Genomic DNA, 288,358 nt, shown 5'->3' with positions numbered 1-288,358 from the left:
AAAACATTTTCAGGTAGAAATAAAAATTGAATTTCAATGAACTTTTCTTGACCTACAATGTTCAGTGATTCACCTAAACCTGTAAAAGCATGTGTTATAGATAACTATACAGACTCTGTAGTAAATATTTACTATGATTTCTGAAGCTCACATGTTGACTACTCTTGAAGAACCATTTCCAAGTTAGATTCTTCCACTGGGATTCCTTTCTTCCAGGGAATATCCCTTTTGTTCCAATATTTACACAAAGATAATGCCTGGCTGTTTTTCCATTTTAAGTGAGCAAAGTTTGTTGGAGGGGAGTCCAGAATGAGAAAAACAAAGACAATTTGAAATGCATCCTCTTTTATTTGAGGACTTTGCACTGGATTTCCTTTGCTGCCAGAGTCTAGCTGGCCAAACTTTCTTACCCTGTTTTGCCTCCTGTGATTTTGTTTGGGGTGAAGGAATGGAGAAGATGGTTGACAAAGAGCTGGGTTGGAAGGCAGCAGCAAGGTGAAGCAGGGTGGAGGTCCTCTCCTGTTCAGGGAAGCTGCCTTCCTTTCACCACAGGACGTGGAGCCTGCTCCGGGCAGATCCTACAGCAGGGCTGTTTTAATTCTCACTGATGTCAGAAGATTTCCTTTCCCTTGGGGGTTTGCACTCATTTGCGTCCTCTCCAAATCTCTACGCTACGTGTTAGACAAACTCCCAGCAATGAGTTGGACAGAACTCCAAAGGACAGGGTTCCCCACCCCACGTGGTGGTACTGGGATGACAGAGCTCCCTTCTGCAAGGGAGCGAGGGAAGGAAACCTGACACGTGCTGGGAGTCGGTTTCCCCGAGATGTGCAGACTGTCTCAGAGAAGGTCCTTGCCGGAATAGACAGCGGCCTCTCCTGACATAGAAAGAAGGAGATCTGGGGAACCCAGCACAGGCTCCTGGAAACAGAGGGTGAGGAGGAACATCACATACCAGGAACTCCAAAAGACTTGTGGTTTTAGACCTTGTAGAAGTGGAAGGAGGAAAAAAAGAGGTAAGAAGGGAGAGGCACATACTTCCATGGAGAAAAGCAGTCCTAGCTGAGCAGTCTAGGTGAGCAGTCCTCACCTAGAGGTGAGGCTGGGAAATCAGTCAATAATAATTTTATTCGCCTTTTGATGACTGAATTAACAAAAAAAACATTTCTTGGGGGGCTCCCTTTTGTTGCCAATTGTCTAGGAGCTAGGACTCCAGTTGTGAAAGACCAAGCCCCTGCTATACACACATATATTTACATAAATATATTATTATTTATATACAATAGTAAATATATTATCTTATATAATATATAAATTATATATCTAGAATGGATAAAGAAGAGTGGCATATATGTACAATGGAATATTACTCAGCCATAAAAGAGAATGAAATAATGCCATTTGCAGCACCATGGATGGACCTAGAGATTATCATACTAAGTGAAGTAAGTCAGACTGAGAAAGACAAATATTTGATATGATTTATATGTGGAATCTAAAATATGATACAAATGAACTTATTTACAGAACAGAAACAGACTCACAGACATAGAGAACAGACTTGTGGTTGCCAAGGGGGGAGGTGGGAGGGGGAGGGAAGGATTGGGAGTTTGGGATTAGCAGATGCAAACTATAATATATAGGATGGATAAATAGCAAGGTCCTACTGTATAGCACAGGGGACTGTATTTAATATTCTGTGATAAACCATAACAAAATAATATGAAAAAGAATATATATATGTATAACTGAGTCACTTTGCTGTACAGCAGAAATTAACACTGTAAATCAACTAAACTTCAATACAGTTTTAAAAATTATATATTTATATGTGATATTCCAGCAATAGAGATGGCTAATAATGATGTATCTCATTAAACAAAGAAATAGACCATGTAAGTTCAACTAGTGATAGATGCTGTGAAATAAAATAAAGCAGGGTATAAAGACTAACCTGTATGTGCTTTTCTGATAAGCAGTCGGGGGAGGCTTCTAGGAGGAGGTGACATTTCAACAGAGCACTTGGAATGAGGGGTGAACAAGCCATGTGAACGATTTAGTACTAAACTGGGGCATCCTTTTCCTCCAGCTCAGGATGGGGGTTGTCCACAGAGCTGGGACTACAGCCCCACTTTTGGAATCACAAAGAGACCAGGGAATTAGAGATCTTCTACAGCCACTGGAGTGGAGGGGACCAATGTCAGAGTGTGGCTGGGCTGGGAGAGCTGGATCTGAGATGGGGTGAAGGGGTAACAATACCTCCAGTTCCCATGGAGCTACAGCCCAAGCTACAATCGGACTGGGGGTATAAGGGGCATAGTTGGCTCTGGAGGGATAGGGCATGAATTCTAGCATTGTCTCTCATCAGCTGGGTGACCTGGGCAAGTTATTTAACCTCTCAGTGCATCAGTTTATTTACCTGGAGAATGGGGTTAAAAAGGTCCCTCTGTCATAAGGTAATTGTTAGGATTAACTGAGCTAATATATATGTAGGGTCGTTAGGACAGTGCCTGGCACATAATACATTCTATGCACGTGTGGCTGTTATTAACATATCACCTTCCTTAGGGACCCAGAGCTCTCCCTGCTTTTCCCACACTCCTAATCAAAAGGTTGATTAAACACCGCCTACAATAAGGGCATTATTCTACCCTGCCGAAGCCAGTGTCTTCAGGGCGTACCGTGGCCCCTGCCTGCAGGTCTCCTTACCGAACCCACACATGAAAGGGCTGAATGTTTTCACTTCCCAGACAATATGGTGAAAGGCACAAGGGCAGATGCTATGACTTCTGGCAGCTTTCACTGACTCTTGGAGAGGATGTCTTCCATAGGGATGGATGCAACTTTCTGGCCTCTTTCTACCTAGAGCGGAGGGGGGAAAATTACAAATTTAATCTTCCTTCAGAAATCTGGTTACATTAAGCACCTATGTCTGTAAGTCCCTATGCAGAGAATTCTATAGCTTGAAGGAATATGCAAAAGAAATAGAGAACATGGTGATTGTTCAAAAATGCCCATCTGGTCAGGCCCATATCCTCTGCTTAAGACATTTTAATATTAAAAGTGGCCCATTGCTTCCTGGATGAAGTGCAAACTCCAGCTTGAGAACATTCATGCTCGGCCCCTACTTACCTTTCCAGCATCATTGATCTACACTCCATAGTTCTCCCCTGGTAATTCCAGCCCCATGGCTCCAGTTTCTGCAGCCAGCCAAGCTCTTTCTGGCCTCCACTTCTCCTTCTTCTTTTTTTTTTTTTGGATCCCTTAGCATGTGGGATCTTAGTTCCCAGACCAGGGATCAAACCTGTGCCCCCTACAGTGGAAGCGTGGAGTCTTAACCACTGGACCGCCAGGGAATTCCCTGGCCTCCACTTCTGCTGTGTGCTGTTCCTCAGCCTGGAGCACTGCCCCCTGTCCCCCATCCCCTGTTGTCCTTTACCTGACCAACCCTAATTCATCCTAAAAGTCTCCATTTACTCATTCGTTCTTCAGGGCGGCCCTCTCAGGTCTTCCAGGTCTGGGTTAGGGGCCCCTTTTAGGTGCTGCCTTAGCAACTGTCACTTCCCCCATCACTGACAGTATTAGATTGTGACCCAGAGAGGTCTGAGTACCTCATCGAATGTTCCTCATCCCACTGGACCATCAGTGGCAATCAGAGTAGCAACTGATGAGTTTATTGATTGAAGGCATGTTCTTTGTTTTCCAGGAGTTTACAGTCTGTTTGATGGGAGGGCTGAAGATTACACTGAACACACACAGAACTGCAAAGTCAACAGTTCAGTGAGTCTCTCCAGTGAGTGGGTTTCAAGGAAGATTTTGCCCAAAGTTAGCGAGATCACAGGAGACAGGGAGTGTTGAGAGCCAAGGCTGGGGAAGCAAGTAGGGGGCCAATCACAAAGGCCTTTGTAAGCGAGATGAAAGAGTATGGAGTCATCGAGCACAGTAGGTGACAAAGAAGAGTTTTAAGTGAGGGAGATTGGCTTTCCTCAGAGCTAACCATGACAAAACAATTACACACATCTTAACTGCACGGTCCAGCACTAACGAGGTTCTTTTCCTCCAGGGTATTGGGAAGCCTCAGCTTTCAGACTCACTCAGATTCATCATATCCCAGCTCTGCCCCTCACCAGCTGTGCAACCTTACACAAGTTAGTTCAGTTCTCCAAATGTCAGTATCATCCTAGAAATAACAGGAACGGTAACAGGACCTACTAATCCGGATTTGTGAGAATTAAAGGAGATAAAAAACGCAGGGACTAGAACAGAATATGGAAGTAAATTATAATGACAGTGGCCGGTAACAGTAACAGCACTAGTACTAATAGGAGTGCTACACATGAAAAGATGCTCAGCATCGTTAGTTATTAGAGAGATGCAAATCAGAAGTACAATGAGGTATCACCTCACACCAATCGGAATGGCCATCATCAAACAGTCTACAAATAATAAATACTGGAGAGGGTGTGGAGAAAAGGGAACCCTCCTACACCGTTGGTGGGAATGTAAACTGGCACAACCACTATGGAGAACAGTACGGAAGTTCTTTAAAAAACTAAAAATAGAGCTTCCCTGGTGGCGCAGTGGTTAAGAATCTGCCTGCCAATGCAGGGGTCACAGGTTTGAGCCCTGGTCCAGCAAGATCCCACATGCCGCGGAGCAACTAATCCCGTGTGTGCCACAACTACTGAGCCTGTGCTCTAGAGCCCGCGAGCCACAACTCCTGAGCCCACGTGCCACAACTACTAAAGCCCACGCACCTAGAGCCCGTGCTCCACAACAAGAGAAGCCTCCGCAGTGAGAAGCCCGCGCACTGCAACGAAGAGTAGCCCCTGCTCGCCGCAACTAGAGAAAGCCTGCGTGGGGCAACGAAGACCCAACACAGCCAAAAAGAAATAAATTAAAAAAAAAAAACAACTAATAGAGTTACCATATGATCCAGCAATCCTACTCCTGGGCGTATATCTGGAGAAAACTCTAATTCAAAAAGGTACATGCACCCCAATGTTTATAGCAGCACTATTTACAATAGCCAAGACATGGAAGCAACCTAGATGTACGTCAACAGATGAATGGATAAAGATGTGGCACATATATACAATGGAATAGTACTCAGCTGTAAAAAAAAGAATGAAATAATGCCATTTGCAGCAACCTGGATGGACCTAGAGATTATCATACTAAGTGAAATAAGCCAGACAAAGACAAATATCATATAATATTACTTATATGCAGAATCTAAAAAAATGATACAAATGAACTTATTTACAAAACAGAAATAGACTCACAGATATAGAAAATATACTTACGGTTACCAAAGGGGAAAGAGTTGGGGAAGGATAAATTAGGAGTTTGGGATTAACAGATACACAATACTAAGTATAAAATAGATAGACAACAAGGACCTACTGCATAGCACAGAGAACTATATTCAATATCTTACGATAAACTATAATGGAAAAGAATCTGAAAAAGAATATATATATATAACTGAATCACTTTGCTGTACACCTGAAACTAACACAACATTGTAAATCAGCTATACTTCAATAAAAAAATAATAGGAGTGCTACAGATATTCTTTCAACATAATAGCATGCAGGGGCTGCCCATAGGATCGTTACTCTGGGAGTTGTGAAAAGGCCTTTTATTGCGCAGATGCCTTTCCTGAGGGCAGACCCCTGGGAGGCCTCCTTCCCCTTGTCTCTCCTTTACTTGCCCTGATTGATGCCCCTTTAGCAGGGGGCTCATGGAGCTGAAGGATCCCTTCACTAGAGCAAGAAGTGGGATGCGAAGGGGAGGAGGAGAGGGAGGAAAGGACGAGGGATCTGGGGGTGGGCAAGAAGAGACTGGAAATCTAAGGAGAAAGAGGGTTTTCTTCTGACGGGTTAGCCATTCCCCCCCCACTCCCAACACATAGCATGCATGTTTGTTTGCATGTGTGTGCGTGTCCACACACACACGCACACCCCCCAGTGAAAAGGCATGGGGAGGGGAGGCTTATGGGAAGCGGTAAGGAAGGTATTCTCAGATATCCCACCTCCCCTCGTGGACTACGTAATAGGAGAAAACGCACTTTAAATTGGACTTAAAAGACCATTTCCTGCATTTTTCTGTCCCCCATGTGAGTGTGAGCATATGGGCTAGAGCCACACCTTCCCCCTCCTCTCTCCAGCCCCCCAGGGGTGTGTCGAGCCCAGGTATGTTGTTATTACTACTGCTGTAATTATTTCGACGTGAATGCAAGGATTCCCCCATTGAAGTCCATGGGAGATCTGGATTTCCATGGGTGATCAAAGTGCAGACACAAGGTGTGAAAAATGGAGGTCAACTTGGGGTTAATCCTCCCTGGAAATGTGTTTCTATGTTTGAAATCAACCTAATCTAAATAACGATTAGAAAAGGCAGTCACTCTTGGAGACTGAGTTGCATCCCCCGCATCCCCAAGGCTCTGTCTTCTGTGGAGTCTCCCTCCCCCCTCCCTCTCCCCACTGCCAGACTGGCTCAGGCCATTAATCTCTTAACTCTGCTATGTGGATTTGAAATCCTTTTTAAAAGAGATTAGCACAGAGAAAGATTATTGAAACTAATTCAGCTCCCCCCACTCCTTCCAGGAAGAAGAGAACAAGGCGCTTAGCCTCTTGTCTATTTCAGCATGACGTCATTGTGCAGAGTCCTGGCTTTGACATCATTCTCAGTCAGCTGCATGTACTGAGAGCAAATTCGAGTCACTCACAGATACCGGGGTAGCAGCTGGCTCCGCACTCAGCTTTCGGAAACAACTCCCTTCTTTCCAAATCCAGGGCAAACAATTCACCAACTCTTGGGATGAGGTGTGAATGGGACAGAAATTAAGTAGAAACCCGGGGAAGGGGTAGCCTGAAACGTAGTCTATTGAGAGGGTGAAAGGGAGTGTGGGACTCACATAAGGGCTTTGCCGGGGTGCCTGTGGTTTCAGCAATAGTTGGGAGTAATGCTGTAGAAGTTAAAAAATAAAGGGGTTTTACAAAAACAAAACAAGGATATATGTATTTTGAATGAAAGCCAAGCTCCACCTGAGTTTGGTATAACATTCTGTTACTATTACTCAAATTAATCTCATTTTCAATATTGATTTTTAAGGCTGAAGGGTTTGTATGTTTGGATGATTCCATGATGAAAATCTTTACTGGGGACTCAGTGATTGCTATGACTCAGAGGGCTGTCCCAGCCAAAGCTGACTTTCCTGTAATAGCCCCTGGAAACACCTGATGCTTAGAAGCCAGAGGAAATTAAGCTATGCTTAAAGTATTTGCAGGGAGAGCATCTAAAAGTGCAGAGGCAACTTGCATATGCAGCAACCAGACTCCTCGAGAATAAGAGGTGACTTCCGGTTTAATGCCTGCTTAATAAACTATGGAAGGCCCAGAAACAATGCTGTGTGCTACTTTTTTATGCAGCAGCATTTGAACCAATGATTCATGGTATCCTTAAAGAATGGTAAATTTTCCACCCTAAACTAGACTGCGAGTTTTCTCCCACTGTCTCTTCTCCCCTTCTTTTGTACTGATGAATTACTGGCTGAGATGGAGACCTGGTAACTGGGTGTGGCCATGTGACCGAGACAGGCCAGCAGTTTACAAGTGAAGTGAGGCGTACAACTTCCTCCTTTGTGCTTCCTGGTTATGTCCTTAAAGGGCAAGGGCATGACCTTCTCTTGCCCTCTGTTCTGCAAGCTAATAGGAAGGTGTGATAGAGCAACCAGCTTGAAACATGAGATAGAAACTGTTTTGAGGTTGCCAGAGCACACAAAAGAATAACCTGGATCTTGGATGATTATGTGGCTTCCATTCCAACCCTGGATTGCCTTCCTGGACTTTTATGTGAAAGAGAAATAACCTACCAGCTTTTTAAAGCCATAGTTGTTTTGATCTCTCTCTTACAGGAGCCAAGCCCCTATACTAACCTGTATATTCACATCTTAGGCTTACAATGGATGCGAACTGCAGTTATTTGGCTCAAGAGAAGACTGTGTCCTCTCTTTTTTTAATTAATTATTTTATTTATTTATTTTTAATTTTTATTTATTTTTGGCTGTGTTGGGTCTTTGTTGCTGCATGCAGGCTTTCTCTAGTGTCGAGTGGGGGCTACTCTTCGTTGCCGTGTGAGGGCTTCTCGTTGCAGTGGCTTCTCTTGTTGCGGAGCACAGGCTCTAGGCATGTGGGCTTCAGTAGTTGCAGCAGCGGGCTGAGTAGTTGTGGCACACGGGCTTAGTTGCTCCGCAGCATGTGGGATCTTCCCGGACCAGGGCTCAAACCCATGTCCCCTGCATTGGCAGGTGGATTCTTAACCACTGCGCCACCAGGGAAGTCCAGTGTCCTCTCTTGCTTTCCTTTTCAACACATATTCCATGTGTATTCCTATGGCAATTTCAACACAAATGGTAGGTTTTAATGTCATATTATTTCAGTATTTTTTGATTTGTGGCTTTCTAGGAAGCCAGGCACCCATAGAAAGCTATGTTTTTATTCTTCTATGATGAAACAGATGACCCTGTGGATTCATCTTCAGATGTTTGTTGAGTGCATGTTCTAAACTAGACTGAGTCTCAGATTTATGACAAACGGTGCATCACATGCAAAGAAAATGCTGTTCGTTTTTTAACTTTTTATTTTATATTGGAGTATACCTGATTAATAATGTTGTGACAGTTTTGGGTGCACAGCAGAGGGACTCAGCCATACATATACACGTATCCATTCTCCCCCAAACTCCCCTCCCATCCAGGCTGCCACATAACATTGAGCAGAGTTCCCTGTGCTGTACAGTAGGTCCTTGTTTGTTATCCATTTTAAATATAGCAGTGTGTACACGTCAATCCCAAGCTCCCTAACTATCCCTTCCTCCCATCCTTCCCCCCTGGTAACCACAGGTTCGTTCTCTAAGTCTGTGAGTCTGTTTCTGTTTTGTAAATAAGTTCATTTGTATCATTTCTTTTTAGATTCCACATATAAGGGATATCATATGATATTTCTCTTTCTCTGTCTGACTTACTTCACTCAGTATGACAATCTCTAGGTCCATCCATGTTGTTGCAAATGGCATTATTTCATTCTTTTTAATGGTTGAGTAATATTCCATTGTATATATACACCACATCTTCTTTATCCATTCCTCTGTCAATGGACATTTAGGTTGCTACCAGGTCTTGGCTATTGTAAACAGTGCTGCAATGAACATTGGGGTGCATAAATCCTTTCCGACCATTTTTTTCTCTGGATATATGCTCTGAAGTAGGATTTCAGGGTCATATGTTAGCTATAAGGAAAATTCTGTTTTGTATTGGCAAGCACTTTAGTTGGTTGAAAGGGAATTTCTAGGAGGAAAAGATAGTCTCATGCAAGATTTCAAAATCTCTTTCCAAATTTCTCAAATTTCCATTTTTAAACTCAGCTTACTGTAGTATAGACAAGTAAGGAACATAGTCATGCACCAGAAGGATGTTTCATTCAGAATTTCAGCTTTTTGTGGACCATTAGAAACATAACTAAGATTTCTGTGTGTTCTTGAACCCAGAAGTATGCAAGGGTTTTACATGTGTAAGCTGGCGTAGTCCTCACAGTATGAGGTGGGTAGTACACCCTGCTATTACCTCCATTTCGTAGATGAGGAAACTGACACTCAGAGAGGCTGAGTGACTTGGTAAAGTTTACACACTTAGTGGTGGCACAGTCAGGACTTGAATCCTGGTCTGACTTCTAGACTCCAAACTCTTAACCTGACTCTATACTACATATTTATGCACACGCTTAAAACCAATGGAATTTTTGTGGTGTTCCTAATAGCTTTTTTCTCTGGCTCAGCGATCGTTACACTGTTTTTACATGGCACTTGTAAATGTCTTGTTGTTAATGTAAAGAAATTCATAGGCAAGAAGCCGGGAAAAAATGCTAATAGTAGAATGATTACATCAGTGTTGTCAATATGTAGAAATATTTGACTTTGGTTGTTTCTGACAGTGGGGGATAATTGGTAGCACCGAGAGAGAGATTTTAACAGCAATTAGCCTCACTAGAACTAAATGACATCATGATGCAGCAATGAATTAATTTTTTTTGAAACAAATATGTGAAAAAATTAACATTGTGTTATATTCCTGTGCTCCTGTTGATGAGAACATCTTTAGAACTCTCATTTCTAAATAAAAAGAGCCCTCAATGACTATGCTAATCGAATATTCTTTATGGGCCAAATATTGGTCTTCCTAAGGCATCCTTTTGGAACAATAGCATTCAGAAAAAAGACTAGTGAATAAAGTGAGTGTATAAGCTAAAGAATTCTATTTTATTCCCTAAATGAAACATAGGTTTAAAGTAATGAGTCTAATTTTCTCATGTGTGAGTAGCTCTGAGGGCACAGTTCCATAAAGGTTTTAAGTATGACAGTAAGAGTAGAATAATAGTATAGTTTTTTAAATTTAAATTTAAATTTTCAAATTTTTATTCCCCCCCAGTGTTCTTTTGTAATTGAAGTATAGCTGATTTACAGTGTTGTGTTAGTTTCAGGTGTACAGCAAAGTGATTCAGTTATACAAATAATACATCTAGTTTTTTCAGATTCTATTCCCTTATAGGTCATTATAAAATACTGAGCATAGTTCCCAATTGTATAGTTCTTTGACAACTAGTTTAAAGGAATCATTGGGACACAATGGGCCTTTGGGATGCTTTTTTTTTTAAAATAAATTTATTTATTCATTTTTTAATTTATTTTTGGCTGTGTTAGGTCTTCGTTGCTGCGCACCGGTTTTCTCTAATTGCGGCGAGCGAGGGCTACTCTTTGTTGCGGTGCGCGGGCTTCTCATTGCGGTGGCTTCTCTCGTTGCGGAGCATGGGCTCTAGGTGCACGGGCTTCAGTACTTGTGGCACGTGGGCTCAGTAGTTGTGGGCTTAGTTGCTCTGCGGCATGTGAGACCTTCCCAGGCCAGGGCTCGAACCCGTGTCCCCTGCATTGGCAAGTGGATTCTTAACCACTGCGCCACTAAGGAAGTCCTCAAGATGCTTATTTTTAAAAAGTAACAAATAGCAGAAAATGTATTCATTGACAGTATGGCTGGAGAAACTGATAGCTTTCTCTTTGGCTAAAATTCTTCCAGCAACCAAATTGTTTATCTGTTTGTGACCCAACTGGTTACTGAATAACCAGTGGAAAACTGCCCTTTCTCTACTTCTCTATTTTAGGCTTAAAAAAGAAAATCCAGCAATCTTCACAGGAAGGCTCTGTGCATCCTGAAAAGTTACTGGTCTTCCTGTTTAATTCCCCTCTGTTCTGAGAAATACGTGAGATTTAGAACTTAGTGATAAAGAGATGTGACAGGCATCTGAAGAGGTGACAGAAGCTCAGTTTCCAAAGGGCAGAGTGCAAAACTTTTGTTACTCTTATTCCACATGTGTGACAACAGTGCTCTCTGCCCATGTGAATATCCAAGACCAACAAATGACAGCCCAAGAGAATTGAGTCCGATAAGAACGAAGTTGAATGCCCGGAGCCATCTGCCAGCTGAAGTCTGTTGATAAGCACTCCATAAATTGTAACATGAGCAACCCGTCCTCCAGTTTCAGAGGGAAGCCAGCTATACCCACCGCATAGATGACAGTCTCAGATTCCCCAGGCTGGAGGGAAGAGGTTATAAATAAGTCTCTTCTCTCTCCTTGAGCTAGCTGCTGTGCAAAGGGAACTGGCAAAGCAGTGACATTGGTCACCCAAATCGCTCCTGGTTTCTGCCAATCACTCTCCCTAAGAGTGAAAACCAAACTCTTTCGAAGTCACAGAGCAGTGTCATGTCAAGATCATTAATCACTGTTCCTAGCGCCGGAGGATCCTTTGGTTAATGGCGTGACTTCCTGAGCCGGGCTTCTCACTATCGGCAGGATTTATGCTTCATTATCCTCTTGGCTAAAGAGTTCCTCAGATTTCATAAGGTTTCCCTCTTCCCACAGGATGAGGAGGAAGAGGACGACTCCCACTCTGCATCGTGCTTTGTTTTTTCCTTTGAATTGTGAGTGATCTCTGCTCTTTGCCCCCGTCAGCCATGCTATAATTGATGGGTCCCTAGATTTATTGGTTCCATTAAGGCTGTGTCTACATCACACTAACTGGTGGGTTTGGTCTAGTTCCTGATGGAAGCAGTGAATTGGGTGATGAAGAAATTGATCTGATTGCTGATCAATTGACTAGAACCTGTCAGAGTAGCCCCTGAACTGTGAGTAAATAACCCAGGGAATATTCTGTGACAGTGCTATGGACAAGAAATCTGGAACCTTGTCAAAATATCTCCTTGATGTGATGCCTTCTGCACCACATGTTGCTATGGCGTAGCAGTTCTGGTCTTGTTTCTGCCAAGTCAATGTTCTCGTATAACTACCTGTCTATTATTTTCTGTTAACCAGCTATGTGGGTCAGTAAAATGTGAGTTTTGGGTTCAGTCATAACAACCCCTTTTAATGAATGCCTGGTCAACCAAGGTTTTCAGATATGATGTCATAGGCTATCCAACCTTAGGGAAACACTCAGGTTGGAAAAGTAATTGATTTAAAACCAACACAAATGTCATAGCAAACAATGTAGGTAGCCTATCAACTTAGCCTTCCATACTCACAGAACCTCAATAGATTGGGGCAGTTGGTGGTGATGTGCTTGGTGGGTCCTCCCAGCCCAAGGAGTGAACATTGACACAGCAAATCCACTTCCCTTGCCCAGTCCAGGTTTATACAGGTTCAGGCTTGTGAGATAACTAGTCAAAGGGCTGGAGGGGGAATCGGCTGGGAAGTTTGGAGAAAGTTTTCTGCTCTGTGAAAAGTCCATATTGGGAGGAATAACTGTTCTTTTCTGCCTCTGGATAAGCATCTATGATGAGGTGACTTTGGAAGCTGCTGCACCCGTCTTGACACTTTTGGTGGGAAAAGAAGTGTGGATGGCAGTTCCAACAAGTTGAGGATGGAATGTGAACAGAAACGCATACATTGAAGGGCTGAATTGTCCTGGAACCACCTTGCCTTTGGCTTTTTTTTTATTATATGGGATAATAAACCCTATATTGTTTAATGTACCATTAGTTGAGTTTTCTGCAACTTTCAGAAAACTGTTAGGGTAAAGCTATAGTTTCAGTTCCAATTCAGTATGGTTGTTCAATAGAGGACAGTCCAAGACACTTAGCTGAAGATAAGCTGTCCTTTCACTATATGTAACAGCAAGTGTCATTACTAATATCCCTGATACTCTGAGTATTGCAGCTGTCAATGAAACAGTTGAATAGGCTGAACTATCATTAAGTTATTTAACTGAGACACATTACATATTTGAAGCAGTTACTGTTTCTTACTTACTTTTCAATGAGGATTAATAATTTTATTTCCCCAAAACATTTCTTTTAGAACACAACTGACAATTGACTTAAAGTAAGTCAATAAGTGGAGACACTGCTTGGAGAATTGGGCTTCCAAATTGGGCTGGAAGCATGAGTAGGTTTTATGTCATACCCTCAAATGTGTACTTGGTTTTAACAATCCCTCTCTCAAAGGGTGTATGTTGTGGCTTCCTAAATGTGGATTAATTCTGAGAGTACAAGCGTTATCTTTGTTCATTTTTTTGCTGTATTGATTAAGTCTCATCTTTCTCTGTCTGTGTCTCTCTGTCTCTCTGTTTCTTTCTCCAGATTTGTATAAACTGAACAAGCCTGGAGGGAAATAAATGTTGTGCCTTAGATGTAGGACAGGAAAAACTATTTAAGGCAAATTTGCCTGTAATGGGTGTGGTCTCTCAGCTCCTAAAATGAAGACACCTGTGATTTAGAAGTGATCTTGGGATGAGGTCCTTTTATAGAGCATGGAACTCCTGTAGGTAAGCGAACTTTTTCTAGTAGTTAAACACAAGATTGGAAATTTCAGTGGCTTTGGGAAAGACTATTTGGAGTGGCTTTATTCCTTCTCATTTTGCTACAAGGTCTGCTGAGGGGATCCTGTGAGATTGGATTTCTGATCCAATTTTGGTTTATCAAAAGGGAACAGAGAAATCTCAGAGGGGGAGATTCATACCCAATCTTTTAGTAATTTTCCAGCAGGCTACACTGGGCTCTGGTCATAAATCTCAATAGAAAATTGTTTCCTTCCCTCTGCTGGCAGCCAGCCTCGTTTACTCAGACCATTAAGAGGTGGAAAGCATCCCCAAACCTTCGCTGCCCCCTTCTTGTGAATCACAAGGTCTCATAGAGTGGGAGAGAGTACAGCTGACAGTGTCTGTTTTTTCTTGCGTAGGACAAACCTCCCTCTGATCTCGACCCTTGACTTTATGGCAGCCAGCCACATCCCGGAAGGAAGAAGCAAGGCAGAGTTGGGGCAAGTCATATTTATTTTAGAGGACCCCAAACGGGCAGGGAGAACATTCAAACACGAACAGGTATGCCATGGAGCAGAGTGGCGCAGAAATCTGGAAAATGTAATTCAAAAAAAAGACACTCTTGAAAGGTTTGAAAATCCCAAAATGTCATCTTTCATAGGCACCAGAAACACTATCAGGAAGAATGCGTGACCCAAGATGAGTTACTTTTATGAGATTGTCTGATGGCTAGGGGAAGGGTGGACGGAAATCAAAGGATTTGCCTTTCTCATTGGCACCGTTTCCAGTTCCTGATTCCCTGCTTGTTGTGATAACTAAACTGGACTCATGTCTTATTCTTTGCAGAGCCAACACCAACACTGTGATTAGGGATGTACTTTAGACAGTGCCTTCTCCCAAACAGCTGCCTCGTGTCTTGTTTAGAGAGCATCGCCTTATATAAATCAACAGGAAAATCTCTCTGCCTGTCTCCCGGAGTGAAGGGTAGCCCTGTAACCTCCTTCCCGTGAAATGGAACTGAAATCCTGTGCACGTGCACCAAAGGGCCTGGCTCCTGGCTCTCAGCGGGCCATCTGTTCACTGGAGAATGGGACCACCTTCTCTTTGGGGCATACAGATGGGTGGGCATTTTGCTTTCAAATCAGGTCTCATCTGTAAGTTTGTTTTCTCTGTGACAATGCTTACACTGCAAACACCTGATTCTAAGGAAGTCTTTCTTTGGAAAATATTTGCTATCCTGGGAAGGTGATGTACAGGTTCTATGCCTCCCATCACTCACCTCTGATTTAGAATTATGAGCTGCTCTTTCCTCTGATCTAGTTTGGTTGGGTGATCATTTTCCTGTGTCTGGACAGGTTGACACTGGAAATAGAGCTAAAGGATTTTCTCCCCTGTGGTTCTCTGTCTTAAATGAGAAAGATGCAAATGCTGAACCTGGAGTAAGGTGGCTTGAATTGGAATTGAAGGTGAATGATTCACCTTCAGTGACTCATGGAAGTGAATGATTCCTATAAGGGAAACTCCTTTAAGAGATACTGGAGGATTATTGATGAATAGGATGACTGTTGGAAAGTTTTAAATATCCTCTATTATTTAAATTACCCTAACATGGCATTTTTCTTTGAGTACTGTATAGAAATGTATCTCTATAAGTACATCTAATATCTAGTTTAATAAAATAAATAATGTTTAAGTGAAGTATCGAAGTGTCCCTTTTCCTCAATCCCTGGTAAACAGAAAGAAAAAATCTTACGAACCCAGTATTCACTGCATCTTTTTTTTTTTAACATCTTTATTGGAGTATAATTGCCTTACATTGTTGTGTTAGTTGCTGCTGTATAACAAAGTAAGTCAGCTATACGTATACATATATCCCCATATCCCCTCCCTCTTGCGTCTCCCTCCCACCCTCCCTATCCCACCCCTCTAGGGGGTCACAAAGCACCGAGCTGATCTCCCTGTGCTATGCAGCTGCTTCCCACTAGCTATCAATTTTACGTTTGGTAGTGTATATATGTCCATGCCGCTCTCTCACTTCGTCCCAGCTCACCCTTCCCCCTCCCCGTGTCCTCAAGCCCATTCTCTATATCTGCCTCTTTATTCCTGCATCTTCACTGTAGACGATATCTCTGCTTTCAGTAAAAGTATCTAGATTTGAAGAAATCACTGTACACAAACACTGGAAAATCTCATAGGTTCCAGGAAAAAAGATCATTAGCTTTATAAACGTACCGAATGTGAGGTTAAACTTAGTAGCAAGAACCCACCAGGCTGTTTTCTTTTTTATGCTGTTACTTGTATGTATTTATTGTAACAGCATGCACTCTCTGTAGAACACTTAGAATATTCAGAAAATAACAAGAAGAGAATAGATATCCCTAACAATCCCAATTTCCAGAGATGATAAGAAATACTAAAATTTTGGTATACTTCCTTTCAGTTTTTACATATATTTATTATATATATGTATCATATATTATTTATATATTATATGTACTATGCATATGTGATATATCTGTATTTATATATAATTACAAAATTTAGCCCATACCTTATACATACTTTTGTGTCCTATTGTTTTAACAACCTTGTAGTGCTTTTCAATTATTACTTAATTTTCAAGAACCTTTTGGGAATTAGGGGTTGCATGAAGTTGTATGAGAGAATACCTGTGTTCTAGTAGATTGGTCTACATTCCTTTCTACTGCTTTATTCTACATTATTTAAAGTTAAACTGTGTTTTCCCATCAACTAATCATACATATGTGTCAAGATTTCTTCCATCACTGCTATTACTTTACTAATCTTTACTCTCCTCGTTCTTGACTCTTTACGAACCATGGGCTTATATCAACCACTGTCCAGTCCTTAGTAATCTCCAGGAAATCTAGCAAGTGTTTTGAGAGTTCAGTCATTACTTACTTTCTCTTACTCATATGAACAACATGGTATTTAGCTTCTGGGCTGTCTGTTTAAGTGCAGTAGAATATTTTGCAGCTTATCTGTTATCAGGGCTCTCACCTCTCTAAAGTGTCCCCCAGCTGGGAAAGATCTTTTTTGTCTTTTTTCCTCTAAAAAGACTGCAGAAAATGAAACATTTGACCAAGCTGTTCTATACAGTAAACATTTGTATTATATATATATATCTCATAGAATTTATTTGAGAAAATTTCCTTTTTAGATTTCCTTATTTTAAACGAAGTTAAATTACCTGGATGAAAAATAGAAATTCACTCTACTGTACAGATTTTGGAGATTTAAAAAGAAACTCTCTAGACATTTTAAGATATTTGTGGAATTCATGTGAATAATTTAAAGAAGAGTTGAATTTTTCATACTTTCTCTCAACGCACTGTCACTGTAGTGATGTAATTGTTTTCCTTTTTTGTCTTGCATTTTTTTTCTGAATGGGGAAAAAAAGTCAGCAAAAAAAATCAGGGATGCCCAAAGAGTGTCATTTCCCAGGGTCCAATGTAGACTATACTCTTCTCCTCTTATCACGGAGCTCCTGTCTGCTCGCTAGACATTTCAGGGCCTTTTGATTTCAGGTTGGATTGTGTGTGGGGCATTGTAAGGGAATTTGACCGTAGACAGCTTGAAGCAGTTATTCTGCCATCTGTGGTGTGTGAGTCTAGTCAATGGCCACTTTCTTGACCAGCCAATCTGGAAATGGCCCGACCAAATGGGTAATGCAGAGAGCTCATCCCAGGAAATGCGATCTGGCTGGAGCCCTGCCAAAGCACCAGTCTAGGAGTTAGAAGACTTAACTTATAGTCATGGCTCTGCCATTTGGCCGTGTGGCATTGGGCAAAGCACTGTACCTTTCCTGAGATTTAATTTTCTCCTCTGTAAAATGGGAAGATTGATACCATCATGCCTGCTTTCCAGATTTATGCTGAGAATTCAATGGGAAGATGAGTAGAAAGGCACTCTGTAATTGCCCTAGACAATTCTGGGGTGGAAGTTATTGTTATACAATTCTGGGTGAAAGTGGCCAGAAGAACACACACATTACGTATGATCCAACTAGACTTCTCTTGTGTAAGTTACAGTTTGTATTCTGTGAATTATATTTATATTATGGGAGTATATGTTTTTGAATTGCCTGAATGATAGTTGTTTGTACAGGTAGATTGAGATACGCCTGGGTCTGTAAAGACTCGTTTCATTTGCAAAGGATCTTTTGAGAAGAAAAACAGCTAATATCCTACTATTGTTCTAAGCATGAACACTTTGTTGGTGATGAATCTCAGTTGGAAGGTAGACCCAGAAGTCAGGAGGGTGTGTAGGAAATAATTCCCCTTCGTTGTGAGGGAGATTTTGGGAGAAGGTAGCTGGGGTCTGTAGCCTAATGGATTGCTAAGTCTTCACCAGGAATTCTGGGTAATTCTTTACAGGGCTATTGGCACAGTTCCATAACCACAGACCTCCCACACAAGGTAGACTGCTTCCGCTTAGCAGAGAGCAGGTCAGAACACAAGTCTCTAGAGAGAAAATGAAGGGCCTGTGGTGGAATGTTTAGTTCCTTCTTCCAAATGCACTGATAAGTTACTTCACACAGGTGGGAAATAGTGAAGGACAGAGAGAAGAAAAGAGATGGCATCTTCCATGCTTCTGATGTCCGTCCATTTGGGAAATGTGGACCAATGTCTGTCACACGTTAAGTATGCACCCTGTCCTCTGAAAGAGAGTGAACAAAAGATGGGGCAAAAGACCAGGAGTGTTCCTCTGATGGAGGTTCCTCCACACAGAAACATGTAGAGTAGGAAAGAAGAGTTCCATTTAACAGGGGGCTCAGTTGGTGCCTCATATCAAAGCAATGGTTTGAAGTACTCCTCAGGTTATAATCACAGGCTCAACGTCAAGCCACCAGGGCTTGACGTTGTTAGGGATGGAAGGACGTTAATTGTTAGGGATGGAAGGACACTGTTAGGGATGGAAGGACGTTAATTGTGAATCTTGCCTTAGTTACTTTCCACTCCAGTTAAATTGCATTATAAAGTTTGTGATTGACCTCATTAAGGGAAACATTCCCCCGTGTTCATTTAACTAAAAAGAATTTCCTTTACCATTTCTTAGCATGCTTTTTATGTCACTTTCCATGTTAACAATCCTTCATTTTGTGAAGGATCCTAACATCAACAGAAGTGAGTCATGTGAGGTCAGATGACGGATTATGTCTGGAGTCCACGAGGCCGTTCAGTTTATATTTGTTAAAATTAAGGAAGTTCATAATTCTGTATTTTATTTATTATTTTATTTATTTATTTTTGGCCGTGTTGGGCCTTCATTGTTGTGCACGGGCTCTCTCCAGCTGCGGCGAGCGGGCGCTGCTCTTCGTTGTGGTGCGTGTGCTTCTCATTCTGTGGCTTCTCTTGCTGTGGACCACGGGCTCTAGGCACACAGGCTTCAGCAGTTGTGGCACGCGGGCTCAGTAGTTGTGGCACATGGGCTTAGTTGCTCCGCGGCATGTGGGATCTTCCTGGACCAGGGCTCGAACCCATGTCCCCTGCATTAGCAGGCAGATTCTTAACCACTGCACCACCAGGGAAGTCCCTATAATTATGTATTTTATAAAGGAAGCCTCCCTAAATGTAATTTACTTAATCAAACAATGGTTATATGGAGAGCCTATGCCTTTTCTGTGATTTTTATAATTTTTTTTCCCTAAAAGTCACTTCACATAACCTTTAAACTTGAAGTTCTTAAGAGACTCACTGGAGTTACATGAACTCCTTGTTCCTCTTCTGAAAGATGTACTATTTTAAATGGGGTCTATGAAATAATGAACTGATGTCTGAAGGTTATACACAATGGCCTGGCCAAAGCCTTGCCATCCTGGTTGCCCCTGATTGAGGGAAGACCTCTTCAACGGCTCCAGGATCTCATTAAAGCTCTTGAGGGAAAGGCCATGTCTCATAATTGGCTCCTCATAATGGCAAAAGGAATGTGCATAGAATGATTAAATAGTTTGGCTAACAGAAGTTAAGGGAATCCTCTGGAGGAAAGGAAGGAGAAGGGGAAATGAACAGAGAAATCAAAGAGAGGAAGAAGTTGTGGAGAGGAGAAACGAAACAGAAAGAAGTTGGGGTGGTTTTGAAACGTATCTGCACGTTCTGTGACACTCCTCCCATTGAGAGGCTAAGACGCTGCCGCTCTGCAGGTTCAGCCTTTTCTATTTCATGCTGATCATTTGCAGTTAGTCTCTGATGACTCCTCTATTTTTCCGGTAGAGGTTGCCAGACTAGTCTTCCTAATGCACAACCCTGATCACACTATTCTCTGGCTCAAACATTCACTGTCTCCCATTATTTCCTGGACCCAGCAAGGGTGGTGCCCTGTCAGCCTGACTCTGTTGACATCCACTGCTCCCACCCCAAAGACTAAGGTCATTCTCCACGTGGGTCCTTTCATTCTTGTCCTCACGTCTTAGCTCATGCTGTGCCCTCAGAGCACAGTGGAGGTACTCTAGCCCACTTCTCTTCCTGGCAAAGTCTTAGACATCTTTCAACTTCCAATGTGATTCCCCTATGACAATGTTCCAGCTCCCTCCAATATGCTCTTTCCTTTTAATTTGAAGCCTATAACACTGTCAAAAAGGTGTCATTTATGATAAGATCATATTCTAACTTGTACTTTATTTTGTATACTTACTTATTCTCACCTTCCTCTGACTGTATATAAGGTCTATGAGGGCATGAAGAGGGCTTTACTCTTATTTCCATCCTAAGGAAGATTCTGGTAGAATGCTAAGCACCCAGTACTCAAAAATTATTCCTTAAATGAAATTCTCCCTTTCTCTTTTGGTACTTTATGAAACTGCCAGTATCCTTGAAGAGCCTTTATTCCTTCCTTTCCTTTCTTTTAAAAATGATTTTCACAAAGCACAGTGTCACATTTTTAAAAATAATTTAACATCAAATTTATTGTTCTTAGATATAATATATGCATAGTTTGAAAGCTAAATAAACTTGTAACAAAAGAGTGAGTAGGCCTGTGCCTCTGCCTTCATTTTTTCCTCCCCAAACCCCTTCACAGAAACAAATACTTTCAACTTTTAGCTGTTTCATATGGTTTTTAACAAGAGGTGCTATTGGACTCCAGTTCACTTTGATATAGCCACATCTATGTAATCCTAAAGCACTGTAACCTTAAGAAATGACTTTAAAAGATAATAAAATCTGATATGAAAGCAAAATTGAAAAATATTCTTCTTTGGGACGAGTTGGAGCCCTGAAAAGGTAGATTCAGGTGACTGTCTCTGTGTCCTGACCTGAGTACAAGGATAGTAAACAAGAGACTCTTTTTTTTTTTTTAATAAACCTTTATTTATTTATTTATTTATTTATTCATTCATTTATTTATTTATTTATTTATTTTTGCCTGTGTTGGGTCTTCGTTTCTGTGCGAGGGCTTTCTCCAGTTGCGGCAAGCGGGGGCCACTCTTCATTGCGGTGCACAGGCCTCTCACTCTCGCGGCCTCTCTTGCTGCGGAGCACAGGCTCCAGATGCGCAGGCTCAGTAGTTGTGGCTCACGGGCCCAGCCGCTCCGCGGCATGTGGGATCTTCCCAGACCAGGGCTCGAACCCATGTTCCCTGCATTGGCAGGCAGATTCTCAACCGCTGCGCCACCAGGGAAGCCCAAGAGAGACTCTTGCTAGATCTTTCCAGATTGCTTTCCAGAGAATTGACACCAAATTACACCAGAGGAATGACTCTGATGGAAAAATCTGTCTTCTCAATGAAATGATGATTTTGAGGTATGTGTTAGGAACGATTCCTCATTCTCAAATATCCTGAGATGATAGCCAGTGGGCTTTAGGTGAACTCTGTGTAAGATTTTAGAGTGAATTATTAAAAGAACGACTTGTGAGTTCTCCAGTAAGGAATTGGTCTTCACCAGCTTCAGTTTTCTAAGAACAAGGTAATCATGTATTTTGAAATCCACAAAGTACTTAAGAGGGCACGTGTTGAACTAACTTCTTTCAGCAGCAGGCTTTGTGGGCTTCTGGCTCAGCGCAGCATACAGCATTTTTAGATTTTCACAAGGCATTTGATGAGATTGCTCATGATATTCTCATGGATGAGATGGAAGAAGCTGCTGAAATACAACCCTAATGAGAGAGACATGGTTTCCCTACTGTAGAACTTAAAGCTGAGTGGAAGTCATAGGGAAATCGTTTTCAGATTGACGTGAAGACTCTTTCAGCAGAAGGACATAACTTCCCCAAAAGGAAAAGGACTGTTTGTGACCCTGGAGATATTTGAATGCAGATTGAATGGACACTTGCCAGGGAAGGTGTAGAGGCAACTTGAGGACTTGGAATTCAATGTCCTTTAAGGTTTTTTTAATCCTTAGGGTCTGGGATTCTTGCTATAGCTAAAGGCATGTGAGATACATCCTCTGTTCCCAGATTATAGCTGGTGCCACATAACCCAGCCAGGTTCTCAGGGGCAGGTCATCTTGGTTATTAAAAGAGGATGACAATGGGTATGGGTGAAACAGCCTCAGCCACAGGAATGTTTAATGAAACACATGTCCTCCTGACGATGACTCAACGTTTCATCGTACTGAGACCAGGACAACCTCTGTGTGTCGAAGCCATTTTCCTGGGTGAGTCACCTGGATGGTCAGCCAGGGGTCATGCAGCCCAATTCAGAGAGGCTGTCACATGATGCTGACATCATAGATTGGTCAAGGTGGTCTTACCTGAGACTTAAAGGATGGACTCAAAGACTAAAGTCGTGATTCCAAGACAGTGACTCAGTGACCCAGAAGAAACGAGGATTCCCTGTTAAGGCAGGACTCTGGGCCAAAGCCGACCACCCACTGTCATCAAACTGCCCAGGGGTGAAAAGCAACAGTTCTCCACTTCCCAACCCTCCAAGCAGCAGCCTCAGGGCTTCTTGCCTCCTGCTGTCAGAAGGCTTTGGGGAGGGAACCGTTGCCCTGAACTTTGAATGTGGCTAATGGCATTCTCAGGACTTTCTCACCAGAGGCCTGCCCCATCACCCGCCCTGATTAGGACTGGAAGTTGGGAGTCTGGATGGCTGGCTTCCTGCAGGCGGGGCTGGAGGGCTGAACTACAGCCAGCAATTCGTGGAGGTCACTAGGTCGGCGTTCTCCTCTGTGTTTTCCGGTCCCCTGAAGCAGCATTTTGAATAAACGGCTCTTTCCTCTCACAAACCAAGATGTGAAAAATCTTCTGGGGTCCCACTCGCTGCTTGCCAGATTCTGTTTTCTGCTCCCCTTTCTTGCATTCTCTCAGGTTTCTGTCTTTTGGGGGAGTGTATCATCGTGACCAATAGGAGTGGGGCAAATAGGCCACAAGGTTCATATTGTTCCATTTTGGGAATGGTCTTAGTTACAGGGATCTCATCTGTTTTTGGAAAGATTCTGTTTTCTTAAAGGTCTTTTCCTTGCAGCAATCAAGATTTTAAAAATTCCACAGAGAAATATTTCCATTCCTGGTCATGCTTGATACCATGCATCACTTAGAATTGGATGAACGTAATTAAAACAAGCAGGAGATTCAAATACATGCAGAAATATCAAGACTTCTGAACACCAGCTCAGGAATATAAAGTCGACGTCTCTCATTAGCGATGCCTCTGTTCTGTTTTCCCAGTTACTGACTCCATCAAAGGCTACCTGCATGCATGTCCTCTTAAAACATGCAATTCCTTAACTACCGACAGACCCCCGGACTTTTGATAATGATGATTTCTTTAGGACAAACAAACGTAAGGTGTTTGGAGGAAAAAACATTCCTAAAACGTAAATACCAGCCTGGCTGCTGCATGATTAGAAATCATTCTGTTTTCTTGTTTACTCCAAGTTCATCACTTAGAAACCTCTAAGTAAGTCATATACTTATCCAGCCTTCTCTTTGAAAGTGATCTAGGTGACTTTTGCTTTTTCACTATATGTGTGTGCCCAGAGATAGGGGAAATCTGGTATTTTTTTTCATCCTCTGGTCTCCTGGTTCATGTTATCTGAACTAAATGGCAGTGATTCCATTCTCTTGAGTTTAATATTTATTCGGGATGTTCCCACTGCTGCCGTCCTCATATAAGCCATCATTGTTTCTTTTTTTTTTCTTTTTTTTTTTTGCATAGAAGAATGGTTTTTATTTTTTTTAACATAATAAAGATGTTAATTGCTTTACAATGGTGTGTTAGCTTCTGCTTTATAACAAAGTGAATCAGTTATACATATACATATATCCCCATATCCCCTCCCTCTTGCGTCTCCCTCCCACCCCCCCATCCCACCCCTCTACGTGGTCACAAAGCACCGCTGATCTCCCTGTGCTATGCAGCTGCTTCCCACTAGCTATTTTACATTTGGTAGTGTATCTAAATATGCAATCATTGTTTCTTGCCTGAATGAATGAGTCCTTATAAGAAGTGGTCTCATTGGTTTTACTCTGATTCCCCTATAGTCCTTTCTCCACATAGTAGCATGAGAAATTAAAAAACAAAGCACCAAAGCCCCAGGAAATTAGATTATGGAATTCCCTTTCTTGAAACTGCCCCATGGTGCTCCACTACACTTCAATCCAAATTCCTTACCATGGCTTACAAGGTCTTACCTGAGCTAACCCCTGCTTCTCCCTCTGATTTCCCTTTTTAAAAAAAATTTAATGTTTTGAGTTTTAATAAATTTATTATATTTGCAACCATCATTGTCATCCATCTTTAGAACATTTTTATCATATAAAAAATTATCATGAGACCATTTACTGTCCATCTCTATTCCTCCCTCCAGTAAAGCACAGGTCTACTTTTTATCTCTATAATTTACCTCTTATGGGTAGTTTGTATAAATGGAGTCATAAAATATGCAGTCTTTTGCATCTGGTTTCTTTCATTTAGCATCGTGTCTTTGAGCTTCATCCATGTTGTGACATGCATCACCATTTCATTCTTTTTATTTCTGAATAAAATCCCATTGTATAGATGTATCACATTTTGTTTATCCATTCAGCTCTTGTTGGGCATAAGGATTGCCTCCAGTTTCTGACTATTATGAATAATGCTGCTATGAATAGTTACATACAAGCCTTTCTATGGACCCACGTTTTCACTTTTCTTGGCTACATTCCTAAGAGTAGGAATAGCTCCTATGGGGAACTGTTAACTTTTTAAGAAACTACCAAACTGATTTCCAAAGTGGCTGGACCATTTTACATTCCCATCAGCAATGTATGAGGGTTCTGGTTGTTCCACATCCTTGCCAATACTTAGTATTTTATCTATGATTATAGTCATTTTAATGCTTTTTCTGCACCTATTGTGAGGATCATGTGAATTTTCTCCTTTACTAATGTATTACATTATTTTTGGATGTTAAACCAACCTTGCATTCCTGGGGTAAATCTCATTTGGTCACGGTGTATAATTCTTCCAATGTGTAGCTGAGTTCACTTTGCTAATATTCTGTTAAGGATTTTAGTATGTATATTCATTAAGGATTTTTTTTTTTCTTGTGATATCTGTTTGTGGCTTTGGTATCAGGGTAATGCTGACCTCATAGAATGAGCTGGCAGTTTTCTCTCCTTTATTTTCTGAAAGAATTTATGAAGAATTGGCATTAGTTTTTTCTTTAAATATTTGAAGGAAATTACCAGCAAAGCCATCTGGTTCTGGGTTTTTCTTTGTAGGAGGATTTAAAATAGCTAATTCAAATTATGTACTTGTCATAGGCTGCTTCAGATTTTTCATTTCTCCTTGAGTCAGTTTGTACCTTTCTAGGAATTTGTCCATTTCATCTAAGTTGTCTAATTGTTGGCATTAAGTTGTTGTAAAATTTTCTTATAATCCTCTCATTTTTGTAGGTTTGACAGTGATACCCCTTCTTTCCTTCCTGATTTTGGTAATTTGTGTCTTCTCTCATTTTCTTAGTTAATGTAGCTAAGTTTTTGTCCACTTGGATAATCTTTTCAAAGGACAGGCTTTTGGTTTTATTAATTTTCTTAGTGGTTGCTCCAGAGATTACAATATGCATCTTAATGTATCACAATCTATTTCAGAATAATACTAACTGAGTTCCAGTAAAATTTAGAAACACTGCTTCAGTGTAACGCCATTCCCCCTTCTTTGTGCCACTATTATCATATATAATACATTTATATTTGTTATAAGCATGACAACACAGTGTCATAATTATTGGTTTGTACAATCTTATGCATTCTAAAGAAGTTAAGAGATGTAATGAAGAAAAATGTATTTATAGAATCTTTTAGATTTACTCACATATTTACCATTTCCAGCATAATTTATTTCTTCTTGTGGATTCAATTTATCATGTGGTGTCACTTTTTTTTTTGCTTAAAATATTTCCTTTAATATTTCTTGCAAGCCATAATTGCTAACAACAAACTCTTGCAGTCTTTGGTTAGCTGGGCTTTTCTGTATTTCACCTATGTTTTTGAATAGCAGTTTTGCTAGATACAGAATTTTTGGTTGACAGTTCTTTAATTTAAACAATTTGAATATGTTATTTCACTGTCTTCTGGCTGTCAAGAGATAATGCTCCGTGGATATCTTTATGTTTCACCATGGTCAGGGCTTTCCAAATAAAGGGCACTGGAACTTAAGTTAAAAGACAATTAATGACCACCAGCTTTGAAAGTTCAACGTAGAAGCTTCCAGAGAGATTTGGAGACATATTCCCTGGAGATTATTTTTGTTTGTATTCCAAAGGGGGAATTGTATGAAGGTAGTCAAAAGGTACAAACTTCCAGTTGTAAAATAAATAAGTACTAGGGATGTAATGTATACCATGATAAATATAATCAACACTGCCGTATGTTATATATGAAAATTGTTAAGAGAGTACATCCTAAGAGTTCTCATGACAAGGAAAAATTTTTTTTTTTTTAAAGATTTGATTGATTGATTGATTGATTGATTGATTGCTATGTTGCGTCTTCGTTTCTGTGCTAGGGCTTTCTCTAGTTGCGGCAAGCGGGGGCCACTCTTCATCGCGGTGTGCGGGCCTCTCACTATCATGGCCTCTCCTGTTGCGGAGCACAGGCTCCAGACGCGCAGGCTCAGTAGTTGTGGCTCACGGGCCTAGTTGCTCTGCGGCATGTGGGATCTTCCCAGACCAGGGCTCAAACCCGTGTCCCCTGCATTAGCAGGCAGATTCTCAACCACTGCGCCACCAGGGAAGCCCAAGGGAAGCCCAAATTTAAAAAATTTTTTTCATTTATTTTATATCTATATGAAATGGTGGATGTTCACAAAACCTATTGAGGCAATCATTTCATGATGTATGTATGTCAAATCATTAGCTTTACGCCTTAAATTTATACAGTGCTATATGTCAATTACATCTCAATGAAACTGGAAGGGGAAAAAAAGCATCTTAATCTTAAAACAAAAACCAAACACCTCCCCCATCCCCAAATCAAAGGGTAATACAAACTTCTCCTTATCCCCTCAGAGAAGATTTGTTTACATTCCACACTAAAGGCTTCCCCCCTACCCCTCAGAGTTACAGATGTGCCACTATTAGCCCTGAGTTTCATAATTTTGTGGATTCCTCTCCTGAGATATAAATCTTATCGGAAGTACAGGTAATATCTGGTGCTCATTGCATTTTTCTGTGGGAAACTGGGAAATTGACATAAGCTGCTCTGCAAATAAAATGCCTTTTCCTGAATCCAGAGGTCTCCTGTTTCTCTTTACATATATTTGTATATTGAGAAATCAGTCATTAATATTTGTTTTCCCCTATATAGAATTTGTTTTTCTCTTGCTGTTTTCAAGATTTTCTCTCTGTATTTTTTTTTTTCCAGTAGTTTGATGATCGGTATAGATGTGGATCTCTTTGAGTTTATGTTACTTGGCTTTATTGAGCTTCTTGGGCCTGTAGATTAATGTTTTTCATCAAATTTGTAAAGTTTTCAGCCATTATTTCTTCAAATATTTTTTCTGCCCCTTTCTCTCTCTTTTCTCTATCTTAGACTTCCATTACAAATATACTGATGCAGTTGATACTGTCCCCCAAATTTCTGGGCCTCTGTATATTTTTCTTCAATCTTTTTTCTCTCTGTCCTTTAGATGGGGTAATTTATAATGCTCAGTCTTCAAGTTTATTGATTATTTCTTCTGCCATCTCAAATATGCTGCTGAGACCCTCTAGTGAATTTTTTTTAATTTTTTTTTTAATTTTTGGCTGTGTTGGGTTTTCGTTTCTGTGCGAGGGCTTTCTCTAGTTGCGGCAAGCGGGGGCCACTCTTCATCGTGGTGCGTAGGCCTCTCACTATTGCGGCCTCTCTTGTTGCGGAGCACAGGCTCCAGACGCGCAGGCTCAGTAGTTGTGGCTCACGGGCCTAGTTGCTCCGCGGCATGTGGGATCCTCCCAGACCAGGGCTCGAACCCGTGTCCCCTGCATTGGCATGCAGATTCTCAACCACTGCGCCACCAGGGAAGCCCAGTGAATTTTTTTTCATTTCAGTAATTCTACTTTTCATTTTTAAAAAAATAGTTATTTTATTTTATTTTTTAATTAAAAAAATTTTTTTAAATTTGTTTATTTTTGGCTGTGTTGGATCTTCATTGCTGCGTGCGGGCTTTCTTCTAGTGGCAGCGAGCAGGGGCTGCTCTTCATTGTGATGCGTGGGCTTCTCATTGCAGTGGCTTCTCTTGTTGTGGAGCATGGGCTCTAGGTGCACGGGCTTCAGTAGTTGTGGCTCATGGGCTCTAGAGTGCAGGCTCAGTAGTTGTGGTGCATGGGCTTAGTTGCCCCGCGGCATGTGGGATCTTCCCAGATCAGAGCTTGAACCTGTGTCCCCTGCATTGGCAGGCAGATTCTTAACCACTGAGCCACCAGGGAAGCCTGTAATTCTACTTTTCAACTTCACAGTTTCCATTTGATTCTTACTTATAATTTCTGTATCCTTGTTGAGATTTCCTATGCACTGAATCATTGTCATTGTACTTTCCTTTAATTTTTTTAAACAGAATTTTTCTTTAGTTCTTTGAACATATTTATAACAACTGTTTTGAAATCTTTCCCTGCTAAATACAACATCAGGGGTCATTTTAAGACAGTTTCTTTTGACTCCCCCATTTTCCTGAGTATGGATCATACTTTCTTGTTTCTTTGTATGTCTCATTTTTTTGAATACTTGACATTTTAGATAGTATATTGTAGCAACCACCAAGTCTGACTTTATTTCCTTCTAAGAGTTGTTTTTGTTTTTTCTTTAGTAACTAACGTGGATTGAATCTGTGAATTCTGTCTCTCCTGCACTGTGCAGACACTAATGTTTTTTTCTTGCTTTGTCTTTAAGCCTGGTTTCTGAGGAGTTGCTCCTGTGTTTGCATTCAGCTTATTGTTCAGGTGAAGACACATCATGGGTTGTGTTCTAATACCACAAGGTTTTAAGGCTTCTACTCTCTGCTGATAGCTCTAGGGAGGGCAGTTGTGGAGAAAATTCAAAGTTCAGGCCCTTTTCAAGTCTACCTGGGCTCTTATTTCCTTCAGGCTCTTTTATGTCTTCTTTGTGCTTCTGTACAGGATCTGTTGGCCAGGGGTGTGTGCGTGACTTGGACTTGTTTTGGTCTCTGCTGTACAGGCACACAGCTTCCAGTCAACCCAGGATATTTGGAAAATTTACCAAGTTCCCAGAGCTGTTTTTCCTCTTGGCACTGCCTCTTAAATTCCTAGGTAGTTTGCCAATCTGTTGCTTCCTCCAAACAGGACATCAATCTTAGTCTACTGGAGTGGCTGGCTCTTCCTTTCACTTGCTGTTGACATGACCACTTTAACTGGTAGTGTTCCAGGTCAAGTAAGCCCACTATAATGGTAAGAGTAAAGCTGCTGGTTTCCATGGTCTAGCCTGCCCTGGTTGTACTTAAGTAGTTTAGGGATTGGGAAGTGAGGAGAGATGGGAGCAGCCTCAGTGAAGAACTGTTTGCTTTGATCACATGGCAACCAAGCATGAGGGAAAGAGACCCCCAGATAGGCTACATGGTGAGGTAAGTCAGCCTAAGGTTAAAATGTTCACAGATAATATTCTAAAAGAGCAATTCTCAGGGATAACTGAATGATGTTTGCACTGACATTTTATTATGAAATCTCTATGAAGCACACATTTGCAGAGATGATTTCTTTAACATTTCTTATACAATTACCATATATATTGCTTTTGTTTTGTTTTGTTTGCCCTAACAAATTGTTATATGTTTATTCATTTAGATGAGATTTTACTGACACAGTTGACTATTAAAATAAGTAATAAAAATAAGGAGTTTAAGGAAGTGTGTTCAGAACAGTCTGGTGAACTTGGATTAAATGAAAAATTATACTCCAAGAGACCTTGGAAGCATTGCAAAATAGCCTTAAGCAGGGACTGAGAGTTAGGGGAAATCTGTACTGCCACTGTCTTCCAGTAATTTCTCCTTCTCCATCTCTATTAGTCATCTGACTGCAGTTAGAATAACATTTATTGCTTTCTGGTTAATGTTCTAGAACAGATGATCAGGAAGTCATGAAAGCAGAGACAAAGGGTAATCTTAAAATCAGTGAGGTGTCCTAACCAGCCTTCCCTCTCGATTCGCTGTAATTGGTTACAGGCAGAGGAGATAGAGCATTAAGCTGCTTCATCCTTACTCAGAATATGTAGTGGAGCTGAAGCATAACATAGAAAGTTAGAACTCTACAAGGGTCTCCTGTATAGAAAAGCATAGGAGTGGTGTAGATAGAGACTACTGGGGAGGGGGTGCCATTCTAAATCCCAGAGCCTGAGATTCCAACTAATTTGGTTATGGGGGCTGGATTGGGGAAGGGTAGGAGTATGATAATACCAGCCATCCTTTTTAGCTATGTAACTTTTTTTCTCCTTAGTAAAGGGGCTCTATCACCCATTTGTCTCATTACTTTCTTCTTAGGAACCAGTGATGTTGCTGACCGGGGGGACCTCAGTGTGGACATTTCGGGGCTTCTGGCTCATATAACAAGCTATGTTGTACGTCATTCCATCTTCTTTTCAATATGTGGTCTTAGGGTTTAACCTTCAGTTGTTTTCTTTTTTGCAACATATGCTCTGGTCTTTATTCCAGATACTCAAACATTGCCTTTTGGGTTGACAGAGTCCAGATTTTTCTCTACATCTACCCCCTGCAAAGAGCATTTTGGGAAAATGAGTTGCACTGGGTGTCCTGCTCCGATGATCTCAGTTGACTCTTGGTGGCAGGCACTCCGGGGGCTGCCTCCCTGGAGATTTGGGTTAGATAGTTAGCCACAAAGTCCTCAGGACTGTGCCTTTGAAATGTCTCATTTTTTTCTTTGGAATGTTTCTCTTCTCTTCCCCTCTCTGTGTTGCCATAACCACCACGTTTTATCTAGACTCTACTTACCCATGCTTGGCTTTTTGGCATGAGCCTTACTAGCAAATCAGCCTCACTCCCTGCTTAGAAACTAAGAGGCTCCCTATTTTCTTACTATGAGGAGCACATATTCCTGCCTTGGCCTAATCTCCTTCCTCAGCTGATCCCACACTAGCCCTCCCAGGAGGTATCATACCTGTCTGTGCTCTTCATCACAGACCCTCTGGTCCTCGCTGTCTCCAGAACATTTTCCCTGAAGCTTGCTTGCTGTCATATGTTATTTTACTTTAATTTAATATTTTATTTTATTTTATTTTAATTTAATTTAATTTAATTTTTATTTTATTTTATTTTATTTTAGTGTACTTTTTCTTCTCTTCTGCGTATTCACATCTTATTTAGCCTTCAGTCCTCTGTCCTCCAGGGAGCCTCCATGGATATTCCTGTGCTCACTCTCCTATGAACTTCTCTTGGGCTTCATGACTATCCCAATAACTCAATGAATTTTGCACTGACTCCTATTACCCACTAATTGTTTTCAAATCTTGGTTTTCCAAATTAAACAATTTTTTTAAATGATAATAATTTTATTACATATTTCTCCAGTGTGTTTAACGTGTTCCTAGCAGTCCTGGGACCATACTAATTCTCAATAAATAATCTTTGCTTGATTAATTCTGCACTTTGCAGCACTGATGAAGACTGTGGTCAGTTCCACAAATGTAGCACTTGTTCCTTTCTTCCCAGTTACTCCAAGATATTTTTAACATCCTTAGGGGACTGTCTGTTTTGGCATTTAAGGGGCAGGATAAAGTGGTTTAGGCTACTCCCCTGGAAATCCTTTTTCGTAACACAGTCACTCATGTGAGCAGTGTTCTTTTGTTCCCTTTAAATGCCACTGAAATGTCCCCCTTATCCTATTCCCTGTCTGCTAGGAGTGCTAAGACCTCTCATATGTAAGGATTTCCACTTAAGGTGTTACTTCATTCTTTCTCCACTGCCATTTCAGTCAAAACATGTACACTGAGTCTTAAAAATTTTTTCTCTAGGTCATTGTCATGCGTGGATTCATGCTAGCCATGCAAATGTACAAACATTGTGAACCCTGAAACATAACCGCAGCATTCTGGTATCACATGGGTTATTGTTCCTAAGGTAAGTGAGAATCTTGGTCCCAATACCCATCATACTAAATACAGCCCAAACTTCTATTTTCCTCAGGTCACTGGATTTTAGTTATTCTATTTTATAGAATTAGAGGCAAAAATTAACTTGTAGGGAGTACAAGTTGATTGTACTTCCTTCTTTTCTTAGAAGGAAGAGTGTCATTAATCTCTAAAGAACACTGGGTTTTGGTTTCCATATTACACAGCATGAATTCAGTCATGTATTTCCAACAGCCTCCTCAGATTTCTTTACTCTGTTCCACTCTCACCCACACTTTCAGAGGTACATGTTTTGAGTAATTTTCTGCTGGAAGTAGAATTTTTCTTGGGTTAAAACTTCACATCTCAAATTCCATTTTGTTTCTCTCCAGGTTTCCTTCCATTTTTGTTTACTTTCTCCATTCTTCATCTTCCAGGTCATTAACAAAGATGCCCAACGATCAATAAAGTCCTCAAATGAATTTACTGTTAATGTGTCACCCACCCAATTTCTCAAGAAAATTGCATGATGTATTTTCTCACCCATTTTGCATTTACCTTCAGTGAAGGTTTTTGGTTTTTGTTTTGTTTTTTAAACAGAGTTTGAGCTGTTGGCACAATAATTTCACACTAACTTAACAGCACTGGACCATCCGATTTCATTTTATTGTCCAGGTTAAAGAATTTAGCTTCATGTTAATTTCTTAGGGATGGGTATTGCTTTTTATTCACCTGTAAAACAGCTAATCATTTCTGAAATATTCTCTGGAGATATACATGAGTGAGGTAAATGTATTTAAAGAGAGTTCCTTTTGTGACACCATCCATAATATAGAATGTATCCCAAATCCCCAGACTTGGTTAGGAGTGTCTTTTTTCTCCTTTATTATTCTTTTGCTAAATCCAGGACATTTGCATAGTCCCCAAAGCCTGGTCTGTTTCATTATGCTTTTAGCTACAAACTCTAGAATTTCCCCTCCTCTGACACTCACCACTTGATTTCTTCCATTTTAGGAGATTTGCTGTAGAGTTCAGATTTAGAAAGAATGTTTTTGGAAGAAAGGGAATTGCACCAATGGGGATAGAATTCCTTCCTTCTTAGGATATTTGTAACCTGGGATTAAACTTGATTAACAGCAAGTGTTCAAGTTGCAGTCTAAGTTTGCTAAGAAAATCCCAAATCTTGTCTGAATGGTGTGTAGGAAATGTAGGTATTAGCCAGAGATTTATGTTCAGAAATCAGAGTTTCTCTGTTGCAAAGTGGTCTCCTTTTAGCAGGGAGGAGAGAGGGAGCTGGTGTTGCTGCTGAAGCCTTCATGGGTGACTGGAGAAACTGAACAGGGTTCAGGAGGTTGACGAGATGGGCTCCTTTGTTCCGCAGGCAGGAGTCCTGCCCGCCGCCTAAGACCAATAATCTCGCATCCCTGAGCCTCTCCATCCAAGACTGGGTTTCAATTGTCCAGTTGTTTGTTTTGGAAATGTCACACTAAATAACTGAAGAGAGGATGTTAGGGAAGGTCTCCTCGGGGAAGGCTACAAATTATTTGGGGACATAAAACCTCATGCACATGGCCTCGGTGAAGAGGAAATCACTTCAGATAATATTTGCTTTTTCTACATTCCCCGAGGACAATAAAACAGAAACAGGAACACGAAGTAGGAAAAAAAATCTTATTGGTTCACTGAGTCAGCCTTCTCTTTGGGTCATTTTGGTCAAACAGGGGAATAGGGACATTTGGTCCTGAGCTGATTCAGTGCCCTGGGACCCAGGAGTTAGACGGTTATATCCGGTGTGTGAGACCCACTCCCACGCCTCCAAGCCTGGACCAGTTCTTTCTCTGTGTTACCGGCGGGGCTGTCCTGCATCGACTGTGTCTCTGTTCCATGTCATCTGCTGCAATGTGAGGGTTTCTTGTGTAGCATGAGTTTGGAGACAGCCTTGTTGTCCCATCTAAGGGAGAGAAAGGGTCAAAATCAAAGTACCTTTTGTCGCAAAGGCACGATCTTGTCTGTGCACATGCTTGGGGCTCTCTCCCCCCTAATCTCTTTGAGTACTGCTCTGTAAGGGTTTTGGCACTGGTACAATAGCCACAAGAATCCATGAACCAGAGCCAAATCTTACATCACCAAGAAGATGAAACACTCCTTATGCAAGGCCGCAGGCACAGAACTACTTGCTCAGGGGACAGAAGGGGGGCACCGGCTGCATCCTAGGCAGTGACCCTCCCAAGGACCTGCTGCCCCTCACTCAGAAGAGGAAATGTCTCCCAAGGAGTCCCTAAATTACTCAGAGCTCATCAAAGAAAGGACGGTACTTTCCTGCAGAGTTGCTTATTTTTCCTCCTAATTACCAAAGAATAAGGGTGTCTTTTCTGAAATGTTGATTTGGAGATTCTGAATTTAAATTTGTGCCTCATTTAGCTTGCAAAAGGGATTCTAAACAGCACAGCAGGAAGACCTTTGGATTCCAATATCCTCGACCTGGGAGAGGTGGGCAGGAGTCAGGGAATGCTGGCTTGCTGACATTTTCAAAGGAGTGGTTAAGATGGACAAAGACTGCCAAATAACCATGGGAGGTGGAAGCCACTGTATTGAAAATAAAGGACTTTAGCATGAAACGGTCCCTTAGCCATCCAAAGAGGGTCATGCTGGATGAAAGTGATTAATTATACTTTAAATCTCAGAGGAAGAGTCCTCTAATGTTGTAGATGACAGAAATGAAGAATGAACCTTATTATCTGATCTGAAATAGGGAGTCAGAAGTTGCTGAAGAGATGCATATGGCTGATAGGGCAGAAGAAACAAGAACAAGTTTAAAATAAACCCAGGAAAGGCTTATTGAAATAAAAAGAAATTATTTTTTTGGTCTATAAGCAATAGAACATTAGTCTTTTTGTACTGTAATTGACATTTGTTTTAAAAAGAAAGAAAAGAGAACAGTATGGAGGTTCCTTAAAAAACTAAAAATAGAACTACCATATGATCCAGCAATCCCACTCCTGGGTGTATAGCCAGAGAAAACCATAATTCGAAAAGATACATGCACCCCAATGTTCATTGCAGCACTATTTACAATAGCCAGGTCATGGAAGTAACCTAAATGTCCATCAACAGAGGAATGGATAAAGAAGATGTGGTACATATATACAATGGACTATTACTCAACCATAAAAAAGAATGAAATAAAGCCATTTGCAGCAACATGAATGGACCTAGAGATTATCATACTAAGTGAAGTAAGTCAGAAAGAGAAAGACAAATATCATATGATATGACTTATATGTGAAATCTAAAAAAAAGATACATTACAAATGAACCTATTTACAAAGCAGGAACAGACTGACAGACTTTGAAAACAAATTTATGGTTGCCAAAGGGAAAAAGTGGGAGGGAGGGATAAACCGGGAGTTTGGGATTTACATATACACACTACTATACATAAAATAAGTAATCAACAAAGACCTACTGTCTAGCACAGGGAACTATACTCAATATTCTGTCATAACCTATTTGGGAAAAGAATCTGAAAAAGAATGTATATATGTGTATGTATAAATGGATCACTTTGCTGTATACCTGAAACTAACATAATATTTTAAATCAACTATACTTTAATATAAAATAAAAATTTTTTTAAATCTCAGAAAAAAATAAAAAGGAAGAAAATGACAATGACAATAAGACAAAGTATAAACCAGGTGTGCAGTCCTATGAGGAGCCGTGCCACCTGGGCAGCCTTCTGTTCAGTCTTTCTATGCACAGGTATAGTTTGTGGATCTACCAATATGCTGGGTTAATCTGGGGTATCTGAGCAGTAGATGCCAAGATGAGGTTAATGTGCAAAGATTTCTACAGGGGAAACACCTGTGTGAAAAAAATGAGAAAGAGCCAGGAAGGGATGGAGAGCCATCAGACCACAACGGAACATTGACCCTGAGTGAAGGAGACAAGGAAGGAAGTTTGGATGGAAATGTGCAAGATTGCCATGCCGTTCAAGGAAGTTTCAGCAAGGCCGCTGGGGAGTCCTTGAGCCAAAGCCAGGTTCCATGTCTGAAAGGAGTTCCGTGTCTCCCAGGTGTGCCCAGCTGTGCTCAGTTGTTGGCTGGGAGCAACCTATGGGAAACGTGACCTTCATGCAAACGTGATGATGGATTTCAGAGCATGCAGCTGGACCTCTGGGTCAGTTACACTTCCTGTAGTTGGAAGTTTGCACCATGAATTCCCATGGCCACAACAGTTACTCAATGGAGTATTCATAATAGCAGTGTGATCTTCTGTGGAATTGGAGGGAAACTTGAAGGTCATTGTTCAACCCTCTTGTTTTGCCCATGACTTGGGTTCATGCGGGTGGATGCCTTTCAGTATGAGGCATCATGGGAGGTGGATCTGATTTTCTTAGAAAGTTCCATTTTTCTGACTCTCATGTTCTCATTCTCATGTTCTTTCAACTGAGCCAATGACACTAACAAAGTTATGGGCTAGATCACAATTCTTAAAAAAATAAAGTTTATATTTCTGATGATGAAATTGCACATTTTAGAAAATTTGGAAAATAAAGAGAAGTAATAAGAAGGAAACATATTACTCATAACTTGCCCAACCAAGCCCCCAAATTCTTCACCTTTTGGTGTATTATTCCCTTACAGTTTTTTTCAATACATTTTTTTAATCTATTGAAGTTCATACTGTAGAAAATTTGTATCTTAGTTTTTTTCATGTGGCATCATGATACAGGCATTTCCCATGCTATAAAAATTTCATTAACTTAAATAACTCATTCATCTTTGATTCAGTTATCATGAACTACGTGAGAAAACAAAGGAAAATTTAAGAACATTTAGGCTGAGCATAACCTTTCAAAGAAAAGTTTCTGAAACTTATTGTTTCAGTGTGGGATATTTATCAGATGTGCAAAATTTACAGTAACCCTTCTAGTTCATTATTTGGAATATCCTTTCTCTGGCTTTTAAAGAAAAAATTCAGACCGACTTTGTACACTTCAGAATGCTATGTTTTGATGAGAAGAACATTTTTCCTGTTCTCTACTATTTTGAGGTATTTGCTTTGTGTATCCACCTATCCATGTTTTGGAATTTTTGCTTTATTTTGTTTCATTAGCTTTTTGAAAGTTGAAAATTGGTTTGCAGTTTTCAGATTAATTGACCTGGTGTAAGAGAATCCTTCCTAGTGAACGAACCCTTCCTAGTAATTCTGTGAATTTCAGGAAAGGGTGAGCTCAAAGTGGTTAAAAGTGCAAGCTTTGGAATTAGAGAGATTTGGGTGTGGCCCTCATCTTGATCCTGGTCATGCAACTTTGGATAAATTCTTTAATCTCTGTGAGCTTCTGTTTAATGATCTATGAAATGGAAATAATAAAATATATCTCACTTGGTTTCTATAAAGATCACAAGGATGTAATGCAAGGAAAATCCTTCACACAGATCTTGTATGCAGATGAGTACTAAATAAAATCACCACTACTATTGTCTTAGGCTTCAGTTTGTTAATGTTTTATTTATTATTAATTTTTAATCTATTAATGATTTAACCGGAATGGCATGTCTCGTTCATGCAGTAAACCCAGACATTTCCTTTCCTTGTCAATGACATTGACCGAGTAGTTTTGCCAGGACCTACTTTCCACTTGATAGGCTCATCATCAATCAACTGGATATGGTTTATTACTGTAAATACACAGAAATTTTTAAAGTAAAACCCTGAGCATTCAGCCTATGACTTATCAATACCTGAATTATTAAGTATTGACCAGTGTCAATATGTGACCAGTGTCTCCTGTAACCGGGGAGCATTTGTTTATAGCTTTGTGTATAAAATAATGTGCCTCAATCTCAAAGTTGGATTACCAGTACAGGTAATAGCAGAAGCTCTAGTTTAATCCACTTCTGGGCTCTAACTCACTTTTTTTCACATGTGTAGGAATCCTTTGTGTTCACCAGACTCTGGTGTTAGAGTGAGAGGTCCTGTCCCATCCAGTTCTACCTCGGTGTTAGGAGGGCTTGGCCTCTGGGCAGAAGCTGGCCTTAGCCTGTGAGGTTAAAGCATAGTAGTTGGGGTGCACTGCTCCAGTAGCTAGAGTGGCATCTTGTCCTGGCTGTAGTGAGGTGGGTGGCATTCCTTATTGATACATTCAGTGAAAAGTACTTCCATTCAAACTGGCAGAGCTCCATGGCTATACTCGTCTGTTGCTTCATTCATGACTTCCATGTGGCATGAGGTTGGTGCCATAGCTCAAGTGCTGTTGGTAGGTCCTGCCTCTCCTTTTGGTTAGCTGGACTATGTCTTATGGATGGTATTTAAAAAGAAAAAATCTCATGCAGATCTGAGAACATTTTTCAGGTGCAAAGAATATATTTATATTGGTTGCATACAAAATTCTTGGGTCACAACTTTTCTCCACTCAAAACCCAAAAGACTATGCATCTTTGTCATCTGGTATTGAATGCTGCAGAGTCATTGAAGACCACACTTGTTTTTATTCCATTTTCAATAAATATTTTTCCTGCCTGGGTGCTTATAAGAATTTTTTCTTAATTCACTGGGCTAGAGATTTCAATAATTTCCTCCAATCCCATAACCCCTTCATAAAGAACTTAGTCCAGATGGAACAGCTCTAATTATGATATGACCCTGTTCTTTGGGGCACAGCTAATTGGGCCACGGGTGACAACTCTCCAAAGCTGGAGTGGTTATAGCTTGACTGTCAATGGTATTGTTGTTTGGCTCACTTGACTATCAGTGATCTTATCCAGAAATTTGTAAGTGGGGAGCAGAGACTGAGTTTGTTACCTGTAGGCAATTAAGCTCAAAGAAAATGCAGACTCCAGTTCTGATGTTTCATTTGAAGGAAGCCATTATGAGCCATGTATAAGCAAATAAATAAGCAGAGAAGTCAGTTTGTAGAGAAATTTGGATGAAGCAGTCATGGAGTAAAAGTGAGATGGGGCTGGAGGGGGAGAGCAGGAGGAGAGGGGGAAAGAACGATAGTTATTTTTTCCCATTCAGCCCAGCTCTACTTCCATTGGTTGACTTCTATGAGATTCTCCTGCATCCTCCCCACAGCTACGCGGTTGACCTATTTGTAGAGGTTATTGTTCCTGTCAAAGCATTGACTTGAGACATTCTCATAATCCACTTTTTTTCCCCCAGAAGGATATCTAATTGTGGATTTGTTTTAAGTGATTTTGTTTGGAGTGTTCTTTTGATCCACAGGCTTGATTCTTTGCCCTAGCTCAGGGAAATGTGCTTAAGTTATTGCTTCTATCTCAAATATTATGGTTTCTTTCTCAAAAACTACTGTCATTCTTAGGTTGGAACACTGTCACATCCGTCATTTATCTCTCTTTCTTTTCAACTTGACTCTGCATTCTATGAGATTAATTGTCTTCATTTACTATATTATTTTTTGAGATGTTCTTTCTGAAACAATTCCCTTTCTCTTGTTCTACTGACTTTCTGGGCTTCTTTTGCCTTTTCCTTGTTTTCTATTCTAGAACAATAGCTATAGAAAGTGAAGATTGCTCTTGGCTACATTTACTGTCCACTCAAATGTTGGTTATGGTACATCCTGAGGTTTACAGCCAAAGGACTGCTTAATGTGTATAACTCCCAGCTCAGTTTCCAGGGTCGAGGAGACACCTATTCATTTATTAGTTTATATATATATAGATATAGATAGATAGATAGATATAGGGAGAGAGAGAGAGAGAGAGAGAGAGAGGTAAGATTCACACAGCATAAACTTTTAAAGTATGCTTCAGGAATTTACGTGTCATCCTTGCACAGGGGCTTTGCTCGTTTTCTCTGTATTGTTCCAATTTTGAACTGAGCATGGCACACACTTGCTGTGATTCTGATGAGCTGAGGTGAAGTTATTTCCTACTCTACTCACTGCCCCGTCCTCTGAAAAACTAACCCAGGGGAGACTGTGCACTGCAGCACCTTCCTTGCATTCACTGTGATCTGTAGGAGGACCACGTCTTCTCCCCACTTCCTGCCCCACTGTTTCTGGGAATTCTGTCTGATATCTGAATGGACAGGAAGATTGGGAGGCTATAAGTTAGGGAGAAAATGGGTAAGAATGAAGGGGGAAGGGAGAATTTATGACAGCTCACTGCCCCCAAAGCAGAATCTACATGTGTAAGAAATGATTGTTCCAGATGTTACAGACCCTGAGTCTCTGAGTCCAGAGGCAGATAGAATGAGTTCAAGCTCTTTTCTCCTGGCAGGTCTAGATGACTCTCTATCTGTAGCACACGTGAGCAGCTGATTGTTTTTCTTCATTCAGTTCTGAATGACTTAAAGTTAGTGTAAATTACTCCCAGGTTCTGGCATTTGGCTGTTGTCTGTCTTAGTTTTTCTTTTTTTCCTTTTCTTTTCTCTTCTCTCCCTTTCTTTCTTTCTTTCTTTCTTTCTTTCTTTCTTTCTTTCTTTCTTTCTTTCTTTCATCTTTCTTTCAGTTTTCTTTTAGAGGCAGTTTGGGAGGGGATATAGCTTGACTTTCATTGGTATTGTTGTTTGCTTCATTCACTAAAAAGTATTCATTCAACACTAAATATGGCAGATACTTGCTGGATTCTAGAGATACAAAGATATAAAGATGAATAATCTTTGCCTGCAAAATCAGAGTCTGATGGGGAAATGTATATAAAAACAGATGATTATAAAACCAAATAGAAATATAGCATTAGGTATATATGCAAGATGTGCAAGTTGCAGAGTCTGTAGGGCCTGCAAAGCCTAAAATATTTATATTTGGACCTTTACAGATAAAATCTTTGGACTCCTGGCCTAGTTTACAAGGAACTGCAAAGAGTTCAGAGTTTCCAGAGCAAGAAGCCTGTGAGCCCAGGCTGGAGAGTGAGGCCGGGACCAGATGACCAGGCCATGCTTGTCAAGGTAAGGAGCCACTGAGTGATTCAAAGCAACCTGCCCAGATAAGGAACCAGAATGTGAGACTAGTTCCTTGGTGTGTACTCATCACTTCTGAGGAATCTGCCAGCATTAAGTACCAACTGGACAATTCAGAAACACTTGACTATAATCCTCTTGGGGCACTGCTGTAGGACACACAGAAAGGCATCTTGGGGGCAGGAAGTGTTCTTCTCTGAAGCTCCCTTCCTACCAGCTCCAGCAGTTCCAGCCAGGCCTGGTGCCCCGTCCCACTGTGCACGGCTCCCAGGGGTGCAGGCCTGTTGCTTCCTCTCAGGTGAACCCAAGGCCGTCAGCCTCTCTCAGCACAGGGAGCTTTATTTTTTATTTTTTTATAAATTTATTTATTTATTTTTGGCTGCGTTGGGTCTTTGTTGTGGTGCGCGGGCTTCTCATCGCGGTGGCTTCTCTCGTTGTGTAGCGTGGGCTCTAGGCGCGTGGGCTCAGTAGTTGTGGCGGGCGGGCTCAGTAGTTGTGGCTCGCAGGCTCTAGGGCACAGGCTCAGTAGTTGTGGTGCACGGGCTTAGCTGCTCCGCGGCACGTGGGATCTTCCTGGACCAGGGCTCAAACCCGTGTCCCCTGCATTGGCAGGAGGCTTCTTAACCACTGTGCCACCAGGGAAGCCCAGCACAGGAAGCTTTAGAGTGAGAAGGTGAGCTGGTCATTCTTCCCAGAAGAGGGCTCCTGACCCTTGAGGCAAGAGAGGGCCCAGCCTTTGCAGCCTCTGCAGAAGAGAGAAGGGCTGGTGTTCAGAATTTGGGTAAAAATGCCTCTTAGGTCAAGAGGGTCTGGGGGTAGCAGGTGAAATTCGAGGTGAGCCTGGGGCTGTTGGGCAAAGGATGGAAGGTGAGGCTCTTGTGCACCTTTTAGATAGCGTCTTTGCCTACATCCTGCCCCCAGCTTTGCTCCCTCTTAAAAGCCTGTGACTATGAGCGGTAACTGATCCGTGGGCGCTGGGACAGCAAAGCCAGTGGCTGATGTTGGCAGGTAGGAGCGCAGTGTGCAAAGAGAACCAGGACTCAGAGGACCCTGTCCAGCCACTGAGGGTCTGAGCTCTCACCCACCCCTTCCGGTCCTTTCACCCGCCTCACCACACTAAACAGAAAATAGGATATGTGATGACCTGTGTTAAAAGGCTTGAGGAAAGGATGAGGCCCAGTGAAATTGGAGCCAAGGGATCATTCCCTTCTCACCGCAGCTGATCAGCAGACATGGGGGAACAAAGCCTCCTTGCGGACCGCATTGTCTCCTGGAGTGAGTTAATAAAATGGCACCGTGGAAGTCAGCTCCGCTGACGCCCAACCAGGACCAGAAGCTCAGCTGGAGTTTCTAACTGAGCCTGAGAAACACCAGGTGTAAGATTTTGGTCATTGCTGGTAGATATCCCACCTCCACAGAAAGATGCCCTAACCTCTCCGGAGAGCGTTTGAAATAATTGCAAATAGAATAAAAAAAGTAAACGGCGGGGTTTGGACAATGCCTCTCCCGTTACTGTGAAACACTAAGAACGTAGATGGGAGCTATCTGCCTGGTTATTAAACTTATTATAAAAAGTGACCTCACAGACTGAAGAATCCCAAAGTCTCGATAACTATTAACTCTTTATTCCAAATGACTGGCATGTTTCTAACTGAGAGGAGACTGAAAAAGCATTCACTGCCTTGGAAAATTCAATCAGAGTTAAAAATTCAGCCCAGAAGAGGCTTTCAGCAACAATGGAAATTATGTTTCTAAGTTGTGTTTACTATGGAGAATACTGCTTGGGTTAAATGCCGATTAGGCTACTGTCCAAGTGGTACATGAACTAGTCACGTTATCTAGACATTGCTTTGGTTTCTTGTCAAGTCACAGAAAATCTATGATGTGATTTTTCTTGCTTTAATAAAACGGGAAGAGGATCAATGGATTAGTATTTAAGCTACACCGATAACTTGCATTAATGTTGCAGTAGTGTTGATTTTTTACCCCAAAGAGTTGGATCAAATAGCTTCTGCCTGTATGGTTTTCATTATTTAAGACTAACATGAGAATAAAGTCGCTTCTGAACAGTAAGGCCAGATCTGAGAACAAAATATCCTTAGCTATTTAAAATCATGATCATCATCTCTTCTACCTCTGTGTAAAGGGTGGTAGGGAAAGCAAGTTAAATACAGATTGAAAGTGTTTAGTACAACATGCGAGGAGACATTGTAATATACTGCATGACCTTAGAATTGCATGTTCGTTTAGTTAAAAATGTATTGTGCACACCTATCATACGTCAGACACACAGCATGTGTGTTCCCCACTGGGTGAGGGATAAAATAGGGAACAAATCTAAGTTTCTGACCTGAAACTTACATGGAATGACACTAACAAAGAACTGATGTAAAATGAAATCTCACCAAGGCCACTGTGAGCTGGTGAAGACGGCCGTGGGTGGGAAATTAAGAAACTTATGCTTTAAGTGTTACTGTACCACCACCATAGCTATGTGTCCTCAGAAAGTCACTGATACTTTCCTTCCTGCTGTTCTGTAACCTTCTGAAGGGCAGAGCCAGCCAGCATTGATTGCCTGAGTCTCCTAAACTGTCTAACAGATTCCTGAGTCTTTTAACAGATGTTCCATAAATATTTGTTAAATGAACAGACCTCATATTCTCTTACATTTCTAGCATTCTGTTCAATGATTATGGTATTACAGATGACTTTTGTCCCTGAGAGTCAAGCTTTATGTCTCTTGTGTGCCCATTTTTAGACAAATCCCTCCAAGAAGGGATGCAGAGAGATGTCTTCCTTCCCCCATCCACACACACGCTCAAGTAGCCAAAGAATCATCCACCGTGGCCCAGACACTCCTTGACCTGGCATCCTATTCCCCTGGCTCTTCTGTTTGAGCCTCTATCCAAGACGACCTTGGATAAAGGTGGTCATCCAGCACCTTTACTTATTGGTCCACTGACTAGGGTCATCCAGCACCCTTCTGCTTGGCACTGTGGTACCAGTAGCCCAGGTTACCTCCCCGAGACAAAGGGCCCCTAGAGACCATGAGTGAGTCCTCTGCAAAGTTAAAATCCCATATTAGAAGTTAAAAAAAAGGATTTTTCATGGATGGCAGTAAGCTGAAACAGGTAGGTGATGGGTAGTCCTGAGCCAAGGAAGGGATCCTCCTTACGTGGCAGCCGTTTCTTCTGCCCTCCTCCTGTACTGGCCCAGCTGACCCCCAGATCACAGGGTAGTGTGGTTTGCACAACACCCCATGTCCAAGGGCAAACCTACTGGCTGAATAGATGAATGAATACGTTCAGCCTCTGTCTCAGTCACCTTGGGCTGCTGTAACAAATGATCACAGACTGAGTGGATTAAACGGCAAACTTTTCTTTCTCACAGTTCTGGAGGCTGAAGTTCAAGGTGCTGGCAGATCTGGTATTTGGTGAGGGCCCGATTTCTGGTTTATAGTTGGTTGATTTCTTGCTGTATCCTCACATGTCTGGGGGTGGGGAGAGAGAGAGAGACAGAGAGACAGAGACAGAGAGAGAGATGGAAAGATAGAGAAAGGAAACAAGCTCCCTCAGTTTTTTAAAATTAATTTTTATTGGAGTCTAGTTGCTTTACAATGTTGTGGTAGTTTCTGCTGTACAGCAAAGTAAATCAGTTATACGTATACATATATCCCCTCTTTTTCAGATTTCAAGCTCTCTCATTTTTTTTAAAGGTACTAATTATATCATGAGGGCTCCATTCCCATATCTAATTATCTCCCAAAGCCTCCACTCCCTAATAACATCACATTAGGGGTTAGGATTTCAAGACACAAATTTTGGGGAGACACAAACATTCAGTTTACAAGCGACTCAGTCTCTTTTTCTGGGGTCCCTCCTTCCCTTTCTCACATTTTTCTGTGAACTGTTTATTAGTCATAACTATTGGGTTTGTAATCATCACCATATTAAGCTTTGGTGTGATTCATATTAAATTTTGGTGTAATTTCAATGTCAGTATCTACATGTGTATTTAAAACCAAATGGAGCTCAAATCTCTACCCAAACAAGGCAAGCATATTGCAATCTTCCCCTAAAGAAGTAATTAAAAGACACCTTTGGAACAACTACAGAAACTTGAATAGGAAGTAGATATTATCAGATAATAGAAAATTATCAATAACTTCCTTGGGGCAGTATATTGTGATTATGTAGGAAAATGGCTTTATTTTTAAGAGATGCATGATTATATATTTAGGGGTAATTTAGGGGTAAATTACATGATATCTGTAATTTACTTTCAAATGACTTGCAATATTTATTATCTCTTCATCTGTATAGATAAAACAAATACGGCAAAATGTTAAAAATTTTGGATTCTACGTGATAAGTCTATGTATGATCGTCCTCCTATTCTTCCGTATGTCTGAGGATTTTCATAAAAAGTGTTGGAAAAAGTGATACAGCAGATGTTTATGATCTTGGGAATAACTGTGACCCCAAAGTACCGTCTGTTTCAGGCTTACCTCCCACCAAAACTGCACTTGAACCATGAGTGTTGGAGAATAATCTTCCCTTCAGGAAAGAGTTCCTCTGTCTTCTTTGGCAGCCTCTTCTGTATTTTCATAATCTTTGCTGTCAAGAAGTTCTTCCTGATGTCTGTCACAAATGGTCTCAGTGAAATCACTGAGGCTCTTGGCTATTTTGGGATCTGCTGATTTCAGACCTTGGAGGTTTGGAGCAGGTACTAGATTTCTGCTTTTCTTCAGGATTCAACTTCCCATAGGCATTCTGGAATGGCTGGTGAGACAAGCGTCTTCCCAGTGTGGTCTGATATCTACCTGGAAACTCGGAAGGGAAACGGGATGCAGGGCTGTGACGCGGAGCCAGCAGTGCTGTCCCAGCCTCTCACTCCATTCACTGCTCGGAAGGGAGGTCTTCCTTCCGTGACTGCCCAACTGAAATAGCATCCCATCACTCTACCCGTTTTCTTGATTTCCTTTTTTTGAGGAGCATCGATAATTGCCTGACATTACATCACACACGTAGTCATTTACGGCTCTCCTCTAGGAGAAAGCACGCTCCGAGCAAGTGTGGTCTAGTCTACGCCAGTAGTTCTGCAACTTGATGTGCGTCAACGTCTGTTGGAGGGCTTGTTAAAACACAGAGTTCTGGGGCCACGCCGAGAGCTTGCAGTTCAGTAGGTCTGAGACAGAGCCTCGGTAAATTTGCATTTCTAGCAAGTTCCCAGGTGATCCTGACGCTCCTGGTGCCGGCATCTCATCTTGAGAACCATGGGGCTGTTTTTCGCCAAGGTACCCCAGCACGTGGGATAGTAAATGCTCTGTGAGTACTTGTTGGATGAATGAACAAATGAGTGAGTGAATGAGTGGAAGCTGGCTGGCTGATAGGATTAGTGGTCTTTGGAAATGGGAGAACTTTGAAAACCAAATAACTAGCAGCTGAGGAAACCGTTGTGGTTCCCACGCTGAAGGCCTCTGACTTGGGGCCCGTGTCCAGGCACAGTTTGCTAAGAAGAACTTGGGCACACAAAATCATTGTTTTTTGTTTTTTGTTTTTTAAATTAATTAATTTATTTCTGGCTGCGTTGGGTCTTCGTTACTGCACGCGGGCTTTCTCTAGTTGTGGCGAGCGGGGACTACTCTTCGTTGCGATGCGCGGGCTTCTCATTGCGGTGGCTTCTCTTGTTGCGGAGCACGGGCTCCAGGCGTGCGGGCTTCAGTAGTTGCAGCACGCGGGCTCAGTAGTTGTGGCTCACGGGCTTAGTTGCTCCACAGCATGTGAGATCTTCCCATGGGACCAGGGATCGAATCCATGTCCCCTGCATTGGCAGGCAGATTCTCAACCACTGTGCCAACAGGGAAGCCCCAAAATCATTGTTGTAAGTCGTTCTTCCAACCCTTGACAGGGAATTTAGGGATGTTTAGGAATATTTTAGGATTTTTGAGGATTACATCATAGAGGATAAATTCTATCTACTTCCCTTTAGTACCTTTATCAGAAAGAGACGGTGGAAGGAGACAATCCAGTGGTCTGAATTTGCAGGACCTTTCTTCTTTTTTGGCTTTGGTGCCTTCCTAGAATGCTTTTCCTTTGTTAGGGATATTTCCTTCTAGTCAGTTTCATTCTAGAGGAAGTACCATTATAAGAGATACTTCCTTTGGAGTTGCAAGCTTAGGGCTACCTGGATGGCCACCAAGAGGCCACTCTCCAGTTGGATTTGATCTCTAGAATCTCACAGAGACAGAAGAGTTTAGCTAAGTGCCCCAAAGACTCTTCCTCAAGGTATATTTGACTGTTATTTTTCTACTGTTAGAAACAAAACACTGGCTGTCAGCCACGTAGAGAACCGGGTTAGTGAACTAAGTGCTAGAGAGTAAGAACAGAACAGTCTTAGGTAATAGAATTAGCAGTGTGTTCTATTTGCATAAAATGATTGTTTCCCAGTGACACAGATGATCTCATCTCCCTGGGAGTTATTCTATAGTGGACAGTTTGGTGTTTAAGGAACTCTGGGCCAGTGGAGTACTTTTTGCTTCAAGATGTATGTTCGTTGCCAAGACTGTGTACACGTGCCCTACGGTGAAGATAAGCTCTAGTCTGAAAATGCATGTGTATACATATGCACACACACACACGCCAACTAAATACATAAGTTTGCACACAGGAACCCAGGCCGAAGAAGCAGGGCTTCCCTGGGTGTGCTCAGATGGTTGGGGGAGTGGCGGTCTGGTACATTTTCAAGGCTCTGTTTTGGTGTCAGATTGAGTGGAGATAGAGCATCCATTAATTTAGCAGAGCATCTGGGATCTTTAAAGCCAGAAAGAGCCATACAATTTATCAATCTTAATTTGCTCATGCTGCAGTTGGACAGAGGAGATCTCTGGGAAACTCTGACAGGACCCAGATGTTCCCCATGCGGCTGCTGTCACACTCACCAGCAGAGACGCCCAGCTCCACCCCTGACTTCCTCTCCCCTGAGCTGTCCCTTGCATTTGGCCTGCTGAGCTAATGCCTACACAGTATTTAGTCACAGAAACACACCGAGTCGGTTAGGTATCCTGTGGGCCACCCCTCCTTGCACTAGGAAGCTACCCTATTGTCAGCTGTTGGCCCTGGGACCAGGGTGAAACTTTCAATCTAATAAACATTCGAGTTCTTAGCAGATTGAGAGGGAATTGGCCAACCCACATAGACAGGATATTCTCAGATCTCAGAAATGCTCTCCCATGTCAGCCATGTTTGAAGGCCAGTGAAAGAGTATGATGATCACTTCATTATTTTAGGTTCCTCGAAGGTAGGAATTGAATCTTATACATCGTTTGTTTTCCTGCAGTTTCTCCTATAATGGTGTATATAGCTATGCTCAATTAATATTGTGCACAGCTGTATGGGACCACTGGACTTTCACCAACTTATCCATTTTCATATATTCATCTTCTGCTTTTAAATTTCTTCTTGAAAATGGGGTTTTTTGTTCCATAGGGTTAAAAACAACCAAACTTCTCTACACTTTAGGTTTTTGATTTTCTGTGGACCCTATCCTGGACCAGGCTCCGGGCATATAGAAGGCGATAAGACAGATAACATTTTTGCCTCCACACACTTTAAAATCTGGTGGTTGAGGCAGAGAAGTAAGCAGCTCTTGCACACAGTGATAAATGCTCTAGGGCCAGGGGAGGGGAGGTACTGGGTTTGTGAAAGGGCATCACCCATTTCGTATCCTAGCCCAGGCGTCAGGGTGGAGGAAGCAATGCTGATTTTGATTCCTGAATCAGGAGAAGGAGTGAGCCAGGTAAAGATGTGGGGTGAATCTTAGCACACGGTTCACAAAGGAGCGGGGTGTGCTATTTCGGTGTCGCCGCAGTTGCTTTGATGGCAGGGAGAGAGGGAATAATTTCCCTGCACTTTTGCTGTAGGGACCCTGCTCATGGAACGAACAGGTGACTTGTCTTCTGTGACATACAGGCGCAAGATTTTTGGCATTTGCACTGTTCTTTGAATTTAGCCATTATCTTTCAGAAGGCCTCAGTAAAAAAGTAAATACTCCCAGGGAGAAGTAATTAAAAAGTCATTACCCATTAGCAACTTTAGGTGAAATAAATCCTCTCTTCATGTTTTCTCATCAGCTCTCTGGGCTCCGAGGAAACGAGCAACAAGGCTGTTGAATTTTCAAGGGAGGGGTGAGGTTCAGAAGAAGGAGGGAAAACCAGAGATGGGAAGGTCTTGAGGTTCCCAGTTGGGTTTGGGGACATTATTTCCAGCTGGAGTTACTAGGTCTTACTTTTACTCCACTCAGAAGGTCCCAGGACCAAGTAAGTTGGGAAAACACATACATAAAGAGTGCAAAAGTTTCTTTATAGTAGGACTTTTCAGGGCCTCCATGATGCCAAGACGCACTGCGATTCTCTGAGAGATGTTATAACGTTAAACATTTCACAAATGTATTTGACCGTGGCACCGCCTTGGTGGAAAATTTTCTGTTGTTAGTGTTCCAGGCAACACACTTTGGGAAATTCTGATTTGGAGGATGGAGTCACCAGTGAAAGGAAAAGCAACTCCAGGAGGGACCCCATTGTGTCATTGTGATGACCAAAGCATGACATGGTGGGGCGTGTTGGACTGATTCCTTTTTACGAAGGATCAGCTTTATTTCTTGCATGAATATCTGTTTATGCCTCACCTATGGAATATTTTAGTCCTGTAAACAATCCTCCATTCATTTGTTCATTCATTCACTTATCTATACTTTTTTTTTTGAGATTAAAGTTTTGCACTGTGCTCTCCAAAATGAGGCAGACTCATAGGGTGTCTTTGCTTGTTCACTTGCTTTCCAGCAAAATGAGAAAACTTTGTCTATAAATGTCCCATGCAATCTATCTTGTCCCCTTGACCTCTTTTATCTTGTGTCATTTATCAGTTCATCTCGGAAACACACACTTTCACCAAGTTGACCATGACTATTTATATACATTTGGAAGACATTCCATTGGAAATTACTCTGCAAATCTTCTGTTCAGTAAAGCAAGGAAGTGGTAATAGGACCCTCCTGTTTCATCACTGTGTGTGTTTTCCTTAAGATAGTTTCCTGCAGTGGTATCAGCCAGTTAACGATTAAGAAAATCTCCTGCAGGCATTCCAAAACTGCCTTCCAACTCTTTCGGTTTCTTCTGGAGCAAGAAAGAAGCTCTTTCTTTGCTAAAAGCTGAGAAGGCAAAATCTAGGAGAGGAAAGAGGGGGAGAGCTATTTGTTTTCTTGATTTCAACTATTTAAATGTCTACCATGCAGAAGAGATTCTGCTGTGCTCTGCAAAAACTGTGGAAGGGGGCAGATGATGTGGCCATGTGGCCCTTGCCATCAGGAGGCTGATAAGAGAGGAGAAAGAGAAACATGAATCATTGATTAACTATCGGGCAGATAAAGGCAAATAGGAGAGAACAGCAAAATGCCCCAAGACTCACACTCTGAGTGGGGTGAAGGGAGAGTTTTCTGTGATGATTTCATGAGAAAGGAGGTAGCCTTGGAGACAGGCTTTGAGGGACGGTTGGGATTTCACCTTGAAGACAGTCAGGGATGATGTTTCGTGGGGAGGGAAGAATGAGAGCACAGGTGTGAACATAAGGTGTGTTCAAGATGCAATAGGCAAGGGCTTCCGTGGTGGCACAGTGGTTAAGAATCCGCATGCCAATGCAGGGGACACGGGTTCGAGCCCAGGTCTGGGAAGATCCCACATGCCACGGGGCAACTAAGCGCGTGCGCCACAACTACTGAGCCTGCGCTCTAGGGCCCACGAGCCACAACTACTGAAACCTACTGAAGCCCACGCACCTAGAGACCGCGCACCACAACCAAGAGCCCCCGTTCGCCGCAACTAGAGAAAGCCCACACACAGCAATGAAGACCCAATGCAGATGAATTTATTTTTAAAAAAAAGATGCAATAGGCAATTGTCTGGATGTTTGCACTCATTCACCTGTATTGTCAGGTAGAAATCAGGAGTCATTCTTGACTCCTGCTTTGCCTGTCCCCACCTTTCACTCGACTGGTCCCCAGTTGTGGATTTTATCTCCTGAGTATCTTCTAACACCCCACCCCCATTCCCACCCCATCTTTCCCAGCAATGGAGCCCTGTTTGATTTCTCTTTTTCCTCCTGGGCTGCCTCCCATCTCTCTCCAGAGCAAACTTCCCGAAGGGCAGACCTAACTTTTTGCCCGCCTTCCACAGTGGCCCAGGGCCATCGAGATAGAGTCCAAATTCCTGACCGTGGTCTGGGCTCCAAGGTCAGAAAAACGTGGGCTCAAATTCTTGCTCTGTCTTTACGACTTATGTGACCAGCTGTGTTCACCCATGCTGTGTAACCAAACCTCAGTTTCCTCATCCAGAAAGCGGGCACTGTTAGCAGCCATCCTTCGTATTCTTGTTGCAGTTGCCCCTCCTACTCTTTCGCTTCCTGGTTCCCACCTGCATCCTGAGCCTGGCTTCCAGGCACTGCTGTGTCCCCAACCACACAATGTTCTCGCTCGACCTTACCTGTGTCCTCCCATCCTCTTTTGTTCACCCTTCCACCTGTCCTTCAAGACTTGCCTCCAGCCTGCCCTCCTCTTGGAAACTGCCTGAATCCTCCCTGGCCCCCAGGCCTATTCTGCATCCCTTTTCTGTGTTCCCATCCCTCCCAATACTAACCTTACAGGGCGTGTGCCTTCCTCTCTCCATACCTGGCTGACTGTTTCTCAGGATAGATTTTCAAAAGTGGGATCACAGGTCAAATGATATTCGTATTTTGAATTTAGATAGATACCAAGGGCCAGACTGCGCTCGTGAAAGGAGTATCAATTTCCACTCCCATAAGCATTGGACAAAACGGTCTAATTTCCCTCAGCCTTGCTAACCCTGGGTAGGATCACTCTTTTTAGTCTTTGCCAATCTGATAGGTGACATTTGATATATCATTGTTGTTTAATAAGACTTTCTTTGATCTCTAACATTTCCTGGTATCTGTAGTTCTACCTTTGTGAATTGCTTCTTTGTTTTTTGCCCATTCTTCTGGTGGAGAATTCCCCTTTCCCTTGTTGATTTGTAAAATGGCTTTCTATATTCACCTTTAAAAAGATGCATTGCAAATATTTCCCCTCATTTGTTATATAAACTAACATCATATGTCTTTTTTTTTTTTTTACCACGGGGAAGTTTAAAACCTATCAAGCTTTTCCTTTGCAATTTCCGAGTTCTTTGTTTTTTTGTGTGTGTTTTTTGTTGTTGTTTTTTGTTTTTGTTTTGTTTTGGGGTTTTTTTTGGTACATAGAAAGACATCCCTCATGGTAGGATTATAGAAAACGTAAAGTAGGGATCAATCTTCATTTTTCCGTGAAACTCGTGGTCTGTTGTTTCAACAGTATTGGATCTTTTCTCGATGAATTACCAATTTAAGATATTTACATCATGTAACAAATTTGTGTGCATGCGTGTGTGTGTTTGTGTGTGTGTGTTTAGTTCCTGGACTCTTCATCCTATTCCATTGGTCTATATCTCTGTTCTTGTATGACATCTATACTCTTTCAGTTAATGTGGCCTGATAGTATATTTTAATATCTGGCAAGTCTACCTTCAACCAGCTTATTTTCTGTAATTTTCCTACGGCCTTGTCACCTTGGAATGAGGAAAGGAATCATAACCATCTTTAGTCCCAGAAGATGTTTGGGATGCCGGCAGCCTGAGTGGATCCCATACCCTGGATCAGTGAGTTCTCTTAGAAATCCTCATGAATGGGGGCTGGCCTCAGATCTGAGGATGCTTGCAGAGCCTCTGGGTCTTCATTCTGGCCCGAACCTCTAGGAGGGCCTGTGCAAGTTTAGACTATATCTGTAACATTGGTGGTTCTAGAAACTAGGTGTGTACCTTCTGGAGACTGACGATGGTGGTGGGTAAGGATAGAGGTGAAGGAGGGCCAGAAAAAGAATGATACGATTTTGAACTCTGTTGTCATTCTGATTTATACTTAGTACCAATGTGATCTCTGCGAAAGGTTAACTTCCACATTCATAAAATTGGGACACTGAAGCAGATCTATTACTCTTAAAATAAGAATGTGGGAAGGGACAGACTGCAAACATGAACAATGGGAACTGGAACACTGTGTGAACTATTCATCTACGGAAGGAATGAGGTGTTGTTTATTCATACCATGAAGTCCTTTTAATATTTTTAGGGCCAAGAGGAGAGAGATTTTACCCCACTGCCTTATATGGATCCTGTTCTATCCTTTCCTGAAAGAGTGCGCTGGAATTCACCTTGCCTTCGTTCATGCATTTGTGTTTCTAGCCACCGAAACTTGCTGTCTTAATTCAACCCAGTCCTGCAAAATTCCATCTGCCAGAAACAGAGCAGGGAAAGCAGCAGGAAAAGTTTGGATTAAGCCCGCAGAGAAGCTCTGCTGTAGAACGGTTATAGATGAGGAAGGGAAAGGGTTACACAGGTCAAATTCCACTGAAGCAAGACGGGTTAAATCTTTTGTGGTCTGCACTCTCCCCATGATCAGTGATTTTCCTTTAAGTAGGTTATCACCTTGGGGTGTAAAAATCTTTTGTTATCTTGCATTTTTGTGGTGACTAGATTTCACCTATAAATAGGAATTGCATGAATATGTTCTGGAAATGAGGAGCAAATCAGCCCTAAACTCGGCCCTCAGAGGTGACTTGTCAGATTATGGACGGAATATGGTTTCTCTTTCGTTAGAAAACGACACATTTCGTAGATGTGGTGTCATCAGGAAATGTACAGTGCGTGAGATTTCAAAATGCTGCTCCAGTGTCAGGATGTCTTCAAGCATCTTATTTCTGCTCTGAGTTTGCAAAATGAAACCCAGATTTTCCTTCTAGAGACAAAGACAGAACTATTCCCATGCATAAAAATAACTACTTCATTAACTGTTAATTGTGTTTTATTATTTTGCCTTGTCTGCATTCTTGAATCCAATCAGCCCTCAGAGACCAAAAAAAGAAAAAGAAAAAAAAAGATACTTGCAGTTTAATGCTTCTATAGTATAGGAAAATAATTTTGCTTGACAATCAATGGTCCAAAAACCATTCTTCCCAAATTGCAATGCAACTGAATATGCAATGAAGGCATCAATGTATATCTGGGGTTTGCTTGTTTGGTTTTGTTTTGATTTTTGACTGGCAGCTTCTTTTTATTAATTATCTCCGGAATTAAGGGTACCCCCTTCACGGTGACCACAAGACATTGTTGAGGGTTTAGACCTGCCAGACACAGAAATGGGCTCTGGTGGCCCACAGGCAAAGGCAGAGTTCCTGACCTAAGTGGGTAGATGGAGAGATAACACAGAATGACCATCTGGGATGTTGTGAGAAAACACAGGATTAGGGATGGGGATGGGGAGTCACCAAAGGCTTTCAAGAGGTGGTGATGTCTGAGCTGACTCGACAGAGAAGTGGGATTGGGCCAAGCGAAGGAGGGGCTGAGAAAGGGGCTCCAGGCAGGGGGAATAGCATGGCAAAATCAGGGAAGCATGGTAAGTAATCCAGAGTGGGGAGAAAGTTGGGCACTTGTGGGAAGTGGGATGGGCGGCAGGAAAATGGGCAATGCTGGTGTCATGAAGGACCTCATGTACCATCATCTTGAGGATGAATCAGAGCCTCTGAGAAGTGGGCAATGAAGTTGGGGTGATGGGTACGAGACAGACGATCAGACTGATACCTCGGAACGAGCAGTTTGGCAAAAGTGTGGAAGAAGGAAGGGCAAAGAGAGATTGAAGACGGTGAAGGTGATTAGCAAGTTGTGGTAGTGATGAATGTGAAAACTAAAGCAGGCCTGGAGTAGACAGTGACATGAGGATGGAGGGGATGCTTCTGATTTAACAGACATCTTTGTTGGTCGGGATGGAGAGAGAGAGGAGTCTAGAATGATTCCTTGGTTGTTCGGGCAGCTGGAAGCATAATTGCTGGCTGAGAGAGAGAAGGGGATGTAGGGGAGAGTGGGTCTGCACTGGATGCGTGGGGTCTAAGTGTAAACAGCTTTTTTTGTATTCGTGTCTGTAGCTCAGGAATGAATTCTGACCTAGAGACATCCTCCCTCCCTCCAGCCCCCAGTAACCACTACTCCACTTTCTATCTCTATGGATTTGACTACTCCAGATATTTCATATTAGTGGAATCGTACAGTATTTGTCCTTTTGTGACGTGGCACGTATCAGAATTTCCTTCCTTTTTAAGGCAGAATAGTATTTCATTGTATGGATATAACACTGTGTTTCTCCATCCTTTTGTTGATGGACATTTGGGTTTTCACCTTTTGGCGGTTGTGAATACTGCTGCTACGAACATTCGTGTGCAAGTATCTGTTTGATTCCCTGCTTTCAGTTCTTCTGGGTCTATGTTTAACTTTTTGTGGAACCACCATTCTGTTTTCCACAGTGACCGTACCATTTTACATTCCAGTCAACAATGCATGAAGATTCCAATTTTTCCATATTCTCACCAATACTTATTTTCTGATTTTTGATTTGATAATAGTTTGGCAACTGTTCTTTTAACTTTTCTCTCTTTGCAACTTGTGGCAGAGGCTGCTCTGTGTTCATTAAACTACGTTTTTCTTTTCCTTTTTCTTTGGGTACCTAGGTAGATGACATTTCCAAGCATCCCTTTTTGTAAGCAGGGCTGACTTCTGGCCAGTAAAGTATATCTGCTGCTCCACGGCCTGGCTCATAAAAACTTCTTATGTTTCATAGCCCATCTACTGGCTAAATGGAAAAGATTCCAGGGACCTAGGGGAGGGCAGAGCCACAAGACAGAAGGAACCTGGTACTGAACGAGCAAGAAAGAAAATTCTCTCAAGTCACTAAAATTTGGGGATATTTGTTATCGTTGTTACTGTACCCTAATGCAGGACTGCTTGATCTCTCACTTTTGTTTTTCTCAGCTCGGCTGCTTCATTTCCTCGAAGGATTAGCTTTCTTTGCTTCTGCATACCTGAGGCGGAAGATAACCACCCTGAAGTTTGCATGTCCCTTCATTGCTTCCAGTTTTGTAATTAGTGGAGATTATTAGTATTGTTGAATTGCAAGTTCCCATGATAGAGAATCTGAGAGGTCCCACTTGAGGCAGATACCCTCCCCTGTGCCAGTTTGCTAGGACCACTCATCAGCACCACTGTCTACAAGCTGGGGACTGCTGTGGGCTCATCCAGAAGAGAAGGGGGTTGTCACCTAACGGGCACCTTTAACGGTATCGACCACAACATTGTTTCTTAAAATGTGGTCTAAAGATTCCCTGATTTAGTGTCACCTAAGGAATCAGAGTCTCAGGGCTGGAGGGGGTGGAGTGGCTCCAGAAATCTGCATGTTTGACAAGCACCCCAGTTGATGCTGATGCTTTCTGAAATTGGAGAACTAGTACGGTATTCTAGGGCTCTCAGTGGTATTTTAATGCCTGATCTTGATGAGAGTTTATACAAAGATCACCTGAGACAGAGAGTTAAAAATCCTCCTGTGAAAGGTCACCAGAAATGGGCCTGCAAAAGCTCTCTTTGATTTAAAACTGTATACTGTTTCTTCATATTTAACCAAAGTCTCTTGAAGTGCTTTCAGTTCCTTTGCGGTTATGTACTAAGGGTTTAGTCGGGCGTTGCAAGCTCCAATGCTTTCGGGGACTGGACAGGTATCGTAAATAAAAGTTGCAGAAAGATTTAAGTCAATTAGAAATGATGGGACCCATGAGAAAACGGGGCGGGGGTGCGTGTGTGTGCCCAGCAAAGGCTTCCATACTGAAACAGCTGTGTTCACTGCCATGGCCAGACAAAAGACGTGTCTCAAGGCCAGATTTAACAAGAGAGCCTGTGAGTTTGGAACTTTTGCTAAGAAATCTCTTCTTCCATCCAAATCAAATGATTCCAAATCCTTTCATCTTTATTCACTTGACCTCTTCATCAGGAGTTGTTTTTGCTACTTGTTTTTAGACCCTCCTGCCTCTTCTTAAAAAGGGTGGAGAAGGAAGTTCTCCCGAAGTTCATCATATAACATGAAAACCATTAGTGCTGAGAAAAGGTCTTTATTTTCTTTTTCTTTCTTTCTTTTTTTATTGAAGTAGAGTTGATTAAGGTCTTTATGTTTAAATGTCATCATTTCCATTAATATAGGTTATCAATGTGTTTGTTTAGAACCATGGTTGTTTAAGTATTTTGATTACGGTAATATATAAGCCTGAAGGAAAATTTGGGAAAGAAATAGAAAAAATAAGCAAAATGAATAAATCCTTTCTCCGTCCAAAAGTTATCACTGTGAACATTTGGATGTATTTTCTTCCAGTTTTTTTTCCATGGAGAGTTTGAAAAATAATTTATTTTTTTTGAACTCCACCTTCTTCCAAAATGGATTAAAGACAACTATAAAAATCACTTATAAGTGATTGCTTTTGTTCATCTCTATGCAAATATATATATGTATATATATATATATAATTGCAATCATATTGTGTGTGTACGAGTGCATGTGTGTGCAGTTTCTAAAAGTCACATGTCTAAGAGACTTTTCCATGTTGTTACTTGTAACAGCAACGGGAACATGTATAGAACACTCATTATGTATCAGACGCTGCTGTTCTGAGAACTTTGCATGGACTGCCGTATTCAATTCTCACAATGAACTGAGTGTTGTTATTAGGTCCCATTTTCAGATCAAGACCTTGGGGCACAGAGAGGTTCCGGGCTTGCTGTTCACACAAAGAGGAAGTGGTGCGATCAGAACCAGATATTTGCTGGCCTGAAACCAGAGTCTGTAAGCTTCACAACATGCGGTTCTGCCTCTCAGGCTTCTAAACTCTTGGGGAGAGTTACATAGCCTGTACTACAGTTTTTTTTTTTTCTTTCTTTTAAGCTAACAATACTAATTGATATTTAGGTACTTCCCAAAATTTTACTATTACAGATAATATTACAGCGATATCTTTGTACACACAAGCACATATTTCTCTAAAAATGATATCAAGCCATGGGCATTGCTGAGTCATCAATTAATGGATCTTTAGCATTTTATTCTATACTGCCAACAAAAGCTCTAACAATTTGTATTCCAAACTGGCCGCTGAGAATACCTGCTTCCTTGCCAATATATGACAACATCCTTTTAATTTTTGCTAATGTAATGGGTGAAAAAATATCTAATTAAAAAATTTGCATTTCCCTTATGACCAGCAAAGCTATGTTTATCGGTCATTTTTCCCTTCTGTGAATTGCCTATTAAGAGCCTTTTCTTGGGATTCCTTTATATATTTTGGATAAAAATTCAGTGTTCATTTCAGGGAGCATTAAAAAGAATACGCTAGGGTACAAGTTAAGAGCATGGCCTCTGAAGCCAGGCTGCCTGGATTCAAATCTTGGGTGTGGCACTTACTAGCTGTGTGGTGTGATGGTGGCCAAGTTACTCGACCTCTCTATGGCTCAGTTTCCTTGTCTGAAAAATGGGAAAGATAATAATAGTCCCTATCTCGCATTGTCATAAGATTCAACGAATTAGGACACAGTAGAGTAGTAGCACCTGGCACATAACAATAAGCACCATATGAAGCAGTTGTTATTATTATTATTTGCTGCAAATATTTTTCTACCTGCTGCTCTTCTTCAACTTTGTGATGTCTTTCGTAAGGAGCAAATTGAACATTTTTGAATAAAACTCATCCATCTCTGCAGAGCTTGCATTTCATGTCTTTTCTGAAGGAGGCCTTCTCTATCCTAAGGTTATTAACAAATTCTGTTTATTTTAGCATTGATATCGCATTTATTTTCTCATGTATCCATTTGGAGTTTATTTTTGTGTCAAGTATGGGATAGAAATCTACCCACTGCATGGAAGAGGCAGCTAATGTTGATGATCTGCACTTGGATCGCCCTAGGGATCCCGAGGCCGGTCCCCCTCCGTAATGTTGCCGTCTCACGGGCTCAGCTTGGTCTCTGCTGTTGGCGGGGTGGGCACCCTGAGTGGCAGGGGAGGGAAAATCAATGTTGTTGGGCCATGGATTGGCCTCCATCTCAGGGCCCACAGTCCATGGCATGTACTCTGCCTGCCCTCTGGCATCTGTCTGGGGCTGGCCAATGAGAGAGATTGGTGGGAGATCAGAAGTCAGGATGAAAGAGAGATTGGAGTATTTATTTATTCCTCTTACTCGTTCCCTGTCCAGCCACAGATTTGCCCTCTGTAAATGATTCTTCTTTTAACGTTCTTCAGTTCAATCTGTTGAATGTTCTATAAGTGTCCTGCTGGAACTTTGGTTACTATAGCAATGGAAATGAAATGAGAGAAAATGTGAAACCACAAAGGAGAAAGATGTTTAAGGCTGACACATGTGGTAGAATTGGTTAGAAATCCCCTCAAAAATCTGAGCACTATCAATGAGTCCAAAGCCATCTGGCTAGTAAATTGCCAAGCCAGGATTTAAACAGTGTCCACCCAGCCTCCAAATGATGTTCTTTTTTCTCTACGTGGTTGTCTCATTTCTGTACCTGACCCCACATATTCACTTGAAAATGGGTGGGAAAAGAGGTTACAGAACAGAAGGTATTGTATGATGATTTTTATATATAAATTATATATAATGTGTGTCTGTATGTATGCATAGATACCCATTCATACCTGGAAAGTTATTTATCTAAATATTAAAGGTGATTATTTTTGGCTGATGGAATTTTTACTCTCTTATAATTCTGTGTATTATTTGAATTATTTTACCAAAAATGCACCATTTTGTAAAATTAAAAATAAAAGTAAAATGTGGATCCCTGTCGGGGGGAAAATGTGAGCACTATAAGGAAATATACTGAATGAAGTCTATAGTTGATGGCCATCTTATGATGGTGCTCACGTTGGGCAAAGCTAACTAATTGTTTCAGCAGTATGAGGTGCTCAGTTGAGATTTAAAGTTTGTGGTCTTCTGTCCTAGCATAAAACTATCTTCCAGGGTGAATATTTGTGTTATTTTTGTTGGGGGAGGAAAGTGAACTGAAAAGGGAGGGAGTAGATAACGCTGCTGTCAACACATAATTAAAAGGATTTTTTCAGGGTCATGTTTTTTAGGGACCTATGATTCTCATGAGATAACAAGGATGAAATGCAGCTTGAGCTACAGAGGCATTGAAAGAATTTTTAGTGATTGTATACAAAACCCTTTGACCTGCAGCCTAAGACTTTCTCCATGCTTTAAAACTCCTTTAAAAATAACCTCATTACAGTCTCAGAGACCTCAGGGACAACATTAAACATACCAACATTCAAATTATAGGGGTCCCAGAAGAAGAAGAGAAAAAGAAAGGGACTGAAAAAATATTTGAAAAGATTATAGTTGAAAATTTCCCTAGTATGGGAAAGGAAATAGTCAATCAAGTCCAGGAAGCACAGAGAGTCCCATACAGGATAAATCCAAGGAGAAACACACCAAGACACATATTAATCAAACTATCAAAAATTAAATACAAAGAAAAAATATTAAAAGCAGCAAGGGAAAAGCAACAAATAACATACAAGGGAATCACCATAAGGTTAACAGCTGATCTTTCAGCAGAAATTCTGCAAGCCAGAAGGGAGTGGCAGGACATATTTAAAGTGATGAAAGGGAAAAACCTACAACCAACATTACTCTACACAGCAAGGATCTCATTCAGATTCGATGGAGAAATTAAAACCTTTACAGACAAGCAAAAGTTAAGAGAATTCAGCACCACCAAACCAGCTTTACAACAAATGCTAAAGGAACTTCTCTAGGCAGGAGACACAAGAGAAGGAAAAGACCTACAATAACAAACCCAAAACAATTAAGAAAATGGTAATAGGAACATACATATTGATAATTACCTTAAATGTAAATGGATTAAATGCTCCAACCAAAAGACATAGACTGGCTGAATGGATACAAAAACAAGACCTGTATATCTGCTGTCTACAAGAGACCCACTTCAGACCTAGGGACACATACAGACTGAAAGTGAGGGGATGGAAAAAGATATTCCATGCAAATGGAAATCAAAAGAAAGCTGGAATAACAATTCTCATATCAGACAAAATAGACTTTAAAATAAAGGCTCACAAGAGACAAAGAAGGACACTACATAATGCTCAAGGGATCAATCCAAGAAGAAGATATAGCAATTGTAAACATTTATGCACCCAACATAAGAGCACCTCAATACAATAAGGCAAATGCTAACAGCCATGAAAGGGGAAATCGACAGTAACACAATCATAGTAGGGGACTTTAACACCCCACTTTCACCAATGGACAAATCAACCAAAATGAAAATAAACAAGGAAACACAAGCTTTAAATGATACATTAAACAAGATGGACTTAATTGATATTTAGAGGACATTCCATCCAAAAACAACAGAATACACTTTCTTCTCAAGTGCTGATGGAACATTCTCCAGGATAGATCATATTTGGGTCAGAAATCAAGCCTTGGTAAATTTAAGAATACTGAAATCATATCAAGTATCTTTTCTGACCACAATGCTATGAGATTGGATATCAATTACAGGAAAAAAACTGTAAAAAATACAAACACATGGAGGCTAAACAAAACGCTACTAAATAACCAAGAGATCACTGAAGAAATAAAAAACCTAGAAACAAATGACAATGAGAACACGATGACCCAAAACCTATGGGATGCAACAAAAGCAGTTCTAAGAGGGAAGTTTTTAGCAATACAATCCTACCTCAAGAAACAAGAAACATCTCAAATAAACAACCTAACCTTACAGCTAAAGCAATTAGAGAAAGAAGAACGAAAACCCCCCAAAATTAGCAGAAGGAAAGAAATCATAAAGATCGGATCAGAAGTAAATGAAAAAGAAATGAAAGAAACAATAGCAAAGATCAATAAAACTAATAGCTGTTTCTTTGAGAAGATAAACAAAATTGATAAACCATTAGCCAGACTCATCAAGAAAAAAAGGGAGAAGACTCAAATCAACAGAATTAGAAATGAAAAAGGAGAAGTAAAAACTGACACTGCAGAAATGCAAACGATCATGAGAGATTACTACAAGCAACTCTATGCCAATAAAATGGACAACCTGGAAAAAATGGACAAATTCTTAGAAAAGCACAACCTTCTGAGACTGAACCAGGAAGAAATAGAAAATATAAACAGACCAATCACAAGTACTGAAATTGAGACTATGATTAAAAATCTTCCAACAAACAAAAGCCCAGGACCAGCGGGCTTCACAGGCGAATTCTATCAAACATTTAGAGAAGAGCTAACACCTATCCTTCTCCAACTCTTCCAAAATATAGCAGAGGGAGGAACACTCCCATACTCATTCTACGAGGCCACCATCACCCCGAAACCAGACAAAGATGTCACAAAGAAAGAAAACTACAGGCCAATATCACTGATGAACATAGATGCAAAAATCCTCCACAAAATACTAGCAAACAGAATCCAACAGCACATTAATCCAAACAATCATACACAATGATCAAGTGGGGTTTATCCCAGGAATTCAAGGATTCTTCAATATACACAAATCAATCAATGTGATACACCATATTAACAAATTGAAGGATAAAAACCATATGATCATCTCAATAGATGCAGAAAAAGCTTTCGACAAAATTCAGCACCCATTTATGATTAAAAAAAACTCTCCAGAAAGTGGGCATAGAGGGAACCTACCTCGACATAATAAAGGCCATATGTGACAAACCCACAGCCAACATCATTCTCAATGATAAAAAACTGAAACCATTTCCTCTAAGATCAGGAACAAGACAAGGTTGCCCACCCTCACCACTATTATTCAACATAGCTTTGGAAGTTTTAGCCATGGCAATAAGAGAAGAAAAAGAAATAAAAGGAATCCAAATCGGTGAAGAAGAAGTAAAACTGTCACTGTTTGCAGATGACATGCTACTATACATAGAGAATCCTAAAGATGCTACCAGAAAACAACTAGAGCTAATCAATGAATTTGGTAAAGTAGCAGGATACAAAATTAACGCACAGAAGTCTCTTGCATTCCTATACACTAATGATGAAAAATCTGAAAGAGAAATTAAGGAAACACTCCCATTTACCACTGCAACAAAAAGAATAAAATACCTAGGAATAAACCTACCTAAGGAGACAAAAGACCTGTATGCAGAAAACTATAAGACACTGATGAAAGAAATTAAAGATGATACAAACAGATGGAGAGATATACCATGTTCTTGGATTGGAAGAATGAACATTGTGAAAATGACAATACTACCCAAAGCAATCTACAGATTCAATGCAATTCCTATCAAACTACCAATGGCATTTTTCACAGAACTAGAACAAAAATTTCACAATTTATATGGAAACACAAAAGACTCCAAATAGCCAAAGCAGTATTGAAAAAGAAAAACGGAGCTGGTGGAATCAGGCTCTCGGACTTCAGACTATACTATAAAGCTACAGTAATCAAGACAGTATGGTACTGGCACAAAAAACAGACATACAGATCAATGGAACAGGAGAGAAAGCCCAGAGATAAACCCTTTATCCACACTTGGATAAAGGAGGCAAGAATATACAATGGAGAAAAGACAGCCTCTTCAATAAGTGGTGCTGAGAAAACTGGACAGCTTTATGTAAAAAAATGAAATTAGAACACTCCCTAACACCGTACACAAAAATAAACTCAAAATGGATCAAATACCTGAACGTAAGGCTAGGCACTATAAAACTCTTAGAGGAAACCATAGGCAGAACACTCTATGACATAAATCACAGCAAGATCCTTTTTGACCCACCTCCTAGAAAAATGGAAATAAAAACAAAAATAAACAAATGGGACCTAATGAAACTTAAAAGCTTTTGCACAGCAAAGGAAACCATAAACAAGACAAAAGACAACCCTCAGAATGGGAGAAAATATTTGCAAGTGAAGCAACTGACAAAGGATTAATCTCCAAAATTTACAGCTCATGCAGCTCAATATCAAAAAACAAACAACCTAAAAAAAAAAAAAAAAAAAAAACAAAACAAACAACCTGATCCAAAAATGGGCAGAAGACCTAAATAGACATTTCCCCAAAGAAGATATACAGATTGCCAACAAACACATGAAAGGATGCTCAACATCACTAATCATTAGAGAAATGCAAATCAAAACTACAATGAGGTATCACCTCACACCAGTCAAAATGGCCATCATCAAAAAATCTACAAACAATAAACACTGGAGAGGGTGTGGAGAGGGTGTGCACTGTTGGTGGGAATGTAAATTGATACAGCCACTATGGAGAACAGTATGGAGGTTCCTTAAAAAACTACAAATAGAACTACCATATGACCCAGCCTTCCCACTACTGGGCATATACCCTGAGAAAACCATAATTCAATAAGAGTTATGTACCACAATGTTCATTGCAGCTCTATTTACAATAGCCAGGACAGGAAAGCAACCTAAGTGTCCATCAACAGATGAATGGATAAAGAAGATGTGGCACGTATATACAATGGAATATTACTCAGCCATAAAAGGAAACGAAATTGAGTTATTTGTAGTGAGGTGGATGGACCTATCATCTGTCATACAGAGTGAAGTAAGTCAGAAAGAGAAAAGCAAATACCGTATGCTAACACATATATATGGAATGTAAAAAAAAAAAAAAATCGTTCTGAAGAACCTAGGGGCAGGACAGGAATAAAGACACAGATGTAGAGAACGGACTTGAGGACATGGGGAGGGGGAATGGGAAGCTGGGACGAAGTGAGAGAGTGGCGTGGACATATATACACTACCAAATGTAAAATTGATAGCTAGTGGGAAGCAGCCACATAGTACCAGGAGATCAGCTCGGTGCTTTGTGACCACCTAGAGGGATGGGATAAGGAGGGTGGGAGGGAGATGCAAGAGGGAGGGGATATGGGGATATATGTATACATATAGCTGATTCACTTTGTTATAAAGCAGAAACTAACACATCATTGTAGAGCAATTATACTCCAATAAAGATGTTAAAAAAAAATAACCTCATTATAGCTGTGTGAAGGATTGCCCATCTTTACCCACTTCTTATAAATAAGGACACTATGACATGGACTTGATCATGATGATAAAACAGAAAGATCCCGGTTAAAGACTTAAAGCTCCTACATAATGGTATATTAAGTATAGACAGATAATATTTAAGGAGTGGGCATCCATCCTGCATAATTCTACCTCCTTCTTATCACTCGTTCACTTGACTTATGGAAACTGTTCCCTTTCTCCCCTTTAATTTGTTCTAAGTAGTTTTGTACTTCCTACTTACTTAACTAACATGATGTCAGATGTGAAGTGATTAACATGTAAATAACCCTTGAACTGCTGTTCTGGCAGAGATGGAGCGCATGGGTTGGGGAAGTGTTGTCATTTAAAGATGTTATATGGAAACCCACACACCTATGGTCAATTAATCTATGACAAAGGAGGCTAGAATATACAATGGAGAAAAGATAGTTTCTTCAATAAGTGATGTTGGGAAAACTGGACAGCTACATGTAAAAGAATAAAATTAGAACACCCCGTAACACCATACACAAAAATAAACTCAAAATGGATTAAAGACCTAAGTGTAAGACCCGAAACCATAAAATTCCTAGAAGAGAACATAGGCAAGAACACTCTTTGACATAAATCGTAGCAATAATTTTTTGGATCTGTCTCTTAAGGCAAAAGAAATAAAAGCAAAAATAAACAAATGGGACTTAATCAAACTTAAAAGCTTTTTGCACAACAAAGGAAACCACTGACAAAACAAGAAGACAACCTACCGAATGGGAGAAAATATTTGCAAATGATATGACGAGTAAGGGGCTAATCTCCAAAATATATAAACAGCTCATACAAGTCAAAATCAAAAAAAAAAAAAAAACAAACAACAAACACGCCAACTGAAAAATTGGCAGAAGACCTGAATAGACATTTTTCCAAAGAAGACATACAGGCACATGAAAAGATGCTCCACATCGCTAATCATCAGAGAAATGAATCAAAACCACAATGAGGTATCACCTCACACCTGTCAGAATGGCTGTCATCAAAAAGTCTACAAGTAACAAGTGCTGGAGAGGATGTGGAGAAAAGGGAATGCTAGTACACTGTTGGTGGCAATGTGAATTGGTGCAGCCACTATGGAAAGCAGTGTGGAGGTTTTTTGAAAAACTGAAAATAGAAGTACCATAAGATCAGCAATTCCAACTCCTGGGTATATATGTGAAGAAAATGAAAACTCTAATTTGAAAAGATACATGTACCCCAATGTTTATAGCAGCATAATTTACAATAGCCAAGACACAGAAGCAACCTAAGTGTCCATCGACAGATGAATGGATAAAGAAGATGTACTGGAATATTACTCAGCCATAAAAAAGAATGAAATTCTGCCATTTGCAACAACATAGATATACCTACAGAGTATTATACTTAGTGAAATAAGTCGGACAGAGAAAGACAAATACTCTATGTTTTTGCTTATGTGTGGAATGTAAAAAATAAAACGAATGTATATAAAAAAACAGAAACAGATGCACAGATATAGAGAACAGACTAGTAGATACCAATGAGGAGAAGGAGCAGGGGCAAGATGGGGTATAGGATTAAGAGATACAAACTATTATGTATAAAATAGATAAGCAGCAAGGATATATTGTATTGCACAGGGATATATTGTATAGCCATTGTTTTGTAATAACTTTAAATGGAATATAATCTATAAAAATATTGAATCAGTATGTTGTATACCTGAAACTAATATAATATTGTAAATCAACTATACTTCAATTAAAAAAGATGTTGTATGGAGGGTCATGGTCGCCCTGTTTCTGTGCCATGGGCATCTGCTTCGGCTGGGACTTTCTTCATTGACCTTAACCACTTAGACGGAGTGTAGACACAGAGTCTAGGTAGAAAAACAGAGAGCAGTAGAATCTCTGACACAGCCAATATTTAATCTCCCATTCTGGAGATTAAAAAAGCCCCCATAGAAATAGATGTCTAATAACTATTTAAATATTACTTATTTGTTAGCTTATGCATGGTCTGATCATCCATGAGACTGTATACTCTATGAGGGAGGGGAACATCTTGTTTACCATTGTATATTCATTGCCTAAACTGTGCTTTGCCTATGGTAGCTACTCAGTGCCTGTTTATTAAATGAATGAGTGAATGAATTCCCTAGCAGTGGCTTAGCAGAAAGGACTCTGAAGAATGAAGAAACCCTGAGCAGATAGTGTAAAATTAGATCACCTTGAGATCACAGAAGATAATTCAGCTTGGACTTGTGGTAGGATAGAATACCCCCATCCCCCCAAAATGTCCTTGCTCGACTCATGGCATCTGTGAATATGCCACGTGATATGTCAAGGGGGAGTTAAGGATGCAGGTGGAGCAAAGGAGGCTAATTAAGTGATCTTGAAGTAAGGAGATTATCCTGGGTTTTCCGGATGGGCCCAATGCAATCACAAGGGTCCTTTAAAGTGACAAAGGGAAGCAGAAGGGGAGGTCCAAATCAGAGAGAGATTTGAAGATGCTGTGCTGCTGACTTTGAGGATGAAAGGGGCTGTGATCCAAAGAATACAGGCGACCTCCATCAGCTGGAAAAGGCAAGGTAACAGATTCTCCTGTGGAGCTTCCAGAGGGAACACAGCCCTCCTGACACTGATTTTAGCCCAGTGAAACCCATTTCAGACTTCTGACCTGCAGAATAGGGAGATTTCCTCTTTCATATCAGATGTGAGTGTGTGATTCAGACCTGGCCAACTAGAACATTGCATTTGCCTGGTCATCATTATTAGGTAAGGGTTGGACTTATCTGAGTCAGCTAAAAGACTTTTTCTGGGACCTTTGGGAGAGAGGCTTACGGGCTTGAACCCTGGAGATGTGGGGAGCCATCTTATCACCATGGAGAGCCAAAAACCGAAGGCAACATGGGGAGCTCAGAGCCAAGAAAGGGAGACAGACTGGATACTCAGGTCAAGCTGCTCCTGAGCTTTTCCATGACATGAGCCAAGAAATTTATTTTTTGCATAAGCCAGTTTAACTTGGGTTTTCCAATTCTGTTAGCGAGTTTTTAGTGAGGAGGCATACCAAAGTGATAGAAACAACTCTATGTCTTTTATAGTTTATATATATATATATATATATGCGCATATATTCTCACTACATATATTCTCTCATAGAGAGTGTACTCAGCCATTCCCAACCAGTCACTTTTTTATTTTTATAAAGATATGAGTCAAAACACCCCAACTCCCAACACCACCGACTGTCGGTCTGTGTAGACAGGTGGTCAGCCTGAATCTATGTGACAGTGTCAAGACTACGTCAGGAAGACAGAACCTTATCATGGAATTTTGCTGTAATGAGTCTTCCTTCTGTCTTTGTGTGTTCCACGTGATGCTATTGATTAGCATAATGAAACTCTTCTCTTCATCATTTGAAAACATTAGCTAATAAACATTTTAAATATTACCAGGAGGTCACTTTTAAAGTGCAATACTTTAAAAAAATGGTTTGTCTTCACTAAGTAATTTTGCTTGGTTTTCCTATGGTTTATCCATGTTTAACTAATTTATTCCTTAAAAACTCGTGAACATGATCTTATACACATGAGTGGCTTTATTGGTTGAGGCATGTTTGTCACTGGGGTATTCAACATTGAAGAGCAAAATTTTCTCCCTGTGTGGAAGCCTCTCTTATGAGGCTTCATCTTAGGTGGAAAGCTGCCCTTCCTTCACAATTGAAGTGCTTGTCGGGACCAGGTGGGTCACGAGTGAAGAGGGCTGGGTGGGGATTGTAGTCGGTGAGGAGACCTTGTTGTCTGAAGGGGCCCTGCTGCCAAAGACCAGCTGCTTGTTACTGTAGGATGTAGGCCCACTTGCTGATCTTCTAGCTTTTCAAGAGGTCATAAATCTGGATATTTATGTGCAGCTCCAAAGCTTTGCATATAGAAATCAAATTAAAATTTAAAAAGTACTTTATGGTATGTGGCTGCTTTGTGACCACCTAGAGGGGTGGGATAGGGAGGGTGGGAGGGAGACGCAAGAGGAAGGAGATATGAGGATATATGTATACATATAGCTAATTCACTTTGTTATAAAGCATAAACTAACACACCATTGTAAAGCAATTGTACTCCAATAAAGATGTTAAAAAAAAATAGAAACCATGAAATTAACAACAACAAAAAAAGTACTTTATGGGCCAAATAAATCCCCAACAACAGAAGTCATGTCCACAGGCTGCACTGTGGTTCCCAGGCCACAAGGTCATCCTTCTAGAATACATTGATTCATCTCCTGCATCAAGAGATGGCATTGACCTCACTTTGATAATCAATCCAGTTGTATTTATTGTGCTTGTGCTTCATTTTCAGGTGCTTTAGGGTATTATTAACCCTGACGTGCCCAATAAGTGCGAAAGCTATGACACTGTTAAAACGCCAGTAACTGTGAAGCCCTTGGTCATCATTAGTCAAATCCATTTCACCTGACTCCACTAATCAAGGTCATTTTAAGACTCGTGTCCTTCAAGGAGCACGTAGCCTAAACAATAAGGTGTTTGCCCGAGGTGTTTTCAGAAACTTGGAGTCAGCTGCGTCTAGCTGGAGCTGCGCTGGTTAAGACTGACTGGGACCCCAGACCCGCCAACTGGGCATGCGCGAGGTCCTTTTGACATCAGAGGGCTGAAAACTGCACCCTCAGATGTGCTAAGCGCCTCCATTTTTTTTTAATTGAAGTATAATTGATTTACAATGTTGTGTTAATTTCTGCTGTACAGCAAAGTGATTCAGTTATGCATATATATACATTCTTTTTTGTATTCCTTTCTATTATGCTTTGTCACAGGATATTGAATATAGTTCCCTGTGCTATACAGTAGGACCTTGTTTATCCATCCTATATATACCAGTTTGCATCTGCTAATCCCAAACTCCGTTTTTGAACACGTAGAGGCCGGTAGCTTAGTTACATCTGCACAGAATCAGGATGATGACCACACCTTTTCCCAATCATGTTTCCCCACACTCCCCATGCCTCAGACTGCTCTGCTGCCTTATCCCATAAATTCCCCCAGCCTCTTGTCTTCAGGGAGGTGGATCTGAGATCTGTTCTCTCTTGGCTACTTTGTGAATCAACCCTCGCTGCAAACCTCGGCATCTCAACGTTTTGCTTGTGGCACATCTGGCTGAACAAACCTGGTCTGGTAATGTTGTGATGGGAGGGTATTAGAGAAAGGAGAACACAAGAAAATGGTGAGAAAAGGACAGAAGTTGCGCCTATGTTGTGGATGAATTATTTGGGAGTAGGTGTGATTCTGAGGGAGAAAGAATCCTCCAGTATATGCAAACTTCAACATTAGCAAAAAAAAAGAAAAAAAAAGATAAAATAGAAAAAAATTGAGGGTTGGCTGTAGGATTCAGCCTACAAAATAGATGTCTATTAACCTAAAACTTTTCAGGAGAAGACTATCAATTTGTTAAAGATTATACACAGTGAAAGTCCATTTTTTCCCTTCTAAGCAACTTGGGGCAGCAATTTGCACAGTAGGTCATGTTTTTAGCCCAGATGAGATACTGTTTTATACTCCAGTGGAAACTTTTACATTTCAAAACGATTTTATATGCCAGAATTATTCTTTATCATTAATCAAACGGTGCAGGTAGACACATAAGAGAGGAAGAGAAGGGATGACAAATCCTCAGATGATTCCAGCAAAGGTATGTCTATTTGAGGAACATTAATGCTGGCAACCCTCAAGGCCATGAGTCACCATCCCTGGATGACTTCAGCTTGGATTATCAGGCTGCTGGTCCCTGAAGTGAGCAAAGCAAGAGCAGCACAGTCATCAAAGAGGAACAGATAAAAAGACCTTAAGTTTTGGAACCGTTTTAAAAAAGGCGCTCCACAAAAATCTTATCAGAAGCCCTAATAGTGCCCAACAGTTAACTGCTGTGCAAGATTTAGTTTCCCCAAGATCTTCCAGTTTTAGTTAACAGTATCTTCCTGGTCAATAAATGTAGGGCAGAAAGTTTAAGAGCATGAATCAGTTGTTGAATTTCCTCTCTGAAAACACCCAGGATTCTTTCTCTCCAAATGAAACCCACACCATCTGAAAACCCACGCGATTTCAAACTACAGCAAAAAGGCTGCGTGAGGGAAGCTGCTATGTTGCATGGTCCCAGTTGCTCCTTCAGCCTCGGAACTTAACTCTCTCCAGATGTAACCCTTCACTCCTTCTCCCGCCTCATAATTTTTGTCTTGACTAAAACACAACTAAGAATTTTTTTTTCCTCATGTGACCTCGAAAGCAGGAGACACTGAATTACAACTTCAGTGATAACATACTTGGTATAGTGTGGTTTCTCTCCTGTCTCATAAAGGAAAAAAGAATAGAGTTGGGTCAAAAGGACTAGATCAAAAAAATTTATGATAACTCATATCACAGGAAAATCTGGGTTCTGAACTAAAAAGGGTGATTTACTTGTAACAATTCTCTCACAGATTATAGGATTGAGGATGGAGAGAGATATGCGTGTGTTTGCATATGGGAATCAAATTAAAATTTAGAAAGTACTTTAAGGGTCAAATAAGTGTGTGTATGTGTGAGAGGGAGCGAGAGAGAGGGAGAGAGAAAGTGTGTCAGTCCCTGGTTAGGCAGCTAAGGTGATAATTTTTGCAGAGGGTCATTGGGGGTGGTGATAACAGGATGAATTCAAAGAGTAGAAGCCTTGGTGGGATGTAGCTGATGGGATGTGAGGAAAAGAGAGGAATCCACAAGGACACAAAAGACTCGGCTCTGGTTATGTATAGAATAAGAGAGGAACTGATGACAAGGTTTTATGGGTCCTTTTCTCTGATACTCAATGCCTTGATGAGTGGAATGGTTGTGACTACTGTGAGAGAAGTGCCGTGGTCACTAGCAGTGATGGGAATGTTGAATTTGACTTTGATTAAAATTTCGGACTTACGAACTATCAAGCACAAAATGGACTCTAATTTTACATGTAAGCTATTTGTGGGCACAATCCGAATAGCTGGAACCTACATTCTACCTTTGGGTGAGGAGCCCAACAGCATGTCTGGGTGCGATCCAGAGAATGTTATTTTAATTAATCAACACGTGCTTGCGTTTAGCCGGAAGAGGTACAAACAAAACCCAAAGTGTCACTGTGTCTGTTTGTGGTACATATCTTGTAAGTAGGTATGTTTATTTGACTGGAGAGGGGTCTGAGGTCTACGGGAGGAGTTTTTAACAATTAATTGAGCAATTTCAGCCTTGTAATATTGTCATTATAGTAACAGTTCTCAAAGAAGGGTCCTCTGAAGATGACAACACTTCAAAGGATGTGAAGGGTTGCTAATATACTAGCTACCTTGTTTATAGCCCTATTCATATGTACCTATGATACTTGCCCGTACAAATTTTAAAAATGCTCAATGCACATATAATGTGTGTGTGTGTGTGTACATATATATATATATGTCTCTGTTATATATAACATATATATATGAAGTATGTACTTCATTATACTTACATCATGTTGTGTAGCCCAAGAGGTGTTTTTCCCTCTTCTGCAGGGAACCCTCCTCTGGAGTATATTGGGGAGAATTGTCCTAGGATTATCTCCAGACCTGGCATATGACTGGGTGGGGCGAGGAGAAGCTCTTCCCTGCTCCCAGGTCACCACGGTCCCTCCCACCACCGGTGACTCCTGGCCAGGCACGCCCCGCCCCCCGTGGGATGCTGCTCGTTCCACACAAGCTGCAGTGGGGGTGAGAGTTAGGGAGTGCCACGCCTCCCTTTATTCTCCCTGCACCTTCATCCTCCAGGGGAACTGCATAGCACCACCGTTGAGAGTGGCCTCTGGTTTCCTGCGAGCTCGTCCTGCTCTCAGATGAGCTACTTCCGTTATTACGTACGTTATTTCCCTCGAGTCTGCAGGTTGGCAGGAGGTCAGCTGATCCACACTGGGCTTGGATGGGGGTGGCTCTGCTCCTCGTGTCTCTTGCCCTCTGCCTGGGACGGGGAGGTTGACCCCGGCATGTCCTTCTCGTGCAAAGGCTGAGTTAATGGAGTGCAAGCTGTATCATGCACGGGTGTTTTCAGGCCTCTGCCAGCTGCCCATCCGGTAACATCCCAGGGGCCAAGCGTTACAGGGTGAACTCAGAATCACAGCTAGAGAAGGATAGGGGGCCTTGAAGCCATGTGGCAAGGAGCATAGATAGAGGGCAGAGTGAAGAACTGGGACCATTAGTGCAGTCTGCCATTGAAGGGCGGGTCTAATCCCACTGAGATGGGGTCCCTGAAAGGCACTGCCGTGGAGGAGGAAAGGAAGTGATCAACTTCACGTTGATCATTACTTTCCCATTGTCCACGAGAAAAGCACCCGTGATGTGACGTTCCTTATAGGGATTCCTGTTTCCTTCCCTGCTCCCCCGTCCGCAGTTCCGTCCCTAAACAAAGCTCCCCTGTTTTCCACGTTGCCAGTCTCGGTCTACCTCACTGGAGCTTCCCTTTCTCACTCGCTGGGCCTCCGCGTGGTGCCCATCCCGCTCCATAGCACTACGTTTCTCCACATCTGAGCATCTAGACTGGAGGAATGATCCTTAGGGTGCTTTCCGGTAGCTTCTGGGTCTCCATGTGCAGCTACCTCCCAGGTTGTCCGCCAGCGTGCCTTGTAGACTGTCCTGTCTACCCACACACACTCACACACACATCCCTTACTATTCCTAAGGATAAATATGACTTCTTGAAGACAGTGTGACCCCAGCACTCAAAGAGAAAGTAAAACACCTTCTGTATCAGTCTCTTCCTACCCACCCCAAATGAAGTGCTGTCTGTCCCACAATATTGGGCAAAACATTGTCATTACGTTTCCTTGATGCAAAGTCCAAGCCACGAAAGACCATGGTCTTTCCCCCGACTCTCTGTTCAACTGGAGGTGAGTTAGGAGAGATTCAGTCTTCTAATTGTGCAGATAGCATCTTGAATAAAAAATAATGTACAGTCTTTCAACGTCATATAACTTCAGTTACATATGAACAAACCTTGCTGCTAAGGCAGTTAGCAGGTCTCCTAGGTTGAGGATGAAATGGGAAATCTATTTGCTAGGGGTTAATCCTTCATTACCTCTGGTTTCCAAAAGATGAAGACAAAATATGAGAGTAGTTTCCTAAGCAGTGAGATCGGTGGACAGCAATTGTCTGAAGTCTTGGCAGAATATTATATGAGACCACAGTTTCCTGAAATAAAACTGAAAAAGTCTAGATTTTTTGATCTGGAAAATTAAGTTTATTCTGTCATTTAGGTTTCTAACCAGTAGCTTTTTGGTGTGAAGAAAACTATTTAAAATACACTGTTCTCAAACTCTGAAATCCCTGTGGTTTGGGAGTTAGCTTCAATCTTGGTAAATGACCTAAAAAAGGTCTCTATCCATATTTTCTGAGAATTAAAATAGCATATATCTAGCTTTAGCGGTTGAAAGATGTTAAGAATATGTCATCATGTGCATGAATCTAAATAGAGTTCAGAAAGTAGAAGGGGACAAAAGTTCTGTGGTTCTGATTCCCAACTCTCTGTAAACTAGGTGGAGTCAGCTTTGTACTTTTATGCCTAGAAGCCCTCGTTTTTTAATTCTCTGGTTCTGGGAGAATTTGAAAAGGATCCCCAAGGTCATGAAAAACCATTTTAACCCCATTTTCTTAAATGGTTTCTTCTCTGCTTTCAGCATGGAATAGTTACTCTCAACTTGTTGAAAATGGCAGGTTGTACGGTCCTGGCCTCCGGAGTCGGGCAGACCTGGCTTTGAATGTCAGTTCTGCCACCAGCTATGGTGTAAACTGTCAAGCTACTTACCCCTCAACCTCAGTTCATCACAAAACAGGAATAACCCTAGAATCTGCCTCATAAGGTGGCTGTGAGGATTAAATGAAAAAGAAATGCATGGAAAGCACTTGGCTGACAACTTGACACAGACTAAATGCTTAATGCATTCCAATTTTTATTGTTATGATTACTTTTATTATTCCATCCTCAACTCCTTCCTGCTTCTACTTCCTCATAATAATCCTTCAGATACTTACAGTCGGGTAATATTTTCCCCCAGACATTGTCTCCTCCAGGTTAAACAACCCCAAGGCCCTCAACTGTTCCTCACATGGAAAGCTTGAGATGCCTGTTCCTCTAGGTGTCCCTCAGTAATGAGATACGGAGACTGCAGCTGGTGCCTGGAGCCTGTCGACTAGGATAAACTCCTCGAGCTGAGTGGGGTGAAGGGCCACTGGCCAAAAGGAAATAGTCAATGTCTTTCACCTGGTGTGGAAGGCATTCCACATGTCAACGGGTGGGAGTTCCCGGATGAGGACCGGGAAAGGTGATGGTGGGAAGAGCAGATAAGGTGGAGCAGGAGAAAGAGAAGGTTTGCTTCCTGGGCTGTGACTCTGCCTGTTGGCCAGCCTGTGAGGCCAGACCAGTGTCCAGAAAGGGACACATCATCTGTCTGTGGCACTGAGGGACCTGCTTTTTTTTGGGGGGGTGGTAAACTCCTTCCTACCATCAAGTGTGTGGCCCAGGGAATGCTAGTGACCCTTGTTTCATTTTCTTGGTTCTGTTCATCCATTATGGTAGCTGTTTTTCTCAGCTCTGGGTCCTTGCAGATCTAAGCCATGCTCTCCCTGTGCTGAAGAGTGGGGGTGGGGAGCAAGCCCTACACCCCCAAGACAGGGACTTCCTTCAGCTCCCCACTAACTCGGTGACCAGCAGCCTCTAGTTTCCAGCTGGTGAGGAGTCTCCTCTCTCAGATCACAAAATGCACATTTATCCACCGAGTCCACGAGAATAAGATGATTATTTCAAGGGAGAAGAAGAGAGAATGAGAATGTGGGTGGCGGTAGGAAATCGAAGAGCAGAACAGATGAGTAAATTATATAAAAATGCAGTTGTCTTAATCTTCTAATATGTGCGTGAAGGCAGTAAGCGAAGGAAGGCATCCAAACGTTTATGAGTCGTCTTATGTACTCAGCAACACTCGTGTATCACCTGAGTGAAGAGAAGTCAAAAGACTGATAGAAAGATACTCTTTAAACTCCTCAGCCTTTTCCTTGATTCAAATGTGTTTCGTCATCTTGGGTTCACTTGTCAAACAGTTCTACTCAATAGAAACTTACGAAGGGGGATGTGATGAATTGAATTGTATCCTCCCCCAAAGATATGGTGAAGTCCTAACCAGACTCAGAATATGACCAGGATTGGAGATGGGGTCTTTACAGAGGTAAACAAGTTAAATGAGGTCATTAGGTTGGAGCCTAATCCGATATGCCTGGTGTCCTTATAAAAAGGGGAAACACGGACACAGACACAGAGAGAAGATGACATGAGACAGGCAGGGAGGACGCCATGTGAGGAGGGAGGAGTGGAGTGATGCCTTTACAAACCAAGGAATGCTTGAGATTACCAGAACCTACAGGAGAGGCATGGAAGCAATCCCTTCCTAGCGCCTTTGGAGGAACATGGCCCTGCTGACACCTTGGTTTGGACTTCTGGCCTGGAGAACTCTGTGACAACAAATTTCTGTTGTTTTAAGCCACCCAATTTGTGGTACTTTGTGATGGAAGCCCTAGGAAACTAATATAGAGGCGATACACGGAGTTTTCAAAAATTAAAAGTTTTTATAGAAATAAAAATTGTTCAATTTGCTCATACACTAAAGTCGATTCAGTGACTGAAAGTTGAAATCTCAAAATTAAAAACCAGGGCGGTCCATTGTTACTGCATAAAAAAACTCCAACCTAGAAGTTGGACAGCAGGACAATCTTCTGATGACTTCGTTTTTCCTACAAAACAGTGCACAATCAAAATGAGCAAGAGCACAGATATATTAAGAACATCCCTACTATGTCATATCATGGCACGTATAGAAGTTAAAGTCAAGACATTTTATTGTCAAGAGGTGCTCGTCTCAGGCTACGTTTCCATATGGATTTTGGTCAACGACTCTAAATAACAGAGAACTTATAAATAATTCCAAAAGGCAGTGTGTCAGGCAGATGGTTTTGGGGGTCAAGGTGGGGGAGAGTTTAACATGGCAAGCAGAGTGGTGCCATATGTACTCTGGCTGTTCTGAACTAGCCATTGACTTAAGCATCACTGGGGAGGGGGGGCATTCTTTGGATTTTACTTAGATCTAAATGAGTTTAAAATTTCAATGCTTTAAATGTTGCATGCTAAAGAAATCAACCTTTTGTTTTTTTTAAATTGTTTTTAACATCTTTATTGGGGTATAATTGCTTTACAATGATGTGTTAGTTTCTGCTGTGTAACAAAGTGAATCAGCTATATGTATACATATATCCCCATATCCCCTCCTCCTTGTGTCTCCCTCCCACCCTCCCTATCCCACCCCTCTAGGGGATCACAAAGCACCAAGCTGATCTCCCTGTGCTATGTGGCTGCTTCCCACTAGCTATCTATTTTACATTTGGTAGTGTATATATGTCCATGCTACTCTTTCACTTTGTCCCAGCTTACCCTTCCCCCTCCCCTTGTCCTCAAGTCCATTCTCTACGTCTGCATCTTTATTCCTGTCCTGCCCCTAGGTTCATCAGAACCATTTTTTTTTTTAAGATTCCATATATATGTGTTAGCATATGGTATGTGTTTTTCTCTTTCTGACTTACTTCACTCTGTATTACAGACTCTAGGTCCATCCACCTCACTACAAGTAACTCAATTTCGTTTCTTTTTATGGCTGAGTGAGATTCCATTGTATATATGTACCACATCTTCTTTATCCATTCGTCTGTCAATGGACACCTAGGTTGCTTCCTAGTCCTGGCTATTGTAAATAGAGCTGCAATGAACATTGTGGTACATGTCTCTTTTTGAATTATGGTTTTCTCAGGGTATATGCCCAGTAGTGGGAAGGCTGGGTCATATGGTAGTTCTATTTTTAGCTTTTTAAGGAATCTCCATACTGTTCTCCATAGTGGTTGTATCAATTTACATTCCCACCAACAGTGCAAGAGGGTTCTCTTTTCTCCACACCCTCTCCAACATTTATTGTTTGTAGATTTTTTGATGATGGCCATTCTGACTGCTGTGAGGTAATACCTCATTGTAGTTTTGATTTGCATTTGTCTAATGATTAGTGATGTTGAGCATCCTTTCATGTGTTTGTTGGCAATCTGTATATCTTCTTTGGAGAAATGTCTATTTAGGTCTTCTGCCCAGTTTTGGATTGGGTTGTTTGTTTTTTTGATATTGAGCTGCATGAGCTGCTTGTAAATTTTGGAGATTAATCTTTTGTCAGTTGCTTCATTTGCAAATATTTTCTCCCATTCTGAGGGTTGTCTTTTTGTCTTGTTTATGGTTTCCTTTGCTGTGCAAAAGCTTTTAAGTTTCATTAGGTCCCATTTGTTTATTTTTGTTTTTATTTCCATTTCTCTAGGAGGTGGGTCAAAAAGGATCTTGCTGTGATTTATGTCATAGAGTGTTCTGCCTGTGTTTTCCTCTAAGAGTTTGATAGTGTCTGGCCTTACATTTAGGTCTTTAATCCATTTTGAGTTTATTTTTGTGTATGGTGTTAGGGAGTGTTCTAATTTCATTCTGTTACATGTAGCTGTCCAGTTTTCCCAGCACCACTTATTGAAGAGGCTGTCTTTTCTCCATTGTATATTCATGCCTCTTTTATCAAAGATAAGGTGACCATATATGCATGGGTTTATCTCTGGGCTTTCTATCCTGTTCCATTGATCTATATTTCTGTTTTTGTGCCAGTACCATACTGTCTTGATTACTGTAGCTTTGTAGTATAGTCTGAGGTCAGGGAGCCTGATTCCTCCAGCTCCGTTTTTCTTTCTCAAGATTGCTTTGGCTATTCGGGGTCTTTTGTGTTTCCATACAAACTGTGAAATTTTTCGTTCTAGTTCTTTGAAAAGTGCCATTGGTAGTTTGATAGGGATTGCATTGCTTTGGGTAATATAGTCATTTTCACAATGTTGATTCTTCCAATCCAAGAACATGGTATATCTCTCCATCTGTTTGTATCGTTAATTTCTTTCATCAGTGTCTTATAGTTTTCTGCATACAGGTCTTTTGTCTCCCTAGGTAGGTTTATTCCTAGGTATTTTATTCTTTTTGTTGCAGTGGTAAATGGGAGTGTTTCCTTAATTTCTCTTTCAGATTTTTCATCATTAGTGTATAGGAATGCAAGAGACTTCTGTGCGTTAATTTTGTATCCCGCTACTTTACCAAATTCATTGATTAGCTCTAGTTGTTTTCTGGTAGCATCTTTAGGATTCTCTATGTATAGTATCCTGTCATCTGCAAACAGTGACAGTTTTACTTCTTTTCTGATTAGGGTTCCTTTTATTTCTTTTTCTTCACTTATTGCCATGGCTAAAACTTCCAAAACTATGTTGAATAATAGTGGTGAGGGTGGGCAACCTTGTCTTGTTCCTGATCTTAGAGGATGTGGTTTCACTTTTTCACCATTGAGAACGATGTCGGCTGTGGGTTTGTCATCTGTGGCCTTTACTATGTTGAGGTCGGTTCCCTCTATGCCTACTTTCTGGAGAGTTTTTTTTTTTTTTAATCATAAATGGGTGCTGAATTTTGTCGAAAGCTTTTTCTGCATCTATTGAGATGATCATATGGTTTTTATCCTTCAATTTGTTAAAATGGTGTATCACATTGATTGATTTGTGTATATTGAAGAATCCTTGAATTCCTGGGATAAACCCCACTTGATCATTGTGTATGATTGTTTGGATTAATGTGCTGTTGGATTCTGTTTGCTAGCATTTTGTGGAGGATTTTTGCATCTATGTTCATCAGTGATATTGGCCTGTAGTTTTCTTTCTTTGTGACATCTTTGTCTGGTTTCGCTATCAGGGTGATGGTGGCCTCGTAGAATGAGTTGGGGAGTGTTCCTCCCTCTGCAATATTTTGGAAGAGTTTGAGAAGGATAGGTGTTAGCTCTTCTCTAAATGTTTGATAGAATTCGCCTGTGAAGCCATCTGGTCCTGGGCTTTTGTTTATTGGAAGATTTTTAATCACAGTTTCAATTTCAGTGCTTGTGATTGGTCTGTTCATATTTTCTATTTCTTCCTGGTTCAGTCTTGGCAGGTTGTGCATTTCTAAGAATCTATCCATTTCTTCCAGGTTGTTCATTTTATTGGCATAGAGTTGCTTGTATTAATCTCTCATGATCGTTTGTATTTCTGCAGTGTCAGTGGTTACTTCTCCTTTTTCATTTCTAATTCTATTGATTTGAGTCTTCTCCTTTTTTTTCTTGATGAGTCTGGCTAATGGTTTATCAACTTTGTTTATCTTCTCAAAGAAACAGCTATTAATTTTATTGATCTTTGCTATTGTTTCTTTCATTTCTTTTTCATTTACTTCTGATCCGATCTTTATGATTTCTTTCCTTCTGCTAATTTTGGGGGTTTTTCGTTCTTCTTTCTCTAATTGCTTTAGGTGTAAGGTTAGGTTGTTTATTTGAGATGTTTCTTGTTTCTTGAGGTAGGATTGTATTGCTAAAAACTTCCCTCTTAGAACTGCTTTTGCTGCATCCCATAGGTTTTGGGTCATCGTGTTTTCATTGTCATTTGTTTCTAGGTATTTTTTGATTTCCTCTTTGATCTCTTCAGTGATCTCTTGGTTATTTAGTAGCGTATTGTTTAGCCTCCATGTGTTTGTATTTTTTACAGTTTTTTTCCTGTAATTGATATCTAGTCTCATAGCGTTGTGGTCGGAATTCGTACTTGATATGATTTCAGTATTCTTAAGTTTACCAGGGCTTGATTTCTGACCCAAATATGATCTATCCTGGAGAATGTTCCATCAGCACTTGAGAAGAAAGTGTATTCTGTTGTTTTTGGATGGAATGTCCTGTAAATATCAATTAAGTCTATCTTGTTTAATGTATCATTTAAAGCTTGTGTTTCCTTATTTATTTTCATTTTGGTTGATCTGTCCATTGGTGAAAGTGGGGTGTTAAAGTCCCCTACTATGATTGTGTTACTGTCAATTTCCCCTTTTATGGCTGTTAGCATTTACCTTATTGTATTGAGGTGCTTTTATGTTGGGTGCATAAATGTTTACAATTGCTATATCTTCTTCTTGGATTGATCCCTTGAGCATTATGTAGTGTCCTTCTTTGTCTCTTTTGAGCCTTTATTTTAAAGTCTATTTTGTCTGATATGAGAATGTTATTCCAGCTTTCTTTTGATTTCCATTTGCATGGAATATCTTTTTCCATCCCCTCACTTTCAGTCTGTATGTGTCCCTAGGTCTGAAGTGGGTCTCTTGTAGACAGCAGATATACAGGTCTTGTTTTTGTATTCATTCAGCCAGGCTGTGTCTTTTGGTTGGAGCGTTTAATCCAGTTACATTTAAGGTAATTATCTATATGTATGTTCCTATTACCATTTTCTTAATTGTTTTGGGTTTGTTTTTTAGGTCTTTTCCTTCTCTTGTGTCTCCTGCCTAGAGAAGTTCCTTTAGCATTTGTTGTAAAACTGGTTTGGTGGTGCTGAATTCTCTTAGCTTTTGCTTGTCTGTAAAGGTTTTAATTTCTCCATCGAATCTGAATGAGATCCTTGCTGTGTAGAGTAATGTTGGTTGTAGGTTTTTCCCTTTCATCACTTTAAATATGTCCTGCCACTCCCTTCTGGCTTGCAGAGTTTCTGCTGAAAGATCAGCTGTTAACCTTATGGGGATTCCCTTGTATGTTATTTGTTGCTTTTCCCTTGCTGCTTTCAATATTTTTTCTTTGTATATAATTTTTGATAGTTTGTTTAATATGTGTCTTGGTGTGTTTCTCCTTGGATTTATCCTGTATGGGACTCTCTGTGCTTCCTGGACTTGATTGACTATTTCCTTTCCCATGTTAGGGAGTTTTCAACTATAATCTCTTCAAATATTTTCTCAGCCCCTTTCTTTTTCTCTTCTTCTTCTGGGACCCCTATAATTCGAATGTTAGTGTGTTTAATGTTGTCCCAGAGGTCTCTGAGACTGTCCTCAGTTCTTTTCATTCTTTTTTCTTTATTCTTCTCTGTGGCAGTTATTTCCACTATTTTATCTTCCATGTCAGTTATCCGTTCTTCTGCCTCAGTTATTCTGCTATTGATTCCTTCTAGAGAATTATTAATTTCATTTATTGTGTTGTTCATCATTGTTTGTTTGCTCTTTAGTTCTTCTAGTTCCTTGTTAAATGTTTCTTGCATTTTCTCCATTCTATTTCCAAGATTTTGGATCATCTTTACCATCATTACGCTGAATTCTTTTTCAGGTAGACTGCTTATTTCCTCTTCATTTGTTTGGTCTGGTGGGTTTTTACCTTGCTCCTTCATCTGCTGCTTATTTCTCTGTCTTCTCATTTTGCTTAACTTAACTGTGTTTGGGGTCTGCTTTTCGCAGGCTGCAGGTTTGTAGTTCCCGTTGTTTTTGGTGTCTGCCCCCAGTGGGTGAGGTTGGTTCCATGGCTTGTGTAGTTTCCTGATGGAGGGGACTAGTGCCTGTGTTCTGGTGGGTGGGGCTGGATCTTGTATTTCTGGTGTGCAGGGCCATGTCCAGTGGTGTGTTTTGGGCTGCCTGTGAACTCAGTATGATTTTAGGCAGCCTGTCTGCTAATGGGTGGGGTTGTGTAGGAACATACACAACTTGCTAGTTGTTTGGCATGGGGCCTCCAGCACCCAAGCTTGCTGGTTGTTGGGTGGAGCTGGGTCTTAGTGTTGAGACGCAGATCTCTGTGAGAGCTCTCACTGATTGATATTACATGGGGCCGGGAGATCGCTGGTGGTCCAATGTCCTGAACTTGCCTCTCCCCTCTCAGAGGCTCAGGCCTGACACCAGGCCCGAGCACCAAGACCCTGTCAGCCACACGGCTCAGAAATGAAGGGAGAGCTCCTCTGCTGCCCTGCGCCTAGTGGGTGGGCCCAGGTGAGGCAAGAGGAGGCCCAGGCCCAGTGCACGGGATGCGCGGTTCCACACCACCGTTTCCGCATGTTGTTTGGCAGCAACAGACTGAGCCGGCTCCTCCAGATCAGGTGGTGGGTGGCGAGAAGGGAGAGGACAGTGAGGAAGGATGCACGCTTAGAAGGCCAGAAATCAGCTTCTAATGTCATCAGAATTCTGAAGGAGAAAATCTGCTGTATGTGGGGAAAAGAACATTAGGCCCTAGGGAGGTACTGTGTTGGCATTCATGGATAGCAACCAAAGGTGTTCATGTTTTGGTTCTTCCTGAGGTCACCAGGGTGCTGTGTCTTATAAAGGTAACCTGTGAGATGGTCACCTTTCACAGAGGAAGTGTGCAACTCTGGAGGGAATTCTACCTTTTCTCAGAATTCTCCAAGGAGTGATCCTTATCTTATTTTGCCCACTCTAGGCACCCAGATCTCAACTCAACCTTTAGAAAGTTTTGATGCTGTTCAGTGTCTGCATATAAAATGGCTGGAAGTGACAAAGGTATCAACAGAATTTGGTGAGAAGGCTGAGCTCTCGTCGCATACATACAACTACAAAGCACTCTACTACTCTACAAGACACGACAAGACTTCTTTCATTTCCCCCACTATGAGCATGCGCTGGCTGTAACTGGTGGGGCTAGCCCATTATGGATTATTCTGGGTGTGCTGCGGGGAAGTCTTGCCCCACTCAGCTAGTTTGTACTGGGATGGCGTGTTGATTTTCAGCACCAATATTCCTGAATCTTATTTCAAGTTTTTTCATCTGGGATACATAGGCACCTCTGGACCACCCTGAGTTTTTAGATATGTCTAGGCTTTAAAGTGTGAGTGAATATACAGTATGAAGTGAAGGATTCATCCTACTGCTTGCTTTCGGCTATAAGAAAAGCATCCAGGCACTGGGTTCTTTTCACTGGAATTCATGAATACCAGAGAAGTGGCAACTATTTAAATACCTTTGAGCAATAAATTGGTCTATATTGAATGGCTGATAAATATTAGAATTTAAAATTAAATGTGTACATTAAATGTACCAAATTCCAGTGAAATACAAATTGAAATAAAGTAATATTTGAAAATAATTACCAAAATATTTTAAAATGCTGACAGAATTATGAAGGAAATGGTATTTTAGGTTAATGCAAATTGATCTAGTCCTCTTAAGAAACATATATTATCAAGAACTACAAAAATCTTCATATACTTTAACCAAACCACCTCACTCTTTTGAAGTTCACTCATTGAAATAACCAAAATAATGAAAAAGAAGCCTCATGTATGAAAGTATTCAATTTCATGCTATTCTTAATATATGAACAAATATTTCCAATAAGAGGGTTGGTTAAACAAATGATGATCTGCTAATTGGATCAAACATTGGGTAACTATTATAACAACACTATGTGAACACTATAAATAGGATAAAAAATGTGTGTACCTCCAAGCTTTATAATGGGAGCAGATTACAGAAGTACATATTTCCCATGATTATTACTGTGCATATATGTATATTCATTCATTCACTTTAGAACGGTTTTTGAGCACTGACTATATAACAGATGTTGGTGCTAGGTGTAGGAAACACAAAGGTGAAAGATATTCCTGCTCACACAGAGGGCTGGCCCAGCTGGAAAACAGTCATGAGAACAAACGGAAAAGTGTAGTCATTCACAAAATGCCATTGGAGAACAGGAGGAGCCTTTAAGTTGTCCGAAGACTCGAAGAAGGCTTCATAAAAAAGCGAAGATTCTTGTATGGACAAAATTTGACAGCAATGTAGAGAAAAGAAATCAGTTGTATGAAAGTGTAGGTATTAGAAATGACTCACACCTTTTTAAACATATGTATTGAGATTTAATTCACATACCATAAAATTCAACAATTTAAAGCATACAATCCAGTCCTTCTTAGTTTATTCATGCAAACATCACCACAATCTAAGTTTAGAACACGTTCATCATCCGAAAGAAGGGTCGTGTTCTCGCTCTTTCAAATCTCTTCCAATGTTAAATGTTTTTGTAGTAAAGAATCAAGGCGTGGGACTTCCCTGGTGGCACAGTTGTTAGAAGTCCACCTGCCAATGCAGGGGACACGGATTTGAGCTCTGGTCTGGGAAGATCCCACATGCCGCAGAGCAACTGCTGAGCCCGTGCACCACAACTACTGAGCCTGCACTCTAGAGCCTGCGAGCCACAACTTCTGAGCCTGCATGCCACAACTACTGAGCCCGTGTGCCACAACTACTGAAGCCTGTGCCCCTGGAGCCCGTGCTCTGCCACAGAAGAGGCCATCGCCATGAGAAGCCCGCACACTGCAACGGGGAGTAGCCCCTGCTCGCCTCAACTAGAGAAAGCCCGCACAGCAACGAAGACCCAACGCAGCCCAAAATAAATAAATAAATTTATTAAAAGAAAAAATGAAGGTGTAAAGACAGAAACCTTTGATGTCTGCCATTGTGGGAAAGCTTCATGTTGCTTGCAAAACAAACCACAAATATGTCATCATGTCTTTAATTTTTACTTTTATTAGTGACAAGGTAAATAGGTACATGAAAATCTTCACAGATATCTACACATGTATTTAAATAAAGCAAGAGTTGAGTTCAAAGAGTGGGGCTTCAGTGGCGACTGGTCCATGTTGTTTACTTAGTGTATAAAAATCTCCAAGTTTATAAAACTTGATTTGCCCATTTTTCCCCCCATTCTTAAAAGCTAGCTGCAAGTATTTCAAAAGGCATATCTAAAATATAGATAGATTCTAAGAGAAGCACGGCACATTACGAATGACGAAAGTGATTGGCTTTACATGATGAGAAGCAGATTCACTCAGTGCACCGTTAGAATATTCTCCATGCGGGGGGATGCTCAAGAACGCACCTGACCTCAGTGTGCGTTGATGGCCGTCTGTGAACTGCCTGCAGGTGGCAGCGCCTGTCCTTCTAGACGGGGACCACTCTTGGCTGAGACTGTGAGCCTGGAGCTTGCCTCTGAAGTCCTCATACCTGCTCTGTTCTGGATCCAGCCTTGCTCCTGGCACCTCGAGTCTCCTCCAGGTGTCTGTACGCCCTGGCTCATAGGGTCCCAGACCTAAGAGTTCCTTCTCAAAGGTTAGCTTAAAAGGCAAGAGGTGCGTTTTCTCAGGGATCTTTTATGACCAAAGACCTTGAGGAGCTATTCTCTCTTGGCCAGAAGTCAGGCATAACGAGAAGAGCTGGGGCTTTATTTGGGGGAAGAGAGACCCATCTCTGTGATATGATTGGAGAGACATCCCTCCAATCATCTTACAGAAATGGCCACCTCCCTGTACGACCAATTCTACCCAGACAAGTAGCACCTAAGACCCCCTGAGGCTGGTGTGGGACCCTCCAACTCTTTGAAACATGTGCAGTTCTCACCCAGTCAGCCACACACACTGGGAGCCAGATTTCGGTTCCTGACAGCTTGAAACCAGTACCATGACAGAATTTAACTCACAAGCAGGCAGAATATGAACTGTTCAGTGTATTCGTCCGTGTGCCTTTCATTTGGTTTCCAAAGAAGTTGCGCAGCTGTAGCCAAATGGCTCCTCTCCAGGTTAAGGCATGACCGAAAATTTAGTGTCTGTGAGTCTGGCTTATCTTTCAAATCAAGTGTGATTGTTGAAATAGGGATATAAATTTTCCAACTGCTTCATAAACTTAAGGATTTGGGTCTGCTGGTTCTATCATACTTAATATTCAGGATATTAATTTAAAATATTACTAATGCCAGTGTAAACATGCTTTTGATACATAGGTCTATAAAATATTGCACATAAATATAAAATTTGTTCAGTATCTCTTCATAATAGTTTTTCATTATCATAAAAAGGATACAAACTTGGGCAGACTATATAAATTTGGCTGGACAATTTTACTTGAAAAATGATACTGTTACACATGATTATGGATTATTTACAAGAGTTTTAAACATAAAGTTTCTGTGATGGTTAAATTAAAGACAATGGGAAAATAGCTTAAGTAAAAATTATTTTCCAAAGTCATGTACTATAAAGATTAGCAGTAAAAATGAATAGTAAAGTGGGAATAGGCAATTCTAAATAAAATCCCTAGGAACCTGTTTTCTAGGTTCATCTCACATCTGCCTAACTTTATGTTTCCTCCTATTTATGTTTAACGTGTCTTTTCTGTGAATATAAGTTTGAGGTATAGTAGAAAAAAATACCAAGCTAAATGTTGGCATTGCCTCTTGTAGATATTAAAAATAATATGTTTACCCAAATTATTAAATTGGTTTTTTATTAATGGACTCTAGAAATTTTACCATTACTTTTAAGCACCACCTAGGGTCAAGAGTCCCTGGAAATTTGTATATTGCTAATTAAGTCAACGGAAAGATGATTTTTTTTTTTGTAAAAGGAAATACAAATGCAACTTTTTGCAAAGCTAAATTAAGCAGATGTGAGTCCCTGGAAAGTGTGAATAAAAGTAATTTCAGGTAGAAGGCAGCAAGGTGTTAAGTGAAACGGTCTTCGTATACCAATTTGCTTTTCTTTAACGCTGTCTAAATCCTGACTAAGTTCTGTTAAATGATATATTCTGCACAAACTGGATATCTCGGAAGGAAATCTAGTGAGTGATTTTGAAAACCAGCGAACCAAATCTTAATTTCAAAATCCTCTAGAGTATCAGCCTAGAGCCATGGAAAATAAATAAATAAATTGTTATCCTCACTTACAAAGATGATCTTTGCCGTTTCCAAAGTACTTTCACAGTCCCAACAGCATAGGCTGGTCTCCCTGAGCAGTAACGTCATTAGAAATGTTTCTTTTCCAGAGGGAGGTGTCAAATATTCCGTTGGATACAGTAGTGTTGGAAGGTTTGGTCCTAGTTCACCTTCTAAAGTCTATCCTAATTCAGACATTGCGTCTTTGAGACTTCAGTTGGATTTATCTGGAAAGCAACCTCACGTTCCCATACCCATTTCAAAGTGCCTGCCAAATACGGAAGGACTCAAGCCAAAGACATCTTCCACGATTGTCCATTGTTTCTGCAGCGTCGAGGATGCTTCCTTCCCCAAAAGGGTCACTGGGATCCGAGGCAACTTCTCCAAAGCACAGTGTAGACAAGGTGATACCATGGCCTTTCCATTTCTTAGGACACTGGCAGGTACAGGAAAACCTCGGTTGAACCCTCCTGATCCTTCTTTTCTTTGAACTGGGCCAGTGTCGGAGTTTGTTTGGTCTTTGGTTTTCCTCTTCACGCCTCAGGGGTTTTCTCATTGGTCAGCCGTTCCCTGTCGTTCATATCATCCTGGGGGGGTCTTGCTCGGTCAAAGAATCCGCACTACAAAGAGAGAAACGGGCCAGCAAGTCAGGTCATCCTGAGAACTTGTGAAAGTCCTCATTCTAAGAGTTTCCCCTTTATTTGTTGTCTAAGGAATTTGGTGCTCTGAGACTATAATCTGCCCAATTCTCCAAATTAGGAGGTGAAAGCAGTGTGTTCTTTACCTGCAGAGAGGAATTCATTGCCTACGCAGAGCGTTTGTGTCCTTCCTGCCATGTCCATGGTGGTGGGAGAATGTTCATTTTATATAAACCGCTTATGGACCTCGTGTATTTTTCTGGGGTTACAGCAACCTGGCCCAAGGAGTCCCTCTCTGCTTTTCGACATGTGTTCTGGAGCCAGCAGCAATGTGAACTGCCAGCCAGGGACGGCAGATTCCTGAAGTGGACTTTGGGCTACCTTGGGATGGACTGAAGGAAGAAGTGAGGAGATGCTTGTCTGCCTCTCTGCACTTGGTGGAACATACAGTATATGGAGGAAAATTAGATGGGTCCTTTATTTCAATCCCAGAACATCTTCGTGACTCCGAAGATCAATCAGCAACTCGGGGAAGAGGTGATTATACAAGTTTCATTCTCCTGAATTTCAAAGGAGTACTTGGTCTAGGAGAATATAACTTTTCCTAGAAACCTAGAACCTTAATTCTTATTGTTTCTTAGGTTGGAAGCCCAGTTTGTTGGGTTTGAGTTATAACCATTGAGTCATCTTTCCTTTGTAGGACTAGTGCAATATTCTATCAATTGCTATGTATCGTTACATCATTTACGGACATAAAGTTTCTATAACAGACTAACATGAAAGTCTATTTGTAAAGGTAGACTGCGCAATAGACCTTTGTGGGCTCAGGATGGCGCAAAACAGCTGATAATGATCAGGAAAGCCATTATTTAACTCAAAAGGCAAGGTTTTCTCAGTTTATTAAACATGCCTCATGTTGTTTCAAAATAAAAATACACTATGATTTTGGAGAATGACAACAATAGTGATTAACTAAGATGTGACTGGATTAATTGCTCTCACAGTCATGTCATTGTGACATTGTTTCTATTTTGGAATGGAAAGCTCTGTGAAACTTGGCAGTACTGTGGTTTGGGGACCAGAAATTAATTCACATTGTAGACTTTTAGCAGAAACTTCAGCAAAACACATGAAAGAGTAAGTTAAGTCTTCTTAATGGAGATGGACTCTTTGGCAAGATCAAAAAAGCGAGTCTGAGAATATTAGAACATGCATGATCTATGTGGGGTCATTGAAAGCCCATGTGATAGTTAATTACTATATTAATTGCATCCGTGTAGTACTTACAACGAAAACTCTCAAAGTATTGCTGATAGGATTGTGTCAACAAAAAGCTTAAGACCTCGATTAATTAAATAAGAAAAAGAAGTCTTCATCATAACATGATCACGCCAAGCATATTGGAAAGAAGATCACAGGTCTTAGTTAATAAAGTCCAACTGTCTTTACATTTATTTACAAGAAAATGCAAGATAAAAGCGGCAGTAAACACCCTCAATCTTCTTAAATGTCAGCTCCACAAGCATACTAAGCTTGCCAAAGCAAACAAGACCATTTTCCCTTCATGTCCCTGTGTTGGAAATCCCCAAATCATGCCTCTAGCCTTGTCTTTTAAAATCCTAGGTATATCCTTCTAAATCCTCTCAGTGGCCTCTCTACTGAAAAAAGGAAAAGAAAGCAAATAAACTTACCTTCCATAAAGCCAAGGTTAAAATGGCCAGAACCAGTAATCCAAGAAGTATTGCTAGTATTATTACCCATAACGGGATCGAGAAGGAAACATTTGGGGTTGCCCAAATAACCGATGTTTTAATCTGGAATGGAACATAAAAGAAATGAGCTCTAACTTGAAAACTATTGGGTGAAATAGAGCAGTAATTACCAATAGAATACTGGGGGGAGTACTTCTGAAAGGATCCATGCAATAATTGAAATCACCCCAGGGGAGATTTGATGGTTTACAGCACTCAAACATGGCATCTTAAAAACTGGCACATTCCCAGGCCTCCCAGGTTAGGTGCAAGTCCAATTACAGACACTTGGTGGGTGTTTGGCTTATACCAACCCAGAAACGCTAGAATAGAATTGAGGTGGACCAGGAACCAACAAGGTGGAAAGGAGTTACCTTAAATTGGGTTGGACCTTTTACGGCAAAAAACGGCTAAAAGTAGACCCTACAAAAAGCCAAGTCTGCCCACACGTTTCTCAACAGAACTGGGCTCACCTCACTGAGAGGTGAGCTTGCGAACAACCATGGACTGCTGGAGTGCAAGAAGGATAGACGTCACCTAATTCCCCATTTTACAGATGAGAAAATTGAGTCCCAGGGGGCTAAGTGATCCACAGATCTAATTAGTGTCACCGCCTCTTTAGCCCTAGGCTCTGTGCTGTATCAAGAAAGAGCCCGTCATTGCTCTAGTAATCACAGTCATGTAAGGCCATGATGCATTTTATGAAAGTAACTAATATTTTATGAAAGTAACTGTAGTCAGCGACATGAACGCTAATTGTCCCAATGTATTGGAGCTGCCTTCGGTCTTAAATCCAATTTTCAGTTGCTATTGGGCCTCACTGAATTCCCCACTGTTGCAAGGAAACTTAGAGGAAAAATGAGACCTTCCCAGCAGGACTGCACGCTCCATGTGTGTGACCCACCCCTGCCTCCCCACGTGGGAAGAAGAAGCTCTCCTATAGCCCATGTGCTGGGGACGTGTACCTCTGGAGACCCCCAAACAAAACCAAGGAGAGACCCAGCCCTGCCGCGCACACCTGCTGTCAAAGAAAAGAGAAAGAAAAACATTCCTGGTTCTAAAATGTTATTCACCAAAGCAGGCCTATCTGGTTTTAGAGAGAAGTGAGCATCGCCTCAGTTAAACTGCTTCATGTGCTCCTCGTTTTAACTGTGTTGGTTGGAAGGATCCTGAGTCTCGTCCTGACCCACATGCAGAAACTCTAGGCCACACTTCCCTAACCCACCAGGAGGTGAGGGTGAACTCAGGGTGGGTTGGTGGTTCTGGTGCTTCCCCTGGCTGGAAACATGGGTGTTTTCATAGCCTGTGCCCTAGCGCTGGGTCCTGCCTCTGCTCACGTCCTTTTTAAAAAATATTTGTTTATTTGTTTTATTATTTATTTATTTATTGTGGCTGTGCCTGGTCTTAGTTGCGGCATGCGGGATCTAGTCCCCCGCCCAGGGGTCGAACCCGGGCCCCCTGCACTGGGAGCGCGGAGTCTCACCCACGAGACCACGAGGGACGCCCCTGTGCTCACACCTTTCCTTCCACCTTCTTAACTAGATCTGAGCCTTCTGCCTGTGCTCTTCTTAGCCTGTCAAGGTTTTCATTGCTCCTTCGTCCTGGTCCACGTCCCTTGTGCCACACACGTACTGATGACTTAATTCACTTGGTTCTCCAGCCCCAAGTATCATTTACATCCAGGCTGAGCAACGACACTGATGGTGGTGAAACTGCTAGAGATTCCACGTGGTGAGGAATGCCAGGGACTTGACAGATGCTCTCGATGAGAGAAAGGCTGGCGTAACCTACTCACCTTTGTACCCTCCTCCTTTGCCTGTTAGCTTCCCTGGCCGGTGTTGCCCCTATTCATCCAGAGCATCGATAGGAAGTGCAACGTTCCATGACCACAATGGGATCACACTCACCCTACTTGACACGGTTTGAGGACGGGACACATGGTACCAATTTTGAAGAAACGCATTGCAAGGACTCAAACATCTCCATGCCACCTGGAATCTGCAGCCTAAGTAATTTACTCTGAAGTGATCCTCTGCATGGATATGGCTCCACAAGCCAGTTGGGGACCAGACCATTTCTCTTTATATCCCTTTTCCTTGGTGAATTACATCTGATAATGTATGAAATCAGTGCTCAATCCTGCATCTTAAGGTGCGCAGAGAAAGGGCATGAAATGATAACTTAAAATGACCCTAATATTACTGGAGGCACACTGATACAGTTGTTGTTGTTGTTGTTTTTTAACATCTTTATTGGAGTATAATTGCTTTACAATGGTGTGTTAGTTTCTGCTGTATGACAAAGTGAATCAGCTCTATGTATACATATATCCCCATATCCCCTCCCTCTTGTATCTCCCTCCCACCCTCCCTACCCCACCCCTCTAGGTGGTCACAAAGCACTGAGCTGATCTCCCTGTGCTATGCAGCTGCTTTGCACTAGATATCTATTTTACATTTGGTAGTGTATATGTGTCCATGCCACTCTCTCACTTTGTCCCAGCTTACCCTTCCCCCTCCCCGTGTCCTCAAGTCCATTCTCTACGTCTGCATCTTTATTCCTGTCCTGCCCCTAGGTTCTTCGGAACCATTTTTTAACTTTTAGGTTTCATATATATGTGTTAGCATACGGTATTTGTTTTTCTCTTTCTGACTTACTTCACTCTGTATTACAGACTCTAGGTCCATCCACCTCACTACAAATAACTCAATTTCATTTCTTTTTATGGCTTAGTAATATTCCATTGTATATGTGTACCACATCTTCTTTATCCATTCATCTGTCGATGGACACTTAGGTTGCTTCCATGTCCTGGCTATTGTAAACAGTGCTGCAATGAACACTGTGATACATGACTCATTTTTAATTATGGTTTTCTCAGGGTATATGCCCAGTAGTGGGATTGCTGGGTCATATGGTAGTTCTATTTTTAGTTTTTTAAGGAACCTCCATAGTGCCTGTATCAATTTAAATTCCCACCAACAGTGCAAGAGGGTTCCCTTTTCTCCACACCCTCTCCAGCATTTATTGTTTGTAGATTTTTTGATGATGGCCATTCTGACCAGTGTGAGGTGATACCTCATTGTAGTTTTGATTTGCATTTCTCTAATGATTAGTGATATTGAGCATCCTTTCATGTGTTTGTTGGCAATCTGTATATCTTCTTTGGAGAAATGTCTATTTAGGTCTTCTGCCCATTTTTGGATTGGGTTTTTTTTTTTTTTTTTGATATTGAGCTGCATGAGCTGCTTGTAAATTTTGGAGATTAATCTTTTGTCAGTTGCTTCATTTGCAAATATTTTCTCCCATTCTGAGGGTTGTCTTTTCGTCTTGTTTATGGTTTCCTTTGCTGTGCAAAAGCTTTTAAGTTTCATTAGGTCCCATTTGTTTATTTTTGTTTTTATTTCCTTTTCTCTAGGAGGTGGGTCAAAAAGGAACTTACTGTGATTTACGTCATAGAGTGTGCTGCCTATGTTTTCCTCTAAGGGTTTGATAGTGTCTGGCCTTACATTTAGGTCTTTAATCCATTTTGAGTTTATTTTTGTGTATGGTGTTAGGGAGTGTTCTAATTTCATTCTTTTACATGTAGCTGTCCAGTTTTCCCAGCACTACTTTTGAAGATGCTGAATTTTCTCCATTGTATATTCATGCCTCCTTTATCAAAGATAAGGTGACCATATGTGCATGGGTTTATCTCTGGGCTTTCTATCCTGTTCCATTGAGCTATATTTCTTTTTTTGTGCTAGTACCATACTGTCTTGATTACTGTAGCTTTGTAGTATAGTCTGAGGTCAGGGAGCCTGATTCCTCCAGCTCCGTTTTTCTTTTTCAGTATTGCTTTGGCTATTCGGAGTCTTTTGTGTTTCCATACAAATTGCGAAATTGTTTGTTCTAGTTCTGTGAAAAATGCCATTGGTAGTTTGACAGGGATTGCATTGAATCTGTAGATTGCCTTGGGTAGTATTGTCATTTTCACAATGTTGATTCTTCCAATCCAGGAACATGGTATATCTCTCCATCTGTTTGTATCATCTTTAATTTCTTTCGTCAGTGTCTTATAGTTTTCTGCATACAGGTCTTTTGTCTCCTTGGGTAGGTTTATTCCTAGGTATTTTATTCTTTTTGTTGCATTGGTAAATGGGAGTGTTTCCTTAATTTCTCTTTCAGATTTTTCATCATTATTGTATAGGAATGCAAGAGCTTTCTGTGCATTAATTTTGTATCCTGGTACTTTACCAAATTCATTGACTAGCTCTGGCAGTTTTCTGGTAGCATCTTTAGGATTCTCTATGTATAGTATCATGTCATCTGCAAACAGTGACAGTTTTACTTCTTCTTTTCCAATTTGTATTCCTTTTATTTCTTTTTCTTCTCTGATGGCTGTGGCTAAAACTTCCAAAACTATGTTGAATAATAGTGGTGACAGTGGGCAACCTTGTCTTGTTCCTGATCTTAGTGGAAATGGTTTCACTTTTTCACCATTGAGAACGATGTTGGCTATGGGTTTGTCATATATGGCCTTTATTATGTTGAGGTAGGTTCCCTCTATGCCTACTTTCTGGAGAGTTTTTAAATTATAAATGGGTGTTGAATTTTGTTAAAAGCTTTTTCTGCATCTATTGAGATGATCATATGGTTTTTATCCTTCAGTTTGTTAATATGGTGTATCACATTGATTGATTTGTGTATACTGAAAAATCCTTGCATTCCTGGGATAAACCCCACTTGATCTTGGTGTATGATCCTTTTAATCTGCTGTTGGGTTCTGTTTGCTAGTATTTTGTGGAGGATTTTTGCATGTATGTTCATCACTGATATTGGCCTGTAGCTTTCTTTTTTTGTGACATCTTTGGTTTTGGTATCAGGGTGATGGTGGCTTCACAGAATGAGTTTGGGAGTGTTCCTCCCTCTGCTATATTTTGGAAGAGCTGGAGAAGGATAGGTGTTAGCTCTTCTCTAAATGTTTGATAGAATTCGCCTGTGAACCCATCTGGCCCGGGGCTTTTGTTAGTTGGAAGATTTTTAATCACAGTTTCAATTTCAGTGCTTGTGATTGGTCCGTTCATATTTTCTATTTTTTCCTGGTTCAGTCTTGGAAGGTTGTGCTTTTCTAAGAATTTGTCCATTTCTTCCAGGTTGTCCATTTTATTGGCTTAGAGTTGCTTGTAGTAATCTCTCATGATCGTTTGCATTTCTGCAGTGTCAGTTGTTACTTCTCCTTTTTCATTTCTAATTCTGTTGATTTGAGTCTTCTCCCTTTTTTTCTTGATGAGTCTGGCTAATGGTTTATCAACTTTGTTTATCTTCTCAAGGAAACAGCTATTAGTTTTACTGATCTTTGCTATTGTTTCCTCATTTGTTTTTCATTTATTTCTGATCTGATCTTTATGATTTCTTTCCTTCTGCTAATTTTTGGGGGTTTTTTGTTCTTTTTTCTCTAAATGCGTTAGGTGTAAGGTTAGGTTGTTTATTTGAGATGTTTCTTGAGGTAGGATTGTATTGCTATAAACTTCCCTCTTAGAACCGCTTTTGCTGCATCCCATAGGTTTTGGGTCATTGTGTTTTCATTGTCATTTGTTTCTAAGTATTTTTTGATTTCCTCTTTGATTTCCTCTTTGATTTCTTCAGTGATCTCTTGGTTATTTAGTAGCATATTGTTTAGCCTCCATGTGTTTGTATTTTTTACAGTTTTTTTCTTGTAATTGATATCTAGTCTCATAGCATTGTGGTCGGAAAAGATACTTGATATGATTTCAATTTTCTTAAATTTACCAACGCTTGATTTGTGACGCAAGGTATGATCCATCCTGGAGAATGTTCCATGAGCACTTGAGAAGAAAGTGTATTCTGTTGTTTTTGGATGGAATGTCCTATAAATATCAATTAAGTCCATCTTGTTTAATGTATCATTTAAAGCTTGTGTTTCCTTATTTATTTTCATTTTGGTTGATCTGTTCATTGGTGAAAGTGGGGTGTTAAAGTCCCCTATATGATTGTGTTACTGTCGATTTCCCCTTTTATGGCTGTTAGCATTTGCCTTATTGTATTGAGGTGCTCTTATGTTGGGTGCATAAATATTTACAATTGCCATATCTTCTTCTGGGATTGATCCCTTGATCATTATGTAGTGTCCTTCTTTGTCTCTTGTGACAGGCTTTACTTTAAAGTCTATTTTGTCTGATATGAGAATTGTTATTCCAGCTTTCTTTTGATTTCCATTTGCATGGCATATATTTTTCCATCCCCTCACTTTCAGTCTGTATGTGTCCCTAGGTCTGAAGTGGGTCTCTTGTAGACAGCATATATATGGGTCTTTTTTTTGTATCCATTCAGCCAGTCTGTGTCTTTTGGTTGGAGCATTTAATCCATTTACATTTAAGGTAATTGTGAATGTGTATGTTCCTATTACCATTTTCTTAATTGTTTTGGGTTTGTTTTTATAAGTCTTTTCCTTCTCTTGTGTTTCCTACCTAGAGAAGTTCCTCTAGCATTTGTTGTAAAGCTGGTTTGGTGGTGCTGAATTCTCTTAGCTTTTGCTTGTCTGTAAAGGTTCTAATTTCTCTGTTGAATCTGAATGACATCCTTGCTGGGTAGAGTAATCTTAGTTGTAGGTTCTTCCCTTTCATCCCTTTGAATATGTCCTGCCACTCCCTTCTGGCTTGCAGAGTTTTTACTGAAAGATCAGCTGTTAATCTTATGGTGATTCCCTTGTATATTATTTGTTGCTTTTCCCTTAATTTTTGATAGCTTGATTAATATGTGTCTTGGTGTGTTTCTCCTTGGATTTATCCTGTATGGGACTCTCTGTGCTTCCTGGACTTGATTGACTATTTCCTTTCCCATGTTAGGGAGTTTTCAACTATAATCTCTTCAAATATTTTCTCAGCCCCTTTCTTTTTCTCTTCTTCTTCTGGGACCCCTATAATTCGAATGTTGGTGCATTTAATGTTGTCCCAGAAGTCTCTGAGACTGTCCTCAATTCTTTTCATTCTTTTTTCTTTATTCTGCTCTGCGGTAGTTATTTCCACTATTTTATCTTCCAGGTCACTTATCTGTTCTTCTTCCTCAGTTATTCTGCTATTGATTCCTTCTAGAGAATTTTTAATTTCATTTATTGTGTTGTTCATCATTGTTTGTTTGCTCTTTAGTTCTTCTAGGTCCTTGTTACACGTTTCTTGTATTTTCTCCATTCTGTTTCCAAGATTTTGGATCATCTTTACCATCATTACGCTGAATTCTTTTTCAGGTAGACTGCCTATTTCCTCTTCATTTGTTTGGTCTGGTGGGTTTTTACCTTGCTCCTTCATCTGCTGCATATTTCTCTGTCTTCTCCTTTTGCTTAACTTACTGTGTTTGGGGTCTCCTTTTTGCAGGCTGCAGGGTCATAGTTCCCGTTGTTTTTGGTGTCTGCCCCAGGTTGGTAAGGTTGGTTCAGTGGGTTTTGTAGGCTTCCTTTTGGAGGGGTGTGATGCCTGTGTTCTGGTGGATGAGGCTGGATATTGTCTTTCTGGTGGGCAGGACCGTGCCTGGTGGTGTGTTTTGGGCTGTCTGTGAACTTAGTATGATTTTAGGCAGCCTCTCTGCTAATGGGTGGGGTTGTGTTCCTGTCCTGCTAGTTGTTTGGAATGGGGTGTCCAGCACTGGAGTTTGCTGGTTGTTGAGTGGAGCTGGGTCTTAGCGTTGAGATGGAGGTCTCTGGGAGAGCATTCGCCCTTTGATATTATGTGGGGCCAGGAGGTCTCTGGTGGACCAATGTCCTTAACTCGGCTCTCCCACCTCAGAAGCTCAGGCCTGACACCCGGCTGGAGCACCAAAACCCTGTCAGCCACACGGCTGCAGCATCCATCTGCCATTATTGTTGCTTTCTTTCTCTCTCAACAACTGAGCCCGATAACATACACCCTCTTTCTCCTGAACCGGGAGATGCTGAAGGAAGGCTGGTGGGAGCAAGAGGAGCCACAGTCCCAGTTGAGGCTTTACTCCATTGAAGTCAAAACAGCGCGAACTCCCTTTTTCCTGCGCCCTGCACCAACTTTCCCAGTATGCGAGCTGCTGCGTCACTTCCGCCTTCTGGTACAGTTTTAAGAATGAGAATTTCAGAATTTTGGAACTACAAAGGGTAGTAGTGGTCATGCACTCATAAGCCAGTTACAGTGACCTAGGAGAGAGAAAATCTGGTGCCATGGACAATTCTGAGGTTTCTTGTAAATGTCTCTTCCCCCTAAGCTCTAAGTCCACTAAGGAAACAACATAGTTTTGGTCTGTATTTTGTGCATGTGTTAGAGATCACCAAAATTTACTAATAGATAATTTACAGGAAGACAGGCAACAATACTTTTCCATGTTCCCTCTTCTGATTTACCTAATTGATATCTGAAGTCACCTCCCAATGTTTCATTATAACATAGAATACAGTTCTAGTTTTGTTAAGTTAAAAAAAAAAAGCTAAGCTAAAGGAGTTGAAATAAGGGCCGATGGTCTGTTCAAATTGTTGGTTTAATAAAAAGAAATGGAATGAGAGAATAGCTGCTGAGTTTTTGCTGAGTTTCTTTGCCACTTGGCTATTGCAGGCTTCAATGTCTTATCTATAAAACTAGTCTGTTGGCATACAGATGGCCAAAAGGCACATGAAAAGATGCTCAACATCACTAATTATTAGAGAAATGCAAATCAAAACTACAATGAGGTATCACCTCACACTGGTCAGAATGGCAATCATCAAAAAGTCTACAAAAAATAAATGCTGGAAAGGGTGTGGAGAAAAGAGAACCCTTTTACACTGTTAGTGGGAATGTAAATTGGTACAGCCACTATGGATCACAGTATGGAGGTTCCTTAAAAAACTAAAAATAGAGCTACTGTATGATCCAGCAATCCCACTCCTGGGCATATATTGGAGAAAACCATAATTCAAAAAGATACATGCACCCCAATGTTCACTGAAGCACTACGTATTTACAATAGCCAGGACATGGAAGCAAGCTAAATGTCCATCGAGAGATGAATGGATAAAGAAGATATGGTACATATATACAATGAAATATTACTCACCCATAAAAAAGAACGAAATAATGCCATTTGCAGCAACATGGATGGACCTGGAGATTGTCATACTCAGTGAAATCAGTCAGACACAGAAAGACAAATATCATATGATATCGCTTATATGTGGAATCTTAAAAAATGGTACAAATGAACTTATTTACAAAACAGAAATAGAGTCACAGATGTAAAAAAACAATCTTATGGTTACCAGGGTGGAAAGGGGGGAGAGATAAATTGGGAGACTGGGGTTGACATATACATACTACTATATATAAAATAGATAACTAATAAGGACCTACTGTATAGCACAGGGAACTCTACTCAATACTCTGTAATGGCCTATATGGGAAAAGAATCTAAAAAAAGAGTGGATATATGTACGTATAACTGATTCACTTTGCTGTACAGCAGAAACTAATGTTGTAAATCACCTATACTCCAATAAAAATTAAAAGAAAAAACCAAACCCCCCCCCGCCCCCCGCCATGGTCTACCTGTAGAAACAAGCAGGAGAGGTCACTCACAAAGATCTAATAATGATATTTGAAGGTTTTTTTGCAGAAGTGGTGGAAAAGTACAAATAAAACATTAAATTGAATGGGGTATGCTTATTAGGGTGTCTAGAAGCAGAAAACAGCTTTATAAGGTATAATTACAAAATCTACTGGCTTTCTGTTTGCATTCGCTTCCAAAGAGTCTGACAACAGTCTTAAAACAGTCTCAGAGAAGATGATCACTGATATCCTTATCCGTTCCAAAATCTGAAATTCTCATCACCAAAACTTTTGCAGTCTGCTCCTGGTAACATTATGTTCATTTGAAAAATACCATTTCATACCCTTTCTCTGAGCACTTTCAGTGGAAGGATTATGCATGTCATATACGTTCACCATCTGTAATTAACTAAGGGGAAAGGACATAGAGATTTAAAGGAAGGCAAACTTAGTGACTTTGCTCCCAAGCCTGCATTCTGCTCTCCTCACCTGCTGCCTTTAGGACTTCTATGTGGCACGGAGGCTGCCCGATCTCGATCTAAACCGGGTGCAGATGCAGAGACCTTCTGTCGCCCCTGGTGGCTCCCTAAGCTTATCTAGGTTTTTCACTGCCTAGTTGAGAAGTTGTTACACTAGCGACAGTAGAAATACAGAACAACAGTAGTGCCCCAGAGCATTTCTTCGGATTTCCAGGGCTGAGGATTTAGATGGCTGCTGCTAGAAAAGGGTGGATGAATCAAAGGTAACACATCATTGGGAGAGTCATCCAGGTCTTGGAAGAAGAGGTCTTTCTGAGAACACATTGATTAGGGAGTCGGGTGACATATTCAGGTCTGTAAATGGCAACGGGGCATTTCATCTGCAAGTGGAAACAGGTAAAGCCAAGCTTTCCTGAGACTCAGTACTCTGTATAGACGAGAAACTTGAACTCTACAGGCAAGCTTAAGAGAAAAGACTTAATTGATCACTTTTATAGGACCAGTGTTTATTTAAATTTGTCATAGTCCTGTGGAAACCCTAGGATGGTTTGGAAGAAGCTTGGCCACGAAATAAAATGTTGAAAAATACCCAGACTTTGTTATTTCTAATATTTATATTTGGCAGCTCATTTTGACAAGCTCACAAGAAGCTTAGATTATCCATTGGATAATAAATGAGAAAAGTAGGTCTTAATTTCTAGAGTTCCTAATGACTTAACACCAATTTATAGTAAGAATTTTTCATTCATTTCGGATAAGATTTATTAAACACCCTATGTTCTCTGAAGCTCTGTTGGTATTATCAACAGCTCCAAGCTGGAACACTCTATAACTCCACTGTAGATCAGTGCTCTCCAATAGATATATAATGCAAGCCACGTATGTCATTTAAAATTTTATAGTCATCACATTTAAAAAGAGTAAAAAGAAACATGGGGCATTAATTTTAATAATATATTTTATTTGACCCTAAATATCAAAATTATCATGTAATTGATATAAATTATATCAACATGTAATTGATATAAAAATATTCTTCCTTTTTTTTTCTTTTTTTTACTAAGTCTCCAAAATCCAGTGTTTGTTTTACACTTGCAGCAAGTGACAACTGCTGGATTTTTATTGGTTAAAGTAAAATGTAGTCTTACCCAAAAAATAAAGCTGCGTTTAATGGAAAAAATATCTTATACTGCTACAGTTTTAAAGTTTACATTTAAATGAGTTAAAATGAAGTAAAACTACTAGTTCAGTTCTTCAGTCACTCCACCCACATCTGGGGTCCTCACCATCCATGGTAATGTGGTGAGTGGCTACCATATTGAACTGCACAGCTCGAGAACTTTTGTATAATCTCACACAATGGTGTGTTGAGCCAAATTACCCAAGTCCCTGTTTATTAGATTCATTCATCAAGAAGGTGGTCCCAAGGCGGATGATGGGGTGTATTTAGGACTAAAGCTTTACTTTAAGAACATGGGTTTTTGACTACATATTTCAGCTGTTTAAGAAAGAGTCACCTTGAGTAACTTGAGTTCTTAAAACGTAGGGAGAAAAATTCAATTACATGCCAACTAATTAACAAAAATTTTTTTTTTAATGTATCAAGAACCTATGGCTATTTAAAGAAATAGTATAAAATTTTAACAATCCACTTAATATAACTATCTGCAATTTTAGGAAGGGGGGGGTCCATGAATTGTAAGTGGTTTAGATGTTCTTAAAGCGATGCTAAGTAGGGAACATTTAATCTTACCTTCATCATGTTGTAAATCTTGTTGTTCTTTATTATGGTGGAAAGACCATAAATAAGTCTTTAATATGCCTACATTTTATCGTTGACGTTTATGATATGTTTTTGTATATTTTGACAAAATACCAAGGTAGAAGGAAAAAGCTCTGTCGTATTTGCAATGGTAATTAATGTTGATGTCTGTATTTATGTATCACAAAATCTTGTGTAAACATACTTCAGTGGGGTCACAAGAATGTTTTATATAAATGTACCAAGACACCCTACCTAGAGTTCCATTTAGAACAAAATAATAACATGAAGTGGACCAGCTGAACATACCTTTTAACAACATTCAAATAGCCCATATAAGAAAAGAAGTCCTGTGATAAGTTTGAACTCCAGACAATTGTTTCATGTAAGAGATCCATTTTAAGATTCTGAAGTTTTGCTAACAACTCAAAAAGTCAGTTGGACTCATAGTTTATGTGTGAGTTCTTAATTAAGGATTTTACTGAAATATTTTATAGTAAGTGTCTTTGGAGTTACACCAGACAATAATATCCTCTTCTATTCGGCTTTAGTCACATGACACACAAATGCCAAAGTTTATGAATAGGCAAAAAAAGTGTTCAAATAACTGAATGATTTTTTTTTTCTTCTGGGCTGTAATGATTCAGCCTTTAGTCATATCCCCTTTACATCATGCAACCTTTCCCTTGCCTCTGAACACGACAAGTGTCACCTGGCACGGAGAGTTCATTTGTTACAAACACAGACACTGTGCCAGTAGCAGGTGGGGATTACTATTTTCTTCAATATGGAAAGTTTATCTAGGGTTCAAGGAATGGTTGCATTATGACCATGTTGAAAAGGAAGCACAGATAGACTACTCATGGCACACAAGGGCCTAGTAAAACAAGCACATATTTTTGTCTTATTACCAAAGAAGGAACCGAGATGCTTTCCCCAGTGGCGGAGTGTGGATTGGAGCTCTGATGATCCTCCAACCACCGAGTACAACTGATTCTACCACCAGAAAGCAATTCCCTTCTGCTGGGTCCTTTTCAAGATAAGGATGACAGGATTTTTGAGAACACGCTCTAAGAAACATCTGCCAGCTGCAAGCACAGTCCTCTCAAATCAAGCCTGTAGGGCACAGCTAGCTTCCTACTGGCAACATCTCCTTCAGTCAGTCAGGCATTGGGAGACCTAAAAAGTTTTCCCATAACCTTTACATAAATGGTGCAGTAAATCATCTACATCAGATAACAAGACTTTTTAAAAGATGCAGGAACAAGGGTGGTAGGGACGGGGGAAGCATGTATCTGATCATTTTGTGGATCTTTTGAGATGAGTTGAGAACAGCAGGCTGGCACCTGTGGCCAGGACAGAAAGACGCAATCCTGCTGATGGAATTGACTGTCACATATGTTTCTGTTATGGAGCGTGTGCTCAGAGAAAACAAAGGACCCAGATTTATCTCCCTTAGAGTTACAAGCCTTTGAACCTCCTTGGATGAACATTCTATATTAAAAACCCAAAGCCTCTGTTTTCTAGGTTGAACATAAATCCAAACTCCAGCAGACATCTCGTAAGAGAAACAGAGGCAAGCTAAGTGAAGAAAGATGTGGCAGTATTTGCTTTAAATGCCACCAAAGTTTACTGAAATATTTAGACTGTGTGAATCCATGGATGTTTCCAATTGGACTTCCTGGACTTTGCTGGAGAAGGTAAGACATTTTGGGAGGGTTACTATTACTGAGACCTGAGACTTAACTCGTTTTAGGTACAAAGCTAGAGCTTTTTATACATAATTTTAATAATCTTCTTAACAATACTTTCAGGTCAATGTGGTTAACAGCCTCAGCAAAGTACATAGAGTGATTTCCAGAAGGTTTCCACTTAGAGCAGGGTGGATCCAGGGTGAAGGCCAGGAGAAGCTGTTTTGAAATCTTTGGATTTTCTTCGATGCTGCCTGCCTGTGTTAGAGGTTCCCAATCCTAGCTTCACTGCAGAATCATCACTTGTAGAGCTTTCAAAGCACAGTAGCAGGGCTCCACCCGACTCACTCAATCCTGATGTTTCGGATGGGGTCTGAGCATGTATAAATCTTAAAAGTCACATGGATGGTGATTCTTTGCATACTCAGGGTTGAAAATCACTAATCAAGGGATGAATTTAAATTACAAAAAGTAGATTCGGCTAGAAAGAGTAAATATCAGTTACCTTTTTAAGACCTAGGCTGAAGAGAAATTACGAGAGTATCGACTTTTACACCGTCCGAAGCAATGCTTCTCAAACATGACAGGGTACCTGCTGCCCTGATGATTTTGATAAAAGGCAGATTCTGACTCAGCAGGTCTGGAGTGAGGCCTGTTTCTGAATTTCTAACAGTTTCTTAGGTACTGCTGATACTGCTGGTCTGCAAAACACATATTGAGTAACAAGGACCTGGGGACCAGAATCCAAGTCGAGGTTGCAAGTTTCTATGGCGTGACCAAGAGATGACGTTTACATGTTAACATTGCTTCCCGGAGCCCTGACTGTGGTCACTGTCACTGTTAAAGGCAGAGTTTTGGTGACCGTGCCTGTTCATCCCCCGTCATCTGTTCTCCCCTCTGCTCTGCATGGCCTTGCCAGGTTGCTGAGGAGGCCAGCAGTTGTGCTGTGACAGATATGTGGGTGTCAGTCATGTTTAATAGCCTCAGTTTAAAACCTATTTCATTCAAATGAAGCTCAGAGTGTACTTCTCTCTTCCCCCAGGTATTACTGGTCTTTGTTTAGAAAGGAAAGATGACTGGCCCTGTAGCGGGTCTGTGGCAACTGTCCCTAAGGAAGAGAGTTGCCCTCGCCACCTCACTCACCAGGCTGTCTTTAAAATTACAATCGGTATGACTTCATTCTGATGATCATTACTATCTGGACCTCTTTCAGACAAAAGAGCCTAATTAAAAAAACGGTGTTAGTCCTGAATTTTGTGGGGGAGGGGTAGAAATTCACACTGAAGACTTAAAAATTTGATCAAATAACACTAAGGAATTTCCAGACTGAAATAAGAAAATAGTGATCTGAAGTGGGAAACTTTTCTCAAGCCACTGTAATGAGCATGTAAACCTAGCACAAGCAAAACAGTGATTTAAAAAATAATTTCAATAAAATTATTTGTACTTATATATTTTAAGATACTCACTGCTATGCTGCCTTCAGGGAGTTTGGCTGGCTGATCTTTATAAGGCATCTTCTTAACTTCAAAGGACACCAGGGATGCAAGAGAATAGGGATCATTTTTCCTCTGAAATTAAAAATATTAAGTTAAGTATAGTCCATGTAAAGCTTTTAAAAGTTATATTGGCAGCCAACCGGTTGTTTTTCATGTTATCCATTTCCAAAGCAAAATTTCCTGCTTCCTTCTCTCTTCCTTCTCTCTCTTTACTTTTTCCCCATCCATCTATCCATTCATGATCCATTCATCATCTCCCCGTCCATCTTCCATCCATCATCCATCCATCATCCACCCATCATCCACCCATCATCCACCCATCATCCACCCATCATCCACCCATCCATCACCCATTCACTATCCATCCAACCAACCATTCATCTTCTTCTTATTTCTAAAGATAATTCATCTTATGAACAAAAGGCTTGGCATAATAAGATTAAAATAAAAACAGAAAAGCAGAGTTCCTAAAAGGAGTAAGCACAAGTGCCATTAGTGAAGAACATAACAGGGAGACATCGTGGGTTACAAATTCTTGTTATCTGAGAGAAGGAAATATTTTAGGAGAGAGACTGCTGCTAAGTTACAAAGAAATTAATCACATTTCATCGTATACAGAAGACCCAGAACAGATCTCTCAGTCATGGCACTATTAGGATTTGGGGTTGGTTAAGGAACTGTCCTGGGCGTTGTAGGATGTTTAGCAGCATCCATGGCATCTACCCACTAGATGCCAGTAGCACCCCTCACCCAGTTGTAACAATTGAAAATGTCTCCAATTACTGCCAATGTCCCCTGGGGAGCAAAATCCCCCTGGTTAAGAACCACCGACCTAGAGGCATACAGTGTTCTTGACAGAACTTTTCAGCAAGTTCTTTTTGTTTAATCGGTTCTCATATTAACTGTTGATTAAGGTCAAGGGAAAGTATTTAAGAGTAACTCAAGGAAAACCATTCTGAGAACTTAAGCTCCCGTGGTTCTCTTCCATTTAGCTTGAGACAGTGATGAGAGCTATCCAGGGGTGGGCTGTAGCTGGCTCATAATGGCGCTGGAGAGCAGAACGTTAAAATTTCAAGAATTTTGAGTACCTGTTGTTAAATAGAGCCATTATTAAAACAAGTTATATATACATAAACGTTAGTAAATTATATTTTTAAAAAGGTAATAAACACTCTAAACTCAGTACTTAGTAATAATTTTATTGCATTTTACTATTATCTATGCTCTTGATATTATTTAAGTCTATTGTATCTGTAGGGAAAATACTGTATGATGGTGTGCTGCTCTGCATCTCTTCCCAACTCCGTATTCAGTGAGGTCATGTTGGCAGCTTGAAATTGACCATGGCGGGAACAGTTACACCATGGGAATCAGCAAATGTTACATTTCAGAGTTTTTTTCCCTCCAGAAAGTGGTTTATTAAACATTTACTAGCACTTCCCCATCTATAATCCAATGTTGAGTTTCTTGAGCCCAATCCAACAGGTTGCATTGTAATAATTTAAATATTTTTACAAATTTTTTTTTCCCCTGTGGTTCAATTTTTTCTCCTTTCAATAAACCCCATTTCTTCTGTGTGATGAGGACAGGCTAGAGTATGCAAAACTTTTATATATACTTAAAGTCACTATTTCTTTGGCTTTTTTGTTTTTTCTGTCCTGACATTATAGGGTAAGCAACTTTGTTCATTTGGAAAAATTCATTTTTGGTCGTTATTCTTCCTATGTTCTCTTGTCTCCTGGCATTTCCATTTTAACTGAAAGCTGGATTTTTGTTTGTGTGAGAAGTGTTTTTTAAAATGTGGAAATCTTTGCTCATAAAATCTTGTGTGTACTTGGTGATTTAAATCTACTTTCCTTAATACCATGGCTGATAGACTCAGAAGAAACATGACAAATTCTGGTAATGAGATTCTGTGCATAAGGGTTATAAAACATATTCAAATGTGTGTCCAGGCTCCCAAACCTTCAAAGAACAAGTTTTCTTTAGTCTCCAAGTTCAATAAAAAAACACTGATGGAAAATAATTCCCTTGCTCTTGAAGTCATATCTTTGGGAAACAAATCATGAGAGAACTCTATCTCCGAATCAACTCTAGATGTAAAGTTTTTGTCCTACATGATATTCTGCATTTATGAACATGGAAATTTCTTAATGAATAACAAATGAACTTAATTACAAAGCAGAAATAGAGTCACAGATGTAGAAAACAAACTATGGTTACCAGGGAGTAAAGGAGTGGGGGAAGGATAAATTGGGAGATTGGGATTGACATATACACACTACTATATATAAAATAGATAACTAATAAGGACCTACTGTATAGCACAGGGAACTCTACTCAATATCCTGTAATGACATATATGGGAAAAGAATCTTAAAGAGTGAATATATGCATATGTATAACCAATTCACTTTGCTGTATACCCAAAACTAACACAACATTGTAAATCAGCTATACTCCAATAAAAATTAAAAAAAAAGAGAGAGATGGGATTTGAAGTCTAGAATGTGGAGAAACATGTTTCTCTGAGGGGATTTTCTCTCACCTTCCTTTAATCCCTCTACTCTGGCCATTTTGACTCTTCCTCACATTTTCCATTCATCACCCATCTTTACCGTCATTTCCCTTGGTTCACAAAACACTGTGCTTTGCTGAACCTCAGAAACACCTGGGATCAGGTTCACAGATCGTGATGCATTAAGTCTGGGATGAAACTATAGTTGCCCTATATTGTTTGGAATTTCCACATTGTTGTTTAGCTTTTTATCTTTCTTGATTACTTTCTTCCCCGACAAGATTACCCAAAACTGGAAGGCGTAGAGCATGGAATATAATAAGGCTTATACCTTCCATAGCACCTGGAACAGTATGCCCGGAAGGGCTTCATCAATCCTGCTTGACTGACAGCATGAATGGATGGTGAATGAACACATCAGATGGCTGGGTTATCCGATAACCCTCCTATCCCGTATCCATCCATTTGATAGCACCTTATAAAAGGTTTAATTCTGTCAATTATTGAATTGGACCTCCTACCCCATCAATGAGATTAGGAAGTTCAGGAAGTTGTAAGAGAAGGTAGTGACATAAAATGAGGGCTGCCGATCATGATAGGGGGCTATGGACACACTCTCACCTCTGTTACCTAATTCAGCAATGCAAGTGGACGCAGTCTGGGACCTAAACAAATCTGGTGGTAGGCAAATAGACTGTAAATAATACAACTCATAGATTGATCTGTTCTTTATTTTAAATTATTCTCCAAAAGCAATGTTTCTTCTACCCTTTTCAGTAGAAAAATGCATTTTTTTTTCATTTTTCTAAGATGCTCTGAGGCTCCACGGAATGGGAAATATGAGCTATTAGGCTCTGATCTAGGTCAGCATCAAAGATACACGAGTATTGTGTCTGTAAGTCAAAAACCTGGTACAGGTAAGCGTTTAATTCATGAAAAACAATCATGAGCACAGTCCTTTTATTGATTCCATGTTCAAAGTTGAATGCTTTCAGCAGTGCTCTTTACATAACTATGACATTATTCTTATGTTAAAAAATCATCTCTTCTTCTGCGTGGCAATCTACTGCTGTAATAGCCATCACTGCCATATTGTAGGCAATTTAGGATTAAAAAAGCAGCTGGAGTTAATATCCCTTGACAATATCTTGAACCCTCCACATGCCCCAGCTAGCTATTAATCCTCAGAAAATGCCCTATCCGTCTGTCATTGCCACATCATTGAAACTGTGGTTTGCAGCCCACCACCTGCCTCTATTATGTACTAGTGCACAAAGATTGGCTTATGGTCATGGTACTCATAAAAATTACAGAACTGGTAACAAATGAAGTGGAGAGTGAGGCTTTTAAGTTGGTTAAAGACCTAGTGAGCGTGGCTGGGACCATGAAGTGCTCCCCCGCTGCTTAATTCCTTCTCAAGAATTATTTTTAAACCACACATCCATTTTATAAAGCCTATGTTTAAATACTCAATACCTCCCAGAAACAAAGCCTTGTGGGACAACAAAACTTAAACAATTACTGGTCAAACTTTAAGCTGTTAAAGAGGTTGCTCTTTCAAGCAACAATCACAGCACAGATCATCGTTTAGAATTAAAGACCAGTATGCATGTTTACCATGTGGGCAAAACCAAACATAACGCCGCAAATCATGACAGCTGAGAATCATAAACTTTCTCTCCCGGATTAGGAAGGCAGAAAATGTTTGCCTCCTGCTGGGTTGTGTGACAAAACTATTAAAGACTTCCAGGATGTAGTATATTCTTTGAGCGGCAGGCCGGCGGCAGTTTGCAGTAATGCTCTCCTCTTTGGCCATCAGCTTCTGAGACTGGTATAAGCAGAAACAGTGGAAGTACAGAAGTTTGGGCTATGGCTGTGGGTGAACATGAAGTGACGTGTGCCAGTCTCTCCTGAATCTTTGGAAGTGTCACTTTGCTCTGGTAGAACCTCAGAATGTCCCTGCAGGTTGTTCTGGTCTGACTCTACTTGTGCTAAATAGTTATTGTTTAGAAAATCCTAATGGGAAGCAGCCGCATAGCACAGGGAGATCAGCTCGGTGCTTTGTGACCACCTAGATGGGTGGGATAGGGAGGGTGGGAGGGAAATGCAAGAGGGAGGGGATATGGGGATATATGTGTACATATAGCTGATTCACTTTGTTATACAGCAGAAACCAACACAACATTGTAAAGCAATTATACTCCAATAAAGATGTTAAAAAAAAGAAAATCCCTCAATTGCTATTGACTTCTTCCATATCCAATGGGTCTTCAACAGGTAGATGAAGATGCAATTTTCTTTTCTGTCTTTTTTTTTTTACTTCTACATGGTGAAAGTGCTTTATTTTTTAAACTTTTTAAAAGATTTATTTTATTGAAGTATAGTTGATTTACAATGTTGTGTTAATTTCTGCAAATTGATTGCAGAGCAAAGTGATTCAGTTACACATATATATACATTCTTTTTCATATTCTTTTCCATTACAGTTTATTACAGGATATTCGATATAGTTCCCTGTGCTATACAGTAGGACCTTGTTTTTATCCATTCTATATATGATAGCTTGCATCTGCTAACCCCAAACTCCCAATCCATCCCTCCTCCACCCCCCTTCCCCCTTGGCAACCACAACTCTGTTCTCTATGTCTGTGGTTCTGTTTCTGTTTCATAGATAGGTTCATTTGTGTCATATTTTAGATTTCACATATAAATGATATCATATGGTATTTGTCTTTCTTAAAGGTGCAATTTTCACTCCATAGGTCTTCTATTGGAACAGTATGTTATGCACAGAACGGACGTATGTCATCTAAAATAGTCATTTCCCCCGTGACTGTAATGTCGTAATGATTTTAGTCCTGCTTCATTGAAAAGCTGTGCTTCCTCATTTCAGTAGGATGTGATGCCCAAAGTAATAGGAGGCGTGGATGGTTATCATTTAGACTGTGTGGGCTTGGGAATTCATTAAAACTCATCTTCCCCAACTCTTAGAGAAAAAGTAACAGCCAAAAAGCAGAATGGCAATGAGCAAATTGATGGCATGCAAGTGGTACCTGAAGCAGTGCCTGGCCCATAGTTGGCAGTTGGTACTTCATAAATATTTATTGAGTGAATGAATAAATCATGGTTTAACAACAACAGCAAAAAGAAATTGTGCACTGCCCTTCTCCTTAGGTCAGTTGTTCAAAGCCAGGAATGATTTTGCCCCCAGGGGACACTGGCGATGTCTGGAGACATTTTTGGTTGTCACAGCTAAGGTGAGAGTTGTTACTGGCATCTAGTGGGCAGGGGCCAGGGATGCTGCTAAGCGTCCTATCATGCACAGGACCACCCCACAACAAAGAATTCTCTGAACCAGAATATTAATAGGGCTGAGGTTGAAGAATCCTGCCTTAAGTTAAAAAAAAAAAAAAGGAATGCTTCACAAAAACCTTTTTAAAAATACCTTTAATTTTCCTCCTGTTTATTTTAGAAACAAAATCATATAAGATTTGTGAGACTACCGTAAGTATTCTGACTCATAGAAAACGTGAGAATCTAGAGCTACAAAATTCTGTATTATTAGCTAGACTCAGAAGGATTTTATCATTGGATTTTCTATGGTACAATGAGCCAAATGAGTTTTCTGGTAGTTAAAATATGGGCAAGAATGCATAGACTTGAGGAGTTTTAATTTAGCTTTTTTCCCCCAAATCCTCCCCAAACAACAAGGTCACAACACAGCATTCTCATTTAAATAAATAGCAATTTCCACATGGAAAAATTCATCTGCTTCGTATAAAGGAGATTTTAAACTTTTAAAATACACACAATCAATATAATCATCCTGAGAAGTATGGGATGCCACAGTCCAGACAAGCCAAAGGAGTGAGGAATCCACAAATCAATGTGCCTGGAACTTTACTGAGAAGCTGTTCTGGCTGAAGCCCAGGCTGTGATATCACCAGACAAGAAGAACTTTCTAGGACACTATCTCTTCCCCTGCTAAACTATTTATATTTGAATTTTTCTGGGCATGTGGCTTGAATTATGTTCTTGTACTCACCATCATTTCATTAACTACTATTTACCGAGGAACTACTAGATAGTGTTGAGTCAAACAGATTTGTTCAAATCTCAGCTACTGTCTGACAGTCTTAGGGACTGAGGATATTTAAATTGTGTTCACCTAACATATCACACACACACACACACACACAATGGAATATCATTCAGCCATAAAAAAGAAAGAAATCTTGCTTTTTGCAACACCATGGATGGACCTTGAGAGCATTATGCTAAGTGAGATAAGTCAAACAGAGAAAGAAAAATAGGGTATGAACCCACTTATGCGTGGAATCTAAAAAAAGCCATATTCATAGAAATAGAGAACTGATGGTTACCAGGGGTTGTGTGTGGGGGAAATGGATACATGATGTTAAAGGAACAAACTTGCAACTAGTACATCAATAAGTCCTGGAGACCTAACGTACAACGTAGTGATTATAGTCAACAATACTATAGTATAAACTTCAAAGTTGTTAAGAGCCCAGATCTTAAAAGTTCTCAACACACACACACACACAAAGGTAATTATGTGAGGGGATAGAGGTATTAACTAACCTTATTGTGATAATCATGTCACAATATATAGTATCAAATTGTCATGTTGTACACCTTAAGCTTACATATGGTCATATGTCAATAAGATCTCAATAAACCTGGAAAAATATAAACTTCACCTGATGGGAAAGATGACCAGCTGATCTAGGCTCCATTCCTTCCAGAGAGTTCTTCAAAATTTTTTTAAAATTAAAAAATTAAATTTAAAAAAATTTGAAAATTAATCTAAAAATATAAAAAATTTTAATGGAAAAAATAGAAAATTAAAAAAGTTAAAACATCTCAAAATCCTTTTCAAAAAAGCTTCCCTCTGAGCTTTTGAGAAGAGGTTTCCTGTGAGTGGCACGTCAGAGCTGCACTGTTTCTCTTACCTGGAGAAATGTCTTGGCCCATAACCGTGACCTGACTTTCAGGACAGCGCTTTCTCCTCCTCCTAGTTGTCCCACTGCACAGGAGATTTGTAAGCACTCGATATTTGTACAATTCTGCAAAAAACAACAGCAGTGGTGATGAACCAGTGTCTTTAAATTGTGGTAGAGAATCAACACCAAAGTCAGTTTATTTACATTTTGTTTCCTCAGAAGTCATCCCTTAATCCATAAACTTTAAATAAAGAACAAGTACACTGAAATGATCAAGAAAAAACACAGTTAGGTAGGAAAGATGCATCAACATTAGTGGTAATGTAGAGCTAAAACGGAGCATAAAATACAACATAAAATTTAAGCTCTGTTCTAAGGACTTTACTTCCCACAGCAGTGACTGAATTGCTGTTTCGTATTCTCAGAACTTGGGAAAATATTTCTTATAGACAATCACAACACCTGACCCTGGACTAAGTAAATCCTGAAAAAGCTTCGGAGGAAGGTCCATGAGTCCATTATCTCAGAGAACCAATGATATTAAGCCATTGACAGGTATTTGTTCCATAACATTATTCTATCTTAAGTTACTTCCTGGTTATAAGGCAGAATCTCCTGCAAGTTCCATCTATTAAGTTGTATTTATTTACTTATTTATTTATAATTTTTATTGGAATATAGTTGATTTACAATGTTGTGTTAGTTTCAGGTGTACAGCAAAGTGAATCAGCTATATACATACATATATCCACTCTGTTTTAGATTCTTTTCCCATATAGGTCACCGCAGAGTATTGTGTAGAGTTCCCTGTGCTATACAGTAGGTTCTTATTAGTTATCTATTTTATATATAGTAGTGTGTATATGTCAATCCCAATCTCCCAGTTTATCCCTCGCCCACCTCTTTCCCCCCTAGTAACCATAAGTTTGTTTTCTACATCTGTGACTCTATTTCTCTTTTGTAAATAAGTTCATTTGTACCATTTTTTTAGATTCCACGTACATTAAGCTGTTTTTAAACTAGTCTGTAGGGTTGCCTAACTTATAATGGGTAACTTATAATATATGAAATGCATATTCCTAGAAAGTGTTCATTATGATGACATTCTATCGAATTGTATTTTTCTGATTGGATCCCAATATGTAAATCAATGGACACCTCACAATTCATTTTCTGTGTGCCCATGGATAGGATGATACTTCTCGAATTGTACCCCCTCACTGACCTGAATTTATCTTGTGGATTGTGCTTCATTCATTTTCCACCTCTCAAGCACTGATGCTCAATAAGCATCAGTTTATTGGATAGTATGTGAAGTAGTGGACTGAGGCATCTCACTTTAATGACATTGATAAACCACAGAGTAACCTGAGGAATGTACTATTGATACAATTAAAAACTGTTTTTGGACTTCCCTGGTGGTCCAGTGGTTAAGACTCTGCCCTTCCACTGCAAGGGGCACAGGTTTGATCCCTGGTCAGGGAAGTTTCCGCATGCGGTGCAGCCAAAAAATAAAACATAAAACATAATTCTCAACTTAAAAAAATGGTTTCAAAAAAAAGAAAAACCTTTTCTGAGAACCTCAGAATTGTCCAAAAACAAAGCAGTCAGGATTGTGTATCTGATAAAGTCCAGTAAGGCCAGATTTCTCTAAGATGTTTCCAAATACAGGTGGGCTGGGCTGTTCTGGTTCCACTAGCTGGGCACGAGAGGTTTGGGGCCTTGTGCCTTGAGCAGGAGCAGGAATCTCAAAGTTCTGCAGTTCGTGCCCCTTGTGAGGACTCTCATGTTTACCTGTGCTCCGTTACTGACATGCTGTGTATATCACCAATCCCACCCTCTGGAGGCAAAAGAACGGAGTCAGAAGGAGGTAATTCTTGTAAACTCCCTGGGATGGTGGTCCCTGTTAGCTAGCTCTGTTGGAGGATTTTTGGAGAAGGTGATGCTCAGAATGAATCTTGAAGGGCGAGGAAGAGTTACTTAGCAGTATGAGGTGATGAGGGCATGGTTCTCCTGTGTAAGACCAGGGCATGTTCAGAAGAGAGGAGAAAAGGGTATTTGGGGGGTGGGGTGGGCAGGTGGAAATGAGATAGGAATGAGGGAAAGTCTAGGTGGTAAAGAATCTTCCTATTTGCTAAGAAGTTTCAATTTGATTCAGAAGGTCCCGGGAAGCCCATGAAGCATTTTAAACCAGGGATCTAATCATGTTTGTATTTTAGGGGACAGGTGGTAGGTGAGGAAGAATGGAGGGAGAAGAGTGGGAGGCAAGGAGGTTGATAAAGGCCAAGTGAGAAATGGCCAGAGTCCAGGTGAGAAATGTGGGGCCCTGAACTGATGCCGTGGGACTGGAGAGAGGAAGATGAATTCTAGAGAAGTTTAGGAAGTAGAATAGATCCTTGGTGACTATTGGACTATATCCAATCAAAGGTTGGGACGAAGGAGAGAGAGGGATGGGGGAGCTCTTTTGCTTGGGGGATTCAGTGAATGGGTACTGGCTTTCCTGAGATTGGGAATGCTAGAGAAGAGGCACATTTCGGGGGGATCATGGAGACAGTTTTGCACATGTTGGGGCTGGGGTCGATCAGACATCCAGATGGACGTATACAGTCTAGAGTGTAGTCAGGAGGGGCTAAGATGGCAGAAGGCACACCTAGGCATGACTGGAGTTAGGGTCACACAAGAAATTTCTCTAAAAGAGCAAAATCAATGGGAGAGAAGAGGGAGGGGGCTGTGGATGGAATCCTGAGGCACAGGAGCATTTAGGGATGGGCAGAAGAGAAGTCGGTGAAAAATTCCAAGAAGGGGCAGGCCGGAAGGCAGGACGAGAACCAGAAGAGAATGTTTTGGGGATGGCAAGAGATGAGATGATTTCAAGAAGTGGTCAAGAGTATCATATGCTGAGGAGGGTCAGAAAGATAAGGTTTCTGCACGCTGAGTAGTGAAAGGGGGGAAAAGAAAGCTTGGAGAGGAGGAGATGGAATGAAAAGTACAAAAGCAGTGGGGACCCAAGATGAGAAAGGCAAGGATATTCTTAGGCGGACGAGAAATTATAGTTCCATGTTAACAGATACAGATTTTTTCTATGCAAATTGGAAATTATGATCCCAACACAGGATGCTGGCATTTTGCACTTTCAAATTCCTAATCAGAAATGGGATTCAGTAAGTTGTTTTTAACTAAACAAAAACTGTAGGAGGTCTTATTTAGCTTTTGATTTTAAAATAAACTTTGCATAATCACTCTCCATCCAGAACTGTTTGACTTGAGGACATGGGGAGGTGGATGATTTGCAATTTTTGAACCAATAAGAGAGAAAGGGAATAAAACATGAGTTATCAAAATCAGATATGGAAATAAAGGATCGCCTTGCTCTCATCTGTAAATAATACGTTTCTACGATATTCAGAAGTTAAAAATCGTCTTGCATTAAAAAGCTTTAATGAGACAGAATAGGAGGGAAAAAATCTGACCTTACAACAGAAGTGAATATAATATTCAAAGGAATTTTAGTTATTGAACTCCATTGCCTCAGCGTATGCATGAGAAATACACCAAAGTGGAAAATGGAAAATATATTTAAATCTTGATTTTCCAAATTGTTGGTTCCCATAGGTTTGGACATTGGTTCGCCAGAGGGCTTTCTCATTGGCACTGAGTATGAGAATTCTATAGCTGTCAGTCATTGTTTTCTTTTTTAAAAATATCAAGAAAAAGAGAGAGAGGACTCAAATCAATAAAATTAGAAATGAAAAAGGAGAAGTTACAACAGACTCCACAGAAATACAAAGCATCCTAAGAGACTACTACAAGCAACTCTATGCCAATAAAATGGACAACCTGGAAGAAATGGACAAATACTTAGAAAGGGATAACCTTCCAAGACTGAACCAGGAAGAAATAGAAAATATGAACAGACCAATCACAAGTAATGAAATTGAAACTGTGATTAAAAATCTTCCAACAAACAAAAGTCCAGGACCAGATGGCTTCACAGGTGAATTCTATCAAACATTTAGAGAAGAGCTAACACCCATCCTTCTCAAACTCTTCCAAAAAATTGCAGAGGAAGGAACACTCCCAAACTCATTCTATGAGGCCACCATCACCCTGATAGCAAAACCAAAGATACTACAAAAAAAAGAAAATTACAGACCAATATCACTGATGAATATAGATGCAAAAATCCTCAACAAAATACTAGCAAACAGAATCCAACAACACATTAAAAGGATCATACACCATGATCAAGTGGGATTTATCCCAGGGATGCAAGGATTCTTCAATATACGCAAATCAATCAATGTGATACACCATATTAACAAATTGAAGGATAAAAACCATATGATCATCTCAATAGATGCAGAAAAAGCTTTTGACAAAATTCAACACCGATTTATGATAAAAATTCTCCAGAAAGTGGGCATAGAGGGAACCTACCTCAACATAATAAAGGTCATATACGACAAACCCACAGCAAACGTCATTCTCAATGGTGAAAAACTGAAAGCATTTCCTCTAAGATCAGGAACAAGACAAGGATTTCCACTCTCACCACTATTATTCAACATAGTTTTGGAAGTCCCAGCCATGGCAGTCAGAGAAGAAAAAGAAATAAAAGGAATCCAAATTGGAAAAGAAGAAGTAAAACTGTCACTGTTTGCAGATGACATGATACTATACATAGAGAATCCTAAAGATGCCACCAGAAAACTACTAGAGCTAATCAATGAATTTGGTAAAGTTGCAGGATACAAAATTAATGCACAGAAATCTCTTGCATTCCTATACACTAATGATGAAAAATCTGAAAGAGAGATTAAGGAAACACTCCCATTTACCATTGCAACAAAAAGAATATAATACCTAGGAATAAACCTACCTAGGGAGACAAAAGACCTGTATGCAGAAAACTATAAGACACTGATGAAAGAAATTAAAGATGATACAAACAGATGGAGAGATATACCATGTTCTTGGATTAGAAGAATCAACATTGTGAAAGTGACTATACTACCCAAAGCAATCTACAAATTCAATGCAATCCCTATCAAATTACCAATGGCATTTTTTACGGAACTAGAACAAAATATCTTAAAATTTGTATGGAGACACAAAAGACCCTGAATAGCCAAAGCAGTCTTGAGGGAAAAAAACAGAGCTGGAGGAATCAGACTCCCTGACTTCAGACTATACTACAAAGCTACAGTAATCAAGACAATATGGTACTGGCAGAAAAACAGAAATATAGATCAATGGAACAGGCTAGAAAGCCCAGAGATAAACCCACACACCTATGGTCAACTAATCTATGACAAAGGAGGCAAGGATATACAGTGGAGAAAAGACAGTCTCTTCAGTAAGTGGTGCTGGGAAAACTGGACAGCTACATGTAAAAGAATGAAATTAGAATACTCCCTAACACCATACACAAAAATAAACTCAAAATGGATTAGAGACCTAAATGTAAGACTGGACACTATAAAACTCTTAGAGGAAAACATAGGAAGAACACTCTTTGACATAAATCACAGCAAGATCTTTTTTGATCCACCTTCTAGAATAATGGAAATAAAAACAAACGAATGGGACCTAATGAAACTTCAAAGCTTTTGCAAAGCAGAGGAAATTACAAACAAGACAAGAAGACAACCCTCAGAATGGGAGAAAATATTTGCAAACGAATCAACAGACAAAGGATCAATCTCCAAAATATATAAACAGCTCATACAGCTCCATATCAAAAAAACAAACAACCCAATCCAAAAATGGGCAGAAGACCTATATAGACATTTCTCCAAAGAAGACATACAGATGGCCAAGAAGCACATGAAAAGCTGCTCAACATCACTAATTATTAGAGAAATGCAAATCAAAACTACAATGAGGTATCACCTCACACCAGTTAGAATGGGCATCATCCGAAAATCTACGAACAACAAATGCTGGAGAGGGTGTGGAGAAAAGGGACCCCTCCTGCACTGTTGGTGGGAATGTAAATTGATACAGCCACTATGGAGAACAGTATGGAGGTTCCTTAAAAAACTAAGAATAGAATTAACACCTGACCCAGCAATCTCACTACTGGGCATACCCAGAGAAAACCATAATTCAAAAAGACACATGCACCCCAATGTTCATTGCAGCACTATTCACAATAGCCTGGTCATGGAAGCAACCTAAATCCCCATCAACAGACGAATGGATAAAGAAGATGTGGTACATATATACAATGGAATATTACTCAGCCATAAAAAGGAACGAAATTGGGTAATTTGTAGAGACATGGATGAATCTAGAGACTGTCATACAGAGTGAAGTAAGTCAGAAAGAGAAAAACAAATATCGTATATTAACGCATATATGTGGAACCTATAAAAATGGTACAGATGAACCGGTTTGCAGGGTAGAAATTGAGACACAGATGTAGAGAACAAACGTATGGACACCAAGGGGGGAAAACCGCGGTGGGGTGGGGATGGTGGTGTGCTGAATTGGGCGATTGGGATTGACATGTATACACTAATATGTATAAAATAGATAACTAATAACCTGCAGTATAAAAAAAAAAATCCAAAAAAAAATGAATTGAGGTATAATTGACATAGAACATGATTAGTTTCAGGTATACAGCGAAATGATTCAATATTTGTACATATTGTGAAATGAGCACTACAATAAGTCTACTTAACACCCATCACCACGCATAGTTACATAATTTTTTTTTCTTGTGATGAGCACTTTTAAGCTCTACTCTCTCAGCAACTTTCAAATATGCAGGACGGTATTATTCATTGTAGTCACCATGCAGTACGGTATTATTAATTGTAGTCACCGTGCTGTACATTACAATCTCATAACTTAAATCATTGTTTTCTGTTCTATCATTCTTCCTGGAAACTTTTTAAAAATAATAATATTAGTTTTATTAACTTATCCTAAACTGCATAGCATATAGATTCCCTACTCTTATGTTTTGAAAAATATTACAGTGCCATAAAAATTTACAGGACCTTGAGTCATATCTGCCAACTGCCATAGCTTTTTGCCATGTAATTGCAGGTACTTCTATCAATATTATAATAAATGTTCCTCTCTTGATTTAAGTTTAACTGATTATGTTAGACTTGCTCCTTGCACTTTGTGGCCATTTCCGTGTTTGAAACTTTTTGTATGGTCAAGATGAAATAAATACATGTCAGAGCATGTTCAAGGCATACATTTTCACTAATTAAATTTTTATTGTCTTTTCAGTGGGATCTGGGGAAGCAAACTAGGCAAATACATGTGTTCAGTCTGTCATCCTGACTTGAAAAATTCTGTTTTATACTGCTGTTTTTCTATATATTTGGTTACTTTTTGCCCTACCCATCCCTATGTGTCTCTACTTGTGAAGTGCTGGGAGATTATGTAGGTTTTATTATCATTTGTTACAGTGATCAAAGATTCTTGAGACAGTACACTCATTATATGTCAGGGCTGGCATAAATTTTTTAAAAAGACATACATTAAAAAAGACCACAACATTTTAACCTTTTTTACACATACAACCAATGGCATTAACATTCACATTGGAATGAGTGGGAAAACTGAATGGAAAATGCTGAGTCATGGGACTTCACTCAGTCCACTGGTTAAGACTCCGTACTTCCACTGCAGGGGGCAGGGGGTTGATCCCTGGTCCAGGAACTAAGATAAAATCGTGCATGACACGCAGCATGGCCAAAAAAAAAAAAAAAAAAAAAAAGCTGAGTCATGAATGCCGTCCACAGTTTTATGAAAGGCTGACTAAGCTCAGGCTAGATCCACCACAGACCCCACTGCTTTGGGCCCAGGAAATCTGCAAATACCATTCTCGATTCTTCCACTGGAGCAGAGAATTGTGAGATTCAGGAATGGAGTGTGACACCCCAAGGACCCACTGCATGGGCAGTGTTCCAGGCTCACTTCAAACTCTCACCAGTTCAGTGTCTGGGGACCGGCTGACGACTGAATCTGTGTCTTCTTGAAATGCATGAAAGGTCACCTTTTATGTTTTCACTGTTATTTCTCTCATGTGGCCCCCAGAGCAGGTTCAGAAGAGTGAAAAGGTTATATTGCAAAAAAAAAAAAAGTAGTTGCTTTCACATCTACAATACGTACTGCCAAAAACTGGGGCATATCTGAGCCTGGGAGGGGACTGAAAAGCAGTACTTGAAGTTAAAACCACGTGCATTTAGGAGTTCTATCCAGTCCAAAATCTGCGCACTGAGACAACTCACCAGGATCTTTGCGGGGCTCTGTCTGTGAGGCTCCAGCGCAGGCACATCTCTCTTCCTGACCAGATGAGGGATGGTGGAGTTCCTCAAAAAGGCGCTCAGCTCGGGGGTGTCTTCGGGGGGGGCAGCGGGCTGCAAAGAGCGAGCCAGAAACTGCACATCAGGTACATGAGCACTCGGTACCTTTTCATTAGCCTTGAGTGCTAGGCAATTTTTTTTTTCTTGACTATGATTCACCTGAGAATTCAGACCCGTTCTCATTGACCAGCAGCATACGCATCAGCAAGATGAACCACACTGGCGGCAAACAAGCCTTTCCATTCTCCAATCATAGGAATTCCTGAAGCCTGGGGAAGGCACTCCTGGAAAGTTTATCTTTGTAAGCATAAGATTTTAAGCAGAAGTGATTTCCCCGTAAGGGCAGAGAAGGTGGAAGTGACTTTCTAAGCGTGAGCTGTCATTTTCCCATTACTTTGCTCTCATTGTCGATCAGGGAACCGAGGAACATTCTGTGTGGTGAGATGCATCCTGAGGTGGCAGAAAAGTGAGGTGCTGATGGTGGGGAAACAGCCAGATGTGGTCAAGGACTTGGGCGTGTCTGAGCCCCAAACCCTGTAGCTGTTAAGTACTGCTCCCTCAGGAGAGAACTGTATTGTAATGAAAATGACTCTTCCCTAGCACACCACGTGAGCACTGTGCCACGATGGAGCTTGTTTTCAGCCCTGAGTTTGTTTTTCAAGTGTTCCTGAACTTACGATGTTATCTCAGGCTCCGTTCTGGCCATATCTGATCACCAAATAAATATTTTGAGAATTCCAATAAATCACACATAGTATCCCATTAAAATTCTTTATTTTAGACCGACTGAATATAAAACCTAATTTTTTGCTCCCCACTACCCGTCCCTGACAGCACATCTTCTTTTACCCAGTCTTTTTTTTTGTAGTCACAGGAAGAATCCTAGTATGCTTGTCTCCGTGGAATGAAAAAAGATATTCCTACACTGCAGCTGAAATGATAGTGCTCATTACGTCCTAAGAACCTAGAAAAATCTACTGGATAAACAGAAAGATGGAGTCCAGGCTTCTTGGTGTGACACAGCCCTCTATATGCTGACCTCTGCCTGCTGCTCCAGCCTCCCCTTTGCATCACGAGGCCCGGGCATCCTGCTTCCCAGCGAGCAGGACCACGCTCCGCTCCTGCCCTGCACCAGGCTGATTCCCCGAGGCCTGTCTGATGTTGCAGATGATGGCTCTGCTCTCCATCAGCACCTATCAAGCTGTACAGTCACTGTCTGCCAACTGGTCTGAGTTGCCCCATGAGAAAATGTCAGATGAGAAGCATAGAGTCATATGTAACATCCCAACAAATATCAGGAAAAAAAGAGAGGAAGGAGACCCAGCCGGGAAAAGTCACAGGGGGGGAAATCAGATGTAGGAGACAACCCAGGGAAGTGTGATTCTACAGGAGCCTCAGGAAAAGAAAGTTGCAAATATAGTGACTAATGGGCTAGATTCTTTGCTATTCCTGCCATGGACAGGTTAGGGTCTAATCCCCCCCCTTAAGCCTGGGCTGGCTTCAGGGACTTGCTTGACCAAAAGAATATAGCAGAAAAGAAAAATAAATGAAAAATAAGTGACTAAGAATGTTAAGTCCTGCAGAGGAATAAAGAAAGGGTAGGACTAAAAGGATTCACTGAATTTGTCACTTAAGAAATTATGGACATATCATCCAGCAACTCCACTTCTGGATAGTTACCCGAAGAAAACAAAAACACTAACTGGAAGAGCTATCTGCACTCATGTTCACTGCAACACTATTTCCAATAGCCAAACCTGGAAGCAACCTAAGTGTCCACCAGTGGATGAACGGACAAAGAAATTGTGCTAAACATATACAACGATATACAATGCAGTATTATTCAGCCATAAAAAAGAAGGAAATCCTGCCATTTGTGACAACACGGATGGACCTTGAGGGCAATATGCTCAGTGAAATAAGACACAGAAAGACCTTATGATCTTACTTACAAGTGAAATCTAAAAAAAAAAACCAAAAACAAAAACAATCACGAAACAAACTTATTAGAGAATAGATTGGTGGTTGTGAGAGGTGAGGGTCAGTGGTGGGTGAAATGGGTGAAGGGGATCAAAAAGTACAAATCTCAGTTATAAAGTAAATAAGTCCTGGGGATGTAATGTATAGCATGGTGACTATAAGTAACAATACTGTAGTGTATATCTGAAAGCTGCTAAGAGAGTACATCTTAAAAGTTCTCATCCCAAGGGAAAAAAATTTGTAAATATATAAAGTGATGGATGTTAACTAGACATCGTGATCATTTTGCAATATATACAAATATCGAATCATTATGTTGTACATCTGAATACAATAAAATGTTATATGTCAATTACATCTCAATTTAAAAAAAACAAGAAAAGAAGAAAAAAAGAAGTTATGGATGCCCTTTCCAGAGCAGGGGATTGGTATAGGTGGAAACTGAACCACAGAAGCTAAAGAATGAATGGGTTTAGAGAAATGGATAATTAATTGAAGAAGTATGAAATTAAATCTCCATCTTATTCTCATATTAACTAATTCCTAATGGCTAAGGGATGAGGTGCAGCTTTATCCTCCAAATAAGAAAGCACTAAAACAAAGCAAAATAAAACATGAATATTCTTAGCAGCTATTTATAACGGAGACAAAAGATAGTAACATAAAGCTTTAAGGACATAAAGAGGATGCTGGTTTAAAAGTTACGACATTTATACAAAAGACTACTGGACAGTTTTTTTAAAATGATGTAGAGCTATGTAGTAATTTAGAAAGATATAAGATCTTAGTAAGAGGAAAAGGCCGGTTACAAAATTGCACACATAATACGATTTTTTTAAATGGCTGTTTATTTACACTGTGTGTCAGAAATAGGACTATTTAGAATAGCCATCTAATTGTTAGGCAGTGGTGGAGTTTTAATGATATTAAGGAAGTTTTGCTAATTACTTTTTAGGTATGATAATGGAATTAATGGATTTCTAAAGAGTGTCCTTAATTATTGGCAACATACAATGAAATGTTTATGGGTGAAATGAAAAAACAATGCATAAATAAATAGAAAATATAACAGTAAATGGGTGATGACATTACTAGAAATTAAATATTTTCTTCTTTATGTTTTTACATCTTGCCTGATATATTCCTATGATGGACGTTTAGTACCTCTTAAGATGAAAACCAAAAAAATTATAATAAGAGTAAAACAGAAGTAAGGAAGTAGGGGTAGCAAGCTTGGCTAACAATGGAAGGGAAAAGAAATCCGTTCTTGGAAGAGGCTACAGAGGCAAGTTATTTGCTTATTGTTTGTTTTGAAGATGGAGGAAATTTAAGTAACTTTATAGGCTCCAAGGAAGGAGCTAGTAGAGAGGAGATTGCAGATACAGGAAACAGGGGGAATAGTCGATGCAGCAAAGTTAAATTTGGAACTGGGAGAAGAACTTTCCTCTGAAAGTGCGGGAGAGGAACTGAGGATGAGGGAGCGACGATTGGAAGGTGTGTGTGTGGGCGGGAGGCGGGCGGCGAGGAGGGGTTTGGGATGGGAAATGGGTCATTTGAAGACCGTCTCACTTTAAGGTCACCTGCTAATAGTAGTGATGTTCGGGAGACTGGGTAGGAGGTACGGGGAGAGGAGTGAAGGTCTGGAGAAGCCGGTGAGGAGAGCCGGAGGGAGAGACCATCAGATGGCAGAGGGGAGTCTGCAGATGCTGCGGCCCAGTGAGCACGAGCCGCCCTCGGGCTGCAACAAGCCCGCAGGCTAAGTGGTAGAGAAGCCAAAATCTGGGAGGGTGCAGGGACTTGGAAAGGATAGAGGACAAGGGAGGCGAAGTAAGGGAGCTTGTACAAGAATGTTTTAACCAGCTCCTCGTGGATTCCAGGCTTGGCAGGAGAGAAAGCATGGCCAAAGGCAGCCTTGAGATTGGGGGGGGGGGGGGTGAACTGACTCAGAGAAAGTTTTCATATCAAGGAAGAAAAGGGCTACTGGAGAAAGGAAGTGAGAAAAATAGAAAAACAGGAGACTGATTTAGAGTCTTGGATGCTGAACTGAATATTTCAGAGGTCAGGTAGCTAGAGGTGATGATCAGAGCCCTGGGATGATGAGGTGCCTGGGAATGGGGTGAGGGTCAGCCCCACGGCCTTTGCAGTATTCCAGGACAATGGCAGGTGAGCCATGAGTTAGCTCAGGGATACTCAATGGTGGAGAATCTGATAGAGAAACCTTTACAGCGTAAGATTAAAACTTGAGCTTAGACAGAAAATTCAGAATTGTGGAAATCTTTAAGATTCCCTTATATGTTTTCCATCATACACTCTGTGTGTGTGTGTGTAATTTTTGCTTTGAGATTTGTTATGTCCAATTTCTTCTTTTTTTAATAGGTCACTGGGAGACATGTTAACTTTGTAAGTAACCAAACTATAGAGCAGAGATGCTGGAAAGAACTAGGGAATATTTTTTATTCCCAAGGTATAGCCTAGTAGTAGTAGTAGTAGTAGTAGTAGTAGTAGTGGTAGTAGTAGTAGTAGTAGCAGCAGTAGTAGTAGTAGTAGCTGTAGTAAAATAATAGCCCAAAGAGAAGAAAACTCTTCAACTTCCTGTGTGTTCATATCAGATGCAGCTTGTGTACAGATAAAGTTATGACACAACCTATTGTGGTGGTCCCTGGTGTACCATTTCTCACAAATATTTCTAAGTGGTCTCTCGGTTAAACAAAGGACTTTCTCTGAGCTAGAGAATGAACTATGACACAGCAGGGGTTGGTTGATAAAATGTGTTTCTTTCTTTTAGTGACATTGTTTTACAAACAGAGGAACGCCACGCTTAAACATCATCATCAGAAAGTCTTCCAATGGCTCACAACACAGTTTTCTCAAATGGCATTCCAGAAATTATTTCAAAGGACAAAACAAAATACAACCCAAAAAACAAGGTAGAAGTTATCCAAGAAATGTAAACAGTTAGTTAAAGGCTATTTTCCAGATGAAATTTCAGAGCCTGTTTCACAATGGATCATGAACCCATAAGTCAAGTTTTTCCTAAATCTGAAACCCTTAGGGGTGAGGGAGGCTGGCCCCTTAGCACCTATGTTAGGCGGACTTTCAGTTCAGGGTAATGTTTGCTAAGTGCTATGGAAGCTGGTGGTAAACACTCATGTATCTTCTTTAGAACAAACATGAAAATTGCTTCTTTCTGCAATAAGGAAACAATTGTTAGCAATATGGCTCTCTCTCCAGCTGCTAGTCAGAATCTGACCCCAACAGGAGTTTTCTATTTTCATAAATCTTCACAAACTCTTACTCTAGTATAGGTTTAAATTGACAGATTAAAGGGATACTGTGTGGCTGGAATGTGCAATGCAGTTGGAAATGCAGCTTTGGAAGAAAAGAGTTGGGTGACATTAGATTAAGGGCTCTGTGAATCCAAACAAATGCAACACATGCTATTTTTTCAACTTGTTTGTCCTTTGCCTTTGGATTTCAGATATTCCTAGAACACAAGAGGTGGTGCCCTTCTCTCCTGTGACACTTTGTAATTAAATCGAAACAGAGACAGGTCCAAGGGGTCGGCCCACCATGTCATTTTCTTTAAGACATAAATGTTCAGGATTTGTTGGGAGAGAAAAAAACCACAACGGTTTTTTAACCTCCTGAACAGTTCATGCAAAGCATAACTGAAAGAATCAATTCACTCCTTTGGTGATCTTGAAGCTTAGTTGTTGGACATGTGTTTTTACATTCTGAAATATACACGAGAACTTGAAGACCATCTTAAAGAGAAGATAAGGCAAAGAGAAATAGACCTCAGAAAGTGTATTGTCTTTGGTGGCTGAAAATTGGTAATGTGATAAGTAACACTACTACAGGTAGTGTTATAAGTAACAGGTGAATGAAATTCCTCTATCAGAGGGAGCAGGAGAGAAAGGAGAGAGAGAGGAGAGAGGGAGGGGAGAGAGAGAGGAGGAGGGAAGGGCGGGGGAGAGAGAGGGAAAGGGAGACGGAGAGAGAGAGAGCTGGGCTGGGAGCTGCTGACCTAGGAAGTACCGAGTGTCCTGCACTCTGAATTAACAAGAAGCAATAGCAGATAGAGGCAGTTATGAAGGAAGAAAATTCTCTTAAGGATAAGACAAAACTATGCAAGGTTGCCAAGCCACTGTCTGATTTAAAAAAGCAATTTGCAGGGCTATAACCCCTGATGAACAGTTTCTGTGTTTCTGCTTTCCATGTCTGCACTCTCTGGTTGTAATTTGGACTTCCTGTGGGAATGGTCTTGTTCAAGAGATCAGTTCTCAGTGGTAACGTCCTGCTTTCCACGGCTCCAGAGACAGGTCTCCATACCTTGGCTTTCTCTCTTGCTATCAGTCATCCTAGTCCGGTCCCCGTCAGATCATTTTTACCTCAGGATTCTCCTTTCTTGAACTCAGCCCCAGAACATTCTACTGTGATCTTAACACAGGTTGGATTTGACCACCTTGTTTGTCTTCCTCTCTGGGCACAGTCTTACAATCCGTAGCTCTGTGTCCCAGCATCTCATACTTGGCTGTTCCTGACAAAATCTTGCCAATTAAAAAAATTCTTCACGCTCTATGCAAATTTGGTTCCTTAATCGTGTTGACTTTTTCAACTTCATCTTATCGAGAGATCGTAGCCTGTTTGAAGGACTCTCCCAACCCCAGGATAGAGTCCACCAAAATAAGAAAATTGGTAGTTTGAAATCATTATTTTACTGCCTTTAGAATAGTTGAGAAATACTTTACCCAACTCTAAAATTTTATTCCGAGAAGGATCTGGAACGAATTAGATTTAATGGATTGGTCGGAGTGCTGCAGACAGTAGAAGGTTTCAAAATATTTCAGACGGTAGGATGTGGGGAAATGGCCACCTCCAAACCCTCTGTCCCTGCCCTAGACCATGGAGTCTGGAAGTAGAAACTTCACGACCACCTGCTTCTGCCCCAAGGCTTGTAGAAGACAGAGAAATGAAGTGGAACTATCATGGGAGGAACAGAAAACCAGAGACCACAGCCTTTTCACTGGAGTTGGGAGTGAAAGCCGTGGTGACAGTGACACTCCCAAGGGCCACCCCTTATGCTTGCTTGAGCTGCACTCCGCAAGGGGCTGTGCACCTCACTCAAGCTTTTCCTGAAGCCCATCATCTCCCCGGGCTTCTTTCTACCCCCACACTCAGACGTTTGAACAGTGTCAGAAAGCAGGCTGAGTGGGTCCCCGCGAGGGCTAACACGAGGCAGGCACTTACAGATAAAAACCTCACACCCTTCTGAATGTGTCCTCCCTGTCCCCAACCCTAACTTAGTTGTCGATGCTCTGGACTTGGGTAACAAATGAGTGGGATGTGGGTGAGATCTTGTGCCCACTTTCTCCTAAGACAGCCACAGGTCTTAGGAGAACACGGACATGGTGGTGGCTTTCCAACATGGTCAGTGTCTCCTCTTCAAACCTTGTGGACATTCGGGTAACTGATGGGATAACCAAACAGTACACTTCCTGTTAGAACTGAACCCGGTCAGGCCTATTTGGACTTAGAGGCTGAAGTGAGGAGAGTGCATTTGGAAGGCATACTTAATTTATAGGTGGGTTGTATTTCAGAAGGTTTTCAGCTAGATGTTTGGCACTCAGAATACCTTTCTCTTTAGAAATGATGTTTTAAATGGTGATTCAGTTCTCGGGCCAGCCCACAAGAAAATCTACTTTATCCACAGTATGGCTTTGATGCATACAACTAAGTATTTGCAATAAAAAATAAAGCCAGGGCCGTTGCTACATGAGTAATTTTTAAAAATAGGAAAAAAATGGTTGTGTTAAGTACATTACGTTAAATGCTGAGAGACTTAATTAGAGTGAAGCCTTGTGGAGATTCTGCGGAGATATCTGGGGAATTTCAAAGGTTTTGGAGTTGGTGGCACTGGTTCCTTAAAGTGGGTGGCCTAGAAAATGTTTCAGAGGAAATCTGATGGTTTCTAATTCATAAGCCAATCTCCTGAGAACTTGTGAGAGTTGGAAAGAGTCAGTGAAGGAGAGAGCTATTTTCTGTGGTAAGTGGATAAAAGTGAGCATATACATAGGAGGAGAAGTGGACTAAAAGATTGTATGTGAACACAAGAGGAAGGGATTTTTTGTGAAAGGAAGTCAACTGAACAGCTGAAGAGGAAAACATGGTGGGGAACTCTGGAAATCCTCTGGAAGAAATTTCAGAAAGTTGAGGTGGTGTTTCCTCCTCTGATAGGTCCATGGTTGGGACATTTTGGTGGCTGATCCAGTGGAGACTGGAGCATCCTCAGAAAAGACTTGTAGATGCAGAGGTTTTAGAGACACTCACCACCTATCCCTCTACTCATAAAGAAATTGTAGAACCATAGAGTAAGGAATTGTACATTCGTCCACCCATAGGTAAGATTTAATACTGTGGTTTGATTCTGCCTATGCGAATATATTTCAGTGTTTTGATCCTGCCTATGAGAATATATTTCTGTGGTTTGATCCTGCCTATGCGAATATATTCTGTGGTTTGATTCTGCCTATGAGAATATATTTCTGTGGTTTGATCCTGCCTATAGGAATATATTTCTGTGGTTTGATCCTGCCTATACGAATATATTTCTGTGGTTTGACCCTGCCTATGCGAATATATTTCTGTGGTTTGACCCTGCCTATGCGAATATGTTTCTGTGGTTTGATCCTGCCTATGCGAATATGTTTCTGTGGTTTGACCCTGCCTGTGCGAATATATTTCTGTGGTTTGACTCTGCCTATGCGAATATATTTCTGTCTCCTTTTTCCTTATACCATATCCATCCTCTCTCTGCTCCCCAGTTAAAGAACTAAGTTCCTAAAAAAATTAGATAGTTTAAAATAAAACTATCTATACTCCAATTAAAAAAAAAAACCCTGGCAATTAGCTTTGATGCAAGAATCTGAAATCGATATGAGATTTAAAAGTTTACCCGGCCTATTCTTTTGACAACAACAAGATATAATAAATAATTTGCTAATTTCCAATTCATATTTAAGACAAAGAATAGACTGTTTAGCTTTGCATTATCCAGAAAGAAAGAAATTGCCAAGTAAATTAATAGTGACTTCACCAAGAAACTATTTAATAGCTTAAGAGGAAAGTAATTTCCAAGTACTCTCAACTGTTTATAGCTGCTCATATAAAAATTGATTATCAAGTTTTAAAATCTATTCATTGATGAAAGCTCATTTAGACTCTTTGGGTCATACTTGTTAAATATAGGTAAAAGTACTTTGAGAACCTGAAAGTAGTAACATTTCAAGTTTTCCATGAATTCAGAATTTCAAGAATTCACGACTTGTTATACTTAGTTATTTTAGCATGCTGTTACTTCCTATTGTAATCAAATCTTATACTCAGTTTCTACAGATGGAGTTTTATAAAATAAGCATAACTGAGTTGCATTTTAAAAAGTACTAGCCTCACAAAGATTCTTAATCAAAGTCTATACTTTAAGGAATAACTGGCTAGCAGGGAATGCAGGTAATGGGGACATACTCCCACCCAGTTTGCACGAATCTGCCAATGTTTAAGGCTAGTTATCTATTGGTACCATTCCAGCCAGTGTAAACGATTGTTAAATTGCAACAAAGAAAAAAATAACTCACCACCAACACACGGCACCAAGTTACATAATATGTACAAACATATATAAATAGTGTCAGATACACACTAAGCATTACGCTCAAAGAGAATTAGAAACCTTCTGCATAATCCTGTGCTCCAAGAATCTCAGGACTGAAATAGGGTCTCAGGTGACTGCAGAACAAGAGATGTGAACGTTTTCATTACTTAGATGTTATCCATTAACATTTAAAGACACTATTTTCTAATAAGCTACTGTCCTTGAAGATGTTAAAATTATCTCAATGAAGAGCAAAGAGAGAGGAAATGGAGTGGGGCGGGGGAAGGATGCCAAGGAGGAAGTGTTTTAAATAATTCTGTGGAATACAAGTGACCTTATTTATTAGTTCCCCATGAAGAAGGAGGCTTGTTGCCCCACAAATCCGTGAATACTGGACCCCCTTTTAATCTTCCTCTCTTTGAATAAAAGGCATGTTGGGTTGAAGAAGAAATCCTTTCATAATGTCAGTGCCCCAGTGCCACTGGTTGAGAACAGAGGTGGACCTGCGTTCCGGATGATTGAATTAGTATTTCCCAAAGCCCGCCCTCTGCTCCATTGATAATGGAGACATCGTGTCCCTGCCAGTACTAGAGAGTGTTAATGAAGTTCTCTTTTGAGGACAACATCTCATTAACAAGGGATTTTTTTTTTTCATTCAAATGTGACATTTTCAAGGGCTTACACTCATTAATTTCTTTCCTTCCCAGAAGGAACCCAAAGCCAGATTTGGGTTTTAATCTGGACAGAATCAGCTCCGTGGATGCTTGAGGTCCTGGGTAGTGCAAGTGTGACTCACAAACCAGCAGATGGTGATCGGGTTGGGGGTCTGCAGAGAGGCAGAATCTCAGACCCCCTCCAGACCCTGTGTCTTACAGAGACCTCCAGGTGATTCGGATGCGCTTAGAGTTTGAGAAGCCCTGACCTAGGTGCCTCTATAAGCTGGGGGTTCTCAGGGCATTGAGATGGCCTTTGGCAAATTATCGCACTTCACTACTTGCTATTGGCAACATCTGGAAAAGCCCATTTTGGCAAAGATCCTTATGCTTTTTGGCAATATACCAAAAAAGACTTTATAAATAGCATTTTGTACAAATTCTCCAAAACATGACATGGGGTCTATTTCTGATTTGGGTTTAGTCATGCTGCTAGTCAAACCATATGTAAGAGGTAATATTGAAAGAGGCTAAATGAATGACAGATTACCATGAGCAATAAAACCAGGAGAAACTGAAGTTTTCTAGGAGTGATATTTTAAGTTAGATCTGGTATTTCACCTATAAAAGTAAAAGCAAAGATCTGATCAATTATCACTGAAGTAACATAATTACTTTGCTTTTTATTTTTAGTAAGCCACTGTTTGTATTTTCTCTTTACCATGAAAAATAGAGCAAAGCTGCTGGTTAGACAAGGCTCCTTACCTTTATATCCTGTGGGTTGATATCAGGATTTGTCTGACATCGCAGAGGTCCCAGAGTTTGAATATGCAAAATGTAGAGGAGAAATTCGTCCCGGGCAGAGAAGGGCCAGCCCACCTCCAGAAGGGCATCACTGATGGTGCTTGGTCCATTGTTGTGCAGCTACAAGCAAGGAACACATCACGGAATGGTTAGCACAAGGCAGCAAGATGAAATCAAACTCCGTAGACTCTGGACCTCTTCTAAAGAAGCATTTATTTTGGCTTTAAGTCAAAGCCAAAATATGGACTTTGACCACAAAAATAGGAAGACAAGAGTCTCTATAAGCAAGAGGAGTTCTGAAAGCAAGGTGAGCTGATGCTGAGAGAAGACGATTCAATCTGTGAAGCTCTAAGGGTAGAGTTCCTTTGCAAAGACCAGATTCACCATGTCTGATAATTGCGCAGTTTACCTGACATTTATATTAATCTAATCACAGTGCTAGGAATGCCATTTTAATTATATGCTTTCTAAACTTGGTTATTCTTTCTTTCCATTGAAATGTGCCCCTTTCCTGACTACTGATTTGTCAATTGCAACCATATGCAATGCACTTTCTCTCACCCTCTGGAAAAATGGCTATCCATCAAATACCACAGATGGTCCGGGCTCACTACAGTACACTTCAAGTGTGCATTTCAAAGCTGAGCTCCTTCTGTTTTAATCAACGAATCTCAAGGAAAGAAAGGCCACAGTGCATAAGGAGATGAACATTTCGAACACAAGAATCCTATACTTGCAGGACACAAAACAGCTTGCAGGACACAAAACATTAAGTGGATTTAAATTTACTGTGGTTTTCAAAAATTCACTTCAAAGTTAGCTGGGACCTTTTGTCCTTTTTTTTTCCCACAGTTCTGACAATTGTAATGATCCATAAAACAATTTATAATTGGTTTTGCTTATTAGGTGGCTTGTTTAATTCATATTATCAAAGCAACATAGCATCCTTTGATAAAAGTATATTTTGAGACATGAGATTAGCCTGTAAGAAATGTTCAACGATTGCTTTTGGCACTACTGGTTATTACCCTAAAATTTTATGATCCATTTTGCTCAGATTAGAAACAGGGCTGCCCTGAGAAGGACTGAGTTTGAATGTTTTCAGACTTTAAAGTTTCACCATTCTTAAGGAGAAACTAGTGCACACAAGGTTTAATAAATTATTTGACAATAATTTTTCTTCCAGCTAGGTTCTTAATCTGAATGGCCTTGGGGACTGTGTTATCCTTTCATTATCAAGAGAGCTTAAGCCAAAGCGTTGATCCAACTTTGGACAGGGCTTCTGATTCTGGAGCACAGGTTGGGCACATGGCAGGCTTTCATGTTGACACTGCACAGGAGGTGATGCTTCTTCCCCATACATGTAAGCAGCTCGTCAGTTTTGAAATGGCTTTATTGTTATCCTTAGAGAACGCTATTCGTATCCCCTGTAGCTTGAGATGAAAGTCACAGAACTATTGGGTCAGCGGCATGCATGACACAAGAAAGGGATAGGGAGCATTAACCAAGAAGGAACCTCAAACGGAAAAGGGCTTGGAACATCATTTTCACCAGATTTCCATTCCTGGCCCCTTGAAGATGAACAGGAAAAACTGTTCTCCACTGATAGCATTTACTTTATTTAAAAAAAAAAAAAAAAAAAGAACAACTATTAAACTAACCCTTTACTATATCTTGGCTTCTAACTATAAAAAAATTTAAATGTTTCATATAATGTGTTCACAAAGCTCTTCCCTATAAACAATTTAACACTTGAAGTGGGATCAGATCATCAGGGCTTTATCAGGAGCTCCTGGTTTGCTTCTGAAAAATCAATGGACTCTTTTAAATCTCAGAATAAGATACATGTCTGATTGGGGTTAGTCGAATGAACAGTAAAATTATTCTTATCTATCTACCATCCACCCACATTATATATGCATTTTGGGGGGTACAATTGTGAATAATCCATACAGTTTTCTCTGTCTGGTAACTTCTGGTTGGTGACCCTTTAGTTTAAGAGGTGGGTGGGTTTTAAAAATAGCTGAAAATGTAGGAAGAAGTGAAATAAAGTCTAGGGAGCTAGTCATTTTTAGAAGTAGGCTGTACAAACATTAAAAGAGAGGAAATAAAGAGCATTTAAAAATGAACAGGGGGGCTTCCCTGGTGGCGCAGTGGTTAAGAATCTGCCTGCCAATGGAGGGGACATAGGTTCGAGCTCTGGTCTGGGAAGATCCCACATGCCACAGAGCGGCTGGGCCCGTGAGCCACAACTACTGAGCTTGCGTGTCTGGAGCCTGTGCTCCGCAACAAGAGAGGCCGCGATAGTGAGAGGCCCGCGCACCGCGATGAAGAGTGGCCCCCGCTCGCCGGAACTGGAGAAAGCCTTCGCACAGAAACGAAGACCCAACACAGCCAAAAATAAATAAATAAATAAATAAAATTTTAAAAAATGAACAGGAACAAGATAAAATGTTTCTCACTGTATAATGGCTCTCGCCACTAAAAAGCAAGTGGCCGTAGAGTGGTTACTTAACAGGACACTCCCAGCACCCACTGCAATATGAGAGCAAACGAGGACAAATCTAGGCAGGATATAAACAGCTCCGACCTCAGATCGGTGTCTTTTATTATTATCAAAGAGCATAAGAACAAACCGTGAACACAATTTCAACAGAGACAACGGCTACCTCATAAATATGTTCCACCAATGGTCCAACTCCCTCCTCCTTGCGGGGCTCCTCTTCCGGTTCCCAGTTACGAATGGGCAGAACGATCTGCGGAGGGTGGGATACCCTGAAACATGGAATGTGACGTCAATGGCTGGTGTTGGCACATGTAAAGAACGCTTCACTTGTGTGGAGTACATTAACAGCAGCGGCAAAGAGTGACTGTCAATTTATTTGAATAGATATTTCCCGCAAGGAAAAAAGTAGTGAAAGTTTTGTTCAGCAAAATCACTAATAGGTAAGGGTCTGAAACATCTCTTAATTAACTGGTCTCTAGCTCAGAGATTGACTATTTTATAGCATCTCCTCTCTTGGGCACTAGGGGGCAGAACAGAGAGCATGCCTGAGCTGAGATGGTTAATTTCACATATACATTCGTAAATACATACATCTATCTATAGATCCTGTGTAAGTGTGTGTGTGGGCGTCCGCGTGCACGCGTGTGTGTGTACAGGATTTATAATCCATGCTTTATGCCATATCAAGAAATGGGACATTTTTGTGGATAAAAATCTAGAATTCTGTGTGGTGTGTGAAATGTCCAGTTGTGACGAAATACCATTTCTAGTTAAATACTTCAGAGTGGAAAAGTGGCCACTTGTATATTTCTCCTTCTTAGATTTCTCTGGCTTTCCATGAACGCAGGCATACCTCTCACAAGGCCAGGCCCAGAGCCAAAATAAAGCTTGATCAAGTTCTAGAGTTATTTTATAGATAACTGAAAGCGTGAGACAGAGCGAGAGAATGTGAGAGTTACATGGTAGAATCATGTAAGTAGGATATTAACTTGTTACATAGGTATTTTTGCCTGCTATTTACACCTAGAAAGGGAGCACGTGGCATTATTCCATATTAACAATTGATTGCAAACTAAATTGTTATTGTTATATAATCTTAAAAAAGGATAATTCCCCCAAAACAATGCTTTCTAGCAGTTTTTAGGTAAAAGGTATCTTAAAAAGAATTCTCAGACCTTCAGCTAACTTCAACAGAAAACATCTCTTGGCAATCCGAAGTCTTAAATGCCCTTTTAAGAGTACCCAGTAATTAGCACAGAATTTAGCAACTTCAAATGTTATCTTTTGGGTAATGTCTTTCTAAAGCAGAAAGCAAAATGCATTGGGTTAAATTCTGACCCTAGGGCAAATAATTTAATTTCTGTGTGTCTCTATTTCCTCATCTGGAAAATTTTGATAAAACCCTGGGCTGTACACCACAAATGATTGGAGAACATGTCAAATGCTTTTGGTCAAAGTTAATTTCGCTTCATTGTCTCCTAGGGGTGGATGGGAGACATCCATTTTTTTAAACTGACAACCCACAGAAATGTTTCTAAATTGTAAAGCTCTTTGCATTCATCCTTCATATACCACTAGTAACTAAAAAGTGCAGAGCACAGCCTTCTGGACTGGTGCTTTACCGTTTTCTACTTGTAGATCAGTTTGTGATTATGCCATGCTCCCCTTTCTGACTTGATTTGATTAAACCAAGTTTGGATCACTCATAGGGGACGTGGTGAGGAGAAGAGAAGATGGCAGGGTGATTTCATCAGAGGGATGCCCAGAGAGCTTGGGCTTCCATTCCCAAAGGATCTTGACAACCTCACCACCCAAAGCTTTACTTTGCTCTCAGTTTAGCCACAGAGAGTTGGTTCCATGCTCTACATCCGTTGTGAGGCTCTAGGGAAACTTTATTTATTTATTTTGGTATAGAGAAGAAAAAAAATACAGAATAGAAGCTGAGCCCATTTTCTCTGAAAATGTTTATTCCTATGGTCATCAATCCTGTAGGACTGGTCATAAATTTCCTAGGACCAGAAAGTCATAAATTTAGACCTTGGCAGGTACTGTGGAGACAATGTGCTCAAACCTCCTCATTTTATACATGAAAATAAAACTGATGACCAAAAATGTAGGGGGTTGGTTGCACGTGAAGACGAGGGCTCAGGTTTACTAAGCACTATTCGCTCTATTTCCAATTTACAGTGCTCTGTGGGGGCCATTAGGTTGCAGTGGTTTTAGTAAACACAACTGAAAGAAATTTCCTGGCCCATTTGTGTAGCAAAATCAAATAGAAATCTATAAAGAAATACACAGTCTATCACAGGGCATGGGAAAAATTCAAAAAGTATGGCTTACAAAAATCAGTTATCTATCCTCTAAGACCTTTTCAAATCTGGGGAAACCACAGACAAAGAATGGCTCCCTAAAGATTCCCAACTACATAAGTGAAACATTGTTTATTGTTTTCAAAGTTATTAAGAAAGAAGATAGCAAGTGAGGAAGAATAAAAGAGAATGTGAACAACTAATTAGCCTAAGAGGTACAGCCAGTGTAGTAACCTAACAACCCGTACTGAATGGTCTTTGCATTCTGAGACAGAGCGTTATTCCACGGAGACCTAGAGGAATAAGACTGGGGTATTCAGTGGTAACACTGGACGTGAGGAGGGGATTTAAGGGGAAGCAAGGAATTTGGTTTTTTACAAGTTAAAGTCTATATGTTATCAGGGAGTTCAAATCTAATGATTTGGTTGTGTGGTGTAAGCCCTATTTTCATAATCCCATTTCCAATCCCTATTAGTCCCAAATAGCAAAGACTATCATTTGTTGTATGGAACAATAATGTGTAGGTTGGCTATACCTGCTATAGACAGTATCTATGTAAATCATGGTTATCCATGATTGCAGTCTCTCTTAACACAAACCCACTCAGTCCTGATTATTTTGCCAAGGATACAATTTTATTTTTATTTTGTTAAGAATTTTTTTTATTGAAGTATAGTTGATTTACAATGTTGTGTTAGTTTCTGGTGCACAGCAAAGTGACTCAGTTATACATATATGTGTGTGTGTATATATATATATATATACTTTTTCATACTCTTTTCCATTATAGTTTATATCGAATATAGTTCTGTGTGCTATACAGTAGGACCTTGTTGTTTATCAAGGACACAATTTTATTACTCTTTGTGAGCTCAATACTATGTGTGCTGCCTCTTATAGCCAAATTTACTTCTCTGCAGGTGTATGCTAAATTAATCCTTTGTACCAACAAATGACATGTAAATCTGCTTAAAGACAGTGTTGACATTATCTGGCTTTGAAACAAATGGGACAATTCGCAATACTTTTTTTCCCCCCCATTCGAAGAAATAAATCCATTTGAGTTTATTTTTAAAATTATAAAAACAACAGTAAATTTTAGAAAAGAATTATTAGATAAAATATGTTGGGATAAACACCATTGGCCAAAAAGAAAGTTGGATTTTCCTGAAGACTGAACATGGAAGATTTTCAACACACTAGCTGTTTTCTCCTTGAAGAATTAAACATTGGAACAAATATTTTTGCTGAGTACTTGGAGGAAAGAGCTTTACTTTGCAAAATGGTTAAAAAAAACCCTTTATCTTAGAGAATAAACTGTGGAAAATTGTTGGATATTAATCTAGCAATGAAAATAACCACCTACATGAGAAACCCAATTTTAATTATCTATTTTGATCATTGGTAAAACAAATAGAAAGTTTCCTTCTTTTTTTACTTAGAAACACTGGTGTCATAAGTGATGGCAGAAATATAATTAAAAATATTAATCTCTTAAAATGGATATGTGAGAATAAATACAGTTAAATTAAGCACTTAGATGACTTGGACTAAAATTTATTTTGGAATTAAGAAACAGTTTCAATTTATTTTTGGTAAGAAAAACAAAGATAAGCTAAGCTTAAAGAAAGAGACAAAATTTCATATACACTAGTTGTAAATTTTAAAAAGATATCAAAATAAGATAGTAAAAATAAGATAGTAAATTTTAAAAAGATATCAAAATAAGATGGTAAAAAAATAATGCTTGTATTTTCTTCTCTGATTTTTTTATATAGTGTTTTTCTCATCAAGAGGGACAGCAGAATTAAATTAGAAATGCACAAAAATGAAACATCTAGATTAGCTCCAAATATCTCTAAATCAAACAAGTCACTTCCTATGAGTCAGCTCATGAGTTAAAGAAGAAATTACAAAGCAAACTGGGAAATATTTTGAGCTGAGTTATAATGAAAACCCAACATATCAACATTTTGGTATGCTGCTAAAATAATATTACAGGGAAATTTATAGCACTAAATGCTTATGTAAGAAAAGAAGAAAGTCTCTAATTCTACATAGAGGAACTAGAATAAGAAGAGAAAATCCAACCCAAAATGAACAGAAGGAAAAAAATAATAATGACAAAAGTAGAAACCAATGGAATAGAAAACAAACAAAAGTAAAACAAACAAACAAACAGGAAAAAAAAGAAAGAAAAATCAATGAAACAAAAACTGGTTCTGTGAAAAGATCACTAAACACTAGCCAGATTGATTAAGGAAAATGAAAGGGAAGAGAAGTTACAAATTGCCAATATCAGGAATGATGAGGGGAAACCACTAGAGGTCCTACAGACATTAAAAGGAAAATGAGGGAAAATTATGCCAAAACATGTAACAACTTAGATGATTCTTGAAAGATGATTCCTTGAAAGACAGACTACCAAATCCCATTCAAATAGAAATAGATAATATGAATAGCCTTATATCTAAGAATGCAATGGAATTGTTAAAAACCTTCCTACAAAAACAAAAAGCACCCCCCCCCAAAAAAAACCCCCAAAACTGCAGGCTCAGATGACTTCACTGGTGAATTTTACCATATATTTAAGTTAGAAATAATACCAATTCTACACAAACTCTTCCAGAAAATAGAGAAGATGGGTAAATACTTCCATCTCATTTTAAGGAGCTAGCATCCTCCTGACACCAAAATCAGAACAAAATTGTAAGAAAAGAAAACTACAGATCAGTATTTCCCATCATGTATGCAAAAGTCACTAACAAAATTTTGGGAAGTTGAATCCCACAATATATAAAAAGGCTAATCATCATGACTAAGTGTGCTTCTTGCCCAGAATGCAATTTTGGCTTAAAATTTGGAAACAAAAATTAACCGAGTCGTCACTTCAATGGTCAAAAAGTGGAAATCATTTAATCCTCCTCATAGACACAGAAAACACATTTGACAAAACTGAATACACATTCGTGTCAGAAATTAAGAAAACTAGGAAAAAGGGAACATTCTCAACTTAATAAAGGCGTCTATAAAAACCCTGCAGCTACCATCAGACTTAATGGTAAAAGACTGAATGTTTTCTCCTTAAGATCAAGCCAGGGTCTATCAACAAGGCAAGGCTTTACCTTTTACTTTTACCACTTCTATTTAATCTTGCACTGGCAGTCGTAGTCTATGCAATAAGAAAAGAAAAAGAAAAAGAAATAAAAGGCAAAACTAGGCAGTAAACAGTTTAACCTTGCCCTCAAAGAGGTCTGGCCCTTGCCCTCAGCTTCTGAGAGGTAACCTCTATGGTCTCAAAATTTTATGCTTGCGAGGAAGGAGGATCTTTGGTTTTTTGGTGGTGGGAGTGGCTCACACCAGAAAGACCAACAAAGTGATTCAGGATGGGGTGTTTGGTTGCATCATCTCAGTCATCCTGGAGACTGAAATCAATTAAGTGGTCAATCAGTCAATCATACCTATGTTATGGAACACACCCTCCACCCCCGCCAAAAAAAAACCCCAAAAAACCCACAACTGAACACTGAGGCTTGAGTGAGCTTCCCTGATAGCAGCATACTATTACACATCAATACTAGGAAAGTAATCCATCCTGCCTCTGCAGAAGAGAATAATGGAAGCCCTGTGTCTGGTACTTCCCCAGACTCCAACTTATGCACTTTTGCCCCTGGCTGATTGTAATCTGTATCTTCTCCCTGTGATAAATTGTACCCATGAGTATAATAGCTTTCAGAGTTTGGTGTGTCCTTCTAAGTGAATTACTGAACCTGTGGGTGGAAGGGAACCACCCAAATCTGTAGTTTGTGTCAGAAGTGAGGGTGATCTCTTGCAGGGACTGTTCCCTGTAACTTTGTAGCTGGTTAAACTTTTGAGCATACAGATTAGAAAGGAAGAAGTAAAACTGTCTTTATTCACAGATAACATGATAATTTTGTAGAAAATCATCACACAAAATGCTACTAAATTGGTAAGGGGGTTTACCAAGATCTCAGAATACAGACTGCATTTCAAGACTTGTTGTATATGTATACACGTAGCTCCATGAAACAGTAGGAGGTACAGAAATAGACTCTCACAGATGAACAACTGATTTTTCAACAAAGGTGCCAAGTAATTCAATGGGGAAAGAATAGTCTTTTGAACAAATGGCACAGAAACAAGTGGATATTCACATGCAAAAATGAACCTTGGCCCTTACCTCACACCAGATACAAAAACTACCTTAAAACTAATCATAGACCAAAATGTAAAACTATGAAACTTGTAGAAGAAAACATAGGAGAAAATCTTGTGACTCCGGATAAAGCAAAGATTTAGACAGGACACAAAGACCACAAACTATAGAATATTTAGAAGTTGGATTTCATCAAAATTAAAAACTTTTGCTCTTTGAACATCACTATTAAGAAAATAACAAGCCAAACCATAAACTGGGAGAGAATATTTTCAGGACACTTATCTGATAAATGATTTTGGACAGACAGCTCAGTAATAAATGGATAAAAATTTTAAGAGACACTTTACCAAAAAAGGGACACGGATGGCAAATAAGCAGTGAAAAGATGCTCAGTATCACTAGTCATGAGAAAATGCTAATTAAAACCTCCGTGAGATACTTCTCACTGACACACTTACCGAAATGGCTAAAAACAAACAAACAAATCTCAAGCACATGCTGGCAACCACACTGCTCAGCTGGAACTCCCATGCTTTGCTGGTAGGAATGCAAAATGGAAATGGTACAGCCCCTTTGAAAAACAGCTCAGTAGTTTCTTATAAAGCTAAACATACACTTGCCATACGACTCAGTAACTCCATTTGTGAAAACAAATGTCCCAACAAAGACCTGTGTGTGAATTCCTATAGCAGATTTATTATTAATAGCCTGAAACGGGAAATAACCCAAATGTTCACCAACTTGTGAATGGATGAATTATGCATGGGACATCCATATAGTGGAATACTTCTCAGCAATTAAAAAAAAAACAAAACAAAACCCAAAATACTGATACATGTAAGAACATGGATTTTTTTCAAATGCATTATGCTAAGTGAAAGAAGCCAGACTCAAAAGGTTACATTCTGTATGAGTATATTTATATGATTTTCTGGAAACAGAGCGACAGAAAATAGATCAAGGTTGCCAGAGTGTGGGAGTGAGGGTAGGATTGACTACAAGGCACATGAAGAAACTATTTGGGGTTTTGGAACTGTTTTATAGTGAATGTTCTTGTGGTGTCATAACTCTTCAAACTGGACACCTAAAAAACAGTCAGTTTTACTTTATATAATTTATACCTCAATAAACTTGACTTAAAAACAAAACTCAAACCCTGTGAAAAGACATTTGCAATATGCATGACTGATAAAGGATTAGTGTCTCAACTCTAGAATATGAAAGAATTCTTATGAACTAATAAGAAAAATTCAAGTCACTTAGTAGAAATAGGTGCAAAAGAACGAACAGAAATTTCCCCATATAGGAAGAATAAAAAATTAACAAACACATGAAACTGCTTAATCTCATTTAGGAATCAAGGAACAGCCAATTAAACCTTCAGTTGGATATTATTTCCTCTCCATCAGATTGGCTCAAAATGAAAAACTAGACCATTTTGAAAGTTAGTTAATAATGTGGAGCAATGGAAACTCTCATCCACTTCTTGTGGGGCTGTAATTTGGTAGAACTATTTTGGAAAACAGTTTGGTATTATTTAGTAAAGTTAAATAGTGTATACTTCCTGATCCTGAAATTCCACCTCTAAGCACATACCCTTCTGACATTCTGCCACGTGTGTAGCAGGAGATAGTATAAGAAAGCTTGTAAAAAAGAAAAAATACAACCCCCAATATTCATCAAAAGTAGAATAGATACATAAGTTACTTTATAGCTTTACAATGTTATATTCTTCCGCCATTCAAATGAATGAACTATAGGCACAGGCATTAAAGTGAACGAATGTCAAAAACATTCGTCTGCATGAAAATAAACCACAGAAGTACACACAAAATTTGTGTAGACAAGGTTCAAAAGCCTCTCTCTCATAGGCTGTAGAGCATGATCATTTATAAACATGTAGCTGAAGACAAGTTGCCTGTATTTACATTCTAGCTCCCCACTTCCTAGCTGTGTACCCTTCAACTCCTTGCACCACAATCTTCTCATTTGTACAGCGAGGGTGCGAGCACTTATTAAGAGATGCTAACATGCTGGTGTAGCACATGAAGAGATCATAAATGTTAGGCATTATTATTATTCCCTAGCCCACTGGGTGGAAACTCAGTGGTGCCAGGATGGCATACGGGGGCCCCCCCACCCCGCTGCCATTGAGCACACGGGTCAGCAGTAAGACAATGCACAATGACAGCGGCTCTGAGCGCAGAAATCTACAGCTGGCATCATGGAGGAGTGTGAACCACCAGGACTCAGGACCTACAGAAAAGGAAAGGGAACTGGGATTTCTGGAGCCCCAGGGACAATTCAGCCTAAAATACCAGTTGACATTTGTAGCCAAGTCCTTAACTGTTCTGATGAAACAAGAACTAGAATAAAATCAATGAAGTCCACACTTGGTGCAAGATAAGAACTACATGCAGTCCATTTCCAATTTCTTTTTTCCCTCCAGGCACAGATTTCCCAGATGTTATTTATTCCAAGCCTTTTACTTGACCACATTCTTCCTGTCTCTCAATTGATTGCTTATTGGCAACTTCTTCAAAGAATAGGACAGAAGGAAAAAGACACAAAGTGTAGAGCCCATCAAACCTCACATCTAAGACTTAGCCATTTCTTAAACTCAAGATGCGGTATGGTGAGGCATTTCATTACATGAAAATAATTTTGGGGGGAAGTGAGACTTTTGGGCAATCACATGGTTGCCTATTTTATCTGGCTTCTTATCACTAGTTTTTTATAGTTTGATTACTGAATTGTCAGTCTGGAGAATAAAGTGATCTCCTGTTTTGATAGCCTTAGCGTTATCATACAGTGTTGGCTCTTACTTACCAATGGAAAGCTAATGATGGGTTGAAAAGAATGAAACTTTATAACCAAAGGGAACTGTGATCTCTAATACATTAGGAAAATTCCATATAGTTGTTACTAGTATTTTATCGTAACTCCTATACAAAAAGCTATTATTAAAGTATAATTACTATAATGCCTTGTTTATTACTTACCCTCTTATTTCTACTTGAGCTACAGCAGTGATGTTGATTTGCAGGCTCACAAAATTGCTGTCTGGGTTGTCCTTGTTGGAACTAAAACACAGTTGACATATGATTTAAATATATTTTCTCAGACGTGTTACTACCATAGACGATCATAAAAAACCTTCTATATATCAGAGGAGCAACATGCATTACCAATATGATCATTTGGAAAACAAAAGTATATCCATTCTACAAAATTGTAACCATTTGTAAATGGAAATGCTAAGATCCTCTGTGAGCAAAAGAAATGTAATAACTTTCCATGAGGAGACACCTTATCTGAAAACATAATATATTTCTAGAGAAGCCAACATGTCTTTGTTGCAATGACTAAGCCCAAAAGGCAGTAAGCTGAGCTCTCATCCAGCTTCTACAAGGGACACATTCCTTAACTTCTCTGTGCATCAAGTTCATTGCCCATCAAATGGGAAAGGACAGCACAGTCAACTCCTGATTTTCCATACTAATAAAAGGAGAACTGACATGAATAATCCAAGAGCAGCACATAATGGAAAAAGTGTTTGTGTTTGGCTCTGGAATGCATCATACCATACATTGTTCTGGCAGCAAATTTACCTTCCTTATGGTTTATTTCTTAAGTAATATTAAAATAAGCGTACTTTACTGCATGCTCACTGGCTGACTAGGGTGAGGGGTGAGGAGTGAATTAGAAGCATGGCCAGTGGAGAGAAGAAGTAAGACCCCAGGAAGAGATTAACACAGTTAGGAGATAACATATATGTTCATCGGGCACCTCAAGAATCTCAGGATAGAAGGTGCATGTTTAATAATATTTCTTTGAACAGTGGCAAAATTATTTTTAAGTTTGCTGTTTCTTTCTCTCAAATATAATTAGATATAAAATTTAACTTTAAAAATGCATGTATCAAGCAACCAGTGCTGTAAGGAAAATAAAACATCGTGTCACAAGAGGCTGGACCAGTAGCTGGGCTTTGGATGCAGCTGCCATTTGCACTCATTGTCTTACTGGGCTGTCATCGAAATCACCCTCATATTCCAAAGGATAATGCAGCTTTTAGCAAACTGGGATATGACACCACCACTAACAGGTCATGTTTATATTCAGGTCTCATTAAGAAGAGAAAGCCTCCTCTTTTTTCATCATCAAATCTCATGCAGATGCAATGGACAAGCTCTCACACTGATGAGGGTAATGGGGCATGTCCTGACTAGCTTTTGAAGCTTTCCAAATGTGGGAGCTGGAAAAGATATGATAAAAGTCTGCTTTCAAAGCAGGAAGAGACAGAATTGTTCCCACAATGCTTTTGAAAAGTCCTGTTCGATTGTATATACTGATAAGGCAACTTAAATGGCAAACACACATAAAAGATGTAAACAGGCAAATGTCAGGCTCATTTCCTGCAAAGGGGTATCACTGCTAAGCTTGTGATGAGCCTACAGGGACTTGTTCACCAAAGTTTGAACCCCAGTTTCCAGGCCACTTTATTATTATCACATCTGTGGAGGATCAGTCAACTAAAAAGTTCTGTTGTTTTTTTTTTAAAAGCAGGATTCTGACTTACTAACTACTAAGAAGTCAGTAAGTAATTCCACTTGTTACAGACTTCATGGTTCCAAGTGCATTACAGGGAACTCTTTAGTTTGGAAGCTTAAGTCTAATTGTTCCACATTTTTACCCAGACCTTGTTCTAGTTTCTAGGTCACTAGTGCTTTGCAACAGTGGAAATTAGAATTATAGAAAAAAAGTTTTATTTAAGTTATCCTATAATTCTATTGCATTTTGCTTCCAAGTGGTTTAAATAATACAATTTTCATGACATCCTGAAAATATAAATAGATGTCAAGCATCGAAATTGTCTTGGGACAGGAGTCTAATACGAGGCTTATAGAGGCTGTTCTGAAAAGTCACAAAAGCAGTGGCAGAATCCAAGGCTGGACCTGGATGGCTAATAAAAATCACCCTCTGTCATACAGGCTTGCCGGGGCACTTGGTACTGCAACCAGTGGTGTCAGCAAAATCTCCTGGTAAGAAAAGACACCAGGCTGGATATATAACTTAGATGCATCTTTCACCTCTTTCCTGGAAGGAAACCTCCCTCACTAATACCACTGCTCCATTCAAACAAACAATTCATCACTGCCCTGGATGCTGAGCTATTTATACTGTCGGTGCTAGTTCTTCTCAAGAAATGATGAATTTCCTCTCCATGACTATAGCTTATGTCGTGTACCAAGGATAAACATGTTTTTCACATATTACTCCGATTCTATTTTCTTTCTCCTTATTGTTTCCTATTTTCTATTTTCTAACATTCCCTCTATGCTTTCTGCGGTCTCTGGAATGTCAGCAAAACAATACAATGTTCATTTCACCATTACTGAGGAAGCAGCTTCAAGGATGATCATAAAGATCTGTTTGTACATGGGAATCGCAAATTGAGACCAGCTCTAAGCTGGAAGGAAGATGTTTACATGTCACACAGAGCCGGGGCATGGAGAGACCAGTTAATGCAAACATTTGGTGACACAAAATATTTTAAGTTTATTAATTTTCTCTTTTGGGTTCTATTTGTGGAAAAGGATATTAAATGTGGGTACCGGTGGTCAATGTGCTCAAAAGCTTGAGTTCAGACTTGAGAGCATTTGGTTTAATTTATTTTTGGTTTAAACACATTTAAACTGAATACAAGCCATCCATTAAACACTTACGTACATCTTTGGAGCCCACCAGCAAAGCATGCAGACAAATGCTCACCACTGTATTTGAATATTAAAAGTATTCTCAAATACTTTTATCTCTAGAACTTATGTTTTGGGAATTTGATGTTTAGTATGTTGCTGTTGCCTCTCCAGTTCTTTCTACATTTCTGCATTTTTGTATTTTTCAGGATAATGTTAAAATAGTCATGAGTTTCTATAGTGTCTGAGAATGGAATATAATCATGGACCATTTTAGATGAAGAGGGATGTTTAAAATGCGACCATTTCTATTTTCCATCAAGTTCAGCGCTTCCTCGCTAAATTCATTATTTGAATGATGATCTACAGGATGGTTTTGGGGAAGGCATTTACAACATTATTTAGTGTCCTTTGTTCCTTGATTCAGCTACTAGTTACATCCATTCTATTATTCGAAACTGCAATTAAGGGTAAGAAGCAAACATCAGGAATTTGCTTTGCATCTTCGTACCAGACTTTCTATCTAAAGGCTGCAACTTTTATGAGATAGGTATCTTTTTCTGAAGTGATGCAAAGCTTCATGCTACTGCAGGATCAATGTTACAGACAGTAATGGTGAAAAACAGAAACTTCAGGTTACTGAAGTGTCTGGAGAGATGGTGGTCCTTCCCTATGGAGTGCTTTTTCTTTTTCTCTTTTTTATTCTGAAAACTTAGAAATATAAACAGGGGATTTTCCAAATGAAAATATTTAGGACTACCTGAACCTTTTGGAAAATATACATTTATATAGATACAAAGAAGTGATTTAATAAGCTTTTGGTAAAATGAAGGGATATGATAGATGAATTCATTCCATCTGTATCCCATCACTAATTTGGGTAAAATTTTTAAAATCTCTAAGATTCAGCAGAAAATATTTAAGTTAAATTCAAAAAAGACCTGATTATGGTCAGACAAGAACACCTAAGTGAGAAAACCTTCCTTCCTAGAAATCTATCACAAAGTTGAGGGGATATGGTTTGTGACACAGGTTGCAGATTTTAAAAATCTACTACTTTCTTATAGAGATTATATATATATTTTTTTAAGATTTTTAAAATTTTTATTTATTTATTTATTTTTGGCTGCGTTGGGTCTTTGTTGCTGCTCGCGGGCTTTCTCTAGTTGCGGTGAGCAGGGGCTACTCTTCGTTGTGGTGCGCGGGCTTCTCACTGCGGTGGCTTCTCTTGTTGCAGAGCATGGGCTCTAGGCACGCGGGCTTCAGTAGTTGTGGCTCATGGGCTCTAGAGCACAGGCTCAGGAGTTGTGGCGCACTGGTGCAGTTGCTCTGCGGCATGTGGGATCTTCCTGGACCAGGGATGGAACCTGTGTCCCCTGCATTGGCAGGTGGATTCTTAACCACTGCGCCACCAAGGAAGTCCGGGATTATATATTTTTTTTAAAAAATCGTAAACCTCTAATTGAAGTAGCTATTAGAAAGTAATCCATTGTGTAAAGTAATTACTCTAAAAGTCATCACACTCTAATGACTTCACTTCTTGCAGGACAGAAGGTAAGTTTAGAGATTAGCCATCTTGCACACCAGTATTTGAGAACCAAATTGTAGGTACTGACTTCAGAGTCATTGTTATATTAGAACAAGGGTTGAACACACTGAGCATGTGCTGTCTCTATCAGTGTTTTTCAAACTTTTAAAATTGCAGATCACAAATATATATGTGTGCGTGTATATGTATACACGCACACATATATATTTATATACATCCTACAGGGTGTCTTATGACACACATTTACATGTATCTGAAAGGAATTTTTCATGAACTCTGATATATTCCATTCAATATCCTTTTCTTTTCATCCAGGTCTAGAGCCATTACATTGATTCCCTTACTGGCTAAAGGGTTTAAGTCCATACTTGGGAATCCCTGGCCCTCATGACACATTGCTCTCTGTAGGTCTTTTAACTCAAGAAATATTATTTTCAGCCATGAAGGAGCAAACAGAATAGACAGAGACAAGGTAAAGTCACACTTGAATCCTGGGGCAGAGTCAGCCTTAGATAAAAGGGGCAGCTCCCTTCAGGGTTCGGCTTAGAGTTGCCAGAGAAGGCCCTGCCTTCTGAGTATATGATCTTACCTGCGTCCTGCCTTGCTGCTCACAATTAAACCATCAGAGACTCATTCATCCTTGAAAAGTTAGATTTCAAGATCGCAAGCTCAAAATCTATGCTTTTTTTTTTGCAAAAGTTTTGTTCTCAGGGATTAGCTGACCCCCAGCAGAGAGAATGGCAGGATGTGGTAGGGGTACTGGTGTGGGGTGGGAAAAGCCATGTGCATCAGAAAGAGGAAAGACGGAGGAGCAGGTGGGGTGGGAGCGTGCTCAGGACAGAATTTTACTCTCACACCTTGGCCTGCAGAATGGATCTCTTCTTCAAAAGCCAAAAAAAAAAAAAGAAAAGAAAAAGAAAAAAACTGAAATAACTAATAACTGAGAAACAAAGGAAAATGGTCTGTGAACGTCTGGGTTCTAATTTCAGAAGAATGTTTAAGGTGAAGGAGCTTGATGAGGGCATTCATTTCACCATGGATTCTCTTTAATACTGAATGCTGACGATATTTCAGGCATGTAAAGGTCTAACCTTCTGATTTGGAGATCGAAGTTAATGCTTATGTTTGTTTTCTCAAGTCGTGGAACTGCAAATCGGAGGCCCAGGGAAGACTAAAAAAAAGAAAAAAATCACAAGACACTAAGTTTATTACATGGGAGGAACCTTATACACAGCATAGAAATCTTTTTAAGTCATCCCTGAAAATCCCCACCCTAGACTGCTGTCCCTTTTTCTGCTTCTACCTTGGGGTAGCTGAGACTTCGGGGCCCAGGCGATGTGAGTCCCTGTATATTGTGGTTCCCTCTCTTCATTTATCCTCCTATCAACTCTTTTCCTGCCACCTTCTTTATGTGCTAAATTAAAAACAACCTAAATATACGAGAGGAGGTTGATTTAGAAAACTGTGATAATTCTGTTTGATGGACATTTATGTCATCATTGAAGTTACATCTGTGAAGCCTATGCCATGTGGAAAATGCTTCTAATGTAACTATGGTCAAAAAAGAAAAAATGTTGCAAAGTTGTATGTGCCATGGTTTCACCTGTGGTTTTAAAAGGCTACCAGTGGAAAAATTACTGTACAGGAGTGAGGGTGTCTTGTTAGAAAATATACCAGGATAATATGCTGCAGTTAACGGTTGTGAGTGTATGGATTATTTTTTCCACCTTTCTTTCTTTTCCAAAGTTTTAAAACTGTTCTTAATATTTTTATAGTTTGGAAACAGCTTTTTAAAAACCTGGAGAAAAGTGAATCCAATGATAATATAAATAAGGAAGTAAAAATAATAGCTAAGACATGTAATTCTATTACTTAGGCTCTCATGCACTGTACTAAGCCTTATATGCGATGTCTCATGTGATCACAACATCCACACTACTAGGTATACTGTGAATGCTGACATTTTACCGTCCAGCAACAATCTGAGGATTAGGGAGATTCAGTGCCTTGTTCCAGGTGCAGAGCAAATACACTCTAGATTTGGAACTGAAATCGCTACAAGCCAACTCCAGAACCTGGAACTCACAGCCGCTACACTATGAGAATCAAACCAGCCATCAAACTCGTGTTATTATGAACCAGTAATAATATGAACTAATAATAAACCATCATTTTTATTCATAAATCGTCAGTTCACTAGCCCTTACCGAATGAGCTGCAAGCCAGGTACTGCCCTGGTGGCTTTACATCTACCGTATCATTGCATTGCTCCAAACATTCCTACAAACGGGTATTCTCCCATCTCAATGTGACTTGCCCAAGGTATCACTGCTGATCGATGGAGAAACTGGGATAATAATTAGGGTATGCCTAATTATTAAGCCTATACATCCTTATGCCCCAGCCAGGATGAATTCCTTTATAATTCCAAACGTGCAATTTTCTGTCAGACCTCTGGAGCTTTGCACATGCTCTTCTCTCTTCTTTAGAAACTTTTAAAGTCTTTTCCTGCTTTTTCTACTTGCAGAACTCCTACTCATGCGTCAAAGCTCAGGACAAGGGATCCTCCTGCAATACACCCTCCAAGCCCACAGGCCAGGTCAGGCAGAAATGTTCTCTTTATTCTTTGTCTCCTTCTTTGCTACTCACCCATGACTCAACCTATGATATTGCTAAATTTTAAGTTTCTTATGGAATGGGGATTGTACATTTTCATCTCGATATTATCAGACTCTAGTTTAGTACCAGGCATATAGAAGGGGTGTAATTAAAAATGGTGAAAAAGAGTGTGCCCTTGTTTGCACACTTCCAGTGATGGGGAGCTTACCATACTGTGGGGAGGCCTGTTTAATGTTGGTCTTTTATTATTCAGCACGAGATGAGGATACCCTAAAGGTGTGACAATTTCATACTGATAAGAGACATATGTTCTTAACTAGAACCAAAAGCCAGATCTCTGGACATTGATTCTAAAGAGACTTTGTTGAGCCACTATTTTTTTTTATTATCCTACTAGAGAGACTTCGTGAATTTTTACAAATCTTATTGGTATATAAATATTTTACATTACTAAAGCTATTATATGAAAATGATGTTACTACTTACAAATCAGAAGTAAACTTCTGAATACAACCTTGAATGCTTTGTTAAAATAAAATGTCACTTGAAAACTACTTTTTAAAAAATATCAGGACTGGGATAATTAATCCTGGCAATTTGTGATGCTTTTAAATAGTTAGGACTACTTTTACATTTGGAATTTTACTACAACCCATTGAGAGTATTCTTTTAGAAGTACAAAATGAAGAAGTAAATAAATCAAAGCATTTTATAACAAAACAGAATGCAATAAAATTTGATGTGTTTAAGGGCATTCAAGGGTGAGATAAGAAAGCTATTAGGTTTCTTCTACTATAGACCTCAGAGATAAACGAATACAAACAATTTACTTCCTTGACTTCTAAAGATTATTTGCTGGTAAAATGGATTGACATCTTTTCACAAAAACACATTTGTGACTAAGACCACACTGCCATTTTTACCCTCCACTTTGAACAACACTGGTGTCCAGTTTTTGTTCCAAGATTATCCTTAGTTATTGATGACCTTAGATGATCTCTGGTCTGGATTTAACACTTTTAATACTGAAAAAGGAATGAGTGCCCAGTCACCTATAGATGCTAACACGATTACCACCATGTCAATTCATTTCTGTCTGGCCTTAGGTAGACCTTTTCCTATCAAATTGGGTGGCTGAATTTTTCTTGAAAACTAGCCAAAGGATTTATTAGCATCTAGATAAAAGGATTCTAATGAAAAATGTTCTAATATCTCAGCTTAGACATCCCATTCTATCTTTCATGGCTTTGTTGAAAAATCTCATCTGTTATTCATTAGTTTTTATCCAATTTTTGCAGACCTGCTAGCACGTGGGTTTTTTGTTGAGGCCTGGTTCGAATCCTGGTTCTGTTCTTCATTACGTGAGACTTTGGGTAACTCATTTGATTTCTCTGAGTCTCAGTTTCCTCATCCATAACACAGGAGAAATACCTGACTCATAGGATTGTTGGTAGTTGTGAAAATTAAATGAGATAACACACACAAAACATCCAGTGATGGAATTATAACACAGAGGGCAATCAATACATATTAGTTAATAAAAATCTATTATAAACATTTATCTTTCATTTAAATATTTACTTTTTTGACCCAAGAAGTGAGTTTACTAGGCTACAGCTTGGCATATCTTTTAAATACCCAGGATGAATGGAATGATAATCAATTTAGAATATAAAAAGGCAAACATATTATTTTAGCACAGTATCCTAGAGTATAAACTGGGAATAGGTGTTACTGGATAGAAAGTTTCAAAGGCTCAAATAAATATGAGAAACACTGGGCTAGAAGGTTTCCTTACTGCAGAACTTCTCAGCACCTTTAAAATGAAATAGGCACCTGAATGTCCCAGAGGAGGATATGATTCTCAGCAGTGACTATAGGGCTCCCTTTTAAAGGCTTGCCTCAAAGGATTAACACTCTTTGGAAGGCGCTTTGGGAAGCTGTTCTAATACAAACCTACACACTTACACATTTCCAGGAAGGTTTTTTCAAACAGGCCATTTCATTATCAATGAATCATAAGCATCCAATTTAAAACAGAGGAATACATATGTTTAATTTGTAACACTTAATTACGTAGTATTTGCAGATTTCAGGGTTTTTTTTCCTGATTTATGACTCCATAAAATAATGATTTCTACTGTGATATTTATTACAAGGAGTTACTCTGTGTATACTTAAACTGCAATGGCATAAAATGAATTTATTGACCACAAGTAATCCTGAATGGGAAGTTCCTAAATCTGGAAACAAAGAAAGAAAAAGAAGATTCCTTATTCTTTCATAAGCCTGTTACAGATCATGATTGATCCTTTCTTTTTTCTTGCTATAAACAATTTTCTGCATTATTCTTTATCAAGTAAGATGCATGGAAAATACAGACCTGGTAAAGCTGTTTTAAAACCTGGATTATGGTAATATTTTAACAGGAAAACACTGTGAATGATATTCACATGGGAGGTATATCTAAAGTAAAAGTTTAATCATCTTTGCTAAAATTCTTAATTCTGTTATTTCTTAAATCCTTTACATCATAGTTCTTGGATTCAAAGAAAAAATTTGTAGTGAAATTCAAAGAAAAAATACTCGAGAAAAAAATCTGTAGTAAAAAAAATAGTTTTTAGAGATTTGTTGAGACTGAAGACACGTAAGACTGATGTCCAAAGAAAAGGCATATGAAAGTATTCATCATTTTGTGTATTTTAGCTCAGATTGTCCACTCAGTGTGGGTTGTGATGCAAAATCCCACCACCCTGGGAATTTCCTGCCTAATTGGTTTTAGTTGCCAGGTGCTAAATTGCTGAGTGCTAATTGGGGGGGGGGGGATTTCCACTAGTTCTCTTTAAAATTCAATTAGACAGAAATCAGTTAAGCGCATCTGGGTTTCTCTTACATTTGTTCCAGCCACCATAGGGTTCCCAAGGTCACACACCACCATTCGGGTGACATTGTCCATCTTGTACTCACAGCTCAGTGGTCTCAATGCCTGCAACGGGAAGGAACACCAGTGTAGAGTCAGGGGCAGAATAAACGACATCCTGCCGCAAAAGCAATGCTGTGGGCCAGGCAGCTTCTCTTGATTTCAAACACCTGTGTGAGTGCCTGAGCCCAAGGGTTCATGTGTGACCATCAACTCAGAAGAGAAGCTTGTGAGAAAAGACCAAAGTTTAATTTTAAGAAGAAACGTGTTGGATGGGTAAACACATTTGTTGTGTTTCATTGAGGAAGAAAATGCTTAGTAGAATATATATATATATATATATGTGTGTGTGTGTATATATATATATATATATATTCTACTAAGCATTTCTTGTTGAAGCAACTTCAACAAAGAACTATCAATATGATCCAGCAATGCCACTTCTGTGTATATATACACACACATATATTTTTTTTTTTTTCTTTTTTTTTTTTTGGCCGCTCCGCGTGGCATGTGGAATCTTAGTTCCCTGACCAGGGATTGAACCTGCGCCCCCTGCAGTGGAAGCGCTGAGTCTTAACCACTGGACCACCAGGGAAGTCCCTGAAAATGCTTAGTAGACTATTTACATGAACATTTTTGAAATGATTTGCACTACTGTTCATGTTCAATTTGGGCCATGAAGATCATGGATAATTAAACATGACTAAACAAATTAATTTTTGCAAACATGAAATGACAGCAAGATGTATATTATAGATTATCCTACAACCCAATGACCATTTGCAAGAGGATTGCTTTGGACACAAATTTCTCCATACCATGGTTCCATTTTGAGATTACATACATACCTAATCTTAGTTCAATCCTATAAATACTTAAGATGGGAAGAGAACACTTTTTTATGTTTACCCACTGCTTTTCACCTCCCGTCTTGCCCCATATCCTGTTCTGATTAGAATGTATAAAAACTCAAGTTTGAAGAGGCACTTAGAACTATGTGCTGGAGAAGGTCTCAAGGTTACACCCGACGCGCTTATTTTACTTAGCCGAATGTCCTTAAGGGTCATCCATGTTGTAGTATGTGGCAGAATTTCCTTCCTTAAGGCTGAATAATATTCCATTGTATGTGTGTACTGTATATTGTTCATCTGTTCACCCATTGATGGCCATTTGGGTTGTTTCCACCTCTTGGCTATGGTGAATAGTGCTGCTATGAACATGGATGTGCAGATATCAATTGAGATACTGATTTTATTTCCTTTGTATATATACACAGAAGTGGCATTGCTGGATCATATGATAGTTCTTTGTTGAAGTTTTTGAGGATGATGTAATTTTTAAGGGGAAAATTTGGGGAGACTATTGTTTTGCTGATTGTATGAGGTGGTGTTAGTGTATTTCTTATTGGGCCCCAGTTCTTGAAAACTGCTTTGTTTAACTGGGCACCAGGAGCATCTGATAGCTCAGGAATAATTTTTTGATTATTGTTCATTCATTTTGGAGATTTCTTTGAGGTTCAAAGAATAATTTTAGGAGATGATCTGGATCTTTAACTGCATTTTTGAGTCCATTGCCAAAGCCTGTTATTTGTACCATAATGGCAATTTAGTACAAGGGAAAATAAGGGTTATATTTATTGCAGCATTTGTGTTTGTGTTTAAAATATTGTTTATTTTAGCAAGAACAAGATTGTGATTCAACACTGGTTTCAGTTTAGTGGAAAAAACTGAGATTGTGGTGTTTTGCTTTCTAGTCTTCTGTCCTATGTTTATGTGGAAAACAAATGAAAGGAAAACAGTGAAATCTAGTGGAAAAGGAGTTATTAACCTATGTTTGTGTTATTATAAATGTTCCTGTGTTTAAATTAATGGGTCTTTACAGTGGAATATTATGCTAGAATTACAAAGGATGTGTTATATCTATGAGTGTTGATCTGGAAAGATAGTCTATGAAACGTAGACGTAGAGATGGAGGTGTGTATGTGTGGGTAGAGAAAATAGTCTGTAAGGATATACAAACTGAGTGGAAAGAATTAAAAGTTATTTCTATGTGGTAGCATTAAAAAAAAAAAAAGTTACACCCGACGGAGGGGAAAGTAAAGGAGGTTTATCTTTGGACTCCTGTCCTCTGCTCACAGCTCTCCCTTGTGTGTTCAGGCTAGAAATCCACATCTGGATCTCCACCCTGAGCCCCTTTCCATCTTTCAAAACCTAATGTCCCTATGGCCCTGCTCTTGCCTTTGGTAATAGCTACATATGTTCATCCATTATTTCACTCTAACTTGTTAAGTGCTACTGATATATTACCTGTCAGCCTCATTCCCAAAGATAAGCTTGCAAACTGAGGACTTTCACAAAGGACCCCATGAGAGGACCATGGAAGAGGGTTCCAAATACAAGGACCACTTATCCGTCTGTCAGCTCTATCGAAATTTCATTTAAGGAAGTAATGTGAATTTTCAAGGATAAGTTTCAGAAACCACCTCCTTTCCATTCTTTCCACATGGTTGAGAAAAACCAAGAGACAAAACCAAAACAAAGAAAAGGCAAACAAACCCCAGACACCTAAGTCAAGAGCTCTGTGGGTAAATCATACACTTTAAGAAAATAAGCTTAAGCAGGCAGGGGTATTTTTGTATCTGTTCTCTTCCCAGTGCCTAGAAAAATGTCCAGCACAAAGTAGTAGACGGTGTCAGGAGATACACAGCAAACGTAGCTCCCAATCTTCCCTACAAGGAGCCTGAAATGAAATGGACAAGCACACAGCTGAGTATAAAGCCCTCTTCCTGCCATCAGCCATTGAAAGGTCTGTTTTAACTCCTGAGAAAGAAATGAAATCTCTGATATTCAGAGGCAGCATTTAATACCTGCTCTTTCCAAATAACCCGAGTGACATGTTAGTATCCTAAGGAGGTAAGAAACATATTTTCCAAAAGCTGATAATATTTTTGCTTCTCAAAGGTAGCTTTAGCATGTATTCAAGTTCTGAAGGATCCATAACTAACCCTAATTGTACAGAGATGTTTTGTGTTGGGATTACTAACTCAATCCTGAAAACAGAAAAAAAAAAAAAAAAAAAGAACTCAGCAAAAGCTTTCCAAAATACCCACGTGTCCCTTGAATATAATTCAAGGATTTTGTTTCTATAGTAAATATTTTTATCTTATCTGAAGGTTGAAAGTCATATGTACATTTTTTCCCCAGCTTTCTAGAAATAGCTTTTTCACATCAATCAGAGATCTTTTCTCTCCCCAGATTCCCCACCCTTTTTCTTTTTTTAACCTTTATTTCCTCTCTCTGAGTGGGAGAAACAATGATTGTTTTTCTAGATATTTCTAGATTATTTTCCTCAGCTGTTCCTGGGACTATCTTGTTCTCATCCATTTATAGCTCTTAGAGTATTATTCATTCACTGAAAATATTTACTGTGTACCTGCCACTTACCAGGCACTGATCAAAAAAAAAAAACACGCTTGTCCTCCTTAAATGTCCTATTATTATAAGAATCGTAATAAGGAATCACAAGCAATTGTAACAAGCAGTGGAAACACACAATTAGTACAGTTTGTTAAGTTTCATGAGAGCAGAAATTCACAGTGATGGAGAAGGACAGGCACATAGAAGTAAGCAATCAGAGAAGACATCCTGGAGGAAGTGACGTAAGCTCATAGGGGGCCTGGCAGCTCAGTGGTTAAGAAGATGGGCCTGGACCTGACAGCTGAGGTGTCAATCTTGGTTCTGCTACGTAATAGCTGTGTAACTTTGGGCATGTTTCTGACATTTCTCCTTATCTATACAACGGGGATAATGATAGCCTTCCCGTTTCTCTATCAGGCTGTTATGAGGACTAAGTAAATTGAATACTTGCAAGAGCACAGAGCAGAGCCCAGCTCATAGCAATTGCTTGGTGAATTTCAGCAGCCTCAATCGTTATTAGGCTGAGGCCTGAAGGGTGAGTAGTAAGAAGTAAGCTGGGGAAAGGGGATGAGAGAGTAGAGTTACAGAGGGAACAGCAGGTGCACGCTCTCTGTGGCGGGAGGGTGCATAGGTGTTACAGAAACAGAAAAGAAATTCCATCCTTCTAGGACTAGGGTGGGAGGTAAAGGAAAGAAGCAAAGACTCGTGATGAGGCTGAGGAGGTCAGCAGGGGTGATGTAATTACGGGCCTCATAAGTCATCTCAGGGATTTGTAGGACTTTATCCTACAAGCAATGGGAAGCTAGTGAGGGTTTTCAGCCAGAGAGTGACAGGGTCAGATTTGCATTTTAGAAAGAGGGCTTCCCGGGGCTTCCCTGGTGGCGCAGTGGTTAAGAATCCGCCTGCCAATGCAGGGGACACAGATTTGATCCCTGGTCCAGGAAGATCCCACATGCCGTGGAGCAGCTAAGCCCGTGAGCCACAACTACCGAGCTCGCGTGCCACAACTACTGAAGCCCACGTGCCTAGAGCCCAGGCTCCGCAACAAGAGAAGCCACTGCAACGAGAAGCCCGTGCACCACAACGAAGAGTAGCCCCTGCTCACCGCAACTAGAGAAAGCCCAGCAACGAAGACCCAACACAGCCAAAAAAAGAAAGAAAGAAAGAGGGCTTCCCATGCAGGGAAGGGGCTGGAGGCTGGGAGATGGGGAGATGAGTTAGGAGACTGGTGTAGCCATCTCGGGAGAAGATTGTGCCAGCCTGGAGGAAGGCAGGGACCGTGGCAGTGAGACGGAGAGAGGATAGGGTTGGACAGGTGTAGGACTGACTTAGGCTTTAGAAACTGGGTGGAGCCTGGCGCGATTCTCTGAGATAGACTAGAGAGAGGAGGAGGAGTGTGGGAAGATGACGTCTAGTTCCGGACGCACTGAGTGTGAGGTAGGTTGAGACAGAGGAGTGGAGCATGTATGAGGTCCCTTGAATAGACACAGTCATAGTGACAGAATGTGGAACGCTGGGTACCAGAGGCTGGGGAAAGGGGGTAAGAGGGAGTTGGTGTTTCATTGGTACAGAGTTTCAGTCTGGGCTGATGAAAGTGTTCTGGAGATGGACGGTAGTGATGGTTACACAACAATGTGATTATACTTCATGGCACTGAACTGTACACTTCAAAAGGGTTAAAATGGTACATTTTATGTTACATATAGTTTACAACAATAATAATAAAAAGATAGAGCACATGGGCCTTTATTCCTAGAAAAATTTAGAAGGTCACCGAAAAGAATTGTAAAGGCTGGCTCCGTTAAGGTCTCCAGAAAAAGAGATGATCAGCGTCTACATTTTCGAAAAGATGAATGTTTTTAGACAAAGAACAACAAAACTGACAATCAGATAATCCCTCATACTTTTCCCCTTGAGAGAAAATTGTTAAAAAAAAAAAAGAAAACTTGAACCAAGTATAAATAAAAAGAGACACAAACTTCAAACTGCTTAACAACAAAGGAGGAATTAGAATGTGGCTTAGTCATGTCAAATCAAATTCTGCCCAAGGGAAACTGATGGAGGAAAAAACAGTTAAAGACTCATTGGAGATTATAGATAATGTCTGTTATAATGTTTAAAGCCAAAGATAGAAATGATAAATGTTTCCTGTGTTTTCCACCCAACAGTGAACAGTAAACTAGATGTTTTGCTAAAAGAAGAATATTTTGAATAGATGCTTTGTTTAACAAAGTCAGGGGTGCAGTGACAGAAAGGGAGTCGAAATAAAAATATAGGAAGAACCCTGGAACATTTTAAAAAATAACATACTTGAGCTTCATTGTTTGTTTGTTTATGTATTATTTGCATGTAATTATTCTTAAGTGATATGTTCCTACAAATTTCTTCAACAGAAACTCGTGATGATTTTACAACTGTCAAAGATACTTGATTATTGCTCCTCTGGGTTATTTTTTCACTGAGAAGATAATTCAGTCAAAACATAAGTCATGAGACTAGAGGTGTGCACAGATAATTTTGTATTCCCCACGTTTGTAAATGCCTTTCAAATACTGACATCACAACCGTTGTTAGCATTTCTTTAGAGGAATTATTTTTCATTAAATTATTTAATCATTAGAATGTGCACGTTCCCAAGAGGATGACGTTTTTGGAAAGTAGCAGAACTTTAATAAACTTCAGTTAAATGAACATATCCATCAGCAAGAATTTAAATAACACTCATCATGCCGACTTCTACGTGAAGTGCAGGGATGACTATGAAAGTGTGAAACTTGGTCTCTGCCCTTAATTGTGAGTCTGTGTATCTCCGAAACCAAGGGACTCTCTCTGTTATCCTTCAGTGTATTTATAATGGTTTTAGAGCAGAACCTGAGGATATTCTGAGTGGGAAGATTCATATTGTGATAAGGAAAGGAAATCGATAAAAAGCATTGCTGTCAGTTTAACAAATAGTGGCATTGCAGGACTGGCAAATGACAAAAACCTGGCTTTTTCTTGGTCCCGGTCCCGAAAAGGTGGACCAAGAAAAAAGAAAACATGAACGTGTTTCCTTTCCAGTGCCTGTCTAGGCTGTTTTCAGTGCTCAGCTGGGATTGCTCGGACCTTCCTCCATAAGCAGTAATGAAAACCAGACCTCCTGGGACCTGCTTGAAGCATAAAGGAACTCAAAGACCAGAAAGCAGCCAGGGAGGGTGGGAGTTCCCTTGGGAGTGTAGCGGATGGATCACGTTGATGAGGTGCTGCTTTCGGACAGCTGTCTTCCGTGGTTCAGCTCCCAGTCTCGGGCCAGTTTATCTCTGCACCGTGGCCAAGAAAGATATTAATACTGCTTAAGACCATCTTCCTTCCCGGGCCGTTGCTATTCTGCTTAACAAAATAAGGTGCCCTTTTGTTTTCTTTCATTGAGGAAGAGATCCTCAGCTAAGATGACTTAACATGGATTTGTCTTCAAAAATACACCGAGCTCTTTCCTCCTCCAGATCACCTACAGGCATTACCTTGTTGCTGCGTTCAATCCCAACATAATCAGCCTCTTCTGGAATTATCACAAAGAGCTCGGCTTCGTAGGCACCTTCCCCTTCATTTCTCGCGTTGATTATGAGCATAAGGTGGTTTTCATCTCCAATGATGACCTGATGCTTATCTCTAAAAATGCAGTTTAAAAAGAATCATTAGGTACTATGCACCTCTGGATTCATGGATATTTTATTTAAGGACTTAGGGGAGGATGTAAACATTGCAAGACTGGGAAAAAAAACAAGATGGATCGTCATGAGGGGGTGGTGAGAAGAATCAAAGCTATGTCTGCATGAGAAGGGCAGGAAAACATCCAGGGGTGTTCTGGTAAATGTTTAACAAGCAGCGCTTCAAACTAGTGGTTACCAGTGGAGGAGGGGGCAACATCGGGGGGGGGCGAGGGGGAGGTACAAACCACTGGGTCTGAGACAGGCTCATGGCTGTATGTACAACTCAGGGAATAGAGCCCCTACTTTGAAATAACTGTAAATGGAAAGTAACGTTTAAAAACTGTATAATAGGGCTTCCCTGGTGGTGCAGCGGTTAAGAATCCGCCTGCCAATGCAGGGGACACGGGTTCGAGCCCTGGTCCGGGAAGATCCCACATGCCGCGGAGCAGCTAAGCCCGTGAGCCACAACCACTGAGCCCACGTGCCACAACTACTGAAGCCCGCGCGCCTAGAGCCCGTGCTCCGCAACAAGAGAAGCCACCGCAATGAGAAGCCCGCGCACCGCAACGAAGAGTAGCCCCCGCTCGCCGCAGCTAGAGAAAGCCCACGCGCAGCAACGAAGACCCAACGCAGCCAAAAATTAATTAATTAATTAATTAATTTAAAAAAACCTGTATAATAAATAAAGTAACAACCAGTTCTCAAAAACAAAAGGAAACAAAGAAAACCAGTATGTGTAGCATTTGCCGATTCCAGTGGTGTAAATCCTCCCACTGTGATCAATTTCAAGCTCCCAACATACTTAACGGTCTGCCAGCAAAAATTCCCGAAAAGTTAACAATTGGCTCACAAGCCAGGAGGAGATGGCTTCAGCACATCACTGAAAACATCCCATAGGAGGAAGATGGGCAGTGGGAAGAGAGGGAGAGAGATGGTTTAGAAAGTAGGAGGGGAAGCTGTGTGTGACGCAAAGTGGAAAATAAGAGGGGAGAAAGAGGCAGATAAAGGAAGATCTCAAATAGCTGATTGTGAGGTATTTTGAGAAAATTTAATTCACTCCAAACTTCAAATTGAAACAGCATTTGGAAATGCCTACTTGTGACCCTTAATCAAAGCTATTGCTTCGGACACTGGCTAGATTATGAAGTTTGGAAAAAGTCCCCTTGAGAGGTTACCAAGAAGCTTCCGAACACTGGCAGCGAGATAGTTCCTGGGGTGGGGACGGGTTGAGGCGGGTAGAGAGGAGCAAAACCAGAGATGAGTTAACTTCAAACAAAAACACTTCCCCCCGCTTTTGGTGAAGGATGGAACGGCTCAGGCAAAGTCTTGGGGTGTGTCACTTGACACCAATGACAAAGACCTAAACCACAGGCTAACCCAAAGTGTAGCCAAGCTCAGAAATTTCACGCAGTGCACTTATTTTGGTAGTGGCTGGAAGTGTATACTTTCTCCAGAGAAGCTTTAAGTAAACACCTGTATGCCATTAGATAAAATGGACAAGTTTATTTATTTAAACTTACGGTCTAGCTGACAGCTTCAAGTCAGGAATGCACATGTTATCTTCTCCACAGTCGACCAGGATGTGAGCCTGTGTTGTGGAAAAACATGTATCAGGAAGAATCTGGGAAAACCTGAATCCCATCCTTTCTCTTGAAAATTATGAATGATCCCACAAGTTAAACCAAAGCTCTCCTTTCACTCTGCATGAGTCTACCTAGCTAGAAGCTCTGTTCGGCAGTGACCTCCCCTTTAGGCTAGTTTACTTAGGAGCCCGATTCCAATTCATTCTGAAATGTCTGTAAAGAATGCTACTCTGGCCGATGTTTTGAGGATTACAGGCTGTACTGCTTCTATTACAGCCACATTTTGTACAAATTAAATCTGGGTTCCACAAGGGGAAGGGCTTCTGAAAACACAGGGATGCAGTGTTTCAGGAAACATGTTCAGAAAATCTCCCAAATGTTACAAATGTGTGTGCAGGAATGAAAACAAAAGGGCCTGGATTTCGTCTTAAGGTCACAGGAGCAATGCCCAGGGCCTGATTGAGAACATACCATCAAAGACGGGCCAGGACCTACCTGTTCGGTAACAACGTTTTCCCTGTAGTAATTCAATATTGGTTTCACCTCCAGACCTTCTTTAAAGGTGGATTCATCCAAACTGTAATTCAAACTAATGTTGATTGGAGACAGTTTATCTCGGAATTCAGTTTCATCCTAGGGAAAATAATCACAAAATCAAGAAAGGCCCTGTAAAATGGCTGCAAGATGTTAGTTGGTGAAAGGCAGGCAGCACTTGACTTTGGCCCTTAAGAATGAACGATGAAGTAATTACCACCCCAGCGGGCCTAGGCACATGCTGTGGACGTGGCATAGAGAAGCCAGTTTAATGAACGTATGTTCAGAGTTGGAATCATTTAGAGCTGTGGCTTCGTTGAAATACATGCTTCTAGAAGCAATCTTCAGGTTCTCCAGATCTTCAACAACTCACACGGATTGGTCAAATTGCACAGTTAAAAATCAGATGCACAGTAAACGTCACTGAAACTTTCGTGAACTGGGATTTTTACTTCAATGAGGTTGGCAGAATTTATAAGTCCCCTTGGGCTCAGAGGAAGGAAACCTCTCGATTCTCTTCCTTTCTTATCATCTCTTTAAGTCCTTGTTTGCATGAACTTCAAAACACCTTCAGCACATCTGAAGTTCCCTTAGAAAAAGCACCAGAACCTTCCTGGGGAGCGAGGGGGTAGCACCAGCAGCAAGGTGTGGGCACACAGGAACTCCCAAACCATGGAGTGGGCATGCCACCCTTCAGCTGGGTGCCAGTATCAGTCATAATGAGACACGAGGGTCGTGCACCAGCTTTTCGTTCTAGAATGTGTTTGTAAACTCTGCTTTCTACAGGTTTTCCCTTACTATATCCCCTCAAAGAGGAGACCAAATGAAAAGAGGCTTCACCACCTCACCACTGGTAAGAAGATGAAATAACTGTATCATAACACATTTTGGCTTTTTATTTCATGGTAGGTTTAGGAGTTATTGTAAAAATACATTGCTTTAAAAATGTAATTATAGGGCTTCCCTGGTGGCGCAGTGGTTGAGAATCTGCCTGCCAATGTGGGGGACACGGGTTCGATCCCTGGTCTGGGAGGATCCCACATGCCGCGGAGTGACTGGGCCCGTGAGCCACGGTTGCTGAGCCTGCGTGTCTGGAGCCTGTGCTCCGCAACAAGAGAGGCCGCGATGGTGAGAGGCCCGCGCACCGCGATGAAGAGTGGCCCCCACTTGTCGCGGCTGGAGGAAGCCCTCACACAGAAACGAAAACCCAACACAGCCAAAAAAAAAAAAAAAAGTAATTATAATTTACTTCTAATAAAGCCTTTGAATGCCTCACCCTTTTCCTAAGTTGGCTCAGAAATGCACATTGATAAAATCTGGCCAAACATCCTCACGTAGGATAAAAATTCAAATAAATTGTGTCTAACTTTTATGTTTTTTGGGGTGAGGCAGTTAGAAATGAAAACCACCTGAGTTAGTACTAGTACTAAAGAGTGTATTCAAAACAAGAAGCAGCTTAGGAGCAGAAACTCACACAACATTGTAAATCAACTATACTCTAATAACAATTTAAAGAAAAAAAAGCAGCAGCTTAGGAATTAAAAGCAATATGTCATCAGGTTGGCTGGAGTCAGGCTCAACAGAGGGGTGTGTGGCCTTAAAGATTCCTCCTATAAAGTGAAAATAGATGTGGGTCTGTGTGAACCACTGTGATGTTTAAATGGAGAAAAATGGTTGGAATTTGGACTTCAGTGTTAGAGGCCAGAAAGGTGATTCTGGAACACTTACTCGAAGGTAAACGATAAAATCCTGGCATTGGAGGGATTTCTGCCCCTTTATCACGAGAGGGAAGACGAGATGTGACTGATGGTTATCAAGGAAGAGCGTGCGTTTAATGGCTCCTTTTTGTTTCAGGGAATCTAATTGCACCTCGGCAGTCAGGCCTAAAGGACAGACATAAAGCAAATATAATCCAGAAAGGAAAAGTATTCAGTGAATGTAGCGCTTTATCAGAGATATGAATTCCTATTTCAACTTGCTTATTCAGGAAACATTTTTTCCATAGTTGGGATCAAAAACAATACATGAGCTGCAAAGATTTGATAAAATACTCCCCAAGCTAAAAAACTTGTTTTATAATGGTTTTACACAAAAAGTCATTTCCCCCATAATTAGGTCTGTTCTTCCAGACAGTACCAATTATTCAAGGACTATTTATGTAGAAGTTCCCATATTTATAATAGAAATCTTGGTGCTAATGAAGAGCTCTTTGAAAGCTTTATATGGTCTATGCAGTGAAACGCTTACTGTTGACTTTTCTTGATACGGTATAGGAGTGGAAAAATGAAAATATGCTCACCTATTGTGTTTGAAATGCTCTGGCCTGCCACAGATGCACACACTCTTAAAGAAAAGCTAGGGAAAATGATAATCAATAATTTATTAGTTAATAAACTTTTTCAATCTGAAGTAGCAAACTTCCTTTACCTTACCCCAGATAAAACGAATGCTTTATTTTTCCTCTATACTTCTCTTAGTGTTCACACACACACACGCAAAACCAAACAAATAAATATGCATATATTTATTGATTGATATATATACTTATCAAAAATATATTTATATACATATATATATCCGACAATTCTAATACGATTAAGAAAGGTGACATTATTACATAGGAAGGTAATACTTAAAATATTACTAGAGGTCGATTGATTTAATCAGTGGATTAATTGATCAATTACTTGCTGCCTTTTTTCAAGAAATGCATGTGAATATCTTCCATGTGCCAGGGAGTGAAGAATTGGGCAGAACAGCAGGGGGACAGCTAGTGGCAGAGCCTGGAGGTGAGCAAGCACGTGACCCCAATTTGAGGAACCTGAAGAAATCTGGTGCGTTAGAGAAGGATGGGGAAAGCTGTAGGAAGCCAAGGCTGGCTGGGTCAACAGGTAGGGAACAGGGCTTTGAAAATCACGTTAAAGAATTTGGATCAAGAGGTGCAAACTATTAGGTATAAAATAAACTACAAGGACATATTGTACAACATGGGGAATATAGCCAATATTTTATAATAAGTATAAATGGAGTATAATCTTTACAAATTGTAAATCACTATACTGTATACCTGTAATTTATATAATATTATACATCAACTACACTTCAGTTAAAAAAAAGTATTTGGATTTAATTCTGAGAGGCATGGAGCATCACGGTACGATTAACCCATAATCCACTCTCCGTGGAAGGAGGTAAGAACTCAGGCAGTTACTTGCCAGGAGTGGGATATAATTTGAGGCAGAGACACCAGAAGGGGGAAGGGAAAAAGAAAGAAAATGGGGAGCGTAGAGTGACCGTCTCAGGCTTGGTAAGCACAATGATACAGTGTATAAGGTCAATAAAAAAAGGATGGATATGTAGGAGAGACCTTTATAGTTTTGCCTTGAACATGCCCTAAACTCAATCCAGGGAGGTGCCTGCTGTGGCTTGTAGGATGGCCTGCACTTGGGTCTATCCTGTGGCCTTGGAGGGAATGAGGACCAGCCAGTGGTCTCTGCCTGACTGTTGCATGTGCTGACCTCCCTATGGAAAAATGTCAAGCTCTAAGCGCCAGCATTCAAGATGGGGCTTTTTCACATTTCTAAGAAAGTAAAAATGTAAGAAAATACTTAAGTATGATTTAATGACAGCCTTAACGTTTTTACTAGTAAATAGTATGATTTGAATATTTCCACAGAATCCAAAAGGGGTAAATAATCTCTAGTCGCGCTTTAATTATGTGTCAGCTTCCTGTGTCAGATATAATGAAGATGTGTCACATCTGGGATTCATCTAGCTCCCGTGACCTCAGTCAATGTCTCCCTTCAGGGTAAGTAATTTGTCACATACCATTAAGCCGAACGTTTCCCGAGATGTCTCTGCTATTTCAAGTGTTTGTACCACTTCCCCAGAGAAATCATGAATTCCAACCCACTTCCACTTCAATTGGAATAATTCAAGAAAGATGAATAGTTAATCACATCTTTAAATTTTGTAGCAGGTCTGGCTTTCAAAATTGGAATTTTTTCTGTGTCTGACTTTTTTGGAGGTACTTGGGTACGTGTTAAAATTGTTGATCGTTTTTCTATTCATCCTTATACTGAGTAGACAAAACTCATTAGCTTGTATAAGATAAATTCCTATTTGTAATAAAATTATCATTATATCTATAGATTAAAATAATTTTACATACAGTATTTTGTCTAACACAATTGAGAAGCAATAAAAATTTTTGCAAAAGAGATAAAGTTATGAATGTGAACATTATCTCCTCCTTTTGAGAAGAATTTGATTGAAAAACGATGTCATCAGCTGAAGGGTCACTCGGTTTATAAATTATATGTCAGTGTTATTCTATACTTCTTAGTTCCCCCTTTCTGTTACCTTTATATCATTAAGTGGACGATTTAAACTTTTTCATACAAGTTTAAATAACTGCTACGACTTACTGAATTATTGATAATAGCACTCCAACCTAAACTTTTTGGCTTATAGATGTCTTTAGCAGAAAAGAGTTGCCAAGTTATAACTTGCAAAGCACTCTCTTCTGATCTAAAAAGAAAACCTCACTGAAGTATTCATTCTGAATTTAGAACATTTATATTATATTATGTTATATATAAACACACACATATACATCGTATGTTTTATATAACAGATACTTAGGTGCACTCACAGGTCTATACCTAATTATAATGCACACTTGTTGTCAGAGAAAGCTGTGAATTATTGTTAAATTAGAATTAAAATTTCAAACTAGCATTTATGATCATAGTCAATATGAATAGGTCTGACTGGAGCGAAAAAACTCATTAAACCAGCCCAGATCCCTCATCACATAATTTCTAAATGAAACTGTTGGGCTATACTTCTGGTGCTTCAGAAGGCAGGACAGTACCTTACAAATCCTCTAATACCAGTCCTAACCCAATGCAAGAAGGGTTAGAATAATGACCCTGTGATGTAATGGTGCTCGTAGCCACATATGGGAGAGGAGGAATGAGATAAATGTGAAACAGGACTTAAAAGTACAAAGCAATTCATTTTTCAATCTAACCAATTCAATACTCTTTCAGTGATGGCAAATATCAGGTTTTACATAAAGTTAGGCATATCTGAAAAGTTTTTCCAAATTTGAAAAGGGGATAGTTATTAACTTTTAAATTTATAAAATAATTTTTCTTACCAAATACTTTTAATCTTTCTCATTAGATAACAATTATGTGAATATTTATGCATTGGCTTTATTGTTTTTTTCTAGTTTAGAAATGCAAGTAGCAGAAACTTTATAAAATTACACAGCTGTTTGAAAGGCAGAGAAATTCACATTGAGGGAAATGGAGAACTATTTCCCAGTTAGAGGTTTACTTAATAGTTTTCAGATGTACAATACGAGATTATACCAAACACAGACAAAAATTACAGAAAAGAAAATCAACAAACACTTTTCAATCATTTTGAAAAAAATGAGCTAAATTCCTATAATAAATTTTAAAAAGTATCCGAGAAACACATTCGAGACTGAACCCACTGTTAATTTTCCATCTTCTAATACTCTGAGTTACCCATTCAAAATTTTTGCATGTGAAAATAAAACATCTTTCAGGAAATGGTTGCAATAGAATCAAATAAATAATTGTAATTGTAATTTGCCCACGTAACAAGTCGTATTTTATCTAAGCAATCTGATTTAATGCAACAAGAGTTCGTGAAAAGAAGGAAATTTTCTTGTTAAAGAGTAATATTCATGTCGATCCCAAACTCCCAATCTGCTATATTTAAAATAAAATGCCTTTCCATGAAAAAAACAATTAAAAAATAAAAAATTTTTTTAAAATAAAAATAAAAGGAATATTCTTTCCATAAAACCAAACAGATCCCACAATCTGTTAAAAAACACTTAAATTTTTAAAAAAATTCAAAAACTGAAAAATCCTGAGAAAAGATGATCTAGTTCGTAACAACATTTCACACCAGAGTGTGCCACACACATATGCTTTAAAGAATTCAGTGTAGGGGGTTTCCCTGGTGGCGCAGTGGTTGAGAATCTGCCTGCCAATGCAGGGGACACGGGTTCGAGCCCTGGTCTGGGAGGATCCCACATGCCGCGGAGCAACTAGGCCCGTGAGCCACAATTACTGAGCCTGCGCGTCTGGAACCTGTGCTCCGCAACAAGAGAGGCCGCGATAATGAGAGGCCCACGCACCGCGATGAAGAGTGGCCCCCACTTGCCACAACTAGAGAAAGCTCTCGCACAGAAACGAAGACCCAACACAGCCATAAATAAATAAATAAATAAATAAATAAATAAATAAAAATTTAAAAACTAAAAAAAAAAAAAGAATTCAGTCTAGAAGTCCATTCAGTGATGAATGTGCGAACAGAGGACTATTGGGCGAAATACCAAAGTTTTAATACTTGTGCCCAAGTAGCACTCATTGTTCATTTCATGTTCATTTCATCCAGGGTTAGGAGAGATGCTAGCTAGCTCTTTCACCTACTTTCTCAGATCAGGTTTTCATTATAGTATTTTATGGTTTCATACCATTTTAAAATGTGCTCAGGGCATTTCCCAGCTACTTTCAGAAGCTGCTTAAGGGGAAGACAGGCCTCCCTGAACCGAGAGGTCCCAGCAAAGGATGTTTTTCAAAGAATTCTTCAGGGTCTTCCACACCCCCATCCACCACCCTCAAAGGCTTTGACTCCAGTCTGAACCCCTGTCCAAGGCCATGAGCAACGTGCTGAAACTGGCTGGGAATAACTTCTATGGGTCTAGACTGGTGTGTTCTGCATTCTGACTTTCTCAGGAACCAACCATATCATCTGGAAATGGAGGTAAATCTCAAATGCTCCAAATGTTTGTTGATTTTTCAGAGAATATACCCTAAGGCATTACCCAATATGACAGACTTCTGACCCTGGAGGACCTACATATTGAGAAGCAAAGTGGCATTTTCTTGAGCTGTGCTACAGCCAAGTTCCATTTCTTACTGCCTTCGGGTGACCGGCCAGATCCACAAGGAACGTTCTCAGAAGGTGTACGAGCCTGTTTGCCTACAGGCCAGGCAGAGGACTATTCCTGATGATGAGATCATGGCCACAGAAATATAGCTGAGGACACAAAAATCTCTATTTTTACCATGTTTACCTTCTGTCTCATTGTATACAGATGTGAGGTTATAAAACTGACATCTATTTTCAGCACAGGAAACCAAGTAATTTAATCCAAGCCTGACTATTTAAGAAAAACAAAAAAACAAAAAAGGACAATACATATGTCTGAAAAGTGGTTTCCATATGCATATGCAAATACAAGCATCAAGGTATTTTATTATATTTTCAGTTTGGTTAATGTTTATTTTAGTACGCCAAGATTCTAAAAGAGATCTCCAAGATTTGCTTTGTCGGGAATTTCCTCAAGTGTTTTTGTTTCTCATCGCACGTGGAGGCTGTAGATTGGAGAAATGGCCTTCCCATGACAGCAAAAGATCAGCATCGTGTCAGAGATCCTTTTATTTTTCTTTTGAGAGACTAACAACTGGCCACTCAGATTTGGTGCACAGACCCAGAGCATTAGCACCCCCTTGGAGCCTCTTCAGCAATGTGAAGTCTCAGCCCCCATCCCAGGCCTACGGCCCCCAAAGCTGCATGTTCACCAGATCTGCAGGTGATCTGAGTTCACACAAGAGGGCCGGAAGCCCCGCACTGACTCACCAGGCCACAGATGCCATCGATTCTGGAATCTGGCAGGTTTTATTTTCCAGATTGATGATCACCGGGTGCAGGAGAAGCTGGGCTCCCACCGTCACAACCGGCCTCGCTCTGCAGGGAGAAGACACACGGTTTTAACCAGCCCCAAGAGGGGGCAGGCAGAAGCCCACTACTCCACTTCTAGAGGCCACGGCCAACATTCCCGGCCCTGGTGCCAAGAATTCCCCTCACTGAGTGAACAGGTGGGCTCCAGACTCAACCAACGACCTCCAAACACATCTGGTGGCTCATGAACACAAATCAAGGAGCCATGGGCCCATCAAGCACAGCCGCATTCACGGACCTTCTCTGTCTGTGGAGGGGCTCACGGCATTTTGGCGACATGGCTGTGAAAGATTTCTCCTCTGGGATCTGCTAGTCTGTCCATAGTCTCATCTGAATATGAGGAAATACATCATCCTACAGTCACTCATGTTGCATCTGTAAGTACTTGAGTTTTGCTAATTTTGTCACCGTATTGGCTGGTGATTTTTAACCGCTGATTGATCGTTTTCTAGACAAGCTTTGCAGATGGAGCTAAACGCATGAGGGTGAGCTGACTCATTCTGTGCTTCACGCGGAGCAATGGTTCTCAACCCTGACTGCACAACAGAAGCACCCCGGGAGCTTTAAAACAGAAGCCAGTCTCCCGGGGTCAAGGCCAGGCACTGGAATGTCAAAACAAAAAACAAAAAAAAAAACCTCCAGGTGATTCTATTGTGCGGCCAAGTTTGAGGAGAGGGTCTAATACCGAGTAAACTCCATTCCAACCACCCAGTGAGGATAAATCAGACAAGAAAGTAAGTCACTGGGCAAAGGAATGGGGCAATATTTATAAAGCTTGGTGCCAAGATATGAGAACTGGGAGCCAAATCTCCAGATGACAGTGTGAAATGATGCCATGTTGCTTAAGTTTTCCTCTGACAGGAGGGAGGGCTGGGCCTTGGGGCAGCGTGTTGTTTAGGGCACTGGTTTAAACAATTCCATGATTACCGTAATGGCGCCCAATGGGAATTTTCCTGAACTCCTGTGCGCTATTATCTGTACTGTGTTACGTGATTTTTCTTTTCAATATTGTGTTAGCTCCAGCCCTTGGAAAAGCAGATGATAAGACAGGATTAGACACACAAGACACTTATTAGGGCAAATACTGATGAGGGAAAAAGGGGAGGGAGGGAGGAAGCTGGGACCAGCAGTCAGAGTGTGATGTACGTCTGATTCCTGTGAAGAAGTAAGGAAACGAAAGAGGATCTGGGAAAGAAGCTCCAGCCAGGGCACTGGGGAGTCCTTGAGCCAAATCTGCCTGCTAGTGGAGCTCCAGGTGGGCCTGTATTTGTATCCCTGTTGTGTCCAGTAATCGGCTGGGAGCAGCTCATGGGAAATAGGGCCTTGTTGCAAATGTAGATTCAGAGCACAGTGGAGGGACCATAAGTCAATTTCACTCCATCAGCTCTGAGTGGTGCATCTTCACGGCCACCACAAACACAGCCCCATCTGTCAGGTACTTTGAGAGTTTCAATCACCTGATTCTCTACCCCCTGAAGTGGAGAGTGGCTGGTATAAACCAGCCCTCTGAGTATGTCTTGGGACTGATGAAGAAGACAATCTTGCCTACTTGAGGAAACCTACTTTAGAATCCCTCAGGGAGTTGACCTAGGTTCGTACTATGTGCCCAGAACACCTGGGTTGTCCCTCTGCCTTTTGTCTTGATATCCTGACCTAGTGTCTTGCATTCCTATAAAACTTTCTTTTAAGAATAAAAAAGAATCTAAATTTTTTTTAAGAAGAAAAAAGAATCTAATAAGTAACTGGTAGCACTGCCTACCAGTTACTTATTATTCCATGTACTTTACATGCAGATTCTCACTTAATCCTTTCAACAAAAATAAGCTTGTAATGTAAATATTATGCCCATTTTACAATGAAAAAATCTGAGGCTCAGAAAGTTATAGAAACTCGCCCAAGATTACAAATGGGTGAGTGTGTGGAGTGGCCAGGTTTTTTAAATCCAGACCTGTCACATTTGAACAGTTGTTCAATTCTTGCTTTTGGAGGCTACCAATTCTTGGTATTTCTATTCCTTAATTTAGTGTCCACGCTTGATGATAGAGGCCAGGGTGCATAGCAACACTCCCCCACCCTGCATTCCTTATCTATAGGCACATTTTAATGCATTTCCAAAGCGAAGAGAAGTATTTAAATGTAATAACTTTAAAAAGTGTGTCATTTTAGAAGTTCTGCTAAGATTCATATCTTATTTAATGTTATGTTAGTAGAAGCTGGAAGTTTGGTCATGAGGTATGAGAACAAAAATACAGAAGAGCTGAAAGAAAGGGGAAAATATTGCGAGCAAATATTCCTCCAAACTTTACAAAGAGCATCTAAATGTTCTCCAAAATAAATAGTTGGGATTTACTCTTTAAGGCAAAACTAACAACAAAAAAGAAATGCCTTTGAGACAATTAGAAGAACATGCCCACGGATGGAGGAATAAAGAAAATGTGGCATTCAGCCGTAAAAAGGAAATCTTGCCATTTATGACAACACAGAAGTACCTTGAGAGCATTACGCTAAGTGAAAAAAGTCAGACAGAAAAAGATCAATACCATATGATCTCACCTACATGTAGAATCTAAAAACAAAAATCAAAACCAAAAAATGAACATATAGATACAGAAAACAGATTGGTGATTGCCAGAGGTGGGGATGAGATGGAGGTGGAAATGGATGAAAGTGGCCAAAAGTACAGACTTCTATTTATAAGATACATAAGTTTGGGGGATGAAATATATAGCATGGTGCCTAGAGTTAATAATACTGTGTTGTATATTTGAAAGTTGCTAAGAGGGTAGATCTTAAAAGTTCTCATCACACACACACAAACCGTTAACTATGTGTGGTGATGGATGTTATTAACTAGACTTATTGTGGTGATCATTTTGCAATATATACAAATATTGAATCATTATGTTGTATGCCTGAAACTAATATAATGTTACATGTCAATAAAAGAAAAGAGTATTTGCATACCACCAACCACATACCTGTAAACAGCTACTTTTCCTGTTCCAAATGCACCCACAATTAAATCTAAAAAAGACAAAAACACACAACACGTGCACAAATTTTATAGAAATGATCCAAACTCATAATTATAAATAGCACATAGAGCATCCTGAAATGCTGATTGCAGAGTGAGAGTCATAAAAGTAAGAACAGCAAATCACACCGTTCTTAAGACATTTTGGAAAGGATACTGGAACTTCACTCTAGCTCCATATGACACATACATCAATAGATCTCAAACCCTTCCGGACTCAGGAAGGCCAGGCTTCTAGAAATGCTTCAGATACTCATCGTAACACCATTTCTCCTATCCTCCAGACTCAAGGCACACATCTTAAATCAATAGGGGAAAAGCAGGTGCTAAGGGTCTACTAAGCGCCAGGCTCGTTGCACATAGTATTTTATCATCCCGCTACCGGAACAACCCTATAAGGAAAGCATTTTGCCAACGAAGTGGGACATTTTGGCTGTCATCTTGTCACAGCCATTTGCTCTTGACAAATATGCGGATGGCAAGTATGGTTTTGGCAGAGTGATCAGTAGCCTATGAAATAACTGACATAGCATTACAGCAGTCTCTCCTCATTTGCGGTTTTGCTTCTTCAGTTTCAGTTACCTGTGGTCAACCACGGTCTGAAAATATTAAGTGGAAAATTCCAGAAATCAACAACTCATCAGTTTTAAATTGCACGCCGTTCTGAGCAACGTGACAAAATCTCACGCCGTCCTGCCCTGTCCCGCCCGGGATGTGAATGATCCCTTGGTCCAGCGTGTCCTGTCCGTAGTCACTTAGCCAACTTGGTGTCTCAGTGCTTGTTCAAGTGACCCTTACTTTACTTAATAATGGCTCCAAAGTGCAAGAGGAGTGAGACTAGGGACTTCCCTGGCGGTCCAGTGGTTAAGACTCCGTGCTTCCACTGCAGGGGGCAGGGGTTCGATCCCTGGTCGGGGAACTAAGATCCCGCATGCCGCGTGGCACGGCCAAAAAAAAAATTAAAATAAAAATTAAAATTAAAAATTTTTTTAAAAAGGAGTGATGCTGGCAATTAAGATGCGCCAAAGAGAAGCTGTAAAGTGCTTCCTTTACGTAAAAAGGTGAACGTTCTCCACTTAATAAGGAAAGAAACAAAATCCTATGCCGAGGTTGCTAAGATCTGTGGTAAGAAGGAATCTTCTATCTGTGAAATTGTGAAGAAGGAAAAAGAAAGCCGTGCTAGTTTTGCCGTCCCATCTCAAACTGCAAAAGTTAAAGCCACGGTGGGTGAGAAGTGCTTAGTTAAGATGGAAAAGGCATTAAATTTATAACAATATTTTGAGAGAGAGAGAAACCACATTCACATAACTTTTATTATAGTATATGGTTATAATTGTTCTATTTTATTATTAGTTATTGTTGTTAATCTCTGACTGTGCCTAATTTATAAATCCAGCTTTATGTATAGGAAAAAACATAGTATGTATAGGGTTCAGTTCTCTCCGCGGTGTCAGGCATCCACTGGAGGGTCGTGGAACGTATGCCCCCCCTGGATAAGCAGGGAAACCACTATACAGAAAATATTAAATAACAACAACAATGATAATAATAAATAGCACATATTGAACACTTATTCTAGGCCAGGAATTCTTTTAATGGATCTACTTTAACTTATTCTTAACAAGTTAAGAAGTCTCTATCATATTATTAGCACAATTTTACAGAAGAGTAATTTGAGACTTAGGGAGGCTCACCGATACATTCATTGAAGTTCACACAAGCACATAAGAGGTGAAGCTGGGTTACAGTGGTGCTGGACAACAGAGCAATCTTAGACTATTTGAGGGGTAATGTTCACAATGACCTCAGTGACTGGCTGATATATAGGCAGAACTCTCTGTTTTTCTTAATCTCATTTATAATGGTTATTCTTTCTCGGTGGATGCAATCAAACAAAAATTAAAATGACCATGGTGATATCTGCAGAGTAACATGTAGAAGCAGAGATGAGAAAACTGGATTCGGAAGAAATAACGGCCACAGAAGAAAACTTACAATAGCTGAAACTCTAATCGGTTAATTCTAGTACGACAGAAGTGAAAATGAAAAAAAAAAAAAAAAAAGAAAAAGAGAGGGGGGAACTCCTTTGTCAGTGCCATATGGAAAACCAATCAAGAAATTAAACTGGTTCAGTGGAATTCATACAGGAAAATGATTTGTGGCCACATGCCCTTGGCATTCACCTTTCCAGAACAAAGGAACTGGCCAGGCTGCAAGCAACTATGATTCTTCTCTAGGGTCCTCTCTTGGCTGGGCCAGGGCATTGTCCTCGGTCCCTGATGAATGGGAATTGGATGGATAACCAGGTACATGAGCTCACGTGGCTGCTTTCTTAGGGTGACTCTGAGACATGTACTTCCCTGTCTCCCAGATTTCCCCAGCTAGACAGAGCCCGAGTTGCCCACCCTGTCAGCCTCTTGATAATAATCTTCCCTTCCCACCTCTCTCTTCCCTACTCCCTTAGCAATGATTTTCTGGGGCTATTTCTCAAACCACTTGCCTTCTTTTTTTTTTTTTGAACTTTATTTTATTTATTTTTTTATACAGCAGGTTCTCATTAGTTATCTGTTTTATACACATCAGTGTATACATGTCAATCCCAATCTCCCAATTCATCACACCACCACCACCACCCCACCACCACTTTCCCCCCTTGGTGTCTGTATGTTTGTTCTCTACATCTGTGTCTCAATTTCTGCCCTGCAAACCGGTTCATCTGTACCATTTTTATAGGTTCCACATATATGCGTTAATATATGATATTTGTTTTTCTCTTTCTGACTTACTTCACTCTGTATGACAGTCTCTAGATCCATCCACGTCTCTACAAATGACCCAATTTCGTTCCTTTTTATGGCTGAGTAATATTCCATTGTATATATGTGCCACATCTTCTTTATCCATTCGTCTGTTGATGGGCATTTAGGTTGCTTCCATGACCTGGCTATTGTAAATAGTGCTGCAATGAACATTGGGGTGCATGTGTCTTTTTGAATTACGGTTTTCTCTGTGTATATGCCCAGTAGTGGGATTGCTGGGTCATATGGTAATTCTATTTTTAGTTTTTTAAGGAACCTCCATACTGTTCTCCATAGTGGCTGTATCAATCTACATTCCCACCAACAGTGCAAGAGGGTCCCCTTTTCTCCACACCCTCTCCAGCATTTGTTCTTTGTAGATTTTCTGGTGATGTCCCTTCTAACTGGTGTGAGGTGATACCTCATTGTAGTTTTGATTTGCATTTCTCTAATACTTAGTGATGTTGAGCAGCTTTTCATGTGCTTCTTGGCCATCTGTATGTCTTCTTTGGAGAAATGTCTATTTAGGCCTTCTGCCCATTTTTGGATTGGGTTGTTTGTTTTTTTAATATTGAGCTGCATGAGCTGTTTATATATTTTGGAGATTAATCCTTTGTCTGTTGATTCGTTTGCAAATATTTTCTCCCATTCTGAGGGTTGTCTTTTTGTCTTGTTTGTAGTTTCCTCTGCTTTGCAAAAGCTTTTACGTTTCACTAGGTCCCATTTGTTTATTTTTGTTTTTATTTCCATTCTTCTAGGAGGTGGATCAAAAAAGATCTTGCTGTGATTTATGTCAAAGAGTGTTCTTCCTATGTTTTCCTCTAAGAGTTTTATAGTGTCCAGTCTTACATTTAGGTCTCTAATCCATTTTGAGTTTATTTTTGTGTATGGTGTTAGGGAGTGTTCTAATTTCATTCTTTTACATGTAGCTGTCCAGTTTTCCCAGCACCACTTATTGAAGAGACTGTCTTTTCTCCATTGTATATCCTTGCCTCCTTTGTCATAGATTAATTGACCATAGGTGCATGGGTTTATCTCTGGACTTTCTAGCCTGTTCCATTGATCTATATTTCTGTTTTTCTGCCAGTACCATATTGTCTTGATTACTGTAGCTTTGTAGTATAGTCTGGAGTCAGGGAGGCTGATTCCTCCAGCTCCGTTTTTTTCCCTCAAGACTGCTTTGGCTATTTGGGGTCTTTTGTGTCTCCATACAGATTTTAAGATTTTTTGTTCTAGTTCTGTAAAAAATGCCATTGGTAATTTGATAGCGATTGCATTGAATCTGTAGATTGCTTTGGGTAGTATAGTCACTTTCACAATGTTGATTCTTCTAATCCAAGAACATGGTATATCTCTCCATCTGTTTGTATCATCTTTAATTTCTTTCATCAGTGTCTTATAGTTTTCTGCATGCAGGTCTTTTGTCTCCCTAGGTAGGTTTATTCCTAGGTATTTTATTCTTTTTGTTGCATTGGTAAATGGGAGTGTTTCCTTAATTTCTCTTTCAGATTTTTCATCATTCGTGTATAGGAATGCAAGAGATTTCTGTGCATTAATTTTGTATCCTGCTACTTTCTCAAATTCATTGATTAGCTCTAGTAGTTTTCTGGTGGCATCTTTAGGATTCTCTATGTATAGTATCATGTCATCTGCAAACAGTGACAGTTTTACTTCTTCTTTTCCGATTTGGATTCCTTTTATTTCTTTTTCTTCTCTGATTGCCATGGCTAGGACTTCCAAAACTATGTTGAATAATAGTGGTGAGAGTGGACATCCTTGTCTTGTTCCTGATCTTAGAGGAAATGCTTTCAGTTTTTCACCATTGAGAATGATGTTTGCTGTGGGTTTGTCGTATATGGCCTTTATTGTGTTGAGGTAGGTTCCCTCTGTGCCCACTTTCTGGAGAGTTTTTATCATAAATGGGTGTTGAATTTTGTCAAAAGCTTTTTCTGCATCTATTGAGATGATCATATTGTTTTTATTCTTCAATTTGTTAATATGGTGTATCACACTGGTTGATTTGCATATATTGAAGAATCCTTGCATCCCTGGGATAAATCCCACTTGATCATGGTGTATGATCCCTTTAATGTGTTGTTGGATTCTGTTTGCTAGTATTTTGTTGAGGATTTTTGCATCTATATTCATCAGTGATATTGGTCTGTAATTTTCTTTTTTTGTAGTATCTTTGTCTGGTTTTGTATCAGCGTGATGGTGGCCTCATAGAATGAGTTTGGGAGTGTTCCTTCCTCTACAATTTTTTGGAAGAGTTTGAGAAGGATGGATGTTAGCTCTTCTCTGAATGTTTGATAGAATTCACCTGTGAAGCCATCTGGTCCTGGACTTTTGTTTGTTGGAAGATTTTTAATCACAGTTTCAATTTCATTACTTGTGATTGGTCTGTTCATATTTTCTATTTCTTCCTGGTTCAGTCTTGGAAGGTTATACGTTTCTAAGAATTTGTCCATTTCTTCCAGGTCATTCATTTTATTGGCATAGAGTTGCTTGTAGTAGTCTCTTAGGATGCTTTGTATTTGTGTGATGTCTGTTATAACTTCTCCTTTTTCATTTCTAATTTTACTGATTTGAGTCCTCTCCCTCTTTTTCTTGATGAGTCTGGCTAATGGTTTATCAATTTTATCTTCTCAAAGAACCAGCTTTTAGTTTTATTGATCTTTGCTATTGTTTTCTTTGTTTCTATTTTACTTATTTCTGCTCTGATCTTTATGATTTCTTTCCTTCTGCTAACTTTGGGTTTTGTTTGTTCTTCTTTCTCTAGTTCCTGTAGGTGTAAGGTTAGATTGTTTATTTGAGATTTTTCTTGTTTCTTGAGGTAGGCTTGTATTGCTATAAACTTCCCTCTTAGAACTGCTTTTGCTGCATCCCATAGGTTTTGGATCGTCGTGTTTTCATTGTCATTTGTCTCTAGGTATTTTTTGATTTCCTCTTTGATTTCTTCAGTGATCTCTTGGTTATTTAGTAACGTATTGTTTAGCCTCCATGTGTTTGTGGTTTGTACATCTTTTCCCCCTGTAATTGATTTCTAATCTCATAGCCTTGTGGTCAGAAAAGTTGCTTGATATGATTACAGTTTTCTTAAATTTACTGAGGCTTGGTTTGTGACCCAAGATGTGATCTATCCTGGGGAATGTTCCATGCACACTTGAGAAGAAAGTGTAATCTGCTGTTTTTGGATGGAATGTCCTATAAATATCAATTAAATCTATCTGGTCTATTGTGTCATTTAAAGCTTGTGTTTCCTTGTTAATTTTCTGTTTGGATGATCTGTCCATTGGTGTAAGTGAGGTATTAAAGTCCCCCACTATTATTGTGTTACTGTTGGTTTCCTCTTTTATAGCTATTAGCAGTTGCCTTATGTATTACCTATGTTGGGTCCATATATATTTATAATTGTTATATCTTCTTCTTGGATTGATCCCTTGATCATTATGTAGTGTCCTTCCTTGTCTCTTTTAACATTCTTTATTTTAAAGTCTATTTTATCTGATACGAGTATTGCTACTCCAGCTTTCTTTTGATTTCCATTTACATGGAATATATTTTTCATTTGGGATGACCTGTCCATTGGTGAAAGTGGGGTGTTAAAGTCCCCTACTATGATTGTGTTATTGTCGATTTCTGCTTTTATGGCTGTTAGCATTTGCCTTATGTATTGAGGTGCTCCTATGTTGCCTGCATAAATATTTACAATTGTTATATCTTCTTCTTGGATTGATCCCTTGATCATTATGTAGTGTCCTTCTTTGTCTCTTGTAATAGTCTTTATTTTAAAGTCTCTTTTGTCTGATATGAGAATTGCTACTCCAGCTTTCTTTTGATTTCCATTTGCATGGAATATCTTTTTCCATCCCCTCACTTTCCGCCTGTATGGGTCCCTAGGTCTGAAATGGGTCTCTTGTAGACAGCATATATATGGGTCTTGTTTTTGCATCCATTCAGTGAGCCTGTGTCTTTTGGTTGGAGCATTTAATCCATTCATGTTTAAGGTAATTATCGATATGTATGTTCCTATTACCATTTTCTTAATTGTTTTGGGTTTGTTTTTGTAGGTCCTTTTCTTCTCTTGTGTTTCCCACTTAGAGAAGTTCCTTTAGCATTTGTTGTAAAGCTGGTTTGCTGATGCTGAATTCTCTGAGCTTTTGCTTGTCTGTAAAGCTTTTGATTTCTCCATCAAATCTGAATGAGATCCTTGCCAGGTAGAGTAATCTTGGTTGTAGATTCTTCCCTTTCATCACTTTAAATATGTCATGCCACTACCTTCTGGCTTGTAGAGTTTCTGCTTAGAAATCAGCTCTTAACCTTATGGGAGTTCCCTTGTATGTTATTTGTCATTTTTCCGTTGCTGCTTTCAGTGATTTTCCTTGTCTTTAATTTTTGCCAGTTTGATTGACTATGTGTCTTGGCATGTTTCTCCTTGGGTTTATTCTGTATGGGACTCTCTGAGCTTCCTGGACTTGGGTGGCTATTTCCTTTCCCATGTTAGGGAAGTTTTTGACTATAATCTCTTCAAATATTTTCTCGGGTCCTTTCTCTCTCTCTTCTCCTTCTGGGACCCCTATAATGCGAATGTTGGTGCATTTAATGTTGTCCCAGAGGTCTCTTAGGCTGTCTTCATTTCTTTTCATTCTTTTTTCTTTATTCTATTCCACAGCAGTGAATTCCACCATTCTGTCTTCCAGGTCACTTATCTGTTCTTCTGCCTCAGTTATTCTGCTATTGATTCCTTCTAGTGTAGTTTTCATTTCAGTTATTGTATTGTTCATCTCTGTTTGTATGTTCTTTAATTTTTCTAGGTCTTTGTTAAACATTTCTTGCATCTTCTTGATCTTTGCCTCCATTCTTTATCCGAGGTCCTGGATCATCTTCACTATTGTTATTCTGAATTCTTTTTCTGGAAGGTTGCCTATCTCCACTTCATTTAGTTGTTTTTCTGGGGTTTTGTCTTGTTCCTTCATCTGGTATATAGCCCTCTGCCTTTTCATCTTGTCTATCTTTCTGTGAATGTGGTTTTTGTTCCACAGGCTGCAGGATTGTAGTTCTTCTTGCTTCTGCTGTCTGCCCCCTGGTGGATGAGGCTATCTAGTCAAACCACTTTTCTTCTAATCCTTGTCTTAATGTCTGCTCTAATAGAAACCAACCTAAGACACAATAATTCTTGTTAAAAATGTTTTTTAAAAAATGGACTGAAATGGCTTCAGGATTAAAATCACAGTGAAAATTCAAGCAACCTAAGTGTCCATCAACTGATGAATGGATAAAGAAGTGGTATGTGTATATACACACACACACACACACACACAATGGGATATTACTTTGCCATAAAAAAGAATGAAATATTGCCATTCGCCACAACGTGGATGGACCTAGAGATTATCATACGAGTGAAGTCAGACAGAGAAAGATGAATATTATATGATCTCACTTATATATGGAATCTAAAAAATAATACAAATGAATTTATATATTGAGGGAAATCAGAAACAGGCTCACAGACATAGAAAACAAATGTGTCGTTACCAAAGGGGAAAGGGATGGAGGAGGAATAAATTAGGAGTGTGGGATTAACAGATACACGCCATTATACATAAAATAAACTACAAGGATATACTGTATAGCACAGGGAACTATATTCAACATCTTGTAATAATCTATAATGGAAAAGAATCAGAAAAAGTATATATATATATATATATATCCATTTAATTGAGTCACTTTGCTGTACACCTGAAGCTAACAGAATATTGTAAATCAACTATACTTCAATTTTAAAAGTTTTAAAAAACTCTCTTGTTTATAGATACAGAATCAGATTCAGATCATAGGCTCAAGACTGGACTCCAAAGCTCCATATTTTAAAAGATGTGCATGCTAATGTTTAGTAAGTCAAATGAAGGTCATCTGAGGAGCTCTGTCTGTGAGATTAAGGAAGACTGTTAAGTAAAGGGCTGCAACTTGACCATCTGTGATTCATGGAATAAAATATTCTCTTCCAAGGGTTCAAATCTTTGAAGCCAGAAGTCAAAGTTTCTAAGTCTACCAATTTTTAAAATCACATCAGAATTTCAAGTTTTGCAAAGATTTTCACATTTATTTTTTTCTGTTACATTCGTTTCTCCCAGCACATCAGTGCGTTTTTGCTATGTCAGAGGAAAAAGAGCTACTGATTTGAAGAAACACGAACTCTGTTCTTCCTGTATAATCCTGGACTTAATTATTTAGACAAGTATAACACAGGTGGCACTCGGCCTGATCCGTATCTATTGACATGACAATTATGAAACTGATTATGAAACTGATTCAAGGGAGTCATGTGCTTTGTTTTTGTCTCCAAATAAGGTGAAATGTTTGTATCTTGAGATTAGACACTTTATAAATAACTGAAGAATTGTAAGAATTGACTCTTTGGAAATGGCCAAGAAAATGAGACTATGAACTCTTCCAGGGCAGGAATCTTTCCTCAGGTTTGCATATCACAAAGATTTTATGGAGTGGTAGGGGTTGAAATAAATGAAGAAAGATATAATCTTTGCATCCACGGCACCAGGCACAGTGCCAGAGACAGGGCAGGGACTTTATAAATACCTGTGAAATAGGAGGATAAGTAATCATGAGATAATATACTAAAGAAGAGAGAGATGAGGAAAATGAAACAGTTTTTAAGACAGGCTAATGTCAACTACAATCAAGTTCTGCTGAATTTTGGCTTGTGCACTTGAAGGCGTTGGGAGAGAAACACATACACACACAGAGGCTCCAGATTCAAAGGCTGCGTCATGATCAGACTGTCATTACAGAGGAGAAGTTGAGAGCCACCCTCCTGATGGTCAAGAGCAGCAGGCCTTTTTCTTTGGGAACTCTGATTCCTAGGCCTCAGGGTGGGAATTTTCCTACTCTGGAAAAATCAAATAACTGGCCAAACAGCCACATTTCCTTTTTTCATGAGAATGTGGCCACAGTTATTCAGAGGCCAAGAAAACAGTTATCTACCACCAAAAGTATGTTTGTCTTTTGAGACACCACCTTGGTATTGTGCCTGCTGGAAAAGGCCAGAAGCATTTATGCTCAGGACCTTAACGTTATCAGATTTCTCTAGGGGAGGAGAATGGATCTGCTGATTTGTGTTTCTAACCAATGTGTCCTTCCAGAATATGTGATTTGCTTTGATAAGTGCTATGTGATTTCCATATATATATATGCTGTTATGTTCCATATATATACATACATATATTTGAGTATATAGATGTATATACACATATGTATCTCTATATATACACACATATGTATATATGTGTGCATATATATACACATACACACACAATTTTTAAAAATCTTGCATAATTCTGCCATGCTTAGGAATTTCTCCCCCCCACCCCCACCCCCACCCCACCCCCGCCTCGGGACTTTTACTGCATTCTTTTTATTTTTATTTTCTTGGCGTATAGTTGATTTACAATGTTATATTAGTTTCAAGTGTACAGCAAAGTGATTCAGTTATGCATATATTCATTCTTTTTTAGATTTTCTTCTCGTATAGGTTATCACGGAATATTGAGTAGAGTTCTCTGTGCTATACAGCAGGTCCTTGTTGGCTATTTATCTTATATACAGTAGTGTGTGTATGTTCACATCAAGGAATTTCAATGATAATCTGATGACAAATTTTGGTGCTAATATTTGGATTCATAACTCTGAACTTTTTCCCTCACTTTGAGACAACAGGTCTTATACCTTTATCTAATGTTTACTTTCCTTTCTTATAGAAACTTCTTAAAAGCACATTCTGAAAACAAGCAAACAAAAACTTTGCCTTTCTTTATACAAAGACATTTAGCCTTTTAATTTTTCCCTTGAAGAAACATTTGGCCACTAAAATTGGTTCTTTCCCCTTAATCAAAAACTGTTCTAAAAATGCTGGAGTCCTTTGTTATCACCTCACATTGCCCGAGAAACATAGTTTATTTTCCTTTTGGCTTTTGATGGAACTGAGTACTTTTAAGGATACGAAAAGGGGACATTAGCATGAATGCAGGATCAGTTGGCAAGAAAAAATAACCCTAAAAAATGTGAGGTCATAGGAGATGTATTACACCTCTGTTTTGTATTTTATTTCACTAAAACCGTTGTTTTTAAACGAGGAAGAAGTAAAGAGCCAAGTCTTTAAAGTGGTACTTGGACTATAGGGTCTGATTTCATTAATCTCTGAAAGAAATTTTAGAGTTGGAAGAAGTTCAATGTGAAAACATCAGCTTTGTTCTGAGTGTGGATTTGAGGTCTGGGCCTAGGTAGGCAGGGGGCAGAAAGGAGAAAATGGAAACTTCATGGAAGGGGGCAGATGGGAGGGGAAGACAACAGGAAGAGTGATGACAGGATTAGATGAAAGAGTCTGCCAGAGGCGTTTCATGGGGGGGAAGCCTCCACGGTCACCCAATCACTGACATTTCATAAGCTGTGAGCCTTCTTACCTGCTACCTTCTTTCTTCCTACTTCTTACTCTCTCATCTTCTTAAGAAATATACAAGTGCTGGTCTCTTGCTCAAAATGCCATCAAACTCCTCCTTTTAAATTTTGGAGTTAAAAGACATTTACTATTTCAGAATAATTCTGGACAGTGAGATGTGCTATAAAGAGCTTCCAAATAAATGAGAAACATGGGAATGTGAAACTAAGAGTTGTATGAAAAGATAATGATGACTCAAGGGCTTCCCTGGTGGCGCAGTGGTTAAGAATCCGCCTGCCAATGCAGGGGACACGTGTTCGAGCCCTGGTCCGGGAAGATCCCACATGCCGTGGAGCAACTAAGCCCGTGCACCACAACTAATGAGCCTGCGTGCTAGAGCCCACGAGCCACAACTACTGAGCCCGTGTTCCACAAATACTGAAGCCCGCATGCCTAGAGCCCGTGCTCCACAACAAGAGAAGCCACCGCAATGAGAAGCCCGTGCACCACAACGAAGAGCAGCCCCCGCTCGCTGCAACTAGAGAAAGCCTGCGTGCAGTAACGAAGACCCAACACAGCCAAAATAAATAAATAAATAAATTTATAAAAAAAAGAAAAAGATAATGATGACTCAAACGGAAAGCGCCCCGCTTCAACGTGACCCCCCAAATGTAGAAATCACAAAGGAATTTTAAGATTGAAACTTTTTAAAAACTGAAGCTAAGTTCAAAAGAGAAGTGAGAGAAACAGGAGAAGATGTTTACAATGCAGACCTCTGATCAAATGGGAATATTTTTCAATGCTTTCAAGAATGTCTGGCACCTATGAAAACATAAATGTTAATTATTATTATTAACCCTATTTTATGACAGACTCATACAAATTAGTAAAACTATAAGTAGTCCAATAAAAAGATAATAAACAGGCAATTCATATGAAATTAAATAGCTGTGACCAATAAGTATATGAAAAGATGTTCAACCTCATTAGTCATCAAAGGATTACAAATGGAAGAAACAATGAGATATCAGTTTTGACCTTTGAAGTTTGAAAAGGTGAAAAGTTTAGTATTAGGCAGAGAGAAGAGAACCAAGAACTCATAGGCTCTGTTTGAGGGAGAATATAAATTGGCACCATTTTCTTATAAGGTGCTTTGTTGGTATGTATGACAATGCAAACCTTTGACCCAGAATTTGCACTTCTAGGAATTTATCCTGAGGCTATACTGGACAGCTGTGCAGAGATGTATCAAACAAAAGCTAACCTTCTAAACATTTTAAGTATATGCATTTCATTGCTACAACAATCCCATGTGGTAGATACCTTAATTATCCCCATTTTAAAATGGGGAAAATGAGGTTCTGAAAAATTAAATATAGTAAGTGGCAAGGCCAAGTTTTAAACCCAGGCAGTCTGGCTGTTACCTGTTTTTGTCCCAGTGCTTCCCAGGAGCATAGCTACAGGCTACCTTTAAAAAAAATCTTAAAATTGAGGTGTATTCTACATACAGTAAATTTCACCCTTAAAAAGTATCCTAATATGTGGAATCTACAAAAAGGGTACAAATGAACTTATCTACAAAACATAAATAGAGTTACAGATGTAGGAAACAAATTTATGGCTACCAGGGGGTAAGCGGGGGAGGGATAAATTGGGAGATTGGGATTAACATATACCTACTACTGTATATAAAATAGATAACTAGTAAGGACCTACTGTATAGCACAAGGAACTCTACTCAATACTCTGTAGTGACCTATATGGGAACAGAATCTAAAAAAGAGTGGATATATGTGTATGTATAACTGAGTCACTTTGCTGTACAGCAGAAAGTAACACAACATTGTAAATCAACTATACTCCAATAAAAATTTTTTAAGAAGTATCCTATTCTCAGAGCTTTGATAAATTCATCTGGTTGTGTGACTACCAACACAACCAAGATACAGAACAACTCCATCATCCCAGAATGTCCCCCATGCACTTTCTAGTCAAGCCCGCTCCCACCTCTAGCCCCCTGCATCCTCTAATCTGTTTTCCAGAATGTCTCATAGATGGAGGCATACAGTATGTAGCCTTTTTTTTGGTTTACCTTGTCTGCCCTTTTCTCTTTATTTTTTATTTTTTAAAATTTATTTTATTGGAGTGTAGTTGATTTACAATGTTGCGTTAATTTCTGCTGTAGAGCAAAGTGACTCAGTTATACATATATTCATATTCTTTTCCATTATGGTTTATCACAGAATATTGAATGTAGTTCCCTGTGCTATACAGTAGGACCTTGTTGTTTATCCATCCTGTATATACTAGTTGCATCTGCTAATCCCAAACTCCCAATCCCCTCCTCCCCCACCCCTCCCCAGCCACAAGTCTGTTCTCTATGTCTGTGAGTCTGTTTCTGTTTCATAGATAAGTTCGTTTGTGTCACATTTTAGATTCCACATATAAGTGATATCATATGGTATCTGTCTTTCTCTGACTTACTTCCCTTAGTATGATAATCTCTAGGTCCATCCATGTTGCTGCAAATGACATTATTTCATTCTTTTTTATGGCTGAATAGTATTCCATGGTATATATGTGCCACATCTTCTTTACCATTCATCTGTCAATGGACATTTTGATTGTTTCCACATCTTGGCTATTGTAAATAGTGCTGCAATGAACACTGGGGTGCACGTGTCTTTTCGAATGATAGTTTTTCCTGGGTATGTGCCCAGGAGAGGGATTGCTGGATCCTATGGCAACCCTATTTTTAGTTTTTTGAGGAACCTCCATACTGTTTTCCATAGTGGCTGCACCAATAGTATGTACCCTTTTGGATCTGGCTTCTTTCACTCAGCTTAGTGCATTTGAGATTCATCCATGATCTTGCATGTGTCAGCAGTTCATTCCTTTTTAATGCTGAGTCGTACCCCACTGTGCAGATGGCTCATGGTTTGTTTATCCATCCCTGGCTAAGGGGAGCTTACATTTTTTCCAGTTTTGGGAAAGTCACTATAAACATTTGTGTACAGGTTTTTGTACCTATAGGCCGATTTTGATTTGTAAATTCTCTCTCATTGAATCTCTGTAATATCTTTGAAGCCCTCTTTTAAATGCAGTGTTCTACTTCAAGTGGAAAATTCCTGAATAGAGGGTAGAAATTTAGGAGTTCTAACTTCCAGTTTACTTTGCCACTGGCTTCCTAATGACTCTGGACAAGTTGCTCTTGGTTGCCAAATCTCTGGTGAAGTCTTCAAGATTCTCCCGATGAGAAAGCCAAGAGCTCAGTAGAATTGGTTGGGGTCACATGACTGTACTTTCTCGGCTCTGATTTACAATCCAGGACTGTGCTTTGCCTCTTGAGTCAGCTGGGCTCCTGCAGAGTTTGTGTCTCGTCTTGCCTCCTTTATGGGACAGTTTCTGGCATTCTCCCTGGCTTCACCAGACCTGGACTTCACACTGGCCCACCTCCAGGACTCAGCTCCCTGAGCTCAACAGCCATAGACTTCTGGCTCCTGTCTTGGCATTCCTCATGCTCACAGCCCACAGCATCTCCTCCAGACGCTCCTCATCACTGTCCTGGCTCCGTCTCTGCTAAGCCCCTTCCCACAGCATTTTACAGATGAACGAGGGGGGCTTCCCTGGTGGCGCAGTGGTTGGGAGTCTGCCTGCCAATGCAGGGGACACGGGTTCGAGCCCTGGTCTGGGAAGATCCCACATGCCGCGGAGCAACTGGGCCCGTGAGCCACAACTGCTGAGCCTGCGCGTCTGGAGCCTGTGCTCCGCAACAAGAGAGGCCGCGATAGTGAGAGGCCCGCGCACCGCGATGAAGAGTGGCCCCCGCTCGCCGCAACTAGAGAAAGCCCTCACACAGAGACGAAGACCCAACACAGCCAAAAATAAATAAATAAATAAATAAAAAATAAAAATAAAGGAATTCCTTTAAAAAAAAAAAAAAAAGATGAACAACGAGGGTTGTCAAGTATAGCTGTTTACCTAGACCCACCCAGGGTCTCCTCACTTTCATACAAGGATGATTTTTAAGAGAAACAACAGGATTAAAGATAATGTGTAAAATGATGGGGTTAAAGATGCTGTGTTAATATGGCAATGCTGACTCGTAAGTGGGTTACGAAATTGGCTTAAGAGTTTGGCACTGGAAAAACAGCTCATGTCTGTGGGAAGCAAGCATTTAGATAAGTCTCCTTGAATTTGGTAAATGTGTTTATCTAAAAATACACAGAGGCTGCCTTTCCTCCTTGCTTTTTTATTGCAACATGTAAAATATTACTGAGAGGAGGGTTATGAGTTGAGGAAGAAAATGTTTGAAAAAAAAATGCATGATTTTATCCCAGAAAGTAATAATCCTAACAGTCTGTCTGAAATGCTTCCAAATGAACTCTGAAGGAAAACATTTATGAGTTGGATTGTGGTATTAGGTTGCAACATTCTAATTTACTGAGACTTTATTTTCTTTTTTAAAAAATCCCACAAAAAATAAAAGTGAACTATCAAATGGTAAGTCTGCCTTATGAAAATTGTTTTCTATGTGTTATTAGCATCCTGTGGCTGTAAGCATCACCCCTTTCCCCCTACCACTGTTTGATGCTTCGCTAGTTGCATTTCATGTCACTGGATCAAAGGCATTTCACTTTATCCTTGTTGTGGCCACACTTACAGTATGTGTGCTGTCCAGTCAGTTGCTAAAAGTCTTGGAGAAAAGTTTGTTTCTTTAGGACCAGTCTCATTTATAAGTGGCTGACTACTGGGAATGATTTCACAGTCTCCAAAAGAGTCTGGTATTGAGGCCGAAAAGTCGGCCTCTGTATACCGGTGCTGAATCAAATCTTGGAGACAGAGTTTTGGGTGAAGTAGAAAAGAATAGCTTTATTGCTTTGACAGGCAAAGGGGGACACATTGGGCTAGTGCCCCTCAAAACTGTGTGTCCCAATCCAGGGGGATTTGGTGAGGAGTTTTACAGCAGTGGTTCAAGCGTGGGGTTGCTGATAAGGATCAGGGCCTGAATTCCTTTAATCTGGCCTCAGGTGGTCTTCTGGTAAGCTTCTGTGATTCTCAAGGTTATCAAACTGTGACCTTCTCTTTGGGACATCTTCCATTTGTTGGGGGTTTTAGTTCTGTGGAAGAGCTCAAAGATATTGTCATGTGTATCCCTTGAGGTGGAACCAGGACCCTGCCCCAAGGCTGCACTATTGTTTCTTGGCTGCTCCCTCCTTGTCCCTGCATCCCCTCCCTTCACTGATCAACAACTGTTTGAACCTGCCCTTTGGAACTCAGGGAAGGTCATGGAGGCTGAAGTCTATTCCCTACAAACAAGAAACAGGGACACAGAAAGGCTTCTGTGCCCAGGAGCCCCACAGGGTCCTGCTCGGTTTCAGTATCCCACAAGACACTACTCCCACATCCATCCTGGTAGAGAAAATCCTATGATTAAAACCTTGAGGGACTTTAAAAGTTTGCTAAGTGTTATGGACTGAATTGTATCCCCCCATCCCCCAAAATCTGATGTTGAAGTCTTCATCTCTGGGACCTCAGAATGTGACTCTATTTAGACAAACGGTCTTTAAAGAGGTAAGGTAAATGAGGTCATTAGGGTGGGACCTAATTTCATCTGGCTGGTGTCCTGTAAGAAGAGGAAATTTGGACACAGACACACACAGAAGGAAGACCATGTGCAGACACAGAAAGAAGATGGCCATCTACAAGCCAAGGAGAGAGGCCTCGGAAGAAACCAACCCTGCCCACATCTTGAACTTGAACTGGCAGCCTCCAGAAATGTGAGGAAATACATTTCTGTTGTTTGGGCCACCCAGTGTGTGGTACTTTGTTACGGCAGCCCTAGAAAACTGATACAGTACGATACAAATTTATAGAGTTGCAAGGGAGGGAGCAGAGGAAGAAAAGAAGGTGTGGGCAGTGGTTCCCTATCCTGGGGACCCTCGTTCAGCAACTTGTGATTGAACACCCATCATGAGCCAAGTCCTGTCCCAGATGCCAAGGATTCAACAGTGAGCAAACCAACACATTCCCTGCCCTTCAAGCATTGATAGCCTATCAGTCAACTCTCCAAGAGGGCTTGTTAAAGATGCAGGCCAGCACCCACTGAATCTGAGTCCCTGGGTGCGACCTACTTCCCCTGCATCATTTATATCTGATGGGAATAAGTATATTAGATCCTTTTCTGCTGCACATTTGAGAAGAGGAAATAGTATAAGCTTCTGCAGCTGGTGTAGAGGAGCTGTCAGGGACAGAAAGAAAAGGAAGCCGGAGATGAGAGGGGCTGAGCATCCCCCCAGATGAGCTTCACCTACATCACAATTTAGCCTGAAGGCTGGCCAGACCCAACGCTTTCTGTTGTACCCTCACACTCTCATGAATTTCTATTAGGGCTGGTAGTTTTTAGGAAACTGGCTATTACTAATATCATCCCAGGAAAATGCCAGCAAGAAAATATAAGATGATGGCCATACATAGAAAGAAGAGCGTCACATGAACAGTGTTTGCTAATAAGAAGTACTAAAGAGGATTTTGCTGCTGGGTTAGTTATTCTGAAAATCTCTCCCCCTCGTCTCTTAGGAAGCTCTAGGCATGTTACCTGAGTCATCGCCTTAAGGCACAGGGCTAGGTCTGGTGCAAAGCATTAGAGCATCTGGATCTCAGCATTCGAGTTTCTTTCGGGTCCCTCTCACCTGCATTTAGTGGGTGAGGTTAAGAAATAACATATATTGCTTGCTTAGAGTTCTTCACAGTTTGCAAATCGCCTTCATAACAATCCTGAGCAGTGGGCAGCTAAGGTTCAGAGACGTAAGTGGTGTATCCAAGATGACAGAGCTGAAACTGATGGGTGAAGAAACGAGAATATGGGCCCCCGACTCCCAGTTTGGTGCTGTTTCTATCAAGCTGGCTGCTGGTTCTCTTAGTCTAGCAGTTTGGCATTTAAATGCCCAGTGAATACAGAACGAAGGTCAAGGGTTCTGCTTGTCAAGAATGAGTGCACCACCTTGAGTGGAGCCTCCCGTGATCCCAGGAGAGGAAGTCCAGGTTTATTTAAAAGAGCGTCGTCGTCTCAACTTCCATGTCTATTCTTTTTTAAAAATTTATTTTATTGACGTATAGTTGATTTACAATGTTGTATTAATTTCTACTGTACAGCAAAGTGATTCAATTATATATATATATACACATACACATTCTTTTTCATATTCTTTTCCATTATGGTTTATCACAGGATATTGAATATAGTTCCCTGTGCTATACAGTAGGACCTTGTTGTTTATCCATCCTCTATATACTAGTTTGCATCTGCTTATCCCAAACTCCCAATCCATCCCTCCCCCACCCCCCTCCCCCCTCCCCCTTGGCAGCCACAAGTCTGTTCTCTATGTCTGTGGTTCTGTTTCTGTGTCGTAGATAAGTTCATTTGTGTCGTATTTTAGATTCCACATATAAGTGATATCATACAGTACTCATCTTTCTCTTTCTGTCCAGGTCTATTCTTATTCTACACAAGAGTAAGATAATTTGTTGGACTTAAGTAGAGTTCGAAGATAGTGGCCAGGTAGAGAAAGGAGGGAAAGAGTTCATATGCCAAGGTGTGTGGCTGTGAGGAAATTGGTTTATTCATTCATTTATTCTCATTCATTCATTCAACAAGCATTTACTAGCCACCTCCAGTGCCAGCCACTGCTTGGGACACTAGAGTTCCATGATGAGCAAAATTAAATCCATTGCTTGCCTTCAACTAATAAAGTGTCCAGTCTCGAGGGGTGAAAGATGCATTTATCAAGTAACCACAAAAAAATGTGTCATTTCAATCTGAGAGAAGTGTTTTTAGAGGAAGGACAACAGTCAGGAAAGGCTTCCTGAGGAAGTGACATTTGAACTGGGCTCCTAAGTGGGACGTGAACTCCCGGGAAGATGTCCAGGATGTGCAAAGACAGAAGGGAAGCTTCAAGCAAATTACACTCAACTTTTAAATCGTATATTCATCAATTAAAAATGACTTATATGAAGAACACGCCCCAGGAGCTCAGAAGTAAAGGAGAGGTTCTAAGTACAGGGGAACTAACTCCCACTCACCAGCGCCCACCCACCCATAAAAGGAGCCATGGCCAGCCAGAGAGTTTTTATTAACTGTACACTTACAACTAAGATCAAGGATAAATGATATCCTGTCATATTTACTGGTGCCTTGGGTTTCAGAAAGAAGCCAGCTTCTACAATTGAATGTTTGGAAGGTAGTTAGTTCGGATTTAAACTGTCAGACTTATGGTTTCTGGCCTAGCATGTAAAAAGCTTGGAAGTCGCCACTCCATCCGAGCAAGTAGAAAGCTGAACACGCTGAAAAATCAACCACTCTTCTTAGATCCACACGAGCAGTGAGATCCCAGGGCAATTTGCTGCCTCCACATTGGAGAGACAGACAGGCACGTGCAGAGACTCACAGCTTCTCAGGGCAGCAACCTCCACGGGAACCAGAGTGGGGCAGGGGAACCCGGACTCTACTGGTGAATTGCAGGAGGCTCAGTGTGGACAACTCTGAAAGTTAAACCCCTCCAGGGATCCAGTCATGAGGGGTGCGGGAAGGGGTACACTTTCGTTAGGTTTTTCTCCTGGATCTCTACCAGGTTCTCCCAGGGAACAACAAAGAACAATTTCCTAGTGCTTCTGGCAAGGGGAGGGGAGAAGAAATCAACTTGAAACACACCAGAGCACTTGTTCATCTTAACAAGGTCTACCCTCAGGAGAAGCTAGTCATCCAGAGCCTGACCTGCTGGGGTAGGAAAAAGAGTCTAACCTGGGGGAAGGGAAATACCCAACCTCAACCCACTCTAGCCATCCCGTCTCAGCGAAGAAGCACGTGTGAAGGTCACAGTCCAGAAGCATAGGCTCGCTGAAAGACTGAGACCTAATCACACCCCATAAAACACTCCTCCCCTCCCAATTCCTCGCCAACATCTACTGCCATATTAACTAAAGGCCTATTTACAGCAGTTCCTTTTACCCAGTGTATCATGCCCAGCTATCAAAAAAAAATGACAAAACATACTAAAAAGCAATGTACATAGTTGGAAGAGACAGAGCAAGTATCAGAACCAGATTAAGATATGGCAGGAACATTGGAATTATCAGACGGGGAATTTAAAACAACTATGATTAATATGCTAAGGCCTCTACTGGATAAAGTAATTAAGAATAGAAGCATGTAAGAAAGGGAGGTTAATGTAAGAAGAGAGATGGAAATTCTAAGAAAGAACCAAAAAAGAAATGATAGAGATAAACAATATTGTAACAGAAATGAAGAACTGTCTTTGATGGCTTATTAGTAAACTGGATAAGACTGAGGAAAGAATCTCTGAGCTTGATGATATCTCAATAGAAACCTCTAAAACTGGCAAGCAAAGAGACAAAAAGACTGAAAAAAAAAAGGAATAGTCAAGAATTGTGGGACGACTATAAAAGGTATCACGTATGTGTAATGGGAATACCAGAAGAGGAAGAAAGAGAGAAAGAAACAGAAGAAATATTTGAAACAGTAATGACTGAGAATTTCCCCAAATTCATGTCAGTCACCAAAGCACAGATCTAGGAAGCTCAGAGAACATCAAGAAAGATAAATGCCCCCCAAAACTACACATTGGCATATCACTTTCAAACTACAAAAAAATCAAACATAAAGAAAAAACTCCTGAAAGAAGCCGGGGCAAGAAAGCATCTTATCTATAGAGGAGCAAAGATAAAAATTACATGTGACTTCTCCCCAGAAACCATGCAAGCAAGAAGAGAGTAGAGTGAAATATTTAAAGCGTTGAAAGAAAAAAAACCCACCAACCTAGAATTCTTTACCCTATGAAATTATCCTTCAAAATCGAAGGAGAAACAAACACTTTCTCAAACAAAAATTTAGGAACTTATTGACAATAGGCCTGCCTTGCAAGAAATGTTAAAAAGAAGTTCTTTAGAGAGAAGGAAAATGATATAGGTCAGAAACTCAGATCTACCTAAAGAGAGAAAGTACTTAGGAAGGAAAAAGTGAGGGTAAAGTTAAAACTTTTATTTTTCTTGTCCTTAATCTAACATGTAAGAGTTAGATGGGATCTCTTGAGAAGTGTGTACAATGGCCCCCAAACTGTCTGCCTGAAAGATGGGAGGCTGGATGCTTACCCAACGGTTCTCATCCCTCAAACAGCAGTTGAAGGTGGCCCTGAGGCTCTTTATCCCCAAACACCTCCAGGCTGCACTGGTATCCCTGCTACACTCACCTGGTTCAGTGCATTATTCTTACCTAGGACACTTTAATGGCTTTTGACCTCAAGTTTCTTTTCTATTACAACTCATTCTAGCCATTGCTAAAGACTGAAGTACTTAAAGTGTCATTTTGCAATATAAGACATATTATCTTTTTCTGTTAGTTTCCTAATAAAGTACCAATTATTTGACATGCTATTCAAGGCCCTTTATTATCTGGCCCAAATCTTCCTTTTGTTGACTCTCTCCATTTATGCTCCCATCACTTTGGACCAAATCACTTCCAAAATTGCCTTTTCTTATTTTTAAGTTTTTGCTCATGCTCTGTTCCTCTTCTGGAATGCTTTCTCCATATCACCACTTAACAATCATACCTATATCTTAAGACTCTACTGAACCAATACTTCCCCCATGAAGCTTTGAACACCTTAGCCGGAAGTACTTTCTCTTTTAAACTCGTTCATTATAGTATTTTAACCTTCTTAAAACTCTTCTCACATGCTATCTTGTATTAGTTAATAGTTGGATACTTTGTCTCCATGACTGCATTGTTTCTTAAGGGCACGGATTATGTCAAGATAGTATAAACGTGTCATTTATAACTAATATCTAATGGTTGCCACTAGGTGCTATTCACAATGCTAACTGCTTTATATATATTTTCTAATTTAACATCCACAACATCTCTTTATTATTTATTTATCTAATTTTTATTGGAGTATAGTTGCTTTACAATGTTGTGTTCGTTTCTGCTGTACAGCAAAGTGAATCAGCTATACGAACACATATATCCCCAATTTTTTGGGTTTCCTTCCCAATTTAGGTCACCAAAGAGCATTGAGTAGAGTTCCCTGTGCTATACAGTAGGTTCTCATTAGTTCTCTATTTTTCACATGGTAGCGCAACACCCCTCTAAAGGGGGAACTGTTAATAGGCAGTGTTATATCCATTTTACCAATGACGACTAGAGCTTGAGGAAGTTCAGTAACTTGTCGGGGTTACACGGTCAGCCAATATCACTGAGAATTTAAACTCAGGCACATGAGAGCAGGATCTTTGTCAAATTCAGTCAAAACCTAGAAGAGCGCCAGGCACATGAAAGGCACCCGATAAGTATCTGTTCAGTAAGTTAATAAATTGTATTTCCAAAGCACAGTCTTCTTGAATATCATATAACCAGTAAATATTCTACTATTATCATCTTTAAAAAATGGAGAAAATTGGTAGTTGTTCTCAACATTAGCTGAGTAATATTAATGTTGCCCAAATACCTGTTGTTGACAAGTGAAATGCGAAAATGCTAACTTACAAAATATAGGTTGAAAAATAAAAATGTAATTTGTTGATTTCAAGTAATAAACATGGTTTGAAATGTAATATAGTGTATGGGAATATGGCAATCTATAGAATTCAGTGCTTTGCAAGTCTTATCTTGACAACCTAGCAGCCATGAGTGCACCTAGTATCCAGATCTTGGTTTCTAAATACAATCCTTCAATAAAAGGAACTAGAGCCCTTTGAAGAATGGTTGATTCCAGGGCTGGGGCAGGGCAAATACAGAATGAGCTTGCAGTATCTTGCGGTGTCAGAAGGTAAGGAATATGCTCATAAAAGGATAGGGAATGGTGAAAAAACACAGGAACCAAATGGCAGGAATGCCCAATGGCCAAATATAGGACAATTTAAGCAACAAAGATAAATAAATACAGTAATGGATTATAGCCCATAAAATAAAACATACACAAGTCCACAAAGATATAAAAAATAGAATAAGTAAGTAAACAGGCAGAAGAGACATCTTTTTCTTATATTAGAACTGAAGTTAGTAAGTGTAGAAGGAATGACGGAAATAGAAAATCACAATGACGCAGTAATAATGGTTGTAGGCGAGAATCACCAATGGGTGCTAAGATTAGTGGGCAAAAGTATGATGAGAAATAGGATATTTACATAGTGTCGTGGTATCTCTCCAAAGATAATTATTATGCAAAGGGGAAAGTAGTAACTTTACAGTGGGAAACCCAGCTGATAGACATCACTGCAAGCAAGTGATCAGAGTGTAAAAAGACAACAGACATCATCTTCTGCTGTGATACGCTGGGAAGGGCATAGCATTTGTGTGGTACTTTTGCCAAAAATACATAACCTCCATCTAACCATGAGCAAACATCAGGCAAACCTAAATTCAGAGACATTCTTCAGAATGTCTCACCATACTCTTCAAAAGTGTCAAAGTGATGACAGCACAGAAGAATCAAGTGGTCGCAGATTGGAGGAGACTGAGGAGATATGACAGCCAAATGCAGTGTGGGCTCCTGGGTGGGATTCTGGACTAGAAAAAGAGCACTAGTGGAACAAATGGGGAAATTCTATTAGAATTTCTAATAGGTCTATAGATTAGTCAATAGCCAATTTACTATGGCTGTACAAGATGTTAATATTAAGAGAGACTGGGTGAAGGGTCTACAGGACTCTCTGTACTAACTTTTCAACTTCTCTGCCAGTTAAAAATTATTTTCAAGAAAAAGTTAAGGAGAAATCTTGTATGGTTTTATTAAATCCTGGTTTTTTTCAAAGATGGAGCCTTAATAATCTACCCAATATTACAGAAATCTGGGAGGCAGTAAGTCTAGATCTTGGATTACAGAATCAGAGTTTAGAGTTTTAAAAGCCCCTTGGAGGGCTTCCCTGGTGGCGCAGCAGTTGAGAATCTGCCTGCCAATGCAGGGGACACAGGTTCAAGCCCTGGTCTGGGAAGATCCCACATGCCACGGAGCAACTAGGCCCGTGAGCCACAACTACTGAGCCTGCGCGTATGGAGCCTGCGCTCCGCAACAAGAGAGACCGCGATAGTGAGAGGCCCGCGCACAGCGATGAAGAGTGGCCCCTGCTTGCCGCAACTAGAGAAAGCCCTCATAGAAACGAAGACCCAACACAGCCAAAAATAAATAAATTAATTAATTAAAAGGGAAAAAAAAAAAAACAACATTAAAAAAAAAGCCCCTTGGAGAAGCATTCCATACATCCACATCACTTTCAGGTGAGGAAAGCAAGGCCCAGGGAGGCTGAGTTACTAAAGTTTTGGTTCTAGAACTCAAGTCTTTGATCTATGCATTCATTTTTACTTCTACTTTACAACATTGCTGGATTCAAGTCCAAGAACTCTTTCAGTTGATTTAATTAATTCAGTTTAATCTAACTTCGTAAGATATTTTTACAAGAAATATAATATTCTAATGTCTAATGTGTTTATCATGAAATTATGAAAATCTTGCTCAAGAAGAACAATGTTTTGCTTTTCATAAAACCTTGAGTAGCATTTGAGAAGTAAAAATAAACTTTGACTGTAAGATTTGAACTTAGTTCAACTAAACTTCAAATCAGTTTCAAGGAGCTCAGGGTTTGATTAAAATGCATTATTCTCTTTGGTTAAAGCCACCCTTTGATTTCTTCTTGCGTGTAGGTTCTCTCTTGCTTGGTTGTTTGCTTATACACACACACACACACACACACACACACACACACACACAGCACATTCATTAAAACATGATAGGTCACTTTATGTCATTTGGTATAATTGTCTGAGATGGCTTCATGATATAATCATCGCCTAATAGGGGCCATAGCAAGACAATGATAGTCTTGGCATTCAGCCCATGTTTTCCTCCAGTTTTTATTGCCTGTTAAGATTTCTATTCCTCAACAAAACCTGCACTTACCCCCTTCCACCCTGCAATGTCTGGGCTATGCATTTAACAGATGGCCTTGTTATACAATCAACTTAATGGGATTAGACTAGATCATTGCATTTTAGAGATTCTTCCTTATCACAACTGTTTCTTCTCTGAAATGCTATCACTCAAATAATGCATGCAAGATATTCCTCTGGTCAACCCTAGTTTTCCAAAAAGCACCAATACAGAAACCTGAACACATCTGTATTTTTTTCTTTTAGAAAAAGAGAATTTGGGTGCCAGAAATGAAAGTACTTATGCCTGCTATTTATGTATGTGTGTGACGACAATACTTACTGGAAAAAGTCTAAAAAATTACTGAGTGGTTAAGCTAGATGTTAGGAAAATTACTCCAAATATTATTTCTAGGGTAGAACCTCTGTGTCTCTAGAGCTGAAACTCCCCGTGTTGGTCCATTAATCTACTTTTCTTGGGTACGCAGGACCAAACTTCCAGAGTCATCTTCACCATCACTGCTCCCCACTCCTACCTCCTCCACGTTCCATTAGAGCCAGTCATTACCAAGTGTTGCCTATTTCCTATTTACTTGATTTCCTCAGTTCTTTCCTCTTAGCTGCCATCATCATCACCCTCGTTTGGCCCCAGTTGATACGAAATGAAGTATCCTTAAATGGCTATGGGGCTGAGGGAAAAGAGTATTTTCCATCTTTGGTACCCAGCAGATCACAGTAGTGAGATTCGGGGGAAGTCCCTTATGCCTCATCTCCCACTTAGGGGCAGAAGTAGGATGGGCTGAGTGGTGGGATTACATCATAGCAGGGCAGCAACCTCATATGAGCAGAAGCTTCTAGTGAGGGTCCAGAAACAGGAATCTGATGGGTGGTTCTCAACCTGGCAGGTCCCAGTAGTTATGTTCTTATCCTCATATTCCTATTTGGCAGGGGCAGGGGAAGCCAAGGTAGTAGTGTAAATTAAGATTGGGGACCATGGACATTGAATAAGCAAAAGAAAATAATATCAACTAGTGTAATAATATCAACTAAGAAAAAGAATACCTCCAAAATATAGTCTCGTTTTAAGACTTGATTGAAGAGCTACCATTTATTAAACTGTGCTCTATACAATCTCATATTAAACCCTCACCTCATTTCATATTAGATAAACAATCTCATTTCATCTTTATACCAACATATTATTATTTGAATTTACCGATAAGGAAATTGCTATTCAGAAAGGTTAAGGAATTGTCTTACTCTTATACAGCTAGAAAGCAGTGGAGTCAAGTTTTAAACCTGCGCCGTCCATCTCCAGAATCCCAGAATGCAGCTTTTCAACATCTTACGTGGCCCAGCATGTCTGGGAAGTAAAGTAGCTTTGACTCTGTTTATGTTAGTCAAACAGGTTTTCTTTCCTATTCTAAGCCATTTTACAACATTTTGTAAAAATCCTCTCCCAGCCTAGAAAGTGCTAGTACACACAGTCCAGTGAAGTCAGTATTATCTGCCCCATAATACCAGATAAGGAATTGGAAGCTCAGAGAAATCAATTAACGTGTCCACTGCCACACAGCTTATCAGTGACAGATGGGAATCTGAACCCGGGCAGTCTGATTTCCCTTCCCCTTCACAGCCACTGTGCCAGCTTTAATATGGTTATATTGATATTGGTTTGATGTTTCCCAAAAAGAAGTAGTGTGTCATCCAAATTTACCCTATATACTCTCCTGCTGTGTGTGTACACACACACACACACACACATACATATAAGTGTGAGTGTACATATGTACATAGGAGAGAGATTCAGAAATAATATTCCAAGGAATATGAACTATATTTATCTTCTATGCAGTGGCTGGCATGCTTTGGACTCTTAATTCTCAGGAGTAACACTGGCTATAATTGCAATAATGTTAGCAATATAATTGGCCTCATGCCTGCTTTTTGCCAGCATTCTTTTTTTTTTTTGCTAAGACAAGAAGACTAAGTGTCTGGTCCTGCCCAAATACAGAACATCTGTAACTTGCAGAACAGATCATGTGACAAAGGGTAAACGTCCATCAAACCACCTCTGCATGTCTGTGCTTTTGATTATTTCAAGGTACTAAGTGGTCTGATTTCTAGTCAGTCTGGGGGGATGAAACAGCTGTAATTCACAATTAATATATGTATCAAACATCATGGTCAACCTTAGTCTTTCTCCCCGTGAAAGGCAGCGGGCTTGTGTCAAGAACATGTAAAGAGGGGCTTCCCTGGTGGCGCAGTGGTTGAGAATCTGCCTGCCAATGCAGGGGACACGGGTTCGAGCCCTGGTCTGGGAAGATCCCACATGCCACGGAGCAGCTGGGCCCGTGAGCCACAATTACTGAGCCTGCGCGTCTGGAGCCTGTGCTCCGCAACAAGAGAGGCCGCGATAGTGAGAGGCCCGCGCACCGCAATGAAGAGTGGCCCCCGCTTGCCGCAACTAGAGAAAGCCCTCGCACAGAAACGAAGACCCAACACAGCCATAAATAAATAAATTAATTAATTTAAAAAAAAAAAAAAAGAACATGTAAAGAGTACATCCTGCTGTCTAACGAATGGGGCAATGTGTGTGCCCCGCCGTTATCATAGGTAGGTTTCACAGCAGCCTGCCCAGAAATGGGTCAGTGGCAGGCAGTGTGGACCACAGGAAGCACCTAAAATGAGGGAAAATTGTTCACCTCAGGAATGGGAAAAACAACCCCATCAAAAGCCATCACTTTGGATAAGCACACTTTTTCAAGTGTGTTCCACTCCATAACAACTCCGAGTGGTTTGACGCATTTCAATTCAGAATTTCAAATCTGTTATTGGCTTTTGCGTTTGTTTTCTCCTGAGTTCTGCAGGTGACCAGGTAGAGAAAGTGACAAGGTTTGAAATTTTGTTTCTGTTCTGTTTAGAGTGGAGGCCCTGGAGCAGGGCCACTGAGAGCCCACACCGTGCCTGCGTGTGAATTTAAAGGTGCCTCTGCTCATCCCAAGGGAAGGGAACCACTTGGTAAGTGCACCTGCCCCCTACCTGCCCCTGGTGGGACACAACCTGTACATCATTGGCTGCAGCCCGGGTCACGAAATTAGCTCCGGTTCTGGAAGTATGTCAGGGGCTGTGCAGGTGCCTGTACATGGAGCTTACAGAGATTGCGCATTTTCCTCAGCTAATTCATTTAATTAGGACCAAATAATTACAAAATTTCTGAAGTCCAACAATATTTTTTTCATGATATACTTTTAAAATTGACAAGCATAGTGTTCAGCAACCATGCTTGAATTTTTTCAAGCGTTATATTATTATATTCCAAAATAAATCTTGCATTTAAAGACAAATATTACAATGCTCATACTTTGTTATAATTCTCTGTCTGTCTTTCTCACCTAGAATATTAACTCTGGGAAGGCAGTGACTGTGTCTACCTTGTCACAGCACAGTGTCTAGCACATAGTAAATACTACTACATATTTTTTAAATGAAGGAAGGAATTTCTTATTTTTCTTTTAGACCTTGAAACTAAAGGGACAAATATAAAATTTCTGATGAGCAGTTTAAAAATCATTTTTATTCCTTCATTTAAAAATAAAATTTTTTCTTTTCAAGTACTTTCTTCACTTCTTGCTACAATGCTTATTTCCTAGGGCCATTTTGTTTAGTCTGATAGGGGAGTCATAATGGGTATCTCTTGGGATACCTGCACAGTCCACAAGTCAACTCCGACTTTCTTTGGAAAACGTCACTCACCCTTTGCGTCGGAGCCTATGCGCTTTCCTTCCCCGGGACTTAGGACTGAGATAAATTATATACAGTCTCTTTGTGAGCGAGTACAACTGCAACGTGCAAGTGCTGGCACTGAAACAGCACGGTGTGCTCAGAGAAATACAGTCTGCTGGCAGAGAAAAGCAGATGCGTAGAGACAGAGACCAGAAAAAGAAAGGAAGTCCTGACAGTCTTAGATGCCAGTCACTCCCTTCCAAGGTCTGGCAGAATCCCTGTCCTTAGGTTCCCTTGAGTTACTTCTGTAGCCTTAATGTAAATAGTAGCTCCTTTTATGGCTTAAGCCAGGTTAAGTGGGTCAATTCCTAACAAATGTGATAATATATTTTAAATGAAAAGTAAGTGAGGCATTGTTTTCAGGGCAAAGATAACTTCCAGGAAATGTAGAGCAGTGCAAGAAAAATTGAATAGTTTCAATGGGGCTTCCTTAACATCGCCAGATGAGGCAACAGCAGGTGGTATGCCCTAGCATCACCACACAGAGGCAATCTGGAGAGAAGAGCTTCAGGTTGGTTTGACGGCCGGGCGAAGAATAAATGAAATGTCAGAGCTCAGCTAACAGGTTCTTGCCAAAAGAGAACTTCGCACATCTGTCTGCTGTGAGCATGGGAACCAGGCAAAAGGACTCTAGGGCAGTGTTTCTCAAAGTAGGGTCCTGGGTAAAAATACAAATCCCTGAACCCCATTCCAAACCTGGGAAATCAAAATATCTGAGGGGGTGCCATGCATTCAGCCTTTATTAATAGGTACAATGGGCAACTGGTATGCACACTGTCTCAGAGCTTTCTACTCAGGATGTGGTGTGAAGACCAGCAGGGATGGTGTCACCAGGGAACTTCCTGGAAATAAGGGGTCTTTCCCACCCACCTGACCTACAGAATCATGATCTGCATTTGAACAAGATGACCAGGTGATCGAGATGTTCATTAAAGTGGGGGAAACCTTGCTCGAGATCATTAGTCCCCTGCTTGGTTGTACACTGGAACGACCCAGGTCACTTAAACACATTACTGTGGTCTGAGTTTTACCCCCCAGAGAGTCTGAATTAACTGGTCTGGAGGGTGACCTGAGCATAAGCACTTTTAAAAGTTCCCCTAAATGATTCTAATGTGTAGCCAAGATTGAGAACCATTGCTTAATAGGGATGACTAGATACCTCCTAGAAGAAGGCATTCAATTTGTTGAATGGATTTTGAAACTCATGGACGGGACCATAGTCTGAAGACAGATTTCTTTTGATTTGAAGGAGCAGGACCCCAGAGGGAAAGAAAATTGTATTTCTTTTTAAGTTCCAGAAAGAGCTGGTTTGGAAAATCATAAGAGAGACCACAGAGGAGGAGAACTCAGAGTTTACAAAATGAACTATGGAGTCTAGAAAGCATGCCACCCAATAACCTTTGGGGGAAAAGAGGGTTTTTGCTACTACTTCTTAAGAAAAACCCAAGAAGACTGCAACCCTCTTAGGTGCTGGAGTAACAGATGCCTAGGTGGAAAATTAGCAATGGCTAAAGGAATAATCTAGGATAAGCCTAAAGGCAATCTCAGAGACCTGAAGACCCCAACCTGCGAGTCCCAACCGTGGCACAGAAGCATTTGCTGAGAGTGAACCAGAAGAGGCCAAAATAGAACAAGGAGGACCCAGGACACATGGAACTTTTGAGCAGTGGCCATTACGCAGACCCTTGCATTAATCACCGAAGCTTTAGCAACATGTCAAAGACCATGAGAGACTGAGCTATCCTTCAGCCAGAGGCCAACAAGTACAGATGACGTGCTTGGTCCAGGCACCCCTTTCTCCATCCCTGGACAAAAGGCCCCCCCTTTGCTACTCCATTCCTTGGGAGAGTTGCTGAAGAGGGAGGAAAGAGAGAGTCTTGAATCCAAATGAATACTTACCCAAGTGACATTAAATCTGAATCTAGAAGTGACTGCAAGATTGAGGTTTTCCACCGTAGGAGAAATGGAGGCCTGAGAGCTAAATGGGATTCGCTTATAGAAAAATGAGGAAAGTTCCATGTCTAATTCCTGAATTATGCCGGCAAATTTCAAATCTGCTACACTAGCTAGTAGGATCTAGTCACCTGCCCATAAGGCAGTTTTCCTCGCATTAAGTCCCTGGGACTTGGTATCAAGGTAAAAAGGCTTCTTTGAATGGCATTCTTTTTGCAAGAAAATGAGGATGAGGGGAAATGTTACACGATCATGAAGCACAAGATATCTATATCTGAGAGGCAGAACTGGGGCCAGAACTCAGGTCTGCTATCTGAGATGTACTGATGAACTCTGAAAGCCTCAAGGCTATCTTGAGGTTAAGAAATCAACTAAGCGTCATTAATGGTCCTGTCTTAGTAAAGAGCATTTACTCTACAGACAGATGGATACACTGCATTAACGTCATTCATTACTGTAAAGTGAATCAGCCTCAGTGGATAAAGTTATTGACTAGTGAATGGCCTCAAATGGCCATTTTCTGATTGTTAAGAAGGGATGAAAAAGATGTAGTTAAGAGATGACCAGTTACTGACATTGTACCTACTTCCTCTGTTCTCTGTCTCACTCCTTTACCCCCCTCCCTGGAGGGAATATTCTTTGAGAGAAAAGTTGTTTCATGTGTCTCTCCTTCCTGGCCCTTATTTAGAAGACTTCAAAGGAAATCACTGGACTTGACTATGTGATTGATACATCCTATATTTCCCTCACCTTGTGGAAGGCACGGCCATTCTCTGTCAGTTCCCTGGTACTAAGGGAAGACTATGAAGGGCATAAGGAATAGCAATAACTTTCTAAAATAACTGTTTCTCAGGATTTCCCTGGTGGCACAGTGGTTGGGAATCCATCTGCCAATGCAGGGGACACGGGTACGATCCCTGGTCCGGAAAGATCCCACATGCCGCGGAGAAACTAAGCCCATGTGCCACAAATACTGAGCCTGTGCTCTACAGCCTGCGAGCCACAACTACTGAGCCCACGCGCCACAACTACTGAAGGCCACGTGCCTAGAGCCTGTGCTCTGCAACAAGAGAAGCCACCGCAATGAGAAGCCCGTGCACCACAACGAAGAGTAGCCCCTGCTCGCCCCAACTAGAGAAAGCCCGTGCAGCAACGAAGACCCAACGCAGCCAAAAATTAAAAAAATAAATTTAAAAAGTAAAATAAAATAACTGTTTCTCTAAAATTGTGACCCAGGAATTGAATTTCATTAATCATCCTGACATAGTTGGGGAAGAAATCACATAGGGGATCTAATTTTTGGATTATTTAAAAGTGAATATATTATGTATGAGACTCCCCTCCCCAAAAGAAAACCTAACCAATCATTGATTAGGCTAGTATAATATAACCTAAGAAAATGAATTTCACTAGATGCTCTTGCAGTTGCCACAAGGAGGACCCATTCATATACAATATAATTCTAAATCCGCTTTGAGCCCACTACAACATCTATGTTAGTGCCATTGAAAATTCCTGGCAAATTTATAAGAATATGTTGCAGTATCCTTTCTGCCTAATCCTGGAGGGGAAGAGAAAGTCAAAGGATTGAAATTAGTGATGTATATTTAGGCAGTCAGCTTACTGGAATGCTGCCCCAAACCAGCAAATGCTCTACATGTGGAAAATACTCAATTAGGGGAGGGGTGATGGAAAGAGACAAGGTCTCAATAAATGGTTGAAGCTGTCAGTGAACTATTAATGATTTCTAACTATTTCTTGAAACCATCTTAAAATAACCAACATAAAAGGGAAAATTGAACCATAAAACCAAGAAGTCATATGTTGTCTGCTAACAACCCCGATTATTGAAACAATCCTTTAAGACAAATCTATATTTCCATACAGCGTACATAAAACATGAATTATCTCACTGGGCTGTATGGATCTCCACTGAATCCTCACTGTGAATTAAGCAATCAGGAATTGGTAACGATCTGTATCACGAACCAGTTCTTTTTGCTTTGCTTTAAAAGTCATTCTATCTTCGGAAAACCCCCAAACGTGGCTGGAAAATATTTATGTTCCAAAACCATGAGCTTATGACAGAAATGCTGAGGTTCATAAGTCAATTCATAGGAGCTGTGAGCTCAACAGGGAATTATGGGGTTAAAATTAATTGCTCCGAAAAGTTATCTGATGCAAGCTGTCATTGTCAATGGAGACCAGATTACTGAGGAGTTTCAAATTACAAACTTTGGTTGCAAAGTTGATAAGTTTTACGTCCAATGTAGTTTTTTAAAAGCCATCTTGCTTTTTTAACTTCGTCTCTTGACAGGAAAAGGAGTGTTTGTTTTGTCTGTCTTCAGAGTCTCATGAAAGTTGCTTTGGAATGGTACCCAAAGAACCCATGTGATGGGCAAGCTTGGCCTTAACCTGTACAAGAGAACTGCTTAAACACGATGCATCGTCCAGAGAATAGCTCTTTCTAGGAAGCAGACTCTGTTGTAGGAAAAGAAAGAAGAACTTACCTGGGTAATCATTCTTGTCTATGTCAGAATCTCCTCTTAAAGTAAAGCCGAATCCAGAAGGGACAGCCTGTGAGGCCCACACTCCTTGCAGAATTTGGGAAGCCTTGGCGTTTAAGCCATTCTTGTTCCCATTGTAAATGAGCACTTTGCCTCTTTGGTCCTTGCCTGCAAAGGGCGCACCGATGGCAATGTCTACAAACAGAGACACACAATTTTTAAATAAGGAAGAGTATTTTAGAAAGAGAATTAAGTACAATCGAAGAGCAGTACCAAACAGCCCAAAGGGCTTCTTAAGGTTTCCGTGAAAATCTGTAGTACTGCAACAAGAGGAAATTATTTGTTGTCTTTCATCCATCCAAGAAGTATTTATCGAGTGCCTATTATGTGTTGGGCACAGTGGGTTCAACGGTGAACCAGACACTGCTTTTCAAAAGTTTATATTCTAGTGCAGGGAATAGACAATTTGAATAAAGAAATAATCAAGAAAAGACAGAAAGTGACAAATGCTATGCAGAGAATCTTAAAAATATTGATGTGATGGAGAGTGATTGGATTGTTATTTTAGATGAAGTGGTCAGACAAGGTGTCTCTAAGGCTGATCTTGAAACTGAAATCTGGGGACAAGATGGAACTGACCATGTGGAATCAGAAGGAAGAGCATTCCAGGCAGAAGGAATGACTGTGCAAAGGCCCAAGGATGCAAGGAGCTTGGCCCACCTGAAGAGCAGCCAGAAGGTGATCTACGTGGGAGCTTAGTGAGTAATAGGGTAGAGCTGGGTCAGATTAATGGGCTGGGTAGACCAGATGAGGCACCTCTGCAGAGTACTTAAGAGTTTCTTGTTAAAAGAAATAAACAACCTCTTTCACAAATAATATATCCTTGAATGATTACATCATTACATGATGTAGGCAAGACCCGTTTCATAGTTGAGGACTCTGGGAAACCGAGAGAGAACCCTATCGCCTGTCTCCCTGTTAAACATAGCACTGAATGAAAACTACCTTCCATATATTGTGTTCACCAGGATTGCTCTAAACAATACACCTAACTACTTAGGTTTACATGAAAAAGAGCACCAATAACACAGCAACATAACAGCCCAAGCTGCGGATGACGGTATGTGTCCTCATTTTGTCTTTCATCCATTTGTATTTGTTCCTAAGTAAGTCTGATAAGACTGAATGAATTGTAAACTGATTTTCACTACATAACAAGGATCGTAAATCCACTTTCATTTAACAGGTAAGGATAAACTGTCAAAAAACTCAGATCGTTGTGGAAAATAAAGATATTGCCATACGATAGGTGGAAAGGGGTACTTTCTTCACATCCTCTGAGTCAGTGAATTTATATCTGTCCCCTGGTTACATCACATTTTGGCATCATTTTAAGGACACCAAGGCTCAGAGAGGCACAAGCCCTTTTAGGTTGTTAGAAATGTTTCTCTTAGCTCTTAGAAGTATCATTAAGGGTTTGAGAGAAAAGACAAATAGAAGAGATGATGAAAAAGATGACTACACAGATAATTTAGCATTATTTATTTCATTTGGTGCTCAGGAATAGGGCAGTTTTTGAAAGCAACAAATCAGTTAAAGATGAACTTGTCTCTTTTTTAAAAAGTTTCCCTGGAACCATGAGCCTTTAGTATGCATTTATGTCTTATGGTACTTTAAAAGTTACTAACTATACATTGCTGAGACGTGTTTTTTCAAGGAAATCATAAAAGTACGTGACTACTTGCCGAAGGTATTAATGAATACTTTGATTTGATGGGAATACTCCCTAGGCTATTTTGTTGGAGCAAATTCCTGTTACTCCCTGGAACTTCAAGAAACCCACTCTACCTTGGTTCTTAACTTAAAGGTCCTGAAAATGTATGCAAAATTTTGTGTGAGCTGGCATGTTTTTCTGAGGAGAGGGTACTTAGAAGGCATTCATAAATTCCTAACTTAAAGAACCACAAACCTAAACTAAGAATTTAACACTGCTTAACAGTGCACATTGAGAGTGCCTTTAAGCTGAAGTTGAGAGATCAATTAAAATTCAGCATAACCTGTACGTAAGCCATATGAGTTACTCAGAAGGCAATACGCTTGCTAATATATCAACATGTATTTATTTGTTTTGACTCTGTACATATAGTACATTCTCTAACTCTCTTCAAGTCATAAATCTGTATGTCAATTTTAAAAATAATTGCTGTTTTGTTTAGAGCTGTCATATGACACCCTAAATCAACATGAGAAAATTTCCATGTAACATCTATATTAGCCAAAACTAAAGTTTAAATTGCCTTGAGATTTTGGATAGTTTATTAAAGACCAATCAGAAGAACTGTACCACACACACCACCGTGAAGTCTCTTGTTTCCGTCATGCAACAGTAACATGAAATTGTGGCACATAAGTAATTTCCATGCATTGGTGTAAATTACCATTGTATCCATCTTGGTTCAGGTCTCCTAAATGTGCCAAAGCACTACCGAATCTCCCGAAAATGTCAGTGCCTGCGAGGATCTGCGGATTTCTGAAGGCCAGCACGTTCACTTGCAAATACAGGTAAACTTGCCCTACTTCTCTGGGGTTGCTCTCAAATTCACGTTCCATAAAGAGAGGTGCCCCGATCAATATGTCATCCATTCTGCAGGGAACAAAGAAGGAGGTCAACACAGACATGAGATGCTGTTGGGTAGATTTCTAATCAACTAGATTAGTACATTTCCACTGGTATATTTCCTTTTCCAAGGGATATTTTACAATTGTCATATTTCTTTCATTGCTTTGTTATGCCTACGGAATACAATGCTGTAAGAAAATAAGAGTTGTTAAATTATCACACTGAACTTTTTAGCTATGCTAAAAATTACTACTTTAAGAAAACCACAGCTATTTCACCCTTTTCAGCTCTTTGGTGCATTTCCAGAAAATGTACTTACACAAGTAAAACGTATCAGAAAGACCTAAATAGGTTTTTCTAAACATGGATGAGAATTTGTCTACAATTTAGTTAACTATACACTTATATTATGAAGTTTTCTTGCAGTAATAAGGTTTAAAATAAAGTTTGTCCTCCTCTTTTCTCTTGTTACCTCCATTCAAATAAAACAGAGGCCAGAGAAGGTTCTCATACTGGCTAGAAAGCTAGAAAACAAAATTTTCCTCCCAAATGCAAATTTATAGTTTTTCTTTGTAGGTGTAGATATTATAGCAGAAAACCAGTAGATAATTTTTCAGGCTGAAAAAATTTCAAGAAAGAGATAGCAATTGGTTTGCTACACACTTAGGTAAAACGTCTTCTTAAAAATGTTCCAAATGGGGACATCCCTGGCGGTCCAGTGGTTAAGACTTCGCATTCCAATGCAGGGGGTGAGGGTTCGATCCTTGGTCGGGGAGATAAGATCCCACATGCCTCATGGCCAAAAAACCAAAATATAAAACAGAAGCAATATTGTAACAAATTCAATAAAGACTTTAAAACTGGTCCGCATCAAAAAAAAAAAAAAAATCTTAAAAAAAATGTTCCAAATGCATTTACTTGCCGTGCTTCTGTGCTCTATCTAGGCCAAGAGTAAGGCAGGGATTGGGGCTGCGCCAGGCCTCAGGCTTTGCCCTAGAGGAACGTGGTTGCCTCTCTTTCTGTTATTATTACTGTCAGTATGAAGAGACATTTGTTAAACACCTAATTGTGTGTTGCTGCCTTGTAGTTCAAAGATGTCTAAAACCACTGGTTCTCCAGTGCAGAGACTGAGCAGGGCCATCTTCTCATTCTCAACAGAAGGAACAAAGCCATACAATTGGTCCCTGAGGGACATGGGACTGACACATTACCTCACTACGTTTCTCACTGCCAACACTGTGGAGTTCTAGAAATGCAAGATTATTCGACCTATGATTGTGAAAGATTAGCACATCCATGGGATCTTTGGATTCTTGGACTATTGTGACAACGTTGATTTATTTTCGTAGAAATAGATTTCCCTAGATATTTAAGTGTAAGTCTTCTAAAATGTTCTAAACGCCAAAAACGGAGAAAGACATTTGTTCTTAATTTATAATTGTGTTCTCATAAAGCTGAGAGACAATAACTGTCTTGGATTCAATTGATTCAATGTGCCTTGTGCAATATTTTGCATTTAGTGTCAATAATATTTTATGTCAGCAGTACCACTTAAGAGTCACAGTATATATTATTGTTTAGGCTGGTGTTTTTAAATCTTGATTTGCAACTCATTAGTGGATTGTGAAATCAATTTAATGGGTCTTGACAAGCAATTATAAAAAAGAAATAGAATACAATAGAAAATATGAGTCAATGCATTACACATACTAAGGGTGAATACTGTTCCATGAAACCTTTTGTTTCAGTTGTGTGTGTGTAGTGGGTTGCAATCTCAAATGTATTTCTGATTACGATCCCACAGGGCCAAAAACTCATTGAAAAACCACTGCGGTAGGCCATGCGTGCTATTAGGCTATTTCAAAATTTACTTGTCATATCCTTTTTTAGAATATACCCAATTCAAGTTTAAAGTTTTAAAAATATTTTAGTAAAGACGTTCTTTACTGAGCTTCCGAAAAAGTAGTTGTGTAACAGACTGGGTGCCATTCGAAGAATATATAATATATATAAAGTATATCATATTTTATACATATACATGTAATCTCAAGAAAGAACAATGATGAAGCAATACTTACGATAAGGTTTTCACTAAAAACCATCTTTTCTGTTTGTGTCATGTTGGTAGTTTGGATGAGATCTAAGTTATTATGTAAAGGCATTTTATAAAAGTAGGATATACACACTAAATTTCATCTTATCTGAAATGTCTAATATTTGAGCACAGTTTTCTTTACATCTCTATGTAGCATTCACACAGGTTTTATTTGTGTCCTTTTTTATGTCTAAAAAAGTATTATGTCCACTCTAATAATACAATGCAAGGTGCAGGTTCTCATTCTTTCACATGTTCTTTGAGACAAAACATTATAAATATTTCCCTGAAGAGCAAAGCATAAATAGAGTGATAAACAGAGAGGGGGGATGAGGGAACCCATCAGGGAGAATATTCATTATGAAGAATCTGAATTCAAGTTTTCTACAGCCAAATGGTGTTTAATATGTTGATTTAACATAGAAACTTCTCTGTTTCTTCTTTTTTCACAATAGTCCATAGTGCATGCTAATGCCTGTGACTGATTTGCAGAATGTGGTTATTAAGACAATGCAGGTTAGGAAGCTGTATACTAGAATTGATATCGAATCAATATAATTGTTTTATGATAGGTGAGAACAAATATAGCTTATCATTTATGTTACAGAAATCAATTTAATTTGCAATTTCTTTATGTTTTAATTTTCTAGATTTTCTACTTAATTGAATCATAATGATTTCTCTTCTAAGAGAGAACCCACTTGGAGTAAATCTAGCACCAAAACACAGTTACTCAAAGCTGCTTCCTTTCAAATAAATTTTCTCTAAAATGCTCTCAAGTTAACTAACTGCTAAGAATCTCTCTAAATTTAGTTCCTTTTGGCCCTGCAGAGGCTAAAACAATCCAATGGATTAAACTGTAATTCTGTGAATTTCTCAAATAGTATGAATATTTTGTTTCAAAAAGCCATAAGAAAATAAAAAAACAGATTTGCTTGTTTAGGTTCAAGAGGAAAATACTATCTCCCTTTGCTGTTAAATTTGTCCAGAATTGCCTAACAGAGTTTACATTGAAAGATTTGGTAGTTCTGGCTATCTTAAGATAACTGAAGTTAATTTCACCAGCTTGTTTATATTTTACAAAATAGTCAGAGGCTTGACAAGATCAACCACCAACCAGCATGCACGTAACTGTTTGGTCTAAACTTTTGCAGTCCACTCGTAACACCTGGAGATTTTTTAAAATAAAAAAATATTGGGGAAATCCCCACCAGTTTATTTATTTGGTCACATTACTTAACGACACTGTCTTTTTTTTTTTCCCTGATGGTGGGTTTTGGAGCATTTGTAGGGACTTTGCTTTTGTTGCACAGTGGATAGAGAGGATGACATACACTGTGAAAGAAACTTCACTAGGTAGTCTCGCGTACAATAGTACTTAGTTATCTCTCGGATGGAGAAAGGGAAGTCTGGTTCAGTTCCACAAAATGTGAGTCCTAACTTCTGAACCATGAATGATCAACTAGATGACTGGTGCTCTTAATCCTATTCTGAGTCACTGTACAACATCCACTCAGGTCCAAGACTTGAAAGATTCAGGCTATTAAAAAAAAAAAAAAAAAAGGCTATTGGAAAATTAGAAATTGGGTAAAGAAAGGGAATTAAATCTCAATTCTAATATGAAACTCTGCTGATTAATGCTCATTTATAATTCCTTAATCACTGATAAATGCTGGGAAAGCTAGAAAGGGCTTTGTGAATTTTTTAAAAATTGGAGTTATAGACTCTCTAAAATTATTTATGAGTTAAACTAATGACTTGGTCAAATGCAGCAGCCTAGTAGGGCTACTTTTAATATAATCAAACAAACTGATTTTTCTTTTATGCCATGATGCTGAAAACCATTCATATCTGAATTTTTTATCAGTCAGTTGTTTTTAGCATCATTAAAGACAATCTCGAAGTTCTTTGGGTGAAAATAACTGAAATTATGGTTTTATATTTTTATAAAGTGGAAGTATGAGCTTGTTTATAAAAATAATGGAAATTAATAAAATGCACACTTAATAAACAGATTCTCATCAATGAGTGAAACAGAGTAAACACTTAAACACATGTATATGCTATTCTTCTACCCCAACCCTTACTTAAGGTCACTGAAATCCATGTGTATTCTACATGTGTATGTATATGTATATCTATATACATGTTATAGACAATATCTGTATGTTTTTACATGAATATGAATATAGATAGGTCTATATGTGCATATATATGTGGACTCTATAAAGTGAAATTCACACAAGTAGAGAGTGGTGCTTACCAGGGGTGGAGAGATTGGGGAAATGGGGAGATATTAGTCAAAAAGTACAAAGTTGCATCTATGTAGGATGTATAAGTTCTAGAGATCCAGTGTACAGCATAGTGGCTATAGTTAATAATACTATATTGTATACTGGAAATTTGCTAGAAGAGTAGATCTTAGGCGCTCTTACTGTACAGACACACCCCCCCCCCCCCACGGTAACTATGTGATGGATGGACCACCCAGTTGGATGGATACAGATGAATCACATAGATGGAGATGTTAATTAGATTGAATGTAGTGATCATCTCACTATGTATATGTATATCAAAACATGTCCACCTTAAATATACACAGTTTTTTATTTTAAAAATATTTTACAGGTTATTATTGGATTTCTTCAGTGACAAGTATACTAATTTATCTGTTTCCCAATTTTAAAAAGTAAGTGAGAGGCATGCCAGTCATTGTACTCACTTACTGGATTAAAAATTCTTAATTCTTACAGATTTTAAACCCTTGAAGACTGAAATTATATATATGCTTTCCTACCAGGTATTTTATAGAGCTTAGGAAAGAGTTCTCTGTATATAAGTGAACAAAAAATTTATAAGGTAAGTCAGCAAAAGTTCTGTGAACTAATCAAGACCTTCCCCTACTTAGTGTGTGCTCTTGGGCAAGTCACTTAACTTTTGTGTCTCAGTTTCCTCATTGGTGAAGTTTATGTAGTTTCATCGGATTGTAGTACAGACTGTCCTGTGCTGTTAGACTTATTACACATAAAGGTACTTTGAGAGAAGTAAAAACACTGCCTGCTAATCATTCATGATAAAGATAAAATGTGATCGCTTAATAGCACGTTAAGTTCTACAGTTGTTTCAATGGAGAATCAAGATCTCTGCATTTGAAACTGCCAACCAACTGAGCTTTATATCCAGGAAAACTTTATTTGAGATAGAGATTTGTGTTTGCTGCAAATCCCATTCTAGCCTTAGGGTCCCTGCTAGAAATCTTGTCAGAAACAGAGAATGACAAAAGCACTCTTTCTCAAAACAAGGCCACACGTGTCCTGACATGGAGCCATCACAGGAGCTTAGGAAAAGTCACTGACACATACATGATTTACTGCCTTTTTTTCTCATTCTGCTAAGATTTCTGAGGGATTACAGGTTTATGTCTCTGCCCTGATGGCTTGTTTTGTACCTTCCCTGGGGATGAATATCCACCCCGGGAGGTGAGGACACGGGCTGTCACAGTAATTAGTGGTTTTCAGGCCCCCGTCCTGGGATCAAGTATAAACCTAGAAACACAAGATGCCATGTTTTCCCTATTTGTGTCTATCTGAAAGCCAACAATATCAAGTGGTTGTTCTAGAAAAACAGGTGCTGCAAAAATGATGGCAAGTTATATATGCATTATTGTAATCTCAGACTTCACGTGAGTTCTCTATCTTTATTTGGGATGCAGTGTTCTCAATGGCTTCCAGAGCACCCTCATTGATTATAGGACCATGATTGTACGTTGCATCTAAGTAATTAGAGCAGCAAACAATATACAGACTGAGAATCTATAGGCACTTTTTTCTTTAAGAATGACAATATTAAGATAATAGATGTATTTTTTAATGCAGTCTAAAGAATTCAGAATATACTGCCTAATAAAAAGAAACGATGTGCATAGCAATTTTTAAGAACATCAAGAAAGAACAAATCATCACTGGAAAATTCCTATGTTTGAAACCAATGAGGTCCTTTTTTCACAAGTTTTCTTTTTTTTTTTCTTAATGTGGCAAAAAAAAAAAAAAAAAGTCCTATAAACGTTGTCACAAAACTTTTCTTTAGACTAGAATGAATGTGTTTTCAGGAAGGACATGGTACCCTGCAGGGCATATTGTGACACTGGGGGGAAAACTCAAAGGATTGAAAAGGGAGTGAACTACAGAAGGAAACACACTGGGTGATCTGTGCCCTAAAAAATGCTGCCTGGCTCCCAGGAGAGAAGCCCTCACGCGTGTTGTGTTGTTATCTGTTGAGGGAAATGTGTCTACACTTATCCCAAGGGCCACTGTCGGATTTTTTGTTTTCACTGAAGAATGGGCTTCCTATATCTGGACGGTACGCCATGTTTTGGACCTCAAGTTCTTCCTCCACCATTTTCTTTCTAAATGACTAAAAGCCTCTGATAACAGATACAGTCCATCCAGGTTGCTCATTTTGAATGGTGGTCCTAATTGTTACTTCCTTTCCGCAATTCAGACAGCTGAAGATTAAAGCAACTTCATTTTCAGTTATCTGCAGGATAAGATCTTATCCAGGATAAGATTTGCGTTCTTCAAAATAGACCCAGAGTGCAACCAGTTCTACTCTTCCTGCCACTGCTCTGGTCCAAGCCACTGTCCTGCCTCACCTGGCTTATGGCAATGGGCTCCCAGAAGGCCTCACTCCATGGAGACCCAAGGAACAGAGCATGGCTGCTAAAACCAAAGTGGGTGCAGGCAAGTCCCTTGCTTAGACTCCTCCAGGGGTTTTCAAGATGATGTGTCCCTCTTGGAAACAGACTCATTCTATCCATGGCAGTGTCCGTGTGGTGCTGTGTAAAGAGGCTCACAGACTTTCTCTCCAAGCCTCTTTGATATTCCTTGACTATGCCAGCAGCTCCCCGCTCCGCTGGGAATTTGGACACTCTTCCCCATATACTATTGTGTTTTGCTCCCTCACCTAACCTAACACCCCGGCCTTCCCTCTTTACCTGAATAAAAATTGCATCCCTCCCAATTTTTTTCTATCCCCGTTCTGTTTTTTTTTTTTAAAGTTTCATTAATAGACTTTCTTTTTTAGAGCAGTTTTAGGTTCAAAGCAAAATTGCACAGAAAGTACAGACAGTTCCTGTATACCCCCTGCCACAAGCAAGGCCTCCCCAACTGTGAACATCCTGCACCAGGTGGTACATTTGTTACAACTGATGAACCTACATGGACATATCATCATCACCCAAAGTCCACAGATTACATTAGGGTTCACTCTTGCTGGTGTACATTCTGTGGGTTTAGAAAGATGTATAATGACATGAATCCACCGTTGCAGTATCATACAGAGTACTTTCACTGCCCTACAAAGCCTCTGTGCTCCACCTAATTCATCCCTCTTTTTACCATTAACACCTGGCAACCACTGATCTTTTTACTGTCTCCATAGTTTTGTCTTTTCCAGAATGTCATCTAGTGGACTCATATAGTATGAAGCTTCTTCATACTGGCTTCTTTCACTTATAAGGTTCTTCCATGTCTTTCCATGGCTTGATAGCTCATTTCTTTTTAGCACTGAATAATATTCCATTGTCTGGATGGGCCACAGAATACTTACACATTTACCTATGACAGGACATCTTGATTGCTTCCGGCCTTCTGTTTTTATTTTCTTCCTGCATAGTGCTCATCACCATCTAACATAATCTTTATTTGACTTATTTATTTTTTGTCTGTAGCTTCCACCCAAACTACAGTATAACCTTTATGAGGGTGCGGGTTTTGGTTTTGTTCTCTGCTGTATCCCAGCACCTAGAACAGTGCTAGTGTGTAGAAGATGCTCAAGAAATATATGTTGAATGAAAGAATAATAAAAATATATTTTCCAAAGGGTACAAAAGTTACCAAATTTATCTCCAATCATACGGTACCGCATAATAAATAAAGTTCATTTCTAGCTATGTAGAGGTCATAGCTAATGTCTATCCATGATGTAGCCCAGATCAGGGAACATAGTTCAGATTTTTCAGATATTTGCTTCTTACCAAAATGTGAGCTCCATGAAAGCAGAGACCTATTCTTCCTTAGTCACTGCTACATTCTGGGCACCCAAGAACAATGCCTGGCATATGGTAGGTGCTCCAACAATATTTATGGGATGGATAATCAGTTCATCTCAATTTATTGGTTTTCTTATTTAATCATTTGTCTTATCTGTCAGTTAGGTGCTTTTCATGGATCAGAGAGTTGCTTAATAACAATTTTCTTTGAAGTAATAACTTAAACACAACCACAATTTATCGTGCTGTTTGATCCAAGCTCAACTGTAATTTACTGCCATAAACTGAAAAAAATAATATTATTATTTCATCTTCTGCATGGGTGTCACTAGTATGTTGGTTAAAGCACTGTCAGGAGAATAAATATTTATGTGCAAATGTTTTGTGAATATCATGTGCTAAAGGGTGAAGACAGATGAGCAAATTCCTCAATGGCTATGGAAGTCAAATGGCCAAGGACTATTTAATTCATAAAATCAAAGATAAAACTAAGTAAAATAGTCCTTTCTTAGAAGTGGCAGATGTGGTAAAGACATAAAAAAGGATGATAGAGAATTTTTTAGTAGATGTATCCTTTTGCCCTGGACTAAAAAAAAAAGTTAAAACAAGAGAGCCTCGATCTTGTTGAGGAAGTATGGAAGGATGTATTTCATGAAGGAAAAAATATAACATCTTTAAGGACGAATATAATATCTGGTGAGTGAGGAGGTTCTTATAAACTTACCCATCATTGTTAACATCTGATACTGCAATTGTATATCCAAAGTAAGATGCCATCTGCAAAGGAAAACCATAAGATGATATATTTTGTGCTCAAAAAGTCATTTTTATAGTCATCTCTCAATTTTCCCTGAAAGATTAGCCACATTGCAGCACATTTTTGCATTTAAATTCATAGACCCTTGGACATGGACAGAGTCTTCGAGTCATTTAGTTTAACCCCTGACCTAATGCATAATGTTCCTCACAACACCCATGACATCTGCTCGGACATCCTCTGGAGATGTTCAACGATAAGCCCATTCAATTTGTAGATACAACTATTAGAATACTTTTTGCTAAAATTGGTCCTCCTGTAACATCTGGTCCTTAATGCTCCTACCTAGTTCTGCAATCTTGAATGTCACAGAATAAATCTAATTCCACTTCCATATGAAATCTCCTATGGAAATGTTTTCAGCTGGCTTGCCATCTTTCTTAGAGATACAACATGGGATACCAAAGAAAAGATGATACCGCATGAGCACACTGACAGGAGAAGATAAGTAGGATGGACACCCTCTGCTTTGGACTCTTTATATCACTGAAGCATAAAAATGTTTTAATTTGAGGGTAAACCACGTCTCTGTATCAATTCATATTGAGTTTATCGTCTGCTAAGGTTTCTAAGTCTTTTCTGAGTGTAACCAGTGTGCCTAATCTCTCTACATTCTAGCTCTTATATTTTTGTTTTCAACCTATGTTTTCAAGGTTTATAATCTTTTCAGATTTGGCCAATAGTTTTAGCTTGCCAAGATTTTTCAGTTCCATATTCTGCCATCCAATTCTTTAGCTCAGCAGTCCCCAACATTTTTGGCACCAGGGACTGGTCTCGTGGAAGACAGTTTTTCCACCGACCAGGTTGCGGGGGGGCGGGAATTGTTTCGGGATGATTCAAGTGCATTACATTTGTTGTGCACTTTATTTCTATTATCATTACATTGCAATATATAATGAAATAATTATACAACTCACCATAATGCAGAATCAATGAGAGCCCTGAGCTTGTTTTCACTTGCCACTCACTGATAGGGTTTTGATATGAGTCTGCAAGCAATTGATTTATTATGGTCTCGGTGCAGTCAAACCTCTCTGCTAATGATAATCTGTATTTGCAGCCGCTCCCCAGAGCTAGCATCACTGCCTCAGCTCCACCTGAGATCATCAGGCGTTAGATTCTCATAAGGAGCATGCAAGCTAGATCCTTCAAATGTGCAGTTCACAGTAGGATTCGAGCTCCTAGGAGAATCTAATGCTGGTGCTGATCTGACAGGAGGTGGAGCTCAGGCAGTATTGTGAGCGATGGGGAGCGGCTGCAAATACAGATGAAGCTTCGCTCGCTCACCCGCTGCTCACCTCCTGCTGTGCAGCCCGGCTCCTAACAGGCCACAGACCAGTACCAGTCCGTGGCCCAGGGGTTGGGGACCCCTGATTTAGCCAATTTAGCTTCCTATCACCTACAAAGCTAATCAGCCTACAGTCCCCTGGAAAGTGTGCTCCACAGAAGGCAGAGAGTTCCGTCTGCGTTGTTCATTCTTCTCTCTGCCCTGTCTGACCAGTGTTTAGCTCAGAGTAGGTGCCAGGTGCTAGATACTCTTTGCAGAGGAAAAAAATAGATGAGTTACCAAGTGTAACACAGTTATTCAATTCTCCCACCTTTTTTGTCTATTCCAAACATATACAGTTGCTATAGACTGATTGTTTATGCCTCCCCTCCTCCAAATTCAAATATTGAAACCTAACTCCTTATATAATGGTATTAGGAAGTGGGGCCTTCAGGAGGTGATTAGGTCACGAAGGGTTGAGCCTGCATGAATGGGATTAGTGCCCTTAGAGAAGAGACCCCAAAGGGCTCTCTAGCCCTCCTTCCACCAGGTGAGGACACAGTGAGAGGACGGCTGTGAACAGGAGGCAGGCTCTCAGCAGATACCAAATCTGCCTACCCCTTGATCTTAGATTCCAGAACTGTGAGAAATAAATGTTTGTTGCTTTAGCCACCCAGTCTATGGTATTTTTATTATAGCAGTCCATGGACTAAGACATGGGTGCCAGGTGCAAAATACTCTTTGCAGAGGAAATGAACGCCTCATTTAACTGCGTCATGCAATAACTCAATTCTCCCACCTCTTTTCTCTATTCCAAACACATGTGGTGAAATTCTTATTCCTGGGTGGCATTGTGTGGTCTTCACTCAGAGGAATTTCATCACTTAGGTATTAAGTTCTGAGGTTCAAGATTGCAGAACTAGGTGGTATTGAAGATGAGAAGTTACAGAAAGGCCAAATTTAACAATGTTTAAAGAGCTTTTAATGATAAAAATGTAAAATGAAAAGACAAAGGAGAAGTCTTGCCAGATTTCCATTAAACCATTAATTGTCACCACTTGGGAATCATGGTTCAAAATTTATAAATCCACCCAACTTCACTATCATCACAGCCTTATATCTCTATATTTACCACAAGAGTACCATGAGGGACATTGTTAAATGCTTTGTTGAAAATTGCACAGTAACGGATAGACTAAAGCCCCAGTTTGGGGGAGGAAATGTCAAAAATGCTCTGTGTTCTTTAAAAAACTCTATTTGCTTGACAAATATATGATTCCAAATTTCTGTGTGTAGCTAAGAGTTGAGCATTTCAGGATCTTAGACCTGGATCCTCCTGGGATCCCGTGGGCCAAGATGTAACTTGGCCGGAGTCAAGTGTGAGGCTTGCTAGAAGCTCCTTACCCTGGGTTGGTGGTTAGGAGAGGAAACTGGTTGCCCAGATAAATGAATTCAACTCACGATTGGCTCCCTTAGACGGGAGTATCACATTCATCCTTTAAAGAAATGTGGCAGATTTCAACAGGTCAAAAATCCAGGAAACCCAGGGTAGTGAATGAAGTGTGACCTCAGGCCGTGTTAGGTCAGGAGGATGACAGCAGCCTGTTTGCAGGCAACTGACCCATTGATAATAAGACCCCAGCCAGTGACAGTGGGTAAGGGGCCATACCTAGCCCCTGGGGGGAAGGGACCAGAACCAGAGAGCTTATCTTCCATATAATGTTGGGATTGGGGAGGGTTCCAGTCACTGTGAGGACAGGAAGGCAGAGCCCAGACCCACTGACTGACCAACATGTGAAACCTACAAGAAGCCTGTGTCTTCTCGGGGGGAAGGTGGGTACTCAGAACTCATCACCGCGCACACTACATAAGGACCGCAACATAACAGGATTGCTCTCGGATTTCAGCGATTAGTGGCTTTTGGGCTTTTAGGGAGCATATTCTGCCTTTACATCATTTATCATTTTCTGAAATCATCATGGGTATTTACTTGTTTGTTAATTGTCACCCCCCATCAGCCTCCCCCGTACTGCTGCATGAGAGCTGGGATCTTGTCTGTCTGATACTTGGTTACACTCCCAGTACTCAGAAGAGTTTGCAGCACATAGTAGGTGCTCGGTAAATATTTATTTTATGAATGAATAAATAACATATTACAATATACTATTAGTGCAGAGTGACATTCATTATTTGATTCTAAAATGTCTTCACCTGTTCACCAGTGAAATTCTGAATAAAGGTCATATCTGTAGAGTTAATGATTGAAACCTGAAATCATAGAAATTAGATAGGTTACATCATTTGGCATAGAATTGGAACACTTTTTAAAAAGTTTAACTTAAATCATTTTAAAATTTTTGTGAGGAGTCATAAATGGTTAGCTCTATGTGTAAAAAAAATAAGCCCAAAGGAACGATCTTTAAAAAATCCAACTGAACTTTTTGTTTATGGTTAAATCTGGGATCCTTTCAGACAAAATGCATGCCTACTAATCTGATGTAGAGAAATCTGAATTCAGGAACGCTGAGAGCACCTAATCTGATAGTCAGTTAATTGATCTAATCAAAAATTTAATCTAAATTTCATTTCTGTGCGTACGCTGTTATGAGAAATTGATGATTATGGTTCTCTGCAAAAAAATGAAATTTTGAAGTATTATCCCTGTAGCAAAAATATTCCTTTTAAATTCTATCCAGACAACCTAAAATCTATAGATATTATAAGTTTACCAGACTTAAACATTATTTAAAATATAAGTTTTTCTTTTCATAAGGTCGATTTATTTTCCTTTCCTATTTTTATGGTAACTAGTTGTAATGGGTTTGAATAGTATCCCTCCAAAACGCATGTCTATCCAGAACTTCTGAAGGTGACCTTATTTGGAAATAGGGTCTCTGTAGATGAAATAAGTAAAGTTAAGGATCTTGAAATGAAATCATCCTGGATTTAGGGTGGGCCCTATGTCCAACGACTGGTGTCCTTATAAGAGGAGGAGAGGACACACATAGACACAGATGGAAGAAGGCCATATGGAGACCAGGGCAGAGATTCAGGTGAAGCTCCCACATGCCAAGGAAAGGCAGGGCCACCTGAAGTTGGAAGAGGCAGGAAGATTCCACCCCTACATGCATGGGAGGGATGTGACCGTGCCGATCACACCTTGATTTCAGCCTTCCGGCCTCTTGAACTGTGACAGAATAAATTTATGTTGTTATAAGCCACCCAGTTTGGGGTCATTTGTTATGACAGCCCTTGCAAACGAATGCACTAGTGAAATAACAATCGACCTTATTATGTCCACCGTATGGGACATATTAAAATGCTGATCACATCAACAATGGGATCCTCTGCAACTATTCCCAGGTTATGCACACGCGCAGGGCTAGGCTAGCTTCATGGGCACGTGACCTGCGCAGTCGGTCACAAAGGGTCCCACATGCAGACCAGCCCTACCCACCCTTTGGACAGCCCAGCTGTCACTGTCCTGAAATTCTTAACAATTTTGAACAAGGGGCCAGGCATTTTCACTTTACGCTGGGTCCCACAGACTATGGAGTTGATCCTGCACCCAGATCAGAAAAGAATCTAGCCTCCCTTTTCATAAGCAAACAAGCGTGGATCAGTAGTGCTCACTATTAAAGGGCATTTTAAAAGATTTGAAAACTGTATGCAGCAAAAGGTTTCTTTGCGTATGTAGAGAATGTAGTGTGTAATGCCTTCTTAGTACTCACGCATCCAAAATTCTGTGCTCCTCTGGGAACCCCAGCAACCAATTCTGTGATGGAAATAGTCATTTACAAGGTGAGTGGCATAGTACACTGTAAAGCTATACAACAAATCAGCTAAAGAGGGTGCCTCTTAAATGAGTAACTATCATGGATCCCTTAGAGAGATGGAGGTTTGAAGCCACAGTTTCGCACTGGCTTTTGCTTCTGCTACAGACGAAAGAAAACAGAAGACCCAAAGTCGTACTTTGAGATTTACCTGTCCCCATCACATTCTCCCTGTGTTTCTGCCTGCAGAACATAAGCCTGGCTTCTCAGATCTGTGTGTGATTTGTCAGTTAAACCTCGTACTCTGATTTCTCCAGTTTTCACTGTCTTTCGTACTAGTCTTTTCTACTAGTGTACAAAGTAACAGCTCCTGTCCCACTAATGTGTTCAAACAATTTCAGTTACCTAAGGAAAAGCCACATACCATAAATGATTGAGTCTGGCCCCCTGGAACAGAATTATAGGACAACCTGGCAGCCAAGGGTACGTGAGGAAGGGCCGCTTTAATAACAGAGGTAGAAAAAGCAACTCTGGTGAAAAGTGGGGAGCATATTCCAATGCACAATGATATGGCTCTAGATTCAGGAAATAGTGGTTTCAGTCGTTGGGTCTGCCATAAACCCGGGATCGATCACTGAAACTGATTTTTTCCAGTCACCTACAATAGATGGGAGTTGGAACTGCCTGATTATCAAAGATCTTTCCAGCTCTCATTTCTATAAATCTAAACTATCCTTTGATTCATTGGGGTCAACATTTTAGTTTAATTTAAAGAAAGGGGGCCTGGAAAAGAGTCCCCTTCCATTCAAATTTCCCTTCCCCCAAATCTGGTCCTAAAGGTATAGCACAAATTCTAGCATTAATTCTATCTGATGTAATAAACTCTAGCAGAGTTGGGCGCTCATGCTGTTGGAGCGTTAATAATCAGAGAAGATCCATTTGGGCTTAGATGTTGGACTTTTCAGTAGTAAATTTACTCATTCAATCAACATATAAATGTTAATTGCAAACATAGGATACAGCACAGAGCAAAGACAAAATTCCCTGCTCTCATGGAGCTTATACTTGAGCTGGAAGGGGCAGTCAATTTGAAAAGTAGAGTCAAATGTCATGTTAGAGGGGGATGAGTATAGCGCAGAAAAACTAAGCAGTAAAATGGTACTGGGAGTGCTGGAATTGGGAGGCGGAAGGAATTATGATTTATTGGGGTGGTCAGGGAAGGTCTCGGCAAGAAGATGACATGTTACCAAAGACTGAAGAAAGTGAAGGAGTAAATATTATGGAGATCTGGGAGAAGTATGTTCTAGTCAGAAGGAATAGCATGTGCAAAGGTCCTGAGGTAGAAGTGTGTCTGGAGTATTCAAAGAACAGCAGGGAGGGCAGGGTGGCTGGAGTGGATGGAAGGAGTCAGGGGTAAAGGACTAGGAGCTGAGGTCAGAGTAAATAGGGGCCTCGTGAACAGAGTCTTTTAGGTCATTGTGAAGACTTGGATTTTAGACAGAATGAGTCGGGCAATCATTGGGAGCAAAGAAGTTACATCACGTGACTTCTGTTCCTCAAGGACCACGTTGGCTGCTGGATCTAGGGAAGACCACAGGAGGGCCAAGATGAAAGCAAAGAGGATCAGTTAGGAGGCTATTGCCACAGTGCTGACGGGGGCTTGGATCAGAGTGGAGGCTGTGGAGGAGGTGAGAAGTAGGCAGATTCTGGCTGTCTTTTGAGTTTAGTTAGCAGAATTTGCTCATGGATTAGATATGGCTGGGGTGTGAGAGAAAGAGCACAGTCCAAGGCTGACTTGCAAGGTTTTTTGCTTGAGCAGCTCGGAGGATGGCGTTGCCATTTACTGAGATGGAGCTGATGGAGGGTAGAGCATGTTTAAGTGGAAAGATCAGGAGTTCAGGTATAAGCTTATTAAGTTTGGAAGAGCCATTCAAATAGAGATGTTGAGTGTTGAGTAGATTGTAGACCTTACACCGCATTCCAGCTTCATGGACACAGGTATGGATGTTTACTAGGGGCACCTAAAAACAGACCACAGTCAGATATAACAGAGCTGACTGATTTCGGGATCAGGCTTGCCAAACAGGAAAGACTAAGGGGATTATACCAAGTGAGATACCTGGCAACCACGGCTTCTCATTTCCCACAAACATTCAGAATTTGGTTTAAAAAAAAAAAAAAAGAAATCAGCCATCACACTAGTAACTTTGGAGCCTGCAGCCTCATATGGCTATAACATAAAGGAGTTATTAAATGTAGTGCTGTTTAAAAGTTTCAGAATTGTTTAAAAATCACAGTCCTAAAAGAGCTTTTTAGGTCACTGTACTTTTCCCTGTGTTTTATATTGGGCTGGCCAAAAAGTTCGTACAAGTTTTCTGTAACATCGCATGGAAAAACCTGAACGAACGTTTTGGCCAATCCAATAGAGGGCTTCATTTCAACAATGTTTCTCACCTTGCTGAGAGTCCCCAGTAAATTCCCCAGCAGCAACTGAATATCCTGTTTTAAAGCAAGAAACAAGCAAATCACACGTTTGAAGGCTTTACAAATGATCTATATCTAGAAATATGAAGGCACTACCATAGTACTACTTTGTGCAGAAATTCCGACAAATCCTATTACATAAAAGTTTAGGGTTCTATAAAGAGAAAAATTAATCAAACCAGGATTTATACTAAATCTTGGAAGCATAATAGATCTGCTACTTCTGAGCCTGGCAACACCTTCGGATTCTGAGGTCCCTTTTACAAGTAGGAATGCTTCATTGCCCACCTTGACGTGTGAATGGTGGTTGCTGCATTTTAAGAGTTGCTGACTCATCATAATCAGACATAATTACTCTGAAAGGTATCTCTTGTGCTCAGGTTTTGCAATTTCTGATCACCACCAAGGCCTACTTCCTAATACCTTTAATGATGATTTCCCACAAACTTCACTTGGCTCTAAAGTGAGACGAGGTGATAAAAGATAACTACAATTTTTAAAAGTTCATCAAGGAATCAAAATGCCAATACGATACCAAAGGTGGCAAACAATACTGATGAAATGGCATTGTGTGGTTTGCACATAATAAATTTTGAGAACATTCTAGCAACTGGAAAGTCTCTTGCTCTTTCTAGAAACTGGAAAGGGTCATCATCATGTTGCCCGGGCAGTACTGAGCATCCTCACTAATACATAGTATCTACGACTGGCAAAATATTTTATTTGTAAGAGATTGTCACGGAGCCTATAAAACAGCTATCAAACTATGGAGACTACATATAATGGCTGAATCAAAAGAAAAGAAAGTTAAGAGTCCACTCGAAACTAGTAAGAGAAGAAAATTTGCAAAAGGTGCCAAATATTATAAGTGAGGAATAAAATTTGCTTCCACATTTAACATGCTTGTCTGTTGAGAAACCGCAAATGTCTTGAGCAATGCATCTCACCAAGGTAACTGTCATCGTAGGAAGCAGGAGCCACTTCTGTCTGCTTTTCTCCAGCCAATTTTCTCAGGATATCCTTGAATGAGTAGTTTGCAATGATATCTGCAATACTGGCAGTGATCACCTGACCTTTGTTCAAACAAATGAATAGATTAACTGAATGAACGTGAGAGGCAGGCCCTCTCAGCACAGACACAGGGCGTCTGAACAACACACACGCCCTTGAAAATGGTCATGAGATTGCTTGCATTTTCGACAATGAATTTTCCTGCCTGGCACTAGAACTGCTGGCTAAATTTGCTGACAGCTGGTTAGAGCTTTCCATTCTGATAGAAGAACCAAAGATGAACTATGTAATTGTTTTCATATAACATTTATTTTTTTCTGTTGTTTAAATTAAGGTATAGTTGGTTTATAATATTATGTTAGTTTCAGGCACACAGCATAGTGATTCAGTATTTTTACAGATTATACTCCATAACAGGTTATTACAAGATAATGGGTATAATTCCCTGTGCTGTACAGTATATCCTTGTTACTTATCTATTTGATATAGAGTAGTTCATATCTGTTCATCCAATACCCTTTAATTTATCTGTAGTCCTCCTGCCTTTACCTTGCTTACTTCCTCCACCTCCAAATGATAAACATTTCTAAGGGTGAGGGCACCTGTAGGCAAAATTTATGTGATTAATTAAAAAAAACTTCACTCAACTATTCATCTGTAATTTAAATATTCTAGAATATTCTAGCTAGCAGAAACATCATCTAGATTTGAGATCATCTAGCCCCAAATATATCTTCTTACAGGTGGGGAAACTGTGGCCTAAAGAGCTTGAGTGCATTCCCTAAGGTTACATGCTTTTGCTATTAGGATATTCAGCATTACAACCAGGGTCTTCTTTGGCATTCTAATAAGACTTTTTGTTGTCTCTCAAAGTACAGATGTATTAAATCGAAATCACTTACTTAGTTAATAGGTTGTAAAACATATCAGCTAAGCTAAAGGAATGAATTATGTAATCTCTGAGTCATTCACATCTTATGCTAAAATATATACATAAAGCATAAAATTATGACAATGGAAAGCATCGAGGCCCAGCAAGATCCAGAATTTTAGCAAAAAGGGAATCCGTTGCCACCAACATTGGCATGATAAGAACACTGGCTAATCTCCCCCAAATATAGTCACTATCAGAAGTCTTGAAATACGATTGTATTGGGATAGACATGAATCCAAAAGATGGCCAGCAATGTTCCACTACAACTTTTATGCATTCCTATATTTATTATGGAAATCTAAGGAAAAAGTGTGATCTCATGCTCTTTGGGAGAAAACTGGAGGAATGCTTTCAAGAGACTAAAATTTAATATTAATTTTAAAGCCAAACTATTCCTTGGGAATTCACACATTCCCACAGTCTTTCTGTCTGAAGTTTCAAAAGAATAAAACTGTTAAATCAGGCCGTAAATATCTCCAAGTGACCTTGCCTGAAATGACTGTTCTTATATTAAGACAATCGTATTTACACATGAGTTTCTGAACAACGTCTGTAGAATTTGCCAGTTTTCTCTGGGTTAAAGCTAAATATCCCCTTCCCTGCTCCCACAGACACATTGCCTTTGCTTATTTCCTTTAGTTGCTTCTATAAATATTATAATCTTAGGACTGACTGAGTAAAATTTTAAATTATCTATCTCAGACAAATGCTCTCTATCCCCTTGACATGGCTAATTGTCAGCATATCATCTATGTCAGACATTTTTTTTCAGCGTAAGGAAAGAATTATGTGAAATTAATCAAGTGCATTAGAACAAAATCTTTTTAAACACATCATTTTTATTTTATACCCATCCTCTGCATAAGATATATTGTTTTCCAGTTTGCAAAATAATGTTTAAAGACTGAAAGGTTAATTATTTGATGTTCATAGTTGTATTTGTATGAATTAAGCTTAACAGTAATTTCATATAAAATTTTATCATAAATCCATCTCACCTGTATCTTTCCCATTGGCCTTTTAAACATGAACAGGTCTCCTCCATTAAAAAAAACAAAACCCAAAAAACTTCACTCAACTATTCATCTCTCTCGTATTCTACTCTATCCTTATTCTAAACTTTACAGCCAAAATTAAGTCTGTATTCTCTGTAATCTCTCTTTAGGCATCCCATTCACATCCACGGCTTTGGTTATCACCACTGTGCTAGTTTTTATTTTAGCCTAGATATCTTCTCTGAGTTTAAGCCCATACATCTAAATACTTATGTGAAAAGTCTTGGACATCTCAAACATGTTCATACTCAACATAACCAAAAGTAAACTCATCATCTTCCTTCCCCAATCCACTCCAAACCCGTTCTCTTCCGGCTTTCTCCATTTCAGGGACTGGGACCCACCTAAAACCATTCAGTTACAAAAGTCAGAAACATATCCTTGGCATCCTCCCTATTCACCCACATACATCCAAACCATCATCCAAGCTGTTTATTCTGCCTCCGAAGTATCTCTCAAATTCCGCCCCTTTCTCAGTCTGTACTATGACCACTCTAAGAAGCAAACATCTCCATCTGAACCTTACAGCTGGTTTACCTTATAGACTTATAACTAGCTGATAACCTTATAACTTATAACTAGCTGATAACCTTATAACTGATAAGTTTGCTGATACTGCACTTTGGCCAACTCCCAATCCATTTTCCACATTGCAGCCAGCATGATCTTTGCATAACACACATCCGATCGTAGCATCCCATGCTTCCGATTCTCCAGTGGTTTCCCATTATTCTCAGAGCAAACAACGCATTCTTATTCTACCTCAAGCAATCCATTTAAACTCCAGCCATCCACCAGGGATTTCTCATTGTTTTGGAGATAAAGACAAAACTGCTTACCTGGGGCTGCAAGCCCTGCAGGGAGGGTGGGACCCCTCCATCCCACTCAGCAGCTCTTAACTCTAGTCCCCTGATCTCCCTCCATTCTCAGCTCACCGGGCTCCTTTATGCCCCAGAACATTTTCACACAACCCTTCCTCTCTTCGCCTGGTTACCTCCTACTCGGGGTTCAGAGCCTCAGTTCAGGGTTGCTGCTTCCAAATTCATTGACCTTAAGGTTGATGCCGGCTTATGTAACACCTTTTTAAGAATTAGAGGAAGTCATCCCCCCTGGGCAGACGCCATCCTGCACCTGGGTTCAGGGCTCCCTAAGCAGAGCACAGGTCGTATTTCATCTCTTCAGCCAGTGTTCAGAGGACAAAACATACCTGCATGGGGCCACCCTGGAGAAGCCTCCTATGCTCTCATGGCCCCATCTTGACATACCATCCTAGTGAGTATCATGCCTGGAGTTTCTTAAGTACTCGTGTGAGTATTCGATTAATGCCTGCATCTTTCCCCAGATGCTAACCTCTGCGGGTTACTCATTATTGTACCCTCAGCATCTAGCACAAAGCCTGGCATGGTCTCAATAAGCATTTGATGAATGAAGGAATTAAGTTGCAACAGTATTTTAAAATATCATTTATATCACAAAGTACAAACTGAAATGATGCTTCCTTCATTGGAGAAACTACCAATATGGAGATAAAATTAACATAATAAAAAGTCAACACTTGATGTTACTTCTGTTTCATCTCCCTGTTGGAAACAACCCGTAGGCATTTCTTCTCTGCCAGCAGGACCTACCTTGCCAATAAAAACTGCCAGGGCCTCCAACTATAAGGTCTCCATTCTACAAAACAGAAATGGCAACAACAATTGGAAAAGAAAAACAGTTTCTTTTTTTTAAGGGTGAGAAATCATTGTTCATAAGCATTGCTCTAACAGTTATACATAAAAAGTAATTTTTAAAAGAGGCCCTTATATCTGAGTCATGCAGGTCATTTTCTTTCCTTTTATTGCTTTCAATTATTTAGTGTGTTATCATATCAAATAATTTTAATTAGATTCAATTAGGTAAGTAAAATTCTCTCCCCTGAGAATATATAAATTCAGTTTTTTGGCACTGCCTCAGGTAAGCAAAGTATCTACATCTTTCATGCTGTGCAATTTAGTAGACATGGTCTTTCGAGCCTTAGCAATAAAAAGAAAATTTGGTTTCTGTTTATTTCAAGGCCACAGTAATGCCTGTTTTTTTTTTTTTTCTATACATCTGCAAACCCACCCCTTCCCAGGAGAGGGAGTGACAACTCCAGACTAGAAAATAAAAACTTTCCTTTCTACTTACAGCCCCACTTTCCTTATCCTGCATCCTTAACTTTTAGTTGGGGGGGTGGGTGGGAGAAAAAGAGTAAAATTTCAGACATTGATGAAATTTACAGTATTTGCAAAACCATGGAAGCTTTGCCGCCCACATTCTTACTAAATATCTGTTTTTAATTTGTGAAAGGATATGTGAAATTAACATTAACACTAATGTGAAATCTAATCAGTCAATTACACCTAAGAGATAAAAACATAGATTCTTGTGATCTTTTTAGAAGCATATTTCTTTACTGAGTTTTTGAGATTTTCATTTAAAAAGGAAGCAAGACAGTTGCTTTTCAACCTGTGTATTTCTTTTCTTTTTTTTTTTCTCATATAACCATTTTTAATACATAACAAGCAAAGGAAGCAAGCAGAGGAGATTATCAAAGGGCATTAAACACTTCTCTAAATGCATTAAAGAATGTTTATATCATCCATTCCCTGGTATAACACTCTTGTCAAAGTAGCTTGTACATAGCAATCTTTTAAACATTTTCCTACATAGGTTTTTAAACAATTCTCTAAATGCATTACAGAATGTCTTTCAAATCCAATTCCTTAAACAACTCTCTTCTCTGTGTAGCAAGCAGGTTTCATTGTTTTAACCATTATTCCATGTGTTTTTATTTTTTATTTTATTTTTTTTAACATCTTTATTGGAGTATAATTGCTTTACAATGGTGTGTTAGTTTCTGCTTTATAACAAGTGCATCAGTTATACATATACATATGTCCCCATATCTCTCCCCTCTTGCATCTCCCTCCCTCCCACCCTCCCTATCCCACCGCTCTAGGTGGTCACAAAGCCCAGAGCTGATCTCCCTGTGCTATGCGGCTGCTTCCCACTAGCTATCTATTTTACGTTCGGTAGTGTATATATGTCCATGCCACTCTCTCACTTCATCCCAGCTTACCCTTCCCCCTCCCCGTATCCTCAAGTCCATTCTCTGGTAGGTATGCATCTTTATTCCCGTCTTGCCCCTCGGTTCTTCATGATTTCTTTACTATTTAATAAATTGCCATATGTATAGATTACTTTATTAAAAATAAAGAGCAAACAAAAAAATTTAAAGAAGTTGCCAAAACAGGCCAGGTATATACCTAAAGGTTCTTTTGTTGATGGTGGTTATTGGGGGGTGGAAGTGGGAATGAGAGGCAGGGGGTAAAAAAAAATCAAACAGATAAAATAAATTTTAGAAGCTATAAGATCAAAAGAATTTACCTTATAAAAGTCCAGACTAAATCCTGCTTGGCAGTAACCCTGACCTTCAGGATCAGCGTTGCCTGGAATGATCAAAAGGTACAAATGTTATAACGTCATTGTCCCCAAGATATATTTGAATCACCAGTTCAGGATACACTGTTGTTTTATCTATAGACTTCTAAATTTAAAATGATCAATATGTGTTCTATATTTATTTTTAAAATTTATTCCAAGTAATTTCTTAAGTACATTGCAATCTATTTTCTTGTCCCAAATGGCACTGTGATTCTACAGTAAGAGCAATAGGAATAACGTTCCTTGGAGTTATGATACTGGGTTTTATAACTCATGTTTATTTGAAGAAATAAAACCTCCATCTCCCAACTATGTTCCAAGTTCCCCAAGTGGCAATAATGTGTTTCTGTGGTGCCCGCGTGTTCTGAGTAAAGCAATGCCTTGAGAAAGAGAGAGCTAAATTTAGTCACCTGGGTGGACACTTTCTGCTGGGGTCACCGATAAGAGTTTCGATTTCCTGATCTCTCACAGGAAATTAACTTCAAATTCTTCTATTATCATTACGTAAATTTGGACATTGCATTTCTGATCACATTGCATCTCACAGGGACTCTGGTGTTCACAAAAGAGAAAACTCTCTAGCAATGGCTTATTTTATACTCTCTGCAATGTAATTCACTAGCTGAATGTCCAATAGGACTTTTTTATAATACAGTTTTTTAAACCATAGGCAGGTCAACCTGTGGATTCCCAGGACATTAGGATCCTGGGACATTATGATGAGGAATGTACTACTTGTCACTTGTACTTTAAAAGAGTATCACTTCTAAAGTGCTTCAATTAAAACCAAAATATAGTTCAGTAGAGGGAATCTCAGTCATTATAGTTAGATGCAAACATGCAGATAATTACTCCTTTCTTATCAAGGATATTCCTGAATGGAAACTAAAATAAGAGGGCAGGGAAGGAAATATGCACATCATCCCAGGAAAAATGTATAGGCTGGACATGTGCCTGTTCCAGAAGCTTTTTGAAATGGATCAGGCCTTTCCAGCTTTTCCTAGAATGCCTTCTGTTTTTTCTTTTCTTTGGTTAGTACTTAGCTAATTTTAGCCCTGTCATCAGCCATTCTTTCCAGATGTTCCCTTTATATTTTAAAATACTTTTCTACTTCATATACTGTATTTTTTTGATGATCTGTTTTTAATTCAAATGTCAATTGATGCTTTGTGTGTGTTTTTTTTAAGCTAAGTATTTTTTACAGCTTTACTGAGGTACACTTAATATACCAAAAAAATGCACATCTTACTGTGTACGTTTTGATGAGTTTAGACATATGCCTGATATCATGATACCACCACCACGATCATGGGAATAAACATATTATCACCTCCAAAAGATTTCTTGTGTCCCCCACCCTCAATCAAATTTGCTTTTTTGTTTGTTTTTTTGTGGTGAAAACACTTAACATGAGATCTACCCTCTTAACAAATGTTTAGTGCACAGTACCTTACAATATATTTTATTTTATAACTATATGTTGTGGTTTATAATTATGAATGCTACAAGTTCCTTAAAGTCTCAAATGTCCAGGTACCATTTTTCTAGAAGTTCATGCCTGTAGATAGTTGTATGCACCCAGAAATATATATGAACACAAGATGCATGATTATGTGAACATAGATGTGTTGACTGTATTTAAGAAATGTATTTTTAATGCATAAATCTTTTTTATAAATCCTTTTGAAAATCAACTCTGACTTTTTCAATGTTGTAAATTATTCAGAAAGGAAGAAACAGGACCATTCTTTGAAATCATTTTGCTGCAAAACAGGAAACTGAAAAAATTAAGAGAAAACAGTCATTTTTCATAAAATTCATCGAGAAAGCAACCAACTTCAAATGTTGAAGTGGTGATTATAATAGAAATGGGAGGTTATTTCCTTTGCAAAGTAAGTTTTTCTCTTACGATTATAGTTTATGAGAGCTGAAGGAATCTTTCTTCCTAGAACTTCAGAGCATCTGTGAACTTTACAATTATGCCCTATAGAGTAAACTTCAGGAATCCAGGGAATCACGCTATCATGTGTTGGCTTCCCAAGGAGAATGGAAAGGTGTGTGTAAACCATTGCCACCTAAATTATGAATGACCGTAAGAGCCACAGGCATGTCATTGATATGAATGAGCAGACTACCACCCAAATTGCTCAAAGTGTCAGTGAAGGGGCTTTGCGGTGTGACACGAACATGAGAGGCTTCTTGAAATACTCTTTTGAAAGTAATATCCCTGTTCTGTGATACTGACCATACGCTCATGAACAAGGTGGCTTTGTGTTCATGAACTGTGAACTCCTTTGGGAACACAGGAAGCCGGCTCCTTGGGTGCATTTGAGAAGGAAGTACTTCCAGTAAGAGACAGACCAGGAGGATGTGACACTGGAGTTGTGTACTAGACTGAACAGAATTCCTGGCTATTTGTTTGGCTATTCTGGAACTCGACATACACTTCACCTTTACCTGTGTCAAGCTGTTCTTTTATTTAGGAAAGTAAACGCTAAATAAATTGGCAACATAATATACCCGTGTAACTCAAAATGAGAGCATACTATACTTTAAATTTTTAGATAATGGTTCAAACTCACCCTGCAACCCTTATCCACAAGTCTAGATGGCTTATGCTGTATTTTAATCTGAGCTCTCCCATCACATGGGCAGTCAGATAAAAAGGCAGAACAAGAAGCAGTGACATGTTTTCTAAACAATCATCCTTGATGTTAGCGGGAAGAGGATATGTCATCAAGGTAAGAGGCATGTGAAGGATGGGCTCCTCATTTCAGCTACAATAGTTTACTGCTGTGGGGAGGTATCTCTAGCAAATCGTGAGAAATATGATATGGATAGGTGTAAAAATTGATGAAACAAGTTCAGTTTTGAATCTCAGCTCTACCAAAAATTTTATGAATAAATTCAGGATTTATTTATTGCTCTACCTGACTTTTTTTTTTTGCCATGATACACGGCTTGCGGGATCTTAGTTCCCCGACCAGGGATCGAACCTGTGACCCCTGCAGTGGAAGCGTAGAGCCCTAACCACTGGACTGCCAGGGAAGTCCCTGACCTTTATCTTTAGCATAATAATAAGGACCTCTTACAGAGCCCAGCGGCATGACACCTTGAGTGGAACACGACACAAAATATCCCTCTTAATGGCTGCCGCCATTCTTGGCAAGCTTCTGCTTTCCTGCTCCAATAACTGCTAAGAGAAGCCCTTTCCATCGTCCTGTCTGAAACAGCTCCTTTCGCCCCCAGGCATGTCGCTCCCCACTCTTTTGCCTTGCTGTATTTTTCTTTGTAGTATTTTTCACTACCTGACATTATATTAGAAACTTACTTATTATTTAAAAAGATTTTGTTGTTGAGATGTAATTGACATATATTAGTCCAAGGTGTACAACACAATTTGATTTATGTATATACTGTGAAATAATTACTACAATAAATGTAGTTAACATCTGTCACCACACATCGTTACAATCTTTTTTTCTTTTGGCTGTGTTGGGTCTTCGTTGCTGCGCGCGGGCTTTCTCTAGTTGCGGCAAGCGGGGGCTACTCTTTGTTGCGGTGTGTGGGCTTCTCATTGCGGTGGCTTCTCTTGTTGCAGAGCACGGGCTCTAGGCACGCGGGCTTCACTAGTTGTGGCTCATGGGCTCTAGAGCGCAGGCTCAGTAGTTGTGGCACGCGGGCTTAGTTGCTCCGCAGCATGTGGGATCTTCCCGGACCAGGGATCGAACCCACGTCTCCTGCATTGGCAGGCGGATTCTTAACCACTGCGCCACCAGGGAAGCCCCGTTACAATCTTTTTAAAGCTCTTAAGATCTACTCTCACAGCAACGTTCAAATATACAATATCATATTACTAACTACAGTCACCATGCTGTACATTACATCCCCAGGATTTATCTTATAACTGGAAGCTTGTACGTTTTGACCACCTTCACCCGTTTAACCCACACCCACACGCCCCACCATTGGCAACCACCAATCTGTACTCTTTTTCTGTGAGTTTGTGTGGGTTTTCTTTTTAAGATTTTGCATATAAGTGAGATCATACAGAGTATTTTTCTTTATCTGACTTACTCCATTTAGCATAATACCCTCAAGATCCATCCATGTTGTCATAAATGCCAAGACTTCATTCTTTTTTATGGCTGAATAATATTCCATTGTGTATATATCCATATCCATATCTCTATCTATTCCATATTTCCTTTATCCACTCATCCATTGATGGATGCTTTGGTTCTTTCCATGACTTGGTTATTGTAAATTGTGCTGCAATGAACATGAGGGTGCAGATATCTTCTCAAGATAGTGATTTCAGTTCTTTTAGATAAATACCCAGAAGTGGAATTGCTGGATCTGAACTTATATATTTACGCATATGTTGTCTCTCTCCCGCCCTAGAATATGTTTTTTGAAGACAGGGGTTTGCTTTCTCTTGTCCTGTGCTTTATTCCCTAAACATAGAATAATTAGTGCTCAGTGTGTTCAAAAAACATGTGTTGAATGAATGCATAACTGAGTCTTATTATCTATAAGGAACACCTCTTTTATTTATTTATTTTTATAAGTTTATTTATTTATTTATTTATTTATTGGCTGCGTTGGGTCTTTGTTGCTGCGCAGGTGCTTTTTCTAGTTGCGGCGAGCAGGGGCTACTCTTCGTTGCAGTGCGCGGGCTTCTCATTGCGGTGGCTTCTCCTGTTGCAGAGCACAGGCTCTAGGCGTGTGGGCTTCAGTAGTTGCGGCACGCGGGCTCAGTAGTTGTGGCTCGCGGGCTCTAGAGCGCAGGCTCAGTAGTTGTGGCACACGGGCTTAGTTGCTCCGCGGCATGTGGGATCTTCCCAGACCAGGGCTCAAACCCCTGTTCCCTGCGCTGGCAGGTGGATTCTTAACCACTGCACCACCAGGAAAAGTCCAGGACCACCTCTTTTAAAACCATTTAAGGGACTTCCCTGGCGGTGCAGTGGTTAAGAATCCACCTGCCAGTGCAGGGGAGAGGGGTTTGAGCCCTGGTCTGGGAAGATCCCACATGCCGCAGAGCAACTAAGCCCGTGCGCCACAACTACTGAGCCTGCGCTCTAGAGCCCGCGAGCCACAACTACTGAAGCCCATGCACCGCAACTACTGAAGCCTGTGTGCTCTAGGGCCCACGTCCGGCAACTACTGAAGCCCACGCGCCTAGAGCCCGTGCTCCGCAACAAGAGAAGCCACCGCAAGGAGAAGCCCGCACACCGCAACGAAGAGTAGCCCCCGCTCGCCGCAACTAGAGAAAGCCCACGCGCAGCAACAAAGACCCAATGCAGCCAATAATAAATAAACAAAATAAAATAAATTAAAAATTTAGACTGAACAGAAAAAAAAAATCCATTTAAAATAAAATTCTGAGTTGATGGATTATTCATTCAGCTGACATTCGTTAAGATATGAGGGAGTGGCTGATTTATTTCAGTATTTTAAAACAGGAAGTCATAATCTTCTCCTTGCCAAAATCCTCACCCAAATCCTCAGAGTTAGCTGTTTCACTCCCAGCCCTAAAGGGTCTCTAAACCTCAGAGGCCTCTTTACGAACCCTCTAATATCAACCATCCATTCTCTACCTTCATTGTTTGATTTCTGATGGTTGCTCGTTATCTGGCCTAAATTAATCTAGAAATTTAAAAATATTCACATGGAATGGGGAAATTTTACTCATAGTTTTGGGAATCTAATTTGGGTTGAGTTTTTAAAAATCAGTATCCTGAAATCAGTCACTAGAATGTTCTTTCCAATGCCATTTCTTTCCCTAACGTGGTCTTGTGAATTATCAAGAATAAGAATGCAAATCTCTTGGTTTCTTGCTGACAAATCCTGATGATCTACATGACACACAGAAAACTGGAGGAATTCACAAAAGGACTCGGGTAGATCAGTGACTGAACAGCAGTGTCCCAAAGATGGCACTCACAGGCTTGCTTCAAAGGATACTTCATCAGAAGTTTTCTAGAACTACCAGATGAGACGTGGACTCCAAATGTACAGAATCTTTTTGAAAAACGGGATTAAACACCTTAAGAAGAAAAGTATATCATGCAGACAACCTGAGTACATAGCGGCCAAAGAAAGCAACAGGCAGTGAGAACACAGGCTAGGCGGAGAACTCATATCCACTGTGCCCTTGGGTCCAATCATGCTAATTAACACCATTCCTACAATTAACAAGCGGACAGTTAGCATTTTTCAAATGCAGTGTGAATTTTGAGTAGAGATGGAGAGTTTAAGGCCTAAAATAAGGAACCAATCAATTTGACTGAAGAATATCTAAAAACAGAAAATTTCTAAAACACGGAAGAGGATCCGCAGAATTCCGTGTCTTGGTCCTCACATCACAGTAAAGCATCCTGTAAGACCGTTCATCATCTTTATCCCCATTGCTTTTTCCTTACCAGCGGTGTTTTGGGGTTACCTGCACTGTCTATAGCAGAAAAGCTCTTGAGCTAAATTTCAGTTCCAAGAATAAAAATAACTTACTGTTCCGACAAGGAGAGTACTCAGCATATGCACTGAAATTCTGAATTGCTACATAGCAAGTGCCAACTGGGTCCTTTTCTGGTGTCGGTTTAAGAGTTCTCCAGTGATATAATGGAGCACAGGCCTGGGAAACATCAAAGACAATAATTTTTTTTTTGATGTAGATTCCTCATACAGTGCTTTGATTTGACTTGTTGATGAATGGACCTAAATTTGTAACAAACAATGCTAAATTATTAAGTGACTTAATTGGCTGCCAATATGCTAATGAGTACCTCGGTAGTCAGAGTTGATTAAACTTCCAAAGCCAATATTTCAACATTAATGCACCACAGAATTGGAACAAATTAAGCACATACAAAGGAATGAGATTTTTCCCCCACAGGATTTTAAATCAAATCAAAGTAGCCTAGCAAAAGTAAATATTTACTAAAGGCAAAGAACTCATATTTTCTTTTTTTTTTAATTGGACCTACATAAAAGCAGATGAACATTTAAACAGCGAATGAATCAGCGTGATGTCTTAAAAAGAGAACTAGTTCCTTTCTTGGTTTAATTGTTGCTTAAAGAAAAACTACCTTCAAATCAAAAGATGCAGACAAGTTTGTAAACCTCTGTTTTGTGGATTCCTCTGGTTTATCACTGAGGGTGTACCTGACGATTTTTTTAAAACAATGACTTACATTTGGACTGCTACCCCCTTATCACAGTGGGTTTATTTTCCATTTGATGGTTTTTATTCATGATAAAACAAAAATTAATTCAAACAATGGTAAGAAAAACATGATTCTTGGATTATCAAATATAAAAGAGGATATATGAAATCCTCTTGAAGTAAATTAAATAATTAATTGTGCTAGGAACGAGAGAGGCAATAAAAATAAACAGGTAGAAAACACAGGCACCTTTCTGACTTCTGTTTTGCTAGCTCGAATCCTACGTAACTGTGTTTTACCTGAATATTCAAGCACTCATTTCTAAGGAGGCAGAATTAGAGACTTCTAGAATATGGAACCACTAGCCTCTCTCCTAATTTGATGACATCACACTTAAAACAGTGCCAGAAAAAGAGAAGGCATATCCTGATTTTAAAGTCTTTTCATGATTCCAAACATGTCCTTGGTAATCAGTCCAATGTGTAACAACTTTTAGATAACTTTACTAAGTAGCACCCTTCTTACTTGAGAATATAAGGTATCTTTACTAAAATAACTTAAGTTTTTTGGGTTTTTGTCTCTCTCAGTATTGTGAGGTCTTAGCCAATACTGAAAAGCTCTCTAACTCATCTAAGTCCCCTTAACTTCAGGCCCTATGTGGTTAAGACATTTAACGTAAGGTGGAATGGTGAAAAGTAGGAGTTTGGAAGGGAAAGCATTACCTATGTGGCTCAGTATAATCCAACTCGCATCACCTTCCATATCACCATAGAACACTTTAATGCCATGAAAATTCTTTCCAGTGCTTGCCTGCTATCAGCCCTAAAAAGTTATCTTTTTTATACCTGCTCAGTTTCACACTGATGTGAAACACGATGATGTGATAATATTCAGGCTTTGACCCAAACACACATGATACCTGGATATTCAAAATCGATACTTCTGTTCACAGCAATTTGAAGTTCTAAGAATTGTCACACAGTGTAGAATTTAATTCTTTATGCTGCTAAGTTTCAGTGCTCAAGGAAAAAATTAACTTGAAAGGTACTTTATATTATCCTATTTCCTACCACATAATTTTGAAAATGCAAGCATGCCCTCAAATTAAGCATATTTATTATGAACATGGTGTGTTATTTTACGTTCAGTAATTCTGAAGATTTCTACAAATATTGAATAAATGCACAATAATATAAGTTTTCAAGACTTAATCAAAATCAATATAGTACCAAAAGATTTTTTTAACCCCAAATAGTTATTAGATGGAATTAGCTTTTCAATAGCTATTCACATACATTGTAAATCACTAAAGGATTAAAAAGTTTTTACCAATCCTGGAATGTGAGAACTATATTAATGCAAATACAATTCTACAGAGAGCCTGTTGTAAATTCTGGATTTGTCACTAAAGAGGGCTATCTATGTTTTATATATTACTTGTTTTATGTCAAAATTTCTGTGGGGCATTAACCACAGACCAAATAAAGCAAGGCATTTCCTTTAGATACTTAGTTTTATTAAATCATAATTCAAACACCTTTAAACAAATCCCAAAAACAAAAGTTATTGCTTTATTTTGTAAGGAAATTAGAGCCAATAGTAAAAAAAAAAAAAAAAATCCCCCCCAAACAAAAAAAGTTTCCAGATCAACTTAATACAGTTATTTATTTCTCAGTAAACCAGACACGTATTATCACTCGGAGCTACAGAGAAGAGAATCACAAAGTCGTAGCATTTTAAAGCCAAAAGATCTCTATCTGTGAGTGAGACATTTTTACTTTAAAAAGTATCAACGTACTCAGAGAACCATGTAATTGGTAGTTATGTTTTTAAAGAAAACTTTCCGTTAGTTCTAAAGAGGATCAATGACATCACAGTAGATTAACTTTTAAAGAATCCTAACAGTAGAAGTCCTGTTTCTCTGGTCAAACTTTAATCAGCCCTTTAAATCAACCTTAAGCAATAAAATATTTACCATTTTAGGATTTAGCTTTTCTTTCTTTTTTTTTTTTTTTTTCTTTTTTCACACACACACACTGTATTTTATTTTTACAAGAGATAAATAGACTGACACCAAGCATTGTAAATGGATGACCACAACAAAAGCAACAATGATTGCAATTACCAAACACTAAACACACTCATACTATGTCATAATATTGACATTCAGTCCAGTATTTTTCTATCTTCCTTATTTGTTTTTGAAATATTTGAAAAGATCTAACCAGTTTTCTGGAAAACCAGCTTTACTTCCTGTAGCTTTAAAGACTAAAATAGATTCTTTAATTTTAAGCACTAAATTTTTTTTGGAATGCTGATAGCTTATCTTTGAAAATCTGATATGTTCTTACATGAACGGATTTTTGTAGATACGAGTTTTGAAACGTTTCAGTGTATGTATTATTCCAAAGCAGCCCCACCAGCACGCGGTTGATACTCACCACCACTTTTCCTTTATGAGCTTTCACTGTTGCTCCAAACCACTGATTCGATTTAAACTCTATAGGCTCCTTGGTTCCATTTACTCTGATCTTTCTGTTGTCTGACAGGGAGAACATGGATTGTTAATCATTTGTAAAACGTGGCAGCCAGCTAAAATATGTGATAATAAATTTACCCATTAAAAACATTTTTAAAAATGTCGTACACATGGGGGGTTCTTTTTGACTAAGTCTAAGCTAGACTTTTCACTTAGAAAAATACCAATCAAATGAAAATACATATTTGAACATGATATTTCACAACTTAACTTTAAAAAAGCATTTTTTTAAATGACTTACGTTTTCAGGGGTAACTACTGTAAACTTGATGTAGACTCTGACAGTCTTGAATCTACACTTTTGTCATTGATTTGCCAGATGGAAGACCAAACATTTATAACTGCTCTAAGGAATTCCAAACCTTTTCTGATAGTGAAGCTACTTGGAACCTCCATGCTCCAGGAAGCACAGCTTTCTCAGCACGGTTTAGCAGGAGTCTGCTTGAAGGACTCCAAGTTCCTGGTTTTTAACTGGGTAACATGTGTCCACGCAGTCACAGAAAATAACACCTCTACACAGTTTTATCCACACTTTGCAGATGTCAGCATGAGGGGGACCATCTGGGTGGAAATTCAACCCAATTACGACACACTTCAGGTCTTAATAAAAAGCAGATATCTTTTCTTTCACTCCTGATTCCCAATCGACATATCTCCCATGTGGTTCTAACCGCATGGCTCTAACTGAACTTCATCAGTAACAGCTAATGAATTTCAAAAGACATTTGTACCAGGGCATCTTATTTCTATGTGTTCTCTTTGGTATGCATTTTGTTTTTCCTCCTTGACTCTATAATAAATGCATTACAAATGAACTTTTAACTTCTATTAAGGGAGGCCAAAATATACACGCAATTAATATTCAGTTGAGTTTACATATGATTACAGACTTTTCAAGAAAGAATAAATTATATATACTTAGGTCTTAACCTAAAATTTATGCTTTGACATGTTAATGGGAAATTACAAATTTCCTTCTTTAAAATCTTATGCTTTTGATGTTTCTGGACTTTTAAAAAAGAAAAAACAAGTTCTGGAAATCCTCACCCAAAATGCACACAACTGGCAAAGAACTGGAGCATCTTACAGATTAGAGCATAAAAATGAAAATATAAACATTCCTATTTGCATCTAGGCAAGAAGATCATAGACCTCAGAGAGAAAGGATCTTGTCACCCTGCACTGGGTGATCTTGGGCAATTCATTTAATCTTCTGCAGTTTTAATTTCTTCTCTAAAATTTGGTTGAAAATACCTCCCCCTTTCCTCTTTCACAGGTGATCAAAGTCATAAAGATCACATAGGTAATGTGGAAGTACTTTATAAGCTGAGAATATACTACAGAATCTTGCAGCAATACAACCCTTTAAAAATATCTCTTAATTAGAAACCTGGAAACTCAACCTAAGTACAAGAATTAGAAGGGACCTCACAGACACACAAGTCAATGTTCCAAATTGGCCTTCTGCTAGAGAAAATGATATGACTCTACCTTTGTGGTGCCTAAGGCATCTTTTCTGCTATTTATAAGGTTGAACTATGTAATAACTTGATTAAAAGTGTAAATTATTGGTTATTTTCCAGCAACAAATTTCTTCGAGACCAAGAATACAAATGAATAGACGTCACTAATTCCATCCCTAATCCAAGGATTACAATAGAGAATAATCCCACTGTCCCAGGTCTCTCTTTACTGAAATGAGTTGTGATCTAGGTGTATCCTCCTTACCTTGACCTTTGAGGTGGACAAGTCATCTTTTTTTTTTTTTTTTGGACGTGCCACGTGGCTTGCGGGGTCTTCGTTCCCCGATCAGGGATCGAACCCAAGACCCTGCAGTGGAAGCACAGCATCCTAACCACTGGACCACCAGGGAATTCCCAAGTAACCTTTTAAAAATTCTGTTTTATTATTTTTATAAATTCACTGATGTAAATCTAATATTATAATGTCATAAAATTCAAATGAGTAACATATATTTGGGTTGATTGTGAAAGTGACCTTTCCCTAATTTCTCACCTTTCTTTTCTGAACAAGATTCTTTCATGCCAAACAACCCAACACAGGGCTTAGTACTGTGCACACTGGTGCTCGATGAACAGGGAATGTTTTTGATTCGATTTGATCAGATCTTTCCTGAAAACAACCTCCTGTAAAAACTCAGCACAATTTCTGTCCTTCTAAGCTCTCCTTGGTATGGCAAAGGGCTGAGAAGCTGGAACCTACATTTTCCAGACCCTCTTACAAGTAGGATTCTGGTTGAATGAGAGGCTCATGGAGAGATCTGGAAAGAGGAGAAGATGGAGAAGCCATTATATTCTGGCAGCAACTATAAGCATGCATGGGGGCATCAGTAGCTGCAGATGTGATGTTCTTTCTGCAGCTCTCAAGTATCCTTTGACAGTCATGCCTTTTTGGTGCTTCAGACCACTGAGATCAAGTCCTGAACTTCCAGATTTCTTGATCTGCAGGCAGTGACCTTCCTAACTTTCACATACCCAGTCTTTCCAATAATCATATAAACCTCTCAGTCCTAATTATAATACTCAAAGTGGTTTCTGTTTCCTGACCAAAATCCCGTGATATGGAGCAATGCATTTAGGATAGGACCACATGTCTTCTGGAACAGAAGGAAGGCGCTGTGCACTGTCAACCCCAGAGAATTCTTGGAAGGGCCAGTGGTTCTGGGAGATGGTGGAGACCATTAGTTACTAAAGCAATTCTCTCCTTGGCATATCCCAAATTATGCCAAAAGCTAGGAAAAAGTGTTATAGTGACTGCATGTGATGTAAAGCTTCCCAAGTTCCAGAAGACTATTAACAAAGTTAATAAATATAATCCAGGTGAATTTTTTTCAAGGGAAGAATCAATATATTTAATATGTGAAAAAGTTCCCAAATCAATAAGAGAAAAAGACTAGAATTCAATAGGAAAAGTTCTAAGGACCTAAACAGGCATTGCAGGGAAGAAGAAATCAAATATCTCATAAATTCATGCAGAGATCCTGAACCTCAAATTAAAACCATAATGACTTAATACTTGTCACCTAGCAGTTTGGCAAAAAATATTAATAATCTCTGTTTTCAAGATAATAACTCAATGCAGCATTTTGGAAGGGCGATTTGCAACATATATCAAATTCTTAAATGTACATTTTTTTGAACAAGGAATTCAACTTCTAGGATTTTGTTCAATAGAAATAATTACACAAATGCTTTAAGATGCAATGTGAAGATATTTGCTGTCCTGGTTGTGATAGCAAAACTGAAACATCTTCAATGTTCTTAAATAAGGGTTTCGAGAAGAAATTCCTATTATCTATAAAATAGAGTACTATTCAACTATTAAAACATATATTGGGAGTTTGGGGTTGACATGTATACACTGCTGTCTTTGAAAGAAATAATCAACAAGGACCTACTGTATAGCACAGGGAACTCTGCTCGATATTCTGTAATAACCTAAATGGGAAAAGAATTTGAAAAAGAATAGATACATGTATATGTAGAACTGAATCCCTGTGCTGTACACCTGAAACTAACACAACATTGTAAATCAACTATACTCCGATATAAAATAAAAGTTAAAAAAATACATATGACAGATTTAGATGCATTAATATAGAATATTGTCTACAAAATATATTTTTCTGTTTTACCTTTTCTGAGGCTTTAAAAAAAAGTATAGAAAGGCACAAGGACTTCATATAACAAACACTTGTATTCCCACCAGGCAGAACTGACAATTGTTAAGTTTTTTCACATTTGCAAACATCACAGTACCGTTTGACATCTATCTCCAGTTCCATCCCCTCCTCATCCAGAGCTAGTCACCATCATGAATGTGATGTGTATACTCCCGGCCATTTAAAAAATAATGTCCATGAATAATATAGAACAGAGGTCTGCAGATATTTTCTATAAAGGACTGATAATAAATATTTCAGGTTTTGCATTCTCTATGGTCTGTCAAAACTACTCATCTCTGCCCTTGTAGCAAGAGCAGCCATAGACAATATGTTTTTAAAAATGGGCTTGGCTGTGTTCCAATAAAACTTTACTTATGGACAATGAAATTTGAATTTCATATAATTTTCATGCATCATTTAAATATTATTCTTTAAAAAAAATTTCCAATCATTACAAAATATAAAAACTACTCTCATAGGCATACACAAACAGGTGGTGGGTCAGATTTTGCTGTAGTTTTGCCAACGATTTACTATTGAGTATTCTTTGTGTGTTCTTTTTTTAAAAACTTTTTTTATAATTAATTTATTTTTATTTTTTATTTATTTTATTTTTGGTTGCATTGGGTCTTCGTTGCTGCACGCGGGCTTTCTCTAGTTGCAGCGAGCGGGGGCTACTCTTCGTTGCGGTGTGCGGGCTTCTCATTGCGGTGGCTCCTCTTGTTGCGGAGCACGGGCTCTAGGCACATGGGCTCAGTAGTTGTGGCTCGCGGGCTCTAGAGCAGAGGCTCAGTAGTTGTGGCACGTGGCCTTAGTTGCTCCGCAGAATGTGGGATCTTCCTGGACCAGGGCTCGAACCTGTGTCCCCTGCATTGGCAGGTGGATTCTTAACCACTGGACCACCAGGGAAGTCCCTGTGTGCTCTTTTTAACTGAATAAAAGTGGTATTATACTATCTGTATGGAACAGAGTGTAACTGTGTTTAACATTCAATTTTATGTTTTTGGGAAATAACCTATGTTTTGATAATTAGATAGATAGGTAGATAGATAGATAGATAATAGATCCAACTCATTCTTTTAAACTCCTGCAATATTGTATCTCATTAGATAGCCATCTGCATTTTATTTATCCATTCCATTTACACATGGACGTTTAGGTTTTTCAGTTTTTCTACTACAAACATGTGCCCTGAGTACCCTTATACTCATCTTCATCTGCAGATGGAGAAGTGTTTCTCTCCGGCACCAGGCTAGAAATGACGTTGCTGGGTCATAGAGAATTATCATATCTGTTTTATCAGCTGTGCCAATCCACCTCCAAAGTAGCCCCAATTTCCATGCACACTCGCAGGGCACGAGAGACACACCATCAGCTCTTGTCATCGTAGAGCTGTAAATTTCTGCGAACCTGGACGACTATGAAATGGTCCTTCATTTTGTTCTGTTTTCATGTGCATTTCCCTGATAATTAGCAGAGTTAATCATCTTTTTATGCTTATGGACCATACGCTTTTTTCTTCTGTGAATTGCTAGCTCATATCCTTTGTTCGTTTCCTTGTTTGGTTATTAGTCTTATTGATTAGAAGAATTCAGCATATATCCTGAGTACTGACTCTTTTTCCCACATGTATGTTGTCAATATCACCTTCCGATTTTTGCTAGTCTTTTAACTTTACGAGTATTGTCATCCAGCTGGAATGTTTTTATATTGGACATGGCATGGGCATCTTACTTATTTTCAATATGAAAGGCCGGTGTCTCAACACCACTTACTGAACAATCCATCTTTTTTTTTGTTCCTTGGAGAGTTGTCATTCCACCTCTGCACTGGTACCTCCTGATGCGACTGGAAGGGCCCAGCATGATCTGGCCCCCACCACCTCCTCCTACTTTCCCAGCTCATTAAGCTTCAGACAACCACCTTTTTTTTTTTTTTTTTAAGTCTTTATTGAATTTGTTACAATATTGCTTCTGTTTTATGTTTTGGTTTTTCGGCCCTGAGGCATGTGGGATCTTCGCTCCCAACCAGGGACTGAACCCACACCCCCTGCATTGGAAGGCGAAGTCTTAACCGCTGGACCGCCAGGGAAGTCCCTACACCGCCCTTCTTGAACACGCCCAGCCTTTTCTGTCTCCTCATTGCATATACTCTTCCCACAGTTTTCTGCATGGCTCCCTCCTTCCTGTCACTCAGGGTTTAGCTCAAATGCCACTTCCTCTGAGACCCCCTTCCCTGAGCAGCTAGTTCACCCTACCCTAAGTCATTCTCTCCCGTTACCCTTTAGACTTTTCTTCATAGCACTTATCATTAATTGAGATGATCTTATTTCTTAGTTTGCCTGTTTACTGACTGTCCATTCCCTTCCAAATATACATGAATCCCATGAACAGAGACGTTCTCTGCTTCACTGCTGTGTTCCCCACTTCTAGAACAATGCCTGACACATAGTGAGTCCTCTGTAAGAGTTTGCTGAATGAATGACCAAACTCCCATCTATTCATTCAGAAGCTTGCCTTGGATATTGTTCAGTATGATCCTTTAAATTCAAAATGTTCTGTGTGTGGGTGTGTAAGTATATAGACACTGAACTGTTTGTGATGGTTCTCTCGAAGGCAGGGAGTGTACATGCTTTAGTGGCTTTTTATACTTTAATTGTATATATTTCTGTGTTGTTTGAGTTTTTACAGTGAACATTATTACGTCTATGATCTGAAAAAAGAAAACCTAGAGATAAAATCAAGACATCTGTAGGTCAACCTGAGAAATTTAGATGGTTGGTAGCAGTAAAACTGATTTGGCTTGTCTGACATTTCTGGGCTTTGAAGCCATCTCTCTTAATTGGTAGTTTTGGTCTCTGGGCAATCAGGGTATGAATCCCGGTGGGTGGCAAACCTACTAACATTCGGCTCCTTTTTCACGGGAATATTCATTTCTGAGCAGGAGTGAGTGAGGGAATGTAGAATATGGTGCACATATGGGCTACAAGCAGATTTTTCTAATCTTTTCACTGAGTAGAATGGGAGGAATTACAAGAAGTGAGGGTAGATCACCATGGGTGAGAGAGAAGAGCTGAGATTGACACAGGTGCAGCAAACATTCTGGCAGATGGGGTGGTTTCTGAAAAACTGTAAAGTCCTCAGCCTTGTCCTGGAAAACAGTTAAGTTTCCGTGTAATCTTCAGTCATTACTTCAAGTGCTTCACCCTAGGGATTTTTTTAAAGCTGTCGCAGGAGCTGTCCAGACATTTTTATTCAGGAAAAGGGGAAAGGAAATCTTTAAATGTTTATTTATAATCTTTTCCTTCAGCAGTGTATGCTGTAAATATTTCATTCAAATTGAAACTATGTATCTGAGAACAAGGAATACTCCTATGTAAAATTTAAAATAAAATATTGGTAGCCAGAGAACTCCTTGTCTAAAAGAAACAAATCCAAGAAAAAAATCTGGGTCAATTTTTATGTCCTGGAAAATTAAACTTCCAAATGTATGCCTCCTAATATTCCAAAACCACAATTAAAAACCATGAAAGAATACCTCTGTAGCCTTCATACTCTTGATCATCTTATTGGGAATTTTCAAGTATTTAAGGAAATATCACACTAATTCATTTTTTCATATAACGTTCAAAAAACGTGTTACTCTTTTTTCCCCCAGTTACACTGAGATATAATTGACATACAGCACAGTGTAAGTTTAAAGTGCACAGCATAATGATTTGACTTACATATATTGTGAAATGGCCACCAGAGTAAGTTTAGTTAATACCTATCATCTCACATAGACACACACACAAAAAAAGAAAAAATATGTTCCTGATGATGAGAACTCCTAGGATTGAGTCTCTTAACAACTTTCATATATACTATACATATATATGTGTGTGTGTGTGTTTATGTGTATATATGCATTATTTTATATATGTTAACTCTAGTCATCATGGTGTATATTACATCCCTAGTACTTATTTATCTAATAGCTGGAAGTTTTTACCTTTTGACTCCCTTCTCCCATTTCCCCTTCTCCCCATCCCCCAGCTCTGGTAACCACAAGTCTGATCTCTTTTTCTATGAGCTGGTTTTTTTTTTTTTTTTTAGATTCCATACATGAGTGAGATCATACAGTATTTATCTTCCTCTGTCTGACTTATTTCACTTAGCATAATACCCTCAAGGTCCATTCATGCCAATGGCAGGGGTTCCTCCTTTTGAATGGCTGAGTAATAGTCCATTGTGTGTGCATGTATATATATACACATATATATAAGATATATATATCTGTCTTCTTTATTCATTCATCCATTGTGGACAGAAATATGTTATTCTGATTAAATAAGCATTCTATATAACTGAGATTTATTATTTATATCATATATGTATACTGTATACAAATATGTGCCTGTACACAAACACACACGGGCATACTCGTTTTCCTGCCATTACCTAGTAGATCAGATCTAACTGTCCCGCCCTCCACCATGTAGGTCCCAGACCTCACACCTGATCTCCAGATATGGCGTTTCCTTCCATTCAGGCAGCTTCCTCTCTGTTCCCTATTGAGTCTTACTCCCAGACTTTGTACATGAAGCTCCTCTTACAAAATTCCACTCCTCCTTGTTTGTCAACTAATCCAAATCACTTTCTTAAAAACTGCTTTAAAATGTAGGGCCATGCTTGACAAATAGCCATTCACACATGGTTAAGAATCATGGAGGGACTTCCCTGGTGGCGCAGTGGTTAGGAATCCGCCAGCCAGTGCGGGGGACACGGGTTCGAGCCCTGGTCCGGGAAGATCCCACATGCCACGGAGCAAGTAAGCTCGTGTGCCACAACTACTGAGCCCACATGACACAGCTACTGAAGCCCATGCGCCTAGAGCTCATGCTCCGCGACAAGAGAAGCCACCGCAATGAGAAGCCCGCGCACCGCAACAAAGAGTAGCCCCTGCTCGCCGCAACTGGAGAAAGCCCACATGCAGCAACGAAGACCCAATGCAGGCAAAATAATTAATTAATTATTTATTTTTTAAAAGTTAAAAAAAAAAAGAATCATGGAGAATATATGGGAGAAAATGTAGTAAAGAAATGCCAGTGATATAAAAAATGAAGTGAAATAAAATAAAATAAAATGTAAGGCCCAAAACTCTTTTCAAATTGAAATTCTTTCAGATTATTGTTTTTAAAAATTCAAACAATATAAAGTAAGAAAACTTGTATAAAAAATTGTAGAAAGTAGTAAGTGAAAGGCCATTGGAATCCCCCCTCCCTGGCCACACTCACTGTAGTTTTATAAACCCATCCAGCCATTCAGAGTTTGAGGCTTCTAGCTCATTCCTCTAGTTTAAGACATTTCTTTTCTGGAAATCATGAAGCTTTTATTTTAAATTGTATTTTTCATACCACTATTTAAATGTTTGGTTCCACACATAACTAAATAACTAATAAAGTTAAATGAGCTGAAAGTATGCTTTTAGAGTTCTAGTAACAGTGTTCATAAATATGGGTTTCGGACAGCACTAGTAAATATTGTATTACAATCTTCCTATTATATAGTTTTCCTGATCTAGATGAGAATATCAGTTTTATGCTACAATTATTTCCACATCTATATCGTCTTCTGGAGAAAGATCATGTTTCCAAATTCCTGTTTTTAATAACCAATAGGGCCTAGCTAGTGTTCCTCAGACATTTGTTTCTACATCATATAAAATCATTTAAGTGTTTTTCATATGTAATTTGACAGAGGCCATATGTAAGGTTTGTTCTAGAAATACATATGGACTTTTGTTGGTATGATGCAAGTAATTTGTTGGGTGAGTGTTCTCATTTACGTGATGCAGCTAGAGGAGCAAATATCAAGAAATGAAAGAATCACCTCTCCAAAGGGAAATGAGAAGCCAGCTGGGGCAGATCAGACACAACACTCTGTGGCTCCTCGTAGGAAACACGCAAACCTGCAGGGCAGAGCTGGTTACAGGTGGGTGGTAGAGACTGAGATCTCAACTTTGACCTCACCTGCTACAACCCCCCCCCACCTCACATACACTGGCTGGAATGGTTTTCCTTCCCATCTCACCCACCCCGAGACAGACACATGTGTGCGTGTGTGTGTACACACACACACATTCACCCTTCACCTCTGACCTTTAATGATGCCCCCTCCGAGACGCTTTCCCAGCCACACGAAAAGTTCCCCCTTCAGTCAAGAACAAGAGCCCTCTTTTGCACACCTAAACCCTTTTACACTTTCTCCTGTTACAGCGCTTATCCCTCTGTAGGGCTGTCAGGCACTAGTCTTCTCTTCCGCTGGACTTGAACATTTCAAGCCCAGCAAGTAGGTCTGTCTTGCTTGCTATTTATACCTAGTAGAATGGCAGCCCCGTGAACCAAGCCAGAAGCTTGGAATGCATCCTTGACAACCACCAACCCTGCACCGCACCTCCTATCGCCACTCAGTAACCAATTCCTGCTGGTGCCTCCTTCTAGAGCTCTCTCGGGTGCATCTGTTTCTCTCCATTCCTGTGCCACTTCCCTGGGGTGACTCCCATTTCTTTAGCCTCAGTGGCTGCAGTGGTCCCCTACCTGGTTTCCCTTCCTCCAGGCTTGTCACCTTCAAATGCATTCTCCGTCCTGACACTAGAGTTCTTTCTAAAATGCCAAAATTCTTAAAACCAGCCATATCCCACCCTTATCTTGCCAGCATCATCATTTCATGCCATTCCCAGCCATAGTGATTTTCTTTCAGCTCCTTGAATTTTTCACACTTTCTCTCATCTCTAGATTTTCTCACACTTGGAATAATTACCTGGGATCAAATATCTTGGCCATTGACATAGCTGGGGAAATGAGAACTCTTGACTTAACTTATATGTCACCTTCCAATTGTGAGGAGAATAGCATGCTTCTCTGTTTGGGGCCCCAAAATGTATTTGCTTCAAGAAGTCATGAAAATCTCTCAGCATGGGAATCTCAGGAAGCAGACTGAATGACATAAATCTCTTCACTATGACCTCAAAGCAATACTTTTAAATACAGGATATGATTGGGTTTCAGGATGAAGGTTATATAAACTTGCCTCCCAATAGCACTTGAAAAGCTCCTGTTGTATGCTTGTATTTTCCTCAGGACCTCATCCCTGTTGCCAGAAGATGTGGTAAAAAGGGAACCAACCATCATCTAACAAAATGGTTCATTTTGTGGTTTAAAAAAAAAAAAAAATCACCGGGCTTCCCTGGTGGCGCAGTGGTTGAGAATCTGCCTGCCAATGCAGGGGACACGGGTTCGAGCCCTGGTCTGGGAAGATCTCACATGTCGCGGAGCAACTAAGCCCGTGAGCCACGACTACTGAGCCTGCGCGTCTGGAGCCTGTGCTCCGCAACGGGAGAGGCCGCGGCAGTGAGAGGCCCGCGCACCACGATGAAGAGTGGCCCCCGCTTGCCACAACTAGAGAAAGCCCTCACACAGAAACGAAGACCCAGCACAGCCAAAAATAAAAATATAAATACATAATTTAAAAAAAAATCACCATTCCCAACATTACACAAAACAGGAACTTCAGCATTCAGACCTTCTGTTTCTGCAATGTATACTTACGGAAGATTAATACCCAAGATGGAATTATCCTCTGGGAAATCTTAAACTCTACGCCAAACAAGTAGGACCATACTATAGGTTGAGCAGAGGCAAAATGTATTCCTTCCCCAAATAAATTCAGATTTTAAATAGGATTTACCGGGCAGTCCCAATGCACTTTGTTGCTTAATGCATTCTGCCATTTCGCCGATACTATTTACATTTTCTCCTTATCTCAACCTTCTCTGTCTACCTCCTCACTCTCAGCTGATAATCTTGCTTTTTATGTCACTGAGAAAATAGAAGAAATGAAAGAAGATCGTTTTCTTCCTTCTATTGCCAAACCCACAAACCCACTCTGGCTCTGCTTTCTCTGCTCTCTAAGGATGGACTGTCTTTGTGCTCCTCCAAGGCCAGTCCCTCCATCTGTGTAAAGCCCCACCCATCCCTTTTCATCTACTCAGGAATGTTTCTGCTCATCCTTCTCCTCCTCTAATCAACATCATCATTTCCCTATCGACTGGACAATTCCTATTAGATGACAAACACGCCTTCTTGATGATTACATTTCTGTGGTCTCATTTAGGGTGGAACTCCTTGGTAAAAAATGGCTCTACAGACTTGCTGTCTCCTGTTGGTCTTCTCCCATTCTCTCCTGACACTCATGCCACTGCAACTACTTTTATCAGCTGTCAGTCACCTTCTGTGACCAAATCAGATGTTCAAAGTTCACTCCAATGCACACGAATTTCTTCATTGGCTTCTTGACTTCTTTTGTCTAACCGGCCAGCGCACCTTCTTATCATTGTTTATACATCCTCCTCAATTCTCTGATTTTTCTTTAAATGTCAGGGACTCCAGGACTCTGTCTCAACCTTGACCTTTCCCCTCCCCACCCCTTCTCTCTTCTCTTTGCTTCACTTCACTTCTCCTCACTTCTTGTCTTCATTCACACCATCTCCCTAAGTCATGGCCTTAAATATCATCTACATACTTACAACTTCCACATTTAAATCTCCACACCTCTCGCCTGAACTCTGGGTTTATTTATCTAACTGCTCGCTTGACATCACTTGGATGTCTAATAAGCATCTCCAATTTCTCGTGTCTGGACTCAACTCGATATTTTCTCTAAGATTTGCTCCTTCCCCACTGTTTCCTTTCTCAGTCCCATTCCTCCAGTTACTCAGATCAAATTTTTCTCTTCCTTCTGTACCCTTCATCTGATCCATAAAGAAAATTCTACCAACTGCACTTTCAAATAAATCCCAAATCCAACCACTTCTCAACCCTAAGTGCTATCATTCAACCCAAACTGCGCTTTTCTACCACCAGACGATGGGTCTGTCTCCTACCCCATCCCCTTGCTTCTGCTCTTGGTTGCCTACACACTATTAAACCGATCCTTTTAAAAACATAATTCAAATTCTGTTACTTGTCTACTCAAAACCACCATTGGCTGCCCATCACTCTTAGAATAAAATCCAAAGTCCTGACTCTGGCTTTTAAGGTGCTATATAATCTTGCCTAGACCTGGTTCTCGGGCCTCATTTTCTATCATTCTTTTCTTGACTTACTTCTCTTTAACCCAGTAGCCTTTCTCCATTTCCCAAGAACACTATCCTCTCCGGACTTAACATTGACTCTCCTGCAACATAGAACATTCCCCCTGCCCCATACCACATGGTTCCTTCCCTCACTTAATTTAGGCACGTGCTCAGACGTCACCTTCTCAGTGAAACTTTCTCTGACCACCTCCGGTAAGCAAAATAATAGCCCCCAAGATGTCTCCATCTTAATGCCCCAAACCTGACTATGTTAGGTAGCATGACAAAGGAGAATTAAGGTTGCAGATGGGATTAAGGTTGCTAATCAGTTGACCTTAAAATAGGGAGATTACCCTGGATTATCTGGAGGGCCCAAAGTAATAACAAAGATCCTTTCATGTGAAACAAGGAGGCAGAAAAGGAGAAGCAGAAACACGGCTGTGTGAGAAGGACTCAGCCAGACAGTGTTGGCTTTGAAAATGGAAGAGGACCATGAATCAAGGAATGTGGGCAGCTTCCAGAAGCTGGAGAAAGCAAGAAAACAGATTCTTCCCCAGAGCTTCCAGAAGGAGCACAGCTCTGCCAACACCTTGATTTTAGTCCAGTGAGACCTATTTTAGACTTGGCCTCCAGAACTGTATGATAATCAATTTGTGTTGTTCAAAGCCACGAAGTACGTGGTAATTTGTTACAGCAGCAACAGGAAAATAATACCCCAGCCAATCTAAAAAAGAAAGTGCACATGTGTGCATGCACGCACACACACACACACACACACACACACACACCGCTCTCTGTCCCCTTAGCCTTACCTTACTTTTTCTCAACTTGCCACTGGCTATTCACTATAAATCCCACAAGGGTAAGTTCATGGCCATAATTCCAGGGTCAAGGACAGGACCTGCTTGAAGAAAGTTACTAATGCTCCTCTTGTCCCTGAAATTTGATTTTACTGTTTGCTAACGCTAAGCTTTATTTTCAAGTCCACTGTTCCTTAAGAGAAAATAGTTGACCCTTGAACAATGCTGGGGATTGGTTCTAGGACTCACCAAGGATACGAAAAGCCTCAGATGCTCAAGTTCTACAGTCTGCCCTCTGTAACCACAGCTCTGCATCTGCAAACTCAGCCATCCAAGGATCCTTTAATAATGTAGTATTTATTGAAATAAAATCCTCCTATAAATGGATTGGCACAGTTCAAATCCCTGTTATTCAAGGGCCAACTGCATTTTGTAAGTAAAAATGAGTTAAAGTTAACCAAAGGGTGCTTTGAAGGGAAAAGACATTATGATTTAATAACATGTCACCCAAGGAGCCTGACTTAAAGGATGAAGGGTACTCAGACCTCCCAGACAATATCTGTGCCAAAGAATGGAGACCAGGTGGAACAAGTTGAGAACTGATTGTCAGTATGAGTTTCACCCATATCTTCACATCTGTTGATAGAAACACCTTCGTTTCCTTGCCATGTGTCTGCTTACCATAAATGTGGGGATTGGGACCATAGCCCTAAAGAACTATGCTATTTCAGCTCCCCCCAAAAAAGGTCCTGAAAAATAAGTCCATTAGAAATAGAAGAAAAACCTGTTTTCATTGCATTTGCGATGAAAGACAACCTCTTCTATTGCATTTCCTTTCTAGTATTCTTTTTTTTTTTTTAAGTTATTTATTTATTTATTTATGGCTGTGTTGGGTCTTTGTTTCTGTGTGAGGGCTTTCTCCAGTTGCAGCAAGTGGGGGCCACTCTTCATCGCGGTGCGCGGGCCTCTCACTATCGTGGCCTCCCTTGTTGCGGAGCACAGGCTCCAGATGCGCAGGCTCAGTAGTTGTGGCCCACGGGCCCAGTTGCTCCGCGGCATGTGGGATCCTCCCAGACCAGGGCTCGAACCCGTGTCCCCTGCATTGGCAGGCAGATTCTCAACCACTGCGCCACCAGGGAAGCCCCCTCTAGTATTCTTTTAAAGGTTGTGCATAAACAATTTTGATAGGTGTGCGTAAATACACCAATCTACCACAAAGTGTTAGATATTCAAATAAGTTGGCCTGGCCAACCTCCTAGGCGTGCTTTGGTCTACCAAATGTGAGGAGAAGTAGTAAATGTCAATTCCAGGCGGAAGTTTTAAAGACGATGTGCAATTTGCCACATGCCTTCCCAGTTAGAGTGACCTTGAAAGCACGTATCAATAAGGAATCTCCAACAGCCTGGGTCTTTGGGTCACTTGAATAAGCAGAGGCTCCTCTCCAGTTCATATTAACCAGATAGTGTGAAAAAGCAATAAACCTTGTTGGTTTAAGCCAGAGATTTGGGGTTATTTGATACTACAGTAATCCCTAGGCATTCTTTGGCTTAAGAAATGTGAGGAGAAATGACTGTTGAAAAATATTCTATCCTATGGATCCAACGGGTTTCTTTTGTTCATGATTTCTCAGTGCCTTTTCAAGGAGACTATATATCGTAAGTCTCAAAGAAGATGTGATGGTTAATTTTGTGTGTTAACCTGACTGGATCATGAGATGCCTGGATATTGGACTAAACATTATTTCTGGATATGTCTATGAGCGCATTTCTGGATGAAATCAGCCTTTAAATAGGTGGACTCAGTAAGGCAGTTTGCCTCCACAAACAGCTCTCTTATTCTAAAAGGCTCTAGAAACTGTCATGTCAGACCACCAAGCCTATGTTTCTATTGATGTAGGAGCAATCTAGAATGAAAACAGGTGATACACTGCATCTTCTTATTTTTACACATATAACTGTCATTGAAAACACCCTTGGTCTTCAGTATTTTGAAGCATAAACACCTATACGTAAATAAGTACATTTCTAAACTACTCTACCACCTACACCCAAGACAAAAGAGGAAGCAACTAAGATTGCTTTCAGCTAATACAGAACCTGAATTGTGGCTTTCCATTGTTAATCTCCATAACACTTCTGTGAACTCAATAATTTCATTTAGAAATTTTTGCATGTTTCATTTTATCATTATTTTTCCTGATCATAAATAAATACCTGTTCATGGTTTTTACAAATAAGTAATAAATGCACTAGAAAAAGAAGAAAAAAAAAACAGTTTTAATTACATTTCCCAATAGCCTCTCATTGCCTATCTCCTCTCGTACTCTTCTACAAGTTGTAGACACAAATTTAAATTTTATGTTTTTTACTTTTTTTTTAATAAATTTATTTATTGTTGGCTGCATTGGGTCTTTGTTGCACGTGGGCTTTCTCTAGTTGCGGTGAGTGGGGGCTACTCTTTGTTGTGGTGCGTGGGCTTCTCATTGTGGTGGCTTCTCTTGTTGCGGAGCATGGGCTCTAGGCGCGTGGGCTTCAGTAGTTGTGGCACACGGGCTCAGTAGTTGTGGCTCGTGGGCTCTAGAGCGCAGGCTCAGTAGTTGTGGTGCACAGGCTTAGCTGCTCCGCGGCATGTGGGATCTTCCCAGACCAGGGCTCGAACCCGTGTCCCCTGCATTGGCAGGTGGATTCTTAACCACTGTGCCACCAGGGAAGTCCTCACTTAATATTAAAACAAAAGCATTTCCCCATTTTAATCCTGATTCTTGGTAGGCTTCATTTTTTTATGGTTCTATAATACCCAATTGTGTGATTTATACCATCATTTACGTGAGACACATCCATATGTAGGATGTTTGAAAATGTTATTTTTTAGTGTTATGCCCCTTTTCTTCTAAAAAAGGATCTGCAGCAACTTTAGAATTAATTTTTGAAACATATTTTCCACTGGGAATTGTAGGAAGAGAGAAGCCGGAAAAATACCAGAAAATCGTTCCTGGAAAATAAGATGTTCTGGGTGGTTAAGAGAGAGGCACCAGGACATGGGCTCAGGGTAAGTGGGGACACGGGTGTACGTAATAGATGCTGAGAGGTAAGCTGTGCCATGACGTATTATGGAAACCATATGGTAAGAGGCGGGGGTGGCTTATGCCAGAGGCACGTGGGCAAATCATGGGGAATGACAACAGACCGATCTGAAATGGAGCCATAACCTGCCTGGGGGGAGTTGGCTCTGACCCAATACACCTCGGGTAAGATGCTGTGTGTAACCTGGGCTGTGTAGGGTCCTTGCATAAACCTATTCCTGTAGCAATGGTGTGTGCCCTTCTCTCTCATCTCTACATGTCCTGGAAATCAGGGCAGATTGATACAGAGGCTTTTGCAATATCATACACAAATCTGTGGCCCTATGTCAAATATCAGAGCTTAAGTATAAAATTGACCTAATGTTAATAAGTTAATGCTCTGCAGTGCAGTTATACTGCTTTTGATTACTACAATAATGTGTTTGAAGTAAGACCTCCTTAGTTTAATGATGATCAAGGAGAGGTCCCATGCCTGAATTTCAGCAAGGATATGAGAATTACTAAGTATGATGCTTCATTGCAAAGATTTATTCTGATTCAACATGTTTCCATTCACAGTTTTCTTGCCAAACACATTCGGAATATAGTATTCTTTATTTAAACAATGTACAGAAGGTCTGATGATCTGACGCATTGTTTGCCCCTATTTGGGGGCAGCAAGGTGACTTACTTAGCTTTTCAGGGATGTGTCCTTATACTTCCAGCTATTATTACATCAGACCTTCCTGTAGTCGAAGAGTTTAAGCCCACATGCTTATAGCAATGGCCATGCTCCGTAATGTTTTTTCTTTCTTTTTTGGTTTTATTTACACGCAGTACAATTCACTCTTGGCGATGTACAGTTCAATGAATTTTGATAAACACATACCATCACGGATCCATTATCACAATCAAGATGCAGGAAGTTCCATCAGCTCTCCAAATTCCCTTGGTCTTCCCCTTTGGAGACAACCCCTCTTTCCTACTCCTAATGCCTGGCAACCATTTCTATAAAGACTTATTTTTATAATCTATGCTTTACTTCTACTAAAACAATTAAAAGGGCAAATGATCACTTTGGCCAGTGTCTGTGGATCTAGAAGAATTTCTCCACTTGCAGACCTTTGGGTCTAAATCTCAGAGATCCAGGAGCTGGCCTTTCTGCAAGGCTGGGGACGAGCCCCATTCCCTCCCAGCTGGTCTGAGAGCTGCCTGGCTGAGGTCCATAACAGAGCAACACCGGTGTATTAGGTAGAATGTTTAAAGTATAAATTGCTTATTCGTGCATCACGATTTGCTTATCTACCTTAAATCCCCATATAATGTAACCCAGAATCGAAACTACTTTTAATCTATTTTAGCATTTCATTATACACGTACACCTTGCTTGATGCACTAAAATGTTACGTGAAAATGTATTTGAACTGAATTCTGAAAATTAAATATTTTTAAAGTGAGCGCTTTTAAGAAGATCAATAATTAGTTTTTTATCTCTCTTCCTCAAAAATCCATGTTTGTGTATCTGGATGGTGTCCATCAGGGCACTGCTTAGCTGAGCTTGTTAGAAATGTCAGCAATTCTCTTCATCAACACAACTCACAGATACAGGACTCTGTACACAACAGGTAAAGTTTGAACTCGCACATCACACCTGGCTGGCTTCAGTGTGCCAGTGCGTTTTTCTTGCCCTCACAACAATTTCAAGACAATTTCCTACGTTCCTCCCAGAATGCTGCAGCTGCTGCATGGATTCTTCCTGCCAAGAGCCTGGAAGCCTGTTGCATCACACACACGTCCAGCTTCTTGAAAGAATTTTGCAGATTAAGCAACAGGCGCCTAACGCTCATTCTACTCAACTAGCCGTAGAGCAGATCTGTTTCCCATTTCTAGTTGGACTTTCAAGGACTTCCGTTTTCTAATTGCTTCCTCCGGTGCTGTGAGCTGTGGGGACCGCTCCCCCTTCACTTCTCATGTCAGGACTTCGATGGCCATTGCGTTTTGTCACATGAAAGTTAGAGCCAACTGCGAGAAGCTGAGGGATGTTGGTTGCATCTGTTGGGCCAGCCTGTCAGTCATGGGAGCCATCATGAACTGCTTCTAGAATAAGTAAGCCTTCCAGCTTAATCACCCCTGATGACTCAGCGGGATCAATAATTAGCAGAGTAAGCTTTCTGCCCTAATCTGTGTCTGTGTGTGTGTGTGTGTGTGTGTATACATATATATATATTTTTTTCATGTGTGTGTGAGAAGCAAAACTTACCCTAACTCTGGCAGTATTAATTCTTAAAAGGAGCAGGTTATCTTTGGGCTGCCTTCCGCCTTTTTTGTTTTTTCCACTTTCAATTGAACTTACTGGAGTCCAGATATCTGCTATCTCTGAGTTCTATCACCTTGGTGTTATCTCCTCTGTCATTTACTGGGATAGCTCTGCCCTGCATTTGCCTTTGCTTTGTTCCTGAGCAAAAACTGGTTTCTTTCTGAGGAAGTTAGAAAAGCAAGACTTATGTGACCAATATGTTTCCCAACCCTCACATAAGAAAAAGGGCACACCCAATGCTATGGAAAAACAACCCTGTACCAGTCACAGCGCCAGATGCTTTAAGCTGCTGCTTATTGTGGGCTCACTCGACATGAAATGAAAAATAAAACAGACCCCTGCCCGCCCCTCCACCCCCAACAAAGGCTTCCGGGCTCCAAGCTAAAACACAATTCCGAAAAAATCTTACCATTCTAGAGCTTTGAAATACCCTAACCAAATTGTCTTCCATTTTAAGTTTTTCTTTTTTCTTTCTTTCTTTCTTTCTTTTTTTTTTTTTTGGAACACAAAGATGCTAAATTAAGGCCAGGCAAATTCTGATAGTCTTGCTCAGATGACTTCCAAATCTCAATGGTACCTCCCACCTCTTCCTGTTCACTCTTTAAGTGGGTCTCTAACTGCGAGTGTTCCCAGCTATTTGCCCCTCCCTGATTACTAATGCTGTGATGATTATCATCATTATTAGCACATGCAATTATCTTTCACTGCAAAAGGTTGCATTCCAGCATTTAAAACAATCAAATATTTGTGTACTATGCTTTTGTTACCACTGTTGCAATTTGCCTTCTCATCATTCCAAAGATGGAGTGTCTGTTTCATTCTGTCTCATTCACCCTTCTTCTAGCTGGAGAGCTGTAACCTAGGAGTTTTTATGTAATCCACACATGGGTTTGGAAAATGTAGGAAGAAGAAAAACAATGAACCTTGGAGTAGATTTAGAAAGGAGAGGCATGAATTTGGCAGATGCGATGTTTTACATTTAAGACGTGGGGCACAGTTTAGAGGCAAAAGTGGAAGAAATCAGTTCGGTGATGGGGGAATTTTATTCTAGTGAAGTAAGAGGGAAAGCCAGGAGGGAGCTGAGAGAAGGACATTTTTGGAGTCACTTGATTTTGTGCAGAGCAGGAAAATTATCTACCCTTTTCCCTCCCCACCACCATATGCTTCCCGAAAGTTTTCTTTTTTCATACTTGAAAGGACCACAGATTTTAATAGTATTCATACATTTGAAGTGCTAGGCAATTCCCAGCTTCCTCTATTTTTGCGTTTATGGTAAGTAATTTTTTAAAATCCAGGTTATAGGATAAAGTAAAAATAAAATAAATGACTATTTAATGAAAAAAATTTCAAACGCAAAGGCAGAAAGAAAAAAAAAGGCAGTTGACCTTAAATAAACTAATGTTCAAGATTACAACCAGATTCAGGGACTAAATTATAGGCCAGTCTCCCCCAGTGTCTAGGCTGAGAGAGTTTAGTAGGTTACCACAGGGAGCATTAATTTATAGACACCCCCGGGGCCTGAACAAGTTGAAACAACATCATTAAAAGGTCAAATTTACTTAGAATGTCTCGAATTCAGATGTAATAGTAAAAGCAGACAGGGTGGAAGACAGACAGTCACGGTTCTCTGTACAAAGGTATATTTGCAATGTGATCTATATTGATGCCCGACGCATCACACTCTATTATGTGCATCTCAGTTTGCGGGTGTCCAGCACTCAGAGCCCCTACTTTGTCAAGCAGAGAAATTTTCTTCCTCTTTGGGGGAAACCTGCACATTGCTGCCCATGGGCAGAGGGTAGGACAAGAGGCAGCTGAGGGGGCATATACAACCCATCATTCCCACCAAGACAAAGGCTGTCTCTACGACCTCTGGTTTCCACAACCTTCTACCCAAACTGCTTATCCCTTTCAGATCTTCTCTGGAGGATCATTTTAACTGGAACCTGTGAAGGTAACTTTGGGGTGGGGAAGTGGAGGAGGGGGAGGGAAGGTGAGCAGTGCCTCAGCTCCATAGGATCCAACCTTGAATTTGCAGTCTGTTAGGACCAGCCCTGCATCTACTGTTTACCATTGTGTGGTCTTGGATGTATCTTTTAAACACCTTTGATGTCTGTTGCCTTACTCATAAAATGGGTTTTACATGGTCATTTTGTTGTATGGATTAGAAATAATGTGTATAAGTGACTGGTACATAGTAGGTGATGAATAAATGCAATGCATCTGGTAGCATTGACTGCAACACCCAGAGTCAGAATGCCTCTGTTTCTGCCTTTCATCTTTGGTTCCAAGATCATACTCTGCTCACAGAACTGACACTTGAACTGGAAATAGCTCTACAGGCTCCTGCTGTCCCTCCCTTCCTTTCACAGCTTTGCAGCAAATGGCATTCACTGGCAGTTCCACCGTCTTGTGGCTCATGGATAAGGTCATTGGTAGAAATGATGTGTATGTAGTGTGCTGGCCCTCACTCAGTAGCAAACCCCATGAGCCACAGTCTGACTCCTATTCCCCCACCCATTCTCAGGCCATTCCCAGTAGCAGCCAAGGTTCCTGGGCCCACAGTACCCCCTGATGGCTAAATGGGGAACTTTCTTTTCTCAGTCATTCTTATTTTCTCTCTCTGAAACTCCCCCAGGCTTTCACCGTTCACTGCTTTGTTCATTCCATCATAGACCATTCATTTCTTACAAATGTTGTGTGGCCTCCTATGCCTTGCTTTTTTTTTTTTTTTTTTTCATTTCTTGCTCAATTATTTCAGAAACATCCATCTCCCTCCCTGTTTCCCTCACTTTGTTCCACTTAATGAACCCTCAAGTTACGGCGATTATGGTTGCAAGTATAAAATAGTAGGATGAATGCATCTCTCAAGAAAAAAAAAAACCCAGGGAATTCCCTGGTGGTCCAGGGGTTAGGACTCCATGCTTCCACTGCAGGGGACGGTGGGAACTAAGATCCCGCATGCCGTGAGGCAAGGCCAAAAAAAAAAGAAAAAGAAAAAAAATCCATTTAGGAGTGAAATAAGACATAGTTGTAGAACCAGCAGCATTAATCTCGAAAGCCCTTTGCGATATCCAGATGTCTTCCTGAGAACCTGTGCAGAGGTGCCATCTACCCCCCTTTCTCCAAGGAACACTGATGTTTTCTCAACACTCATTATTTTCCTATTTACTTAATCGCCAAAATTGTACTAGTTTGTCCCCTACTGTTTCATTGCAAATATAATTCAGCTACAGTAAGGGTTAAGTGCATTCCTATGGGTTATTCTGGAAACCAAAGAACGATCTTTCAGCATTAGTTCTCTGTGGGAAACTGAATTCAAAGCTCCAAACAGTTGCTTTAGAATGAACTTTTGGGAAATGCTGCCTATTGTAATTTAACATTGGAAATTTTTGGTTGGGAGTGGTCAGTTTTCAGTAATTCATATTGATGTCTGTATTTTCTGGTTTTCATTTGTTGAACGGTGACATCTACTGGGATGAGTACTTAGAAAGGTATTCAGGTGTGACTTATCTGGACAGATATTGATTCTTCCTTATCAAAGAGAAAATATACTAACCAGATCCTGATTTGATATGTTGATATGTTATGGGAATATTCTAGAAAGTTATTAAGTTCATGTCCATGACTATAGATTGACTGTTGGTAAAAATACATCAAATGTCTCAAAATGCAAATGCTAATTTCCCTTAGCTTAAATTCAAGTATGCCAACAATTTATGTTTTTATTTATCGAGGCTTACATTTAAAATACTTTTTAAAATACAAATGATTTTGACATGGATTAGTAAAATACCTTTAATTTTATGCTTAATTGTTCTGATTTAGGAAATTTATTCTCAAGCAAGAGCTCAGTAATTAGAAGCATCTAAAGTCCTGATTCAACAACTAATTGAAAGATTTCTTTCACAAATTAATATCAAGTGGTTTAATTTTTCCAGTTTCTAAGAGTTAAACTTTAAAAGTTTATAAAAATTGGTATGAAATAACTGAATTAGTCAATAAAATGGTAAATGAGCTATTGTGACCATATATAGACACATATGAAAAGCATAATTTTAAAGTGTTTTCATAAAATATTTCCTAGTTTGGTCATAATTCAAGCTAATACTTGCGTAGGAGTTTTTTCTCTGAAATGATTCTCATATACTTAGAATTGAAATTATTTTCTCCTTTAAAATAAAAACTGCAAATCAGTTAAAGTAACAGGTAAATACCACCCATCCAATTTCATCAAAATTCTGTGAAAATTGATGTTCTACATAAATTCTAAATGCATACTAATGTAACAATAATGAAGAATAGGTCATAAAATAGCTGTGTGGTGCAAAAGGTATTTTAACTGATTGTTCATCGAAGGACATTATTTGAGTCGACACATTCACATTTTTCTGAAAAGAGGTATTTGCTTTCTGATAATGTATACCTTTTGAATTCATAAAGTTTTGGAGGTACAAGTTAAAACATTCAGTGTTAACGTTTTTGAAAGCATTAAGTTTAAATTGTTTTCTCAAGACCCAAGGAGAAAACACCAGAGGAAACATAACCAGCCTGAATTGTTTAAAATGTATTTTCCCTTTAATTAAATAAGAAACATCTGTCCAGGGATTTTGGAAATGAATGTAATCCATCCACACTCTGCCTGTACTAGTTTGCATGCAGTGTCCGATATTTTGAAAGAAAATTCTTTCTTTCTGTAAAGAATTAAACAGCAACATGGAGTGATATCTGGGTCTGTAGCAGCTGACTCTTGCCTCCAGAACGTGGGCACTGGAAATGCTAAGGATCTGTCTTTTCCCAGATTTGTCCTTGGGAAGTAACCAAATTCTCTCCGGAATCAAGGTTAGGGTGTAACCTCTGCCTTTCTCCAAACCGACCACTCCCCCTGAAAATGCTTATCTCGGAAGAGTAAGGAAACAGAAGTTACCAGGATGCGCCCAAATACCCACGCTCACAATACCGTTTCCCCTCTGGGGTGCACTCAACATTTTCCTCCCCTTCACTCCGCCTTTAAAAAGCTGATTTCTCTAGGGACCTGCGCTGCCCACTACACAGACCCATCAGACAGGCCACATGAGCACAAAGAAAGTGGACAGTTGACTCCAGGATGGCTGTGGCTCTTTGAAACCAGGACCCACAGTTGAGAATGACAAGTATCACTTACTGGTGGTGTCAAACGGTATCTGCCTGCACTGCACGGACCCCTCGGCGGGCCAAGGACAGTAGTAGACGGCTCCCCCTTCCACGATGTCTGGCTGGCTGGTGTTGGCTTTGGGCGCTCCCACCAAGACACTCGCTCTGCGCAAAGGGTTGGAGAGGAATCACTCCTTGGGAATCATAAACGTGAGCGCAGGCGACGCTGTCTCTGGAGCAGCCTGCCCACCGAGACTAGGGTCGGGGTCAAGGGCAGAAACGTGTTTAGGATGGAGACCGACTGTCAAACCTGATTTCCTCGCGGAAACCTATGGGCGTCTGAAACCTGGTTTGGAAGAGGGTGCAAATAGTCCTAATTCTTCTCTAGGTGGAGCTATGTATATAGTGAGTTGAGGGAAGAGGGGCGGGCGGGGGGGAATAGCCAAGGACAGAGCCCAGCTGCTTGTAGCAGACAGCACTTGCGCCCAGACCCTTAATGGTTACGGGCTACGTATAAACAGACCGTGTTGCGGTCGTGGTTTTCACTGGCTTGAGTCCGCTCCGTCCCGTTTCCCCCTTTGTACGACGCTGAAGTCTTTGTCTCGGGACCTCCCCGGGACCTTCGGATTCTAGGCAAGCGGCATGTCCCTAGCTCAAAGTTCACAAGGCACATCTAGCATGGAAGGCGAGAGAAGAGGCTGGTGGCGGGGAGCCGGACGGGACCCCCAGCGGGCAGCGCGATGGGCTCTCAGGATCGCCTGCCATCAGGCTGCGGGGACAGGCGCGGGTCCCCCGGCAGAGGGCCAGGGACCCATCCTGGGGCGGGGGTGGGGGGGGGCGGCCCGCGCGCGCGGGGGAACTTACGTGCGAGCGGCAGGTACGTGGAAGTCCACCGCGTAGCCGAAGTAGCTGCCTTCGGGGCCGCCGTACACCGTGAGCTGGTCCACGTCCAAGTTGAACGCCTGCGAGGCGGGCGACCACAGCACCACCAGCGCGGCCGAGAAGCAGCAGAGGGGCGCGAGGGGCGGCGCCCGGTTGCCCCGGGGACCGCGGCGGGCCCGGGCGGACATCGCCCTCCGCCCGGCCGGTGCTCACCGGGCGGCGGGAGCCGAAGACCCCGGCCGGGGAACGGCGGGCGTGGGGCTGGCGGTCCCCGATGCCCGCGGCCCGGGTCGGTGCGCGCGGCGCGTCCGCGGTGACAGCCCCGGGCGATCCTCCGCGCGTCCCCTGCGGTCTGCCGGCCGCCTGGTCCCGCGGCTCGGGGGGCTGGCGGAGGGGATCCGAGCCCTCCTCTGGCAGCGGGAGGGGCCGCGGCGCAGTCGGGGCGCCTCCTAGCGGCGCGTCCGCGCACTGCGGGCCGGAGCCCGCGACTCCCCCGCAGCCCTCGGCCCCGCTGGCGGCCGGCGCCTGCTTCGGCCGCCCGGCTTTCTACATCTCAAGAACGATCTGAGCCTCACACAGGCCAAGTCAAGCCATTGCTTTTGGAAGCCGATCTCCCCCCTCCCCCGGCCCCCGCCGCATGGGGCGAGGGTTTACTCCAGTGTCTCCCAAATGGAAGACTGTGAAAGCGTACCCCAGCACGAGGGACGAGGCCAGACCAAGCCGGGATCTTTGCGTCACCTCTGCAGCCTGAAGACCCTTTCAGGGTCGATGTGCGTTTGTTCGCCTGTGACTGAGAATGAAAGTTTAAATCCAACAATCCCCTCCTCCCCCACCTCTACCCGACCTCCCTGCCGAGGTAACTGATAAACAGAGCAATCCTGGAGATTTTGTTTAGGTCTTTCTCAAAGGCACGTGGCGCACGTCAAGTGACTCGGCCCTATATATCCTTGACCCTGTGTTAATTGTGGTGAAGACTGGCAAAGTTGGGAATGTCGGAATTTCCAGTTTACTCCCAGCAGGGGTCGAGGGTGTAGGTTGGAATCAGCAGGAGGTCAAACTTCAGTTCCAATCCACCACCGGTGTTACTGATCTCTTTCTGTGTCTTCTGCTTGGGGTAGGGAGTGAAGGATGAGTAGGGGGAGAAGGCAGAACAGAACCGTGTTGTAGAAGCCCTTACATAACATGTGGTCTTCCAGGGAAACAGGACTGATGGGGAAAGAGAGCAATTAAGCGTTAAACAGGGTGGCGCTGGGGTTATATAGGTATAGAGACGGGAGAGGTGCTCAGGGTCTACAGTATTTTAAGGAGATGTGTTGGTAGATTTCAACAGAAATTTGAATATGAGGCTTGGCTTTGGACATTGTGGGCGGAGTGATTGAGGGAAGGTATTAAAGACAGAAAGGCTGGGATGAAATGGTTGTGCAAGGGATTAGAATAAAAGTGTGGGCTGGAGAGCACTGGGAGATAGGGATGGACGTCCTGAGAAAGGATCTTAATGACAAGAACATTTATTGAGGCAAAGGGAGCCGGTCCTACAGCAAAGGCATGACATGCCCACAGGGATTCCGGAAGTTTCGTGGAGGATGTGTGTGTGTTGGGGGAAGGGGGTCAGTTGTTAGAAGGAAGAGACAGCAAAGCAGCTGTTGCCCAAATGCACTGGCTGATGAGGACTTCGACATGATTAACAGATGGAAGGGAAAGGAAGCCCACAGGGTTAACTAGCAGGAAAAGGGCCAGAAGACTGATGGCAGAAGGAAGGTGAAGGCGAGCCCAAGGTGAGTCTGCAGGTATCGACTAAGAAGAGGAGAATCACAAACAGTAGCAATGGGCAAGGAGAGCATAATGGGAGGTATATGGTGAGTTAGATGCCAGACCTGTTGAGTCTTTTACTAGCATGGGATCCCCAAGAAGCTGGAAGCGTCAGCTGTGATTCAGAGCAGTGGTCTAGTCTGGTGGTGCAGATGTAGGAGTCCATCCATGGAAAATCTCTGCTCCCATTGAAAAGCTAGACTCTCTCTCTCTTACATTAGAACCCACTTGGCAGACTGATTTAAATTGTACATTTTCATCTTTGCTTGTCTCATCCCTGTAAAAATGCTAAAAATTAATAAGCTATCAGAAGATTATGTAGCAAATCATAACATCTGGATCATTTCCTAACTGGATAGTCCTTTCCCAGACAAGGACTTAAAAGTAGAGGGTAGAAAACATTTTTCTCAGTCCAAAAGTCCACGTGTGTTGGATACAAAGTCCACTACCCTGGGTCAGGTTACTATTGTTCATAAAAGGGATGTTCCCTAGAGTAAATTTCAGTGAGTAATTCACATGCAACATACACGTGGGCATATTCAGAGTTGTGGGAGACCTTGAGACTGGGAAATAACCTCAACTCCATCATTTCCTGAGACTGCGTGCTGAAATGTGTAAATTCATCACATTGCAGGCAAGTCTTATGTTGAAATGGAACACCTAAATAGGTAGAAAGTAATGGGGGGGGTGATGAATTGGGAGATTGGGATTGGCATATATACACTATTGATACTATATATAAAATAGATAACTAATGAGAACCTACTGTATAGCACAGGGAACTCTACTCAATGCTCTGTGGTGACCTAAATGAGAAGGAAATCCAAAACAGAGGGGATATATGTATATCTATAGCTGATTCACTTTGGTGTACAGTATAAACTAACACTATTGTAAAGCAACTATACTCCAATAAAAATTATTTTTAAAAAAGTATTTTGAGTTAAAAAATCCAGCCTTTTCTCAAGTCTTTATGAGGGCATGTTTCAAAAGATTTACAAAGATAACATAAGCAATCATTATCTCTATTTGTTTAAATTAATAAAGTGCAATTAAAAACAAAAAGAAAGGGCTTCCCTGGTGGCGCAGTGGTTGAGAATCTGCCTGCCAATGCAGGGGACACGGGTTCGAGCCCTGGTCTGGGAAGATCCCACATGCCACGGAGCAACTAGGCCCGTGAGCCACAACTACTGAGCTTGCGCATCTGGAGCCTGTGCCCCGCAACAAGAGAGGCCGCGATAGTGAGAGGCCCGCGCACCGCGATGAAGAGTGGCCCCAGCTTGCCGCAACTGGAGAAAGCCCTCGCACAGAAGCTAAGACCCAACACAGCCAAAAATAAATTAATTAATTAAAAAACAAACAAACAAAAAACCAAAAAGAAAGTAATAGCATAATCCTAGATGTACACTTGATCCACATACCAACTTACCAGACAGAAGTAGCTCAATATTATAAAATGCTTTGATTGGTGTAAATCACATCACCAGGGTATCCCCTTTTGTTACTGTCTCGCTTTTTGATATTTCTAGCATGTTCCTTATTTTTTTTTTTTTAATTAATAGCTACTTTTTATTTATTTATTTATTTATGGCTGTGTTGGGTCTTCGTTTCGTGCGAGGGCTTTCTCTAGTTGCGGCGAGCGGGAGCCACTCTTCATCGCGGTGTGCGGCCCTTTCACTATCGCGGCCCCTCCCGTTGCGGGGCACAGGCTCCAGACGCGCAGGCTCAGTAGTTGTGGCTCACGGGCCCAGTTGCTCCGTGGCAGGTGGGATCTTCCCAGACCAGGGCTCGAACCCGTGTCCCCTGCATTAGCAGGCAAATTCTCAACCACGGCGCCACCAGGGAAGCCCATGTTCCTTATTTTTAATTCAAGATAGGGGTAGGCCAGGAAAGAAAATTCTACTTATTGCCACATAATTGGATACATATAGTTGTCCATTTCTTCTAAAACACACTTGTTCTTGATTTATACAACAAGCCTATATTCTTAATAGTGTCACTTTCCACTGTACAGATGAGGGCGTTAAGGTTCAGAGAGGTACAAGCATATACAAAGTTACAGAGCAAGTAAGTGGTGTGATTTGAACCCAGGACCGGCAGATGCCAAAACCAGTTCCTCATACTATTAGGTCTATAAGTATGTTTTTGTTAAGTTATGGCAATAATGAGAAGTCACCTTTCTAAAGTAGCAAGCTCTTCTGGGCTGGCCCTTTGAGCATGCCCATGCGTCGTGATTGAGAGGTGGCATAATGTAGCAGTGTGTTAAGAGGTCTCAGAAAAGGGTTTGGTGGTACCTTGGTATTCAAAGAGTGGAGGGAAAGCAAACTTACTTGAAGCTCTTTGACCTCCCTGGGAGACCAAGAGCCTGGGAGAGTAGTAAATCTTCCAAGAAGCCAGAAAAAAAAAAAAAAAATCTGCAATCATTACAGGGACGGAATAGGTCTGCATAGGTGTCTTGCACATTGCACTATTCTGACACGTGGGAACCATGCCAATCAGTAAAACCTGGGGCACCGTCAGAGAAACACATGGACAGGGACAGGCCTTATGCTGAATGAGAAGTTTGACATTTTAAAGATCTACTAGCACTGATTTATTTGTCAGAAAAGCAAGTCTGGGAATTGTTTGTCATGCATGTGAGTACGTGTGTATATTTAATACTGAGAAAGGTATACATAGTTGTTTCCCTAAACAGAAAAGAAAAGAACCCAAAGGTCAAAGATGAAACAGATTTGGCCCAGACATTCCAAAAATAAATAAGTAAAGAGTACCCTAGGAAAAAAAAAATGCTCTCTGGGTTGTAGCCATGTCCGAAGTACTTGAAAATAGAGATGTTGTAACATTTAAGCATTAGTGCATACTTTTTAACAGAAGACCAAATGCCTTTGTAACTTAATAACCAATTACTATTCCCCACTGTTTATTTTATTTTTTAACAGTTTTTAAAAATATTTATTTCTTTAACTTATTTATTTTCTTAATTTTTTTGGCTGTGTCGGGTCTTCGTTGCGGCACGGGGGCTTCTCTCTAGTTGTGGTGTGAGGGCTCCAGGGCACGTGGGCTCTGTAGTTTGCAGCACACGGTCTCAGTAGTTGTGGTGTATGGGCTTAGGTGCCCCGTGGCATGTAGGATCTTAGCTCCCTGACCAGGGATCGAACCTGCGTCCCCTGCTTTGGAAGGCAGAGTCTTTACCACTGGACCACTGGGGAAGTCCCTCCCCACTATGTTTAAATCTATTTCTTTATGTGATAAAAAGTGATCCTGCCTCCAGATCAAGAGCTAGGGGAGTCCCGACCTGATTATTTCATTAATACAACCACAATTTCAATATGTTAATTAAACTATTTACAAAATAAGCCAATGTAAAAACAATGTGTTCTTGAAGATTCCATCAGCTTTAAAAATGAATGCACCACAAATGGAAGGTAGTTTTTCAATCTCTTCTTGTATTTTGGGTAACTGAGGTGATCTCAGGGGTTTTTTGGTTTGTTTCTTTGCTTTTGGTTTGATTTTTTTTTTCTTTTTTTTGCCCAACTGGACTCAGAGTTTCTGCAATATTAGAAACCACTGATTAGTAAACACTGGTCAATTAAACTTACTTTGGGCAAACAACTTTTAAATCTGTCAAGTGTCTCTGCTAGCATAAGCTTATGTCTGCAAATTTTCTATTTCTGGTCCCTGGAGGATGAATCTCATTATAGTAAAATCTTTTTTTTTTTCTTTTTGATAATTTTGTTTGTAATTCTCTTTTATGATTTCCCTTCATGATTTTATTAGCCACTTTTAAGTTAAAAGTGCTGCAGCAGTGGCCCCCGTGCTGGCAGATGTTCAAGCACAGCCAGCAGTTGGTTTAGCTGAAGGAAAATTCCCACCAGACTCTGACTTGATCTCTTTTTAGAATGAGCCTTTTAAATACAACTCTGCTTTAAACAAAAATAAAAATAAATAAAACAATTCTTTCTCTAAAAAAGGAAGGTAACTGAGGCCAATGGTGTTCTTCCAGAGCCTTGACATCTGGGGATAAATCTTCCTGAGAGTCAAAGACCCCAGGCAGCTGAGCTTATACGCAAGACCTTGATTTACAGATTTTAATTAGGGCCAGTTCACTCCAGAATCTTGAAAAACCTACACACGTCTGATGGGTTGGCCACAGTGACTAAAGAAAACTTCCATGGGAAAAAACTCACAACATCTTAGTTGTAAATTTGGAGTCTGGCAGTTGGGAAGTGCAGTTCCCCAAAAGCTTATGTTTGAGTCCAGTGCCAAAGGAGTCTGTGGGAATATATTCGAAAGACTTTATTATTGTTAAATTTCAATAAGGTGTTAGGGGTCCTGGGGAAAGAGAGTCACTTAAAATGAGGAGTGAGGCATTGTCCCTACCTGTGCACGTGCCAGGTGTCTTAATTCATTCAGGCAGCTGTAACTAAATACCATAGACTGGGCGGCTTATAAAAAACAGAAACTTATTTCTCACAGTTCTGGAGACCGGAAGTCCAAGGTCAAGGTGCCAGCAATTGGGTTCTCATGAGAGCCCTCTCCAGGTTGCCCACTTCTCATTGTATTCTCACATGGCAGAAAGGGGGCGAGAGAGTCCTCTGGGGTTCCTTTTATAAGGCACTAATTCCATCATGGGGCTCCACCCTCATGACCTCCCACAGGTCCCACCTCCCAATACTATCACATTGGGGGTTGGGATTTCAACATATGCATGGGGGAGGGGGGACGGGCTGGACACAAACATTCACCCCGTTGCACCAGGACTTGAAAGCAGAGGCTTTTGTGAACACAATCCTGCAGGCATCTCTGTGGACCCAGGACAAGGGTAAATAGTTGTGGGTTCCAGGGGGAGACAGCAGCTGTGGCCTTCTGAAGCAGCCAAACTCTTCATTCAACCCTTGGAGAATGCTGAAGGACTCCGGCGAGACACCAAAGGTCTCTTACAGATAGGTGGGGAAGTCATGGAGGAGTCCTCCACTTATGGGAGGAGATGAAGGCTGGAGCATCTGATTGGTGATCTGAGTATGTTTTCTTTTTTCTTTAAATTTATTTATTTAATTTATTTATTTTTGGCTGTGTTGGGTCTTCATTGCTGCACCCGGGCTTTCTCTAGTTGTGGTGCGCGGGCTTCTCATTGCGGTGGCTTCTCTTGTTGCGGAGCACAGGCTCTAGGTGCGCGGGCTTCAGTAGTTGTGGCGCACGGGCTCAGTAGTTGTGGCTTGCGGGCTCTAGAGTGCAGGCTCCGTAGTTGTGACGCATGGGCTTACTTGCTCTGCGGCATGTGGGATCTTCCTGGACCAGGGCTTGAACCTATGTCCCCTGCACTGGAAGGCGGATTCTTAACCACTGCGCCACCAAGGAAGCCCTCTGAGTGTGTTTTAAACCCCAGACTAGGTTGCTGTGTTTATTCCACGGTGGGAAGATGCTAAGAGGGTGTCTAGGACTGCACTCTAGTGTCTGTGACCCTATTAAAGCATGTGAGATTTTCTTGTGAAAAAATGATGTGGTCTCACAACAATTTAGATGACCTTTTCATTACAAAGTTCCCAAATTTGAGTTGGTCTCTCTCACGTCTATCACCATCTTTATTTCCTTGTGGTAGCTTTGCAAATCAGGTAAAAAGGGAAAAAGAAGAGAGACATAAAGGAGAGAAGGAAGGAAAGAAGGGAGGAGGGAGGGAAGGAAAGAATTTGCCCATAAAAACAGTATTTCATATTTTCCCAGCTCGCTGTTCATCAAATCAGATTTCCATGTCACTCGTGCAAGGACTCTATTCTACTCAATCTCATTGGCCTACCTAATTTGTTTATTCCTTCTTTTTATCCCATCAACAAATATGAGCACCAACTATGTCTTAGGTACTGTGCCAGCCCTGGAGATACACTTGTGAATTTAAGAGATATAGTTCTTCCCTTCCTGGAGCTTATGATGCAGTGAGGAGATAGCAACCTGATAAGAATATAATTAAGTGGATAAGTGCCAAGAGCAAAACTAACAGGGTGTGGTTAGAGAAGAATGGCTGTGGGGAAGATTTTAGGAGATCATTTTCCTTCCAAGAACATGGCCACATGATCAACCAAAGAATAAAATGGACTATTAATGATGCAACTTTAAAAAAAGATACGGTTGTTACTGTGCTCACTCCGATCTGGAAAACAAGGGACCCTATGGCTTGGGGTCCCCTGGGGCCCCTGACTTAGAAAAGTTCAATCTTAGCAGAATTCATCTGTGCTAAGACATGGAACCAAGTTAGGACGTTTAGAGCCCCTACAGAATGCCATATGCCTCCTATGGTATCCGTGCGTTTTGTCATCTGTGTAACTTACATACGAAAGCTTCCTGCTTACCATGACAGTTAAGTTATCTGTACCCATGACCTTGATCACTTTAATTCTCTCTGTGCAGGAATGCCCTAGTCTGTTTCCAGGGTTAGCAGTCTTTTTTTTTTTTTTTTTAACATCTTTATTGGAGTATAATTGCTTTACAATGGTGTGTTAGTTTCTGCTTTATAACAAAGTGAATCAGCTATATGTATACATACATCCCCGTATCTCCTCCCTCTTGCATCTCTCTGCCACCCTCCCTATCCCACTCCTCTAGTTGGACACAAAGCACTGAGCTGATCCCCCTGTGCTATGCAGCTGCTTCCCACTAGCTATCTATTTTACATTTCGTAGTGTATATATGTCCATGCCACTCTCTCACTTCTTCCCAGCTTACCCTTCCCCTCCCCGTGTCCTCAAGTCCATTCCCTACGTCTGCGTCTTTAGGGTTAGCAGTCTTTGAGAGAACAATTTGAAGGCTGGAAGTGAATTTCTTGTCTTCTGCTTAGATTGCTTGAAACGTGACTAATTGACTTAAGTTGACCTTTCTGGTTTTTATTGTTTTGACTTATTAAAAAATGTGTCCTTTTCCCAGAGGCCTCTGGGCACACGCACAAAAAAAATAGAAATATGACAAGTTAAATTAAAACCAGCAGATGAAAGTTAAAACACTCTCATAAAAGAAAAAGAAAGATGCCAAGTAGCATGTCTGGAAGGAGAAAACTAAACCAAATGGATTAAGCTTAGCCATTTTTCAACTGGTTTGCGAGGAGGACTTGTTCAATGTAGACGTTAGAGTGATTTCCTATGAAATCCCTGAAAAACCTGTGCCTCTATGTATTTTCGTACCAAATCGTGGAAATAATGGTAATCCCAGGGAGAGAAGGGCTCTAAAACTTAATTCTTTTATAGTGATGTTAAGATTGCTGTCTAGCCCTTAGTCACAGTGTGATCTCATTCACATGAATCTCACTCTTGAGAGGTGAGAGATTAGCTCTAAACACAGTTAACATTTCTCTACTGAACTCTAATCCTTGCTGTCAGCTCAGTCCTACTATGATTCTGTTTAGAAACCATTGCTGCTCATACGTGCAGAGACAGTAGGTATTAAGAACATGGGTTCTGGAGCCAGATATCTGGGTCCATAGCTCAGCTTTGTCGCTTAGCTGTGTGACCATGGGCAAGTTACTTACCATCTCTGTTTCCCCAGCTGTAAAATGAAGATACTAACAGTATATCATATGGAGTTGTGAGGACTAAATGAGTTAAAATACATCAACCTATGAGGGTCCATATGAAAAGCATTATGAGTGTTAGTCATTATTATTACTTACACTTCTGATTGCTTATGGATTACTAATGGAATTATGTAATCTTTCCTTTCAATTATCCACATGTGCCTGCCCTTCACCAGGGACCTCGGGTACTCACTGTGTCCTGCCGTCTTAGTTGATCCTTCTCAATTAACACTCCTTTGGGCAATATCAGGTTGTAGAGAGGTTACCAAATAATTCTGAGTATTTTCTGGATAAGATATGATGTTTGGGGCTTCCCTGGTGGCACAGTGGTTGAGAATCTGCCTGCCAATGCAGGGGACATGGGTTCGAGCCCTGGTCTGGGAAGATCCCACATGCCGCGGAGCAACTGGGCCCGTGAGCCACAACTACTGAGCTTGCGCGTCTGGAGCCTGTGCTCCGCAACAAGAGAGGCCATGATAGTGAGAGGCCCGCGCACCGCAATGAAGAGTGGCCCCCGCTTGCCGCAACTAGAGAAAGCCCTCGCACAGAAACAAAGACCCAACACAGTCAAAAAAAAAAAAAAAATGATGTTTGAGGAATATTAATTTGACGGCTTTGTAAATGAGGGAGAAATAGAGAATAGTAGTTACATAAATATATTAGTCTACTTGTGAAAAAATAAAGGTCAGAATTAGGATGGTGCAATGCAGTGGGGATGGGTAGTGAAAAGTTTTTGTTTTAGTGCTTTTAATATGTGTGTAGTTGTGATTTTCTTTTTATTTATACTTCATGAGGTATAGAACTTCTTGAACCTGTGGGTTAATATCTTTCATCTTTAAAAAAATTCTCAGTTATTATCTCTTCAAGTATTCCTTCTTTCCTACTGTCTCTCTCATCTTCTTTCGAGACTCCAATTAGTGTATGTTTGACCTTCTCACAGTATAGCCTCTATTGTTATTTTATGTTGATATTTTCCATCTGTTTAGTTCTACATGTTTCATCTTAATATTTTTCTTGTGATTTATCTACCAGTTCACTGATTAGCTCTATAATTGTGACTAATCTGCTACTAAATTGGTCCATCAAATTCTAAAATTTGGTTAGTGTACCCTTAAGTTAAAGAATTGCCATAGGTTATTTTATTTTTATAGTTTCCAGTTCTCTGTCAAAGATCTCAATCTTGGTTTTTGTTTTATTAAACATTTTTGGAGTTATTTTAAAGATTGTGTCTGTTAACTTCATTATGTGAATTATGGGGGAGGGGTTTATTTACATCATCTGTTGTTTCTCTTGTGTTTTGATCACATTATCTTGTTTACTTGGGTGCCTTTCAAATAAGAACATATTAAAAAAATTAAATGCCAGATATCATATATGAAAAACTACACGAGTAACTTGAGCCCTGCAATGATGTGCTCTTCATTCAAATAGAATTTAACACTTATTTTTGGCAGGCAACTATGAGCAATCATACCACTCACTCATTTTAATCAATTTCCAGGGATTGAGATGACTTGAAGCTGAGCTTCAGTCCCTGGGAGGGCCAATCTATTTCCAATTCCTCCTTAGAGTATAGACTTTTAGAGTCTCAACACTAAATATGGAGTATTTGCCATTGAACAACCTCTTTGCAAGACCATGGATTACGATTTTTGTTCCCTTCGTCCCGTAAGTCCTATCCACCCCAGCCTCTCAGTATTCCATTTCATTAAAGGAATAGAAAATTCTTCTAGGGCAAAATGGCTCCAGATATTGGCTACCCTCTCTGAATTTCCTTCTTCTGTTGGACACTGGCTTGACAATTCCTTAATGACTTATAAATGCTCCTATGTCTTTAAGACTATTAAAAAATACTTTGTCAATATTTTATTTTATTTTATTTTTAAAAAGTTTTAATTAATTTTTATTGGAGCATAGTTGATTTACAATGTTGTGTTAGTTTCTGCTGTACAGCAAAGTGAACCTATTCCCATATAGGTCATTACAGAGTACTGAATAGAGTTCCCTATGCTATACAGTAGGTTCTTATTAGTTATCTATTTTATATATAGTAGTGTGTATATATCAATCCCAATCTCCCAGCTTATGCCCTTCTCTTTCCCCCTTGGTAACCATAAGTTTGTTTTGTATATCTGTGACTCTATTTCTGTTTTGTAAATAGATTCATTTGTACCATTTTTTTTTTTTAGATTCCACATATAAGCAATATGGTATTTTTCTTTCTCTGTCTGCTTTGTCAATATTTTAAAATTATACTTAGCAGGAGGGTTAGTCTGAAATGTCTAGTCTGGTATTATCAGAGTTTGAATCTGGATAATTAGGATGAACTATGGTACTACTCCTTTTAGAAATGTAAAAAAAAATCTAATGTTGGGGGAATTCCCTGGTGGTCCAATGGTTAGGACTTGGAGCTTTCACTGCCATGGGGGCAGGTTGAATCCCCAGCTGGGCAACTAAGATCCCACCAGCCACGAGGCACAGCCAAAAAAAAAAAAAAAAAAAAAAATCCAATGTGGGACTCAGTTTAGGGAAAAGAATTTAGCTTAAAATATTTCAAATTTGAAGTAATATCTATATACCCATTTAGAGTTGTCCAATAGCTAGTTTGAAATACAGGACAGAATCTTCATAAATAAGTCAACTTATTCTTGCATTGGATTTTGCATGTGGAGAAAACTACTTACCAAAGTAGTTTTTGAGCAATTATCTCTTGCTCAAAAGTCCAAATTGCAGACATAATAGGTGGCCCATGATATGATAAGGGGTTACTAATATTTATTGATCATGAGCTTTATGGTTTGCTTTGCCCTTTATGTACATAATCTTTTTTAACATATTTTTAAATATTCCATTTTAAAAATAAGGAAACATAAACTTTATGGGGTTAAGTAACTTGCAGGAGGTTACTTGTCTGGTAAGTGGTGAAACCTGACGATAAATCACAGGATTTCTATCTGATTCCCAAGAACTTACTTTTTCTATCAACCTATTTCTCTTTTTTAGGTTTGGGACAAGACACTATATCAGACTCTTTGAAAAGTCAACATAAAAAGCACTAAAAGAACTGCTATTGCTGAGAGGGCCTAGAGGCAACAGCACCCAATAGCAACAAGCAAACCCAGGAACCAGATCTGGGTTTCTAATACCATTGTCCAATAGAAGAAATTCAGGTCCTTTGGAGAAACAGCTGATTCTAAGGCTGGAGCATGTAATATACAAGATTAACCTGACCTGGGGTATCTTGTAGCACAGAAAATAAGGAAGTGCTCAAAAACCAAACTGATGGGATATGTCAAGGGGACACAAGAGTCAACTGAAAGAGCTCCCACAGGCTACTTGAAGAGCAAAATAAATAATATAGTATTGAATTATAACCCAAAGTCTAAAATAAATAATTATGAGGCCTGTTATGGGCTGAATTGTATCCTCCCACCCCCCAAAATTATTTGCTGAAGCCCTAACCCCCAATGATACTATATTTGGAAATAGGGCCTTTAAGGAAGTAAATAAGGCTAAATGAGGTCATAAGGGTGGGGTCCTAATCCCGAAGGACTAGTGCCCTTTTAAGAGGAAGAGACACCAGAAATCCTTCTCTCTTGGCGTGTGCACAGTGAGGATATGGTGAGAAGGCAGCCATCTGCAAACTGAGGAGAGAGGTCTCATCAGGAACCAACCCTACTATTACCTTGATCTTAGAGTTCCAGCCTCCAGAACAGCAAGAAAATTAATTTCTGTTATTGAAGCCACCCAGTCTATGGTATTTTGTTATGGCAGCCCTAGTAGACTAATGCAAGTCCATACTAATATAAATGATTGAATAAACAGATAAGTGGGGAGAAGAGACAAATTCCTATACATTAGAATTTTTAAAAAATGTATGTGGATACTGCCCCCTTGAGGAGGTGCAGCACACTCCCTACACTGTGTGCAGTGACTTTCTTCCAAAGATACAGTTTGGAAAGGGGGCAAAAGTACAGAAGATTAACATCATCGGTGGTAATTCATGTTGATAATGTACCCTTGATATGACGTAGTGAGAATGGCACTTTACCTCCCCCAAACTATAATCCCAGTCGAAGCAAAAGAAACACATCAGACAAACCCAAATTGAGGGACACTTTACAGAATTTCCCCAAAGTGTCCAGGTCACCCAAAAGAAGCAAAGTCTAAAACTGTCACAGTTTAATGGATCCTAAGGAGACATGATGACTAACTGTGATGTGGGACCCTGGATGGAATCCTGGAGCAAAGGACTAGGTAAAAACTAAACACATCTGAATAAGGTATGGGCTTCAGTTAATAACAATGTGTCAATATTGGTTCATTAGTTATGACTAATGAACATATATTCATGTTAGATCTTAACAGGGGATACTGGGCACAGGGTATATATGGAAACTACCTGTACTTTTTTTTTTTTTTTTTTGGTAAGCTTTCTGTAAATCTAAAGCTATTCTAAATTAAACAGTGTGTTTAAAACAAAAATGTGAAATGGTGCATTTGTTATGTCTTCCACACGACTTCTGCTTTATATTGTTTCTCTGAATATTACAAAGTGAATATTCACTTACTTTGTCTTGGGAGCAGAGTTTAGCTTAGTTTTGTTTCTTCTCACTGAGCAGGGCCCATGTGTAGTCCATATTCTGCCACATCTTGGTAGAAGCCCAGCTGATAAAGATTTGGGGGAGAGGGGAAGGGGGAGGGTCAGCAGGAAATTGAGCATGTTTATCTGTACGAATAAGGAATTCTTGTAGGTATATTTTAAAGATTCAATTCTTGTAGGTATATTTTAAAGAGTCCTCATGTTTGAAACATCTTCACAGTTTTATTCTTCTCTCTCTTTCAATTTTTTTTCTCTTTCTGTAGACAATCTCTGAAAATCCCTGAAAAAAATACTTGCTTTTAGATGTTTTGGATTAAATTCTCTATTGTCTCTTTCCTTTGAATCCTCTTGTTCTCTTTTCCCACAGAGAAACTCCCCGATTTTTTCATTTTATTTTAAGATTATGTTACTGAACCAGATGATACAGTTTCATCCTTTGCTTCTCAGGCTTAAAAAGAAAGAAAGAAAGAAAAATGCCCATGCTGTGGGATTTAGCAAACACTCCTCTCTTCTCTTCCAGACCCTGTCAGCTGCACTTTTCCAACCGCAGTCAAAGTGGATCTACAACTCCAAACCCTGTTCCTCCTGGATTTTTGTGCTGGCCGTCAACCAAGAACTGGCTCCAGCTGTACTGGCCTCTAATTTGCTTAACTCTTTCCTCTTCTTTACTCTTATGTTGAGAGTTAGAGACGGAGGAAAGGAGATTCATTCATTCTTCCCACAGGTATTTATCGGACACCTATTATATGCCAGCCACTGAGGTTACAGCAGTGAACAAGGCAGGCGAGGTCCCTGCCCATAGAAGCCACATTGTGAAGGATGGGTAAATCATGGCGCACTTATTATTGCTACAAGATTTACTTGCATGTGTGCTTTCATTTAGTGCTGATGTTGTAGGCACTACTGTTATCCTCATTTACTGAGACACAGATGCCAATTGACTTACCCAATATCATGCAGCTAGTAAGTGACGGAGGCACAATTTAAATCAAAGGACTCAGATTCCAGAACGCTTGGATTCCTAACCATGATAATATTGATAAAATTGTTCTTTTGTGTAGATAAATACGGTCCTATTTCTATCTTTCTCTTTCGACTTTAAAAAAAATTAAATGCTGCTTCTAAACAATATTTGTAGTCTCTTGACAATTCGAAAAAGAAAAAGCAGTTTTCTTCTTTTTTTTTTGAAGAAAATGGTGCCGTTGGCATTCAATAGTCGCTTTTGTAGCATCCATCACCTCTCTTTCCCATTTCTAGGGTGAACCACAGCCCCCCGCCCCCACCCCACTGCAGAGTATCCAGGTGGTTCAGGTGGGCTGAACCCAGCAGGAACTCTACGGCGAGGCTCTGATTGGCGTAAGCCAAACAGCCTGTGCATCTTTCTGGCCATGTGATTGGTGGGGGATGAAGCTCGTGCCCCAGGCATAAGCCAATCAATGCCTGGCATTCTAATAGCTACTATGATTGGTTCAGGTTTATAGAACGAGAGATGCGAGGTGAGGCGCTTTCTCCTCCAGGTTAGGAAAGAGGTGGTATGTAACCTCAGTTGCTGGCAGCCATCCTGGAGGAGGAACTGAAAGCACAGATAAACGGAGCTGAAGTTCTAATTCCACCGCCTGTGATGTCTTCCTCACTCCTCGACTTTTCAGGTATGTGAGTCCTAAATACTCTTTATTAAGTCACTTTGACTTGGAGTTTCTTTTAGTTTCATTCAAAATCGTGCCATCTGACACAGATGATTTCTTATATTAGGCATATAAACCTGAACATTTAAGTAGACTTTTAAAGAACAAATTTCACAAGAAACTAAAACAGAAGCAAACAAAAAACTCCACTGAATTATCCAAAGGGCTTCAAATGTCCATAGAACATTTGCAAACAAATTTGGATCTCTGATTTATGTGAAAAAAAAAAAAAAGTAAAATACACCTAGACCTGGGATTCCTTTGTTTCACACGTGAAGATAATCAAGATTGCGGTTAATAGCTTGGGCCCAGATGTAACAGATGCTCAGTTAATTGGCCCTCGCTATACTGGGTTCACGTTTTAGCACACAATTGTCTTGGATTTTGTTGCTAAAAACACTCCTGTTTTTGCCAAACAACACTGTTTTGGAGGTTTGCCACCACAAACACAGAGAGCTTGCTGTGATGAAGATTTGTGTGTTTGGCAGGACCACGAGATTATAATAATGTGAGAGGCAAGACATAAACCTGTATGTCTTCAATTAGTCATACATTATCCAGCAGATTTAAAACAGCGGCTTCATTCTCATTAACTAGCAGCTAAGAGTGGAGATACCAGTGAAGCGATTTAGGACCTGAAAATGCACGGGAAGTTACGTTCTGTCTGAGTGTGTACACTTCCAAGGACATTCTCTCCATGTCCAACTTAATGTTCTACAGAGATCTTAGCCTCTAAGGACACAAGGCCAAAGCTAATTAGGAATCAGTTGAGATGTAGCCCAGTAAGGCTCAACTTTTACCAAATTGGGAAGATGGCAGTCGGGAGAAAAGTTAGCTCTCTAATCTGAGACAACCCATGATGCTTTCAGCTTCCCTGCTAGTTTAGTTGGTGCAAGAAGGCTCTGTAGGATAGCACAGTGAAAATGGCACCTCTCCACTCTGCTCTTAGAACAAAATATTAAGAAAATAGAAATCTGGCTGGCAGTGGAAAAAAAACAGATGGTTAGAAGATTTTACCTTCCATTTTTATTTCTTTTAATGTTAACTTCTGTATCTGACACTTGGGCCGTGGATAGGCTTCAGTCATATATTTATTCCCACAGGAATAAAATAAACCTGGATCTCTGCCCTGTTCTAGTAAAACTAAAGAGGGTGCAACTCGTGTCTAGTACAAATGTGACTTCCTCTGAAAGCAGCGCCTGGGCTCTGAACACACGGTGCTACCAAAGCCAGTGTTTATGGGTTGTGTGGAACTTGGAACGTATTTTTTGATAGGAACAAATGGGATTAGCCCAAAGGCCAGCCCACCTGGTTTGCTCATAATGGCTTCGTAAGGGAACCATCTATCACAAAACCCAACCACGGTGTTAACGGTGCTTCTGGGGGGAAATGGTTCAGACTGCACTTGGGTTGCTGTCCTTCTCTCTGGCAGCAGTGGGATTGGGGTCCTCCTTGGCTGTTGTGTAGGGACACAGAGTCGGTTGAACTCTGTAGAGAAGGTTGTTGATGGGTGGGAATAGGCAAGGACTCAAGTATGGAAGCAAATAGGATTGAGGGGCTGTGAAAGAGAAGACTAGAGAGTGAGGGGATGAGAAAGTTGGAGGCTCCTAACAGCATAAGCCCTAAGGTCTCTGCTTATGACTTGTCTCCTTTTCAAAAAATTCTTATCTTTGAGGACAATATCAAGGATGCAGATTTTCCTAAGGTCACCTCATAGACAAAGGAAATGCTGGGGCATTCGTTAAATTTAAAGAATTGAGGTTTCCAGGGAATCTTGACATAAGCCTGGGCTCTTCTAACACAGTTGTTACCAACCAGGGTTCTTGGCCTCCTTAATCAATAGAAATTGATCAGAGGCCAGACAAGAAATTCAGGCAAGGCTTTATTAGGGCCCCTGCTGCAGCAGAGGGGAGCGAGGACAAGCAACAAGTTCCCTTGCTGAGGGAGGCAAGCTGGTTCCGTGTATGGGGTGAGGGTAGGGATGAGTCCAGGGGTCAGGCCGGAAGGATGGCTTAGGTGTTTTGCCCACCACTTTGTGGTGTTGAGTGCAGGGGGCATGCACAGTACCCCGCTTTTGCTCCCGACACCTTGTTTTTGCTCCCGGCTTTTCAGAAGTTGCCGTTGGGCTTTTTTTGGTCTTTTTGTATCTTTTGTCCAGAATTTGCCCCAACTGTGCACGCACACAGTTATTTTTAGTCCCTTATAGTTTACTTGTATTTTGTAGCTCAAGGAGACATTTGTCCAGGTGCAAGTATTGCAGCGCTGCAGCAAAGGGTCCCAGGCCTGTCTCACAATGAACTATAGAATTCTGATTTTATTGAACACCTCATAAGAGTTTCGTGTATTGGACTTTTCAGCAGTTATGGCCATCAGAAAGAAAAGTCAAAATTGAATAGATGTCAGACATTACCCCGACATGGACATCACTGTAACCAAGACCTCATTATAATTTCATCTTCTTCAAGGCAAAACAAAATCCAGCTGCTTGTTAAAATGTGAGCAGAGTTCAAATTTTATTTTTCTTTATTTGTCAATTTTAATTTAGTTCAATTTTTATTTCCAGAAGTACACATTAATTTTTGCATGGAAAACACAACTACACATCTTTTAAATGGTTGGTCTATGTGAACAAAAGCCACCTACAGTGAATTATATAAACTTGGGAGAAAGATCCATACTGTCAAAGCATTCATGTCCCCCAAATCGTCAAGATTCATTGCCCTACAAGAATGAAAGTACAGGCATTAATTTTGGGTCCACTTTATAGTTAGTTGTAATGTGATGGGTGGCTTTTGAGAGGAGCTGGAGGGTTTTCAGCAGCATTCAAATGGTGATTTTAGGGCTTATTCATTTGAAAGTACTAAATGCCTCAGTTCCTGTTTTAAGATGACAAATGCAAATTTTAAATATACTTGTGGGGTTTTTTAAGTTTGAATTTTTTTTTTTTTTTTAAATTTATTTTGGCTGTGTTGGGTCTTTGTTTCTGTGCGAGGGCTTTCTCCAGTTGCGGTGAGCGGGGGCCACTCTTCATCGCGGTGCGTGGGCCTCTCACTGTCGCGGCCTCTCCCGTTGCGGAGCACAGGCTCCAGACGCGCAGGCTCAGTAGTTGTGGCTCACGGGCTTAGTTGCTCCGCGGCATGTGGGATCTTCCCGGACCAGGGCACGAACCTGTGTCCCCTGCATTGGCAGGCGGATTCTTAACCACTGCGCCACCAGGGAAGCCGGAATTTTTATTTTTATTTTTTAAATTTATTGAAGTGTAGTTGATTTGCAATGTCATGTTAATTTCTGCTGTACAACAAAGTGATTCAGTTATATATATACATATATATATGCACACACATTCTTTTTCATATTCTTTTCCATTATGGCTTATCACAGGATATTGAATATAGTTCCCTGTGCTATACAGTAGGACCTTGTTGTTTACTTGTGGGGTTTTAACCTATGACTTAGTTTATGAAAGAGAAATATAGTTGTAAATATATAATATTTATATATAACATATATTTGTATATAACATTATAATATTCATATTATAGGTATTATTTAAGCTGATAATAATCCCTGATTATTAAATTATTATTTCTTGCTATGACACTTGGTCCAGGTTATCGTTAATGAAAAAGTGTTGCTTTCTGCCATCTTTCCGTGTCACTGTCATGGTGCCCATGAAGGTCCTGGCTGATGCTCTCAAGAGCATCTACGATGCTGAAAAGAGAGGCGAACCCCAGGTTCTCATTAGGCCATCCTCCGAAGTCATCATGCAGTTTCTAACTGTGATGATGAAGCATGGTTATGCTGGCGAATTTGAAATCATTGATCACAGAGCTGGGAAAATTGTTGTGAACCTCACAGGCAGGCTAAGCAGGTGTGGAGTGATCAGCCCCAGATTTGACGTGCAGCTCAAAGATCTGGAAAAATGGCAGAATAACCTGCTCCCTTCACGTCAGTTTGGTTTCATTGTACTGCCAACCTCAGCTAGCATCGTGGACCATGAAGCAAGATGAAAACACACAGGAGGGAAAATCCTGAGATTCTTTTTCTAGGGATGTAATACATCTGTGCAAATAAAATGCCTCAATGGACACACACACACACACACAGACACACACAAAGTATAATGTGTAAGCTCTTTGAAATTGGGAACTCTACCTTCCATGTTCTTTGAATCTCCTTAAGACCCAACCTCTTGCTCTCCATCTTTTTATATAAATCAGAATCTATTCTATATCCCGGGAGTGTAAGTACTCACTCGCGGTCTGGTTATCTTTCTTTACTCTGGTCTTATCACCTCCACCTACACAATATTCTAGTTATTCTCTTCAAATATTGCTCTCTTTGTCAATATCGACTGTGAATCCTCTTAATTCTTTCTGATATTCCATTGTAATCAGCTTTGCTCACTTTACCAGCTTTCTGTTATCACAGGCTTCCTGAAATCCCCCCACGCTCCAGTCTCCTTGCGGGGCAAGAAAAAATGGAACATAAACATTTGATAGCCATCGTCTGAGCACACTTTGTATATGTCAGGCAGTAGGATAGGTTCTGGGGATAAGATACAGTCTCTGCCCTCAAAGAGTTAAAATCCAGGCAGATTAGCAACCTGGTAGACTCTTCCAGGAACTTCTGTCTCTCTGCTAGGAAGGGAAAGGGCTGTTGTGAATGAATAGTTTGGGTGCTACCCACCTTGCCATATTTACCTATCAAGTGTGCCCCAGAGCACTGTATGGGTGCTAAGTAAATATGCCATTCCCCAGCCTCACGTTACAGAGGGCCAAGCAGACGGGCAGAGGTGGTGGCCATTTTATAAATAAATTCATTTCAAAAATTAAACACTCCAAGAACATTCCAATTTTCCTACCAAAAAGTCTCGTTCCTTTTTGACCACTGTGATGTGTGTCCATACTT

General features: G+C 40.1%; 2 protein-coding genes and 1 non-coding gene across 3 annotated transcripts; 1 reads left to right on the top strand and 2 right to left on the bottom strand.

Annotated features, from left to right (window-relative positions):
- Positions 1-40,113: 40,113 nt before the first annotated feature.
- On the bottom strand, positions 40,114-40,222 carry LOC133086110 (U6 spliceosomal RNA). The gene has a single exon (XR_009699885.1). It is a non-coding gene; the product is annotated as a U6 spliceosomal RNA (small nuclear RNA).
- Positions 40,223-85,782: 45,560 nt separating this feature from the next.
- Positions 85,783-268,255, bottom strand: ITGA8 (integrin subunit alpha 8). The gene is made up of 30 exons (XM_061178163.1): positions 267,775-268,255; positions 266,942-267,075; positions 242,700-242,800; positions 239,603-239,726; positions 233,036-233,097; positions 231,253-231,298; positions 227,572-227,697; positions 226,595-226,639; positions 224,099-224,142; positions 222,579-222,635; positions 219,008-219,060; positions 209,958-210,163; positions 207,523-207,714; positions 174,023-174,068; positions 170,943-171,050; positions 165,550-165,605; positions 164,979-165,133; positions 163,212-163,349; positions 162,654-162,721; positions 160,945-161,092; positions 153,999-154,091; positions 149,578-149,657; positions 144,244-144,324; positions 134,916-135,021; positions 132,208-132,366; positions 121,084-121,212; positions 112,835-112,948; positions 105,314-105,415; positions 90,314-90,436; positions 85,783-88,604 (listed from the first exon to the last, which is right to left on the bottom strand). Exons 1-30 carry the CDS (start codon positions 267,978-267,980, stop codon positions 88,518-88,520), a joined length of 3,189 nt encoding a protein of 1,062 aa, XP_061034146.1. The 5' UTR covers positions 267,981-268,255; the 3' UTR covers positions 85,783-88,517.
- An 18,854-nt stretch (positions 268,256-287,109) lies between these two features.
- On the top strand, positions 287,110-287,457 carry LOC133084801 (small ribosomal subunit protein uS8-like). Its single transcript, XM_061181565.1, has one exon. It carries the CDS (start codon positions 287,110-287,112, stop codon positions 287,455-287,457), a length of 348 nt encoding a protein of 115 aa, XP_061037548.1.
- Positions 287,458-288,358: the final 901 nt, after the last annotated feature.

The sequence above is a fragment of the Eubalaena glacialis genome, chromosome 2, assembly GCF_028564815.1.
Source record: "Eubalaena glacialis isolate mEubGla1 chromosome 2, mEubGla1.1.hap2.+ XY, whole genome shotgun sequence".
Lineage (NCBI taxonomy): Eukaryota > Metazoa > Chordata > Mammalia > Artiodactyla > Balaenidae > Eubalaena > Eubalaena glacialis.
This window is presented reverse-complemented; position numbering and strand designations above follow the sequence as displayed.

Bases quoted from the DNA above. Each gene is read 5' to 3' on its own strand.
- ITGA8 (XM_061178163.1), bottom strand. From the start codon at position 267,980: ATGTCCGCCCGGGCCCGCCGCGGTCCCCGGGGCAACCGGGCGCCGCCC. The intron at 224,143-226,594 runs GTGAGAAACATT...TTTCCATCACAG, and splicing joins TACTGGGGACTCTCAGCAAG to AATTGGTTGCTGGGGTTCCC. The intron at 105,416-112,834 runs GTAAGAGAAACA...TTTTAATTTCAG, and splicing joins GGGCCAAGACATTTCTCCAG to AGGAAAAATGATCCCTATTC.
- LOC133084801 (XM_061181565.1), top strand. From the start codon at position 287,110: ATGGTGCCCATGAAGGTCCTGGCTGATGCTCTCAAGAGCATCTACGAT.